Source organism: Schistocerca gregaria, chromosome 2 (genome assembly GCF_023897955.1).
Source record: "Schistocerca gregaria isolate iqSchGreg1 chromosome 2, iqSchGreg1.2, whole genome shotgun sequence".
In the NCBI taxonomy this organism is placed as follows: domain Eukaryota; kingdom Metazoa; phylum Arthropoda; class Insecta; order Orthoptera; family Acrididae; genus Schistocerca; species Schistocerca gregaria.
Genome location: NC_064921.1, coordinates 176,487,042 through 176,775,399, shown reverse-complemented (window position 1 = coordinate 176,775,399; position 288,358 = coordinate 176,487,042). Strand labels below are relative to the sequence as shown.

At 43.1% G+C, this 288,358-nt stretch overlaps 1 protein-coding gene across 2 annotated transcripts; it reads right to left on the bottom strand.

Moving 5' to 3' along the window:
- Positions 1-67,960: 67,960 nt before the first annotated feature.
- Positions 67,961-260,402, bottom strand: LOC126336628 (UDP-glycosyltransferase UGT5-like). 2 transcript variants are annotated; one of them, XM_050000521.1, is made up of 7 exons: positions 260,329-260,402; positions 164,600-164,778; positions 126,270-126,448; positions 106,505-106,964; positions 100,120-100,342; positions 87,945-88,164; positions 67,961-68,487 (listed from the first exon to the last, which is right to left on the bottom strand). In XM_050000521.1, the coding sequence occupies exons 1-7, from the start codon at positions 260,345-260,347 to the stop codon at positions 68,205-68,207; spliced, it is 1,563 nt and encodes a 520-aa protein (XP_049856478.1). In that variant the 5' UTR covers positions 260,348-260,402; the 3' UTR covers positions 67,961-68,204. The 2 variants fall into 2 exon arrangements, with proteins under 2 accessions (XP_049856478.1, XP_049856477.1); XM_050000520.1 differs by lacking the exon at positions 260,329-260,402 and adding an exon at positions 172,493-172,585.
- Between the last annotated feature and the right edge of the window lie 27,956 nt (positions 260,403-288,358).

Sequence of the window (288,358 nt, the reverse complement as noted above, 5' to 3'; positions counted from 1 at the left end):
CTAAAACAAGAATAAAATGTTACATATATAAGGCGATAAAAAAGGGGAACATAAAACAGAGTAAAGGGAGGTAATGGAGGTAAAAATACACTGACAAGGAGACGTTCATGGGGGGGGGGGGGGGACAATTAAAAAAGTCATCACAAAGTTACGAAACACAGTTGGCGATTCTTTAAACACAAAGAAGACACTGAATGCACATGCACAGGTTAAAAGTCTCCCCCTCGGGCCAGTGAACCCGCATATACATATATTTCGGCAAACAAAGAGCTTCTGGGGACGCAATCCACAGATACCAACTCTTCCTCAAGATATTGGCAATGGGGCCGCGAGAGGGATAGTCGATACTACCCTTGAGCTATTGGCGCCAGACAGAACAGTCTCCTAACATAATGGCGCCCAGCTCAGTTGAAACAGTTTCCAGCCACATTATTTAAAGCCCATTCCTTAGTGCTGCCATCTACTTTATTCCAATCATGGAGCATTCCTTTCTTTGTTTCTTGTACATCTTGGTAATTTGTTTTGGTCAGCAACAGTATGAATTCTAACAAATTAAAATTGCTAATGGTAATTAGCAAATACGTATGAAATTTACTACCTTTGTAAAAGACGGTTTCGTATACAAAGTTGCATTGCATATCCATGTATCCATCTTGAACATTAAACAGTAACCCAGAGCTATTTACTGCAACAGCAGCACTTGCTTAATCACACATTCTCCGGCGGTATTCCATAAGGTTACCGCCCTTCGATTGTGCAGTCCCCGCACTAATCGCAACACTACGGTTTCAGGTGCGAGCCAGCCAGCCAGCCAGCCAGCCAGCCAGCCAGCCAGCCAGCCAGCAGCAGTAGCAATAGCAGCGGTCACGACCAACATTGCGGTCCAGCCTGTAGCAGCCAGCCAGCCACCCCTCCGGCAGCCAGCCAGCCAGCCAGCCAGCCAGAGCTCCAGCAGCAGCAGCAGCAACCCCGGCCCTGTCCGCGGCAGCGGCGCCAGCTGCGGCATTCCTGCCAGTCGGCGTCAGCTTCAGCTTCCACGCCAGCAGCGTGGGACTTTGGTCGTTGTCTGTCTTCGTCTGTCCCCAGTTTTCTTCTTCTTCTTCTTCTTCTTCTTCTTCTTCCCCTTCCCATTTTGTCCTGTGTACTTTTCCATATCCTTGCCATCATGTCAGCTCCCACCACCACTACGACCACTACTACCACAGCCGTAGTCTACACGTCCCCCTCTGCCGCCACCACCACCATTACATGGTGTGCCCAGTCACACTCCCCTCTTTCCATCCCTCCTCTTCTCACTCTCCTTTCGCCTTCGCTCTTTGTCGCCCCCTCTCCAGCTTCTTCCTCCCACTCCTCTCCCTTTGATCCTTTCCCCCCACTCCCCCAGCCTGTTACTGCGGCTCCAGCTAGGGTGGTGGCCCATCGGGCCACTCCCCATGCCCAACTCTCCCCATCGCCTTGGCCGTCACCGCCACCGCCGTCGCCTTCACCGTCACCATCTCCGGCGCCGTCTGCTGCGTCCACGCCGGGACCTGCCCGTTCCCGCCACCTCCCTATAGCTCCTATCCCTCATGTCACCACCCACCCTTCTGCCGCCGTTAAACGCCCTAGTGGCACCGCTACCTCCTCTGCTCCAAAAAAGGCCCCACCCCGTCCTCCTTCCCCCTCCCAGGAAGCCAAGGATGTCGCCCCACCTGCCCCTGCTCCCTCCGCTTCCTCCTCCTCCCCCCTTCTTTATACAAATACCTCCTCTCCTGTCCGGATCCTTCCCTTATCAAGGCCCGGAATCTCTCCCTCCTCATCCGTCAACACATCTCTGGTGCCCCCGTCTCTCTCCTCACTCCCAGACGGGATTCCGTTATCTCCTCCTCCAGCCCTACCCGCCATACTGACATCCTCTCCCGCCTCCCCATCACCCGTTTTGGCCCCAATGCTTCCCTCACCCCTGCTCCTACTCCATCCCCCAACCGCCAACCCAAACCCCCGCGTCGCCTGCCGACCCTCACCGCTGTGATCACTTGGCTCAGTCTGACGATCACAGAGGAGGAGCTGTTGGCGGAGCTCAAGGCGCATCCCACACTGGAGGTGCGGGCGATCCACCGCGTTTTCAACTCGCCTTATGCGGGTTTTCTCTGAGGATGCCCCCTCCATTGACCGTCTATTGAAGGAGGGTGCCCTCCTCTTCCACCAGCGCTATAAGGTCGACCCCTCCCGTTCTCCTCCTCAATCCCTGCGCTGCCAGAGGTGTCTGCGCTATAACGCACACCCAACAGCTGAGTGCCGCGAGGTCCCCACCTGCCCGCATTGTAAACAAACCCACTTCCTCCGGCAGTGCCTTAACCTACAATCCCCTCCCTCCTGCAACACCTGCAATCTCCCCCATCCCACCTACTCCCAAAAGTGTAAAGCCCGACCCCCTCCGACCACTCCTGAACTCACTGTACCTGTCCGTCCTCTGGACGCTCCCACCCCTACTGGCAATTCCCTTCATCCCCCCCCCCCCCCCCACTGCTGAGGACATCATCAGGTTCCTCACCATTGTCTTACAAAACGTCCACCCTTTCCAGCGCCCTCACACCCTTCAACAGGTCTCCCTCGCCGCTTGTTCCATTTTCCACTTGAAAATGTATGCCACCTACTCCAACAACCAGGCCCATTTCACCTTCTCCCGTCTTGACACCCTTGTCTAAATCCATGTCATGGCGCGACAGCACCGTATCCTTTTCAACAACATCCGGTCCCTTCCCGCCAACAAGAACCTCTTCCTGCACACCCTTGCCACCCACCGCGTGGATGCCTTCCTCCTCAATGAAACTTTCCTCCAACCCCACCACACCGTCCACACGTCACCCTACTTCCTTCACCACTCCGATAATCCCCTCCCGATTGCGCGTGGCGGAGTTGCCATTGGTCACCACCGCCAGATCGCAGTATGGCTCCAACCTCTCCTTCCTGACCCCACCGAACACCTGATCCTTAGTCTCTTCTTCCCTGGCCTTACCGTCACCTGCGCCTCCATCTATGTCCACCCTAACATTCCTATTCTCTTCGACTTCCTCTCCCACATTGACCGTACCTTCTCCTCCTACATGATCGCCGCCGATCTCAACATCCATAGTCGTTCCGCCGCCCAGTTACGGCAGTGGCATCGGTTCCTCTCCTCCTTTCAAGGGGACCTCATTCCCCTCCCCCACCACACCTGTCCCGAATCCAACTCCACTCCCGATGTTATCCTTTCCTCCCCTAACCTCCTTGGCCGCATATCGGTGGATGTCCTGGAACCTATTGGTAGCGACCATCTCCCTGTCTTCCTCACCCTTTCCAACGGTCGTCGCCCCCACCCCAACCCTCGTACTGACCCTCCCCCACAGTATATCCATGACTATTCCTGTGCCAACTGGAATGCCTACCGGGATACCCTCTCCACCCAGGTCGATAGCCACCCCTTCACCTACCGCCACCCTGACGATGTAGCCCATGCCACCTCCTTTCTCCAGCAGACCTTGTCTGAGGCTGTGGAGGCCCACATCCCTACTGTCGCTATCCACCTCCACCGTCCTACCTTACCCCCACAGGCCATCCTCCTCCTCCGTGAATCCCGTCGTCTCTACCGTGCCTTTCTCCACACACGTGACCCGGACACACTCTGACGCCACCGGCAACTCCAGCGACACGTTCGTAATTTGCTCGCGGCCAAGAAACGCCGGGACTGGCGACAGACATGCACCTGTTTGAATGCCGCCCTACCTATCAACTCGTCCAAGTTCTGGTCAGCCTTCCGTCGCCTTACCGGAACTAAATCCTCCCCCTGCTATCCTCTCCTCCATGATGATCACCCATTCCCTGACACCCTTAGTAAGGCCAATCACTTTGCCTCCTACCTCTCGGATGTCTTTTCCATCCCCGACGATCCCCAGTTCGATTACTCCCTCTTCCCGGATGTCCCCGATCGAACTGACACCTCTGTCCCTCCCCTAGCGCCTGGTTTCCAGTACTTGGACAACATAGCACACACAGAACCCAATGCCCCTATCACTACACGGGATCTCATTGCTACACTCCGCACCAAACGCAACACCGCTCCTGGTCACGATCATGTCACCTACCGTCACCTTCGTGAAGCTCCTGTCTCTTTCCTCTCCACCCTGGCCAGGCTCTACAATGTTACTACTCCGACCTGTGGAAAACCTCACGTATCCTGATGTTCCTTAAACATGGTAAACCGCCATCCGCCGTCTCCTCGTACCATCCCATCAGCCTTACCTCGGTCTTCAGCAAGGTCCTGGAATCTATCCTCACCTGCTGCATCCAGCAGCATCTCCGCCAGCACCGCCTCCTTCCCATCACCCAGTGTGGCTTTCGCCCATCCTTCTCTTCCGATGACCTTCTCCTTCACCTCACTCATCTCCTTTCTGAACAGCTTCATTCCCGTTGCTCTGCAATCTTCCTCTCCCTGGACCTCGAACGTGCTTATGACCGCGTATGGCATTCCGGTCTCCTCTTCAAGCTCCAAACCTTCGCCCTTCCCATTAATAACGTCCGTCTGATCGGCTCCTTTCTCTCCCGCCGTCCTTCCTACGTCACCATCCATAACACAGATTCCTACACTTTTTTCCCTCCCCGGTGTGCCCCAAGGCTCCGTCCTCTCCCTCCTTCTGTACCTCTTGTATACGGCGGACATGCCGCTGCCGTCAACCCCCGTCCACCATCTCTAGTTTGCCGATGACACCGCCTTCCTTGCCCTTGCCCCCACCCTGCAGCACTCCCAACACCTTCTCCAATCCCATCTTGACCGGTTCACCACTTGGTGCAACCAGTGGTTGCTCAAGGTCAATCCCTCCAAAACCCAGGCGATCATTGTAGGCAAAACCACCCCTTCCTTCCGCCTCCTTGATTTCTATCTCACCGTCTATGGCCGTCCTATCGCCCTCACCCCCACCCTCAAGTACCTTGGCGTCACCCTCGACCGTCGACTCTCCTGGACCTCACAGCTCCGGACAATCCAAGCCAAGGCACGCTCCCGTCTCCATGTCCTCAAGCTCCTTTCCGGTCGTACGTGGGGTCTAGACCCCTCCACCATACTCCACACCTATAAATCCCTCATCCGCCCTATCCTTTGTTACGCCCATCCGGCCTGGATCTCTGCCCCCGCTACCTTTTACAAATCCCTCCAAATCCTTGAACACCATGCTCTCCGCCTCGCCTATCGCATCCTTCTCCCCTCCCCCACACGGATCCTGTATGATCTCATTCCATTCCCCCACCTCCTCCTTTTCCTTGAGAGGCTAAGGATCCAGTACACGTCACGCAAACTCAATCCTCCTCACCCGCTTGTCTCGCCCATCCTCTCCCGCCCCCACTCGCTGCCGCGCCTGTATTCCCATGTCCCACCCAGTCTCCATCTCTCTACCCTGCTTACCCTCTCCCAAGGTGGCTTCCGCCAGCTCCCCCTCCCTGATGATGTCCTCCTTCCCTCCATATACCCTACCAACTTTGATCCTCCTTCCCTCTTCCTGTCTCTGTTCCTTTGGGCATCCTCCCTCCCTCCTCACTTTCTCCCCACTCCTCCCCCAGGCTTCCCCTCCCCTGTCCCTCTACTCCTCCTCCCATGTCCTCAGCCATTGGCGTCTTTGTTCTCCCCTCTCCACCCCGCCCCCCACCCCTCTTCCCCTCTTGGCAGGTCCCCGGACTCGCACACGCTACGTGGACTTTCGCGCGCAGGAGATCGTCGCCATCAGTGTCTCGTGTGTGCCGTCGTGTTTAGTGTTCAGTGTTCACCGTCGCACTCCATCGTTCACCTGTGCCATCGCCGTCTTCCATGTTTGTGCATTGTGTCACCAGTTTTCAGTGTGGACTATCGTCAAGTGTGAACGGCTCCGTGTTTGCCTTTCTGTGTCAACTGTTTTCTTGCCCACCGTTCTGTACCGTATGTGTAATCTTTCTGTATTTCCTCATTGTGTATCCTCTGGCTGAAGAGCAGCATAGAACGTTGCTGACAGCCTACCTGTTGTACAGGCTTTAAAATAACAATAAAGAAAAAAAACCTTGCTTAGTAATATTATGTATGTTTTATCTGTTTATGTGTTTCACTTATATGAATTAATTTTGTGTGGGACTGGAGTGTGCTTTTGTTCCGTATCAGCGAACTTGGGACCATAACCTCAGTCCAAATCAGTTCTGTTGTGTTGACGTGGCAATGGTAGAGAGACAATCTCACCACTTCATGCCAGTTTTTTTTTCTTTTATTTCACCCACGATGTTAACTGGGTTTCTTGGCTTGTGTTGGGACACAAGTTCTGATAATTCTGCCATTTTCACGTTACTGTCATACTGTATCTTACGGTTCTCTAGTCAGCAAACAATTTTGTTCCTCTCTGTGGGCGCCTTGTCTTATATAACTGAACAATACAGCGTGTTATCCATGACAATTATAGAGGTTTTCGTTAAGTTTTGAAGCACAGTGTCTTCAAACTCTTCGTGACAGTCGGAGGTCTTGTCAGAAGTGAATAAGAACAAACAGAAATGAAACCTTTTGAAGTGCTTGTTGTGTGCCGTAATTATTCTTTTTTTCTATGTCGATCGGAGCTGCCATAGTACCGCTGATGTTATCGTCCTCTAGCCTTTTTCTTTAAACTGTGACCCGCTTTCACCTAAGATTCATCAAGCCTAACGATATCGTCAAAATTTGCCCCCAATAGATTCTCTAAGAAAATGTCATTGCCAGGCTGCAATATCTTCGCGTGGCGTTAATAACTTGCTGCCGGTAATCGATTCATAGCAGAAATCTAGCTTTTTCACGACTCATGACAAGAAATATTTTCTATACCTTGAAATAGGCTCACTGTTGCATGGGTTGCATGTAGCTGTATAAGCGTCGGTTATTCCTTCCTTGAATATTATGCATATATCTGACAATAGATTGCATCTTCCTGAAAAGAGAGGAGATTTGTGATCTTCTTCTCACAGCGATTTTTGTTCCTAGGTGTCTCTAATTTACATGACTCGCCCGATTACTCTCCCTCGAATTTCTCCTTGCAGATTCTTATCTCTGATCGTTCGCTGATTTGTAGAGCAGCTGAAGATCACTCCATTTCTTTACCCAAAGAAGGCAGAGGGGATGCAGCAGCCGTCTCTCTTTCAAAACACTCTACTGGGCATTAAAATTGCTACACCAAAAAGAAATGCGGATGATAAACGGGTATTCGTTAGACAAATATATTATACTAGAACTGACAAGTGATTACATTTTCACGAAATTTGGGTGCATAGATCCTGAGAAATCAGTATCCAGAACAACCACCTCTCGCCGTAATAACGGCCTTGATACGCCTAGGCATTGAGTCAGAGTTTGGATGACGTGTACAGGTACAGCTGCTCATGCAGCTTCAACACGATATCACAGTTCATCAAGAGTAGTGACTGGCGTATTGTGACGAGCCAGATGCTCGGCCACCATTGACCCTAATAATTTTAATAGAAAGGAGAGAGGTGTCATATTAGATGAAATAAGGATTCGACTTTTCACCTCCAGAATGGCGATCGATTACTTTCAACCGAGAATGTTGGCAGTATCAGAGATAGTCTAGTAGCCAAAGCAATGTGATGATTTTGGTGCCTCTGTTGTTGTTGTTGTGGTCTTCAGTCCTGAGACTGGTTTGATGCAGCTCTCCATACAACTCTATCTTGTGCAAGCTGCTTCATCTCCCAGTACCTACTGCAACCTACATCCTTCTGAATCTGTTTAGTGTATTCATCTCTTGGTCTCCCTCTACGATTTTTATCCTCCACGCTGCCCTCCAATACTAAATTGGTGATCCCTTGATGCCTCAAAACATGTTCTACCAACCGATCCCTTTTTCTAGTCAAGTTGTGCCACAAACTTCTCTTCTCCCTAATCCTATTCAATACTTCGTCATTAGTGATACGAATAACCCATCTAATCTTCAGCATTCTTCTGTAGCACCACATTTCGAAAGCTTCCATTCTCTTCTTGTTCAAACTATTTATCGTCCGTGATTCACTTCCATACATGGCTACACTCCATACAAATACTTTCAGAAACGACTTCCCGACACTTAAATCTATACTCGGTGTTAACACATTTCTCTTCAGAAACGCTTTACTGTCCATTGCCAGTCTACATTTGATATCCTCTCTACTTCGACCATCATCAGTTATTTTGCTCCCCAGTTAGCAAAACTCCTTTACTACTTTAAGTGACTCATTTCCTAATCTAATTCTCCCAGCATCACCCGACTTAATTCGACTAAATTCCATTATCCTCGTTTTGGTTTTGTTGATGTTCATCATATACCATCCTTTCATGACACTGTCCATTCCGGTCAAATGCTCTTCCAAGTCCTTTGCTGTCTGTGACAGAATTACAATGTCATCGGCGAACCTCAAAGTTTTTATTTCTTCTCCATGGATTATGATACCTACTTCGAATTTTTCTTTTGTTTCCTTCACTGCTTGCTCAATATAAAGATGGAATAACATCGGGGATAGGCTACAACTCTGTCGCACTCCCTTCAGAACCATTGCTTCCCTTTCATGTCCCTCGACTCTTGTAACTGCCATCTGGTTTCTGTACAAATTGAAAATAGCCTTTCGCTCCCTGTATTTTACCCCTGCCAACTTCAGAATTTGCAAGAGAGTATTCCAGCCAACATTGTCAAACGCTTTCTCTAGGTCTACAAAGGCTAGAAACGTAGGTTTGCCTTTCCTTAATCTAGCTTCTAAGATACTACCTCACGTGTTCCAATATTTCTACGGAATCCAAACTGATCTTTCCCGAGGTCGGCTTCTACCAAATTTTCCATTCGTCTGTAAAGAATTGGTGTTATTATTATGCAGCTGTGACTTATTAAACTGATTGTTCGGTAATTTTCATATCTGTCAGCACCTCCTTCCCTTGGGATATGAAGTCTGAGAGTATTTCGTCTGTCTCATACATCTTGCTCACCAGATGGTAGAGTTTTGTCAGCACTGGCTCTCCCAAGGCCGTCAGTAGTTCTAATGGAATGTTGTCTACTCCCGGGGCCTTGTTTCGACTCAGGTATTTCAATGCTCTGTCAAACTCTTCACGCAGTATCGTATCTCCCATCTCATCCTCATCCACATCCTCCTCCATTTCCATAATATTGTCCTCAAGTACATCGCCGTTGTATAGACCCTCTATATACTCCTTCCACCTTTCTGCTTTGCCTTCTTTGCTCAGAACTGGGTTTCCACCTGAGCTCTTGATGTTCATAAAAGTGGTTCTCTTTTCGCCAGAGGTCTTTTTAATTTTTCTGTAGGCAGTATCTATCTTACCCCTAGTGAGATAAGCCTCTACATACTTACACTTGTCCTCTAGCCATCCCTGCTTAGCCATTTTGCACGTCCTGTCGATCTCATTTTTGAGACGTTTGTATTCCTTTTTGCCTGCTTCACTTACTGCATTTTTGTATTCAGTTTTTCTTCTGTTACCCAAGGATTTCTACTAGCCCTCGTCTTTTTACTTACTAGATCCACTGCTGTCTTCACTAATTCATCGCTCAAAGCTACTCATTCTCCTTCTACTGTATTTCTGTCCCCCTTCCTGTCAATTGTTCCCTTATGCTCTCCCTGAAAGTATCTACATCCTATGATTTAGTCAGTTTATCGAGGTCCCATCTCCTTAAATTCCCACGTTTTTGGAGTTTCTTCAGTTTTAATCTACAGGTCATAATCAATGGATTGTGGTCAGAGTCCACATCTGCCTCTGGAAATGTCTTACAATTTAAAACCTGGTTTCTAAATCTCTGTCTTACCATTATATAATCTATCTGAAACCTGTCAGTATCTCCAGGCTTCTTCCATGTATACAACCTTCTTTTGTGATTCTTGAACCAAGTGTTAGCTGTGATTAAGTCGTGCTCTGTGCAAAATTCTAGCAGGGGGCTTCTTCATTCATTTCTTAGCCCCAATCCATATTCATCTACTACGTTTAATTCTCTCCCTTTTCCTACTACCACATTCCAGTCACCCATGACTATTAAATTTTCGTCTCCCTTCACTATCTGAGTAATATACATTTCTTCAATTTCTTCGTCATCTGCAGAGCTAGCTGGCATATAAGCTTGTACTACTGTAGTAGGCGTGGGCTACGTGTTTATCTTGGCCACAATAATGCGTTCGCTATGCTGTTGGTAGTAACTTACCCGCACTCCTATTTTCCTATTCATTATTAAAGCTACTCCTGCATTACACCTATTTGATTTTGTATTTATAACCCTGTATTCGCCTGACCGAAACTCTTGTTCCTCCTGCCAGCGAACTTCACTAATTCCTACTGTATCTAACTTTAACCTATTCATTTCCCTTTTTAAATTTTCTAACCTACCTGCCCGATTAAGGGATCTGACATTCTACGCTCCGATCCGTAGAACGCCAGTTTTCTTTCTCCTGATAACGACGTCCTCCTGAGTAGTCCCCGCCCGGTGATCCGAATGGGGGATTATTTCACCTCAGGAATATTTTACCCAAGAGAACGCCATCAACAGTTAACCATACAGTAAAGCTGCATGCCCTCGGGAAAAATTACGGCTGTAGTTTGCCCTTTCTTTCAGCCGTTCGCAGTACCAGCACAGCAAGGCCGTTTTGGTTAGTGTTAGAACGCCAGATCAGTCAATCATCCAGGCTGTTGCCCCTGCAACTACTGAAAAGGCTGCTGCCCCTCTTTAGAAACCACACGTTTGTTTGGCCTCTCAACAGATACCCCTCCGTTGTGGTTGCACCTACGGTACGGCTGTCTGTGCCTCTAATCTGTCTATATTTTCGGCACCCCTCGAGTTGTGATTGCAGTTCGCCACTACACATACGAGGATGTCTGTCGAAATAGTAGACGAAATATCAGGGAAAATTTTATGTTTTCACCACATCCCAACTCGGAAGTTTTAAAATAAGCCAATATGGATCGCTCCAGCATTTTCACACTTTGAAATGCTGCATTTGTGGTACGATACTACACTATGTTGATGGACCGCTCCATTTCGTTGTACATCCTCTAGCGGTTTTCTACGGCACTGTGGAGCAAGAATTTCAGTTTCCTGTAGACATTTGGAGTCAGGTACCTCGCTGAACGCCGTTGCTCACAACGGCACTCAGAACTGTATGTCTTCAGCTGGACAGGACGCAGACGTATACCTGGAAACAAACCGTAAATTAATTATGCAACTTCGTTGTTACGAGGGGTAATTATAGCTCTGTGACTACCACTCGTAAAGGGTGAATCAAATTTCTAATTGACAGCAGAGCCAAGAGGAATAAATATGGATGTTACTGTAAACGTGTGAATTTCCTCACAGCTAAGGGAGCTTTAATATGACAACCACAAAATGGTCGATCACCCGATGCGGCATGTTAAATCATCGATAGCCATGTCCCTTTTAGATTTTAACAAAGCTGAAGGTCGAGTGGGCTACAGCAGCGAACCACGTCATGCAAGTTCGCGTGTTTCATCCTACTTTCACCGTCATTTTAGCGCACCGCATCCGCCGCACGTACGCAACAGTCAAAGTCAATGCTCTCGCACGCGAGCTGTAGAGGCTTTGATAGGTAAGTTGAACGCTGCCGTATGAGCGGTGACTATCTTTGATATTGATTCAGTAGTTCAAACATAGGCCGACGATGTTACCACAGTAACAACACTGGATAAGTCGCTGTCAGGCGACATCACTCAAGCCTTCATAATGGCTTCAAACCTACGAACAAGAAATTTCGTAAGTTTCGTTATACACGCCATATGCAACTAAAGACAAAATTGAATATATCCTGAAGGATGTTAACTGCTACGGTTCACTCAATTTTTCAAATACTCCAATACATTCTTCACCTGATTACATAAACTACTGCCGCAGTCGGGGTCCCGTAGATTGCCGTAGAGTTCGTCAAATCGGGATCATTTGATTGCAGCCCTTGGCACACTGGTGTTGCCATATTAGGAAACAGCGGTCATGAAGCTACACAATGTCCAGTGCCGTTAATGTGACCACCTGTCATCGTGGACCACTGCGACAGTTACAGGAAGACAGCCACTGAGGTTTTGAAAAGTATCGACAGGAATGTACAGCCAGGCCGACTCCAGTGCCGTTGGAAGTTTCTCTATGTTCCTTGTCTGAGAATGAATGTCGCGACTGCCTAATGGTGGCGATACTACAGATTCTCGGTTGGATCTAAATAGATCTTTGTGACACATTGTATGGTCATGCTGGAAGATGTCACAGTGGCGAGGAAAAACAAACTGCATGTTGTGGTCGATTTGGTCCAGAAGAATAGATACATACTTCTAATGATCCATTATACCTTCCAGAATGACGAGGTCGCCCAGGGAAAGCCACGAAGACGTTCCCAGATAACAACGCTCCCTCGTGCAGCATGAATCCTTGCGAAGAGTGTGCTTTCTCTCTGGTGGAGCATAAAACGTGATTCGTATGGAAAGACGAAATTCCAGCCTTCGTCGCCGATGAAGAGTGCCCAAGATGGCTGGTAGCCTCTCCGTTCATCCGGCCGGCTAGTTGCTCAACAGTTGCAAGTCTATTCGCCTGTACAAGTATCTGCAACCGTTGATCAGCCCTGTCATCTGTGGCATTTTGCCGCACGCTGTATACTTTAACCACGGCGACACGCGAAGAGTTTACAAAACTTAGATGTTTTGTCCCGAAAGCCAATAGTAATGCCATTTTGGACGTTTGAAAAATCTCTCCGTTTCCTCGTTACGACGACGACTGCACTGTTATCCGCGGGGCCACGAAACGCTTTCTTACGCTCCACTGCTTGTGCTGCCACCTGTAGTCTGTGGCCATAGACACGGGTTCCCAGGTAGACGCCGTGTTTCTTGACTTCCGCAAGGCGTTTGATACAGCTCCCCACAGTCGTTTAATGAACAAAGTGAGAGCATATATACTATCAGACCAATTGTGTGATTGAATTGAAGAGTTCCCAGATAACAGAACGCAGCATGTCATTCTCAGTGGAGTGAAGTCTTCCGAAGAAAGAGTGATTCCAGGTGTGCCGCAGGGGAGTGTCGTAGGACCATTGGTATTCACAATATATATATAAATGACCTCATGGATAACATCGGAATTTCACTGAGGCTTTTTGCGGATGCTGCTGTAGTTTATCGAGAGGTTGTAACAATGGAGAATTGTACTGAAATGCAGGAGGATCTGCAACGAATTGACGCATGGTGCAGCGAATGGCAATTGAATCTCAATGTAGACAAGTGTAATGTGCTGCGAATACATAGAAAGAAAGATCCTTTATCATTTAGCTATAATATACCAGGTCAGCAACTGGAAGCAGTTAACGCAATAAATTATCTGGGAGTAGACATTAGGTGTAATTTAAAATGGGATGATCATAAGAAGTTGATCGTCGGTAAAGCAGATGCCAGACTTAGATTCATTTGAAGAATCCTAAGTAAATGCAGCTCGAAGACAAAGGAAGTAAGTTACAGTACACTTGTTTGCCCACTGCTTGAATACTCTCATTGGTGTGGCATCCTTATGAGATATAAGTTGATAGAAGAGATAGAGAAGATCCAATGGAGAGCAGCGCGCTTCGTTACAGGATCATTTCGTAATCGCGAAAGCGTTACGGAGGTTATAGATAGACTCCAGTGGAAGACTCTGCAAGAGAGACGCTCAGTAACTCGCTACGGGCTTTTGTTAAAGTTTCGAGAACATACCATCACCGAGGAGTCAAGCGGTATATTACTCCCTCCTACGTATATCTCGCTAAGAGACCATGAGAATAAAATCAGAGAGATTAGAGCCCACATAGAGGCATACCGACAATCTTTCTTTCCACGAACAATACGAGACTGGAATAGAAGGGAGAGTCGTAGAGGTACTCAAGGTACCCTCCGCCACACACCGTCAGGTGGCTTTTGGAGTATAGATCTGGATGTAGATGAGTAATTGTCGCACACTGATATCGAACATTGGCTGTGGTCACATAATGTGAAGGGACGGTGTAGAAGAAACGGGACCACTTGGCCACCGAGTATGTGGAAGTAACGATCCTGGTGCATGTTAATCGCAAACTGACTACTAGTGGACGCAATTAGTGGTGCGAAAACATCGCAGAACCGCCTCCGACCTGACCTACAGCCTCTGCATAAAGTGGTTTAAACGCCTCATTGGACAGTCGCTGCTGTTGACTCTTTGCGTCAGTTGAGAAGAGGCAAAATACTGTCCAGTTGAAGACCTGCAATTCTGTGTGCCGCTATGCAAAACAGCTGAGTCGTGGTAAAAATTTGCTGTTTTGAAGAGTTCGCTGCAGCGCATAGTGTGAAGCAGTCGCCCTCCGTTGCTGGCGGTAGCGTTGCAGTGGCAATCGCAGCTTTGGTGTCTCCCTGTGGTGGGAAAGGGGAAAGGTTGCCTGTTCACGTGTATTTAAGAGGCGCTATAAGCTCGCCAGGGAGTCTCTTTGGTCACTCTGAATCAGTCTGGAGTCCGTCGGGGCAGCCTGGGTCAGCCCCTCGTCTCCAGCTTGCTAGTCTGTGGGTCGGAGTGCTAGTATGTTTGTCGTTCGGATCATCTTTTAAAGCCGGCAAAATGAGAATCTTTCCGCTTCCGCCAGTAAGAGAACTCAGCGAGTGGTCGCCCGGTCGGGGCTTAGTTCCTGCATCTGAGTCTGCGCGTTACGCCATCAGTCTGCTCGAGTTTGCTCAGGCAATGGTCATTGGCGGTTGCATCGATCGGTTGGTCGGTCGCTCACTGAGACACAAGAGGACTGGTCCGTTTGGGCGTCGGCGCATGTGAGGTCGCCACGTGAGTCCAGCGGGCCGCGGCGTATAGCGAGGGGTAGTGACTTCGCGGTCGACAAGAGAGCAATAGGAGTCAACCCACATCAGTCTGGCCCGTGCGAGCTGCGACGCGGTGGTGTAATTGGTTCTCCGAGCACTTCTGGGCCCCTTCAGTTACCATTTTGTGGAGCTTGACTCGGTCCTTTCCTGGTGCAGCGATGTCGTTTTGCCAGTGGGCGTGTTTCCTCTGCATGGTTTGATCCCAGCCAGTATTTCCGCCGTCGTGTGTCTGGAAGTGAGTGGGAGACGCACCAGCAGTGCAGTCGCGACCAAGCAGCAGTCGCGGACGGAGCAACGGGAAGTTGGTCGGTTGATGCGGACCAGGAAAGACCGGAGATCGGCGCGCCTTCCTGCGTCCGTTGAAGCGACTGGCAGCGGACGGTTCGGGAGAGTGTTTTGGGGGGTGCTGCGCCAGGTCTTCTCCAGAAATCGCGGTTTATTAGAAGTTAAGTGATTGGTGATATGTTGTTTGATTTATTCTTGTTAAATTCTACTTGTTTTCTTGGTCAGTCTCTCGTCCCTAGCTTACTCGTCTGTCCTTCATCCACATTTGTTTGGCAGTTAGTGTCTGTCTGTCGTTAGGAGCTGTCTCTGTCATGGTTGTCGGATTTGGCGTGTTAACGGATTTATTGCTTGGAGTGTAACGGCCTAATTCCTGAAATATGTTTTGATCTTGTCTATCATCTTGAGAGGCGGTATCTGTGTACTGTAGAGCATGTTAACTTGTTTGGCCATCTTCTATAATTTTATATAAGATTGCATTTCATTGGCTTTTATTTAAATGCTCATTTTAGTATATAAAGTTGCCACCCTTCCACCACTTCCACTCTCACATAATGTGATTCAGTGTGTTAATGTTCTTGATGAATAAATTCTTAAGAGTATATTCCTTGAAAATAAATCCACAGTCCAGTGGCCTTTAGCGGACTCCAAGTGTCTGCCGCAAGAAGTTCCGTGCCCAACGGTCGCTCCTATATTGACTAAAACAAATCTTCATTCGCTGACAGTAATAATTCCTGTAATTTTCGAAAACAACTTTCACTGACAACGCATGTCACGTATCTCCAGTCCCTGTTGGTTAGCGTGTTTTTTTGTTTTTAAGGAGCTCTTTTCCTAAACCGTATTTTAAGGGCCAATCGAGAAGTTTCCGTTAAATCTTGAATCGGTATGCCAATCAGGTAAAATCGTCCAGAGCTGTATGACAATCATTCCACCAAGGCACCATGTAGATGATACCCGTTCCGTGAAACACCATGTCTTGCTGCGTGAAGAAGGCCGTAAATGTAAATGCCATTAAATGCTTTCTTTAAGGGGCCAAAGGCGTGATAATAGCATGGAGACAGATCACATCTATAGGGCGTGTGTTTGAGTGTCTCCCACTTGAATTGGCGTAACTTCTGCGTTACGACATTTGCGATATGGGGTCGTGCGTTATCGTGAAGCAACAGCACCCCTTATCGCAGTTTTCCCGGACATTTCACCTTCATTGGACGCCGTAATTTAGCCAGCGTAGCGCAGTGGTGTTACCGAATGATGGAGACGCCAGGTCGCTTGAAATGAATAAGATGGGTGACCAGCTCCTTGTATCGAATTGCGATCAGCACGAAATTTGACGGACTATTTCACGACTCTTGTTTTCGACAGACGTGCTGTCCCGTCAAATTCTTCATTCTCCGGTGGATGTTTCCCGATGTCTGTCCTTTGGCAGCCAGGAAAAGGATAATACACTATTGGCCATTAAAATTGCTACACCACGAAGATGAACTGCTAAAGACGCGAAATTTAATCGACAGGAAGAAGATGATGTGATATGCAAATGATAAGCTTTTCAGAGCATTTCTCACACACAAACAGCAGTTGAGCGGCGTTGCCTGGTGAAACGTTGTTGTGATGCCTCGTGTGAGGAGGAGAAATGCGTACCATCACGTTTCCGACTTTGATAAAGGTCGGATTGTAGCCTATCGCGATTGCGGTTTTTCGTATCGCGAAATTGCTGCTCGCGTTGGTCGAGATCCAATGATTGTTAGCAGAATATGGAATCGGTGGGTTCAGGAGGGTAATACGGAACGCCGTGCTGGATCTCTACGGCCTCGTATGACCAGCAGTCGAGATGACAGGCATCTTATCCGCATGGCTGTAGCTGATCGTGCAGCCACGTCTCGATCCTTGAGTCAACAGGTGGGGACGTTTACGAGACAACAACCATCTGCACGAACAGTTCGACGACGTTTGCAGTAGCATGGACTATCAGCTCGGAGACCGTGGCTGCGGTTACCCTTGATGCTGCATCACCGACAGGAGCGCCTGCGGTGAGGTGCTCAACGACGGACCTGGGTGCAGGATTGGCAAAATGTTATTTTTTCGGATGAATCCAGGTTTTGTTTACAGCATCATGATGGTCGCATATGTGTTTGGCGACATCGCCGTGAACGCACACTGGAAGCGCGTATACGTCATCGCCATACTGGCGTATCACCCGGCGTGATAATATGGGGTGCCATTGGTTACACGTCTCGGTCACCTCTTGTTCGCACTGTCGCACATTTTGAACAGTGGACGATACATTTCAGCTGTGTTACGACCCGTGGCTCTACCATTCATTCGATCTCTGTAAAACCCTACATTTCAGCAGGATAATGCACGACCGGATGTTGCTGGTCCTGTACGGGCCTTTCTGGATACAGAAAATGTTCGACTGCTGTCCTGGCCTGCACATTCTCCAGATCTCTCACCAATTGAAAACGTCTGGTCACATTACGTCGGTCACTACTCTTGATGAACTGTAGTATCGTGTTGAAGTTGCATGGGCTGCTGTACCTGTACACGCCATCCAAGCTCTGTTTGACTCAATGCCCAGGTGTATCAAGGCCGTTATTACAGCCAGGGGTGGCTGTTCTGGTTACTGATTCCTCAAGAACTATGCACCCAAACTGCGTGACAATGTAATCACATGTCAGTTCTAGTATAATATATTTTTCCAATGAATACCCGTTTATCATCTGCATTTCTACTTGGTGTAGCAATTTTAATGGCCAGTAGTGTAGTACGTAGGTCCAGTTTGGACGCATTTGTTAATACTGTCGCTATAGTTCACTTTTCCGCATATGCTGCAAACACGTCGGAAAGACACGAATGCCACACTGATCCATTACCAACATGTTAGTGGTTATACTGGATGTTCCGAAACTGCTGATTCAGACTAATAAAGGATGCACAGAACATCAAAAAACTTATTTTGATAAGGAAAATACGGTCTCCGAAGTGGACCTTTAATGTTAGGGAACGTTTTGTCAGTGGTGCGGACGAACACTGTGGCGAAGAAGTCGCTGACTGGGAATGCGTACTGACATTCAAAACTTCTGTGTGTACAGACAGCTGGCTTGGAAACGCACCGATTCAATCGAAAGCATCAGGGTCTTGTGAAAACAAAGATTGAGTGGTTTGTATGGGACTAAGTCGACCTGGCTGAAATGCATCTGTGGAGGGCGATGGAGCAGCTGCAGTGAGAGAGGATCGACAGCGCTTTCCGAGCCGACTGGTGCCACAACATCAAACATGAAAACGTTTACATCGCCTGCTGCGTGAAACAGCCACTACCCGTCCTAGTATGCTTTATACAAGTAGGAACAGAACAGTGCGAATTCCCGAAATGGAACACGAGATTCTGCAGCATGTTGAAGACACTCCATCTACAAGTACCCAACGTACTGAACACACCCTCGGCGTCGGACATAGACTTGTATGAATATGTTACATGAACAACACCTTAATCCTTTCCATCTTCTGCACCTGCCGGCACTAGCACCTGAAGATTTTCCGCAACGCGTGCACTTGGCACTATGGCTTTTACAGAAGACTGCCCTGCACCCCTTACTTCTTACTTCCGGGTGACGTCCGATGTCTTTTTATTTTTTTTTTACTCGTGAACACTGTTTCAGCATCCACAGTTCGCATGTTTGGGCACGCGTGCATCCACCAGGTAGTCGACCTCGTTCGAATCAACAGCGATTTGGTGTTCATGTGTGCGCTAGGAGTTCCATTGGACCATGCATTCTTCCATTCTCTCTCAACGCACGGAGATATAGCATCTTCGTGGAACATGTGAGGCCAGAAATGCTGGAGGATGTACCTCTGAATGCCGGACAAATGCTGTGAGGAATCACCCGAGAGCCACCTTCGAGAATCGATGGATGGGTCGAGTTGGCTTGGCTACCCTGGTCACCTGACCTCAAAAATGGCTCTGAGCACTATGACACTTAACAGCTATGGTCATCAGTCCCCTAGAACTTAGAACTCCTTAAACCTAACCAACCTAAGGACATCACACACATCCATGCCCGAGGCAGGATTCGAACCTGCGACCGTTGCGGTCGCGAGGTTCCAGACTGTAGCGCCTAGAACCGCTCGGCCACCCTGGTCGGCGGGGACACGACAGTCGACGGTCTGACGATGCCCTGCGTGCATTCAGGCCAATGGTCGCACATTCGACAGTTCCTGAGAATGCGACTGCTGTAATTGGTATGCTAAACTACCTTCCCTGTAAACCTGTAAGTCGTAGCGTTTCAGTTTTGCACGTTGGTGTTCCGAATCCTTTGAGTTTATTTAACGATTGTCATTTTTTATTTGTTTTTCACTGTTGTTACCTGAGATTAGATATTCACATTTTGTCAATTGGAGATAGTGAGTGGAGTTGTGGACGCTAGAAAATGGATTGTCAGGTGGATGAATCGGATCATTTCCCACATATTCTTCTGTTTACGTTAAATAGAGGAATTACAGCAGCGCAGGCAACCAGAACAATTTGCGTCATGTACGGGTACAACGACACCGAACGGATCACGGCAAGGAAATGGTTTTCTCGTTTTAAGATCATTTCGAATTCAGGAAGCGAAAGGCTATTTATAATTTGTAGAAAAACCAGATGGCAGTTATAAGAGTCGAGGGACATGAAAGGGAAGCAGTGGTTGGGAAGGGAGTGAGACAGGGTTGTAGGCTCTCCTCGATGTTATTCAATCTGTATATTGAGCAAGCAGTGAAGGAAACAAAAGAAAAATTCGGAGTTGCTATTAAAATCCATGGAGAAGAAATAAAAACTCTGAGGTTGACTGTCGACATTGTAATTCTGTCAGAGACAGCAAAGGACTTGGAAGAGCCGTTGAACGTTATGGACAGTGTCTTGAAACGAGGGTATAAGATGAACATCAACAAAAGCAAAACGAGGATAGTTGAATGTAGTCGAATTAGTCGGGTGATGCTGAGGGAATTACATTAGGAAGTGAGACACTTAAAGTAGTAAAGCAGTTTTGTTATTTGGGGAGCAAAATAACTGATGATGGTCGAAGTAGAGAGGATATAAAATGTAGACTGGCAATGGCAAGGAAAGCGTTTCTGAAGAAGAGAAATTTGTTAACATCGAATATTGAAGTGTCAGGAAGTCGTTTCTGAAAGTATTTGTATGGAGTGTAGCCATGTATGGAAGTGAAACATGGACGATAGATAGTTTGACCAAGAGGAGAATAGAAGCTTTTGAAATGTGGTGTTACAGAAGAATGCTGAAGATTAGATGGGTAGATAATATAAGTAATGATGAAGTATTGAACAGAATTTGGGGGGAAGAGAAGTTTGTGGCACAACTTGACTAGAAGAAGGGATCGGTTGGCTGGACATGTTCTGAGGCATCAAGGAATCACCAATTTAGTATTGAAGGGCAACGTGGAGGGTAAAAATTGTAGAAGGAGACCAAGAGATGAATACACTAAGCAGATTCAGAAAGATGTAGGTTGCAGTAGGTACTGGGAGATGAAGAAGCTTGCACAGGATAGAGTAGCATGGAGAGCTGCATCGAACCAGTCTCAGGGCTGAAGATCACAACAACTAGAAGATCATTTTAACATTAGCGACTCTCCACGTTCAGGAAGACCTTTAGGGTTTGATGAAGATCGTTTAAACGCATTAATTCACAATGATCCAAGCCAGTGTAGTATTCGAGAGCTGGCAAATGTGATGATCTGTGATCATTCCATCACCCTACGATGTTTGCGTGCAACGGTGGAGGTTAAAAAATCTGGTGTATGGGTACAGCACAGTCTAGGCTAAACTCACAAAAATCAGCTGGAGGCCATACGTGCATCTCTCGCTACTCGTCATCCATTGGCTCATACTCAGCACCGACCGTTCCTATCCTGTATCATTACTGGTGACGAGAAAAGGTGTCTTTATGTTAACGTATGGAAAAGAAAGTAATGGTTGACCCCGATCATAGCAGCAACTCCATGTACTAAGACCACCACGCTTCCACAACCGGTAATGTAATACATTTGGGGGAACAGTGACTATGTGGTGCACTACGAATTGCTTCCCCGAGGTGTAATCATCACTGCTGACATATATTGAGAACAATTGAGACGTACTGCAGACGCAGACCAAGAAGAACGACCAGGAAGATTGTGTGAAGTGCCACGTGGGATTAGCCGAGCGGCCTGGGACGCTGCATTCATGGACTGTGAGGCTGGTCCCGGCGGAGGCTCGAGTCCTCCCTCGGGCACGGCTGTGTGTGTTTGTCCTTAGGATAATTTAGGTTAAGTAGTGTGTAAGCTTAGGGAATGATGATCTTAGCAGTTAAGTCCCATAAGATTTCACACACTTTTTTTTTAACTGTGTAAAGTGATGATACTATTCGACGATAACGCCCATCCTCATTCCGCTAGTCTGACACAAAACACTTTACAGGAGTTGAATTGGGAAGTCATATCGCACCCACCTTATTCAACTAATTTTGCGCCTTCAGTTTTTCTTAGTTTCCGCTGTGTATCAAACGACAATCAAGGAACCTCCTTTCCGGATGAAAATGCTCTCCGAGCGTTCCTCGACGAGTCCTTCGCTTCAAAACCACTTGATTTGTACTATCGCGAAATCGTGAAGTTACCCCAGCGATGGCAGGCTGTTGTCAAAGTGAAGGAGAACATATTATTGATGACTGAAGTCAATGTTACGTGTACCTGTCGTGTTTATGGAACTTAGACACTACGAACCATGCACCAACACATCCTGTATACGCGCGACGCAGTCGCGCTACGTTGCGTATACGCTGCATCTACGCCCTCAAATGGAAATGTTTTGATCTTCCCTTGTAGATAACTGCGAGTAGTACACCATTGCTTGTAGACACGTCTGACAGCTCTCCAGAAACAAATGGAGTAGCAACGGCGGGGTAAGAAGGAGTCCTTCTGCTGGGTGCCTGGTCACGCAGGTGTATGGGGCAATCAACAGGCCGATCGGGCTGCCAAGGAGGCCTGCAGAGAGAAGGATGTGGTCCAGTGACCTATTCCCTTGCAGTGTGTCATTTCTGCAATCCACAATAAGTGAACGGAGTTTTGGGAGGAAGAATGGATGGCCGTGACGGCCAATAAACTGCGGTTGAAGTCAACAACTCGGTCATGGCGTTCCTCCTGCCGGTTGCTCAGGCGGGAAGAAGTGACCCTCACGCGTCTTCGGATTGGGCACTGTCCTCTCACACATAGTCTTCTATGGGAGGATCCCCCGTTTTGTGATGCTTGTGGTGTGCACATCTCTGTCCGGCACATTTTAACAGACTGCATGTTACACCGTGATGCAAGGGCAGAAGCACAAGTTACTGGGGATCTGCCCTGTGTTTTAGCTAATGATGAGACGTGTGTGTCTAGAGTTTTAAAGTTTCGTGATGTGTCTGAACTCTGGCCTAAACTTTTAGGCTGGAGGTTTTAGTGTACTGCAAAGTGGCTGGCTTCTCCCTTTTTCCCTTGCGGTCAGCCAGCCACTTCCATCTGATACATTGTTTTAGCTCCCTCTACCACTTTCTTCTTGTGTTGTTCATGTTTTACTGCTGATGGCATGCTTCTTCCCACGTTTCGGTGTGGGTAGGCACATATTTTTCTGACCTTGTTACCTGTTTTATCTTACTGTTCTGAGTATTTCCTTGACACCAGTCTCAATGTGTTACTGAGTGGGCGCTGAAGACCTTGCCGCTGTTCTCCCATACAACCATCTGCATCATTATCATGTTCACGATGTAGACATGGGCGTGTCCAAAGAAGATAGTTCCTTTGTGTTATTAAGTGATGTCTCCAAATCGACTCATCTCACTGAGCTGATTCCGAACAACCCCCTGATACATACAGGCCACTGCACTCCCATGATTTAGTTGTGGAGGGTCATACGACCGCTTAGTACCAATTCTGTACCATCGGAAGCGCTCCAGAGCTTTTAAAGGGATGAACACTATTTTGGCTGGTGACCACGCATGATCTTCAACACGCAGCATTCATCAACTAGGAGAACATTATCTGTACATCAGTCCGTCATTTAAGGAGACGACAACATACCGAGACAGTCATCAACTGTAAAGAGAAGCAGATGAAGAAGAGGAAGAAGAATGAAAAGGAAAAGGAATTTTGCGTATGCCGCATTGTTGATTCAGTTGACTCAGAGTCCAAAACTCATGAAAATGAGCTAGTGCCCAATATATAATACTTTTTCGTCACCCTGTGAAATTTGCGTGGACTAAAATCAAAAATTGTGCTCTATCGTAGATTGTCGATACTGACGGTGCATCGAAGATTTCTGCAGACTCTACGAATGGCGCTTTGAACATCGGCGCTAGTGAAGAACCTCCAGACCTCCGACCAATGTAAACTGCCAGGACGGTGTTATAAATGGCAGGCATACGTGCACCAGTCTTCTAGTCCAGACTTCTCCCACGCCGCTAGTTTGTGCCGAAAGTGACTCCGATTTGTCGATAGCTTCACCGGCAAACGTACAGTCATTCAGACGCACGTCCATGTCGGATCTCTGCTCATAGCTAGCAGCATCTGCCACAACGGCGCAGCAGTTCTTTCGCACGAGTACAATATATTTATTTAAAGTGCACTTGTGTCAACTAATCTTTTGCTTGCCTGTCCAGATTCCTACGGCTACAGATTCCTTTGGCCTCCTTCCACCCATTTATCATTAGCAGCGGGGACGTGACATTTGACTCCTCGGATGATAACGGTTACCAACTCGCGAAATAACAAATTGATATCGAGCTATTTACATGATCACCCAGAAGCAGTCTTGGGAAAGTGATTTACGCTAAACCAAACCTGGGATCCATGTCGTTCTTTTTCGAACATCCATCTTATCACGAGTGGTTCCATAACTTTCGCTGTTCTCTGTCACTTCCTCAATCTACTGATAGCTTAATCCATTTTTATTGGTTCCCTGCGTTTAGAGTTTTCTTCTTACTCTCCCTCCTTTGCTTGAGATCTTTTCTTCAATGACTATTTCTTCGCTCTATGTGCCCCACCCAAGATGTTTTCGCCGCGGGGGGTATCCGTGCGGTCTGTGGCGCCTTGTCACGGTTCTCGTGGCTTCCCCCTTCGGAGATTCGAAGTGTGTGTGTGTTGTCCTAAGCGTAAGTTAATTTAAGTTAGATTAAATACTGTGTAAGCCTAGGGACCGATGACCTCAGCAGTTTGGTCCCATAGTCCTTACCACAAATTTCCAATTTCCAAGATGTTTTCCTCATTTCATCACCTCCTCTGATTTTCGATTGACTCCTTTTCTTAGAAGTAGTTTGTCAGGCAACATACTGTCACTCCACCTTACTTTTAGTTTTTCCTCCACGTGCACATCCCAAAACTGTCGAAGTATTTTTCCGCTTTCTTTTTTCACTGTCAATGATTCACTGACGTACAACATTAGACGAACATCTTTCTCGGCTACATTGGAATTCGTTGTACTGTTATCGAATTTTTAAGCTACTAAAAAGGCTTTTTACCGATAGATGTTGTATATGGAGTATTTCTCCACGTTCCATTTCCTGTCGCCAGATATCGTAAGTGTTTTGATCGACCCAAAGTTTTTATTTCCCACGATATTTTGTCGGAAATTAACATTTGGCTGACATTAATAATTTTGGTCTCTCACGTATTTATTCTCATTCCCAACTCTTTTTCCACTTTTCCCAGTTTTACGGTCCTCTCTATCATAAATTGTAGTTCTTTCTCTGATTCAGCAAAAGCTGCTTGGTCTATATCTGCCTCTACATCTACATACATACTCCGTAAACCTCGGTAGTGCGTAGCGGAGGGTACGTTGTACCAGTATTAATCATTTCCCTTCCTGTTCCTCGAAAACAGAAGGAAGAGCCTAATTTCTCTTATGTTATGCTCGTGGTCCTTACTTGAAATCTGTGTTTGCGGTAGTAGATTTGTTCTGCAGTGAGCTTCAAATGACGTTCTCTAAATTTGCTCAATGGCGTTCCTAGAAAATAACTTCGCCTTCTGTCCAGGGATTCGCGTTAGACTTCCCTAAACATCTCCGTAATACTTGCCGGTTGGATCCTCCCACAGGTAACACATCTAGCAGCATGCTTCTGAATTGCTCTGATGTCTTACTTTAATCCGGTCTGGTGGTAATCCCCAACACTCGAGCGGTACTCAAGAGCTGGTAGCACTAGTGTTTTATATGTGGTCTGATTTATAAATGAACCACCCTCTCCTAAAATTCTCTCAATAAAACGAAGTCGACCATTTACCTTCTCTACTGCGTGAAGAGTTTGACAGAGCACTGAAAGACCTGAGTCGAAACAAGGCCCCCGGAGTAGACAACATTCCATTAGAACTACTGACGGCCTTGGAACAACCAGTCCTGACAAAACTCTATCAGCTGGTGAGCAAGATGTATGAGACAGGCGAAATACCCTCAGACTTCAAGAAGAATATAATAATTCCAATCCCAAAGAAAGCAGGTGCTGACAGATGTGAAAATTACCGAACTATCAGTTTAATAAGCCACGGCTGCAAAATACTAACGCGAATTCTTTACAGACGAATGGAAAAACTGGTAGATGCAGACCTTGGGGAGGATCATTTTGGATTCCGTCGAAATGTTGGAACACGTGAGGCAATACTGACCTTACGACTTATCTTAGAAGAAAGATTAAGAAAAGGTAAACCTACGTTTCTAGCATTTGTAGACTTAGAGAAAGCTTTTGACAATGTTGACTGGAATACTCTTTTTCAAATTCTAAAGGTGGCAGGGGTAAAATACAGGGAGCGAAAGGCTATTTATAATTTGTACAGAAACCAGATGGCAGTCATAAGAGTGGAGGGGCATGAAAGGGAAGCAGTGGTTGGGAAAGGAGTGAGACAGGGTTGTAGCCTCTCCCCGATGTTATTCAATCTGTATATTGAGCAAGCAGTAAAGGAAACAAAAGAAAAATTTGGAGTAGGTATTAAAATTCATGGAGACGAAGTAAAAACTTTGAGGTTCGCCGATGACATTGTAATTCTGTCAGAGACGGCAAAGGACTTGGAAGAGCAGTTGAACGGAATGGACAGTGTCTTGAAAGGAGGATATAAGATGAACATTAACAAAAGCAAAACGAGAATAATGGAATGTAGTCAAATTAAATCGGGTGATGCTGAGGGAATTAGATTAGGAAATGGGACAGTTAAAGTAGTAAAGGAGTTTTGCTATTTAGGAAGTGAAATAACTGATGATGGTCGAAGTAGAGAGGATATAAAATGTAGACTGGCAATGGCAAGGAAAGCGTTTCTGAAGAAGAGAAATTTGTTAACATCGAATATCGATTTATGTATCAGGAAGTCGTTTCTGAAAGTATTTGTTTGGAGTGTAGCCATGTATGGAAGTGAAACATGGACGATAACTAGTTTGGACAAGAAGAGAATAGAAGCTTTCGAAATGTGGTGCTACAGAAGAATACTGAAGATAAGGTGGATAGAGCACGTAACTAATGAGGAGGTATTGAATAGGATTGGGGAGAAGAGAAGTTTGTGGCACAACTTGACTAGAAGAAGGGATCGGTTGGTAGGACATGTTTTGAGGCATCAAGGGATCACAAATTTAGCATTGGAGGGCAGCGTGGAGGGTAAAAATCGTAGAGGGAGACCGAGAGATGAGTACACTAAGCAGATTCAGAAGGATGTAGGTTGCAGTAGGTACTGGGAGATGAAGCAGCTTGCACAGGATAGAGTAGCATGGAGAGCTGCATCAAAACAGTCTCAGGACTGAAGACAACAACAACAACAACACTACAATCCTTACTTGCTCATTCCATTTCATATTGCTTTGATATGTTACGCCTGACCTGACTGTGTCAAGTAGCACATTACTAAAGCTGTATTCGGGTATTAGGGGTTTGTTTTTCCTACTCATCTACAGTGACTTACATTTTTCTACATCCACTCATCACACCAACAAGAAATTACTTATTCAGTATCCTCCTACAGTCACTCAACGACGACACTTTCCGTACACCACAGCATAATCAGCAAATAGGCCCAGATTGCTGCTCGCACTCTCCGTCAGACCATTTATGTATATAGAGAATAATGAAGGTCCTATCACACTTCTCTGGGGCACTTTCTGACGATACCCTTGTCTGTGATGAACACTCACCGTCGAGGTTAACACACTGTGTTCTATTACTTAAGAAGTCTTAGCCACTCATATATCCAGAAACCTGTTCCGTATGCTCGTACCTTCATTAACCATCTGAGGTGGAAAGCAGGGCCCAATGGTTTTCGGAAATGTAGGAATATGGGTCGTCTGCATATTTAATTGTGTTTATCCTTCTCCTCATACGTTGATAGCTCTTAATATTTCTAATGCTTGTTCTGGTAGTTTCTCAGCTTAATTATTAAAAAGCCCATTTTTTTAATGTAGCAGGAAATGTAAGGATAATGATTTCAAGAGAAAAATCAAAGCAATATGTGAAAAATTAGTCACGTAAAACTTAATCAAATGTGTGACTCACCTACTTCTCCTTCGTAAATTAAGAAAATTATGCATTCACTCAAAAATCAAAACTCACCTGAATTTGATGATGTTCCCAGCAGTGTACTATAGACTTTTTTCCCACATAATGAGTGTCGTCGCCTCCGAAACATGTAACTCAGGGTATTTTTCCAGAGAGATTGGAATGTGGCATAGTTAAACGACTCTAAAATGAAGGTAAGAGGAGAGGTGTCAATTACTACCCCGTTATCATTTTCCGACATTTTTGAAAAGTCTCACACTCTGCAGTAGTACCCCATCTGAGCAGTAATAGTATCAATCGTAAATCATACCTAGGATTTCAGAAGAGCTGCTCAACTAACAATGCCGTTTCACGTTCACTCTCGAAAATTGAATAAGATTTATACAACAAAATAGCACCAGCTGGTATTTTCTTTGTAAATCACGATATTCTCCTACACTTACCGCCGTTTCGTCGAGTTGATAAAAAGAAAAGGGGCGTTGTACTGATGGGTCTAACATCACCATACGATACAGTGCACAGGAATGGCGTACCGGTACATCATAAACTGATATAAAAACTCGATGCAACCAGTGACATAAACAGACGAATATTTTAAATGGAAGAAAAATGAGAATAACGCTTCGTGGCAAGACCATCAGATGCATAGTGTTCAAATATGGGCTTCCGTAGGTATCGGTGCTGGCTTCTTTATTATTTAACTGCTACATTGCGGATGTTCCATATGCAACTTCCCGTAAGTTTTTATATGCGGATTATACGACAGTGGTTTATCAAGTCAGTCTTTCAGAGAAGTAGAATAGAAACTGAACGAAGCTCTGAACCTGCAGCAGCGACAGGGTGTTTCCGCAGGAGCGTGCAAAAATTTAACAGGACATAGAAGATGCTACACTGATTAATTTGAGGTAGGTAACCTGGGGTCGGAGAGGCCAGCTTAAGGAGATAATAGGAATAAAATCACATTACTGTGTACTCAGTTAACAGCCATTACCACCAGTGACACAATGAAGGTACCACTTGTACTGTATCTTACAAAATGTCCTGAAACTGACGGCCCTCGACCTCAATGCAAGCATGACATCGGCGAACAACATTCTGATGCACCCTGACAAATATCCCTCGTGTGTTTAAGATCACATTACAGGCAGCTACCATTCTGACAACTAATTCCATCTCCGTATTCACTGGGGCCTCACACACAAATCACTTTAGATATCCCCATCGGAAATAATCAAGGAGATTCAGGTCATGGAATAGCATCTCCCCTTACTCAGCGACCAGGAAATACAGCAAACGGCTGCGAACATCCACACTGAAGTGAGGCGCTGTTCTATCCACATCCTCTCACGAATAGCCAAGGGTACGTTCTCTGACAACTCAGGTACAACTCCTTGCGCGAACCACAAGAAGTAGTCATTCAGAGGTCCAAGTAACTTCCTAGTAACCAGGCTCGTCTTCATTATTTCCTTCAGGAAATAAGAATGTACACGTAAATATACAGAACACTACGTGTGAACTTGTGCGCATGTTAGTTGTAAATTAGCTGGACAGCGGTAATGCTAGACAAAGCGGTAGACAAGTTTAGTTCCATGTCTCCTTAAGCTAGCTTCTCCAACCCCAGGTTGATCAGTGACGCATTCTCTACTTACTGCTACATTTTTGCACATTCGTACGGAAACACCCGGTATATTACAATAAATGTCACCTACAACCCAATCCAGACAAGACAGTCAGTGTAAACAAGCATCTTAACAATAGAGAAATGGAAAGAAATTTGAATATCAGCATGATTAACCAGATCATTTAAAGCGAAACTAATGCTCGATATCTCGGAGTAAAGCCCAGTCGGACCCCAACTCATAGAGTCCATGCGGAAGATACAAAACAAAAACTGAAATCTAGAAATACCATCCATTCCAAACACAATGGAACAACTTAGGGTTGCGATGCAAATACGAGTTTCAGCCTTCGTGTTGGTATATAGCGTGGACGAGGATTGAACACCTGTACGAGCCAGAAGTGCGCACGTATCAAAACTGGTACTTATAACACTACCGTATGCTACTGCTGTTAACCTTAAAATTGGAGGCAGGTCATGAAATAAAACTATCTTGTTAAAACAAAACAAAAAATGGTTCAAATGGCTCTGAGCACTATGGGACTTAACATCTGAGGTCATCAGTCCCCTTGAACTTAGAACTACTTAAACCTAACTAACGTAAGGACGTCACACACATCCATGCCCAAGGCAGGATTCGAACCTGCGACCGTAGCGGTCGCGCGGTTCCAGACTGTAGCGCCTAGAACCGCTCGGCCACTCTGGCCGGCTTGTTAAAACAATTAAGGTATAAAGCAACAGAGCATTGTTCCCCTCTGAAAGGAATTTTGTTATGCTGACCGCCATGTACCTAACGGAGGTGGCTTATCGGAAGTGAAAGTCGGAATTACGTAAATATTTAAACAGTAATAAACAATATTTTACCTATCTACACAGTTCAAAGAATAAAGAAAACGGTCGCCAGTCTAATTAGGCATGAGAATGATTGACTTTCTTGTTCAAGGAAAATAGGTATGAGTAATTTTACCGGACAAACACAACTTATACTTTGCCACCCGCGAGTGCAATGAACTCTGGCATCTGCATACAGTATGTTCAAGTTAAGGTTGGAGCTAACAGATCAGAAGAAACTATTTGCATAAATATAACAGATAACAAAACACACTATTACCTTGAGGACTTAGTCAAACTGAATGTCTCAATAACGTTACTATTAATATTCACTGCAGAACCGTAAATTGGACGTAGGTTCAATATTACTTTTCAAACATATTCCTATTTGACATGAAGTATGGATATGGTTCACAGCAAAATTAGTTACTGTGCATAGATTAAGTCTGTCACTACTAAACACCTTTTTACTTCGAATGAAAATTAAATGGAGTTCACTAACAATTTACTTCTCACTGTCTTTTGAATAAAGAAGTTAATGTTTTCATAGATAGTGGTCTTTCTATTAATCGATATCTAGCATGAGAACAATAGACAAACTGTGGGTCCTATTACACCATTAATATGCACTTTTAATATACAAAAGGAACCCTGTATTGTACAGAACGGGACAGGAATAGTAATAGTAATTTATGCTTTCTATGATTAAGTAACTATGATCATTTGGACTACTTTCAATGGGATGGGGGGGGGGGGCTTAATCTTGACCACTGTAGTAGAGCAAGAAATGCACTTTCAATACATTAGTGAAACAAGCCCTAGCAAGCATGAACATATAACTCTCAACAGTAGCAGCTCTGACCTTTTACTGCAGTGAAACACAAAATTGAGATATTTGTAAGAGCCTTTCAACAAACAATATTAACTTTAGCACATTCTATTGCCATATTAATTGTAATATGTTTTCAATAAAGGACACTCGGTAAGTACTTTAGCGTGGGAGGGACCCTAAGTGGATATGTGACTGAGGACAAATCACGGTAGGTACAAGAGTTCAGTTAAAATTTGCATTATATTTGAGTACACTATAACATCCTATGAGCTGATCCTTCACTGTACATTACTATAGTTCTTCTGTTCCATTACAGTGACTGCGCAATGTGTTGGCGAGTTCATGTTGCTAGGTAGATTTGCAGGTAGAAATGCTGGACTCTGTCATTTCTTGGTGGCGTTGATAGATGCCAATTCCAGAATAATTCCAGCTCTTTATCCATCCATCCGAGGCATTAGCACCTTGGGAAACGACACAAAAGGGCCCTCTCGGCACCAACTAAATTCACAACCTTTTCGAGAGCTGTTGATGATTCAGTAACTCATCCCCGACTACCTCTTGGTTCCACCTTTCTACCCATGCTAACCACAATTTGCGCGCGCTACAAAGTTCCGTTCCCGAGGGGAACCACACCGCCTTTTACATACAAAATAACTAAAAACCCTAATTGAAGGTCAGCACTTTACATAAGAGCAACCAAACATATTAAATAAAACAGAACATTTGCACATATTGACGTTTCTACAAAAAATTATTCACCCAAATTCCAAATATATACAGTAAGTTTTGTCTCTTCCAAATGAGACAAAGAATTTAAATGATAAAGACAATACATTACATATGATTAAACCAGGACATCAAAGTTTCTACAAAGAAGAAAGAACACATTTTTATACAATACCGAATTAATCATAGAATAATTACAGAAAAACACTAAACAAAACAAAAGGCAAAATATATCATTACAGCATTAGAGCTATGGTGTTACATACTCAACTAAGAAAATCAACGAGAATAATATCGGGAACGTTTAGACCTACAGCTATTGATTGGCTATCCGTACTAACTAATACAGCACCAACTGAAGTCAAAAGAAAACAGTTACTATTCCGAAAATATAGTAAAACACTGTCGAACCCAAATCTTTCTATACATCAGGCACTGACACTTAAAATCCGCTTGAAATCAAGGTCACACCTAAGCGAAACAGGCGAAGAGGTGTTTTACTACATTACAGGGAAAGAATGGAACAAATTGTGGAATACTAACAAAGTCAAGAATAGATACCTGGTTGATGATCCTGACATACCAGCTGAGTATTTTAACCTTTTGAGAAGAGTTTGGACTACCCTAAACCATGCCAGGACAGGCGTTAGAACCTGTAGGAAGATACTGACAACATGGGGCCTCCCGAACGGCCCTCAGTGCCGGAGTGGAATTAACCAATCGATGGACCATCTGATCGAATGCTTGGTGCATGGCTTTAGTGGTGAACTTGAGGACAGACTTAAACTCACTGCAATGCCATTGATTCACTTTAAAAAATAAGTCTTATTATGGAAAATATAGCATTGTGTAATTCTAAATTGTCTTATTTTATTCTGTAGTCTCTTTCTTATTATTGCTTTGTAAATGCAGAAAGAATAAATAAATCGAGTGATAACATGGTCAACCAGTGGATAATGTCGTATCTGACCAAAAGAGTGGAGAAAGTTGTAGTTAATTATTTATCCAATGTAAGCAGGGGAGGTTCTTCTCACTGGGGAGAAATCACTTAGGCCTGTGATCTTGAAACCACTGCCGGCCGGGGTGGCCGAGCCGTTCTAGGCGCTACAGTCTGGAACCACGCGAGCGTTACGGTCGCAGGTTTGAATCCTGCTTCGGGCATGGATATGTGTGATGTCCTTAGGTTAGTTAGGTTTAAGTAGTTATAAGTTCTAGGGGACTGATGATCTCAGAAGTTAAGTCCCATAGTGCTCAGAGCCATTTGAACCATTTGAGACCACTATTGTATCTCATATATGCAAACGACTTTCGTCTCTAACATACAACAAGTAGAATTACATCTTTTCGTAAGTGACAGTAGTATGTAACCAATCTAAAGATGCACACAGCAACAGGAAAAAGGGTAAATAATATTATTAAAGGTATAAATTGGAAATTTGTGGCAAGTTCGGTGGGACCAAAATGCTGAAATCACCGGTCTCTAGTCTTACACACTACCTAATCTAGCTTAAACTAACTTACACTAAGAACAGCACACACACCCATGCCCGAGGGAGGACTCGAACCTTCGACGGTGGGAGCCGCGCGAACCATTGCAAGGCGCCACAGACCGCACGGCTACCCCGCACGGCTTAAAAGTATAATTAAGTGGCATTTGCAAGTGGCGTCACTCTTTGTATAAAATAGACGCAACATTTTCAGTTCCGCACATGTAGAGGTACTACGCCAATGATAAATGTAACGCATGGTTAGGACATATTAACTGAGCCAGAAACGTCAGAATGTTTAGATGTCCATTTCGATGAGAATTTAAACTTAAAGGAATAGATTTTTGACCTCCTAAAATAAGGTTCGGACACTTTTGCGCTCCGAATCACAGAAGATCTTGAAGATACAAATCAGTAAATTAACATATTTTGGGTATTTTCATTCAATAATAACGTGGAATAACGTTCTTTGGTAACTCTTTTTTAAGAAAAGAAAATTTTTACCAATGAAAAGTTGCTATAAAAATAACATGTTGCGCTCACCCACAATCACCGTTTAGACTTTCGTTTGAGGAACTAGTCATTTTGGCTGCTGTTTCGCACTATAGTTATTCCCTCTTCAGTGTGCTGTAAATATTCCATTACAGTCAAAAAAACTAAAAAACTTGAAATTGTCAGCACGATGCGATATTTGCATCTGAATGCCTATTATAAACGTAAAACGACTCATTGCACATCATTACGTTTATTCATACAAATGATTCACGGAGCATAAAGTCAACTACTTAACCAAAATTAGTGGAGAATGCTTCAGCCGCAGCTTGCAGCTTATTTGCTGAAACAATTATTATCACTACAGAGGAGAGTTAATCATGCTCAAACAACGACTTAGTACGATAAACGTAGCGTCGGATTGTGCGTGAGAGCGGTTTATTTGAAATTCACGTTGTCTCTGCACGCCATCAGCAAGCGAGAGAGTGATCACTAGGAACTGTCACAGCATAGCACGAAAACGTACATTCATGTTTACATCCCATCAGCAAACGGCTGACGCATGCGCGTTCAAATGGATATTAATACCTGTTTGCTCGTGAAAGTTACCACGTGTGATCTTCACACACGTTACGTAAAGCCTTCCCAGCAGCAGCAAGTAGTAAATTAACTAGAAACACTTAGTGAAGACGTTGCCTTACTTCTACGTTATGGAGTTTCGTGTGACCTTCACACCATTATACAGATTGTGGCAGGCGTGTGGCCTGGCACCTCTTCCAACGATTTACTGCAAAAATCGAAAGAAGAATCTGTGTAAGAAACTGATGACACCTTCCTGTTTCTGGTTCCTGGTGTTTCTGTTTACAATAAAGCAGTATCTATTTGACGGTCAGCTGGGAAAAGGCACCAGTCTCCTCACGTTCGTATTTATTGTTGCTGGCGTCATAGGAACGGTCAGTTTTCTCTTGACTTTGGGACTTTGCACAGCGACGGGCTTGGACAACCTTCGGCGTTTCTCCAAAGAACTGAGTGTTGCGGATATTCATCTGCCAGCAAAGAACAAGCTAAGAGGGAAGATAATGGGAGGCTTGCTCCTGGCTGTCAACTGCGCAGCTGCAATTGGAGTGCTCCTCAATGAAGCTCCAAACTGTGTCGGACTTGCCTCTTTCTTCTTGCACGCCTTTTATGCGTGCTTTGACTCACTGATAACGCTACACTTCGTCGCTATGGTGCTGGAAATCTGGATCAGGTTCATTACGCTCAACTCTACTCTTCTGGAGCTACTCCCTGTGGCCGCCGCAACGCCACCAGCACGGGTGTCTCAGCCGCCTCCAGAGTACGGCAGACTTCGCCAGCTGCTGGTAGCACACATGGCTCTACGGCGCGCTGCCGAGTTCCTCCAGAACCACTCTGGTCTGCCAATGGTTACCGTCGTAGTGTATTCCGTATGCCTCTCCACCATCAGTGCTTACGCAGTGCTCGTGGGTGCGGTACTGTCACCGAAGTTGTTTTCCCAATTTGACATGTGTTCGTCAGTGTTCTTCCCGGTCCTGTTGCTCGCCTACATGTGTATCAAGCTGTGCACGATGACGCTGGCGTGTGCGGCGGTCGGAGATGCAGACGCAGCCACCGGCGCGATCCTGCTGCGGGCGTCAGTGTCGTGTGATCGACACTCCCCCGACCTGAGGGCCTTTCTGCGGTGGACCACTTACAGTCGGCCACTTTGCTTCAGCGCTGCTGGGTTCTTCACCATCGACCGCTCGCTACTGGTCAATGCGCTGACCTTTGCTGTCACATACCTTATCATCATGGGCCAGCTCACCCTCGTTAAATCAACATAAATTTCTTTTTAGCTGGAGAACGTACATTCGTAACTTGACTTTGTAGACGATATCTGTGTGGGAGAACAGGTCTGTGAAACACCAGAAAGAAGATCTCAGTAGCGTGTCTATTCTGAGCAGGACTGAAGACTACAAAGAAAACATCTCGCCTGACAACAATGCCCACAAATAGTCTCCCCGATTTCTTGGAAGGAACAACATTTTATATTCAGAGAACATGATCAGATAAATTGTTCGCATTGTATTTTCACTTGACAGTCACTAAACCGGCACGCATGGACAGTATTCACCACCAATATGTTCCAAAACGCATAAAAACGGCATTTTTCTGGGTTTCATACTTCGGGTTCTATTGGTGATAGAAAGGTACGGTCGAGTCTTTTGGATAGCCCTTAGGCTAGTGACTTTTTGTATACACAACAAAGGATCTTCTTATTGTAAACATTCTACAGTTCAGAATCAAATATTGAATATTACACACTTCATCCATCAGGCAAATGGAGCAAATCTGTTGGTTCTTTTAGTATTATGTGGTCAACTGTACACCTTAAGGCGCTTATGAAGGCACCATTTGGTTCATGGACGCTCCCTTAGAATACAAAAAAAGGGTTTTTCACCATGTTTTCGCCGCCAGCAACGGATACCTGAATAACAAACCGCAGCAAATTGCTCAAATTTTAGCGGTATATTCTCTAAGCATTTACCTAGAAGTACCATCTTCCCGTTTTCAAAAATCTCTATTCTTTATCGAGAAACACTCCAAACACCTGGTTTTTGGGTTCGCAAAACTGGCTGCGGACTACAATACTGCTACACATAGCAAACGGCTGAAATTTTTAAGACATATTCCAAAGTTCCCGATCTCAACCTTGAAAATTTTACCGATATCTTTACCTGTTTCCAAGATATAGACGTTCAAATTTACCTTCATGCACACGTAAAATATGCACTTAAAAACCGGTGTGAGGCGAAATTTAAATACTAAATAACGACAGCAAATTCTTCGCATTTTAACGGTATATTCTCTAGGCATTTATCCAGAAGTGCTATCTTTCCGTTTTCAAAAATATTTATTCATTGTGGAGAGCCGCCCCACAAACAGTGCCAGTGGAACATAGCTGACAGTTGTAATGCGCCTCCCTTAATGTAGCAAGTAGAAAAAGAGTTCTTTTTCTTCACGACGACATTGTAAAACGACCACTAAACAACCAATGTATTTACTTATTTAAGGATGGTGACATCGTACAGTATTTTGAAAGTTTTACTTAACTTCAAGAGGACGTTGAGTGAACAAATGGTCCCAAGCCCAAGGGCAATCCAAAACACTTGACCGTCAGTTCGTCTAAGTATCTGCATCGTATTAATTCCAAACGGTGAAGTCCTGGATCGTTATTACTGCTGGCTTGAATTGATACTTTTTGTTTTCAAAATATGTAATTTTATTGTCATTGTCCGTAAACTAATCCACAATCTCAATTCCATATCCAAGAAAACAGATCGAATATAATTACTTGAGAACACTTTCATTGTCTTTCTCAAAACTGCGATCTTCAAAGAACTTCATATGATGTTAACCCTTTCAACAACAAAACGAATCTAAACGAGTATGACGAAAATGATAATTATACTCCAAGCTTCCAGTTTATTTATGACTCAAAACGTCGTTTATGCAACTTCCTTTATAACATTTTAATTCAACGCTAACTTAGTAAGTGTTTATCGAGAGTTTCAGATCCTTTGAGGAGTAATAGCTGTTGCTTAAGATTTTACAATATCGCAAATATTCGTAATGTTATTAACTTACTGTTATAATGAAACATCTATTGAGGATAGATAATATTGAAATAAAAATACAAATACATGTTTTATATTCATTTGGTGTCAAATATTTGTAAACTAATATTCATAGCGTAGTATTTTATTACTTCAAGATATCAGTATGTAAAAGAGAAATTATATTTGTGTCAAATTGGTTTCTGTAACTTGAAAACACAGTAAACATCCACAATCACGTATGCATTTTGTACCATACACATTTCGGTTTTATTTGCAAAGCATGTTCTGTTGCCATTCTACAAAAAGGGATATATAATTTATTTGTTATTTTAGTCTTTTTGGATTAAAAACAGTACTTCTTTATGAAGTTGGCCTGCAGTTTACTTACTGTGTATCTGCCTGTTTACAGATACTGCAAACCTCTGTTTTTCCCTTCGTTGTTAGCAGAGGATGAGGGCGAACGAAACTTCGTTGTAATCTCACTCTGGACAATTTGTTGCCTTCCCTGAAATCAGTTTTTCCTACGCTACATAGGCGTTACTTCCACTTCACCTCACTTTGTAGAATTTCTCAAGAGGAATAGAACTGCAGTTAGACGTGTTTCGGACTCAGCACTATGTTTACGTTTCCTCATTTGTTTTCCTTGTAGGTTGTGAGGGTTGTGACCGTTGCCGATCTGTGACCAAACTTTTTAATTTTTCATGTATTAGACTGATGTGGAGGTAGAAACTGTGTATGTGTCTGAATATTAGTGTAAATGTAGATGTAAGTCAGTGTTAATTAGTGAGGTTGTTTTGTATGCTCAGCAGTTGCGTGAGTTGAGAGGGGATAGAGCGTAATGGTTTGGGTTTTTGGAGAAATGGGTGATGGTGGGCCAGAGATTATAGGCAGATTAACTGGGAGAAGATGGTAGTGGCTGAGAAGGAAGTGAGCAGTGTGAGGTGGTTGTGAGTAGCTCCCATGAGTAGTGGTGTGGCTATATGCTCATAGTTAATGTTACAGTAAGTGGTCTGCTAGTTTAAAAAGTGTGTGGTTTTCTGGTTGGTCTGATCATTTTTGAGCTCCTTTTTTACTGTTGTGCTTTTCGGAAAGTGGTAGTTTTTGTTCATAGGGTGAGAAGGTGGCAAAATTTGGAAACTTGTGGTAAGTTCTGTGGGACCAAACTGCTGAGGTCATCGGTCCCTAGTCTTACACACTACTGAATCAAACTTAAACTAACTTACTCTATGGACAACACACACAACCATTCCCAAGAGAGAACTAGAACCTCCGATGGGGGGGAGCCGCACGGACCGTGACAAGGCCACCTACACCATACGGCTACCCCGCGCGGCGGTGAGAAGGTGATTCTTGTTATTGTCTACCACTGAGGCTTCCGTATCGGCGTCTCTGGTGGTAATTTTATGGTGGTGCTGGCGTACGTGTTTGTAAAACGTGAATGATTTACCCTATACTTCTCTCTTTCTCTCATCAAGTATCTCTCGCCCTCTACCCCCCCCCCCCCCCCCCCCCCTCACTCACACACGTACGCGCACGCAACCACGCACGCGCATACGAACGCGCGCGCGCACACACACACACACACACACACACACACACACACACACACATACACGCACACACACACACAGGAATACAAAAATTTTAAAAAAAAGTCATTGGCAAGTTGACAATGGTCTCATCCTACACCGAGAAACAGATGCATAAACATAAACACTGTGTTGACTGCGGAACCCGATGTAATTGCAGCTCAGTTTCTGTTGAGAAGAGCTGCTGTAAGTAGACTGTTCAGGCTTTCATGTAAGTAGACTGTTCAGGCTTTCAGTCCTGATTGTGGCGCTCACCTGCACGGCGCCAAACACGCATACGCCACGTAGCACTCTATATGAAAATCAATGACTGTGCAGTGTGAAGGCTGTAGTTGGTTTGCATTGTTGGAGTATATGCTGTTGTACTGTTGGGCAGTTGGCTGTTAACAGCGCGTAGCGTTGCGCAGTTGGAGGTGAGCTGCCAGCAGTGGTGTCTGTGGGGAGATAGATGGCGGAGTTTTGAGAGCGGATGAACGGGACGTGTGTCCATCAGAAAGAGTAAATTTTTAATATTGGATATCATGGACTGATATAGATATTATGACTTTTGAACACTATTAAGGTAAATACATTGCTTGTTCTCTATCAAAATCTTTCATTTGCTAACTATGCCTATCAGTAGTTAGTGCTTCAGTAGTTTGAATCTTTTATTTAGCTGGCAGTAGTGGCGCTCGCTGTATTGCAGTAGTTCGAGTAACGAAGATTTTTGGTGAGGTAAGTGATTTGTGAGAGACATAGGTTAATGTTAGTGAGTGCCATTCTTTTGTAGGGATTATTGAAAGTCAGATTGCGTTGCGCTAAAAATATTGTGAGTCAGTTTAGTGTCGATCACAATAGGTAAAGAGCGAAATGTCTGAGTACGTTCAGTTCTGCTCAGCTGTTTGAAAATCAAATAATGTAAGAGGTTTATCAGCACAGTATTTCATTAAATTTTTTACGAAGACGTTTCACTGCAAAGGGAAAGTAATGTCAGTTCAAAGGGTAAAGAAGTATCTTGAAAACAGGCAAAAAACTGAGAAGAGTTAGAATAGAACGAAGGCAAAGCCAGTGGTTTGCAGAATATATAAAAGAGGCAGAAACAATGTGAGTACAAAAAACGAAATTGTACAAACATATTATGTCTACGTATTTGTAAAAAGACCACAGAAGCTGCTTTAACTCTACTGTAGAGTTAAACAGACGATGAATAGAATATCTTGAAATTGGACGATATATTCTGTTTCGGGAATAACTGGCTTGCTTTTTTTATTTCCGCGATCGTGTCAGCTTCGAATTTCTTCAGTAGGCCCTACGCCAGTGTAATTCGCAATCAGATTTCGTAAAATTAAATACACTCCTGGAAATGGAAAAAAGAACACATTGACACCGGTGTGTCAGACCCACCATACTTGCTCCGGACACTGCGAGAGGGCTGTACAAGCAATGATCACACGCACGGCACAGCGGACACACCAGGAACCGCGGTGTTGGCCGTCGAATGGCGCTAGCTGCGCAGCATTTGTGCACCGCCGCCGTCAGTGTCAGCCAGTTTGCCGTGGCATACGGAGCTCCATCGCAGTCTTTAACACTGGTAGCATGCCGCGACAGCGTGGACGTGAACCGTATGTGCAGTTGACGGACTTTGAGCGAGGGCGTATAGTGGGCATGCGGGAGACCGGTTGGACGTACCGCCGAATTGCTCAACACGTGGGGCGTAAGGTCTCCACAGTACATCGATGTTGTCGCCAGTGGTCGGCGGAAGGTGCACGTGCCCGTCGACCTGGGACCGGACCGCAGCGACGCACGGATGCACGCCAAGACCGTAGGATCCTACGCAGTGCCGTAGGGGACCGCACCACCACTTCCCAGCAAATTAGGGACACTGATGTTCCTGGGGTATCGGCGAGGACCATTCGCAACCGTCTCCATGAAGCTGGGCTACGGTACCGCACACCGTTAGGCCGTCTTCCGCTCACGCCCCAACATCGTGCAGCCCGCCTCCAGTGGTGTCGCGACAGGCGTGAATGGAGGGACGAATGGAGACGTGTCGTCTTCAGCGATGAGAGTCGCTTCTGCCTTGGTGCCAATGATGGTCGTATGCGTGTTTGGCGCCGTGCAGGTGAGCGCCACAACCAGGACTGCATACGACCGGGGCACACAGGGCCAACACCCGGCATCATGGTGTGGGGAGCGATCTCCTATACTGGCCGTACACCTCTGGTCATCGTCGAGGGGACACTGAATAGTGCACGGTACATCCAAACCGTCATCGAACCCATCGTTCTACCATTCCTAGACCGGCAAGGGAACTTGCTGTTCCAACAGGACAGTGCACGTCCGCATGTATCCCGTGCCACCCAACGTGCTCTAGAAGGTGTAAGTCAACTACCCTGGCCAGCAAGATCTCCGGATCTGTCCCCCATTGAGCATGTTTGGGACTGGATGAAGCGTCGTCTCACGCGGTCTGCACGTCCAGCACGAACGCTGGTCCAACTGAGGCGCCAGGTGGAAATGGCATGGCAAGCCGTTCCACAGGACTACTTCCAGCATCTCTACGATCGTCTCCATGGGAGAATAGCAGCCTGCATTGCTGCGAAAGATGGATATACACTGTACTAGTGCCGACATTGTGCATGCTCTGTTGCCTGTGTCTATGTGCCTGTGGTTCTGTCAGTGTGATCATGTGATGTATCTGACCCCAGGAATGTGTCAATAAAGTTTCCCCTTCCTGGGACAATGAATTCACGGTGTTCTTATTTCAATTTCCAGGAGTGTAGCAAGCAGGTCCTGAATAATTAGTAAAACTCTTAACGATCTCATTGAGGCCGCTGTTTAGTGGCTAAGCAGACATCGCCCAAACGGAATATTCGTCTTCAAACGATCGGACTCACTCGCACTTCCACTGTAAAACCTGTCAACAACATATCAAGGATATAAGCTTTACAAAATAAAAGAATATGACACAACGTTTGAAGAAAAATGAGTGATTATTCTCACTTGACGGAGCGACATTGATACGTCTTAGCAGATGGCAGCTAGGAGGAGGAAAGGTGAAGAGAGAACTCGCACGTGAAGTATGTCAGACAAATGGTGGGTATTGCTCAACAAAGATGACATATTTACTGAACTGATTACTTCAGGCTTTATGCATCATGACTGTACGTTTCATATGCATGTGTCTTTGCTTAGCTGACCGGAGTGGCCGAGCGGTTCTAGGCGCTACGGTCGCAGGTTCGAATCCTGCTTCGGGCACGGATGTGTGTGATGTCCTTAGATTAGTTAGGTTTAACTAGTTCTACGTTCTAGGGAATGATGACCTCAGAAGTCAAGTCCCATATTGCTCAGAGCCATTTGAAACATTTTTTTTTGTCTTTGCTTCATCAGAGATGATATATTTATAATCAATTATATTTTCTCTAAACTATAGCTTTATTAAAATGTGAAATAAAGAGAAAATTACCAATATGTTGTTATACAGTCCCCTTTGATTGAGACGAGGAAATGATCATCTTTACTTGACGAACTCAAACTCTACAGTCTTTGACTAATTTCCAAAAGTCCAGAAATAAGATAAGTTTACCTGTGGCAGAAATAAAGCTTTCACTGTTTTATTTTCTTAGACCCACACATTGTTCAAATATATATACACTCCTGGAAATTGAAATAAGAACACCGTGAATTCATTGTCCCAGGAAGGGGAAACTTTATTGACACATTCCTGGGGTCAGATACATCACATGAGCACACTGACAGAACCACAGGCACATAGACACAGGCAACAGAGCATGCACAATGTCGGCACTAGTACAGTGTATATCCACCTTTCGCAGCAATGGAGGCTGCTATTCTCCCATGGAGACGATCGTAGAGATGCTGGATGTAGTCCTGTGGAAAGGCTTGCCATGCCATTTCCACCTGGCGCCTCAGTTGGACCAGCGTTCGTGCTGGACGTGCATACCGCGTGAGACGACGCTTCATCCAGTCCCAAACATGCTCAATGGGGGACAGATCCGGAGATCTTGCTGGCCAGGGTAGTTGACTTACACCTTCTAGAGCACGTTGGGTGGCACGGGATACATTCGGACGTGCATTGTCCTGTTGGAACAGCAAGTTCCCTTGCCGGTCTAGGAATGGTAGAACGATGGGTTCGATGACGGTTTGGATGTACCGTGCACTATTCAGTGTACCCTCGACGATCACCAGAGGTGTACGGCCAGTGTAGGAGATCGCTCCCCACACCATGATGCCGGGTGTTTGCCCTGTGTGCCTCGGTCGTATGCAGTCCTGATTGTGGCGCTCACCTAAACGGCTCCAAACACGCATACGACCGTCATTGGCACCAAGGCAAAAGCGACTCTCATCGCTGAAGACGACACGTCTCCTTTCGTCCCTCCATTCACGCCTGTCGCGACACCACTGGAGGCGGGCTGCACGATGTTGGGGCGTGAGCGGAGGACGGCCTAACGGTGTGCGGGACCGTAGCCCAGCTTCATGCAGACGGTTGCGAATGGTCCTCGCCGATACCCCAGGAGCAACAGTGTCCCTAATTTGCTGGGAAGTGGCGGTGCGGTCCCCTACGGCACTGCGTAGGATCCTACGGTCTTGGCGTGCATCCGTGCGTCGCTGCTGTCCGGTCCCAGGTCGACGGGCACGTGCTCCTTCCGCCGACCACTGGCGACAACATCGATGTACTGTGGAGACCTCACGCCCCACGTGTTGAGCAATTCGGCGGTACGTCCACCCGGCCTCCCGCATGCCCACTATACGCCCTCGCTCAAAGTCCGTCAGCTGCACGTACGGTTCATGTCCACGCTGTCGCGGCATGCTACCAGTGTTAAAGACTGCGATGGAGCTCCGTATGCCACGGCAAACTGGCTGACACTGACGGCGGCGGTGCACAAATGCTGCGCAGGTAGCGCCATTCGACGGCCACCACCGCGGTTCCTGGTGTGTCCGCTGTGCCGTGCGTGTGATCATTGCTTGTACAGCCCTCTCGCAGTGTCCGGAGCAAGTATGGTGGGTCTGACACACCGGTGTCAATGTGTTCTTTTTTCCATTTCCAGGAGTGTAGAAAAAAGATACTACTGTTCTTCATTGTATTGAGTTGTCAATGGTTCAGTAGTTATTAAATTTTCAAGAGTCATATCAGTGACAGAATTATCACAAGTATTGTTCACTACACGTAGCGCTTATGTTTTTTCCAACGCGTAACATCAAAACACAAGTGGCTTTGTTACTGTCTTAGTCTTTTCTTTATAAGGTTGGAATACAAGCTGTTTAGTCATAATAATCAATTTTTTTTTTTTTTAATGGGAGCTTCAACTGGACACGACAAGTGATATGTGCATTCAGACGACTGGGCAGTTGCGTAGGACTGGAAACAAAACGCATGATGTCTCAGGAACCACCAGGAAAGTTGTCTCGGAAGTAATGCACAGGATAATTCGAAGCTGTTGAGGACAGGATTCCAGGAGATTATGACGACATCCACATTCGGTAGAATACATGAAAAAATAGACAGACGCGTCTTAGAATAGTTGCACACATGAGATACCTGCGTGTGCGAGAAAAAAAGTTATTTTAGGGTACAGTTAATTTGTTTTCTCCTTGTCAGATAATGGTCGCATCAGAATTTATTGATAAGGAATTGTCAAGAGTGTAAATTAGAGGCTGCCTGGATTCTTGTACGACTTAGCCAATCTTACTTTAACACAGTTTATTTACGGAATACTGTAGATGGTTCTTAGATCATTCTCATTAGTGAAAGTGCGGCCTAAGGATAACTAAATATGGGCGCAGCATACGGTGTCTCTGCGCATTGTTTCGTCTTTTTAATACACATTTTATTTGTCCTTTGATCGGTAAGGATATAGGCGTCCGAATCAGAGCACCGACAACTATATCTTACGTCATCATACCGGTCAGTCGACTGCGTGGCGCCTTTCATACATGTTTACGCATCGTTCAAGAGTAGTTGAGTGTCATTTAGGTAATAGTTCATCTGATGCTTTTACATTTGTTCCGAAATTTTATCATTTAAAATTTTTTTCTGTGCGGGGAGATCATCTGAGTGACCGCAGTATTAATGACTGACGGGAAAAAAATTGCAACTCCAAGAAGGTATTATATGGTATAAAAGAAATTTCGTACGCGTGTTTCTACACCTGAAAGATGAAGTCTATTCAAATTACGCTTCTGTCACATGACTGGTGCTAGTAGCGCCATTGTGATGGTGCAAGGAAGTTTGCTTTAAATACACGCTGCAACGATCGGGAGCGTTGGTTACCTTTGAGATTGTACGTGGTGAATTGATGTTACTCAAGAATACATTTCGGGCGTCAAGGAAGCCATTATCGACACCCCACTGAGTTTGAACGACATGTTTTAATAGGACTATGAGGATCTGAATGTCCCTTCTGCGATATTGCAGATAAACTTGGCAGTGATGTAGCCACTGTATGTAGCCACTGTGCGTCATTGTTGACAGCGGTGGTCACGAGAATGTACGGTCGCAAGGTGATTGGGGTCCGAACGATCACTTGGCGTTACTGAGAGGGAAGACCATCGTAATCGGCGTATGGCGTGGCGCGTCGTACTGCAAGTGCAGCAACAGTTACAGCAGTAGTTGCCACCACAGTGACACGAAGAACTGTTACAATCGGTTAATTCAAGGTCATCTCCGAGCCAGACATTCTGTAGCGTGCATTCCACTGATCCCAAACCACCGCCGTTTCCGACTTCGGGTGGTGTCAAGCGGGAGTTCATTGGAGGGCAGTTGTGTTTTCTGATGAAGGCTGGTTCTGCCTCGTTGCCATTGATGACTGTGTGTTGGTTATGAGGAGGCCAGTTGAGGACCTGCAACCAACCTGTTGCGTGGTAGACACACTGGACCTATAACTGGAGCTTTGGTCAGGCGTGAAATTTCGTTTAGCAAGAGCACTCTCGTTGTTATCTCACGCACCTTGATTGCAAATTTGTATGTCGGTCTGGTGATTTGGCTTGTTATGCTGCCATTCATGAACAAGGGGTGTTTTCCAACACGATAACGCACGCCCACATACCGCTGTTGTAGCCCAGCATGGTCTACAGAGCGTCGACATGTTGCCTTGGCTTGCTCGATCACTAGATCTGCCTTCAATCAAGCACATATCGGGTGTTATCGGACAACTCCAGGATAGTCTAAAACCAGTAGTAGCTGTCCCTGTATTGACTGGCCAAGTGCAACAGGCACGAAACTCAGTCCCACAAACTAACATCCGGTGCCTGTGCAACTCAGTGGGTGCAAGTCTGCATGCTTGCATTCAACATTCTGCCTGTTACACCTGTTATTAATGTGGTTTATCTCGTGCTTATGTTTACCAGTGATCTTGCAGTTTTAATCACTTATGTATGTTACCTAGACAAACGTATTCGCGAAATTCCATTACTGTGCATTAATTATTTTTTGTTGTTACAATTTTTTTCCGTCACTGTATTTCATACATCAGTTCCACTCAGACGGAAACAAAAGTTAGTACATCCAGCGTCCTCATCAACTGTACTTAGCAAGACAATACATCACTCATTCATTCATTGAAAAGTGAAGACAATGAAACGCCAGTACCTGCACGAAATCATTACAAGCAGCAATGTGTGTAAAAATCAGCCTCATCAAAGGAGGCAAAGAATGAAACTTCCAGCGGCGGAGCTTACCAGAAGAAAAAAAGAGAAATAAAATGTCGTTATATGAAACTTGTACACGGAATTACGTAGTACCACCCATTTACTCATTTGCCTATCAAGATAAATAGGAAACACTGGTATAATCGCACTTCATTTGGTTGTTTACAGTTATTGCTAGTCTCCATAGTAAAGTTTTTATTCCGTAGTGGAGTGTGTGTTGGTTTGAAATTTTCCGGCAGATTAAAACTGCTCTTCGGACCGGGAATCGAACCCAGGTCCTTTGATTTTCTCGGCAAAACGATGTACCGAATGAGCTATCCACGCACGAATCGCACCCTATCCTCGCAGCCTTATTGTCGCCAGTACTTCACCTCTTATCTTCCCAATTTCGCAGATGTTCTACTGCTGCCTTACGGGCCCATCTCTCCTGAAAGGAAGGACATTGCGGAGACATGTCCTAGTTGCAGGAGGAAGTATTGTTTCCTGAAGGAGTTTACGCTCTGCAGCGGCGTTTTCGCTGATCCGACATTACCTTGTCGGACCTAGAATCTCCTAGGCTGTGTCTAAGCATGTGATTGATAAGATCTTCCTTTTGTTTTTTTTTTCTTTTTCTATTGTTTTCTACAAATTTCGATTATCTCAAAGACAGATCCCATTACGTTCGTGTGCCTAGTTGTAGATTTGGGTGTGAATGTCACACTTGCCACCATTAACCACTTTGTCTGACGTGTAAGTGCAACCTTTAAGATTTAATTTTCTCTGATAGCTTCAGTATTGTCACTATAATACTTGCAGCAAAAATTAAGCAATGGCAATAACCTAAGACGACGTGTGTAAAACAAAAATCTGGTGCTTAGTTTTGTGAAACGTAGAGGCGTTATTATGCTTTCGAGAGCGCTTTTTTAGCAGATTTCATTGTGACTCAAACACGAGTGTACGTTTGCGAGCTTAGCTGTGACACTTTCGCTCGTCCGCTGGTGGTGTGAAAAGATTGTGTGAGTTACAAACAAATCTCTGTCTACATACTTTTATCGTTGTCATGGCCTCAATCAGTTTTTGGTTGCGTGAAAGCCGTAGCATTGATAAACTGCGGGTTACTCGTTTCAGAAATGTATACTGTTTGTTTTTAAACGTGTTACTTTGGTCCCTTATAATACGTTAAAATTGCCTTTCAGTAGCTTAAACACTAACTGACTCTCTGTACATTGATTCTGTACCATTATATTTTCGTATTTCAATAAGCATTTATAGTACATACGCCACGGTAAATAGCACGAAAGCATACAGAGGCCGGCGCATATCCAGAGCGGAGGCTAGGAACAACACTCACTAGTAAAGCTGGTTTGTCCGTCACCAGACTGAAAGGCTTCCTGGTCAGAGTATGATGTACAGCAATCACTTGTTAGTCCAGAAAGGTTACAGAGATAACAACGACCGAGCGAGGTGGCGCACTGGACTCGCATTCGGGAGGACGACGGTTCAACCCCGTCTCCAGCCATCCAGATTTAGGTTTTCCGTGATTTCCCTAAATCGTTTCAGACAAATGCCGCGATGGTTCCTTTGAAAGGGCACGGCCAATTTCCTTCCCAATCCTTCCCTAACCCGAGCTTGCGCATCGTCTCTAATGACCTCGTTGTCGGCGGGACGTTAAACACTAACCACCACCACCACCACCACCAACACCACCACCAGATGTCAACGACGGTGCACAAGGTAGAGCCAGGTGGATGTCCGTAGGTGCTAAAATATCTAGAAACGCTGAAATTTCAGATGCGGATGGAGGCTAAGCGCGTTGCGCTGTTCCTTCAGTCGTGACTAGAACAGTGAAAAATTGGGCCTAAATGGTGTATTGGACATTAATTGCTAGTGGCTGGCATCGTCATTTTGTGATGAACAGGTAGCGCAGTAAAGCTTCACGTATGTGCGCAACAGATCTTGCGGATTTGTCGGCTCGTGCAGATGCTAATTTTTGCACAGACCGCGAATTTTTGCATTGCTGGGGTGAACAGCATCTTCTTTTTATAGAACTGTCATGTCGAGTCCCTGAAGCGATAGCGGAGGCACTGCATCCTGGCCATTTTGTGAATTGTTTTAGTAGGATACCAAAAATTATAAAAATTAATAAAGAATGAAAAACGAGAAAAATGAAAAATATCCAGGTCGAGAAGGAATTCCCATTGAGCAGATAAAATGTGCAACAGAAAACACACTGAAAATTATTCAGCTTCATAAGAAAGGACCAAAAACAGATTGCAATGACTGTAGGGGCATTACGATAACTGCTTCAGTAGGAAGACATTGTGGTTGAAATATAAAAGAATGTCTGAAGAATGAAATTATAGTAGGAGAAAAAGAGATTGGATTATAACTTCATTTACTACACTACTGGCCATTAACATTGCTACACCAAGAAGAAACGCAGATGATAAACAGATATTCATTGTACAGATATATTATACTAGAACTGACATGTGATCACATTTTCCCGCAATTTGGGTGCATACATGCTGAGAAATCAGTACCCAGGAGAAACACCTCTGGCCGTAATAACAGCCTTGATACGCCTGGGCATTGAGTCAAACAGAGCTTGGATGGCGTGTACAGGTACAGCTGGCCAAGCAGCTTCAACACGATACCACAGTTCATCAAGAGTAGTTACTGGCGTATTGTGACGAACCAGTTGCTCGCCCACCATTGACCAGACCAGACGTTTTCAATTGGTGAGAGATCTGGAGAAAGTGCTGCCCATGGCAGCAGTCGAGCATTTTCTGTATCCAGAAAGGCTCGTACAGGACATGCAACATGAGGTCGTGCATTACCTTGCTGAAATGTAGGGTTTCGCAGGGATCGAATGAATGGTAGAGACACGGGTCGTAACACATCTGAAATGTAACGTCCACTGTTCAAAGTGCCGTCAGTGCGAACAAGAGGTGAGCGAGACGTGTAACCAATGACACCTCATACCATCACGCCGGGTGATACGCCAGTATGGCGATGACGAATACACCCTTCCAATGTGTGTTCACCGCGACTTCGCCAAAAATACACGCTACCATCATGATGCTGTAAACACAACCTGGATTCATCCGAAAAAATGACGTTTTGCCATTCGTGCACCCAGGTTCGTCGTTGAGTACAGCATCGCAGGCGCTCCTGTCTTCCATGCTCGCAGGAGGTCGCACGTCGTTATGCATCCTCACTGAAGACGGTGGCTTCACTGTACATCGAGATGAATCAGTTATATGAATGCACAGAGACCTTTCCTTTCTTCCTCCTCCACCTTCAATTTACGTAATATGCACCACACCGAGCGAGGTGGCGCAGTGGTTAGCACACTGGACTCGCATTCGGGAGGACGACGGTTCAATCCCGTCTCCAGCCATCCTGATTTAGATTTTCCGTGATTTCCCTAAATCGTTTCAGGCAAATGCCGGGATGGTTCCTTTGAAAGGGCACGGTCGATTTCCTTTCCAATCCTTCCCTAACCCGAGCTTGCGCTCCGTCTCTAATGACCTCGTTGTCGACGGGACGTTAAACACTAACTACCACCACCACCACCACCAATATGCACCACAGCTGAATATTGGGCGTGGTGGCTGATCTTTGGAACACGTCCGAAATAACAGACGCCACACATTCATACAATATAATTTCTTAGCTATCTACTTCTTCCGGTTTTATTTCAACAAGTACCTTATTATTCTTTGTGTTATACAACTACATCATGCCAAATTTCACGGCCGTCCCCTTGTTGAACCTTGCAGCCTCGCTTCACGATTCATAAACGTTCCGGCTGTATCGGTAGCAAAATGTTGAATTACGATCTTTTTGCATGCTATTAGGTTCCATGTCTACCCAAGACAGATTGACGGGTAGTATTGCACCAGCTGCTGCTTGTTACATATCTTTCACATAGATTTCGCAAATTAATATGAGGTTAAGTAAAAATGGTATTCAGGATTCGTATGTTTACAAATTATTTAAATTCAAGGTGAATGCTTACAAAATTGAAAAAGCATCCTCGTAGCCCAGCTGGGTATTATAAGCAGAATGCTAACACTTGTTCAGTTTGCTTCACCGCGTTACTAACACTGCCATGTAAGCCTTTTTGTTTTGAATTTTGAAAGTACGTGCGTCTCTATTTTATGTTAAACTTCACGAGTCCGATAACATTTTGAAATTGTTTTTTTTTAAGAAATGAGAGTTATAAATTTCGCGGAGCGTGAAGGTTTTTAGAGCATAATTGTCACCATTTATGGAAGTTTTCTTTGCTTTCTATCCCAACACTTGTCATCCATTGTGAAGAATCTATACAAACACCTCGGCAAGAGCACAATAAATAATTTGTATGTTGTTGCATTTACAACAGTTTGAGAGGAATTAGACAAGAATTAAAACAGGAAATGAAATCTCCCCAGTAATACAACCAACCAAAGTCCACAGACAAGGAAGCTATATAGAACCTACATGGTTTGAACACAATTTGAACACCGATCTTAAGAAATCAATGAAAATGTTTGAGGGAATTGGCATAGATATAGATGGGGATTATCTATCCAGCGTACTTCGCACTGTGCTCATATAATGTTAGCTGTGGATGACTATGATGTAGAGTACTCGATGAAGGAAATAGTAGGAACCTAAAATAAGGCCGTACAAATCATATATACATATATTTTCTAAGACAAAATATCTCTCTATAGGAAATAAGAAACCTGAAATTTTCATAGATGGCAACACTATTGAGACATGTCAAGAGTACAGATACCCGTAAGTTATAATAAGGCAAAGGACAACACAAGCTAAACAAGCAATCTGTTAGCTGAATTCAATACTTTGGTCGGATAAATTTGAGAAAAAAACAGAAAAGGAGGCATGAATCAATAACAGGAAAAATTGTTTATGTGGAGCGGAATCCTGGTAAATAACAGAATAAAACTGAAGCAGATCTGAAGCCATGCAAATGATGTTTTTGAGAAGAAATTGTAGAGTTTCAGAATGTGAGAATATCCCAAATAAGGAAAGCAGAAATCGAATGAAACCTCCCATGTACATCATCGAAATGGAGAAAAATTACATTTAGAATAGTATGGACATGTGATGAGACCAAGAGGTGAACGACAGGGGGAGGGGGATTTGCGAGGGGGGGGGGGGTGAGGGGGAGGGGCGTTTAAGGTAAGTAATGCCCCGGGTGGCAGTCAAAGCCCTGACGCAATGAGGATCAGGCGTGTCGCAAATTTTTTAGTTTTTGTCACCACATAAAACATGAAAAATGGAGCGTTCGCTTTAGCAACATTTTGCTTTTCACCTGAGTAAAACTTCTTCCGAGACGCTTGGATTGGGTTAGGAGAGTTGCAAAGAGGGCGCTTGTTGACGACCCAGATTTTCGGGTCATAACGAACAGGGACCGTTGAAGACATGGTGCGTAATCTTCAACAGGTGGTGTGGACGAAAATGTGGCTGAAGTGAAAAATCTCGTAGGCTTCGACCATCATTTGAGTGTAAGAATACTCGCCATATACCTCAATATGTGCAAAACAGTGGTTCAAAAAATTAATTCTGAAAATTTGTGCATGTGGAAAATTAGGGCGAAATTTGTGTGGTGAACTAAAACAACAAGCTAACATCTACCGCGAGATGCTGGAACAGTTAGAAAGTGAAATGGCCTTTTATAACATGAGACGAATCATTAGTGTCGCAGTACGACCCCTAAACCAAGGGTCAGAGATTGGAGAGGCGCATTTCGAACTCCCCGCGCCTTAGAAAACGAGAATGCCTAATTTCAAGGTAAAATCAATGTTCGTGGCCTTTTTCACACTCGTGGGGTGGCCCAGAAAGATTTTGTACCTCCGGGACGAACTATCATTTCCATTTTCAAGAAGGAATTCTAGTTCACCTGCACACAGCCGTCCAATGGGAGCGACCGGAGGTTTTTTTTTTTTTTTGGGGGGGGGGGAGTAGAACAGACTGCGAGGTCATCGGTCTCATTGGATTAGGGAAGGACGGGGGAAGAAGTCAGCCGTGCCCTTTCAAAGGAACCATCCCGACATTTGCCTGGAGCGATTTAGGGAAATCACAGAAAACCCAAATCAGGATGGCCGGACGCGTGATTGAACCGTCGTCCTTCCGAATGCGAGTCTAGTGTCTAACCACTGCGCCATCTCGCTCGGTCGACCAGAGCTTGCCGGTCGATGGAAACACCACCACGGCAACACTCTACCCCACATCGTCTTCGCAGTGGCCTCCTACATGACCCGGATAGCAGTTGCAGCCTTACCGCAGCCATCGTACAGCCCTGATATGAGCGCATCAGACTTTTTCTGTTTCCAAAGCCCAAAAAAAGCATAAGATCACCATTTCGACGATGTTCCCGCCAACCAGCAGGCTGTCACACTGTCTCTGAAATAGGTTACGGCAGCTGACTTCCATGGTGTCTTAACTGAGTGGGAATCGTGTCGGCAGAGGTGTATCGACGCCCAAGGAGAATAATTTGAAGAATTTTAACAGTATGTACCGAATGGATCAATAAATTCCTTTTACCATGCCCAGTCGCATTACATTACGGACAAACCCTATGTAATGGCAATATAATAACAAGAGCAAAAGAGAAAGATGCTGTGCAAACAATAACAGTCACGGTAAAGCCTAACCTAAAAATGTTCGCATTTAAAGTGAAAGAAAAACGATGAAACAAATGGAGGAGAAAATGCATCGAAGAAATTTTAAAGAAAATCAAGAGGCTTGAATACGGTGTATCAAGACACCACCTAAAAAGCTATAAACGAGCCATAAATCGTAACCAGGAAGGTACTTCTAGCGGTGGTTTTAAGGCGCCTATATCTACTGTGTGCAGGAGGTGCACGTCAAATTCTGATCGCCGCATACAGCAGCAGCATATTCCAGTATTGTCAACACCATAATTTTATGTACGGTAATCCCAAGGTCTCAAGGAAGACAAGCTGTGGAGTTTAAGAGGGGGCGAAGTTCCCTTTTTCTTTGAATGTATTTTCTCTGACTAGGAGAACGTGTTGGCACCATATCAATCTTATGTACAACAACGTGACGCCAAGATACTTGATGTAGGGATCATTCAGCGGGTTGGTCTCGCACCACTACTTTTTCTAAATCTCTGAGTACCACCTCCTGAATAACTGTGATACTCTTGTGAGAGTCGTCATTTCCTTGCCCACTCAGCAGTCGTTGGATGCCTGAGTCTGTCATCGGAGTACCAAGTCTGTGTTCATGCTGTGCGTGAGTACAGCGATGTCGTCAGCATATAAAACAAGTTGTACTCGATCGATCTGAGGTAGATCCGCTGTGAAGATCAAGTAAACAGCGGGCCGAGTGCACAGCCCTGGGAAACACCTGTGTCCATCAGACAGCATGTGGGGACACCGCAGTCGGTTCGTACGTGAAAACCTTTTCCTTGTAGGCGCGTCTCTGTAGTAGCTTGACTTGTGACATGGGGCCCCTTGCACAAATGTCTTTTATAAGAGGACATCACGCCATACAGAAACAAAAGCTCGTAAAACATTAAGGAAGACGGGAGTGACATATTCTCGACGTTACACTGCTTGATTGGTTTCTACAATTAGGCTTAGGGGCTGCTGAGCTGTGTCGTGGGCACGCTTGAAACTGAATTAGTTGTGTAGTAGGAGCACTTTCATGTCACCGTAACTCTGGTGACGCATTATGTACAGTCTCTCAAACGGTTTTGACAGTGCAGAAAAGATGCTTATTGGTCGATAGCTCATAGCGCATCCTTGCCAGGCTTCGAGGGTTCTGACTGTCGAGAGCTCTCCGAAGAACGTGTCTGAAGGCTACTGTCACGTGGTCGGCCGATGTAGCTGTTGGATGTCGACCTCTGCTGAACTGGCGAGACGTCTTGATATCTCAATCTCATATCCGTCGTTCATCATTATCTGCCAGGCAACGAGCGTCTGTTGTCGTGCTACGGTTTTAAAGTTTAACATTGTACTGCCAAGTATTATTATTATTATTATTATTATTATTATTATTTGAATAAACAAATACTCTTGCTACAGAGTGGAAGGTATCAACTGTTAAAATGAATGTTCTGACGAAATATTGCCAGCTTCGAGTAGAAGATACGGAGTGGAAGCTGTCAACCGTTAAAATGAATGTTCTGACGAAATATTGTGTCAGCTTCGAGTAGAAGATACGGAGTGGAAGCTGTCAACCGTTAAAATGAATGTTCTGACGAAATATTGTGTCAGCTTCGAGTAGAAGATACATGTATTATGCACATTGGTCATATTATTATCATAAAGCTGAAGAAATATATTTTAGGCTCCATCTTCACCACGTCATGAATCACAAAGCAATTATGGCACAAGACTAGGCTGTGAATGGTAGATGGCGGTCTAATACGAACTGTTATCTGCCTGTCTACAGGTGGTCCATTGATCGTGACCGGGCCAAATATCTCACGAAATAAGCATCAAACTAAAAAACTACAAAGAACGAAACTTGTCTAGCTTGAAGGGGGAAACCAGATGGCGCTATGGTTGGCCCGCTAGATGGCGCTCCCATAGGATACCAACTGCGTTTTTTAAAATAGGAACCCCCATTTTTAATTACATATTCGTGTAGTACGTAAAGAAATATGAATGTTTTACTTGGACCACTTTTTTCGCTTTTTGTAGACGGCGCTGTAATAGTCACAAATATATGGCTCACAATTTTAGAGGAATAGTTGGTAACAGGTAGGTTTTTTAAATTAAAATACAGAACGTAGGTACGTTTGAACATTTTATTTCGGTTGTTCCAACGTGATACATGTACCTGAGAACGCATGCTGTTACAGCGTGATTACCTGTAAACACCACATTAATGCAATAAATGCTCAAAATCATGTCCGTCAACATCAATGCATTTGGCAGTACATGTAACGACATTCTTCTCAACAGCGAATAGTTCGCCTTCCGTAATGTTCGCACAAGCATTGACAATGCACTGACGCATGTTGTCAGGCGTTGTCGGTGGTTCATGGTTGCAAATACCCTTCAACTTTCCCTACAGAAAGAAATCCGGGGACGTCAGAGCCTTTGAACGTGCGGGCCATGGTATGGTGCTTCGACCACCAATCCACCTGTCATAAAATATGCAATTGCATACCGCTTCAATCGCACGCAAGCTATGTGCCGGACATCCACCATGTTGGAAGTACATCGCCATTCTGTCATGCAGTGAGACATCTTGTAGTAACATCGGTAGAACGTTATGTAGGAAATCAGCATACATTGCACCATTGAGATTGCCATCGATAAAATGGGGGTCAATTATCGTTCCTCCCATAATGCTGCAACATACATTAACCCGCCAAGGTCACTGATGTTCCGCTTGTCGCAGCCATCGTCGATTTTACTTTGCCCAATAGTACATATTATGCCGATTTACGTTACCGCTGTTGGTGATTGACGCTTCGTCGCTGAATAGAACGCGTGCGAAAACCTGTCATCGTCCCGTAATTTCTCTTGTGCCCAGTGGCAGAACTGTACACGACGTTCAAAGTCGTCGCCTTGCAATTCCTAGTGCATAGAAATATGGTACGGGTACAATCGATGTTGATGTAGCATTCTCAACATCGACGTTTTTGAGATTCCCGATTCTCGAGCAATTTGTCTGCTATTGATGTGCGGATTAGCCACGATAGCAGCTAAAACACCTACTTGGGCATGATCATTTGTTTCAGGTCGTGGTTGACGTTACACATGTGGCTGAGCACTTCCTGTTTCCTTAAATAATGTAACTGCCCGGCGAACGGTCCGACACTTGGATGATGTCGTCCAGTATACCGAGCAGCATACATATGACGCGCCCGTTGAGCATTTTGATCACAATAGCCATACATCAACACGATATCGACCTTTTCCGCAATTGGTAAACGGTCCATTTTAAGACGGGTAGTGTATCACGAAGCAAATACCGTTCGCACTGGCGGAATGTTACGTGATACCACGTACTTACAGTTTGTGACTATTATGGCGCCATCTATCCCAAAGCGAGAATTGTGGTTCAACTAAAACATTCCTATTTCTTTACGTACTACACGAATATGTAATAAAAATGGGGGTTCCTATTTGAAAAACGCTGTGGATATCCATTTGACCTATGACAGCGCCATCTAGCGGGCCAACCAAAGCGCCATCTTTTCCCCCTTCAAGCTAGTTGAGTTTCTTTCTTTGTAGTTTTTTCGTTTGACGGTTATTTCATGAGATATTTGGCCCGGTCTCTATCAAATGACCACCCTGTACAGTTTTGCATTATTTAACGTGTATATCAATTATACAAACTCGTACAGTTGGCACAGTGTAAAATAATGGTTTTTGGGACTTTTACTAACGAATATGTATGTTAGGTTTAGGTAAGGATGCTGGTTGTGAGTCGGCTATGTCCTCTAAGAAAGGTTACCATACTTCAGAGCCGTACACTATGAGTATAGACAATATTAGTAGTTTGATACGTCTTCTGAGTGTTTGGTCTGCTATTCCACGTGACATAGGATATGATTGTATGTAGTATTGTATAGCTTCTGGTAGCATATGGTTCAAATGACTACACTGTTTTGTGTGTGGTTGTGCCAAAGTCTAGATTGCTCGTCTTATTTTGTCACAATGCTCGTCTCAGTTCTACTTAAAAAACGATATCGTTGTCACCCACACATTTGATGAACCTGCACGATTAGATAACTTACGTTAATACTTAACAGGCATTACTACGTTTTTTACTTCCGTTCTTATTTACAGTTGGCAGGCTGATTACACTTTGTTAAGAGTGACATATAGAACTTTAAACTCATCGGGGCTGATATTTTAAACAATGTACACCATTAAATTTTCTCTCTAAGCTTGCGCTTTGGTGTTTAGAATAACACTGTGCATAGAAAGGATACATGCGAGTTTCTTGTCATTGCTGGTGGATCTGCTCCTAATCCCTTACCGTGACCTTGGGGTACCCACGTCGCAGTACGAACAATATAGTGTAGTTGTGCTTGCGGTTAACAGCTGGCTTTCAAGTATAACCAAATTTAGAGGGATGACAAAAAGACCACATACTCTGAAGTACTTCCATCATCGGTGTTTGCAGTATAAGCTGCATGGGTGCCACTACCGTCATTTGCCGTTGTGTCTACTGGGAGGAATTCTCAGGGTGCTTTCAGTTATTTTTTATTTTATACCTATAAACCAGCAAGAAGAGATGGTTAAGAAAGACGAAATAGTATTATATGGTACTGTCAAATATATATCCAGGTTTAGTTTGTCATGAAGGGCGATTCTAGGCGAGACACTAACGTTCGTTTCATGTGGCAGAGTGCCGCAAGGCACCTGGAAGTAATTTTAAGTGAGCTTGGAGAGACAACTGCCTGCTGACACGGGACAGGCCTATGTATTGCATGCGTCACTGTGTTTCTTGTGTAGAGGCATAGTACACATACAGTACATGCACTACTAGCCATTAAAATTGCTACACCAAGAGACATGCAGATGATAAACGGGTATTCATTGGACAAATATATTATACTAAAACTGTGATTACATTTTCACCCAATTTGGGTGCATAGAGCCTGAGAAATAAGTACCCAGAACAACCACCTCTGGCCATAATAACGGCTTCACATGCCTGGGCATTAAGTCAAACAGAGCTTGAATGGCGTGTACAGGTACAGCTGGCCATGCAGCTTCAACACGATACCACAGTTCATCAAGAGTAGTGACTGGCGTATTGTGTCGAGTCAGTTGCTCGGCCACCATTGACCACACGTTTTCAATTGGTGAGAGATCAGGACAATGTGCTGGCCAGGGCAGCAGTCGAACATTTTCTGTATCCAGAAAGGCCCGTACAGGACCTGCAACATGCGGTCGTGCATTATCCTGCTGAAATGTAGGGTTTCGCAAGGGTAGAATGAAGGGTAGAACCACGGATCGTAACACATCTGAAATGTAACGTCCACTGTTGAAAGTGCCGTCAATGCGAAGAAGAGGTGACCAAGACGTGTAACCAATGGCACCGCATACCATCACGCCGGGTGATACGACAGTATCGCGATGACGAATACGCGGTTCCAATGTGCGTTCACCGCGATGTCGCCAAACACGGATGCGATCACATGATGCTGTAAACAGAATCTCGATTCATCCGAAAAAATGACGTTTTGCCGTTCGTGCACCCAGGTTCGTCATTGAGTACACCATCGCAGGCGCTGCTGTCCGTGATGCAACGTCAAGGGTAACAGCAGCCATGGTCTCCGAGCTGATAATCCATGCTGCTGCAAACGTCGTCTGTTAGTGCACATGGTGGTTGTCTTGCAAACGTCCCCAACTGTTGACTCAGGGATCGAGACGTGGCTGCACGATCCGATACAGCCATGCGGATATGATGTCTGTCATCTCGACTGCTAGTGATATTAGGCCGTTGGGATCCAGCACGGCGTTCCGTATAACGCTTCTGAACCCACCGATTCCATGTTCTGCTAACAGTCATTGGATCTCGACCAACGCGAGCAGTAATGTCGTGATACGATAAACCGCAATCGTGATAGGCTACAATCCGACCTTTATCAAAGTCGGAAACTTGATGGTACGCATTTCTCCTCCTTACACGAGGCATCACAACAACGTTTCACCAGGCAACGCCGGTCAACTGCTGCTTGTGTATGAGAAATCGGTTGAAAACTTTCCTCATGTCAGCACGTTGTAGGCGTCGCCACCGGCGCCAACCTTGAGTGAATGCTCTGAAACGCTTATCATTTGCATATCACAGCATCTTTCTCCTGTCGGTTAAATTTCGCGTCTGTAGCACGTCATCGTGTTGTAGCAATTTTAATGTACAGTAGTGTAGATCTTTAGAAAGTTTTTCCTCTTAGCGTGGATTATTTCTGTTCTGATAAAGTAAGTTTGGTTAAGGTTCTATTAAAACATGGAACATACCCAGAATCAGAGCATCTGTACAGCGGCAACATACGTACTACTACTCCCACATATGTCTCACATCGGGAAAATCACTCTTTAGGTTTGTGGCCAATGTTTTAAACCTGAGGTACAACTATATTTTACAAGTGCTTCTTTATGGTGGCGTCTATAATTATGTGTAAACCGATTCGCCACCCAATTTACTGGGTCGGATTTTTGCCATTAGTCGACTGACCCAAGACTCGGAAACATGTTTATTTGTGGTAATGCAGTGGCAACTATCGCTAGCATCAGGTATAACTTCGTAGAGGCTTTTGCCACTGGTACAGACAACTCTCGTCATCAAAAACAGCATTTGTTGGTGGGGGAATTTCTACTCATTCTGCTTGCAGCCATTAGAGCACTTCCCCTGTTAGTTGAGAAAATGCCGAGTTGGATTACAATCACGTGAGATATGTAGTATGTATCGCTTTACTAACCAAGGATGCAATATGCATGTCAATCTACGATTTAAGATTCACTTTAATACATCTATACTCCCTTGGTTTATATCAATTGTCTGAAACACTGAACTTTGTATTATGATAGCGATGTCTCGTAATCTGGGTACATCACAGTTCACAGTTTTCCTTACTTATATCAGTATGCCTTATAATCAGTATGTCACGTCTGGGTTACAGCGCTTGTACGTACTCAGCTTCAACTGTTGATTCAAATGTCACATACATATCAACTTATTCCTTCATTCACCCAAGTAATAAAACTAATGAAACACTGTTTAACATAAAACATAATGTCAATGAAGATAAAAATATTTCGTAAAATAATTGTTTTACTGGGAACTTATTTCGCTGGAACTGAAGAGCTGTATATATCCTGAAACTTCTCCGCTTACTGTTAGCTAACACTTATGAACCTATCAGGAGGTTACGGATTCTAAATTCGGTTGTTCTCTATGTTTTATGTACCTTTAAAAGTATAGCAGATACAAGGCTGAACTTGTTGCTGGCTATCGACATAACAAAATGTTCGGCCACGTTCTATTTAATTTATAGTATGGCAGAGCTGAAATTTAATTCATTATAGTGATCGTAATATATCATTGCTTGGACAGCTGGGGTACAGTGCAGCTTAAGCTGCACATGTTTCACGCCAGACCTATCTTATTTACCTTATGACTCATTGCAGATAAGAAACTCGGCCATCGGCCTTGCCACAGTGATGACACGTGTTCCCATCAGATCACCGTAGTTAAGCGCTGTCAGGCTTGGGCGTGTGGTCTGCCGAGCGCTATTGGCAAGCAGGATTCAATAAGACCTTGTGAGGCAAATTGAGGAGCTACTCGATTGAGAAATAAAGACTCTATCAACAGTCAGTATCGTTAGGGTCTTTCGAGACCTGTTCGGGCGGATTTTAATTTAGTTGCAGGTAAGGACAAGGAAACAGCTAGTGATATTATTGTGTACCAGAAAGAAGTATCACGAAATGCACTCACCCACAAGCATAACCACTCGCCTGGCGCCCTTCAGTTCCGAGCGGCAACATCCGGATGGCGATCACAAACCTGGAACTCTTCTTGCTTCCACACCACGTCCTCCAACGCATTGGTTATGGCTGCCAGCAGGGTGGGCAGCAGTGAATAGGGGACACTGCCAACTATGAACTACTTTGCTTCTCTCTTGTACTGGCAAACATGGGAATTCTTCTGACAACACACATCAAAACATGATGTGCTGTGGAAGCACAATTCCATACCAGCTGTGAGACACTTCAGTGTCTGCAGCTCGCTCAGTAAAGTACTCCGAAGACTTCCTCCGACTTAGAAATCACTGTTTTCGGGGAACATGGATCACTGCAGAATGCCTACAAAATTACATTCAGTCATAGTGACAATAATACACTGACGAGTCAAAACATTGTGACCACCTGCTTAATAGCTTGTTTGTCCGTCTTTGGAACGAATACATCACTCTTTCTGCGTATCACTGATCCGACAATTTGTTGGTAGGTTTGTGGATGTTTGTGGCATTACACGTTTACACACAAATCATATAACTCGCGTAAATAACGTTCCTCTGATTTGCGTACGCAGTGATGACGCCTGATGCGATGCCGTAATAGAAGGGAGAACCGATAGAGGTACTCAAAGTCAGCTGGCTTGCGGAGTATGGATATAGATGTAGATAGCGACCCAGATAGATTCCATAGGATTTACATCAGGCGAGTTTTGCTACCGAGATATCAATATGAATTCAATAATGCTCCTCAAACCACTGTAGCATGGTTATGGGTGCGAGTCGCGGACAGTTATACTGCTGAAAGATGACATCGCCCTCGGGAAAGTTATCAAGCATGAAGGGACGCAGGTGGTTTTGCAACTATCAGAGTGTCTTCAGTTACAACCACCGGGCCCATCCCAGCGCAGTCAGCCCCCGGTAGCTGAGTGGTCAGCGCGACGGACTGTTAATCCAAAGGGCCCGGGTTCGATTCCCAGCTGGGTCGGAGATTTTCTCCGTTCAGGGACTGGGTGTTGTGTTGTCCTAATCATCATCATTTCATCCCCATCGACGCGCAAGTCGCCGAAGTGGCGTTAAATCGAAAGACTTGCACCAGACGAACGGTCTACCCGACGGGAGGCCGTCGTCACACGACATTTCATTTCATATATCCCAGCGCAGGGGAATGTCTCCCAATCCACAAGTCGAGCCACCATTCACCTTGATGACAGCGATTTTGGAGACGACCATAGATCTAGTGTAGCGAAAACGTGGTTCACCCCCAGAGCCGACACGTTTCCATTGATCGACGATTGAGTCCCGATTGTGCCGTACCCACTGCAATCGTAACTGGCGATATCGTTGGGTCAGCATGTGAACACTTAGGGGTGATCTGCCGCAGAGCTCAATTTTTACAAATGTACGATGAACAGCATCCTCCGAAACACTTGTACATGCACCAGACGTCAGACTTGCCAGAGATCACCATATACTCTTCTTTACAGAGCAGACAAGCCTGCAAACCTCTCGTTCTGTGAGGAGTCCTGAACGTCCAACCATTTAGCGCCTAGTGGTAGTTTCACTTTTCTCCTACCCCTTCATGTAGATGCTCACGACAGTAGCAGGTGAACATTTGACCAGCGAAGCTGGTTGTCGAGATACTCGTTCACGGGCTTTGCATAATAATAATCTGTCCTTCGGCAAAGTCACTAACACAATCAATTTCTCTACTTGTTACTTTCATAATGCATCACGTGCCCAAACCTCACCAGGCGGCATCCAACCTCGAGGACATACTGTTTTAGCTTATCAGTGTATATATTGGCAAGAGGCAGAAAAGTTATTAAATATCATTGTATCGGGTTGAGTACATCAAGTGCCACGCATAGAACTGTACCAAAGTACCATTTGTAACGTACGCTTAGTAAATGTTATTTGTTATTCCTTATTACGTTACCACATCTCTATTGTAGTGCGTCGTGTCAGAGCAAGTGTTTACTTTTTTTTATTTTCTTATTTATTTATTGTTCCATGAGACCAAATTAAGGAGAAGTCTCCATGGTCATGTAACGAGTCAACACATGAAATTATAACACGATAGTAGTAACAGATAAAATAAAATACAAGAAACGTATTCAGGCGACAATTCGTAAGTTTAAATAAAGAAAATCAACAATGTAACACTGGAATTTGCTTAATTTTTCAGCTCTTCCAAGAGCTCCTCGACAGAATAGAAGGAGTGAACCATGATGAAACTCTTCAGTTTAGATTTCAAAGCTTTTGGGCTACTGATAAGATTTTTGAGTTCTTGTGGTAGCTTATTGAAAATGGATGCAGCAGAATACTGCACTCCTTTCTGCACAAGAGTCAAGGAAGTGCATTCCACATGCAGATTTGATTTCTGCCTAGTATTAACTGAGTGAAAGCTGCTAACTCATGGGAATAAGCTAATATTGCTAACAACAAACGACATTAAAAAAAATATACTGTGAGGGCAATGTCAGAATTCCCAGACTATTGAATAGGGGTCGACAAGAGTTTCTCGAACTTACACCACAAATAGCTCGAACAGCCCGTTTTTGAGACAAAAATACCCTTTTTGAATCAGAAGCATTACCCAAAAAAATAATACCATATGACATAAGCGTATGAAAATATGCGAAGTAGACTACTTTTCATGTTGAATTGTCACTTATTTCAGATACTGTTCTAACGATAAATAAAGCAGCATTTAGTTTCTGAACAAGATCCTGAACATGGGCTTTCCATAACAGCTTACTATCTATCCGAACGCCTAGCAACTTGAACTGATCCGTTTCGTTTATAATATGCCCACTCTGTCTGATCAAAAATCATTTCTTGTTGAATTAGAATTAGAAACTGTAAAATATGAGTCTTACTGTGATTTAGCATCAAAATATTTTCCACAAGCCACGAACTTATTTCATGAACTACATTATTTGATAATGATTCAATATTACACACAAGATCCTTCTCTACCATCCTGGTGTCATCAGCCATCAGAAATATTTTTGAATTACCTGTAGTACTAGGAGGCATATCATTTGTATAAATAAGATACAGCAGTAGCCCCAGCACCGACTCTTGGGGGTCGCCCCACTTAACAGTGCCCCATTGGGACTGAACATCACTACCACTCTCAATATTACGGAAAATTAGCATCTGATTTCTGTTCTTAAAGTAAGAGGCGAACCAATTGTAAGGTACTCCCCCCACTCCATAATGGTCCAACTTCTGCAGTAATATTTTGTAGTCAACACAGTCAAAAGCCTTCGTTAAATCGAAGAAAACACCTATCGTTCGCAATGTTTTACTTAATCCGTCCAAAACTTCACAGAGAAAAGAGAATATAGCATTTTCAGTTGTTAAACCATTTCTAAAACCGAACTGTACATTTGACAGCAAATTAAGTGAATTTAAATGCTCCAGTAGCCTTGTATATACACTCCTGAAAATTGAAATAAGAACACCATGAATTCATTGTCCCTGGAAGGGGAAACTTTATTGACACATTCCTGGGTTCAGATACGTCACATGATCACACTGACAGAACCACAGGCACATAGACACAGGCTACAGTTCATGCACAATGTCGGCACTAGTACAGTGTATATCCACCTTTCGCAGCAATGCAGGCTGCTATTCTCCCATGGACACGATCGTAGAGATGCTGGATGTAGTCCTGTGGAACGGCTTGCCATGCCATTTCCACCTGGCGCCTCAGTTGGACCAGCGTTCGTGCTGGACGTGCAGACCACGTGAGACGACGCTTCATCCAGTCCCAAACATGCTCAATGGGGAACAGATCCGGAGATCTTGCTGGCCAGGGTAGTTGACTTACACCTTCTAGAGTACGTTGGGTGGCACGGGATACATTCGGACGTGCATTGTCCTTTTGGAACAGCAAGTTCCCTTGCCGGTCTAGGAATGGTAGAACGATGGGTTCGATGACGGTTTGGATGTACCGTGCACTATTCAGTGTCCCCTCGACGATCACCAGAGGTGTACGGCCAGTGTAGGAGATCGCTCCCCACACCATGATGCTGGGTGTTGGCCCTGTGTGCCTCGGTCGTATGCAGTCCTGATTGTGGCGCTCACCTGCACGGCGCCAAACACGCATACGACCATCATTGGCACCAAGGCAGAAGCGACTCTCATAGCTGAAGACGACACATCTCCATTCGTCCCTCCATTCACGCCTGTCGCGACACCACTGGAGGCGGGCTGCACGATGTTGGGGCGTGAGCGGAAGACGGCCTAACGGTGTGCGGGACCGTAGCCCAGCTTCATGGAGACGGTTGCGAATGGTCCTCGCCGATACCCCAGGAGCAACAGTGTCCCTAATTTGCTGGGAAGTGGCGGTGCGGTCCCCTACGGCACTGCGGAGGATCCTACAGTCTTGGCGTGCATCCGTGCGTCGCTGCGGTCCGGTCCCAGGTCGACGGGCACGTGCACCTTCCGCCGACCACTGGCGACAACATCGATGTACTGTGGAGACCTCACGCCCCACGTGTCGAGCAATTCGGCGGTACGTCCACCCGGCCTCCCGCATGCCCACTATACGCCCTCGCTCAAAGTCCGTCAACTGCACATACGGTTCACGTCCACGCTGTCGCGGCATGCTACTAGTGTTAAAGACTGCGATGGAGCTCCGTATGCCACGGCAAACTGGCTGACACTGACGTCGGCGGTGCACAAATGCTGCGCAGCTAGCGCCATTCGACGTCCAACACCGCGGTTCCTGGTGTGTCCGCTGTGCTGTGCGTGTGATCATTGCTTCTACAGCCCTCTCGCAGTGTCCGGAGCAAGTATGGTGGGTCTGACACACCGGTGTCAATGTGTTCTTTTTTCCATTTCCAGGAGTGTACAACGTTCTCGATAACTTTTGCAAACACCGATGGCATAGAAATAGGTCTATAATTGTCAACATTATCCCTGTCTCCCTTTTTATAAAGTGGCTTCCAAACCGAGTACTTTAATCGGTCAGGAAACCGACCACTCCTAAAGGAAAAGTTAGATATGGCTAAGTACTGGGCTAACATACATAGAACAATACTTCAGTATTCTGCTAGAGCCAGCCGGAGTGGCCGTGCGGTTCTAGGCGCTACAGTCTGGAGCCGAGCGACCGCTACGGTCGCAGGTTCGAATCCTGCCTCGGGCATGGATATGTGTGATGTCCTTAGGTTAGTTAGGTTTAATTAGTTCTAAGTTCTAGGCGACTGATGACCTCAGAAGTTAAGTCTCATAGCACTCAGAGCCATTTAAACCATTTATTCTGCTAGATACCCCGTCATATCCATGAGAGTTCTTGGTCTTCAGTGATTTAATTATTAACTCAATCTCCCTCTTGTCAGTATCATGAAGGAGCATTTCAGGTAACAGTCTCGGAAGACTTTTTTATAGGAGCGCTATATGATTCCCTGTTGGGACGAGGTTTCTATTTATTTCACCTGCCATATTCAGAAAGTGATTATTAAATACTGTACATATATGCGACATTCCCACTATGTGCTGATTCTATATCCTCGACCTGTCTCTGCAGGTCAAACACTTCCTTTACTTTTTTAATTTCATCCTAAGACTTAGCTATTCTATCTGCATACCACATACTTTTTGCCTTCCTAATAACTTTTTAAGCACCTTACAATACTGTTTCTAAGGGGCTGATGCATTTAGATATTGACTGTTTCTAACGTTTTTATATCATTCAAATGCCTCTGAGTACTATGGGACTCAACTTCTGTGGTCATTAGTCCCCTAGAACTTAGAACTAGTTAAACCTAACTAACCTAAGGACATCACACACATCCATGCCCGAGGCAGGATTCGAACCTGCGACCGTAGCGGTCTCGCGGTTCCAGACTGCAGCGCCAGAACCGCACGGCCACTTCGGCCTGCTTTTATATAATTGCCACTTTGTTCTACAGGATATTCTTATCCCTATAGTCAGCTACCCAGGCTGCCTGTTTGTGCTAGTACCATGTTTTGAACGTTCTACCGGAAAGCAACTTTCAACGAGCACGAGAAAAGTCTTGAGGAAAGCATTATATTTATCGTCTACTGTATCAGCACTATAAACATCTTGCCACTCTTGTTCTTTGATAAGGTTTACAAAGGTCTCTACAGCAGCTGGATCAGCTTTCCTAAAATGTTGATAGCTATATTTAACATGTGTTGCAGCACAAAAATCTTTTAGAGTTAAAACTTGTGGATCATGATCTGTAAGGACATTCACTTTTTTGCTACTTAATAATCTCAGCGTTCAGCTGCTACCATTAAGGAATCATAGCAAACACCTCGTTTAACTGAGGCTTGCTGCAATTACTTTTGCTTAAACACATGACATGGTGATTCAACAAGGATCCAGCAGTTATTGCGCTATGTAACGTGGGGCAGCCTTTCTATGTATTCTCTGGCTCTTCGACGATAAGGCACTTCGCATTTGTTTTGCTCTTTCAAATAAAAACTTATCGCCTATAAATAAATCACATGTTGTTCTCAGGAATTTCTAACATTCGAAGTCCAACCCCATAAGTTGATAAGGCAGAAGATGGTTCAAATGGCTCTGAGCACTATGGGACATAACTTCCGAGGTCATCAGTCCCCTAGAACTTAGAACTACTTAAACTTAACTAACCCAAGTACATGACACACATCCATGCCCGAGGCAGGATTCGAAATTGCGACCATAGCCGTCGCGCGGTTCCAGACTGTAGCGCCTAGAACCACTCGGCCACTCCGGCCGGCTAAGGCAGAAGAATTTTATTACAAGGTAAGTATAGTACATTTTATGTTCATGGAAAGGAATTTACTTGTGCTTGATGTCTGATGACTAACGTGCGAAATGCATCAGAACTGTGCTGTAACACTACTCTTCCTTTGAAGAAGTCTAGAAAATTCCCCTTGAACTTGTGTATCAACTGTAGTAGTCCAATAGGAATACCCACAACAGTGTACTTGAAAAAGTACAACAATGTACTATAAAAGAAAGATCACAGAACGGTTAAAGGTGATTATCTTAGCGTGATCGCACACATTTAAGCAGGTCGTCAATAAATTGTTTTCATTTGTATACATAAAATTTCCTGCAATCAAACAGCAACTATTTTTCTTATGTTCAAACCATCACAATAACATTTGGTACTTTTCCATTTTACACACGGACACTCCTAGACGCTATGTGAGACAGTAAAAACTCCAGTCGAAAAATTAAATAAGAATGCTGAGAAATGGGCGCAAGCACTGATGAAGTGTACTAGGATTCTATTGTTAAAGAACACAGAGGATCTGTCACTGCTTTTTTTCTTTCTGTCTAAAACCCTTCTTCACCGTCACAATCACTCCCCGCACGATGTAGAACGTGGCACCAGCTACGGCAGTCGCTGCCACCAGTATGAAGGCGATGACGTCGAGCAGCAGAAACTGCCACCAGTGCAGGTCGAGGGCAGCACTGCGCATGTGCGGGGCCCCCTTGTGACGTATCACGTACTCCACCCACCACACGGCGCGCTCCAAGGAGTCCACCTGATGCTCGCGGAATATCTCTGACATCCTCCTCATGTTCTCTCTGTACCTGAAAGAAAATACTAATATTATTTATTAAGACCGTAACATAGATGGAGATTAAATTTAAAATAAAAATACAGTTTCCATTCATTTAAACTAGTGTATGCGATTTGTTAATGAGATAGTAGTCTTAGCAAAATTATGAGAAGAACGTGAACTATATGTTGTCCAATACTTTGGGCAACCACAGAGTGAAGGTGAATACAAACAGGACTAAAAGAATGGCAATAGATAAATCAAACAGACATGAAAAGGCAAAAGCTGAGGTTGGAAATACAACAGAGTTCAAAAAGTAGGTTACACATATTGCCCCTAACTAAGACAATTGTGCAACAAGAGTGGTGCTTCGTTGTAAGAGAATACATGTTCTTGGTATCCCGTAGACATAGTTCTGCTGTGTTACATTTACGAGGAGCATCGCAGTGAGTGACTGAATTGGTGCAACCTCGGAAATGTGTTCCAGAGTTGAAGTACGCTGGACAGTACAATTCTTGTGGGCAAAAATCTAATTTGACCACAGATTCAGCGTGAAATTCTGGTGGTATATAGAACGAACCCCATACCATGCACATCAGTAGTGAAATAATGGTAATTATTTGACCAAGGACGTGAAGACTTGAGTGATGCTCATCAGGAAGCTAGGTCGTCGACATTGATCACAGATGACGTCCAGGCAATCAAGGAATCGACTGGCAGCAGTCGCAGACTTCCAACGCTAAGGGCATTCACACAGCAGTCCTCGAATGGCTCCATGATCACGAAGTGGATTCTGTCATTGAGGAACTGAGTATCTGGTAGAACGTTCCAACTACTGCTTCCAGAGATCTGGTGACGTTCTTTCAAAAAATGGTGTCAAGTATTTGCGTCACTTTAATATAAGGTACCCGATCCACAATAATAATTGCTTTTTGAAGCCCCATCGTGCTACTACAAGTAAATAAGTTTGATACTTGGGAACTTCAATAGCAGACGACAACAGAAATACACTGAATCACCCAAAAAAACTCGTATCGGCGTGCGTATTCAAATACAGGCGTATGTAACCAGGCAGAATACGGCGATGCGGTCGGCAACGGGCTAGCCGGAGTGGCCGAGTGGTTCTAGGCGCTACAGTCTGGAATCGCGCGACCGCTACGGTCGCAGGTTCGAATCCTGCCTCGGGAATGGAAGTGTGTGATGTCCTTAGGTAGGTTAGGTTTAAGTAGTTCTAAGTTCTAGGGGACTGATGACCGCAGAAGTTAAGTCCCATAGTGCTGAGAGCCATTTGAACCATTTGGTCGGCAACGCCTATGTAAGACAACAAGTGTCTGACACAGTTGTTACGTCGGTTACTGCTGTTTATCAAGATTTAAGTGAGTTTGAATATGGTGTTATAGTTGGCGCACGAGCGATGGGACTGAGTATCTCCGAGGTAGCCATGAAGTGGGGATTTTTCCGTATGACCACTTCACGAGTGTCCCGTGAATATCAGGAATCTGGTAAAACGTCAAATCTCCGACATCGTTGCGACCGGAAAAAGATCTTGCAACAACAGGACCAACGACGGCTCAAGAGAATCGCTCAATGTGCCAGGAGTGCAATCCTACCGCAAACTGCTGCAAATTTCAGAGCTGGGCCATCAACTAGTGTCAGCTTTCGAACCATTCACTGAAGCATCGTCGATATGGGCTTTCTTACCCTTGATGAGGGCACGACACAAAGCTTTACGCCTCGCCTCGGCCTGTCAACATCGACATTGGACTGTTGATGACTGCAAACATTTTGCCTGGTCAGCCACGTCTCGTTTCAGATTGTATTGAGCTGATGGACGTGTGTGGGTATGGAGACAACTTCACGAATCCATGGATCCCTATATGTCTGCAGGGGACTGTTCAAGCTGTTGGAGGGTTTGTGACCGTGTAGGTGGTGTGCAGTTGGAGTGATGTGGGACCCCTAATACATCTAGATACGACCCTGATAGATGACACGTACCTAAGCATCCTGTCTGATCACCTGCATCCATTCACGTCCATTGCGCATTCCGACGGATTTGGACAATTCCTGCAGGACAATGCTACATCCCTCACGTACAGAATTGCTACAGAGTGGCTCCAGGAGCACGCTTCTGAATTTAAACACTTCCTCTGGCCACCATACTCCCCAGACATGATCTAAACATTCATGGTGGTGTCTGTTTGTTCTATATCGTGTCTCCCTACCACTTTCGCGCAACGACGCTCTGAGCGTGTTTTTTAGGGAACTAGTTTGAACCTGGGACCTGTTGCTGGTAAGGAGACGCCAGACCACACATGACATGTAGAATTCAGAAGAGTTCAGTGAGACTAGCGATGATATAATCAAATGCTTAATGATCTCAGCGTCAGCTCCACTGCACTCCCTGTAAAAGAATCTTAATTCTAACTAAATATAGTGGAAAGGGTTCAAGGCTTTCCTATTTTTAGTTAGCTGGTAAAATAACGTCGAAAAAGCAGTTAAGTTTACCACTGGAAATTTATTCTAATCACAAAACATCGTTTATAAATTGCACTATTTATAGAAGGAAATGTTTTAATACAGAATGGTAAAAACCAACTGCGTTCAACAAAAATGTGAACGAATATTCCCTAAATGGGTTTCCAAGTTCTACAATCGATCGAAGGATGACCTATGCCATATCACATCTATAATCTAGGTTTAATTTAAGTTTCACAAAAGAGAAAACTATCAAAATGGTCTACAGTGACCCTCAATTATCTTTAATAACTTATCCAACTTGTCGTAAATTACAGTGGCTGATGTGGCTTCTCAATAACTATATAAAAGAAAAATCATCGCGTTTCAGATCTGTTCTTCAAGTGGCAAATGTGAACACCATGAGTTTTAATTAACGATCACCATTAGTTTTACGGAAAAAAGGGGTGTAACAGATGAGACTTCTGCAGTTCTGAGTGAAGCCTTATGCGCTCAAAAATGCGGCATCGCGTGCGTTCATTACCTTGTCGGTGTCTAAGCAGCGTCAGGGCGGCAGCGGCCGGCGCAGCAGCCACCCAGCCCGCCGTCTCGGAACTAACTCCCGGAACTTCTCCTTACTACAATTTACCGAAGTTGGTTTTAAAAAAAACTATCTGGCTGTGTTTTCATCTGACCAATCAGGGTCTCAATGTTAACCTTAAGCTCCGCCTACAAAAATTCTGTCAATCCAATGAGAAACGTTATACTTTTCGTGGTGGGGCAATGTTTTTAAAGTTTGCAACGCAACAGAGACGCTAAAAAGTCTCACGCTAAAACCTGCAGCTAGTGTGGTCCTTTTAGCGTTATCGTAAGATCTATACTGCTCTTCTGGAGGGCTCTATCTTTTAACATGGGCTGGGGAGTGATCCTAATGTAACAGACACGCGAAAAAGTCTCACGCTAAAACTTGCGGGTGGCAGTGGCCATTTTTGTGTTATCGTAAGATCTATACTGCTTTTCTGGAGGGCTCTAGCTTTTAACATGGACTGGGGGTTGTCCTTGACATACCTGAGACGCGAAAAAGCCTCACGCTAAAACGTGCGGGTTGTATAGTCGTACAGGTAGGCTCGCCGCGTGGGTGCCCATCCCCTCCGTTATCTAGCTTAACACGGTTCTGCTCTCGGCTTCTGTCCTCGTTTCTCCCCTCGGAACTGCGTCTGCCTCACGGTGGGAAGGTACGACATGCATTTAGGCATTCTTGTGTTAGTCTGTGGTATTCCACTTGCTCACTCGTTACTTTTATTACTTTGGTTAATTTAATGTCACGATTTATTCCGAGCTATGTGACATACTACTGGATTTGCTTATCATGTCAGGGTTTTCATGTAAGGTGTTGGATTTGCCTGACACCTTACAATGAACATTATTGAGCATATCTGGATGCCACGCAACGTGATGTTCACCACTCCCTCGTACTCTTATGATTTGTGGACAGCCCTACAGGATCGTGGTGTCAGTTTCCTGCAGCACTACTTCAGACATTAGTCGAGTGCATGGCACGTCGTGGTGCGGCAGTTCTGCGTGTCTGCGGGGGTCCTACACTGTACTAGGCAGGTATACCAGTTTCTTTGGCTGTCCAGTGTGTACAGTGTATTAAAGGAAGAACTTCAGTGACTAAAAAAGCCTTCAGAAACAAGAGCAATTTAACCAAGTCAGAATAGAAAGAAAAAAAAGAAATTCATCGAGAAAGTGATTTGGAGTGTTTTAAGCTACTGTTATGAAGGGTGGACTCTGGAGAAATGAGAAGAGAAAAAATTATGAGTATCAGAGACGTGAATCTGAAGAGTAGTCACAAAAACAATCCGGTTCGAAAGAAAATCGAATGAACAAATACTAAAAGAAATTTAATAGAGAACGGCACTGATCTGAATGATACACCAAAAAAAACTACGTCAACTGCGCACCTAATTAGGAAAAATTGATTCATAAAAAACACATTAGAAGGAAAATCCCTAAGAAAAATATCATAGGGCAGACACAGAACATCCATAGTACAGTTGTGAGTAGAATGAACTGCCGCAACTAAAACCACATGACAAAGATGGCGTAGACCAGAGAAGGATGGCTACATGACCGAGACATTGCCTTTAGTGTCTCATGACGATGGATGGTAGCTGATGTTCTGTAAAATTACTAGGAGGCAGAATAGCTGGCCAAAAACTAACTTTCAACAGATGAAAGTCTGCCGACAGACAAGTACAAAGATTGAAAAAAAACTATTGCTTCACTCCTCAAGATAGAAAGATAGTTCGTTGGGGAAAGATGGAAACTAGGGCAGGTTAGACATAAGGTGTACAGGGACCCAGCTGTTGTGACAACGAGCAGAGTCAGTGATCAGTAAGCTCGAAAGTGAGCTGACCCTGCTGTCCAATCTGTCTCTCCTTCCTCTTTAAGGAAGAAACTAAAGTTTCGAAAGCTTGACTAATATTTTCTACTTTTATATGTGGCTATTGGAAGCAACTTGAATTTCACCGACCATTCTGTCTCCTTGAACATTTACTGTTTTCTCTAGTGAATTCTCTTTCGATATTTCCAAACTCAAGTGCAAACTCTGCCAGAGAGGCGCTCTGCATCGCGGTGTAGCTTTGCTCGCCAGGTTTCGAGAGGGTGTGTTTCTGGATGAGGTATCGAATATATTGCTTCCCCCTACTTATACCTCCTGAGGAGATCACGAATGTAAAATTAAAGAGATTAGAGCGCGCACGGAGGCTTTCAGACAGTCGTTCTTCCCGCGAACCATACGAGACTGGAACAGGAAAGAGAGGTAATGACAGTGGCACGTAAAGTGCCCTCCGCCACACACCGTTGGGTGGCTTGCGGAGTATATATGTAGATGTAGATGACAGAGGCAGGATTCGAACCTGCGACCGTAGAAGTAGTGCGGTTCCGGGTTGAAGCACCTAGAACCGCTGGGTCACAAGGGCCGGCTCTCGAGTCTCGGACATTTCATTTACTTGATGTGAGCTACCTTTGCGAGAGGAGTTACTTTCGAGCATGTACTCTTTGACTTAGCTTGGGGATACTGGTGAGCCTCACCTCCTAGTACATTTTTGCTGTTGGGACTCTTTTTCTGGAGGCCAGAATACTATCGTGTCGCGCTGACAGTGCTTGAAGCAGGGAATACGCGGAGTCAGCGGTGGTTTTGGAGTTAGAAGTTGAGATCAGCTCGGTTAACATCTGGCCACAGAATCACGGGAAATGAACTCGTGAAAGATGAGGTGGTAAGTATTTCGAAATTTATATTGCTGGGTATGTTATTTGGTACATATAGCGTAATTAAAAGATGCGAATTGAAGAATATTTGAGCAAAAGTAAATCCACTGGACCAGATGCCAACTTACGCATTCTATGTGAATACCCACTGATAGCGTGGTCAATGCCCACGGAAAAATTTATAGTCGAGGTGATTATATTTATAATCAGTTCTGCACCGAGCCAGAATGAACAAATTGTGGCTTCTAGGACGAATTTTGACTCTCTGCTGCGGATTGTGCGCTGATATAAAACTTGCTGCCGGAACAAGACTGCGTGCCGGATCAGGTCTCTACTTAGCTGCGAAAGGCAAAGTTCTCGCGTTCGCGGGCCGGTGCGGCACGCAGTTTAAATCTCCCTGAAAGCTTCAAACTGTGACCTCTCTGAATTAAACGGATTTTGATTCGGGAGTTTTTCAATATGAATGAAAAGGAAACAGACAGTTTATATTGTCTGATGTTTAATAAACAATATAAATGGATATCGCTTTTTACTGCAGAAGGTATTGCCATAAATATTAATTAATTTTTTGTGGCAGTCAGTTACAAGCATGTCACGGGCAGTAGACTCACGGTTCCATTCTTTTCCGGGTGTGATCCGTTTGTAAGTTGTCTCCTTTCGAAAGATCCGATTGCTTTCAAAATGAATGATCAGTAGTGTTTCGAGAAGGTGAAGAACTCACACTTTATTCAGTTAGTAAATGTGCTCCTTCTCTGACGCAGCGGTATAGAGGCAGAACCCCAAACGCAACTCCCAGTGCATCTGTTGATGGTGTACGGCATTAATCTGAGCAACACAGATCTGCGCAGTACACCCACATAATACTTGTACAACCACCATTCTTCTCTTTCATGTGCCTCAGACTGTCTGCAGCTCGTGGTCGTGCGGTAACGTTCTCGCTTCCAACGCTCGGGTTCCCGGGTTCGATTCCCGGCGGGGTCAGGGATTTTTCTCTGCCTCGTGATGACTAGGTGTTGCGTGATGTCTTTAGGTTAGTTAGGTTTAAGTAGTTCTAAGTTCTAGGGGACTGATGACCATAGATGTTAAGTCCCATAGTGCTCAGAGCCATTTGAACCATTTTTTTTTTTTTTTTTTTTTTTTGCCTCAGACTGCACACCTAAGTCCTCGCACCATAACCCCCAATTGTGACTGGTATAACCTCACGATAGACATGAATAATCTGCGAGGGGGACTTTGTTACGAAAGAAGGTGTACTAAGTCGTCATCAACATGACGATTACTACCGTGCTGGAGAATTTCATCGAGAGTCAACATATTCGTCTGGAGATGACGAACAGGCATTTTATTGAAATGTTGTGAACATCTGACGAGTAGCCTGAGAGCCTCAGCAAACAATACTTACGGTCTCTGTAGGGGGTCCATTCAAAAATGGAATGCACTATAGTCTCTGTGGAGTCTATGTGGTAGCAGAGAGTGTAAAATTCCTATAGGCATAATTTTAAAACAATAGATAGTTAACATTTTCATTAGTGTAGTGATCTAAATTTCTCATAGTTGACTTGCGCAATATTTCTCTTATTTTTCATTTTAATGGTATTATTCGTATAAATCTTAATAATTTGAATAGTAGCAAGATCTACATGAATTTGCACTATCTGTACAGGCAGTCAAGTAATACTGTCAGTTTAGACTCTTTAAAGGTCTGAGATGACGCGTTCCCTTGACCAGGAGGAAGGTGTTGATTGTACGCTGTGAAGAACTGTTTACAGGAAGCCGACACACATTGACCTGTATCTTCAGGCTGATATCTGTCACCATCCGGGTCAGTGTGAAGAGGCACTTCGTACTTTGGTACGTAAGCCAACGTTATCTCAGACTCTGAAAGTATGTCGCCTTAGTTAAAACACTTTGAAATTACCTTCCTTGAGAATGACTTTAGTGAAAGATAGATCAGACAGGCGTTGCTCTAAAGGCAAACAGTGAGTCAGTGAGTGATGCTAATAACGAGGTGGCACCAAAGTCAACGGTATTTTTTCCTCATGCAGTTAGCATTTCCAACTGGTTTGGTCGTATGCTGCGGAAACGTGATGTGAAATGTGTTTTTAGTCCAACAGCTAAGATTAGGGCCATTTTAGGGGTGGTGGAGGATGATCTTGGTTTGCGTGAGGAAGGAAGTAACAGTAAAACACAATGCCTCACGTATTTTTCTGCAACTTCATTTCATCAGTTTAAATCCGGTTTGATAAACATACTTGTATGTATTAATGCTTTTTTCAGTAATTAGTGTTTACATAAAATGTAATATGTGGTGAAAGAATAAGTAAAAAATAATTGTCATGTTGTTGTAGTAAACACACTGGCAATGTCAGGGAAATTTATGTTACACGAAACGTAAAGAATTTCCTTTATAGCGCTCTTCAGTAACCATGAAATTAATAAACATTGTTTCAGGGAAGCTATAACTGTGTTCGCAAAAGGCTCACGCAATTCCATACAATGAGCGAAGATTTTTCTAAAAACAAATAAACACAAATAAAACAAAGAATAAACAACAGTATCTGTTTTCTCTGACGGAATAAACAACAATGTGCTCTGTTCGCTCAATCTGGTGACGGAGATTCCCACGCAGCTCCCTGCCCCCCCCCCCCCCCCCCACCTCCCTGCCGCCCAACAGTAGAGCGAAGCTCCAGGGGCATAGGTGTACTTGAATGCTATGCGTCTGCCAGGTTTAGAACGCCTCAGAGGCATCTGGGCCTCCTTTCCCAACGCTGCCAGATTCGTTCGTTGAGGCTACTGGGCTCTCAACCCACGTCGTCTCTTCTTTCTGCCGTTCCAGCGGAGCAGAGGCCGTCTCTGTTTGTCACTGTTGTCCTGTCTCTCCCTCGGGCAACAGCAAGTGGGCAGCTTTCAACCCGTCTATAGAGACGGTTAGCTGCTTTCCGTGAAAGCTGACAGCCCAGAGTATGGCTGTTGCAGGATCCATCGTACTGCACCTGTCTCCGTGCCGAGAACCCGGTGCCGGATGTAGTTTGGAAACGTGTCCTCGCACTTGCTGCAAAACGCAGGACATGTCTCTTACCGTTGCTTCCGTTGGTGCAGCAAACAATTCTACTGGCAGGCGTAGGGCTTTCCCATAAATGAATTCTGCTGTGGAAGCTCCCAAATCTGAAACACAAGCGGTCCGCAATCCCAACAACAGAACTGGTAAAACTGGAGTTCAGCTCTCGGCACGGCACATCAAGGCAGCCATCCAGATCCTCTGCCAACGCTCGACCATGCCATTACATTCAGGGTGGTACGCTGTCGAGTGGTGGTGCCGGAATCCACACAAGTTTGCCATCTCTAAAAATGACGTCGATTCAAATTGGTCTGTGGTCACATGTAGAGGGCAATTGAAACCAGCAACTCAAGTCCCCAGAAGCACTCGTGTCACTGTTTCCATCGATATGTCAACCAACGGCGTCTCTTATGCCCATCGCATGAACCGGTCGACAGCAGAAAACAAATAACGGTAGCCTCTTAAGGGCGGCTGCAGTCCTACGACGTCTAATTGAACGTGATCAAAGTGCTCCATAACTGGTGGAAATTCTTTTACTAGTGTGTGCACACGTCGTCAGACCTTGCATTTTTGACATGCTATGCACGTTTTTGCCCACCTTCGGCAATATTTCTTAATGCTTGGCCACACAAACTGGTCCGTCAGCTGTTTTACAGTAGTGTTCGCACTGAGGTGCGCCAGCCCGTGGATGCTATCGAAGGGCAACTTCTGCAGCACAAGGTCGACGTTTGTCTTGTGGCATGTCACACCAACTGCTAACTTTCGTCCCCGCCGACATGCTAAAGTTTCAGTCTAGTAGTGATGTCTTGCCGGTACTCTCGTGGTTGCGGTCAGGGGTCTGTGCAACTGCCAAATGTTCAACTGGTTCAACTGGCTCTCAGCGTTATGGGACTTAACATCAGAGGTCATAGAACTTAGAACTACTTAAACCTAACTAACCTAAGGACATCACACACATCCATACCCGAAGCAGGATTAGAACCTGCGACCATAGCGGTCGAACGATCCCAGACTGAAGCGCCTAGAAACGCTCTGCCACTCCGGCCGGCGCCAAATGTTCATAATCGGCTGTCTGCGAGATAGTATTGACCCCTGACCGGATCTCTGCCGCGACGTTTTCCGCTCGCTTAATACGACGCAAATCAGTCGTGAACTGCCCAATGAGCTCCAGTTGTCGGGCTGGTCGTGGGCAGCACTCGCCCTTAGAGTTGCTTAATGCGATTGTAATACACTACTGGCCATTAAAATTGCTACACCAAGAAGACATGCAGATGACAAACGGGTATTCATTGGACAAATATATTATACTAGAACTGACATATGATTACATTTGCACGTAATTTTGGTGCATAGATCCTAGGAAATCAGTACCCAGAACAATCACCTCTGGCCGTAATAACGGCCCTGATAAGCCTCGGCATTGAGTCAACCAGAGCTTGGACAGCGTGTACAGATACAGATCCCCATGCAGCTTCAACACGATACCACAGTTCAACAAGAGTAGTGACTGGTGTATTGTGACGAGCCAGTTGCTCGGCCACCATTGATCAGACGTTTTCAATTCGTGAGAGATCTCGAGAATGTGGTGGCCAGGGCAGAGGTCGAACATTTTCTGTATCCAGAAAGGCCCGTAAAGGACCTGCAACATGCGGCCGTGAATTATCCTGCTGAAATGTAGGGTTTCACAGGGATCGAATGAAGGGTACGGCCACGGGTCGTAACACATCTTGAAATGTAACGTCCACTGTTCAAAGTGCCGTCAAAGCGAACAAGAGGTGGCCGACACGTGTAACGTGACACCCCATACCATCTCGCCGGGTGATACGCCAGAATGGCGATGACGAATGTGCATTCACCTCGATGTCGCCAAACACGGATGCGACCATCATGATGCTGTAAACAGAAACTGGATTCATCCGGAAAAATGATTTTTTACCCTTTGTACACCCAGGTTCGTCGTTGAGCACACCATCGCAGGCGCTCCTGTCTATGATGCAGCGTCAAGAGTAACCGCAGCCATGGTCTCCGAGCTGATAGTCCGTGCTGCTGCAAACGTCGTCGAACTGTTCGTGTAGATGGTTGTTGTCTTGCAGACGTGCCCACCTGCTGACTCAGGGATCGAGACGTGGCTGCATGATCCGTTACAGCCATGCGGATAAGATGCCTTCTATCTCGACTGCTGGTGATACGAGGCCGTCGGGCTCCAGCACGGCGTTCCGTATTACCTTCCTGAACCTACCGATTCCATATTCTGCTAACAGTCATTGGATCTCGACCAACGCGAGCAGCAATGTCGCGATACCTTAAACCGCAAACCTTTATCAGAAACGTGATGGTACGCCTTTGTGCTCCTTACACGAGGCATCACAACAACGTTTCACCAGGCAACGCCGATCAACTGCTGTTTGTGTATGAGAAATTGGTTGGAAACTTTCCCAATGTCAGCAGGTTGTAGGTGTCGCCACCGGCGCAACCTTGTGTGAATGCTCTGAAAACCTAATCATTTTCATATCACAGCATCTTCTTCCTCTCGGTTAAATTTCGCGTCTATATATCGTCATCTTCGTGGTGTAGCAATTTTAATGGCCATTGGTGTAGGTTTGTGATCCGTTTAAATAGTGAAGGCTCCGTCCTCAATGTAGGGACGAAAATACTTAACGGTTTCGTACATTGCCATAAGCTCTCTATCGTACGCGATCTGTTTGACCTGCAATCCTGTGAGTTTGCGTGAAAAGAAAATCAGAGGCTGCCAGGGGTTTCTGAAATTTGACGGAGGGCTGCTGCTATTGCCCGTTGGCTTGCGTATACCACTACGGCCAATGGTGCTTGTAGTATCGGGTGTGCCAAGAGAACCGCTTTCTTCACATCTGCTTTCACTTGGTGGAATACCTTTTGCATGTCTGGGGTCCACTTCAAGCGCTGCGCCACTGTCAGTGGTGCCTGAAACTCGGCTCCACCTAGCAGGAGTGACGGCAGAAATTTACTGACTCTGAAAATCGTCTAAGTCCTCGGAAATTGGCTGCAATTTTATCCGCCAGGAGGTATATTACGTATGCCGACATCATGTGACACAAAAGTGTCACCTGCTGCTGTCGGAAGGGGCGGTTTTCCTCATTGACAGCTATTCCAAATTTCTTATTTTTCTCGAAAACGGACTTCAGGTGTTCTTCATGCAACTCTTTTGTCTCTGAGTACACCAATATATCATCTGCATACTCGAAACAACACTTTAAACCCAGTAGTACCTAGTCCACAAATCTCTGCCACGTCTGCACCACGTTTTGAAGGCCGAAAGGCGTTCTGACGTACTCGAACGTACTCGAACAACCCGAATGGTTTAATGAAATAATATGCAAGCAGACACACATAAGAAATGTAATTTATTGACCAGTTTCGAACACTTACTGCCCTTCTTCAGAAGGTTATGCGTATCGCACTGTTTGCGATACTGGGAGGGCAGTGGTAAAATCTCTGAAGTTGATTATTGGGTAACTGCCTGAAACTGTGCGGGAGTTTAACTTCCGATAGTCATCAAAGTACTGTCCTCCTTTTTTACTAAGTGTAAAAGCGATGCCCATGGTCTATCGTATGTACTTATCACACTTGCTTGTAATAAAATTTCGAATTCTGCCTTCGACACTATAGAGCTATTCGAGGCTAACCTTTTTCCTCTTTGTGATACTGGCTGACTGGTCGTGGTTCTAATGTTTTGCGACACCGTTGGATGAAGTGCCCTTGTGCTGCCATTTTAGCACCGTGCCACCCCTTTCTGCATGCAACCTGTCGTGCGACGTATCTTTCGTAAAAGCGTACCATCTCTTTTAATCTATTCAACACTGATGGTCATCTAGATTCCCACATTACAGAGGAAGTCAGCACCTAATATGACTTCTGACACCTCCGGTAGCGCAAAGTTCAAATGGAACTCTGTATCCTAAATGCACCTCCATGTCGTCGGCGCAGTAAGTCGTTATCGGTGACGCAAATTGCCGCTCTAGAAGTTCCCTTCTGTGAAGGCGCATCACAGGTACACATACAGCAGGCCTTCGACAATAAAGGCCCCTCTGCCGAAACTTTCTGTACACCGTTTGTCTCGATACAACAAGTCCAGCGGATGCTGCGAGGTCAAATGCCAGTTGCCGTTCAGTACTAAGGCGGTACCGTCATGCCCTTACAGCCAAATAACTTTCCTGTCTTTCTGCTATCGTACATGTTGGGCCATGGTCTGGTCTTTGGAATACTGTTTCGGTCTCTATAAATTGGCGCCACATCCGAGAAACAACAGAACGATTCACGTTAAGCCATCGGGCCACATCAGTTTGCGAGTTACCTGCTTCCATTCTTGCTATGGCCCTCCACAGGATAGAATCTGTAGGCATCTTCTATATGCCACCCGCCCCTGCCTGTGACTGTGCACACAGCGATTGTGGAAGTAGAACAACCCTGCAAACACTACCCTGCTAGATAGATGCCCTGACGTCATAGTTGCCATGGTTGTCGGTGGATCGGAATGCCATCTTCCGTGCAGAACACGATCGCAGTTGACAGTTTTTTAGGATTATATCGAGATTTAGACGCAGGACGGGGGAAGTAACAGTTTGTGCTTTAATTTTGGACACGATGGTATTTCATTCACTCATGCCTTGCTCGGACACTATGGTGAGGAGGATAGGATCATGTTGATGGTTACCGACTTAGGACAATAAAGTTCCACTCGCAAAGTTTATGCTTTTATTAAACACACACTAATGTTCCAAAAAAGTTACTATAAAACTGATATGCCTATTCCACAGCTCCAGAATACTGGTTGGGTCTTACTTTGCGATGAGCTGCTTGTGGTGCGATGTAAAGATTATTATGCAATTCGTTATTGTCTCTTCTTCATTAACGAGCAACTTGAATAAATTTGAGCCACACAATACACAATTTTCATTAATTTCAATACCTTCTTGCGACCAGATACTGTGACCATAAACATGCTTGTTAACTTACGAGTATATATATCCACTTGATATTTCTGCGCAACACACACCTCTGTACCACACCATAGATGCTTCGCAACTCCATTCTGCCGTCACTTCGACTGCTCGCACTCGTGCGAACTATGTTATTGGTCCTTTTTTGATCAGGAAATTGCAATCGTCAATAGAAGAGCAAAATAGTACAACGATGAGTCCACGGACGGCAGTTAACGGCAAATGTGCAGAGACGAGAAAGCCGCAGTTCAAAGTGCGGAACTTTGGTTCGCGATGTTGGAACTGGCATTCGAGAAAAATGGAATAACTGATGAACACACGAAACTTGCTGTGACCGTAAACATATTGGAGGCAAAAGCTGCTACTATTACCACGGACGTAATGCTTCAGCCCACTAAGGATCTGCAATATACAATTTTAGAGAAGTTACTGATCATCAGAACGTCTAAACCACTTGATGAACGCATACAACACGTGCTGAAGAACGAACAGATGAGCGACAGGACCTCCTCCGAGTACTGGCGACACCTGCGGGGCTTCGTCGCAGAAGAAGCCTTACCTGACGTGACACTGCAGCACATTTGGCTGGGACAAATGCCCGGTGCATCAAGAAGGCGGTAGTTACCTGCGCAAAAGTCGATGTCCAGGCATTGATAACAATAGCAGACAATGTTTACGCAACAATGGACAATACGCAAACGGCATGTATGGCAGTACTTGTGGAAGGTTGTGCACAACAAGAGATCGGAGCCTTACGGAAGAACCAGTTGTCCCGGGGACTAACAGAAGTGACTTCAGCAGGGAGGTGAGCACGACAAAGGGTACAGTATGGGGAATGATTTGTCAACTTCATCCACCCCTTCACAGAGGTTTATGTTAAAGACGTGACATTCTGTTTTTACTGTATGACTGACTCGCGGTCAAATGTCAGTGCACTGCCATTCAGTGATTATCAGACTACCACCACAACGTCACAGGGAACTTCTAGAGCGGAATCGTCAACATACCACCTGGATGTCGAACAGTGGGCCAATGTTCTTTTCACAGATGAGTCCCGATTTGGTCCGGGGAGTGATCCGCCAAGCATTCACATCTGGAAGGAACGTGGAGGACGATTTCGGGACACAAGCATTGTGGAATGAGACCGATATCGAGGAGAATCCCTAATGGTGCGGGAAGCGATTATGTTGACCACTCGAACACCTCTTCATGAAATTGTACGGGTTAATCGGCGACGTCATGTACCGTGAGGAGTCTTGGAACCTCATTTGCGACTGTTGCGACGTGCTGACGGCCCAGACTTCTACTGATTGGCGAGAATGCTCGACGTCATAGAGCACGGGTGATCGATGTTTTCTTGGAAACGGAAGATATTGAACGCATGACGTGATCTCCTCAGTCGCCCCATATGAATTCCATAGAGCATGTCTAGGATGTACTAGGGAGACGGACTGAATTACTTCGGCATCCAGCAACCACTCTCCAAGACTGCGTGCAACTCTCCAAGAAGAATGGGTGTTACTGCCTCAACGTGAGATTTATGACGTCATCCACAGCAAATCCCGTCGTTGTCAGACCTGTATTGATGACAGAAGTGGCTACACCACATACTGCGCACATTAGCCAGTTGCCAGAATGTGTGTGAAAATCCGTTAAGTTGGAAAAAAACTAAGAACTTTTTGTCTATTGTTATGTATGTTGCAGTTGATTACGTTCTGTATTCTTCAGATTGTTTCTACTTTACTTTCACCTGTCTGCACTGTTTTATGTCAAAATAAACGCAATCTTGCAAAATTTCTATTTGCTTTTTTAATTTAGGACAGCAATGTAGTTAAAAAAACAGTCAGCAATATTTACAGTTCATTTTCAATCAATTAATTAGTGTAGTAAAAAGCTGTAGTAACTATAGTTGTCCATACAGTATTTCACTACTACCGCAGACTATCAGTTCAAACTAAAAAATATGTACAGAAAATTTGTATTTCTATGACAAAAGTATGCTGGCTTTCTTGTAGTCAAAGTAATTTTATGGGTGTATGTTGTTTTCTGTAAATGATGTTATGTGCGTAAGTCTACTTATCATTAGTACTGATAAATAGTTGTTGCTATGAATGGAAGTTTTTACGGCAACATATGAACAGTAATAAGTCAAGAGCAGCAATTAAATTTGGTCACGATCATGCAAACATCCAAACAAAATTACGGTGAGTAGTACATTTCATGTGACTTCTGAAATTTTCCCGGCGTATTTGTTCTTCTAATAATTTCCGGGTATGCAGCCGGATCCCGTCGACATTCTGCCACGATATTTCGGCCCAGAGACGTCCGGCCATCATCAGGTGAGTACACAACTACTGAAGAGCCCAGGTGCAGTCGCGGTATTTATACCGATTCTCGCGCACGTGTTGACATGCGCGGCATAGCCGAGTTGTACGTGCTGCCCTCGGTGGTGAAAGTAAAAGATCATCTAGTCATTGAGTATCGAATGACGCTGTCTATTCCGCTGTGAATGTATAATTTTAATAACAGGATTCCAAGTTTTATCCAATTGAAAGCCGTTGTCACGATTTATAAGATTATCGGCAAGACGTATTTCCACTGATTCTTTGATTACGGAATCCCAAAATCCGGAAACCGGAGCTAAAATTTTTGTTCCATTGTATTCCATTGAATGTCCCAATGAAATACAGTGCTCTGCTACTGCCGATTTTGACGGTTGCCACAGACGGGTGTATCTTTCATGTTCTGTACATCGTTCATGGACAGTTCTTGTCGTCTGGCCAATATATGCAGAGCCACATTCACAGGGAATTTTGTAAACGCCTGCTTTCTTCAGTTTTAAATCGTCTTTAACGGATCCAACCAGGGCCCGGTTCTTTGCTGGTGGACGGAAGATAACCTTGATTTTATTCTTCTTCAGTAATCGGCCTATTTTCGACGACACATTCCCGGCGTATGGAAGAAATGCTGTTGATTTAAAGTCGTCATCAGCGTCCTCAGTGCGCTGCTTCTTGTTATGACAGTTGCGCATGGCCTTTCTTATTTGGCGTGAAGTGTAGCCATTCTCTTTAAAAACCTTCTCCAAGTGTTCTAATTCTGCGTGGAGGTTTTCATCGTCCGATATTACATGCGCTCGATGTATTAAGGTACTGAGAACGCCGGCTGTTTGTGCTGGGTGGTGGCAGCTTGACGCCTGGAGATACAGATCTGTGTGAGTCGGTTTCCTGTACACAGAATGTCCTAATGACCCATCATTTTTACGGCATACTAGCACGTCTAGAAATGATAAAGTGCCATCTTTTTCAATCTCCATCGTGAATTTGATGTTCTCATGTAAAGAGTTTAAACTCAAATTCACGATGGAGATTGAAAAAGATGGCACTTTATCATTTCTAGACGTGCTAGTATGCCGTAAAAATGATGGGTCATTAGGACATTCTGTGTACAGGAAACCGACTCACACAGATCTGTATCTCCAGGCGTCAAGCTGCCACCACCCAGCACAAACAGCCGGCGTTCTCAGTACCTTAATACATCGAGCGCATGTAATATCGGACGATGAAAACCTCCACGCAGAATTAGAACACTTGGAGAAGGTTTTTAAAGAGAATGGCTACACTTCACGCCAAATAAGAAAGGCCATGCGCAACTGTCATAACAAGAAGCAACGCACTGAGGACGCTGATGACGACTTTAAATCAACAGCGTTTCTTCCATACGCGGGGAATGTGTCGTCGAAAATAGGCCGATTACTGAAGAAGAATAAAATCAAGGTTATCTTCCGTCCACCAGCAAAGAACCGGGCCCTGGTTGGATCCGTTAAAGACGATTTAAAACTGAAGAAAGCAGGCGTTTACAAAATTCCCTGTGAATGTGGCTCTGCATATATTGGCCAGACGACAAGAACTGTCCATGAACGATGTACAGAACATGAAAGATACACCCGTCTGCGGCAACCGTCAAAATCGGCAGTAGCAGAGCACTGTATTTCATTGGGACATTCAATGGAATACAATGGAACAAAAATTTTAGCTCCGGTTTCCGGATTTTGGGATTCCGTAATCAAGGAATCAGTGGAAATACGTCTTGCCGATAATCTTATAAATCGTGACAACGGCTTTCAACTGGATAAAACTTGGAATCCTGTTATTAAAATTATACATTCACAGCGGAATAGACAGCGTCATTCGATACTCAATGACTAGATGATCTTTTACTTTCACCACCGAGGGCAGCACGTACAACTCGGCTATGCCGCGCATGTCAACACGTGCGCGAGAATCGGTATAAATACCGCGACTGCACCTGGGCTCTTCAGTAGTTGTGTACTCACCTGATGATGGCCGGACGTCTCTGGGCCGAAATATCGTGGCAGAATGTCGACGGGATCCGGCTGCATACCCGGAAATTATTAGAAGTACATTTCAGTTTCCAGTAAGTGTTACTAGTCATTCCACATTTTTGGTTTTCGCAGCTATAATTGTATTCAAAATCAACGTCTTTAGTCTTCAAATTACATGCGATTTCTACATCTAAGATCGCGCGAGTGCATATTGATTAGTTCCCCACTACCATTCCTGGCTAGTATTTGCGTGATTTCGAAGTCGTTACTATCATTTACCAAATTTAACCTTTGCTCGTTTTGGGGCTGGCGACCGTTTATATTCTGGAACCTAAATTCATTCCATCAATTTTCTTATACAAGATTAGGCTAACTACAGTGAAACTATAAATTATTATCATTTATTTATTTATTTATTTATTTTACATTTGGATCGTTATTATTCACTGTAAACACCCATGGGATAACGATCAGGTTGTGGCTGTCCAGATTCTATTGATAAGCATTTATCTTCGGATTCGACGCCTTGTTTTCATTAATTACGGTACTTAAGGTACACGTGTCGCGGAATACCACTGGTGAGTATAGCAACTTTATAAGATGTCCACATGTTATGCACTGTTCGGACTATCAGTACCCCGAACTAACAGGGTGTCAAGCATAACAGCCACAAACGCTTGCAAAAAGCCGAACAAATCTGCTGCAATAGAACATTCACTTTACACCGGTGACCCTGAGGAATATAACAACATGGAGATCCCAGCATTTAACTTCCAGCTATTGGGACAATGTTAAGGAAACAACCTAAATTAAAATTTTAGCAAGTAATATAGACAGTGATGGAAATATATGCTTTGAATCTGGCTTTACTGCTGGTCAAACAATAGAGGGACACGGAGGTAATGCAATCTCACCCACTGGTTATCGGTAATCACCATTGGTAACTTCTGATGTTGGTCATCTTTCATTGTGTGTGTGTATGTGTGTTTGTGTTTCTCTCTCTCTCTCTCTCTCTCTCTCTCTCTCTCTGTGTGTGTGTGTGTGTGTGTGTGTGTGTGTGTGTGTGTGTGTGTATTTGTGTATGTTCTCTTTCGGCATATGCCTCGCTTACCGAGGTTTTAAATCCCGTTGCACAGCGAGCGATCTCTGGTTGCATTTGTGCCTTGAAAATGACAGAGAATACACCTGTCGAAATGTCGGCAGTTATCGAAGGCAGTTTTCCCGTAAGTTTCTAAAGCAATCCGATAGTTTCCGTGTCTAATGATCTGGTGCCTCTAGCGAAAATAAAACATGAGAAAGAAATCGAGGCAGGAAGGAACAGGTGTGTTACTCTCTTCCAGGAGTTTCACCTCAAAGCGTGAGTGAAAACAGGGAGGAATACCTACTTCGGATCCTCCAGAACTGAACGCGAACTGCGCAGCACTGTTTCTTTGGTGACGTCCTCGAACTCCAGTCTGACTCCCAGCTCCGCCTGCGCAATCTTGGCTGCATTGTGCGCCTGGTCAGCGAAGAACGGGATGACTAGGAACGGCACTGCGTGGTACGTTGCTTCGTTCATGCTCTGAAGACCACCCTGCGTGATGAAGAGGCGGACCTTCGGATGACCTGTAGACAGAAAACATGGCACACCATATAAGAAAGTTCTTCCTTACAGTTTTCTATAAAAATCAACAGTCAAACTTGACAGGGTGCCTTCTTTACACTAAATCCAGAACGCTTCAAATGTGTTATCAGAACATGGCGTAGGCAGAATTACACGGACTTATTCATAAGTACTTTCCCAGGGCACATGATACTAGAAGATGTACAGGGAATTGAGACATAGCAGTGGATAGCTCATCTCTCTAATATTTAGCACACATTACATACGATCAGTATGGGCTGTGAGTGTATAATGTCAAACGTAAATACGATAGTAAAACTCTTGCTGTATACGCCCCATGGCTGATATCGGCGACTTAAGATCTTCCAGCTTAAGCGGCAGAGAAAGGAAGAATACAAGATGTTTCACATAACCCCACAATAAGGAATCATATGGAGTAAATTCAGATGACCAGATGACTGAAAAGAAAAACCAAGATGGGAAGAACATCCATGTCAAAGCTGAGGCAATTCGGCATCAAGGTAATCAAGGGTGTCTGAAAGAATGCGTGCCGGAGCAGCGTCTTGTTATAAAATGAAGTATCTACTGTCTCTCTATAATCTCTATAAATAAAAGAAAATGTCCTGACTGACTCACTGTGTCATCATCGCCCAACCCAGACTGTAGGCATCGTTTAAGAAGGAATTGTTCGAAATTCCACACCTAAAGATGGTGAAACAGAGAATGAAAGGCAATTTGGAATACATTACTCGTAAGGCTATTTTATAGGCAGAAAACTGGTATTTATCTTCCAAGTCAGAAATTTAAAAAAATACATGTTTCAGCCTTATTTGGAAATTCGACCACAGACGGGATGTAATATTGGGTGAGCACTTTCTTAAATCAATCATTATCATTTAACCAGCAAAGCATTTTTAAGCTACATTTATGAAAATTAATATCTGACTTCTCTGTTAGAAATAAAAAAATCCGTGTTTCAGTGTTTTTCGAAATTCAGCTCTTAAAGGGATGAAATTTTTTTTAGAAAATATATCGTTGCATTAAAAAATTTAGAAAGCCAAGTGTATTAAAATTGGAATTTCACTTCTTGGTTAGAAATAAAGAAATGTGAAACTTCCTGGCAGATTAAAACTGTGTGCCGGACCGAGACTCGAACGCGGGACTTTTGCCTTTCGCGGGCAAGTGCTGTACCAGCCTTGCTCGCGAAAGGCAAAGGTCCCGAGTTCGAGTCTCGGTCCGTCACACAGTTTTAATCTGCCAGGAAGTTTTATATCAGCGCACACTCCGCTGCAGAGTGAAAATCTCATTCTGGATAAGGAAGTGTTAGAAGATGAAAGTTTCTATGGAAATATCACCACAAGAACTCAGAAGACAGCTTTATGGAAAGCCTCCCACTCCACCTACCAGAATAGTTTTGTGGACAGATGTACATTCGGAAGAGATCATTCGTCTATGGCCTTAAATAACATAAAGTGTTTAGTGTCGTAATTTATGAACAATATTAAAATTCCGTTAAAGACATCCAAAACAAAACAGAATCTGTGTGGGCCTTACAGTGTAAGCGATCGAAGCAGCGGGTGACGAGCTAGTTATGGTACAAGACTCTACTGCAGTATGTCTAGTCAGTTTCACTTTCGAAGGGGACGTAGCATGAAAGGTGTTGTGTTTAGGAACGCTATGAATGTGTTCAACAAACTTGTGTGTGTGTTCTGTGCCACAAACAGGCGCATTAGGTCGATTCACCTTTCCAGACAAATGAAAACCAGCTTCTGTGAAAAACCATCTCCCTCCAGTAGCTGCTGCAACCCATTGCAACAGTCAAAATGGGGCTCCTTGTCGCGAGTAGTCGGCGCATGTAAAAAATGAAGCTGGAGGAGTTTCACACACAGCCGTTTGTGTAGAACGTGCCAGTTACTGAGGTGTCTGCAGTTCTCTGCTCAGACATTTCGTTAGTTTCTTCAGGTTCATGACGAATGGTTCCTACACACGCTCCAGCGTCTCTGCTGACTCTCCCGGCCAGCCCGTTGCCTTCGCATCACGTATGTCGGTCTGACCCACAGAATGATATGTACCACCCCGAACTGTTTCGCCTATTACAGCTCTCGCCTGATATTTGGTGTGAAATCGTCGCTGAACTATCAGAATTAATTCACATTTAGCCATTTCAGGGACACAAAACGCGTTCATCTTTCCATTATCTGCTATGCTCTGACACGCCAGCTGCTAGTAGAGCGCATTACAACCGCATGACCGGGGCGTACTATGAGTCGAAACTTGGAAAGATGCTCTATGCTCTGTAACGTGTCACTTACCTGTATGGTATGCAGTTTTCTGAAACCGCAGTTTTACAGAACATTACTATCCGTATCTAAAATCGCTGACGTCGCTCGTGTTATAGCCCTATTCCATGTCCAGTTTGAAATTGAGGATATTTTCCTTAAATATATTTGATCAGCAACACCAGCAGGTAATGTTGTAACAGTTGCTGATGATCCAGGAGAGCCGTAAACACCTATGTAGTGTATCATGGAGTTGAGCCGTGTAGCGACTGTTGACGTGGAATCATCCCTGGAGGGGGACATTAAGCTGGCGGCCTCTTTGGCACTGTGCAAGAGTAGTACGGAAACCCATACACAGGGTGTATAAGAAACAGGGTAGGTACGAGTAGGACTGGCGATTTGAGTGTTCCATTTGTACATAATGATGATAATTTCGTGTCGCTCAGCTGCCTGCCTGGACGCCCCTTCGCCGATTTGCATGTCCCCAACCCACCCCAGTCATCCAACTCCGGAAAATGGAGGTGGTATCTGAACCACCTATTGTTGTTGCTGGGGACTCCCAACACCTTCCATATTTCCGTGCACACGTTTTACCGCTAGACCACGAGGCCTTTTTTTTTTCATCAGTCTACTGACTGGTTTGATGCGGCCCGCCACGAATTCCTTTCCTGTGCTAACTAACCTCTTCATCTCAGAGTAGCACTTGCAACCTACGTCCTCAATTATTTGCTTGTCGTAGTCCAAGTTCTGTCTTCCTCTACAGTTTTTGCCCTCTACAGCTCCCTCTAGTACCACACCAGGCCCTACATGTATATAAATAGTTCATGGACTGGTTTTGATCACTGAGTTTCCGAGTCTCAAAATATGTGGCGTACTTGGCCGTATCTTTTAACTGAGCTGAGTTAGAAGCTTAAATTTATTACACCAACAAGGGACCGCAGACCTCAGTATTCGGTGGAAATTTCAACTGTACAACTTGTGTGTGGGGTGCTTGTGTGTTGGCAGTTCAGTGTAGCGCTTTGCATTGGATCTCTGACTGCGCTATGGGACTTAACATCTGAAGTCATCAGTGCCCTAGACTTAGAACTACTTAAACCTAACTAAACTAAGGACATCACACACTCCATGCTCGAGGCAGGATTCGAACCTACGACCGTAGCAGCAGCGCAGTTCTGGGCTGAAGTGCCTAGAACCGCTGGGTCACAGCGGCCGGCTCTTTCTAAGAGACTCTGTGGCTAGTCGGACTCGTTGTTAGAAGCTAATCGCCAGTACTGTTGGGCAGTTGGAAGTTAGTCGCCAGCAGCGATAGAAATACTGTTGGAAGTGAACAGTCAGCAGTGATGGATGTTAGATGTGAGAAGTTAGCATTAATGGAATGTAGAGGTTGAAGTGTTAGCGTAGGCTAAAGATCTGTACATGTTCGACTTGGAGATTGAATATTATTCATGATTATATACCTTTGTACTAGATGTCAATGACGATTTATATTCGTATTTGAAATGGGTGTCAGATTATTAAGGTTAAAAAATACATTATTTGGTTTGCAACAAAATTTTTCCTTTGCTAACCACACACCTATTAGTAGTTAGTGGCTTTAGTAGTTAGAATCTTTTATTTAGATGGCAGTATTGACGCTCGCTGTACTGCAGTAGTTCGCTTAATGAAGATTTTTGTGAGGTAAGAGCTTAATGAAATGTATAGGTTATTGTTAAGATTTCTTCTTAGTCAAGGCCATTCTGTTGAATTAATTATCTGAAATGAGGTTGTAATTTTTTGAGCAGCCAGGTTGCGTTGCGCTGGAATATTGTGGGTCAGTGTTGATATGATAAGAATAAGTAAAGTGAAAGTAGGCTCAGTACGTTGAGTTTTACTCATCTATTTCAGACGTAGAAGTTTCATCTCCTCAGTCACACTGCAATTTAAGTGCAGACACACTCATTTAAATAAAGAAGTTTCAACCTCTAAACATTCCTGGCAAAAGGCTGTCCTAACAGACGGACAGACAAATGGACAACAAACAGCAAAAATTCAAAAGTGATATAATTACAAATTAACTATTTTTTGGATTTTTCTTTTATGTCGAAACCTTGGTGCTCGTCAAATTTCATGTGGCTAAGTCAACAGGAATACCGAACAACACATAAATTACGATATATTTTCATAGCAATGATTTAGAATCTTAAACTTTTTACAGCCCCGAGGGATCGTTCCTTAGTACCTCGAATTAATTCAGTGTCATATCTGCTCACTTTCCTGACAGCAAGCGGTCTTAACAGTGGGTCTGAGAGACAGACGGACAGAAAGGTGGACGAAGAAGCAATCCTGGAAGGGTTGCGTTTTTATCGACGCCTGAAAATGAAGCCCATATTCTTTCGGGATATAAAGCTGAGTAAAACTACAAACCCTGATGCTACTGTGTTGATAATCGTCAGTATTCAGTGTGTGTCAGTTCTGCGAAGATGAGACCCAAAAAGTTTCCGACAATTTCCGTGCATAATACTGGGCAGTGTAGCGTACGTTCACCGAGAAGGACGTGTTCAAGTGTCCTGCACAGCCGACACAGGAACACTACGACGAGATCCACCAGCATTGCTGGAAACCATAGAAGGTAAACTGAAACTGCAATACTCCCTTTACTGTGTTAAACCTTCAAACTACTGATAATTATCAACGATTAAGGATGTAATTACTTCCTTTTGTAAAGAAAAACTTCCACATTTGTTTTGTAAAACACGCGGAGAGTGAACACACTGGCCAGTCACATTAATGTGACCACCTGTCAAAAGCCGGAATAACCACCTTTTGCAGCTTGGACCGCTGCGAGACTTATAGGAAAACAGTCACAGCGGTTTTGGAAAGTATCGACAGGGGTGTGGATCCATGGGGACGCCGTGGCCGAAGCCAACTGCTCTTGCTAGCTTTCCGAATTGAGAAACAGCCCGATCGAAGTGGTCCCACGAATTCTCTATTGGGCTTAAAAGCGGGAAGTCTGGTGGCCAGGTGAGTAGGGTAAACGCATCCTGACGCTCTTCGAACTACACACCTACACTCACCTACACTGCGTGCTGCGCGACACGTTTCGCTGTCCTGCTGGTACACTAGTGGCCATTAAAATTGCTACACCACGAAGATGATGTGCTACAGACGCTAAATTTAGCAGACAGGAAGAGCATGCTGTGAAATGCAAATGATTAGCTTTTCAGAGCATTCACATAAGGTTGGCGCCGATGGCGACACCTGCAACGTGCTGACATGAGGAAAGTTTCCAACGGATTTCTCATACACAAACAGCAGTTGACCGGCATTGTCTGGTGAAACGTTGTTGTGATGCCTCGTGTAAGGAGGAGAAATGCGTATCATCAAGTTTCCGACATTGATGAAAGTCGGATTCTAGCCTATCGATATTGCGGTTTATCGTATCGTGACATTGCTGCTCGCGTTGGTCGAGATCCAATGACTGTTAGCAGTATATGGAATCGGTGGGTTCAGGAAGGTAATACGGAACGCCGTGCTGGATCCCAAAGGCCTCGTATCACTAGCATTCGAGATGACAGGCATATTATCCGCATGGCTGTAACGGATCGTGCAGCCACGTCTCGATCCCTGAGTCAACAGGCGGGGACGTCTGCAAGACAACAACCATCTACACGAACAGTTCGATGACGTTTGCAGCAGCACGGACTATCAGCTCGGAGACCATGGCTGCGGTTACCCTTGACGCTGCATCACAGACAGGAGTGCCAGCGATAGTGTGCTCAACGACGAACCTGGGAGCACGGATGGCAACAAGTCATTTTTTTCGGATGAATCCAGGTTCTGTTTACAGCATCATGTTGATCGCATCTGTGTCTGGCGACATCGCGGTGAACGCACATTGGAAGCGTGTATTCGTCATCGCCATACTGGCGCATCACCTGGCATGATGATATGGGGTGCCATTCGTTACACGTCTCGGTCACCTCTTGTTAGCATTGACGGCACTTTGAACAGTGGACGTTACATTTCAGTTATGTTACGACCCGTGGCTCTACTATTCATTCGATCCCTGCGAAACCCTTCATTTTAGTAGAATAAAGCACGACCGCATGTTGCAGGTCCTGTACGGGCCTTTCGGGATACAGAAAATGTTCGAATGCTGCCCTGGCCAGCACATTCTCCAGATCTCTCACCAAATGAAAACGTCTGGTCAATGGTGACCGAACAACTGGCACGTCGCAATACGCCAGTCATTACTCTTGATGAACTGTGGTATCGTGTTGAAGGTGCCCGGGCAGCTGTACCTATACACACCATCCAATCCCTGTTTGACTCAGTGCTCAGGCGTATCAAGGCCGTTATTACGGCCAGAGGTGGTTGTTCTTGGTACCGATTTCTCAGGATCTATGCACTCAAATTGCGTGAAAATGCAATCACATGTCAGTTCTAGTATAATATATTTGTCCAATGAATACACGTTTATCATCTGCATTTCTTCTTGGTATAGCCATTTTAATGGCCAGTAGTGTAGCTGCTGTCGTGCCGCGGAGAAACAAAGTGCATATATGCGTGGACATGGTCGGCAAGGATATAAACATTCTTGTGTTGATCCATTGTGTTTTCGATAATGACGCTATCGCACTGAGAAGGCCACGAATACATTCCTCAAACCATAACGGCCCCTTCACCTGCTAGAGTGTCTCCTGTCAGATTTTTAAGCCGTACAACTGAACGGCCATCGGTCCAATGAAGCATGAAACGTGATTCATCTCAAATGGCCACCTGGCGCCCCTCATCAGAAGTCTACTCACGGTACTGGCGTGCAAATTCCAGTCTTCGTCGCCGATGAACGGCAGTCAGCGTGGGTGCATGAACCACGCACCTGCTGGAGAGTACATGCGGAGCAAAGTTCGCTGAACGGTCGTTGAGGAAACACTGCTGTTAGGCCCATGGTTCGTCTGAGCTATAAATTGCTCACCAGTAGCACATCCATTCTGCATCCGTCATTCACGCCTGTCATCTATGGCCCATAGTGCACCACAGCTGCCTCGGCGCCTGATTTTGATAACACCATTCTCGGCGCCTGATTTGGATAACGCCGTTCTCGGCACCTGAATTGGATAACGCCATTCTCGGCGCCTGATTTGGATAACGCCATTTTGCTGTGCATGGTGTATTTTATCCATGGCAGCATGCAAACAGTCCGTAACCTTATCGTTTCGGATATGCTTCCACCCTTGGCCCGTAAGTCAAAGATAATGACCTTCCCGACGTCAGATAACGCTTTGTGGGCACATTACGACAACGACTGCAATATTTTCTACACTTCCTCGACACGCCTTATACAGGATGTAAATTTTAAGTGACAATCCAGAATAACTCGAAAAAAAAGTTTCACACGAAAAAATGTGTAGAATCCAAATTTGATTATTTTCGAGGCGGACATCTGCTAGTGCTAAAATTAGCCAGCCACCCCAGCCCCTTGGGGATGAGGCGAGAGGTAATTTTAAAATTTCAAATGGGAACACCCATTTTTATTGCAGAATCAGATTCTACATAAAAAATTACGTACATTTTGTCTTGAACATTTGTTCTGATTCTTTGCAGTTAGCGCTGTAATTCAAGAAAATCCATGTTCTCAAGTTTGCTTGTAAAATGGTTACGGATAAATAAAAAATACTTATTTACTTCGTAAATTTTGATTCGCTAAAACTAAAACTCTCCCTCTCTCACAATGGGGTGGGGTTTGAGAGAGAGGAATTAGAGTTTTACAAATGTTGACCCAAATATTAATTTTTTCCGCAGAGTCAGATAAGTTTTGTTTGTTTAGTGGTCATGAGGCAACACAACTTTTAATTATCAAACGAATCATCTGACTAGCTAACTAACTTACCAGACATCCTACTTGCTAACGAGTGAACTAACTCGAATAATATACTTCACACGAAAAATTGTGTAGTATCCAAAGTTGATTATCTTCGAGGGGGACATCTGCAGGTGCTAAAATTAGCCCGCCACCCCAGCCCCTTCGGGATGGGGCTGGATGCAACTTCAAAATTTCAAATGGGAACACCCATTTTTATTGTAGAATCGGATTCTACATAAAAAACTACGTCCCTTTGTCTTAAACATTTGTTTTGATTTTTTGTAGTTTGCGCTGTAATTCAAGAAAATTCATGTTCTCAGTTTTGCGTGGAAAATGGCTACGGATAAATAAAAAATACTTATTTACTTCGTAAATTTTGATTCGCTAAGACTAAAACTCTCCCTCTCTCCCCATAGGGTGGTGTTTGAGAGAGAGGAATTAAGAGTTTTACAAATGTTGACGCAAATATTAATTAATATTAATTTTTCCGCAGATTCGGATAAGTTTTGTTGTTTCGTAGTCATGAGGCGACACAGCTTTTAATTATCAAACAAATCATCTGACTAGCTAACTAACTAACCAAACGTCCTATTTACTAACGAGTGAACTCATTAACTAAAAAAACTATCTGACTCACAGAGCTAATTTTTTATTAGATTCGGAGTAATCAGTCTTGTTTGGGTTAACATTTGTAAAACCCTCTCTCTCAAACCACATCCTGTGGGGAGAGAGAAAGAGAGTTTTAGCTTCAGCGAAAAAAGTTTACGAAGTAAATAAGTATTTTTTATTTATCCGTAACCATTTTCCATGCAAAAATGAGGACATGGATTCTGTGAGCAGTTATTGCATGTTCTAATAACCCTACCACAACAAGGGTCAAAAATTAATTATGATTGTAGTGTTGCTCACGCTACTAAATATTGCATTTTCGGGCAACAACAACGTTATATTATGTGGCAGGTGTCTTACAGTTAATAAAGTCATTTCATGAAATAATGGATAAACCAGGCAGTCATCTTTTCGTGTTTCCCACGCTGGTCTCGTTGTGAACTCATGGCTCAGTCGTCGAAAATCTAGGTATTGATGACTCTAAGCTCGGATGCAAAGAGACCTAGGTGTCATTCTGCGATATTCAAAAGTTTTATAGATGTGTTTCATAAACCATTCTTGAAGATTAAACTTTTGCAAGTTAGCACAACGCTGATGTAAAAAACTAATCAGCACTCCAAATTTAAGTTTCACTTCTTTTTTTATTACTTTTGTTGCAATATGACGTAACTCACAAAACATCACTTCACAATTTAAAACATACTTGAAAATATCTTCCTCACTGTTAAAGTTCACATTTTATAAACTGACTACAATTTGCGTCTTTTCAACATGAAGACCAAAACTTGATTCTCTAACAACCGCTTACGCGCCCATAAATCAGAGTTACAAGTACGACAAAGATCATAGTGACAAAAGAAAGAATACACATAAGAATAATATCATTGCATCATAAACATATCGATGTATTAAAGTACCTCTACATTAATGAAATCAAATCTGAATGTTGTCTCAGAAATATGTTAACTACTTTACAGAAACACACTAGAATATTGCTCGTATCGAGAGGTTGAGGTGAGGTTCCGAAATGGTTACGTAATTCAAATAGCATTACAATGTCGACCTGGAACACAGGCGTTAGTCACATTAATGTGTAATAGCCAGCACAGTAGCTCAGCGTGTTGGGTGGGAGAGATAGCTGCCCTCTGTAACAAAAAAACTGAGTGAATGGATGAATGACGAACTTGAACAAGTGTCATGGAACATCCTTTCAGAACAACTACAACGACCAAAAACGAACAAAATGAGATTAAAAAAGTGGTCAGCGCGACAAAATGTTAATTCTAAGGGCCCGAGTTCGATATACGGAAGGCGTATACGGAAGGCGAGGTGGAGTGCATGACGCTCAAGGATCTGGAGGGACATAGAATTTTGGGGGGGGGGGGGTAGATATCCAGGCGGGACTGCCATAACAAAGGATGGGACGGATTAAGGATTTGTAGGTGTGGAGGATGGTAGAGGGGTGCAACCCCCATGTCCGGCCAGAGAGGCGTCTGAAGAGTCGGAGGCTGTTGTGGGCTTTGGATTGTATGGAGCAGTGATGAGGGACCCAGGTGAGGTGAGGGTCAATGGTGAGACCGAGGTAGGTGAGGGTGAGGGGGAGGGTGGGGGTGGGGGTGGGGGTGGGGGTGAGGCGGACAGAACGGGCGCAGACGGTAAGGGAGAAATCCAGGAGCCGGAAGGAGCGTGTGGTATTACCTATGATGATTGCCTGGTTCTTGGAGGGATTGATTTTCAGGAGCCACTGGTTACACCATGCGGCAAAAAGGTCAAGGTGATTCTGTAGAAGGCGTTGGGACCGTTGGAGGGTAGGAGCGAGGGCGAGGAATGCAGTGTCATCAGCTTATTGCAAGAGGTGTACTGGAGAGGGGGGGGGGGGGGGAGGTTGGGGATAACCAAATAATGTCTCGCGTATTTATACCTATCCTAGAGTTATGTTGAGAACAGAATGCAGTTCCCATACTTCCGCACAGTAGTCGCTCTAATCTTGTAACTGATTACTTCCTACCTACTCATGGAATGTATAGCCAAACTTTATAATTTTATTTATTGAATGCGTATATGTTGTATAAAAGTTTGCTGTGGGAGACATGTCACGATGTATGTAAAGCCCTCTATTGGTTAAGTTCTTACGATCGGTGCTCGCCTACATAAGCTCCTAACGGCTGACCCAAAAGAGGGCGCTGTTCATTGATCTGACTCTTTTTCAGCTGTCATGAAGACATTTTATCTTTCATTAGTAATTTATAGGTTGCCACAGGCAAAGTGTTAGGCTATATGAATTGTTGACCATAAATTTGCCATAAAAAAATAAGGGTCGGACCTATACTCTTCATATATTTTCTCTTAATAATTGTACGTGGGTAACTGCATTCATCTTTTAATGTATCACAATTGGTTTCTATGATAGTCATCAATTTTAATAAGTCTGCTACATGCATTTTATCTAATGTGCTTTTATCAGATTATGTTTTTGCGTAAATGATGACTACATATAAGCAAGCCCACAGTAGCGACACCTAGGGAGGGTGTAGGTAAGCAGGTTTATGGATGCTACTGCACCTCAGTAGCTAGTTGGCAGCAATCACTATGGGAACGATGTGGCCTATTCTACACCATATTTTAAATCTATGTGACGATGCTATGCTGATTATATTTATATGTTTTGACGATGCCATTATGGCCGTATCACTTTAGAACGTGGTGTAAAAAAAGGTAAGATATACCATAATTTATCTGTACATTTCCCTGGTGTATGACAGTATATTATGATACACATTGCTGTTTTATGTTAAAAGACACACTGCTCATTAGATGTATATATTTTAGATCTGAGGATCGTCATCGTCTAAAGAATTAATTTGTGACCAGAGACTGGAATAAAAAAGCACTTTGGAAGAATCTTTAATTCACTAAACCTATGGCAGCTTCTTCATTTGTTATGTAGGTAGATCGTAGTAGCTACCTGGTTTCTAGAGTCACAACACCGTTGTTACAGTCTACGGAAACTAGTTCATAGATGTTGGCCACAGATGGGATTGTGGATACAGTTAAGGCCTATAGATGGTGTACTGAATCACCGGAACTGGTAGATATATAATAAATAACATCGGAAGGACGGCTGCAGTTTTCCATTTAATTTTTACATGAGTGAATGGTCAAAGTCCCTCAAACCTTCAGTCAGAAGACTGGACACACAAAAACAAAAACTAATAAACACAACTCACTTAGGACACCCTGCTGTGGCAGCCACTTGTTGATCATAACGTTATCTGGTTGTCCAGGCAACGAGTCGTTCTCCCATTTCCAAAGGACTCGCTGTGGCAGCACTCGAAACGCATCCAGGAAGGCCTGTATCTTCTCCCAAGGCAACGAATTACTCTTGACGTTGGAGCCTAGACTGAAGTAGATCACTCCGTGTTCCGCTTCGTCCATGAACTCCTGGATGTCCTGCAATAGTGGAAATAACACAACAGCTGAATAATTATAATCTCGTTGCCTTTCGTCCGAATGTCACTCTTGATCGAGTGGTGTAACAAGTGGGACCGTCAAGTAAATCAACAGAGAAACAAAGCCACAATCCTTGGACACATCACTTTACAATTGCTTCCTTGCAGATTTCCTCTCCATATACAACCAACCTATTCCTCTAACTAACAAAGAAAGTGAAGAAAATATTTTAGATTAACTTTCGACAGAAAAGTAACATGCAAAGCAAACCTTCTCAACATCGAACACGAAGCCCTATATCGGCTTAAACTACCAACAGACAACACCTGGAATCTGCATCATTGTATCATTATCCGTTGCGAAATATCCATCATCTTCCCAATCCAAACTTATAACAATGTTTTCTACAACTTCGTCTCTCCTAAGTTCTGGGAATCCCTTGAAATCGTGGAAAGACGTACACATCGCTTCACGTTCCGGAACTGCCTACGTTAATAAGTTCTATTGCCGCACGAACTCTCCACTTCAGAGACCTTCTTTTCTTGGAGCACATTCGGATCCATCACTTTAACTGAAAAAAGGTCAAAGCAATCAATATGCAACCCACCAATCCCCTATTCAGGTACCTAGTTGCGCCATAACGCTATCTTACCTGCCACGCACCTCCATGCCTTATTCATTCTCTCCTACCGAACGTTCGACCAGTATGCACTATCCAGAGATGAAATCCGCTCCAAGATATACCCTCCTTGCCTTCACCACCAACGCTCCTGTTCACCCAATTCTTCGGTTTTGTCCCTCTTCCATCCTCGCTCTCAAATTGTGTTAGTGGTTTCGTATGGCTCCACCGAGCCCCACTGTAATAGGGTCTACTCATTATTCCAACTCCATCATGGGCATGTCCTTTCTGATGCGCCAGCAGCACAATCATTACATCATAACAGCGTCAACATCGTCATCCATGATAACATAGAGATGACAGAAGTCATGGGATATCTCCTAACGTCGTGTCCGACCTCTTATTCGCGGCATAGTGCAGCAAATCGACGTGACGTTGACTGAACAAGTCATTGGAGGTCCCCTGCAGAAATATTGAACCACGCTGCCACTATAGCCGTCCACAAATGCGGATGTGTTGCTGGTGCAGGATTTTCTGCATGAATCGACCTTACGATTATGTTCACTGAATGGTCAGTGAGATTTAACTCGGGCGATCTCATGTGTTCTGACAATGCATGTAGTGGTATATTACGATCGATGTATCACAAGAGAGACTAACATACTGTTTTCTGCGGAGAAGAAAAAGAGCTGTGACCAACCCATTGCTGGACACACTTGGTAGCAGGGTACGTTTTTTTGCTGTAACACACTTCTTACTAAGTGTAAGACTTAGCCAAAACAACAAATAAGGTAATTCTCAACTTGGCACCAACAGCTTCAGTCAACATGCTCTAAAACCCTATTGTGAACCGACATTTGTAGCCAACATAAGAGAAATTAGAACTACATATAGACGCATTCCTGTCTCTAGATCTGGTTTTGTGACCGGCACATAGTACCATAAGGAATGATATACACTGAAGAGCCAAGGAAACTGGTGAAACTGCCTAATATCGTGTATGGCCCCCGCGACCACGCAGAAGTGCCAGAACACGACGTATCATGGAGTCGACTAATGTCTGAAGCAGTGGATGGAGGGAATTGTCATCGTGAATCCAGCAGGACTGTCCATAAATGTAAGAGTACCAGGGGGTGGAGATCAATTCTGAAGAGTACGTTGCAGACATCACAGATATGCTCAATAATGTTCATGTCTGGGGAGTTTGGTGGCCAGCGGAAGTGTTTAAACTCAGAAGAGTGTTTCTGGAGCCACTCTGTAGCAATTGTGGACGTGCGGTATGTCGCGTTGCTTTGCTGGAATTGCCCAAGTCCGTCGGAATGCACAATGGTATGCACAATGGACATGCATGAATGCAAGTAATCAGACAGGATGTTTACGTATGTGTCACATGTCAGAGTCGTATCTACACGTATCTGGGGTCCCATATTACCCCAGATGCACACGCTCCACACCATTACAGAGCCTCCACCCGCTTGAACATTCCCCCGCCGACATGCAGGGTCCATGGATTCCTGAGGTTGTCTCCACAGCCGAACACGTCCATCCGCTCGATGCAATTTGAAGGGAGACTCGTCCCGTCAGGCAAAATGTTCCCGGTCATGAACAGTCCAAAGTCAGTGTTGAAAGGCCCAGGTGAGGCAAAAAGCTTTGTGTCGTGCAGTCATCGAGCGTACACCAGTGGCGTTCGGCTTCGAAAGTCCATTGTTTGCGATTGTGTTTAAACAAGTACAGTTGGCATCTTGCGTGTCTTTTTCTAAGCCAAAAACTACTAGCCGTTTGAACTGGTATTATAACGATGTAAATGTCCTTCTTAACTCTCATGTTTAACATTTTTAAGTCAATGCATGTGTACGAAATTATTTCAGAAGTATCTCTCTTTAATTGCGCTGAAGCGCTGAAGTAAATGTTATTTTAATAATTCAACTTGTCACTTGAAGGTCCTCATTGCCTATCAGTTTCACAAATATTGTGTAATAAAACTTCTTTGTGGAAATTGTGCTTATTCATGGTCCTGCACCTCACTAATTAAAACTACAGGGCTAGTATCTATCACTGCATTTACTTACGTGTTACATACATAATATGCATGATTTCTAACAATATGACGTGCAACAAATATCTTTAAATTCCATGTATATATGAATTGTCTCTGAGTAAGGTTGTTTTCTTGCCGTTTAAAGATTATTTGCTTGTGCAGTACCTTCAATTTAATATATATGAAAATGTTAGTCATTGTTACTAAACGTATTGCAAGTGAAACAATATGTAACATAAAACCAAACTAACCAGAGGGATTTCCAGAAGACATGATTTCAGGTTAGATTGAAAAACTGCTTTGCTGTCTTTCAGACATTCTATGTTATTGGGAAAGAAATAAAAAGATTTTTGCGACTAGATATTGGACTCTTTTTCTGAGTCAGTCATAGCATTAGGAATGAGTAATGAAGATAATTTCTTCTAGCATGCAAAGTATTACTCTTTACAAGTTTCAGTGGATTATTGATAAATTATTTATTCATTGTTGTTGCTGTTGTTGTTGGTGGTGGTGGTGGTGATGTGGTATTGAGTCCGAATACAGGTTTGTTGCAGCTCTCCACTCTATCCTGTGCAAGACTCTTCATCTCCGATTATCTGCTGCATCCTACACCCATTTGAACCTGCTTTCAGTATTAATGTCTTGGTCTCACTCTACAATTTTTCTACTACGCTTCCTTCCATTACCAAAACGACGATTCATTGCTAGCACAAGATGTTTCTTATTAACCAATCTCTTCTTTTGATCAAGCTATGCTATAATATTCTTTTTCCTTCAGTTCGTTTCAATATCTATTTGTTAGTTATATTCTAACTACTACCTAATCTTCAGTATTCTTCTCCGTGCCATAGTTAAAAAGTTTCTATTCTCATCTTGTCTGAACTACACTGCCAGAAAAAAGTAGTACATGTTGAAATAAGACGTCGATTTTGATTCGATGACAGTGTATGCCATCTGGTTGATAGTAGATGTACCGATAATGGTTTCAACGTCGTGCGCCAACACATAGAATAGCGGGATAGCTACCAGAGCGCCATCTGTGTCTACACTTTTATGGTGAATACTAGCAATCAGAAGGCTCAGTGTAGTGCAAATGTGTGAAGGAAAAAGGCAAGCATGTCATAGTGATGCACTCGATTCCTACAGCCAACTCCGGTTTCGTTCATGTACTGAAAATCTTCAGATCTGTGAAAACAGATAGAAGGTATGCTAAGTTTAATCTTGCATAACTAATCTGAAAGTCATAAATCGCTTCCTGCAGAAGGGCAACAAGTCGGAAATATGTAAATTTCTGCTCTCTGACGGTTACGGTTCTGAGAGGAAAAATGTCCACCACATTATAGAAACCTGTTTACACGATAATACGGGTCACTCTACGCTGTTAATTTTTTGTTTATATCAAATAGGGAGCTTGTCCTGGACATGATGCTGGTGGCGCGCTATAATTAGGAACAAGGTGAAGAAAGAGGAAGGGTACTTAACAGTTGATGACGCTACTGAACTTGCAAAATATTCCCTAAAAAGCGATAACGAGTTTCCCACTGCTCAAATTAAGGTGAATTCTTTTATTGACTACTGTTCATGGTGACCTACATTCTACAAACGAACCTGCTTGCGTGATGATTCGTATGCTAAAGTCGTTCCTAGACGTCTTGAAAGGGGCCTCACTATTCCGAAACACCACGAGATGACTTTTCTGCTCAAAATCGTCGTAATGTTACGTGCAACATGAATATCGCTGGTTTGATGATGGACACTTTGGTACGGAAGACGTCTGTACAACTTTTAGAACTCTATTGTTAAAAATGGTTCAAATGGCTCTGAGCACTATGGGACTCAACATCTTAGGTGATAAGTCCCCTAGAACTCAGAACTACTTAAACCTAACTAACGTAAGGACATCACACACACCAATGCCCGAGGCAGGATTCGAACCTGCGACCGTAGCAGCCTCGCGGTTCCGGACTGCAGCGCCAGAACCGCACGGCCACCGCGGCCGGCGAACTCTATTGACAGAAAATATACGTCTCAGTATTGGCAATAAATAACAATAAAGTAGATGAGACCGATAAATCTTTGGTCCGTATCCCTCAAGACAAGCTGCAGCATTGGAACTCATTCACATCATGGCCGAGAACAACTGTATTCGTGGTGTAAGAGTGAAGATAACTGACTAGTGAAACAATGCAAAACGTCAATTTCATTACAAAATGTGTAGCAGAAAACTTTTATTACAATAAACGAGGTTTATACGTACAGTTCTGTTTTAAAATAAGTAACTTAACTCTAAAATTAATTTGTGAATCCTGTGTATGGCAGAAAGGAAACATGTCGAAGACCAACTAAGCCGTTTCCCTCCTACCCCTTACGTCATACATGACATATACCTACATCAAGAAATGAGAATTATATTTAAGAAAATAAATTGCATTAAAATAATTTGGGCCGGCCGGAGTGGCTGTGCCGTTCTAGGCGCTGCAGTCTGGAGCCAAGCGACTGCTACGGTCGCAGGTTCGAATCCTGCCTCGGGCATAGATGTGTGTGAGGTCCTGAGGTTAGTTAGGTTTAATTAGTTCTAAGTTGTAAGCGACTGATGACCTCAGGAGTTAAGTCGCATAGTGCTCAGAGCCATTTTGAAACGAATTTAATTCAGCTCTTTGTCTCTAATTTAGGAGTAGTAAATATGGACACGTTTTCTTTCTGTCGTAAGCGGTTCGTATATGATTAATAGTGTGGACGATACCGATTGAAGGGGCCGAGGAACGCGTCAGTTTCATGTGCTGTGCGCAGCCTCTGAATTCACGGATGTGGGCGAGCTTGTTTGGACATGACAACGACACTAGCCTAGCCATAGAGTTGAACCGCACGGTGTTGGTGTTCTCGAGCCACGGAAAATAGTCACGGAAAATAGCGCTCTGTGGAGGAACACTTGCAAAATATGCACACTAACGTGCAAGACAGAAATAATCATGTTCCAACTGCGAACTACGCGATTTTATTCCATTCTAGTTTTCTACACTGGCTATAATTTTATTTTGCATGTGCAACTGCTTTGTCGTAACACAATGACTTTATCATCTTGATAGATCACATATAGACTTATTAGAGACTTACTGCCAGTGCACACAGCACATGAAACGCAAGTGTTGCTTTGCAACTACAGTGTGTTCGGTATGCAATATTATATTTATCAGACTTCACCTCTGTGGGAAAATGGTATAGTCAAGGAAACTAATATGAAATAAAAGAAGAGGTATGGAAGAAACTTGTTTCTATAATTAATTTATAAATTAATCATTCATATAAAGCTGTGAGTAGGCAGTTTACGATACTTATCACAATAAAATAAACTAAAAGTCTGAGGCGACAAAGGAAATGAAAAATACTGATATGAGTGCAACACTATGACATATGTTATCTTGTACACAGAACCCGTATCTGTGCTACAGTTTCCTGTTCTAGTGGTGTTGTTGAGTCACTACATAGAGAACAATGTAACACTTACCTTAGGCAGTGGCGGGGCCTGCGCCTCAATGTGAATTCCAGTTATCTCTACGACGCTGGGTAGATGCGGACGGGGGTATTCCGTAGCGAAATGGTTGTTGAGGATGAAGAGGCTGAAGTTCCGGTTTGTTTCGTACACTGACGGTCCATCTGGTCCAAAATATTCCCTCCGGATGGCCTCCTGGTTCGGCAGTATATCGAAGTACCACGCGTAATAGAACACGAGGTAGAAGTATGTGTTGTAAAGGCGCTGCCAGAAGTCCATATGATCCGAGTAGCCGACCCAGACGTCTGGCACGTATGCTGGGTTCATAGGGTTTCCCAGGGATAGGTAATTGGGTGCGAAAGCAGACAGCGTAATCATTCCGACCAACGGAGGAGATCCCACTATGTGGACCAGGCCGTAGAAAGCCTGGAACGGCATGAGCTCCATGATGACCAGGTCAAACGTGTGGTTCCCCCTGAAACACATGGCTTAAGTTCATCGACCTGCTAACTGGAAAACTCCGTTTTTGTTACATTTGAATACGAGACAATACAGATAAATATCGCTAACAGCAAACAATTCAATGGTTCGAATGGTCATTTCGGTATACGAAGATTTCGAAGAATATGAATATGACGTCAAAACAATCAGCAGTACAAATGCCCGTCGATTGGGAGCCTCTAGTAGTATCCCTCTGCTGGAGCAATTGTGAGTGCATCGGAGTGAACGTAGTTGTTGGTCTCTCTACACCGTGCACTTCTGTGGATGAGAACTTCGAAATGAATGAGTTGAAGGAGCAAAGGATCTGTGCTAAGTTTTATTTGACGTCCCGTAAAACTGCAGGTAAAATCTACCGTAGACTAAGCGAGGGTTTTGGTGAAGAAAGCTAGAGCCAAGAAACAACATTTGAATGATTTAAGTAATTTAGAGATGGCTGGAGTTGTGGGTAGTATGAGAAACATTCCGATCGATCTTCGTAATGCACAGTGTTCGATGGAGTGCTTTAAGTGATCCACGAGACAATCCACTCTCTTTGTGAAATTGCTGGAATTTCATATCGGACATGTCATCACATTCTAACACATGGATTAGACACGTGGCGACGTTCGTCGGTTTTTGAACGCCGATCAAAGAGGCCATTGCCATCAGGGATGCTCTTAGTTACAAACGATAATTCGAAATGATCCAGATTTTCTGCCCTTGGTCATAACTGCCGTTGAGTCATGAGTCTGTGGTTATGTCTCTGAAACAATAAAGTAATCATCACAGTGGAAGAATATCTTAAATATTTTTTTAAAAATTATTTATTGTGCAGAAGTGGTACAAAGCTCTATCACTTTTCAACAGAATCTCCCCCACGCTCAATGCAAGTCCTCCAGCGCTTACAAAGTGCATAAATTCCTTTAGAAAAAAATTCTTTTGGTAGTCCTCGCAACCACTCATGCATTGCGTGGTGTACCTCTTCATCAGAGCGGAACTTCTTTCCTCCCATTGCGTCTCTGAGAGGACCAAACATACGGAAATCGCTTGGGGCAAGGTCTAGTGAGTATGGTGGATGAGGAAGACACTCGTTTCCGGTTGGTGGAAGTGAACCCAGGTTTCGTCCCCAGTAACGATTGTTGCAAGGAAGCCATCGCCTTCTCGTTCACAGCCCCGAATAAGTTCTTCAGAAGCATCAATACGTCGTTCTCCCGTTTCAGGAGTCAGCTGCTATGGCACCCATCTTGCAGACACTTAGTGAAACTGGAGTACAATGTGGTATGCTGACCCATGACTAATCTGTAAACAAGTTGCAGTATCATTCAGTGTCACTCGGCGGTTTTCCTTCACTATGGCTTCAACTGCTGCAATGTTCTGTGGAGTCACAACTCGTTGTGCCTGACCTACACGAGGAGCATCTTCCACTGAAGTCTCACCATTTGCGAACTTCCTACTCTATTCGTAGTCGTGCTGCTGTGACAAACATGCAACACCGCACTGAACCTTCATTCGCCGATGAATTTCAATAGGTTTCACACCTTCACTACGCAAAAATCGAATAACAGAATGCTGTTCTTCCCCGGTGCTAGTCGCAAGTGGGGCGGCCATCTTTATACTGCTACTGCGACGGTATGTGTGCATCTGCACTGTGTTGCCACCTGCAGGCCATATGCACGTTGTTTGTAGGTCACTTACCAACGTACAGGATAACGGCCCGAAATTTCGATTTGTTGTTGCAAATTTATGGTTTTCATTTGACTCACCCTCGTATTATGTGATGAAATTCATATACCTTTTTAGATGTTGTTCTAATAGTATCTATGCCATAGCATATTCTGGGGTCCAAGGAGCCTCCCTTGATTCCGCTTACTTGTCTTGTCAAAAGCCGAGGACCTTGAGGATAACTGTATGTTGGCTGCTGCCGTGGACATCCGCTTTCAGTGTAGCAGTTGTCACGTGACTTCAGCAAATGCACACCCTTTGAATAATTCCTAAATGAAGGCAAGAAGGCCGCTGCCGCAATGCTTATATTTCTTTGGCACTCATGGGATTGTGCATTAGGAATTTATTCCCTGTAGTCAGAATGTCACAGGTAAGTTGTTTTGCGAAGCAAAACGGCCTGAGACATAGGAGAATGAAGACTGATTGCTGTATCATGAACTGCACACTCGAAAATACCAGTATTTGTAACAAGCTTGCCTTGTCCTTTCTTGAATGTTTTTAGTTTTTCGTATGCACTACAGGGTCATGTTAACTGAGGAGCTACTTGATTGAGAAGTAGCGGCTCTGGTTTCGGAAATTGACATACGGCTGGGAGAGCGGTGTGCTGACCACATGCACTCCATATATGCAGCCAGTGATGACGCCTATGAGGTGAGGATGACACGGCGGTCGGTCAGTACCGTTGGGCCTTCATGGCCTGTTCGGGAGGGGTTACACGGTCACGTTGCTGCAGACTTATTCGATATCTGTTCATAGCTGTATTTTTACTATGTTACGGATTATCTTCTACGTACGTAAATACGTTTAGTATTAGCTCCTTGTATAACGATTGTTCTTCACTGCTTCACTGGAGATGCGATTTGTGGCACCCTGTCCGACATGGATGATGAACTACAGGCTTCGACACCTGTTTCATTATAACTTTCATTTGTCACCATTTTACTTCCCATGTACATGGTCGAACGTATGCATTCACTGATTCATCTTGCAGAAACGCTAATATTCCATTTGCCACTTCTTTCGACTCTGCAAAATTCCTTGAGTTCCTTTCTGACGAAATTTCAACTTTGGCTTCTGCTGTTGAGAATACAATGCAATGATTGCTTTGTTTATCATTGCTATTGCTCTGCTTTGTGTCAACACCCGTAGCACTACCGCACTGTTGTTACACGTCAAATAAGCAGTTCAGGCACCCTCAGCCCCATACTGTGCCCACCATTGGATATCTCTCGAGTCTCACCCCCTGTTGCCACTAGCAGCCAGTATTGTGGTAGCATGGTAGGCAATATGTGGGGTGTCGAACGCCGTAGACCGTAAATATCATTGGCAATTTGCGACCTCACGCACAAGGGGTTCCCTATCAGAGATGAAAAGATTGGCATAAAGAGAGAAATTCGTGGACGGTTCCATCAAACCAGTTAGAAAACTGACGGCTCTAAATAAAAGTGTGTGTGTGTGGGGGGGGGGGGGGGGGGGGGAGTTCTTCGATAAAATATCTCAAAATTTTTCCCAATTCCATACTATACACGCCGTAAATCTGAGGGAAGCCGTTGGATAATACACTACTGGCCATTTGCTACATCAAGAAGAAATGCAGATGATACACGGGTATTCATTGGACAAATAAATTATACTAGAACTGACATGTGATAACATTTTCACGCAATTTGGGTGCATAAAGCCTGAGAAATCAGTACCGAGAACAACCACCTCTGGCCGTAATAACGGCCTTGATGCACCTGGGCATTCAGTCAACAGAGCTTGGATGGTGTGTACAGGTACAGCTGCCTATGCAGCTTCAACACGATACCACAGTTAATCAAGAGTAGTGACTGGCATATTGTAACGAGCCAGTTGCTCGGCCACCATTGACCAGACGTTTTCAATTGGTGAGAGATCTGCAGAATGTGCTGGCCAGGGCAGCAGTCGAACATTTTCTGTAGACAGAAAGGCCCGTACAGGACTTGCAACATGCGGTCGTGTATTATCCTGCTGAAATGTAGGGCTTCGCAGGGATCGAATGAAGCGTAGAGCCAAGGGTCGTAACACATCTGAAATGTAATGTCCACTGTTCAAAGTGTCGTCATTGCGAACAAGAGGTGACCGAGACGTGCAACCAATGACACACCATACCATCACGCTGGGTGATACGTCAGTGCGTTCACCCCTATGTCGCCAAACACGGATGCGACCATCATGACGCTGTAAACAGAATCTTGATTCATCCGAAAAAATGACGTTTTGCCATTCGTGAAACCAAGTTTGTCCTTGAGTACACCATCGCAGGCGCTCCTGTCCGTGCTCCACCGTCAAGGGTAACCGCAGCCATGGTCTCTGAGCTGATAGTCCATGCTGCTGCAAACGTTGTCGAACTGTTCGTGCAGATGGTTGTCTTGCAAACGCCCCCATCTGTTGACTCAGGGATCGTGACGTGACTGCACGATCCGTTACAGCCATGCGGATAAGATGCCTGTCATCTCGACTGCTAGTGATACGAGGCCGTTAGGATCCAGCGCGGCGTTCCGTATTACCCTCCTGAACCCACCGTTCTGTATTCTGCTATCAGTCATTGGATCTCGATCAACGCGAGCAGGAATGTCGCGATACGATAAACCGCAATCGCGATAGGCTACAATCCGACCTTTATGAAAGTCGGAAACGTGATGGTACGCATTTCTCCTCCTTACACGAGGCATCACAACAACTTTTCAGCAGGCAACGCCGGTCAACTGCTGTTTGTGTATGAGAAATCGGTTGTACGCGTCGCCGCCGACGCCAACCTTGTGTGAATGCTCTGAAAAGCCAAACATTTGCATATCACAGCATTCTCTTCCTTTAGGTTAAATTTAGCGTCTGTACCACGTCATTTTCGTGGTGTAGCAATTTTAATGGCCGGTAGTATAGTATTTCATACTATTTAGTATTCCTTCCTTCTCAGAATATGTTGCAATTTTTGATGAATGTGGACAGTTTCTGATGTGCAGACCTACATATATGCAAACCACGGTGAAGCGCATGGCTGAGGGTAGTTACCGTGAACCACGTATTCAGTTTCTTACCGTTCCACTCTAACTAGGAGTGCGGGAAGAATGTTTGCTTAAACGCGTGCTTGCGTGTTGTAATTAGCCTAATCTTGTCTCCGCGGCCGCTGCGGAAGCGATACTTGAGAAGCACGTATCGTTAGCATTGATTCCGCACTTCGTACTGGTTCTTGAAACATCTTCAGGCGGCCTTCGCTGGATAGATGACGTCTGTTTCGAAGCGACTGACAGTTCCGGTTCTTCGGCTCATCGGTTTCGCTTTCCCATGAGTCAGACTATCGTGTGCTGCACTTCGTTGTATAAATATCCCCACTTCACCTGTTAGTCTTGTTGGGAGCCGGCCGGGGTGGCCGTGCGGTTCTAGGCGCTACTGTCTGGAAACGCGCGACCGTTACGGTCGCTTGTTCCAATCCTGCCTCGGGCACGGATGTGTGTGATGTCCTTAGGTTAGTTAGGTTTAAGTAAGTCCCAAAGTGCTCAGAGCCATTTGAACCATTTACCATTTTGTTGGGAATGGTTCCCACGCTTGAGCAATATTTCTGGCGCGTCGCACGATTGTTCTGTGAAAAACTTTTGTAGAATGATAGCATTTTCTCAACACTCTGTCAGTGAACCTAAGTCTGTCACGTTCATTACCTTCGACTGAGCCTATGGAAACATTCCTTTACATATCCCTACAATCTGTTATAGCTGTGTGTATGCATAGCTTGACTGAATTCAGATGTTGGTCATTGATGATGTTGTAGTCACGGTATAGTACGTTTTCACATGCAGAATTTTTCATCTTTGAACATTTAAAACAAGGCGCCAGTTTAGATTGATGCCCCATGTACTCATAATTTTGTTAATAAGTGTTGGTGTGCTACTGAGTCAAACGCTTTTGAGATATCAAGAAATACTGCATCTCCCTAACGGGCCTGATTCAGAGCTTTCATTGTGTAAAGAGAGAGAGAAAAATGCGAGCTGGGTTTCGCTTGAAGAAGTACAGTTACACACAATTAGACCTCTGTTTTAGCGATACCGAAACACGCACACAAAACACAACGCATATACATCTCGACGGTTAAGGCTGAAATTGTAATACGCTAGCTTTTCCCTTTTGTTGACACACTGGGTTATTTACGTCCAGATTAGGAAACTACGACTATTACGATACTAAACCACATTTTGTAATACGTTGTAATAGCAGCATAGAGAATGATTGTTGCAAACATATTGTCATTATATCTTAGAAACTACTCAATAATTATTGTTGACGTTCTCGGTAAATTGACATCTTTACCAGCACTTCTGCATTCGTAAAATCGAAGGAACTTAAAAATGATTTGTCAGTTAGCAGTGAACTGACAACGTAATAATTCTTCTACAAAGAACAAATTACGGCACCTGTCGTTGCAAGAATCCGAGCTCAACCCTAGCAGACACAGCTCAAATGATGCATGAAGATGCCAGTAAATGTCAAATCTTAATCTCACTAAGAGTCATCTTAAGCAATTTGAAACACACAAGAATGACCTTTTATAGCAAAAGAAGACATTAATGGTCATACAGAGAAAGGGGTACAGTGTGTAAAATTCTATGGTGTCCAACTGCATAACAAGTCGAAATGGAGTCAACACGTGGTCAAAATAATTATAAAGGTCAGCTCACCGTGTTATGCCGTAGAAGCATTACCCACTGCGTTGAATTAAACACAAAAGTTGTGCCTTACGATGTACATTTTCAGTTCCTATTCTCTTAGGGAATTGTATACTCGAGCACTGTTGTTGTTGTTTAGGTCTTCAGTCCTGAGACTGGTTTGATGCAGCTCTCCATGCTACTCTATCCTGTGCAAGCTTCTTCATCTCCCAGTGCCTACTGCAAACTACATCCTTCTGAATCTGCTTAGTATAGTCATCTCTTGGTCTCCCTTTACGATTACAAACCACGCTGCCTTCCAATACTAAATTCCCTTGATGCCTCAGAACATGTCCTACCAACCGATCCCTTCTTCTAGCCAAGTTGTGCCAAATTTTCCTTCTCGCCAACTCTATTCAGTACCTCCCTATCAGTCATGTGATCTACCCATCTAATCTTCAGCATTCTTCTGTAGCACCACATAACGAAAGCTTCTATTCTCTTCTTGTCCAAACTATTTATCGTCCATGATTCACTTCCATACATGCCTACACTCCATACAAATACTTTCAGAAATGACTTCCTGACACTTAAATCTATACTCGATGTTAACAAATTTCTCTTCTTCAGAAACGCTTTCCTTGCCATTGCCAGTCTACATTTTATATCCTCTCTACTTCGACCATCATCAGTTATTTTTTCTCCAAATAGCAAAACTCCTTTACTACTTTAAGTGTCTCATTTCCTAATCTAATTCTCTCAGCATCACCCGACTTAATTTGACTACATTCCATTATCCTAGTTTTGCTTTTGTTGACGTTCATCTTATATCCTCCTTTCAATACACTATCCATTCCGTTCAACTGCTCTTCCAAGTCCTTTGCTGTCTCTGACAGAATTACGATGTCATCGGCGAACCTCAAAGTTTTTATCTCTTCTCCATGGATTTTAATACCTACTCCGAATTTTTCTTTTGTTTCCTTTACTGCTTGCTCAGTATACAGATTGAATAACATCGGCGAGAGACTACAACCCTGTCTCACTCCCTTCCCAACCACTGCTTCCCTTTCATGTCCCTCGACTCTTATAACTGCCATCTGGTTTCTGTACAAATTGTAAATAGCCTTTCGCTCCCTGTATTTTACCCCTGCCACCTTCAGAATTTGAAAGAGAGTATTCCAGTCAACATTGTCAAAAGCTTTCTCTAAGGCTACAAATACTAGAAACGTAGGTTTTCCCTTCCTTAATATAGCTTCTAAGATAAGTTGTAGGGTCAGTACTGCCTCACGTGTTCCAACATTTCTACGGATCTTCCCCGAGGTCGGCTTCTACCAGTTTTTCCATACGTCTGTAAAGAATTCGCGTTAGTATTTTGCAGCTGTGACTTATTAAACAGATAGTTCGGTAATTTTCACATCTGTCAACACCTGCTTTCTTTGGGATTGGAATTATATTCTTCTTGAAGTCTGAGGGTATTTCGCCTGTTTCATACATCTTGCTAACCAGATGGTAGAGGTTTGTCAGGACTGGCTCTCCCAAGGCCGTCAGTAGTTCCAGTGGAACGTTGTCTACTCCCAGGGCCTTGTTTCGACTCAGGTCTTTCAGTGCAATGTCAAACTCGTCACGCAGTACCGAATCTCCCATTTCATCTTAATCTACATCCTCTTCCATTTCCATAACATTGTCCTCCAGTATATCGCCCTTGTATAGACCCTCTATATACTCCTTCCACCTTTCTGCTTTCCCTTCTTTGCTTAGAACTGGGTTTTCATCTGAGCTCTTGATGTTCATACAAGTGGTTCTCTTTTCTCCAAAGGTCTCTTTAATTTTTCTGTAGGCAGTATCTATCTTATCCCTAGTGAGATAAGCCTCTATACCCTAACATTTGTCCTCTAGCCATCCCTGCTTAGCCATTTTGCACTTCCTGTCGATGTCATTTTTGAGACGTCTGTATTCCTTTTTGCCTGCTTCATTTACTCCATTTTTATATTTTCTCCTTTCATCAATTAAATTCAATATTTCTTCTGTTACCCAAGGATTTCTACTAGCCCTCGTCTTGTTACCTACTTGATCCTCTTATGCCTTCACAACCTCATCCCTCAAAGCTACTTATTCTTCTTCTACTGTATTTCTTTCCCCAATTCCTGTCAATTGTTCTCTTATGCTCTCCCTGAAACTCTGTACAACCTCTGGTTCTTTCAGTTTATCCAGGTCCCATCTCCTTAAATTCCCATCTTTTTTCAGTTTCTTTAAGTTTTAATCTACAAGTCATAACCAATAGATTGTGGTCAGAGTTCACATCTGCCCCTGGAAATGCCTTACAAATTAAAAACCTGGTTCCTAAATCTCTGTCTTACCATTATATAATCTATCTGAAACCTGTCGGTACCTCCAGGCTTCTTCCATGTATATAGCCTTCTTTCATGATTCTTGAACCAAGTGTTAGCTATGATTAAGTTATACTCTGTGCAAAATTATAGCACGCTGCTTCCTCTTTCATTTCTTAGCCCCAATCCATATTCACCTACTACACTTTCCTTCTCTCCCTTTTCCTACTACCGAATTCCAGTCACCCATGACTATTAAATTTTCGTCCCCCTTCACTATCTGAATAATTTCTTTTATTTGATCATACATTTCTTCAATTTCTTCGTCATCTGCAGAGCTAGTTGGCATATAAATTTGTACTACGGTAGTAGGTGTGGGCTTCGTGTATATCTTGGCCACAATAATGCGTTCACTATGCTGTTTGTAGTAGCTTACCCGCAGTCCTATTTTCCTATTCATTATTAAACCTACTCCTGCATTACCACTATTTGATTTTGTATTTATAACCCTGTATTCACATGACCAAAAGTCTTGTTCCTCCTGCCACCGAACTTCACTAATTCCCACTGTATCTAACTTTAAGCTATCCATTTCCCTTTTTAAATTTTCTAACCTACCTGCCCGATTAAGGGATCTGACATTCCACGCTCCGATCCGTAGAAGGCCAGTTTTCTTTCTCCTGATAACGACATCCTTTTGAGTAGTCCCTGCCCGGAGATCCGAATGGGGGACTATTTTACCTCCGGAATATTTTTCCCAAGAGGATGTCATCATCATTTAATCATGTATCTAAAGTAAATAAAACTTTGTTCAGTACTAGCGAACAGTTACAATATTGCGTTAAGCAGATAATCGTACATCTTGCTGATGACTTTTTAAGGATCTTGGAATCCTACACTCACTCTCAAATACATTTACTTTTTAATGGGTTTTGTTGTCGATAATAAAAACTATTTTCAATCGAACTGTGATATTCACAGTCACAGTTGATTTATTACTGATCAGACAGAATATTATGATAACCTAACTGATAGCCGAGGTGACCACCTTCGGCACGGATAACAGAGGCGACGGTTCGTGGCATGGAAGATGATTCTGTGGAAGGTCGCTAGAGGGAGTTGGCACCACATCTGCACACACAAGTCACCTAATTCGAGTTAATTCCGGGGAGAAGTGTGGTGAGATCTGACGCTACGTTTAATCACATCCCAGATTGACTGGGTTTAGATTTGGTAAGTTGGGGGGCCAGAACATCAATTGGAGCTAGCCACTGTGTTCCTCGAACAATTCCATCACACTCCTGGGCTTGTGATATGGCGCATAGTTTTGTTGAATGGTGCTACTGCCGCCGGGAATCATGATATTACTGAATGGGTATAAGTGGTCTGCAACCAGTGTACGGTACTCCTTGGTCACCACGGGGCCGTGCAGTGGCTCCACTGGATTCATGGATGCTCACGTGAATGTTTCCCAGAGCATAATGTAGCTTCTCCCAGCTTGCCTCCTTCCCACACTACATGTGCCAAGGAGCTCTTACCCTGAAAGGCAGGTTCACGTCACGCCCTCCCATCGGCATGATGAAGAAGGAGTTGGGACTCATTAGACCGTACAACGCTCTGCCATTGCGCCTATAGCCAGTGCCGATGGTCACGTGCTCATTTCAGTCGTACTTGCCGATGTCGTGGTGTGAACTTCGGAACATGCATGGAGGCCCACCGTTAGGAGTGTTCGGTGCTCTGTGTATTCAGGCACTCTTGCACTTTGCACAGCATTGAAGTCTGATATTAGTTCCGTCGCTGTTCACCGCCTGTCGTGTCTTACCAGTCTGACCATCTGAAGACCCCAGCATCCATCACGAGAGGTGGCTACCCAGCCCCACGAAGCCTGGACATAGTTTCTCCTTTGTATCGCCACCTGCTGAAAACACTCACCCCACCACTCTTCGAACACCCGACAAGTCGTGCAGTTTTCGAAATGCTCTTGCCGAGCCTTCGCATCCGTCACAATCCGCCCTCGGTCAAACGCAGATGGATCACTCGCCTTCCCCGTTCTTCAAGCGCACAGCACGCTCACTGATACTACATGTACCGTGTGTGTGTCTGAATAGCAGTCATTTCTGCTATCGTCTGGACGGGTTTATATCGATAGAATGTAGGATGTCATAATGTTATGATTGATCAGTACATGTGATGATGTAAACACAGATTATGTCAATTACTAAGTTGTAACGCCTTTGTTTTATGACCGCTCAATTTCACTGGTCACGAACGATGAAAAGCTGTTTTTTATTACGTCATATATGGTTGTTGTACCTGTCGGTACGGTCGGCCAGAGTGGCTGAGCGGTTCTAGGCGCTTCAGTCTGGAACCGCGCGACCGTTGCGGTCGCAGGTTCGAATCCTGCCTCGGGCATGGATGTGTGTTAGGTTTAAGTAGTTCTAAGTTCTAGGGGACTGATGACCTCAGATGTTAAATCCCATAGTGCTCAGAGCTATTTGAACCATTTTGAAGATAGATTTTAATGATGTGTGAAGCCGTAATAGCTGCATCACTAATCAAGAATGTTTTATGATCTGAAGATGGATATATTGCTAGCCGAAACATCAATCCAAATAAAGAAAATTTCTTGTGATATCTTGCCTTCATAGGTGTTCGGTCTCTCATATAAATAAATTTACAACATTTCGCGTATCTCCTGGTTGACAATGTCAACAAGCAAAATCTTGATATAGACTTCGCTTCATCGTCTAGGGTTCTGAATGGAGTTATATACTATCATGGTAACTGTATAAGATCGCCTCAACATAAAGCAAGAATATCGGAGTCCCTATCAGTTCAAAAGAAAATTAAAACATATTTCACTATCCAGTCTTTCTACAGATTATCTCAGTATCTAGATTCAAGGGCAGAAATTTGCGCTTGTGGTCAGTAGCAGTGTTTCTTATAAAACTGTATGAAACATAATAACGTAGGAAGAGTGTTCTTGTACCTCACAACACTTTTCAGACATTCGCCTGTAGCCATCGCTGTAACAGAAGTTTAATATAACTTTTTATTTCATTTTCTAATGACAGTATTCAATTTATGTTTGCAGCAGCCGTTTTTCGAAATAAAAAAAATTACTCCAGAAACTCTAGAAACTTCAGAAGACAAAATGAAAACAATGGAGTAACAGGAAGGAGGAGATTTAGGAACAGCTGAATGCTTAGGAAGTAACTGTGAGACAGTGTGAAATAAAATTTAATGTCAACAAATGTGATATCTTGGTCACAGTTAGAAACAAAGATAGGCCAACTAGGGGAATAAGGATTGGAGGTGGACAATTGAACTAGGTGGAAAGTATCGGGTACTTGAAAGTGTGATAGAGGAAAGTAGAAGAAATGGGAAAGAGATCAGTGAACGTGGCAGACGGGCAGAAGCATTCCTACGAAGTGGTAGGAGCATGTTACTTTTCATATGTTTGGAACAAAGATCTCCCACAAAAAAGGAAAGAACTAATATAAAGAAGTTACTGCATCCCAATGTTGACAGATGCATTTGGAAAAAGGTAATGAAAAAATGAGATATAAGCAGATTACATACATGTGAAATGTAATTCCTCAGACGTAGGATAGGAGTAAAAAGGAGAAATAGGATGAGGAATGAAAGAGTAAGAGACATAGTGAAAGAGGAATTCTTGCAGAGCAAGATGGAACCATCAAGAATGATATGGTATGGGCACTTAAAGTCAATGAAAATCAAGAAGATGCCCAAGAAGATACATGAAATGGAGATGCGAAGAAAACGACCATGAGGAATACCAAGGAATAGATGGCTGAAAGGTGTGGAGGAGTGTGTTCACAAAAGAGGTAACGACTGCACCAGAGTGAAGCAGAAAGATAGTGGGAAAACAGGATTAGATGACGAGACTTACGCTCCAAATAGATCCGTACCAGGGTTGGAAGCTGTTCGATAATGATGATGATAATGACTCCAGAAAAGTAAGGTTGTTTTAAATGTGAAAAAATGTTTCAAGGTTCAACATAGTCGTGTACATAGGAAAACGTACAATGAGGTGTCAAAAGTCACAGGGGAGCTATACTCACATATAAAAATGACGGTAGATCGCTTACACAGGGTGTAAAAGGGCAGTTCATTGACGGAGCTCTCATTTGTTCTCAGTTGATACATGTGAAAACGTTTAGGGAATTAACAGACTTTGAACGCGGAATGGTAGTTTGAGCTACACGCATGGGACATTCCATTTTGTAAATCGTTAGGCAATTCAATATTCTGAGATCAACTGTGTCAAGAGTGTGCCGAGAACGCCAGATCTGAAGCATTACCTGTCACTACGGACATTTCGGTGGCCGACAGTGTTCACTTAATGACCGAGAGCAGTGGTGTTTGGTTAGAGTTGCAACACTGCTTGAAATCAGTGTGGGATTTACGATGAACGTATCCCTGAAGACAGTGCGGTGAAATTTAGCTTTAATGGGGTATGGTAGCAGACGACCAACGCGAGTGCCTTTTCTGAAAATACTACATCGCCTGCAGCGCCTCTCCGTCTCTCATGAATGCACCGGTTGAACCCTAGACGACTGCAAATCTCTGGCCTGGTCAGATGAGTTCCGATTTCAGTGGGTAAGAGCCGATGGTAAGGTTTGATTGTGACGTAGACCCCACAAAACAGTGGACCCAAGTTGTCAACAAGGCACTGTGCTAGCTGCTGATGGCTCCAAAATGGCTTTGTTTATGTGACATGGACTTGGTCCTCTGGTCCAATTGAACCGATCACTGACTGGAAATAGTCGACATAAAAGTTTTCTGGGTTTGGTACCGCGTCATGATGTACAAACTACTGCTGCTGGAGAAAAACCAACGTTTCGGCCACGATTGCACCGGCCTTCTTCTGGGTCTAATGGAGTTATCTTCGGTAACTTGGAGACCATTCGCAGCCATTCATAGATTTCTTGTTCCGAAACATGTCGCCAAGGCAACAATTGGTCGCGATTTGTATGAAGAACATTCCGGTCAATTCTTCCAACATGAATCACATCGAACGTTTATGAGACGTGTTGAGGTCAGTTCGTGCACAAAATTGTGCAACGGCTACACTTGCGCAATTATGGACGCCTATAGATGCGGCATGGCTTGATATTTCTGTAGGGGACTTGCAACGACTTAAGTCCATGAGACGTCCAGTTGCTGCATTAAACGGAGCAAAATGAGATTCGTCTTGATATTATCAGGTATCCCATAACTTTCGTCACCTCAGTGAATTCCATTCAAATTTATAAGTTCTGGACCGGTCGTGGTGGCCGAGGGGTTCTAGGCGCTTCAGTCTGTAACCGCGCGAACGCTACGGTCTGCCTCTGGCATGGATGTGTGTGATGGCCTAGGTTAGTTAGGTTTAAGTAGTTCTTAGTTCTAGGGGACTGATTACCTCAGATGTTAAGTCCCATAGTGCTCAGAGTCATTTGATTTGAACCGTAGCAGCCCTGGCAGTCAGTGAACTCCTCACGACGATGGCGGAGATGGCCATCGAAAGCTCCAGCATTTTATTCGAATTGACGCGGCTGGAAAACCGAGACATTTTATTCAGTACAGCCCATAAACTGTTCTCCAAGATTCCGCAGGAAAGTTTCTAATCACATCTAAAAGAGGTAAAAGATCAGAAAAAAGTGGGATTTATGAAGAACCGATGCGTCACTGGTCATATATTTGTGTTAAAAGAAACAGTATCAAAATATTTGGAATACAGCTAAACAGTGGATCCATTATAAGTTCTGGAATCGAGATAATCTTGTCAATAGTGTATTCAACAGTCTGTGTGTTACGTTATTAATCTATTCACACCAACATTGAATAAGTAAAATCAAATTAAGAAAAATTATCATCAAAAACCATTTACAAAACATTTTGAAAGCGAAGGTATCGGTAAGTAACACAAATTTGGCCCGCGCTGTTGGCTGTGCGGTCTAACGCACGGCTTTCCGGGCGGGAAAGAGCGCCGGTCCCCGGCACGAATCCGCCGGCGGATTAGTATCGATGTCCGATTAGCCGTTCAGTCTGTGGATGGCTATAAGGCGGTTTTCCATCTGCCTCGGCAAATGCGGGCTGGTTCCCCTTATTCCGCCTCAGCTACACTATGTCGGCGATTGCTGCGCAAACAAGTTCCCCACGTACGCGTACACGACCATTACACTACCAGGCAAACATAGGGGTTACACTCGTCTGGTGTGAAATGTTCCTTGAGGGGTCCACCGGGGCCGAACTGCACAATAACCGTGGGTTCGGTGTGGGGCGGCGGAGGGGTGAAGTGGACTGAGGTAGTCGTCGTGGGGTTACGGACCACTGCAACTGCGGCGGGGACGGAGCCTCTCCGTCGTTTCTAGGTTGACATAACATAACACAACACAAATTTCCATTTTAAAGTCAGGGAAAATTCTTAAGACGTTAAAGAAACACTTCATTTGAAATTATCTCGTATTCCGTGGTATAAGTCTTCTTCCGTTTCAAGGTACGAGATGTTGCACGACCGACAAACTTTCGCTTAACCGTCCACACGTTATGTAACATTAAAAAGATACAGCATATTACTCATGGTAAAAGTCTGTAACTAAAGAATTAACAATAGCCTCCAAATAGATTTAATATATTATACAGCAATTACGTATGTAGACCTCACAATATTTATAAACGCTGCGTAAAACACTATATGTGAGCAATATATCGTGGCAGATGGCAGGGACCGCAAACAAACGAGAACTTAAGGCTAACCCAAGGGAGAGGAGTGGTGCGGGTGAATAAGCCCCGTCTCCCTCACGAAGGTCTACCATACTGCGTCCGTGTTGTGTGATTCCACGAAAGCAGCCTGACCGTCATTAGGGATCAGTGATTCCTTTTGTTGTGGTGAGAGTCTCATAGAAATTCGTTTAAGAACCAGGCTTAGTACCATCACTCACTTTAAAATAAGAAAATAAAACAAGCAATCCATAACGCAAAGTAAATTGGAGAACTCACGGAATTTGGTAGTGGCTACAGCGCAATTGTTTGCTGTGGTTGGCAGTGGTAGTTCAGGTCCGACCTCTACCGGTATCTCATGCAACCATACTTCGAACCACTCCCCACCTAAAACCGCCACGATATGGCGTTTGCATAATACCTCGTGTATCACAACAGAAAAAAACGGTAAAAAAACCAGAAACTGGTTATGGTGGTCTCTAGTGCGCTATACAACGTGTGATTCTGTAAACGGTTTCTAGACCGAAACTTCGACTGGGAAATATTACATGTTCCTAGTTGCACTATCGTTCTGGTAGAACACTCTGCCCGACTACAAATAGGACGCAGTGTTTAAAGATTTAAAAATATTTTCCTTGAATAATTTGATTGTAATCAAGTAAATATTTAAAAGAAACTAGTTTTTAATTTCAATTGAATGAACCAATAAACAAGACTACTTCAGCTGCATGATAAACCCTTGTCTCTGATCCAACTAATTTCGCGGCGTCGGAGCCACGGCTTCAGGGATGAAAATTTATTTCATAATCTATCCCAAGTGATAAGCAGTAGATAACTCAGTTGCGATAAAACTGTTAAACCGTCAAGAGATCGGTAGCCCAATTTAAAACAGAATAGAATACAGGAAACATCGTCACAATACAAGAAAACTAAGGCTTGATATCTGTGTGACAACATGAGGTCCGCAGTGACCAATTAGTTCGTTTAAGCCTTAGTTTTCCGGTATCGAGATGATTTTGCCTGCATTCGCTCTGTTTTAAATTGGACTCACGACCTCTTGACGGTTAAAAAGTTTTATCACAAAAGTACAAAGAATGTTGGGTCATCTACAACTCACCGTTTGGAATAAATTATGAAATAAATCTGTATCCCTGAAGATGTGGCTCTAACGCTGCGAAAATAGTTGGATCAGAAATAAAGATTTAGCATATAGCTGAAGCAGTCTTATTCGTCATGACGCAGTTACAAAATTTTCTGCAGTGCACGAGTTGGTTTAAAAGCCACTGTGTTCAGTGATGTCGACGCTAAACATATAAATATACGAGGGTTGGAACTTTAATAGTGGCAACTATTTATTTACAAATAGATTTGTGTTTCAAAGTTTTACTGACCTTCAAAGTAGTCACCAGGATTGTGTACAACCCGTTGCGAGCAATGTGGAAGTCGTAGTGTACTCTTAGCAGTGCCAGTTGTGTTGACAGCTCGAGCGGCGCGGTCTATTACCCGACTAATTTGTAGCAGTTCTGAAGCGAATGCCGTGAAGTGTTTCCTTCATTATAGAAATCGAGTTGAAGTCGCGGGGACTTACCTCAGGGGAGTGCAGTAGGTGGTATAGCACTTAGCAGCCCCATCAGTCAAACAAACCAGTAACAGCTTGCACTGTTACATGCTTGAGCATTGTCCAGCAAAATGATGGTCAGGTCCTGCAGAAAGTGGCATCACTTCTGTCTCTAAGCTGGTCATAGGTTGTGTTCCAAAAGTGAACAGCATGGAGACAGAAGTGATGACACTTTCTGCAGGACCTGACCATCATTTTGCATGACTATGCTCAAGCACGTACAGTGCAAGCTGTTACTGATTTGTTTGACTGATGGGGCAGCTAAGTGCTATTCCACCCACTATATTCCCCTGAATTAAGCCCTCGTGAGTTCAACTCGAATTCTAAACTGAAGGAAACACTTCATGGCGTTCGATTCAGAACTGCTACAAATTCGTCCGGCAATAGACCGCGCCGCTCGAACTGTCAACACAAGTGGCACTGCTAAGAGTACCCTACGACTTCCACATCGCTGGCAACGGGTTATACACAACGCTGGTGACTACTTTGAAGGTCAGTAAAACTTTGAAACACGTCTCCATTTTGTACGAGCTGTAAATAAATAGTTGCTACTATTAAAGTTCCAACCATCGTATGTCATGTAAATTGACTTGTGCCACATCATTTCGATAAAACAATGTTTCATTTGCTCTATGGTACTTGTAACTAACTAACTGACTAAACGTCTACTAACAGCAAATACAGTAGCTCTAAGCGGTAGTAAAACTAGAGGGCTAGCTTTCTTTACCCAGAATATTAGCTTCCTCATTAACTTACTCGATTAAATTTCGATAGCAAAAATGGCAAAGCATTAGGCAATATAGTTATAGTCTATTGTTAATACAGTACACAGATGAGATTTCTATGATACCTTTTCTAATTTTAATGTGTACCTTGACTCGTTATACAACTCTGAAGGCTCTGCTTCTTGCTGGGATCTGCGGAACATGGTGCGTGAATGAAAGAACGAATAAATGAAATCCTTAGAATTTCATTCATATCCTCCATAGGGTCGCAGGCAATGACAAATTTCTAACCTGGGAGAAACATATTTAGGGACGTGATTCCACATATGCAAAAATGACAGAAAAATAAACATTTCCAAAAACATTTTACACATTTACGATGTAGGTAAAATAGCGAATTTTTCACAGTGACAATTGCTATTCAAAAATTTGTATGAAAGGACGTACCTATCAAAGGCAGAGGATGACAGTTGTTCCTCATCTCGCACCCCAACCCTACAACTAGAAAAGAGAAACTTCTCAAACTGAACTCTCATCTTCCTTACCAAACAGAGCTATCTGAGCCGTGTCGGCTTCTTTTCTTTCACAAATTCCCCGCCTGTTCCGCATGAATTCGCAGCCGCGGTATACGGGGTGGTCTACTGATAGTGACCGGGGCAAATACCTCACGAAATAAGCATCAAACGAAAAAAAAAACTATAAAGAACGAAAGTCGTATACCTTGAAAGGGGAAACCAGATGGCGCTATGGTTGCCCCACTAGATTGCGCTGCCATGAATAAATCGGATATAAACTGCGTTTTTTTTAAATAGGAACGCACAGGTTTATAACATATTCGAGTAGTACGTAAAGAAATATTAATGTTTTAGTGGGACCAGAAATTGTTTATCTTGGTATATAGAGTGTTTATAATGATAATAAAATTCGTCAAATGGTGAATGACGAGTACTTAAAACCGTGGCCCAGTCCTTTCACGTGTTTGGTTAAGCCGCATTCTGGAAGGTGAGATTTCAGATCACTTCAATATCATTTTGAAGAAAAATAATATGGCATGGACATTGACTGGTAGCATATCCGTGTCCAGCTCAGATGCTCGGAAGGTTCTTACTGGTAGGCTGTATGACTGTATTTGAAAAAAATAAATTTCATACGTTATTTTGGTGGCAGATGGGTTTTGCAGAAATACACTGGTCATTATTGTTTGATTCCCTTCCTTGCTATTTATCGAGGCAAAAACAGGTCACTGTCGTTTCTTAAGTGTTAAAAGATAATTTAAGTGAAACAATTAAAAATAGCAGCTTCAGTAAAAAGATATATTTCGCTGTAATTTATAAATTATCATCCTGTAATTCTCAACAACCAGCCTTTTGCCGTACTAAAGAATGTAGGTGCAAACTGACTTTTTCCGAGGAGCCTCCAGTACGAAAAGCGTAGAAAAGCGAAATGCAGCCCAAGCTACGTGTGAAGTTACGGCGCTAATGTAAGTAAGCGTCTCTGTTACCGTAAATTATGGCAAATACTCACTTGATGAAGTCTTGTACAGCGGGTTCGCTAAGCTGCCAACGAACAAAAGCTTTTGCAGGCTCTCGAATGATTGGGAGGGACTCCACAGGCGTCTGCTTAGCCGCCTGTACCAGGTCCACTTCCTTGAGTATCTTGTAGCCTACAGATAGGTCGATCTCCGTCAGGTTTTCGTGCAACATCTGTGAATGAAACAGAAGAAAATGCAAAAAAAAAGGAAGGTAAAATTAGATTTAGGAGAAAAAAAACTAGAAATGTTAAATGGTTACTACTAAAAGGACAATTCAAAAAAAATATTGGGCTGATGAATAAGTTCCTAGCGTTTTACTAAGTTTAATAAACACAACAGATACCTATAACAGACTTGAGTCATTAATAATGTATTCACCTTCACTGTTTACAACGGTCTGCCAACGCTGGGATAACTTTCCTATCCTCCAACTGTAGAAGGCATGTGGTTTTCAGGCGAAGAACTCGTTGAGCCATGTTCGGAACGCATTATAAGTTCCTTGAAGGTTATTCGATAGAGAACAGAAAAGGTGGAAATCTGAGAGCGTAAGACCAAGCGAATAAACTGGGTGCGGAATGACTTCCCACCCCAACAACTGTATAGTGTTTTCTGTCGGACTAGCAGAATGCGGGCGGGAGTTATCGTGGAGTACCACCATTTCACGCAGTCTTCCTGGTCGTTGTTATTGTGTTGGGCCCTGTAAGACGTATTAGTTGTCGGCAATAGATGTCAATAGTGATGGTTACACCTCCGAGAACCAATTCGTAGTGCATCACAACATCTCTGTTCTACCAGATACATAACATTATATTGTGGCGGCGGACGCCTTCGTACGGGAAGATGCTGCTTTGTTTGGACACAACCATTCCTTTCTTTTCGTTTTGTTATCATAAATCACCATTTGTCGTGACCAGTAACGATACAGGATAGGAATGGTTGGTGTTGTTCACGAACCAATTGGTGACGAGCAAGCAGAGATGTATATATGATCACCCTCTAATTTTTATGATTTTGGCGGTATCGCTAAACCCGATTTTTGATCCTTCCCCGTTGCAAGAAAACGTCGCACGATGGTGATATGGTGATGTTTCATGACATTTGCCGGTTCTCGAGAACAGCGACGTAGTCAATTGTGCCTTAAAGCGTTTAAACTATGTTTGTCAAACCCGGAAGATCCTCCTGAACGTGGAGAGTCATTAATTTGAAAACGATCTTCCTTAAAACGAGAAAACCATTTTATTGCTTTGCTCTGTCGAATGGCATTATCACCATACACGGCGCAAATCTTTTCGGCTGCTTCCGCTGCTGTCACCCCTGTACTGAAGTCAAACGGAAGAATATGTCGGAAATTGTCCGATTTCTTCACTTGGCACTCCATTTTCTAGCGTACACTGCTCCAGTCACTATCTTAAAATTATATAATAAAAAATGTAAACTCAAATAGGAACAGTAAAATACAAATAAAAAATGACGTGTGCACACTTTTTGGTCCGCAGACTATTATCTACTTTTATGTTCGTTCAAATTTCACCATTCCAGAATCACACATGGAATTGGAGAGATTGGTGATATTCTACGCCAGGTGACGGTGTTATGTCGTAATCAGTTCAAATAGCTCTAAGCACCATGGGACTTAACATCTGAGGTCATCAGCCCCCTAGACGTAGAACTACATAAACCTAACCAACCTAATTACATCACACACATCCATGCCCAAGGCAGGATTCGAACCTGCGACCGTAGCAGCCGCGTGGTTCCGGACTGAAGCGACTAGAACCTCTCGACCACAGCGGATGGCTGTAATCAGTCGCAGCAGGATAAAGTTTTATAGCTTCTAATACCGCCAAAAAGATCTTTCACACAACATATCGAAATTGTTGAGTACAATTTAAAGTTGATTTTAATTAAGTTGACCTATGTGTGTTGGTCACCTTGTGGACTGGAATGGACGGCGGCTCGAGGTCGAAGCGAGTATGATGGCAGAGGCTTCAGTGAAACAGTAGTAAGAAGGCAAGTTCTTTATTATGACTTGTAAAAGGTACGAAGGGACGTGACGGTGCAGCGGCCATACCCCTCTCGGCCGGTCACTATGTACGGGGTTGAGAATGAGAAATCTTGTCCCATCAGCGCAGTAGGATGGTAGAAATATTCTTGTGTGGGGTTGCATGTCTGGAGTTGGGAATTTAGTATTTATTGAAGGTATTATGTATAAAGGGAAGTATCCTACAATCTTCAGGGAGGATCTGAAGCAATCTGCGGGTCTAAGAACAAACTGGGGGTTTCGGCAAGACGATGACCCCAAGCATACGGCCATTGTCGTAAAAGAAAGGCTACTTTACAAGGTACCAAAATAGTGGCATTGGCCTCCGCAATCACCAGACATTAACCCAGATGAAATTCTTTGGGGAGAACTAACGCATAGGATAAAAAAATATAACATGAAAAGCAAAGATGATGTAAAAGCAGCCTTTGTGAAAGAGTGGAATAACTTTACACCTCTTCGACGGCCCACCTGAAGTTGACTGGCATGTGTCCAGTTGAAATATCGTGCGACCAGCTGCAATACCGAAATCTCTTCGAACATTTAATTCGCCGGGAAAACTTTAAGTTTCACAAAATCATGATGCGTAGGTCGTGGTAATTATGCACTACAATGAACTGTATTTTGGTTTTCAGTAGAGTATCGAAAGAGACTCGACTTTGAAACAGTATAATCTCGTCAGCACCACTCCTAATATTACACCGAATTTTTACAGAACTGTAAGACAATGCAGATCTTGTTGAACATCAACCTCAGTGAACTACCTGGATGTGTTTCACATGCCAGAACTTGACTACTGTTCAGTGCAACGACAAAAAATTGCTCTGAGAACTATGGGACTTAACTTCTAAGGTCATCAGTCCCCTAAAGTTAGAACTACTTAAACGCCGTGAGAAGCCACTGCTCCCGCACCAGAGGGATGAGATGTGGAGTTGCACTGCCCATCGGTTGACACACGGCTCCCTTGGTCAATAGTCTGCTACTGCTGCTATGGACCAAGAAGAAGCCTTCTCAGTGGTATTGCCCCAGGAGAGGGATCAGTTCCAGGAGATGACACTGACGTAGTGAAGGAACGAACTGATATCGACTGCTGGGTGGTACAAGTCCCTTCGTCACCCAGAGTGGCCCTCCCTCCCTACCAGGCACTACCGCACTGCTATTACTTTAAATTAAATTGGTGAGTTGATGCACAAGTCAGTAGCTCTGTTGTTGTGATGTGGTAACGCTCCGAACCATGTACAACACAATTCCATGGCCTGAAGGTACAGTAATTACCTGGCTCGGTATGACAAGGCAACACCTTTCTGCCGTGTTGCCAGGAATGCAGTGCGCACCCTGGCCAATCTCAGCATGAAGAAGCAACTTCGTTGCAGCAAGCAACATGTCAACATACCATGCCCTCCAACTGACTCTGAGTTTCGCAGTGCTTTACCACTAGACTTCCACAGAATCTCTAAGAGACTGTCGTAGCAGCTACATAGTAGAGAAAAGCAATTTATGGTACAACTTAAAGGAAGGCGTAATATGACAGGGCCCATCCTGGAAATCAGGAACCATGAGCCATACTGCGTTTCGATTCCTCCCGTCACGCTCTGGAAATGGTTTGCTTCGGCTAAAGGAAGCGGTCGTTAGGTATAGTCTGTGACTACGCGGGGAGCCATTTAGAACTGGAGATGCTTGGAGTCAGGAGAGGGGAACAACAGTGGCTAAACGACAGCAGAGAGTAAATGTTGGGTCGGCCTGTGTTGTTGTCGCGTAGGCCCATTCTGTGGATTCCGAGATTTGTTTGCCATGTGTGTAATCTAAGCAGGTGAGTCGTGTTTCGATGGCAGTTAGCAAAGGCAATGAAGACGGACCAACGGGAAAACATATGGTCGTCAGGAAGACATTTCTCGTTAGCATCCGTGGGATTCTCTCAGCAGAAAATGCAATGGGGGGGGGGGGGGGGGCAGATTAGTTTGCTGTTTGTGGTCGCGTGGGCCTGATCTGTGAATCACGAGGCACTGTGTCTTGTGGGTTGCCCAAGTACGTGGAGTGTGCTTCTCTGGCGGTTAGTGAAGCCAGCGTAAGCGGATCAAAGTGAAACCACCCAGCCAACAGGAAGACATTGGTCGTTAGCCTCCAAGCGATTCTCGTGTTAGACATTACGTTAGGGAGCAAATCAGTTTTCTGTGGTTTAGATCTGCAGGTTGTGAGGCTCGCTGCCGTGCGTGTAGCCCGAGCACGTGGGGTGTGCTTCGGTGACGGTTAGTAAAGGCAACGTAAACGGAACTAGGCGAAACTGTCCGACCAGCAGGCAGATATTGACCTTTAGTCTCTCCGAGGAATTCTTCCGTCAGACATTCCACTGGGGTACAGATCCATTACACGCATGCAGGAGGACACCGGAGGCTGCAGGCTTTTTCATTCCCGCCTTGACGTTTCTTCACTATGCCGGGTGAGTACCTTTGAGAACTTTCTTCGCTGTTAGTTATTCGTCCTCAGAGTGTAAAAGCCGGTGTGCGTGTGTAATTTTTGACTGTTTTCAGGTGTGTATCCTTAATGCTTTAGGTCTTGAAGAAATTTTTCAAGTAGATTATTCCTTTGCTAAAGAGCTTCGTAAACATGCTTCCATCCTGACGGTGCGTTACAATTGTGTCCACGAGTTCTATTTAATCACGCTGGAGCCCCAACTTATTGTCACTAGCTGTTTATCATCTCTGCCGCCTTTAGACTCTTCTGTAAGAAATATTTATTGGACTCTTTTAAAGTTCTGAATGAGCCATTACACTGTGTTCGTTGCCTTGTCGGTTAACCAGCTTTTATGCCAGCATTAAAGATTGCAAGTTCCATTAGGAATTAATAATCATCTACTTTCTCTAGTATGCTTCTAGGAGTGTTTGACTTAGCAAAGAGTACTGGGCTATCCCTTTGAAAAAAATTAATAAACATCTGTATGATGTTATTTGGCATTCACCCGTGTTTTACACCTGCGTTTTACTGAGAACGTCTTGTTTTCTTAAGTTTTGAAAAGGTTACTGTCTCTTGCTGGTGTTTTAAGATAATTCTTACAGCATGTTGTCTTGTTGTGTGAGAGGGCGTGATACTAACCTTGTAGTGATTTACGAATTAGCTCCCTTGCGTAAAATTTCTTTGCCGGCTTAATTTGCTCAGTGAAATAACTGCCGCTTTCCTACACTTTCAGGGGTGGTTACACCAGTAGGCTTCTTGTGTGGCTCTGTAATACATTTGCATGCACACGAGATTAACTGTTTATTCTGATCCGAACGTTGCCAAGGTTCTGGCATTGTTCGCTCTTTAAATATGATACGCTGAATTGTATATGATATTCCTAGCTGGGCAGTGTATCCACCTTCTTCAGTGTGGAGGCACAAATACGTCCGATCTGCTGTGGGAACCACAGAGTAGTGGCGTAGGGTCAATGGACACGTACTATGGACAGGTGGCGCTGGATGGGAATGTGGCCGTGAGGCGTGCTGCGATAGTCCACGCAGTTACGATGACTCTGTGTTCCGGATGGCGTTATGGTTAACGCACCTGCTTAGTAAGCACGAGATCCCGACTTCGAATCCGGATCCGGTACACTCGTCGCCACTGAACCGCGTAATGTCCCGCTGCAGCTAACAGCAATGATACCCTTTAATTTACATATAGTGTTCACAGTGGTCTCTACAACTAGAAGAAGCTCCAAGAACTCTTTACAAAATTGAAGTCTCTTTCAGTAAGGTTCTGAACAACTTGGATCTCGTGCGCATGGTAGTGAAGATATTTGTTCACGATACGGCGAACCCTGGTATCCGCCACTCCAAGAGCAATAGCTTCCTGCCGTGCTGACCACTGAGGACTGTGCAACGTCGCATCCCGTACACTGTTCGCATTTTCCGGTGTACGTACCGAACGAGGACATCCTGCAGGTTTACTATCCTTCACGGTTCCATATTGACGCCATTTCTATACCCGTAGTATCAGAGTATTGCGGCTAGCGGCATCACGTCGCCCAAACCTGCGTCGAAACTTGTGCTCCGTGCAGTTGTGATAGGACTCTGTTTTTGTAAGTTCCCCTACCCCCGCAACGTGGTATCAACAGACCTACGCTCCACCTCAGCTAAACTTCAGAGAACACTGCCTGCAATGGAGCGCTGTATTACGGAACCGCGTGGTGGCTGTCTTGCGATTGAACGTTTAAAACCAATCAGGTTTTTCTGGCGCACCCTGTGGTTTATTGGGTAGTTAGTTTTGGAGACGTGTGTCTCAATTTGAGAGGGAGATGGAGAAATACTTTGTGTTACGCACGGGCGTTGCGGTTGATAATGGAGACAGTACTAAATATGATTTGTGGACATAGGCCTAAATTTGAGGAAGAAATTTCTGATAATATACGTTTGGCGCAGGAGAGAGAATCCAAGCATTTGAGATGTGGTGGACTCATAGGCTAAGGAATGAGCTGCGTTTGCTCAAAATCAGAGAGGAAATAAAATATATGGAAAATACTGACAAGGAAAAGGAACAGGATAGTAGGACATCTATTAAGAAACCAGGGAATGACTTCCATGGTGCTAGAGGGAGCTGTAGAGTGTAAAAACTTTAGAAGAAGACAGAGACTGGAATACATCCAGCAAATAATTGAGGACGTATGTTGCAAGTGGTCTTCTGAGATGAAGACGTTGGCAGAGGAGAGGAATTCGTGGCTGGCCACATCAAATCAGTCAGAAGACTGTTGGCTGAAAAAAAAAAAAAAAAAAAAATGCGCGGATACAGCTAAGATGCTGGTTGTATCAGAGCTTATAACTCACGGACTTCGCCCCATGAGGGAACAAAGAGGAAAAGACTAAGAAATTTACTTAGTTTTAACACAAATTCCTCTCTGAGAAACGTTGAATTAGGAAAACTACAGGAAGTGTGCCTCTGATTGACACTTAGCCTGATGAATGAAGCTTGGTGTACAGTACAGTAGAGTTCATAGTGCATACCTCCTTATGTCCAATACAATACATTTCACTTCCTGTCAGGCGAAACTCTTTCTCCCACCCCCGCATCCCCTCCCCCCTTTCTGCCAAGGGGCGTGCAAGGAGCTTCACCAATTGCCACCTGAAGCCACCCACGGCTGGGAAATGAACTGTGAACTCTGGCTCAGCAAGCTAGCCGTGTCAAAAATATAACTTATCATCCGTGTCAACATAGTATCTCATGCATGGCCAAATAATTGCCAATCCTTTGTTACCTCACTCTGAACAGGTAAACCTCGCACTATCCTTCTTATGTCTGTCATGCATGCCCTCCCCCCCCCCCCCCCCCCCCAAGAGGACACCCGCGTTAACACCTGCGCCGCCCTTGCCAGTCAGCCCGCACGCTATTCGTTTGTTTCTTTCGTCAGTCGACTCGACTGAATCGAGTTATCGAGTAGTCGTACTTTCCTGCGTAGTACGCGCGTCCGCGTCATCGTATTTTATAAGTTTCTATCTGTCACATACATAGCTAACATACATACGAGAAAAGTCGCCGCCGTTCTAGTGATCTCGATACGTTTTTCTGTCTGGCATTTGTTCTAGAAAAGTCGCGAATATTCTCTTGTTCTCTTGTACAGATAACCTTCGATATGTAGCGTTACAAGTACGGACTAGTCGCCGAATAGGAAGATAGTTTACATTCAGAGGCAGAAATATTAAGACTGGAGGATGAATAAGTAAAATTTGGAAATTTGTGGTAAGGTCTTGTGGGACCAAACTGCTGAGGTCATCGGTACCTAAGCCTACATACTATTTAATCTAACTTAAACTAACTTACGCTATGGACAACACACACACACACACACACAAGGCCGAGGGACTCGAACCTCCGACGGAGGGAGTGACACGGACTGTGACAAGACGCCTTGGACCGCGCGGCTACCCCGCGTGGCAATGAATAAGTAAAAATTCCTAGTTGTAGCGAGTGCAAATGTGAAAAGTAGTCGAGAGTGATTGTGAAATACTGATAATAGCAATTCATAGTAATTTCTCAGCAAAAATACAGTTACGAGCCTCTTAATAATATTTTAACTAATTACAATAATTTCCCACACCTAACTCGTATTACTATTGATGTGTATATCTCCGGTAATAGTGACTTTCGAGATTTCTAAAAAACGCATTGTTACTATATAGGTCCCCTATTGAATGTACTAGAAAGGAACGGAATTGACAATAAATTTTCCACACACATAATTTGCCGGATGACATCATCATTGGAAACTCGCCCTTATATTATTCGTCGTAAGGTACATATTATCTTGTCCATAAAAGTTTGGAAGCGAACTTTCTGGCAGCGCTTGTTCTCGAAACAGAGTCGTTGCCAGGTAGTCAGTTTGAAAGCTGCAAATGTCACGATAACTTGGCATGTCTTGCAAATGTGTATATTCATTTTAAATAAAACTTTCTTAAACTTTGCATGTGACTTGATTATTTTTATTACGGTAAAAGTAAAGGTAGCTCAAGATATCTCTTGCGCCCCCTCCTTGAGTTTTTTCTGTATCCGCCACTGATTACGCGACACACGTAACAACAGAAAATTTTCTGCTGGGACGTTTCAACAGTTTCGAAGTTTGTTTACGTAAGAGTGTATACTCTCATTCTGTTAACACGTTCACTGTCAAGAGTCCGTTGGCGGATTACAACTGCCGATATTTTTGAAATATCGGGAATCCGGAATATTGATATTTAAAAAATGTCATTGTCAGTGTACCATATATCGAGACGTATTACCGATATTTTGATATATCGATGAAGAAGATACTGACGTTCCGGGCTATAAAAATATCACCTGCACATTGTAAATATACTGCGCTGCTAAAGCTCTATTTTTATAAGTATTTATTTATTATTAGATATTTCGTACATGAACAAGCTAGGTGCTTACTTATCTAGCTGCCTACCTATCCCCCTTAGAGAAAGAAGTGAAAGGAAAACGGTGCACGTTCACGCGTGGTGATAGTGATAGTGACGGTAACTTCATGCAAGATGCACAATAAAAGGTGTCCAACGCGTCCGTCTTTCGGTTTCATCAAATATCGGATTTGTCCTGAACACTTTGTGTCCACTTCCCTGTTTTTTTCCTTTCTGCATACGCCATCGACCTAGCAGTTTTAGTCTCAAAATTAAACGAGGCAGTTTCTGTTGGTAGCGCCGAGCACCGATTACATCAGGATTTTCAATCACACGTCTCCGCCCACTGCAACCATCAGACTTGCCATTTAGATATTTGCTCGTCAGTTTTTTGCAATTGTTTTGAAAGAAAACTGATGTCAAGAAATAGTACAGTAGGTGCGAAAATTTTTTTAACTCAAATGGCTGGCACACACTGCCAACCCCCCCCCCCCCCCCCCCGCCCGCCCTTGCCCCCACACTCGCCCTCCCAGTGCAATCGGACGTCTTCTTTGAGTCATATTTGTGCTCGTATTTGCTTTGCATGTTCAAAGAGAAAGCCTGGACTGATGAAAGCTCAAAAAGTTGTTAGAGTCCTTCACATAGTGAAAGTAAAATTATGTTCCATTACAATTTCAAATATTTAACGTAAATTGCGAAAAGATATAAAATCAAAAATCTGCATTCGATACTGTCTTTTTGCTGTTGATATATCGCCGAAAAAATATCTCCGATATTTCCACATTTACAGCAAAATATCGATATATCGATATTTTATAATCAGCCCTATGGCAGACACAGTAGTGCCTCACGCCTGCCGTCAGGTGTTTGCCGGCGCCCACACGCTCCACTAAGTGTAGTACAGCGTATCTTTAACTGGCATGTGGTACACTATTAGCCCGACATGCTAATTTTTGATGAAACATGCATTGTGGATGAATGTTGCCAGTAGTAGTATAACAAGGGGGAGGGGGGCCGTGGCATCATCCAAGATGGCAGCCGTAACGTCACGTGACGTTAGCTGGTGACGCGCGTACCGTTATCCAAGATGGTGGCTGTGACATCAGCTGATGCCGCGAGTCCATTATCCAAGGTGACGGCCGGTCTAGCCCCACTGACGTCATCCAAAATGGTGACCATGATGTCTACTGACGATGCGAGTACCATTATATAAGATGGCGGCTTTTGGTGGGAATGTGTCACAAACCCCTGCCACCCACCCCTGGTGCGAAGTTCGAATTTTTGTGCGAAATTGAATTATGTGCTTCTACGAGTCCCCTTTCCGACTTTTTGCATGATCATGCATTATCCACTAGGAAAATTATCAGGAATTTCAAATTTTGGAGGGAATTTTGCTCTAAGAGCTTACTCCTCCAGCCGAAGGGAGTTATTATGGTGTTGCCTCCACCAAAGGCTGCTCATGATGTCATTCAATTGGAATATAATTTGTTTAAATTTGTGTAAATTAGGTAAAATTGCCGGCGGGAGTGGCCATGCGGTTCTAGGCGCTACAGTCTGGAACCGCGAAGCCGCTACGGTCGCAGGTTCGAATCCTGCCTCGGGCATGGATGTGTGTGATGTCGTTAGGTTAGTTACCTTTAAGTAGTTCTAAGTTCTAGGGGACTGATGACCTCAGAAGTTGAGTCCCACAGTACTCAGAGCCATTTGAACCATTTTCGTTAGGTAAAGTTGTTTTAAATTTGTATAAATTTGTTTAAATTTGTTTCAATTTATTATCTATCTGCAGCACTATTGGCTTAGTTTGGTGTTACCACCACAAGAGGCTGATATATCACTGCTTGTTGAGTTGTCGGTGTGGAAGGACCATGAGCTAATACTGATGCCTGACATGGGGAGTTTTAATAGCTGTATTACATGCACTCATTCAGCTGAGGAGTACATTCACAGCTCACTGCATGAAGAGTGGAAGCAAGCAAAATTGCTTGAAGATGTGAAGAAGAAGAATACAGTCCTGCAAATAAATGCCTTGCATCGAAGATGCATTACACAATGCATGGAAACATCTGTCTCTGCTGGAATTGTCTTTCATTTCTAAAACCTACACATTAGCTCCCACCACTGCGAGCATAGCAGCAACGTCACTCATGTGAAATTACAAGTCTTTCCGCTACTAACTCTATAAACAGCACATCTGTCAGCAAATGTATACACAGAGATTGGAGTGCCCCACAAACACCTATCGCTAACTTGGCAGCACCTTAGTTATGAAGCTTAAGTCTCGATTTTTCACCCTAGATGTGACAGGGGGATGGAGTACATAGCATAAATCTTGGCTCGTTTAGAGGAATCTGTCATGTTTCATCCGGCTGGTCCCATCGGTAGTTCGAGTCTTCCCTCGGGATGGGTGTGTGTGTTTGTCCTTAGGATAATTTAGGTTAAGTTGTGTGTAAGCTTAGGGACTGATGACCTTAGCAGTGAAGGCCCATAAGATTTCACACACACCTGCAGATTTTTGATTTTGTCATGTTTCATCCCACATGAGATGGTAGTCCACTGATGACCGACAGGTTTGCCATTAACGATCGCATGCAGACAGTGCTTTAAATTATATACAGAACACATGAATGCCAGAAGTATAATTCACTAGAGGCTGTAATCATTGAAGGACTTCTTTGCAGGATCCAACGCAGGTATGTGCTTGAATGGAAATATTTGATTCCAAATCCCAGACAGCATTTCTACCGAAAGCGTAGTACTAGAGATCTGAAACGCTAGTGTACATTTCTTACGACCTCAATCAGCAAATCATCTACTACTGTTTGTGATCCTTCTCAATGTATCATCGCCTGTAGCCCAGTCGATTTATCACCCAACCTCTGACATGACATTGAGACAGAATGCTTTACAAATACTGGAGAAATATCCAGTGGCAGAGGCGTGAGAGAGTTGCAAATACTGGTTTCATACCATGCTACTTAGCCGAATCATTTTCAAAATTCGGTAATTTTATTATGGACTTGCACTGTCGGTGACGCCTAACGGCACAGCTGGTCTGATACTATACACTCCGGAGATCAACATCTATATTCAGTGCCACGGTATTTGTCTGGAAAACAACCACTTCATTCAGAGGTAACGTCATATCTCGATTTATAAAGCGGGTACAGCTTTCAACAATCGTACTTGTATGCACCTATGGAAATAAGACCGCTTGTGATGGTAATATGGTTATGTTTTTTACCATCTCGCTGTTTGTAAGACGATTACGCCTCACTTTCTAGGACACGGTGGTACCACTCACAAGAAAACTTGCGAAACATGTCCACCCATCGTCGATTTTCAGTCAGTATTATTACGTAACACCGGCAATCAGTTATTGACGAAGTATGATACTTAGTAATAGGGGATGTGTGATAGGTTCACCTTGAGCATCAGGCTTATAAAGTATGTGTTTGTATTCCGACATGTGCAAAGGAAATGACTATGTCCAGTCGTAAGGAAGGTATGGATTTGATGTGGAGTACTATGTTATCAAAGGGAGGAGTATGTCAACTCATAAGAATGGTACAGATACACAACTGGCCATTAAAATTGGTACACCACGAAGACGACGTGCTGCAAACGCGAAATTTAACCGACAGGAAGAAGATGCTGTGATATGCAAATGAGTAACTTTTCAGAGCATTCACACAAGGTTGGTGCCGGTGGCAACACCTACAACGTGCTGACATGAGGAAAATTTCCAACCGATTTCTCAAACAGAAACAGCAGTTGACCGGCGTTGCCTGGTGAAACGTGGTTGGGATGCCTCGTGTAAGGAGGAGAAATGGGTACCATCACGGTTCCGACTTTGATAAAGGTCGGATTGTAGCCTATCGCGATTGCGGTTTATCGTATCACGACAATGCTGCTCGTATTGCTCGAGATCCAATGACTGTTAGCGCAATATGGAAGCGGTGGGATCGGGAGGGTAATACAGATCGCCGTGTTGTATCCCAACAGCCGCGTATCACTAGCATGGCTGTAACGGATCGTGCAGCCACGTCTCGATCCCTGAGTCAACAGATGGGGACGTTAGCAAGACAACAACCATCTGCACGAACAGTTCGACGACGTTTGCAGCAGCATGTACTATCAGCTTGGAGGCCATGGCTGCGGTGACCCTTGACGCTGCATCACAGACAGGAGTGCCTGCGATGGTGTACTTGAAGCAAAGCAAGCGCTGTATCATGTATAAGATACAGAGGCGAGCGAGTGCACGGGACTTACCCTAGTTCACTGCTAGTAGCGTCACGTCATCGTAACGCGCCTGCATATAGTATTGCACCACATTTAACATAAAAGTAAAAATTAAGATTTGTGTGTAAAACTTTGTTAAAGTATAGTTCTATGTAATAATGTTTCAGGTAACAAATCTTAATGTTATAAAATTAGTAGTTTACGTAAAATTCACGTTTTGAAAGAAAAATAGGAGGCGCTAAATAATGACGCTAGGAAGCCAAAATTTGGTGAGAAGGTGCAGTAAGAAGTCATTAATGAGTGGTGCTGGTTTCCAAAACCATAAAACTAAAATTGACTCCAGAATCCGCGTTTTTCGGAAAAATCAGAGGCGCGAAATAATAGAGCTACAATATTGAAAATTGGTAGGATGCTTCAGTTCACCCTAATAATAATAATGGAAATACCACAATCAGTTACCTCTTCTAGTTTTTTAGTAATTTAGTAAAAACTACTTTTGTGAGTAAAATGTACATAAGCATTATAGATTAAGTACTTTAAATTTTAATGATAAAACAAATTCTTTAAGACCAATGATCAGATAGGACAATTAACAAAGCTACACCAAGTTTTAGTCTTGTAGCATAATTAACAGCTGATACAAGTCTTGATAAAGCTATGGTTCAGAGGTAACAATCTACCGTTAGTTCCATTGTAAAAATTCTAGAGAGTAAAGTTTTAATTTTAGCGGGCTGAGATTTTCTACGTGCTTCTGTACTGCTCAGATGTATGTATACAAAAATTGAGAAGTTTGTAAAGCTATTATTAAATGTGATATTTAAGATTATGTGCCTGAGATAGCGATCATTTGGAGGCTGCAGGCATCTGCATAGGAATGGAAAGAACAGATGCTCTCTTGGCGGTACGCGCCGGAGCTATATAAAAAGAGCGGCAGAGGCAGTAGTAAGCTCACTCCGCATTAGACCAACGCCTAGTCCACGCGAGCTTAACGTCCGATCGCGCCTCGCCTCGGGTGACGTCATAGCGGGCTGTGACATGCGCGTACTTAGCAATGTAAACGGACATTGAAAATCGCGAGGACTGTACACCGTCCTGGATCGTTTAGACTTCGGTAACAAACTGTTATTGTGCCGTCCGTGTGAAGTATAATTCCGCGTGGCAAGTGGTGACTAACTCCACTTTTAAGGCGAGCATTAATTTTTTTTTAACATTATTGCGAACTATTAATAGAGCACCGTTAGTTAGAGTAATGAACTATTCGGGAGGAACTTGCTGTAGAAGTCGCCTCTGAACTATTAAACGATTGGCTGAATTAACAATATTTAATGTCTTTAGCATTTTCAGAAGTTTCGAGTAATTTGTGTGAGCCTTTAAGATAATAAAATCTTGTTTGGAACTTAAAATTTTATTGAAGCAGCCCTAATCCCGTGAAGAACTATGGATATTTTTCGTTTAGCTGGGCTGTACAGGAATGTGGCCGTGCAGACTGGGAACTAAGGTCAGTAAGTTTCCCTTCGCTTTCTGACTGGCCACCAAATTAGTTGCCAGGCTCGCGTGATTTAAGGTGGCAATGTTCAACTTTCATTCAACATTAAACAACGACTTCTTCGCCGTCCTACATATGTTGCATCGGCAATTGTCTGTTACGTGAAATGAACATTCAAACAACTCATTCGACAACTTCTTCGCCGCCCCACATATGATGCATCGGCCGGGAAAACTGAATTAAAAGCAAATAAAAGTGCTCGATGTGTGAAAGCGATTGGTATAAATTAACGAACTCGGTAGGCAATAACAGGACACTGAATTGAACTAGTGTGGGAACAGTGTTACCAGTAAAGGCGGGTGTAGTGTATAACAATAAGTGTCTACCGCTGTACGTTGGTTAGTGACGATGGTGAGGAAGGCGACGATGCTGGATCGCGGCTGCCGACGGCGCTGAGACTAAAGGAAGACGGTGCGTCATCGCGGAGCTGCGCTGATCTGCGAGACAGCTGCCGGCTGCGCCGAGCGGTCAACGGTGCCTTGCTGCCCCCCCCCCCCCCCTGGAGCTATTGCAGTAGGCGATTCCTGTGGCGGTACTCGACGCTACAGCTGCTGCTGCTGCCTTCAATACGTCGCGACGCGTCGCATCACGATTGCTGGTACACCGCGACGACATCATTCGTCGAAATCAAGCATTTAAGTTAAGTCAAAGACTTTTAAAATATTTATTAACTGCTGCTAACAAACTAAAAGATATGGAAAGTAGTGTACATTTCAGAAGGGAACCGGTCTCTGACCAAGAATCCTCAGGATCAGGAATTGAGTTTAATGAGGATGGTTCCATTAATCCCTCAAATATTGAACTAGAACGTAATTTGTCACCAGTAAATTATGACTTTAATTTAAATGAGAGTGCAGGGATGCAATCAATAAGTGAAATAGAAGTCAAAAGGGAGCCAGTAGAGTTGCTAACTTTGTCAGGTAGTGAAACTGAGCTCAATATATTTCCAGCTCAGTCAAGTCAAGAGATACAAAGTATCAAGGTAGAAGCTCCGGATTGGATGCAAATACTGTTTGCCAAACTCGAATCAAACCAAAATAAAATTGAGGCTAAAATTGAAAATAGTAATAAAAAGTTGGAGAATAAAATTGAGGTTAGTAATAAAGAACTAAAAGAAGAACTGCAATCAAAATGGAATAGTTTGAATTATAAGATAGATGCTATTCATCATGACATTCAAGTAAAAGTAGGGCAACAGTTAACTAAAATGCATAGTACTTTCAAATGTGAAATAGATCAAATTCAAAAAAATTATCAAGAGGCAGATGAACTTTTGGAAGTGAGGTTGTCCGAAAGATTGAGCAACGAGTCCAAACTTTGCTCTGACAAAGTTAAAGAGGTACAAATTAAAGTAGATACTTGTCAGAAAAACATTGAGAAAGTAAAAGAAACCTGTACCGAAATTCGTGGTGCAGTGGAACAAAGATGTTCTGCCAGGATAGAAGCAGTAGAGTCACAAGTAGAGGAATTAAATACTAACATTGCTAACCTAGAAAATAGAGTAACCTCTGTTAATTCTAGTCATTCTACTGTACAGCATGTGACTTCAGTTGACGCCGCTTTTATAGGGTGTCGACAGTTTTTGCGCTTTGATCCTGATAAGTACATTCACCCTCTTGAATTTTGGAATGACTTTGAGGATGTTCTCCCCAACACTTGGTCAGAAAGAGAAAAAATTTCATTTATAAGAAGTCATTTGTCAGGTGATGCTTTGCGATGGTCAGCGGATGTAATGATCAAATGTAAAACTTTATCTGAATTTAAGTCTGCATTTCTCAACGAATACTGGTCACATAACAAACAAAATGATGTGTTAAGGGAATTCTGGAGTGGTAAGAAGTTTTTCCCAGGGCATGAATCAGTAAAGGATTTCGCTAGGAAGTGGGTTTCAAGACTGTCACATTTGACAGAAAAGATGAAGCCAGATATGATCATTATGGGTTTAGAAGGTAAGCTGCCGTGGTACTGGCAGAAGAGGATCATTTCCGCCCCTAGAGATAATATAGACAAATTTATTGAATATCTGGAAAGAGTAGAAAGAGTAGCTGCTGCTGAGGAGCAGGTGCAGCAGAATAACAAATCTTCTAACAATCACGTACAAAATAATGGAAACGTGAACGTTAGAAATATGGAAGTTAGGCACACCAAAACAAACTATCGAAACCAAAGCCGTGGCAGAGGAAGAGGGGGTAGATACTCACCACGCTTTCGTAACAACTACTATGACGAAAGTGGAGAAGTAAATACTATGCCATTAAGACAAGAAGGGAGTCATGATGCTACTATATCTAGTGGTGTCACAGATGAACACAACAGGCCGCGTGTGGGAAACTAAATCCCGTCTATGAGGAAACTGGCGCTCACCAGGCGGTAACAGTAACACAGCCAGTAACGGAAACACAGACAATCAGCCAACATACACAGACAGACAACATGGATGACGAAATAAATACAGATAATACCAGTGATGTGTTAAGCCACTCTCACAAAATAGTGGATAGTATTTTGGATACACTAGAAAAATGGGTCAAGGAAGAACAGGAACTCAAGGTAGATAATGGGGAAGAAATAGATAATGGGTTTGAGTCTGATGGGAATAATGATGAAGTAAAAGCTTACATCTTCGATGAAAATGGCAATCTAAAAGCTGAAGTAGAAGTAGCAGAAGTAGAATCAGTACTGCAAAACTTTAGAGAGGAGGAAATGATGAATGAAGGGGGTAGAAATAGTAACGAGGTGAAAGAATCTAGTAGCTGTGTAAACGTGCCACAAATGGTTGAAGGTGACGACATTCTTATGAACAGCAATATTGCGCAGGGACGCAGTTGCTCAGAGGTAGAGGATAGTTTGGCTGATGTGCAGCAAACAAAAGTAGAAAAAGTCGTCAGATGCTTCGATTTAAAGTTAGTGGACCGATTAGAGAAAGCAGCTAAGATTATAGAGCATGATGAGCCCCAGGATGTAAATGTAAATGTAATTGCAACTGATCAGAATTACTTTAGCTGGAAGAACATAGAACGAGATTTATTAGACGAGGTGTGTGAGCAACCTGTTCAATGTAAAATAACTCACCCTGTTATCAAAGTAAACATATCAGGAGTCACTGTGCGTTGTCTGCTTGACAGTGGCAGTGAAGCAAGTGCTTTATCACAAACATTTTTTGACACCATACCCAATAAAGAGAAGTTAACAGTTATGAAAGTAAGTGGCTTAAAGATTATAGGTGCTACTGGAAAAGTCTCTAGACCAGTTCAACACGAAGCTTTGATACCCATTGGTATAAATGACGTAGTAATAGATCATCCTTGTTTGATTGTGCTAGGCTTAAGTGTTGATATGTTGATTGGTACTGATTTCTTATCAAAGTACCAGGGAAAGATCAATTTTGATCAGAACAACTTAATTTTAACTTTACCTGACTCTAAAGTGATAAGAGAGGCTTTTATAGGAAGTCATATAGGCGGTAGTAATGAAACTTGGGAACTGCCTATTAGAGTAGTAAAGAATAAAGGATACTTGCAGGAAAATTTGGTTTTCAGTGAGAATGAGGAAAGTGCTAAGGTTGAAGAGAGACACATCCTAAAGGAATTTAAAATTAACAGTAATTAATTACTGTAGGGAGTCTGCCACTCTTTGGCGGATACACGGTTTGGCGTACCGTGCAGTCCCAGCTGGGTGAAACTTTATTTCCTTTTCAAGTTTCATTCCCTTCTTCTGGTCTATCATAACAGGTAAGAATCATATATGTCTTCATGTTGTATATATGCTATTAGGTTTTAAGTATTCTTAGTAAGGATCTACCTAGTGAATGGCAAAACAAAAGTCTGAGTACCAATAAGAGGCAAACATGGCTAAAATAAATAAATTAAAATATTTCATGTAATTGTAAAGGGTTAGAAACTACAACTAAGAGAGACACTTTGCAGTATACGAAGTACGGTATGAATATGAATAATCCATGAGATTATGCAGAAGGTAGTATGTTGCTAGAAATAAGGTTGTCTGAAGGAAAACAGCGTAAGAAGGTAATGCTCATAGAGGCAAGCAATGGCGTTTTAGAATTAAATAAATGGAGATGTGTGGAAGTGGTGTGAGGATCGCACCAAATATATAGAAACAGGACGTCAATAGGCTGACAAAAGGAAAAGGGAGAAATGAAGTATTTTGAATCTGGAAGAAAAGGGAGAAAATGAATAAGGTGAAGAAATGAAGTAAGTAAATTGAAGTAAATGATGTAGGATTAAAGAATAATTCCCTCACGTCTCGTGAAATGGTGAAAAACGCTAAATCTTGCTTGAGGCAAATAAATAGTTAAACAGACAACAGAAACACACAAATATTGGAAAATGCAGAAATTTGGAATCGGTATACTGAAAATAACTAATTTCTTTAGTAATTCATACAATAAAGCAAAGTGCTGGTCAGCAAATGACTTCTTTGATGAACTAATCCATACGATAATTAAGCCAGAGTACATTAAAACTAAAAGGTTACTCAATTTTCTAAGTTGAAGCAAGATCTTAATATATTAATTTGCTAAAAGAATTTTCACTATTTAGGAACCTAAAAGATTATTTATGAAAGAAGAAAGTAGGAGCTATTGTATCAGATACGACTTAGTGCTAAATGTCTTTCTGACAACTTCACAATTAGTAAAATAGTGCCAGAATATAAACTATAAAATGTACTTTGTCCTACCTTAGATATAAGTTGAAAACAGAAACTTAGACTGTATTGTCTGTTTCTCAGGGACATGCAGGCTGCATGAATGACTGACAACAAGCGGTAGGGAGATTGGAAGTAGAGACGCAAACCACAGTGAATACAATTTCCTCCCACAATTTTGTCAATCAGTGAAATTAAATGAGTGTTACAATAGGACACCCACCACAGTGCCGAGTATTATAGTAAAAGAAAAATGTGAGTGCGTTGCAGTGATAAAAGTCGTGTGTATTTTCTTTTTCAGGAAGAGACTGATTTAAAAAAAAAAAAAACTATTTTGTAACCATTGAAAAATTTATATTTCCATGTAAATGTATGTAAATAATTTGTGAATGTCTTCTGTACTAGGTTTTCTATGTGTATATGAGTATGGTTATTTTGTGTATGTAGTAATAAGGAATTTCCTAAGAAGAAGCAACTTAAGTTGAAAGAGGTATACTAAAGTAATCCATCGCTTGTTTGTTCTTTTAGAAATTTAATTTTGTTCAAAAATAGATTTTCACGAAAATTAAAAAGGGGGTGATGAAGCAAAGCAAGCGCTGTATCATGTATAAGATACAGAGGCGAGCGAGTGCACGGGACTTACCCTAGTTCACTGCTAGTAGCGTCACGTCATCGTAACGCGCCTGCATATAGTATTGCACCACATTTAACATAAAAGTAAAAATTAAGATTTGTGTGTAAAACTTTGTTAAAGTATAGTTCTATGTAATAATGTTTCAGGTAACAAATCTTAATGTTATAAAATTAGTAGTTTACGTAAAATTCACGTTTTGAAAGAAAAATAGGAGGCGCTAAATAATGACGCTAGGAAGCCAAAATTTGGTGAGAAGGTGCAGTAAGAAGTCATTAATGAGTGGTGCTGGTTTCCAAAACCATAAAACTAAAATTGACTCCAGAATCCGCGTTTTTCGGAAAAATCAGAGGCGCGAAATAATAGAGCTACAATATTGAAAATTGGTAGGATGCTTCAGTTCACCCTAATAATAATAATGGAAATACCACAATCAGTTACCTCTTCTAGTTTTTTAGTAATTTAGTAAAAACTACTTTTGTGAGTAAAATGTACATAAGCATTATAGATTAAGTACTTTAAATTTTAATGATAAAACAAATTCTTTAAGACCAATGATCAGATAGGACAATTAACAAAGCTACACCAAGTTTTAGTCTTGTAGCATAATTAACAGCTGATACAAGTCTTGATAAAGCTATGGTTCAGAGGTAACAATCTACCGTTAGTTCCATTGTAAAAATTCTAGAGAGTAAAGTTTTAATTTTAGCGGGCTGAGATTTTCTACGTGCTTCTGTACTGCTCAGATGTATGTATACAAAAATTGAGAAGTTTGTAAAGCTATTATTAAATGTGATATTTAAGATTATGTGCCTGAGATAGCGATCATTTGGAGGCTGCAGGCATCTGCATGGGAATGGAAAGAACAGATGCTCTCTTGGCGGTACGCGCCGGAGCTATATAAAAAGAGCGGCAGAGGCAGTAGTAAGCTCACTCCGCATTAGACCAACGCCTAGTCCACGCGAGCTTAACGTCCGATCGCGCCTCGCCTCGGGTGACGTCATAGCGGGCTGTGACATGCGCGTACTTAGCAATGTAAACGGACATTGAAAATCGCGAGGACTGTACACCGTCCTGGATCGTTTAGACTTCGGTAACAAACTGTTATTGTGCCGTCCGTGTGAAGTATAATTCCGCGTGGCAAGTGGTGACTAACTCCACTTTTAAGGCGAGCATTAATTTTTTTTTAACATTATTGCGAACTATTAATAGAGCACCGTTAGTTAGAGTAATGAACTATTCGGGAGGAACTTGCTGTAGAAGTCGCCTCTGAACTATTAAACGATTGGCTGAATTAACAATATTTAATGTCTTTAGCATTTTCAGAAGTTTCGAGTAATTTGTGTGAGCCTTTAAGATAATAAAATCTTGTTTGGAACTTAAAATTTTATTGAAGCAGCCCTAATCCCGTGAAGAACTATGGATATTTTTCGTTTAGCTGGGCTGTACAGGAATGTGGCCGTGCAGAATGGGAACTAAGGTCAGTAAGTTTCCCTTCGCTTTCTGACTGGCCACCAAATTAGTTGCCAGGCTCGCGTGATTTAAGGTGGCAATGTTCAACTTTCATTCAACATTAAACAACGACTTCTTCGCCGTCCTACATATGTTGCATCGGCAATTGTCTGTTACGTGAAATGAACATTCAAACAACTCATTCGACAACTTCTTCGCCGCCCCACATACTCAACAACGAACCTGGGTGCACGAATGGTAAAACGTCATGTTTTCGGATGAATCCAGATTCTGTTTACAGCATCATGATGGTCGCACCTGTGATTGGCGACATCGCAGTGAACGCACGTTGGAACTGTTTATTCGTCATCGCCATACTGGCGTATCACCCGGCGTGATGCTATGAGGTGCCATTGGTTATACGTCTCTGTCATCACTTGTTCGCATTGACGGCACTTTGAACAGTGGCCGTTACATTTCAGATGTGTTACGGCCCGTGGCTCTACCGTTAATTCGATCCGTGCGAAACCCTACATTTCAGCAGGATAATGCACGACCGCATGTTGCAGGTTATAACATCCCAGCTTTCTCAACCAAATTATAACGTCCCAGGACTTTCTGCACCAAATTATAACATTTCAGCTCCTCAACACCAAATTAAAACGTTGCATTAGGAGGTGTCTGCTTCGTGCAAAAGGTCTTGAGTTCATATTGACGACAACAAGTAATTCTTCATTACAGACGTTTATTTACAAACAGAACTGACAGACTTCACAGACTCAACAACTGACTCTCCGAGCTAACCGCACTGCATTTCCGAACCGAACTGGCAACTCCTAGGTGTATTAATATCTTTCCAAACAATGAGAGTCTTTGACAATGTTTTGTTTACAATACGATAGCAATTCACGACTTAAACTAAATTAGACATTACAGAATTTTAGTACAGATTAAAGTAAGTAAAAGGATCAGTACATATAAATTCTTACAAGCATAACTTCCAAATAGATTTTATAACATTTTTCTACCAGCTTCTGGATAACCTTCACCAGATTTGTACCGATGTTTCCAGAAATATCTTGACATTTGATTCTGGATATTTCTTAAGTGATCTAGAACAACTATTTATATGTAAAATGATTTAAATCGTGTTTCAAAACGTAAATAAATCTTTTTAGCAATACTTCTTGATACAAATCGTCTTTCGAAATTAGGTTATGAAACAGTTTTCACAAGTTTTCGTATTTTTGCGATCATAATAAAGAATTTCTCCATAGAAAGTTCCAGAAGTGTGCATTAAATGTTTATTTACAGACTTTCTCTTTAGATGGTGAGTTTTTAAAAGTATCTTGTCCATATTATACGAAATAATTTGGCTCAAAACTGATAATTTATACAATTAATCAGAGCTACAGCAAACAGTGAGTCTTTCTTTTACAAAATGAAATATAATTACAAAATTGAATGAAAATAGGTTACTAACACTAATATATATTTACATTAATTCTATTTCTGTTCTTTCTGTGCAAAATGTCCTAATATTGACACAGTACAATATTTAAACATCACCATAGTTTCCCTTTACATTTTGCATATCTGTATCGACATCCCCTAAAAGTCTACAGTATCGAATGTCCTGTAATGTTACACAACCCCCCCCCCCCCATCAGCACTTCCACGTGAAACACGGAAGGGTTGATGTCCTTACATTACAAAACAGAAAAGTTTTACACATATCTTTGGTGTCTTCTTTCTTGAAGACCGGTGATCTTCTTTCTTGAAGGTCGGTGATCTTCTTCCTTAAAGGTCGGTATACCTCAATGCCACACACTGTATTTCAGTCTCATCTTCACAGTCCGTATGGTTTCCATATACACTGCAGGCTATCACAGGCTGCAATAGCACAGTCCGCTATGAATATACAGCATACAGTGGTCAAACCCAGTTAAACATTAGCAAAAGCATTTAATAGTTGGTGGACCGGTTTTTAAGGACACAGAAATTTGAATTCTCTAAAGTCTAATTACTCAAGAAAATTTACTCTAAATAATTTCTTAAAGCTAAGAGAGGATAGACTGACAGATGGAGAAAATTGATTATACAGGATCACAGAATAAGTGTAAGATGCAATGCCAGAATACGAAAATGAAATATGACAATTGCATAGCTAGGGGACCAAGTGCTCGCCAAACACTTAGCACACAAAGAATGTATGCTCCCCTGAGGAATCAGATAGATACAACATAACAAAGTATACAAAAATATCCTGGTAAGATTACATATAAAAGTCTATAAACATCTATTATCTAAAATACTTTTTTACATTTTTTTATACAATTTCAGTTCGGTCACGTTTCGTAGGCCAAACAGTCTGCCAGAATTTGGGTAGACTAGACGGTAAGCATTCGGATGAGGATTGTCCTGAATCTTGATAGGTCCAATGTATATGTCAAAAAACTTTTTTAATTCACCACTGATGGCGTTAGACTTCTCTTGTGTTTTAACAAGGACCAAGTCTTCAATTTTAAATTGAGTGGGCTTCAATCTTTTGTCATGTCTACATTTCCTCTTATCACCTTGATCTATTGCAAACCTCCCTCAAAGTATTAACATGTTCTTCCCAAGTTTCTCCAGTGATCAAAATGTCATCTACATACACAGTTAATTTTGATAAAAGAACTTTTCCCAAAACAAAGTCAAGTGCTCTAATGAATTCGGCTACTGAGACATTCAGCCCAAATGGTACTACACAATACTGGTAACATCTTCCCCCATACAAAAAGGCAGTATACTTTCTGGAATCATTTTCTAATTCTACTTGGTGAAATCCTGATGTGAGATCTAAACTGGTCATGTATTTCATTCTTTCAAATTTATGAAGTAATTCGTCTATATTCTCGGGATGATCGGTCTCTCTTTCCAGATACTTATTTAGGTGTCTTGAATCTAGTACAAGCCTGACACTGCCATCACGTTTTGCAACCACTACCAAAGGATTATTGTATTGGCTCTTACTTCTCTCAATGATGCCCCACTCTTCCATCTTTTGAAGTTCCTTTTCTACATCTTGTCTCTTTGCAATGGGTACACTATAAGGTTTTATAAAGAATGGCTCATGTGGTTTTAATCTGAGTTTACATTGATAATTCTTTACTCTGCCAGGTCTATCATCAAAAACATCACAGTAATTCCACAATAATCTTTCTAACTCTACCTTCTGTTCTTGGTTCAAATTATCTGATTCCCGTAATTTTTCTTGAACTATATCCCCATATTCTCCATCATCATAATCCTCAGTAATTTCCTCTACACAATAACCACTGTCTTTAGAAAATGTAACGTCCCTAATTTCAATTCCCTTATCAGCACAGTTTTGAACTGACATGTCAGTACTGGAACATACTCTCGTCTTAGGATCAATAAAGGTAAACAAACTCTTTTCCCAATCAAATGCTGCATTAGATTTTAATATCCAGTCCATACCCAACAGTACATTCTCATTTAGGTCACTTATTACAAGACATCCTTGAGTAAACTGTACATCATTTATACTGAAGGACAACAACACCTGTCTATTAACAATTTTGCTCAGTTTGCCAGTAATGCCTCTAATTTTTATTCCAACAACTGGTAATTCAACAAAGTCAGGATCATGCTTAATTATATCTCTTAATTTGCTTGAAATGGCACTAATTGGACTCCCTGTGTCAATCAAACAATACCCTTCCCAACCTGCAGCTTTAATTTTTATGTATGGACTACCAATAGTGGTGTTTTCCTTTCTTCCTGTTCTTCATACAAAAGATCTTCTGCTATCTCATCATACCTCTTTTCCATATTTAGGTTTTCTTTATTAGGCAATACTTTCTTCAAACTTCTAGGTCTACTGGAATTTACTGGAATGTCTGGATTACTATTTACCTCACACACATCCTGACTAGTACCCCATTTGATAATTTCATTAGGCTTAAAAGCAGAAACTGGTTCACAAATTTCCCTTAATTTGATCTTAACATCATTGTCATCACTGTAATCTTTAAATTTGTCCCAAACAGATTTCAAAATAATCTCAGATGCATCAGCACAATCAACCCCCCTGTCTCCTGATGTATTAATAAGCTGAACTGGCACAATCTGATTCTCATGTGGAATGTAGTTAGAGTTCCTGGCACAACTATTCTCAACACTATTGCTTATAACATCCTCCTTAACAGCAACATATACTATTCCATCCAATTCACCATCAAAATCTTCTAGTACATAATCACCATTAGCCTTAACATCAACATTATCATCATCATTGCCTGAACTTACACTACAAACACTACTAGTATCACCAACATTACTCACAACACCATCTTCACCAACCACATCCACATGAATATCAGACTTTCCAGAAACTTCAGTACGAACATCATTATGACAACTTACATCTAAAACATCACCACACATAAGTTTGTACAATCCAAAATTATCAAAGTTATCCTTACCTTTCATTTCAGCATTAGGTGCTTCTTCTTGATTATATAAATTTGCAATTATATCATCTTCTAAGCCTACTTCATCAAAGGTAGCCTGGTTCCTATTACAGTTGTTTCTAGTATTTTCTCTGATGACATTCCAAAATTTCCTGTCAAATTTAATTTTTTCATTACCTCTATCTACAGATCGATCATAAGCATACTGTCTATACTGGTTAGGTCTCTGATTATAGTGCTGTCTGTTCTGGGTGAAATTAGCCTGATTTTGAAAATTCCTTGCCCCAAACTGACAGACTCCCAGTGGAGCATTTAGTCGTTTAAAGGCCTATGTCTGTCGTTTCCCTGCCTCGGGTTACCTTCTCTCATGTCATTACCCCAGGACCTGTTTCGATTTTCCCATTCTCTGTTTGAATTAAAGTGCTGATCATTCCTACCAAAATTTCTTCTGTCATTGCTATTATAATTATCCCTGTTGTTGTTAAAGTTTCTTCGTTCACTATTATTGTTATTATTTCCACGGTTCGGTTCCCACCCTCTGTGTGATGAACCTACAAAGTCGTTAAATCTGTTGTTTTGTTCAAAGGCTCTATCAAGTTTGTCCACATATTTCAAGAATTGTTCTATGGACTCACCTGGACCATATACTAAACCCCATTGTACTCTTTTCGGAAGTCTCCGTTTTAGTGCATCAATTTGAGTTAGCTCATCAAATGGCTTATCCAGATGCACTAATTTTTGCAACTGTTTCTCACAATAGGCTTTCATTGACCCATCAGATTCTCTGTAACTAGGACCATTCAAGAATTCACTTTTGATTCGAGCTTGCTCAGTTTCAGACCAAAATTTGGTTAGAAAACATTTTTCGAAATCTTCAAAGAACATTTCCGCGGAACAATTCTGATTGGCCCACGAAAGCGCCTCACCATCAAGTAATTTCTTTACAAATTTTATCTTAACACTATCTGTCATTATGGACGTGAACTGCTCCTTGCAGAGTTGCATGAAGTCTTTTGGGTGTATATTCTTCTCACCGGGATAAGTTTTAATGGGAAAATTTCCCCATACCCCATTACAACTATTACTAAAACCTTTTTGCAACATAGTTTCTTGTATTTCTGCAAATTTTTTGTCTACAGTTTTTTCGACATTACCTACTCTACTACAAATTTCTGTGACCTTTTTGTCAGAATCAGATTTGAAAGACTCAATTTCGCTTTCAAAAAATCGTTTTGTCTGGTCAAATTCATTTCTCAATTGAGAATTTTCCTCATTTACAAAATCAACAAATTTTTTAAGTTTTGACTGGTTATTTGAAATTTCGTTACTTAAATCAGTTTCAAGGACAGAAATTTTGCTCTCAACCGTGTCCACACGACAACTAAGTTCTTTTTGGTTTGACTCAAAAGTTATTCGCCATTCTTCGAGAACCTGATTAGTGTGAGCAATCTGTTCTGTATTTGAATTTATTTCTGATTTTAAATCACACACAGCCTTCGAAATCGACCTGTCCATCTGTTGTTGTGTCTGTTCAATTTGTTGACGTAATTCGGCACGAGAATCGTCCATCTTCGAGTTTAACTCTGAAAACATTTGTTTTAACTTTTCCAACATTCCTACACTGTCAGAAGCACTTTCCCTAATAGGTGTACTCGCTACACCGCTGTCAATACTGAAATCTGCGTCTTTTTCCATTATTTTAGGAAGCAGGTACTTATCTTAGTGTCTGTCGGCGGTCGTTGGTGTTCGTGTTTTGCGAAATTTCTTCAATTCCAGGATGGTTTCGCTCGGTTGATTCACTCCTCTTCTTGTGACCCCAGAATCGACGTATTTACTTCTGAAGAATGACTGGTCCGTCGTATATCCTCTTCTTGTGATCCCAAAACAGACTTATTTTCTTCTTGTGATCCCAGAAGCGACGTATTTTATTTTGAAGAATCACTGGGTGGTCGTCAGATCCTCTTCTTCCTCCACCAAATTATAACATCCCAGCTTCCTCAACCAAATTATAACGTCCCAGGACTTTCTGCACCAAATTATAACATTTCAGCTCCTCAACACCAAATTAAAACGTTGCATTAGGAGGTGTCTGCTTCGTGCAAGAGGTCTTGAGTTCATATTGACGACAACAAGTAATTCTTCATTACAGACGTTTATTTACAAACAGAACTGACAGACTTCACAGACTCAACAACTGACTTTCCGAGCTAACCGCACTGCATTTCCGAACCGAACTGGCAACTCCTAGGTGTATTAATATCTTTCCAAACAATGAGAGTCTTTGACAATGTTTTGTTTACAATACGATAGCAATTCACGACTTAAACTAAATTAGACATTACAGAATTTTAGTACAGATTAAAGTAAGTAAAAGGATCAGTACATATAAATTCTTACAAGCATAACTTCCAAATAGATTTTATAACATTTTTCTACCAGCTTCTGGATAACCTTCACCAGATTTGTACCGATGTTTCCAGAAATATCTTGACATTTGATTCTGGATATTTCTTAAGTGATCTAGAACAACTATTTATATGTAAAATGATTTAAATCGTGTTTCAAAACGTAAATAAATCTTTTTAGCAATACTTCTTGATACAAATAGTCTTTCGAAATTAGGTTATGAAACAGTTTTCACAAGTTTTCGTATTTTTGCGATCATAATAAAGAATTTCTCCATAGAAAGTTCCAGAAGTGTGCATTAAATGTTTATTTACAGACTTTCTCTTTAGATGGTGAGTTTTTAAAAGTATCTTGTCCATATTATACGAAATAATTTGGCTCAAAACTGATAATTTATACAATTAATCAGAGCTACAGCAAACAGTGAGTCTTTCTTTTACAAAATGAAATATAATTACAAAATTGAATGAAAATAGGTTACTAACACTAATATATATTTACATTAATTCTATTTTTGTTCTTTCTGTGCAAAATGTCCTAATATTGACACAGTACAATATTTAAACATCACCAAAGTTTCCCTTTACATTTTGCATATCTGTATCGACATCCCCTAAAAGTCTACAGTATCGAATACTTCAATATGTCCCATTATGTCCTGTAATGTTACAAGGTCCTGTACGGGCCTTTCTGGATACAGAAAAAGGTTGGGCTGTTGCCCTGGTCAGCACATTCTCCAGATCTCGCAACAATTGAAAACGTCGGGTCATTGGTGGCCGAGCAACTGGTTCGTCACTATACGCCAGTCACCACTCTTGATGAACTGTGGTATAGTGTTGAAGCTGCATGGGCAGCTGTACCTGTACACGTCATCCAAGCTCTGTTTGACTCGAAGCCCAGGCGTATCACGGCCGCTATTACGGCCAGAGGTGGTTGTTCTGGGTACTGATTTCTCAGGATCTATGCACCCAAATTGCTTGTAAATGTAATCACATGTCAATTCTAGTATAATATATTTGTCCAATGAATACCCGTTTATCATCTGCATTTCTTCTTGGTGTAGCAATTTTAATGGCCAATTGTGTACTTCTATTTCCAGAGCCGCAGCCGTCAGCAGGGTGTATTTCCGATACTTTGCTAATTGTCGAATGTCTTTCAACTTAAAGCGCAATCCTAACATTTACTTCTAAGTATAATTATCAAGTATATAAACGTGAACGATTTATTTGGATGATTCTGTCTATGCATGGTTGGTGCGGCAGTGGCCTGTGGCCGAATAGCAAACTTATACATAGTAGTGCTGGACAGCTTTCGTTATCAAATGGAAATTTGAGAAGGTGCAATATGGGCGTGTGTTTGTGCTGGGTCATTATTCCCTCCCATGTAAATTGTTCAGTTGACTGCTGCTTCACATTTCACATCTTTATTTAGTTGAGAGATCATCGATTGTGGTGTATGCATCTAGCAGATGGAGGGCACATTTGCTGGCTCTCTAGACATGAGAAAGATCTTATTTGTCTTTGTAAATTATATGGGTGATTTGGAATCTGTTACATCACCAACATCAGTATTCGCGAGTGTAAATATCAGTTTCCTCTATTTTCTTTTTTCGAGTTTCCACGTAAAGATCTTTGCAGGAGGTGTAAGTTTCTCTCTGCTGATCATTTGTGATCAGTGGCGGTACACTTCGCTGGAAATGAGATGCGACAGTAGTTGAACGTAAAAAATTATACCGATTTTACTCATAAAACTAAAATACGAGCAGCACTTAGCGGCTCGCCATCTTTCTTACAACTATTCATGACGTCGCCTTTCCGGCTTAGATCTTTTTTATTACGTGACTTGTAAGTACTGCATCTTTTTCCAGTCAGTACAAAATTTAATTTTATTAATGTATTATGTACCTAAAATGTTTCAGAACAGTTAGTCTAATTCTGAAGAGGACGCTTATAGTAGCGTCGAAACCTGGTCAATTTTGACTTAATATTTGTGACCGAGGGGTTATTTGTTCTAATATAATTCTGACACGGTCACTGAACCTTAGCAGCTCTGTCAAATTTTTAAATGAAAATGGACTATGTCTTTTTTCATGGAAAAATGATATTTATTACCAAAGCGAATATTTTTTTAATAGTTGCTTTTTTATAGGAGTCGAGTTGATGTTAAGTAACTGAGCGCAGAACGGTGGGCGAGTTCTCTACGAGAGCGCATTTGTGCCTCAGCCCCTTTTGGAGAGTCCTACCTGATGTTAAACAAAAGTATTTCCATCACAGAACGAGTTGCATTGGGAATCTGTCTAGTCTATGACAGCAGCGCCTCCCTGCCATTAGGGGGGACTGATCTTTGTGATAAATTACGTAAATAGGATGGATATTTGAGTCAGATTCCCGACCAAAATAAATAAAGTACGCTAACCTAACATTCCTCTCCACCATCTGGACAATTCCCATGTGTTAGGGGTGCACTTAGACTTTCCATCCAGCCGAATCAGGGTTCAAGTCACTGATAGGCTGCGTTTTCTGTGTGCACTGAGTGTTTGTGTGCTGCTTTATTTTCTGGCGTGTAAGTGTTATGAGTGTGTTTACATGCATTATGTCAGCGATCTACGCTTAGTTTGCACGTCTGTATGCTGTGTAGTGGATTATTTCGGTAATTTCCGAGTTGTTTGCGTCTGTGCACATAAGTGTACTTGCATTATTTACGAGTCGTTTCCAGTTCTGTAAACTGTATATTGTGGCACCAAGCATGTCAGGGTGAGTGTTTTGTATCAGCATGATAAATAACCTAGGCAAAATTCGTCGCTAAATCAATTGTTCCAAAAATGAATAAAGTACACTCGTTCGTTCCTCTCTCTAGCAGCCCAGAACAGGCTGATTCCTTTTCCGTCCAATTTTCCCCCTCCAGACCACTGGCAGGGTGAGTATTTTGTATCAGCGTTATAAATAAACTAGGTGAATTGCGTCCCTAAATAAATTGTTTAAAAAATAAACAAGTGAACTCGCGAACTATTTCAGTTCTTTGGTCTGGTGGATCGGAGGCAGTTGTCTCTTATGTGGTGGGAGCTTATATGTAGGTTTTAGAAATGACAGACAATTCCAGCAGAGACAGATGTCTCCGTACATTGTGTAATGTATCTTAAATGCAAAGCATCTATTTGCAGGAGGGTATTCTTCCTCTACATATGCTCAAGCATTAATACTCGCTTCCATTCTTCATGCCGTGAGCTGTGAATGCACTCCTCGGTTGAAAGAGTGCATGTAATACAGCTATCAAAACTCCTACTGTCTGGCATCAGCATTTACTCATGCTCCTTTACACCAACAGCCTAGCAATCACCGACGTCTCAGCCTTTCGTGGTAGTAACACCAAACTAAGCAAATAATACAGTAGGTAGATAATAATTGAAACAAAGTTAAACAAATTATATTCGAATTGAATGACATCATGAGCAGACTCTAGTGGTGGCAAAATCATACTAACTCCCCTCAGCTGCAGGAATAAGCTCTTTGAGCATAATTCCCTCCAGAATTCAAAACTGCCACCCATTTTCCAAGAGGATGACGCACGATCATGCAAAGAGTCCGAAAGGGGGACCAGTAGAAGCACAAAATTCAATTTCCCGCAAAAATTCAAACTTCCTACCATGGGCGCATGGCCGGGGGTCGTGCACTTTCCTGCCAAAAACCGCCATCTTGGATAACGGCACTCGTGTCATCAGCTGAGGTCACGTGACATCACAGCCACCATCTTGGATGACGTCAGTGGGGCTGCACCCCCTTGTTATACTATTGCCTGTAAATGCGATGTTGGGTTGGAGATGATTTTACCTTGGTTGCAGTTATGGCTTCTTACATTCATACTTTCTGAAGATTTTTTCTGGCAGCACGCATTAATTTGTACTTATAAGTTGTCGTCAATGTACAGGAAATGGGATACTATGACTCACTGGAAGTCCTCTAGTAGCCAACAAAGATTATATTATCTCACGATCCAATATCAGGAAATACCGAGTTATTGTTGTTAAAGTACATCTACTCACGGAGGTGGGCTGTGTAATTATCGTGTGGCACCGAAAATTGGTAAATATAGTAATGAGTTAATGTGGAAACGATTTACGAGAGATAAAAAAAATAGTTCCAATTTGGCCACCAGGTGCAAATCTACCACCATTCATTGAATGGCGTTATGATATCCATGCCGTCGTTTCACAAGCTGTAACGTTAGTGAACAGCATGACTATCGACGAAAGAAACTGTGCGTCCTTAGTGAAACTGTTTTATACGAACAGAAGCACTTATAATGCTGCATTGAGAGAGTATCGACGACTGAGAGGTCTGGGGAGAAGACTGATGTCATTAAATGGTTTAAAGAACATCATGGTACATGGTAGTGGAAGGCATCCTAACCGGTTGGAAGTTATTGACGAGTTTGCTGTTATTGTAACTGACCATGCAGCACGTGCTCCGGGTAGTTATAGTGATCACGCGTTGTCAGGAGAATTGTCCATCATATGGCCAAGAGTGCGGAAATTTTTGCTGTCTGTTTTGTACTGCTACCTGTACATTATCCAGATGGCGCAGCAACTGAAACCTAATGATCTGCAGCAACGGTCTGAATATGCTCTACCGCTTTTGGCATGGACAGAAGGTGACGGCATGTGACTGGGCAATGTTGTATGGAGTGACGAGATGAGCTGTATATGACAGGGTGCACTGAATACACAAAACTACCGAATTTTGGGTACTGTTAAACCACATGTTGCGCACTAAGGGCCATTCTACTCAGCGTAGACATACGGTAAGTACAATGGCTCCTGAGGTGGTGTAGATTCACAAGTACCTTTATTTTTGGACCATTCTTCTTTGAAAAGAATGCGCCCAGAGGGCCTGTCACTTGTACCGTCACCTATGCACATGATCGAGACATCATTCTGTAGCATGTGATTCCTACTTGGGAAGAGCGCAGCTGTGTGGAAACCACTGTTTTCATGGAAGGTGAGGCAACACCTCACATCACTAGCTCAGTGAAATCTGCTTAAATTCATCCTTTCGCGAAAGTGTTGTTTCGCGTGCAATATCACCTGATCTGAATCCATGCTAGGAGATATTTGAAAGAACGCTTTTATCAGGGACACCTTCAGTCTATACCTGACCTAAGACCAGTGTGCAGGAGCATGTTGCTCAGGTTCCATTGGAATTTCTTCCATCAATTATTGATCACGTTGTGTTATGGACAGAGCGTCACTTAGATGTCTCCAGTGTTCAAACTGAGCAGATTGTGTAAGGGGCAGTTTATAATGAAATCAACGTTATGTCTTCTCACTTGTTTTATCTTTCCGCCAACATCCTGTTTTCAGTTTATTATATATGGATGCATTTTTACACGCGTTTCCTGCAGTCACATTGCCAGATTTGCACATGGTGGCCAAAATTGGAACTAATTGTTTTCCTCCTTAAATTGTTTCCTCAGTGATTAACAGCCCACACTGGACCTCCGTGAGTAGCTTCACTTTAATTATAACTATACGCCACGAAAGAGCACTGCCACACAGTCACACACAAGAGAAAATTAGTAGTAATACAAAAGTGCGAAAGAGACGCTGGTAATGTAACTTGAATTTTTCTGAAACTCATGGACGGTATTTTGAAATGCGTGAGGAGGCATATCACACTCAGTGACACTTCTGCAACATTTTTATTCACAGAACACTGGTGGCTGTGTACATGCATCCTCAATTATCTCATCTACTGAATAAATTGTGTATTGTATAAATAATTTTTCATTCATTAAAACCAGTTTTAGTTTGTAATTCTCATCGTGAGACAGATAACTGGCAGCAGTCAGCATCCTCGTGGCGCATTGACTTCACATGTTCCACAGGGATGTGACATGTCTGTACTCATCCTACATTTTTTCAGAATTTTGGTTTCTAAGGAACATCTGTAAAAAAGGATGAAGTTAAATAACTTTATTTTATATGCTTTTCTATTTTTTGTTGTTAATGTGAACTGTAATGGCCTGGCATTTGTGGCTGAGGCTCCGCAATGTCCATCGCTAGCCTCGTGACACTCAACATGTTAAATGACTGCGGTATAACAATAATTTAGATACAGCAAAGCTCTGGGTAACTGAACAACTCCGAGAACAACAAAGGAAATCTGTACAACACGAAAATAATTCGAGGCGAGAGTGTGCTGGGCTATGGTTAGCAGGAGAGGTGAGTGCCTGACCTTGAGTTGTTTCCCCACCCAATGGCTCACCACTCTAAGCAGAGCTGCACTGTCAACAACAGTGCATTCTAAAGGCTATTTCTTCATGTTATGTGTGTATTTTTGTGGTATGACGACTAAGTGAAAACGTGTTGTAATTACTTGCACTGGTAAATCAGCTGCTATCAATGAAGTTGCAAAAGGAAGTTTATTGAAAACTGTTGCGGCCAATTAGGGAGTTGGTTCTTCAACTATTTCAGAGGGGTGTGAAGTCGGAATTTAAATTTCTAGAGCTAGCTGTGAATAATCTTCGTAGAAAAATGTTGGAAACATCAGACTTCGAAAAAAATAGACAAATCTTTTTATCTTTGTTCCACCCAACAAGAGAAAAAGGCATGCCTGTGACTGGCTCGGTACTATATGGAAAAGCTAAAATGTTAGTTGAGTTGGTAGGGGAGGAAAAAATTCTTCTTCAAGTTCTGGGTCGTTAGTCAGATTTTAAAACAACTACAGCATTCTTCGGTTGAATGAATAGGGAGAATAGTTATCTGGAAACCCAGAATTGGTTGTTGTTTTCAAAACAGAGTTTGAAGATGACGCCCAAACCTCCACTAAGGAGCAAAATTACAACACCGATGAAATGGGTGTTAAGTTCAAGATGTTGCCAATAAAATCATTAGCATCTTCAGAAGATACGGCTGTCCCAGGACAAAAAATGGAAAAAAGAACCAATAACTCTTCAGTTTGACATCATACGCTTCTGGAACACAAAGACTACCCCCGCTCCCCCTCTTCCACACCCCAAACAAACGTGAAGCCTTGATGTATTTGCACAAAAGGCGCTACCAGTGTTTTATACAGCAACAGCAATTTGACAGGCACAGACATTGACATTCAATAGTTCATCACTAGACGCCTGAAAAAGAAACATTCGTTTAAGGGAAGGATCAAAGTAAAACAAGAACGACCTCAAACTGTCAGTTGAAAACGTCGTAAAAGAAAAAAGGGTAACATAATTATGTATTTTAGTTGACAGTGTTATTTACTATGGTACTGACAATGTAAAATGTGTCACGAAGAAATCATAAATGAGTCCAATGTTAATCTGTTTGGCAATACTACCTAAACACGTAATTTTCTCCTCTACCTACTACGTCTTTCGTAAGTATTGAAATCTTGGGAAGTACGTGTAACTACTATTTTCTCTCATTTTCTGTTATCTTAATTGAGTGGTTGGAATAACTAGCGATTATTGTAACCCTCTCAAGCACAGTTTTCATTGATACTTCTGTTTCCTGTTTATCTTCCCCAAATAACCGTAATGACTATGCACATAATGCACCTTAATTTAAGAAAGAAATTTTTGAGAACTGACGTTTGGAGCACAGCAGTGTATGGAGGCGATTATCGACTGTGGGAAAACCAGAACAAAGAGATCCGTAACGTTTGAGATGTGGTGTTGTGGGAGGCTGTTGAAAGTTAGGTGGAGTGGTAAGATTATAACCAGTAATGATAGGAACACGTGAAAAAGTCTGATTAGAAGGGAGAGGAATATAGACTGTGCTAAGATGTCTAGGAGTAGCTCTGACAGTACTTGAGATTTTGAAGATGGTAAAAATTGTAGGGGAAGGCAGAGATTGGGTTATAACCAAAATATAAATGTCAGCGTTGGGCACGCATGCATGCACGTGTGTGTATGTATGTGTGTGTGTGTGTGTGTGTGTGTGTGTGTGTGTGTGTGTGTGCATGCGTGCTACTCAGAAATGAGGAGATCTTCACAGGAGAGGAATTTATGGCAGGTCACGTCAAACCAATCAGACGACTGATGAGACAATACACAGATATATCCACAACTGCCCCTGCACTTATTGAGTGCAAAGACTTCGGCGCCATGCTGTATGTTAAACATATAAGAATGGGAACACCTGAAACTGAGACTAATATGCTTTTAATTTTAACAACTGAAAATACTGTGTGTGCCACAACCTCTTGGTAGCAATGTGAAAGGAAATACTTTTAAATTACAACTATAGTGTCTGATCTAGAATCGCCATTGCTATCTTACTCTGTAACACAAACATAATTAGCTGCATGTGACTAGCTGTAAAGGAATGTATACAACGGGTCACAGTAATACTCTAAATTAGTTACTCGTGAACTAGCACACACAATGGTGGGTGCGTAAGAAAACTGTGCCCAGTTAAAAAAACGCATGTGTTATATTTACATGAAATTCTGATGATGTAAAATGGGTCTAATACTCTCACAAGAGGTTTGTTTAGATCCTACAACTGTTTCTTTTCTTGGCAACGGATAATTCGACTCTGATCGATCTGCACTGAAAAGATTATGTACTGAACGACAAGCCGTAATAAATCACTCCAAGGTATTTTTTCTTATCATAATAATTACCCTGCTTTAAGAAATGGCTTCTTTTTGTCCTTTTTGAAAAATACTGAACACTGTGCACGCAGTGGTACAAGGTGTAGCAGTATAAAAGTGTAACCTTTTACCAAACACGTTTATCACTTAATCATTGAGAATAAACTTCTGTGAAATATTTCATAAATCAGTAAAAGGGTGTTTTCAAATTAGACTTAAACCTTTTAGTAATCCAGAAACACTCGAACTAACATGAACTATTAGTCTTTCCCAACATTATCTTTGTCCGCATTCTCATACACCATACTGAATACCTCTAACACTTTTTCAAGTAACATAAACATTACTCTTTTAAATTCCTAATAAAATATCTTTAATTTAATCTTGGTGGAGGAAGCGAATTAGAATACTGAATACATGACTAAGAATTCAGCCTGGATACGAAGACGTGCGGCACATCCGCCATCCACACCTGTCGCTGCCATGACACAACACTCTCTCCCTCTGTGGCAGACAGCTGTTTCCGACTCCTTCGCCTTGTATTTAGTCAATAATACCAGAACTTCCGGAAACCGAAGGAATCATATCATTCTTATGTTCGGCATAAAAAGATGCTCAAAGTGGTAAATATTCCAAATACTCTGTTATAGATACCAATCAAACCGACATTTTTCGTAATGTATACATCTTTCATAAACATTTTGCCATACACCAGGTGGTTATAATTTCAGTGCAGCAACTCACATTGGTTCAGGCTGAGCTGTAATTACCACACAGCTTCGAAACTTTGTGTATATTGTAATGCGTTAATGCGAAACTGATTTACACTGGAAAAAAATTAGTTCCAGTTTTGGCCACCAGGTGCTAATTTGGCACTGTGAACACAAGAAAGACGTATATAACTATTTACAAATACCGTGGTTTAGGAATAGGACGTTGACAGGGAAGGTAAAACAAGTGAGAAAGTTATAATGTTGATTTTATTATCAACCTCCGCGAGCACTGGAGACGTTGACGAAATGCTGTACAGCGCCAGATTTACGCCTGGTGGCCAAAATTGAAACTACTGTTTTGTTTTTTCCAACAGAAATCGGTTCTGCATTAAAGCATTAGCATATCTACCAAGTTCGCTGTCATACGATAATTACAGTCCACAGTGGACCTCAATGAGTATCTGCACTTTAATTACAGCCACCCTGTACGAACACATTTCAAAGCGTTCAGGCTGGCAGGAAAAAGTCAACTGAGGCGGCTGCCCCTCCGGAACAACAGAATATCGCCAAGCACTCTCGACGAGAATTCGTTCCTGTACCGGTGGCACAATTTTCGTTAGCTCTACCAGTTAACAATACAATAAGACCAAGTATTAATATTTCTATTCGATTCGACTAGTTATCAGTTTTTCTAAACTTACATTCATAAGATTTGCTGTGAATAGAGTTACTTGGTGTCCCCTTTCCAGCAGAGCTTTTGTCAAGATATGGAACGGCTTTTGGTGGCTGATGGAAGGCGCTGGAACAACCACCAATATCTTGGAGGCAACGCATCCATTTATCAGCGACGTCAACGCAACAAATAGGAAAAGTTTGTTCTCTGAAACAATTAAATAAAAGATTAGAGCGTGAACAAAATTGCAGCAAAACAGACACATCTACAACAGATTCGTCTCCTTTAGAAATTTACACTACTGGCGATTAAAATTGCTACACCAAGAAGAAATGCAGATGATAAACGGGTATTCATTAGACAAATATATTATACTAGAACTGATATGTGGATACATTTTCACGCAATTTGGGTGCATAGATCCTGAGAAATCAGTACCCAGAACAACCACTTCTGGCCGTAATAACGGCCTTGATACGCCTGGGCATTAAGTCAAACAGAGCTTGGATGGAACACACAGTTCATCAAGAGTAGCGAGTGGCGTATTGTGACGAGCCAGTTGCTCGGCCAACATTGACCAGACGTTTGCAGTTGGTGAGAGACCTGAAGAATGTGCTGGCCAGGGCAGCAGTCGAACATTTTCTGTATCCAGAAAGGCCCGTCCAGGACCTGCAACATGCAGTAGTGCATTATCCTGCTGAAATGTAGGGTTTCACAGGGATCGAATGAAGAGTAGAGCCACGGGTCGTAACACGTCTGAAATGTAACGTCCATTGTTCAAAGTGCCGTCAGTGCGAACAAGAGGTAACCGAGACGTGTAACCAACGGCACCCATACCATCACGCCGGGTGATACGCCGGTATGGCGATAACGAATACACACTTCCAATTTGCGTTTACTCGATGACGCCAAGCACGGATGCGACCATCATGATGCTGTAAACAGAACCTAGATTCATCCGAAAAAATTACGTTTTGCCATTCGTGCACCCAGGTTCGTCATTGAGTACACCATCGCAGGCGCTCCTGTCTGTGATGCAGCGTCAAGGGCAACCGCAGCCATGGTCGCCGAGCTGATAGTCCATGCTGCTGCAAACGTCTTCGAACTGTTCGTGCAGATGGTTGTTGTCTTGCAAACGTCCCCATCTGTCGACTCAGGAATCGAGACGTGGCTACACGATCTGTTACAGCCATGCAGATAAGATGCCTGTCATCTCGACTGCTAGTGATATGAGGCCCTTGGGATCCAGCACGGCGTTCCGTATAACCCTCCTGAATCCACCTACTCCATATTCTGCTAACAGTCATTGGATCTCGGCCAACGTGAGCAGCGATGTCGCGATACGATAAACAGCAATCGCAATAGGCTACAGTCCGACCTTTATCAAAGTCGGACACGTGATGGTGAGCATTTCTCCTCCTTACACGATGCATCACAACAACGTCTTAGCACGTAACGTCGGTTAACTAATGTTTGTGTATGAGAAATCGGTTGGAAACTTTCCTCATGTGAGCACGTTGTAGGTGTCGCCACCGGCGCCAACCTTGTGTGAATGCTCTGAAAAGCTAATCATTGGCATATCACTGCACCTTTTCCCTGTTGGTTAATTTGGCGTTTGTAGTACGTCATCTTCGTGGTGTAGCATTTTAATGAGCAGCAGTGTATTATGTAGTTAATGAGTTTTGTATGAATGCATAAATTAGTTTGTAAGTGATGGTACACACGCAAGTGACGAGGGACCACAAATCGATACCATAGGGTCCTCAATGTTGGCAATGGAATTGCTTGTAGTGGTCGCCTGGGATCTGATGGATCCTATGGTGTACGCTCACTGAGCCACACTTCCAGTGGCTCTATACCATGAGTGCCCTCTGCTGCCACGATATGGCGTAGCCAGCAGCTGCGCCGCAACCCACTTGCGCTTGGAACCTCATTGCTACACTCGCACTTAGTACAGCAAGCCTCATCCTAGTTAACACTGCGATAGCTGGACTCTTGTTGCTGCACTATTTGTAATGAGTCTTTGTACGCCTGAAAAAGTACAAGTTAATCTTCTGTTTACTTTGTTCACTTGTTCGCTAACGATTTCAACTCATGCTCAACTTTCCTACGATGACAGTTGCCACACCACTCTGTAGCTCACTTCACCTTACCATTGTGTACAACAAGCGAGACACTGAAGTGAAAAGATGCACAACTACAGCCGCATTTCTCAGCATTCCAACACATTAAAGTTATTGGTCTTATGTTTAACTATGCAACTCATAAAATAGGTTATATATAAACAATTCACGCCAAATCAGCACATATCAGAGATTTCAGTCCACTTATGTTGTCATGGGTACGGGTATATAATGCCAGAAATGGGTGTTATGATAGTGCCTGAAGAATTTCACAGAACTCTGAAAGACCTACTCCGAACTACGTCAGAACTGCTGATATCCCTGGGAGAATCAGCCTGACTAAACTATTCCATCTGGTTTGGAAGGTTTTTGAGATGGACGAAATATCCTAAGATTTCAAAAAGAATGTAATAACTTCAATTCCAAGGAAAGCTGGCACTGACAGGTCTGATATTTTACAGAACTATCAATTTAATAAGTAAAGGTCGCAAAATCCTGGCGTATTATTTAAACAAGGATGCAAAAACGAGCAGAATCCGATATCAGGGAAGATCATTTTGGGAGAAATGTTGGAACAGGTGAGGCTTTATTGTCTTTACGTCTTTGAAGATAGGTTAAGACTGACATGTGCCACATTTGGTGAGCTGGAGAGCCTGATTCACATACTCACTTAAGATCGCGAGCTGCCATGTCACGTGACACGACAACAGTTCTCCTAGCGCATGAAGTCAAAGCTATAGCGTCGATAACATTAGCACTTAAGGGGTAACACACTGTTATGAATGGCACGCCTTTCCCGACATGCCATGACAGCAAATTATACCCCAAAACACGCGTTTTTTTGGAAATACATTCATTTTATGTTCAAGTGGCATTTATTCCACGGGCCAGATTGAAGCCAGTTGCAAACTGGACACGACCCACGAACCACCGGTCGCTCAATCGTCGGTTAAGGAAAGGCAAATCTGTGTTCATATCGGTCGTCGATATGGTGAGTTATGTATTAAGGGTGTTGTAAGTCGCTAAGTGCCCTCGTTCTTTAATACTGCGTGAATTTAGTCTGGATAACTGCGCACCTGAGTTATGCTGCCTCAAGATGTAGAGCTTCTGAACGCAACAATTGAGTTATCGAGTTATATCTTAGCTCTGGGATTTTGTTTCTCTAAGGCCATTATGTGTGTTTGATAATTTGGACATAATACCATAGCTAATAATGAGCAGGTTATGACAACTTCTTAATTTTTTTAATTCGTATGGAGGTTCCAAATCAACAAAATTATTCTCAGCAGCAGTGGATGAAGTGTTCAAGCACCTAAGCAACTGATCGAACACACCTGAAACACCTTCATTTTCGTGCTGAGTTTGTTATTTTCCTCTTGTGCACGAAACAAAACCAAGGAACGAAAGAAATTAATGTAGCGATATTGAAAGTAGCCCTAAAACTGAAACCAAAATAAATCGTAGTCAACACATTGAAAGAAAATAATAATAATTTGCGTGCGGGATTTCCGCGCAGTTGTTTACATTTTACATATCGGCTGAACTCTCTGCAGATTCCCACTAGTGGTTTGACAACACAACATGATCACAATCACAGTTAATGCAGCGGAAAACGTACGCTCGCCAGACAGCAAAATTCGATAGCTCGCACAAAAAGCCGACGAGATACAGGGAACCGCATTCTAATTAATCTCACTGATCAGTATCTTAAAGTGGATATAGTGAACGCCCTGACTAAACGGATAAATGTCGCACCCCAACCAAAATGCAGCTTGTATCAGCTCGTGGAACATGTCGTGGCGCGTCTCGCTCCGGGAAGCAACATAAGAGGTTCGCCGCGAAACCTGTTTAGTACATCCCAAGGTGCTAACGCTAAAATCATCTCCAAGGGCAAGCGAGTAGAACTGAGAAATCCTGAGGATGACAAGGAAAGCGCTGTTCTGCCAGCCGACAAGGGAAGCTTTCAGTCCCAACGTCTCGTGTGGACTACGATGAAATGATTTTCGATCTTTTGTATGACACTGCATACAGACAGATAAATCTCGGTCCAACTGATAAAATCGAAAAGAAGATAGTTTTTATCAGTGGTCAGTCTTGCCACATAGTGTCATTAAGAGTCTTCAGAAACGAGTGACAGTGACGCCACTTCGTGGTGTACGCAAACAATACAACAGTTACTAATATTTGGGCACCTTTATGCCATCGGGAAAAATACCTGAAGTGCTTGCTGAGCAAATATCTGTGGACGTGCGAGCACCGCATCCGTCACTACGGTGCCTTTGATCACCGCCGAAGTTAACTGTGGATCAGGATCATGGTATTATGGTCAGTTTCGAAGTAGTCTCCCTCTTCACGAGAGCTCAGTTTCCTGATACCTTGGAACTAATAGCGGAGAAGCTGGAACATTGTATAGTCCGTTATCTCTTATCGTGCCAAACCTACACAATGTACTGTTTGAAGCACAGGCACTAGAATCTGCCAAGTAAAACCAATGTACACTGCCGAGGATAAAAAGTGGAAAGACGACATCGATTTTGATCTGATGTCAACATGTCACATGGGGGCAGTATGAGGGTGAGTAAAATGAAAACCTTAAATTTGTAACAACAAATCGAAATTTCGCCCTGTTATCCTGTAAGTTGGTAAGCGTGCTACAAACGGTGAACAGAATGGCCTGTAGGTGGCAGCATAGTTCAGATTAACACATACCGTCGCAGTATCCGTATAAAGATGGCCGCCCCACTTGCGACTTCCACCAGGGAAGAACAGCGGTCTGTTATTCGGTTTTTGCGTAGTGACGGTGTGAAACCTATTGAAATTCATCGACGAATGAAGATTCAGTGCGGTGATGCATGTCTGTCACAGCAGCAAGTCTACGAATGGAGTAGGAAGTTTGCAAATGGTGTGACTTCAGTGGAAGATGATCCTCGTCCAGGTCAGGCACAACGAGTTCTGACTCCACAGAACATTGCAGCAGTTGAAGCCACAGTGAAGGAAAACCGCCGAGTGACAATGAATGACATTGCAGTATGTTTAGAGATTAGTCATGGGTCAGCACACCACATTGTGCATGATGTGCTCCAGTTTCACAAAGTGTCTGCAAGACGAGTGCCATGGCAGGTGACTCCTGAAATGAAAGAACGACGTGTTGATGCTAGTGAAGAACTTCTTCGGCACTTTGAACGAGAAGGTGATGGCTGCCTTGTAAGAATCGTTACTGGGGACGAAACCTGGGTTCACTTCCACCAACCGGAAACGAAGAGAGCGAGCAAGGAATGGCGCCATTCCTCATCACCCAACCAAAGAAGTTTCGAACAGAACCATCAGCAGGGAAGGTTGTGCTGACTTTCTTTTGGGACGAAAAAGGCGTCATTTTGGAGCATTACATGCCTAGAGGGACCACTGTTACACATATCTCCTAAAAAATCATCTTCGGCCTACAATCAAATCAAAGCGACGTGGATTCCTGTCAGCAGGTGTCCTTTCGCAACATGACAATGCCCCACACTGCCCGTACAATAGTTGTAACAATCACAGACATGCATTCTGAGTGTCTTCCTCATCCACCATACTCACCAGAACTTGCCCCCAAGTGATTTCCATATGTTTGGACCACTCAAAGACGCATTGGGAGGAAAGAAGTTCCGTTGTGATGAAGAGGTACGCCACACAGAGCATGAGTGGTTGTGCAGCCTACCAAAATAATTTTTTTCTAAAGGAATTTATGCACTTTGTAAGAGCTGAAGGACTTGCATTTCGGCGTGGGGGAGATTATGTTGAAAAGTGATACAGCTTTGTACCACTTCTGCACAATAAATAATATTTAAAAACATATTTAAGGTTTTCATTTGACTCACCCTCGTATATGTACTGATAATGGTTTCAACGTTGTCAACCAGCTGACTGAGTAGTGGCATAGCTACAAGAGCGCCATCTGTATCTACCCTTTATTAGGGAATGATCAGAGCCAGAAGGCTCAGTGTGGTGGAAACATGTGACGCAAGCAGGCAACCATGGCAGGGAGACGAACTCGGGCTTCCTACTGCCAACCAGGCAAATTTAAAAAGGGTCAAATTATGGCGTTGCCACACAATTTGGACGTGCTCTATCAGTCGTGCAACGATGCTGGATTTTTGACAGAGAACGTAGATCTAGGAAGTACAATGATGTTATACATATGAAATTACTGAAAGCTATTACAAATCCATACAACTCGAGAGTCTTGCCGAAGAGTTACAATACCTACAAACAGTGTTCCAAAGGAGTGGATACGCGGGTCGTCATATTTAAAAGGCGCTGAAGTCAAAATCAAGAACGTCTCAGAAAGAGGGTCAGACTGAGACCGAGGAAGAGCATTCAAAAATCGCTTCTCAAATGGTTCAAATGGCTCTGGGAACTATGGGACTTAACATCTGTGGTCATCAGTCCCCTAGAAGGTAGAACTACTGAAACCTAACTAATCTAAGGACATCACACACATCCATGGCCGAAGCAGGATTCGAACCTGTGACCGCAGCAGTCACGCGGTTCCGGACCGAGTGCTTAGAACCGCTCGGTCACCGCTGCCTGTTAAAATCGTTTCTCGACCTTATGTTTTCTCAATATCCGGAATGATCGGTGGACTCCTACGGATTATATTTTGCTCTCTTCAACATAGACAAAAAGTATTCTTTGCGATGTTAATGACGAGATACGACCACGAAAGCTGGGTGCGTATCGAATTCCATGCGAACGTGGCAGGTTTTATGTGGGGCTGACCACTAGCACAGTCGAGGAGAGATGCAAGGAACAACCCGACTAAAACGAACAAAGAAGACAGCTGCCACCGAGAACTGCCTCAAATATAATCATGAAATGAAATATGATGAAGGTGGTATCATGGTGCAAACGTTAAGTTTCTGGAACAGCGTAGAGGAAGGAGTATATTGAAATAAAGATTTCAGAAAACCTAATGAACCGACAGGTTGGTATCAATATAAAAAACACTTGAGGTCTGACACTGAGATTACTAAATTGCTGTCGACCATCACGTCCACCGGAGCTGAGTGAGAACTTCGCAGAATATCAGTGCGAGCTTTGAAAAACAAAATGGCATGATAGGGCATAGAGAACATCGGAACCGAACTGGGCTTTAAATAGCGGCGCGATCCCAACTATATTTCAGAGACAGGTTAGAGTCCAAACAGCGAGTACATGCAGCTGTAAAACTCGCAACACCTGAAGAATGCAGGTGGGTCGGTCGTCGAAGCAGTGATCATGAAATGAAAACAGCAACTCGGCAGAACACCCAAAAGTACACTATTAACAAACCGCACTGAGAAAAATTAAGAGATCACGAGAATGCAGCACAGCTTAATTGTGAACTCGCAGAAGTAGCTTACGAGTTACTGTGCTTCGTATAGGTAAACACAACGAGTGGAGCGAGAATGAAAGAAATAAACATGAAGTTTACAGAGTGGATTTACCAGTTAATATTTAAGGCTGTGAGGCGAGGATGTTTATTTGCAAAAAGAATACGAGTACTGTGTGGTGTTCAGCGATCAACAATTCAGTAACAACAATGTAGATCCGTGTACAACAACGGTGAAACGTAGAAGTGAAACGTAATCACACTGATTGTTCGCAATTTTAGGCGTTAAGTACAGTGGTGGAATAGAGAGATAGGTGACACATAGCCTGTAGCTCTAGTTTATTGCACGCAATGTTTATCTGAGCCGGTGGCATGTGCTGCACAAAACAACGAGCTTTTGTATGCGTAATAAATATTAGTGCAGGAGTGAAGAGACTGTTTTCCTTACCGAAGACGGTGAGCGCCATGCTGGAGCAGATCTCGCACACGAGGCTAAAAGATGTGCCTCTCGTTAGCTGCGTACTCGCTACTGACATATCCTTCACTCAACGGCTCCGCGATAGCAGATATGGAGTGGTATACGCGTGACAGTGACTCTGCACATCTTGCCTTCGCGAAGCCAAGTCTGGCGACTCGAGATGTTCGGCACCACTATCTGAGAAATCCAACTGTGACTAAACCGGAACTAGCATTAGTAATTGCGATTGCGACACTTCACACTATAAGGCTACTTGCAGAGTTCTTGCGAAGAGTTCCAGTGCGTAAATCGGCGTCAAATTGAAACAGGGAGACATCCAGTTAGACACAAGTCATACATACCGCTAAAAATATCAAAATAACACAGAAATTTTCACTCTGCAACGGAATATGCTCTGGTCTGAAGGAGGAGGAGGAGGAGGAGCAGATTAGTGTTTAACGTCCCGTCGACAACGAGGTCATTAGAGACGGAGCGCAAGCTCGGATTAGGGAAGGACGGCGAAGGAAATCGGCCGTGCCCTTTCAAAGGAACCATCCCGGCATTTTCCTGAAAGGATTTAGGGAAAGCACGGAAAACCTAAATCAGGATGGCCGGAGACGGGATTGAACCGTCGTCCTCCCGAATGCGAGTCCAGTGTGCTAACCACTGCGCCACCTCGCTCGGTGCTGGTCTGAAATTCCCAGACAGATTAAAACTGGGTGGCGGACGGGTAATAAAGCCTAGAACCTCAGTAGATTCCTACCTCACAAACTTCACAGCAGTTCTTTCGCACACGTAGTCGGACTAGCACTCCAAGAAGAAGTGCTGCATCCACAAGTATGCAGAACAACTTCTGTGAAGCTTCAAAAGCTTTTGAGCTCCAATGCGTTCTTTGAAACTATGAGCGGCAGAGGATTAAAATACTGGGAGAGCTATTCTGTTTACAGCTTGTACAGAAAGCAGAATACAGCTGTAAGAGGAAAGAACATGAGAAGGAGTTATTGGTTCAGAAGCAAGTGAGACTGGAGTGAAACCTATCCTCTGTATAAAGCAGTTTGTGCAGCGGAATTGAAGGAATACTCTGTCGAAAGTCCGTAATTGCCACAGTTGCGACACTTAAGTTTGAAATTTGGGTGAATGTTACCTTCCTCTGTAATGGTACAAAAGTGTGGCTCCCAGGGACGCCACACTCGGACTCGATGACGCCCCGGACATCAATCGTCACGTGGGAAACAAAAGAACCACAGCTCCGTTCATGAGACGTGTAATGTGGGTTGCTGATGTCACATTGGCAGCAAATTTTACCACTATTCTTCCCAGCGGGACGGTGGACGTGACACACGATGGAAAGGTCGTTACACCTCCTCTTACTCTCATTTCATCTCTTCTTTTGACGACTCTGAAATTGGGTTAGAATCGGGACGTCGAGCGTAGAAGTAACGCAGTTTGCTCATGAGTGGACAGACGCACCGCAGTGCAGAATCACCACAAAAAGAGCGCAGGTGGTGGGGAAAGGGCGACAATGAAACCATCAGTTTCCCTGATATTTTAATCCCCACACATTTATCTGCCGAAAGCGACAATTCGCAATGTGTCGAGCAACAGGCAGACGTTCTTGGCAACCTCTGACACTGCTGACACCCTCGGACTTCAACCCTTCTCTAAGAACATTCCAAAGGAAAGTGATCAAACACGTTTGGGATAAACTGCGGCTGCAGGTTTTGCTCTCGCGTACGCGTTGGAAGCACTAGGAACCGTTCAAAATTATTCAACGAAATTTAAACATAATCCGAAGGAGCGAACGGTGCTTATGCTTTTCCGGTGTTCATTTTGTGTTCTCCTGTAGAGTGATCACGGGAAGATGCGACATAGTGTGAATAAAATGGTGAATGATACCACGCCCCCCCCCCCCCTCCCGAAGTTCAGCAAAACCAACGGCACCATCCACCCCCACGTTCTGAGATATTTTAGTGTGTATCTCTACAGAGTGGCAACTCCTTCGACAATCTCAGATTGCGGATGGCCGGCTATGAGGTGCAAGAGCAGCAAAGTAGCCTGTCTACAGGCGCCTGATACCCTCATCATGAGTTCTGTCTGTACAGATAAATTTTTGAGGTGCTCAACCAAGGCGGGTTGCTCGCACCGAGAATTTTGCTGAACTGGGGGTGTTGGGAGGCCCTTTGCCCTTTGGCAGACTTCCGCTCCGCACACGCCCCTCCCCCCCCCCCCCCCCCCCCCCCCCCGTCCACAATGATCACGTACATGGGGGACGCGAAACAAGAAGGATGGAAAAGCACCCTCTGCTACTATACATCACGTTCAGATTTCGTCAAATGGTTTCGTATGGTCCCTAGTGCTTCCAGCCTGTACATCAAAGAAAAAATTGCAGTCACAGTGCTCTCCAGTTGGGTCAGATCACCTTTACTGGGTAAATGGGTTCTACAGAAACGGTATGCGGGGCTTTTTCAACTAACTGGACTATCGAATGCTAATGCAAATAAGCGCTCTGACATTCTCTTTTATAGTAAATTATTTAGAGTCGCCATCCAACGAAGTTGGGATTAAATACTTTACAATTAATTATAGAAATTTTTAATTTGGTTTTTAGTAACTGTTAAGATATCAGTACTCTAAGCAAATGAACACTGAAATTAATTTACTCAAAAGCGTGATCACGCTGAATGAAAGCAGTTAATTAAATCAAAACATAATTCTTTAGAATCTAATTAAAATTCAGATTTTGGGCCTGCAAAATACTGTGTTTTGGTAACGACAGGTTGGATGTACTAAGATCGATTTCGGAAGGGGTGGCTGCTATGATGGACACTTACGAAGTATAAACACAATTTATTTAACCAGAAACACAAGTTAAACACAATACGGTAAACAGATTGTAATAGCTCTTGCCGATGCCTTAGTTAAGTGTAGCACTGTTTCAAATGGTTGAATGGTGACTGACCAAGTGAAGGGGAAGGTATGTGAAAATTCTGGGAAGACGATAGGATAAATGCACGTACTTACTCAAGATCCATACTAAAGAACAAACGCGAGACCGCTACGGTCGCAGGTTCGAATCCTGCCTCGGGCATGGATGTGTGTGACGTCCTTAGGTTAGGTTTAAGTAGTTCTAAGTTCTAGGGGCTGATGACGTATGATGTTAAATCCCATAGTGCTCAGAGCCATTTGAAACGTTTTTTTTTGTTTTCCCTCTCTTAAGTGACACACTCAAGGCACCAGTCAAGCCGTGAACATGGATGCTATGGCGTGGGTGGGAGACAGGCTAGAGGTTTCAAAAATGGCTCTGAGCACTATCGGACTTAACTTCTGAGGTCATCAGTCCCCTAAAACTTAGAACTACTTCAACCTAACTAGCCTAAGGACATCACACACATCCATGCCCGAGGCAGAAATCGAACCTGCGACCGTAGCGGTCGCGCGGTTCCAGACTGTGCTCAGAGTCATTTGATCCATTTTGAACTGAAGAACAAAGCTCAAGACACATTACGCCTTCACCAAGGAGTCAGGGAAACAGATTCATGCCTTTTCGTAAGTAATTTCGACAAATGCAACTGCTTAAAATATTCTCACGTAAATAAAACCGATACAAGGTGGGGAAGCGTCGGGGCATCACGTGGAAACTAGATTTTAAAAAAAGGTAGCACATTTACCAGGTGGCTGAATATTTTCACAAAAAGGTTAAATTACATGCGTGACGCACAGGGAAAGATTAAATGAACTGCAAGAAATTCATCCCCCAATGGAGACATAGAGCTGAGGGCTCAACTGGCGCTACCAATCATCTAGTTTAGACTAACAAAGCAAGCACGCTATCCATTTGAAATTTAACACGGTAAAATACACTAAAACCCGTTAATTACCTAGAAAAGTCAAAACAACCTACATTAATTCTAGGGAACACGATTGATTACCGCTGAAAAACACTGAAGACAAGTTCGCGTCATGTGGTGCAAAGCATAGAGGTAAATATATCAAATCACAGGTGAAACCGAAAGAATTCAAACTGCAATAACAAACGAAAACATTCACACGAGAATGCATCCATGCATGACTACACACTTACGAAAGTCTACTGTAACATAATCTCACCATCACTACATGGGAAGCCTTTGCGCACTAGAAGTTCTGGTAGCACGAATAAAGTACCAGAGGACACTTACTAACATTGGGTAATTGCACCATGGTCTATCCTGCGTAAACTGTATATCATAAAATGAACCTTTCGCTGCAATAAAAAGTGAACTGTACTACTTCAGCTAGCCTGAACAGTTACACATCTCACTGTAAGCTCAGTCTTAAGCTTCCAACCACACTCTCCGATTGCCCACGGTCAAGTGCTTAACCGCTCCAGAACAACTAATCACCGCAGGTTACCAAAACAGAGCTAAGGGCTTGCTTCCGGTATCAACCTACCCACTGTCGATAAAGACGACTTAGAAGGCACAAATCTCTTTGGTTTGACTAAACACCTAAAGCTGCCCAGACTGACCACAGCGGACAGTAAGTTCCATACTACTAGCTACCAATGGAAACACGAAAAATACATTCGCATGCACCTTCACACAGACGGTAATGAGAAGGATGGAAATCTAGTAGCATGAAATAGTATATTAAATGCAAATCTAATATAGGGCTTGCATGTGAACAAGTAGGTAATTTAAGTATTTTTATAGTGATGCAGTACACAGTAACCTTTCAAGGGGACGCAGCTTCACAATATCCTTAGATAAGGGCTGAAACGTCCGAAGCAATCAACATTGTCTCGGTACTGCAAACTCTCGTTTTAGATAGTGAAATGTATGGAAATAAACGCCCCAGGGCAAGACACTTTTCATTGAGGTTCTTCATACCACCGTCTGAGGCATTTTCGTTCCGATTCAGAGTGGTAGCGTGTCTCGAAAGTTTCCTTCGGCTAATCATAAAAAAACTGCGTCATTTAAATGCTGGACGTCCTAGTTATGGCCTCCATCAGAGAGATGTCAAAAGAAGGGATGAAATGAGGGTAAAGGGGGCTAGGACGTGACACATCATTAACTTGCCTTACAAATCAGATAGACTTCTGTGAGGCGTTTTCTCTGCAAGTGTCGACAGCTTGCTGTTTGAAGCCTCACCCTGCCCGAGGGCGACGTCGTAGGGGGCCACACTTTCGTTCCATTTCGGAGGGAGGATGTACGCACCTATGAACCAATTGGAAATAAGATCCTTTAATTCTGTTGCTCAGTGTAGTAAAGGAAAGCAAAGAAAAATTAGGAAATGAGATTAAAGTCCAGAAGGACACATAAAAACTTTCATGTTTGCCGATGACACTGAAATTTTATCAAAGATGTGAAAGGACATGCAAGAGCAGTTGACGGACTGGATATTGTCTTGAAAACCTGTTGTAAAATGAATGTATGTATGTGTTATTTCAGACACCTTTCTCCAGCGTCATAATATCGTTTCAGCCATAAAAAATGAAGGTTACAGCAAAATGCTCTGCAGAAGCTAAAATGTCACCGAGATGAATCATTATGCATTGCGAAACTCAGCTACGAACGTACTGCAGCTTGTGAGGATGCCGAGGTACGCAGTTCGTCCGAGAGGTTCCGAGACTGATGTTATTCATGACGTACAAGCGACGTCAGCGCAGTAATTACCATGGCAGCTTGAACCAACGACTGTAAACAATAGTTGAGAATTTGATCTGCCAGTTGTGAGCAAGCAGTGCTATGTGGCGGACGTGTGGCTGTAGCGTTGTCAACGTTGTTGTTTCAAATGGTTCAAATGGCTCTGAGCAGTATGAGGTCATCAGTCCCCTAAAACACAGAACTACGTAAACCTAACTAACCTAACATTCTCCAGTTTGTTTATGAAACAGCTGAATAACAGAAGTGTAAAATTTTGCAAGAAATTCGAAAGTCTGAGAAAAATATGGGTGAGATTCGGGGAGAGACGGGTAATATGCAATATGTACAAGAACCAAGAGGGAACATTAAGACTGGGGGATTGAGTACGAATTTCTCTGACTGAAAAGAGTGTAGGACAATGTTGTAGTCTTCCGCTCCTACTCTTCAATCTATACATCCACGAAGCAATGATGGAAATAAAAGCAACAACAATGGAAATAAAAGTAAGTTTCAAGAGTGTTATCAAATTTCAGGGTGAAAGTCATCAGTGATAAGATTACCTGATAACATTACTATTCTGAGTGGAAGTGAAGAATTACAGGCTGTGTTAAATGGAGTGAACAGTCTGGTGAGTACAAAACATGATTTGTCACCCTTGGAGAATCAAATGAGACCTCAGAACGATAGCAGGTTTACACTACTGGCCATTAAAATTGCTACACCACGAAGATGAAGTGCTACAGACGCAAAATTTAACTGACAGGAAAATGTTGTGATATGCATATGATTAGCATTTCAGAGCATTCACACAAGGTTGGCGCCGATGGCGATACCTACAACGTGCTGACATGAGGAAAGTTTCCCACCGATTTCTCATCCACAAACAGCATTTGACCGGCGTTGCCTGGAGAAACGTTGTTGTGATGCCTCGTGTAAGAAGGAGAAAATACGTACTATCACGTTTCCGACTTTGATAAAGGTCGGATTGTAGCCTATACCGATTGCGGTTTATCGTATCGCGACATTGCTGCTCGCGTTGGTCAAGATCCAATGACTGTTAGCAGAATATGGAATCGGTGGGTTCAGGAGGGTAATACGGAACGCCGTGCTGGATCCCAACGGCATCGTATCACTAGCAGTCAAGATGACAGGCATCTTATCCGGTTGGCTGCAACGGATCGTACAGCCACGTCTCGATCCCTGAGTCAACAGTTGGGGGACGTTTGCAAGACAACAACCATCTGCACGAACACTTCGACGACGTTTGCAGCAGCATGACTATCAGCTCGGAGACCACGGTTGCGGTTACCCTTGACCTGCATCACACACAGGAGCGCCTGCGATGGCGTACTTAACGACGAAACTGGGTGCACGAATGGCAAAACGTCATTTTTTTCTGATGAATCCAGGTTCTGTTTACAGCGTCATGATGCTCGCATCCGTGTTTGGCGACATCGCGGTGAACGCCCATTGGAAGCGTGTATTCGTCATCGCCATACTGGCGTATCACCTGGCGTGATGGTATGGGGTGCCATTGGTTACACGTCTTGGTCACCTCTTCTTCGCATTGACGGCACTTTCAACAATGGACGTTACATTTCAGGCGTGTTACGACCCGTGGCTCTACCCTTCATTCGATCCCTGCGTAACCCTACATTTAAACACAATAATGCACGACCGCATGTTGCAGGTCCTGTACGGGCCTTTCTGGATACAGAAAATATTCGACTGCTGCCCTGGCCAGCAAATTCTCCAACTCTCTCACCAATTGAAAACGTCTGGTCAATGGTGACCGAGCAACTGGCTCGTCACAATACGGCAGTCACTACTCTTGATGAAATGTGGTATCGTGTTGAAGCTGCATGGGCAGCTGTACCTGTACACGCCATCCAAGCTCTGCCCAGGCGTATCAAGGCCGTTATTAAGGCCAGAGGTGGTTGTTCTGGGTACTAATTTCTCTGGATCTGTGCACCCAAATTGTGTGAAAATGTAATCACAATGTCAGTTCTAGTATATTTGTCGAGTGAATACCCGTTTATCATCTGCATGTCTTCTTGGTGTAGCAATTTTATTGGCCAGTAGTGTAATTAACTTCTTTGTTCTGGCACTCGGCTGTAGTGCATCAGGAACAGCTTGGTGGAGGGGCCCAGTTGCCTCTCATGCGAAACAACAGACGTCCGGCGCTGCTGACAGCGCAAAGAGCGGGCCGAGAGCGCGTCATTCGAGTGCCGCTGCCAGCGACGTCTCCGTCTCCGAGCGTGGTGACAGGAATAAAAGTGGGGATGCGAGTGGGTAGAGTGTGATGAGAGAAAAAACTGAAGACACTTGGCATAAGGGTAGAATCTACAGTTTTCAGGGTCTCTGGGTCCCACATGGGTCTCTGTAGAAACAAGAAAATGCTGTGAAAGTCACTTGCAGTGTTTTGTTTGGACAAAGATGGAGTTTTTTTAGTTATAGTCATAGGTGTCACAGTTACCAGAGACACTGTTTTCATTTATGGTCGAGAGTCTTTTTAAGGTTTCCCGTGGCTTTAAGGTTTGAGAATCATTTTATCATCCTATATACGTGTGGACACCTGTAATGATTTGATGTCTTAGAGTGCGAATTCTAATGTGGTGGCGTGACTTCTTGACTGTCGCAGGCTTTATAAAATTATGCTACAGCATAAATACACTCATAGACAACCATTTTTTCTAAGCCGGAGATATATTTATTCTTGTTAATTGTGGGGAAAATAACAGTATGATATAGCTCCGTGTTATATTAATGCTATAGTGATTCGGTCACATATGGTATTTACACAAGCATATGTTTGTAGATAAACAACTCTGATCTTAGACCAGAATTACCTATGATTCTGTTCCCTGTCTAACAGAGGATTGTGATAACCGAAAATGCCGTATAACAAGACAATAAAAAAAGAAAAAGAAACACACACAACAGTTACACTCATGGCAGAGAGCAGGAACAAGTATAAAAATCATTGCAGTTGTATTAGTGAGAAGCAATGTTTTTTCTGAATTCATTAGAAATGGTGGAAGAGCTGAGGTGTATTTAGTGTTAATGGGCGACTACTGGAGCCCGGATTTCTATGTAACGTAAACACACAAAATATGTAAATATTAACATAATGCAAATCTGTTAAGTATGTTCGAAAATATGCATCATTATTTAACGTAACATAATGATTTCAACTGATATCAACTTCTGAATTACACCATAGGGTACAACATTATCTTAATCTAAAGTGACAAAAACAAAAAAACGTGCGTTTAGAAGGTTCATTTAATATTATTTATTGTTTTCTTCTGGAAGTTTGCGCTAATTAAATAAAATTACTTTCAGCCACTACGTCTACTACAATATCCTTCATCAATGAAATTACTACAGTAACTTCCTTTAACAACCAGAGACTTATTCAAACCTCTGCTGTCATAAAATGTCCCCGATGAGAAAAAATCGTTTTGTCAGAAGAAAAGATCTTTCCACATCATAGTACAACGCAAATTTTAAGAAATGAAATATTCTGGAGAGATGTCCTCTTGAGAGCATTCTTTTCCCCAGCTGAGGATACTGCAGACTGTAGTAACAGTTCAATAACCAGGATCTGTTTCGGTATCAGTCAAACTGAACTCTGCCCATTATCATCTCTAATGTTAGTCAACTTGCATTTCACTTCCTCAACAGTTATTAACGAGTTTTTGCAAAGGCAATATGATGTTCTAATTCTTTAATGCTGCTGAGAAGGAAACTGAAATTGGTATGGATCTTGATTGCAGCAATTTCAATACTATGTTTAATGAAAGAATTTGGTGCCGTGGCACTGAAACTGGAGAATCCGACGGAAATAAATCAGTCGTAGATCTCACAGCTTGAAAATGTTCATTATAAATCCGATAGCTTCAGTCCTTACACAAAATTCGTTAGGGTAGGTTCATTTGGCAATTCTAGGTTTGGCAGAGTCCTCAATAGAACAGTATACGTTACAGGGCTCTGAGAAACACTTTATTCATTTATGAAATTATTTGGCCGGCTGAAGCGGCCGAGCGGTTCTAGGCGCTACAGTCTGGAACCGCGCAACTGCTACGGTCGCAGGTTCGAATCCTGCCTCGGGCGTGGATGTGTGTGATGTCTTTAGATTAGTTAGGTTTAAGTAGTTTTAAGTTCTAGAAGACTGATGACCACAGCAGTTAAGTCTCATAGCGCTCAGAGCCATTTGAACCATTTTTTTTATTATTTTATTTACTATTGGGTAGCTGCCGTCACTTTTATGGTGATATGTTGCAGTGTATGGGCCAGAAAGATGAAGTGGATTAGACGCGGATAGAACACACATCGAGCAACAGCTGCCTTTCAGCTGCTGTATCCGAATACATAATATCAACTTTTTTTCCTTGAATTCCCTCAAGCCACAGCACATTGAAGACTGTCACTCACAAAACAAGCTACTGTTGATGATTTCTGCGTACCAACACTTCGCAGGAAATCAATAATGGCTTAAAGAGTTCTTCTCCATCGAGTTTGCCAGCAGTGAGATTGCAAATGAATCACCCAATAACGTCAGTCGTTTCGTCGACATTTATCCGTATGTCGTGATTAAGTTTACAGCGCAGCACATTTTTAAGAGGTTCCTGGTGACAAAAATCAAAATATTATGTCCTTAAAACCCATCAATCAGGAATCTGTTTCCCATGGAACCTTTGTAAAAACTCTCAATAGTTAGATAGCTGAAGTCTGTGCTATGGAATGACAGCAGCAAACGCAGTTGAGAATGTAGCGTTTTAAAATTCGTTTGTGGGCTTTTGAGACCTCTGCATCTGTGTAGGAAACATTTGGTTGTTAAACGATTGTATTGCTTCGATCTTTGTATGGGCACTATTACGTGCATGTTACTGAAGATGAGTAATCATGGAGCACCCGTCTGCTTATTGTATGTTAGACATAGAACGAGTTTTCCATCAGGAGTTAACGTGTCGTCTCTCTTAACCCAAGATCTTCATTTAGATGGTATTTTTGTTGCGATAGCATGATCATGAACACAAGCAGTCATGAAGTCTCAAGAAGTACTAACTAAAAAAAAGTGTCCAAATTCAGTCTCCAAATCCCTTTCCTTTTTTCCATTATTATTTGGGAAATAAAGGAAAGCGATCTGGAGACTGAAATTGGATCTTTTTTTTATAAGAAACGATCGTGGTAACTCCATGAAGATGAGTATGTCTAGTTGTGATAGAGAACTGTTTGGAAAACTGTTACTGAAGCAGGTAATCCCTAATTCTGAATCAGTAAAATTCGGAAAACACAAATCTTTTCCTTGCCACACTGTTATTGTTGATAGCACAAGAAACCCTTTGCTACACACAATAATGGCAGCTACAATGTTACACAGTATTGTTATTCTATTTGCCTTGCTTTTGAGAACTGAAATTTTGAGACTTGGAAAATTAAGCAGAAGCATTTCCTTCATAATGGTACTCACAATGCAGCTAATTTCTTTTTATTAGAACGGAAAGTGAGTTTCAGAGATAATACCTGTCATCGGCTGTCAAGGCAGTTTGGATTCAGACGCTTTTCTAAGAATGTGGCCTGCTGAGGGTGATGGTGATGAGCACTCGTTACATGGCAACATATGACCAAATTTTCACGTAATGTATTTTCTAACTTAATATGCAGATCGCAATGGTCAGTAAATTCAAAACTTTCACACTGCATGAAAACTGCAAACTTTATTCGCTGTTGGCAATGATTGTACTGATAATTTCTTCTTCAACTCGTTTTCCTCCCGACATGGTGAGGGAGACCTGTTATTTCGGCAGCCTTGGGCTTTTTAGTTGGCTTTTGGCAGTGGAGTTGACTTACGCGGACAGAAGTGTCGTAAGGTTCTGTGGCTAAAGCGATCTCCAGACAGGTACAGAACAGAGAATGGAAGCCTGCCATATCTGTACAGCAGGAACATCAATAAAGCTGGGCTGATTAAAAAAAGATAATCGTCTTTAGTTAGATAAGGTCTGTAGGCCAGATGAAAACAGAGTGTTTCAGAGTGCGTGGCCAGCCATTGAGCGCTGCAGCGCTGTGCGGGAATGTTTGCTCAAGTCCTAATTTGGGTTTACAGTAATTATCTCGCTATAAGGGGATGCTTAACTTGCATACAAATATACAATGGTTTTCCCTTTTCCTGAAAATCTGTCATGTAGTGAGACAGATTTTCTGCTGAGGGAAGTTAATCTGTTGCTAACTGGTTGCCTATGGCAAAATCTGTGAGACCTCGAACAGCTTTAGAGTGGTAAGCATGCACTGTCAATGGAGTCACCGAGACGAAGCTCACCCAGAGCTAGTTATTTTCATCAGAGATTCACTGTGCAGATTTAATATTCACAACCAACTAGTTGCGCCCATCATGCACTTTGATGAAAGTAGTGGTCTCTGTTTTTTGGGAATCTTACTTCAGATCATTATTTTTCGCAGTCGTTGCCCACATTTATGACACAGTTTCATATTGTGCTTTTATGAATCCACCCAACTGTACAAGGGTGCTGTTCGTATTTGTAATCTCTTGTCCACTCATTAAATGTTTATATACTTGATTTGCATTCATTTTGTTTTGTTTTATGTCTTACGATAATAAAACTAATAGTTATAGTGTTCACTAGCTTCTTTTTGCAGTTTCATGGTTCCTTTCATTAATACATCCTTATTTGGTTTGGTATTCATATTTTTACATTAATTGTCTACCCCTAGTAATTTTCGAATTTTCGTTTACTAATACGTTGCCATTGTGTGAAACTATTTCTCTTGAATTTACTTAATCTTATGAGAAGCTTTCTTCCAGTAGATCACTAAGGATTACAGTTGTAGCATATTAGGGGTAAGCTAAACGGCTGAACTCACATCTCAGACCAGGATTTGTCGACCCTCAGACAGGATTGTTTAAGCTGTAACATTCTGATTTACGTGGTTTATTTTTATATCAACAAATAGGACTTGGCCAGCCATTAGCCAGAACTTTTATGATCACTGCTGGTTACTTGATTTTTGTAGTCATTTTAATATGTCATTATTTATGTTTGTTGCCTACTACTTGATTCAGTTGCTTATTGATCACATTTTATCTGGCAAAATATACACGAATACTACAGTAACAAAAGATCTTCAAGAATTTAAGTGAGGTACAAATTCCTTATGCAGTGCTAATGTGCACATCTCTTACAGCAAATGAGTAGATACATTGTCCGGAGTTTTCATGCTGCACTTTTGGTGGATATACTGGCGGAAGTAAAGGTGTGAAGAGATGTGATGAGTCGGGTCCGTGAAACGGAAAGGTCCTGAGTTGGGGTCTCGGTCCGTCACAATGTTCTAATCTCCCAGGAAACTTCATATTAGTACACATTTCATTGCAGAGTGAAATATTCTGACAATTTAAAAGTGTTTGTGCTTTCTTTAGTATGATGTCATTGTGTTTTGTGATGTGCCTAAGTTCTGTAGATGTTAGACGTGAGGAAGTGGCACGGACCGTTACTGACCGTGCACAAACTCCTTCATCATCGCCAACTTTTGGTCTCCAGTCATTTTTAATTGAGAATGTATTGTAAAACAAGCATCAGTGTGAAGAAAAACGACCACCTTCATAAGAAGACGCATGAGTTTTTCAGAAATACAGAAAAATACTTTGCTGCATTACAGTAACCAGTAAACAGCAAGATGCAAGGAACGATAGATGAATCAAAAGGCAAAATTTAACGAACGTAGTGAACACTTCAAGAAATTAGACGAGCAATTAACACTTCACTTACAAGGGTGTGACGAAAAGATGGTAGTAACGGACAAAAAATGGGGAAAGTTATCAAGAAATCCTATGACAAGGTGAAACAGATAATTGAGAAATATGTCAGTATTTCCAAAAATATGTAAGGCGTTTTATTTCGGGAAATAAATGACATGAACCATGAATTGCGCAAGGATGTTGATGATATTAAAGAGTGGGAAGATGAAGTAAAAGATTACCTTAATATAGGTGAAGAAACAAGCAGAGCAGTTGTCATTATTTAGGACGATACGAGTAAGCCTGAATGATCAAGAGGAAAGGAGTGTGTTATTTTAACGTGAGCAACTACAAACACATGTCAACCGTCATAACTAAGAAATGCTGGTAGATTTACTTGAGTAAAGAGACTGCCATAGTGGTTCAGGGAACAGTACGAGAATCGAAGTGACTTTAATGAGTGAAGAAGTCAGGTGGAAGGAAGAGGAGAAATTCATAAGTTAATTGATAGACTGTATTGCATGCGTAGTGATCCCTTACTACTATCTATGAATGTACTACCAAAACAGCAGTAACTGCAGGAACAGGATATTAAAGATCGAAGAGAGCGAAATTACAGAACATTTTGTTTCTTTACAGAAGTATGCATTATTCCTGGACAGATCGAAAAGTTTGCATCCAAATATTTGGATGGAACAGATTCAAAATTGACTTTCGAGGTCATGGTCTGCCAAATACACAATTAGTCCCATCTTCACGCGTCTTTGGGAAAGCTAGCCGTTACAAAGTTAGTCATTCTGGCAAAAATTTAGGACTTAAAAAGAATTTAAACAGGTATTTTTCGCGAGCTTTGGGAGTAAGAGAAGCAAGAGCGCTTGAAGCTTCGAATTTTGATGATGGAGTCCCATGCAGGATCACAATTTCGTACTCCAATTCAATATTTCAAACAAAAGGAGAAAAAACTCAGTTCTGAGCAGAAAGATTTAATAACGGTTTGCCAAACAAAGGGTTGAGAAAGATAATATGTTGCCCATTTGAGGAAAGAATGATGTAAGTGCGTTTTTACATTTGGTAGAAGAGCTAGAAGATATTGCGTGTCCTGTAATTGATGTGAGGTTGGGGAATACAACATTACCATGTACGTATTCTGTACTGAGGCGGCTAAGTCTCGTATTTGATAATCACGTGTACAGAAAGTGGAGTATGGTAAGATGCAGAGAATGTTTAGGATGCAAGGGGTCAGTGTGTGTGGTACAGTACACACAAAGTACATTGCAGGAAAGGAGCAGGTCAGAGCTGAAAAAATTGTTCAAATGGCTATAAGCACTATGGGACTTAATATCTGAGGTCATCAGTCCCCTAGACTTAGAACTACTTAGACCTAACTAACCCAATGACACCACAACATCCATGCCCGAGCAGGATTCGAACCTGCGACCTAAGTGCCTAGAACCGCTCGGCCACAGCCGCCGGCGTCAGACATGACTTCATGTGTCAATCACGCATGCTTAGTGTCAGTTTTCTCATTGTATCGAACCTGATAGTCACGGCAACAATCAGCTGCGATTTTCTCAAACTCTGTAAGGTGTTGATCTTAGATAAAAGAGAAATTAAGTTAAGTTACAAGGACAACAGGATGACTTGAGCAAAGAGGTCTTAAAGATTTTGTTTTTTCTGTGTGCTTTGTACTTGACAATTCTTAAATTTCTTGCATGTTTTGTGTGTTTACGAGGCACAGTCGTACATTTTAGTAACTCTGTAGTGTAGAGCTCTGACATCTGCAACGCAGTAGTTGTTTGTTTTGGTTTGGAAAACTAGTGATGGTTTCAAACAGTTTCGTTTACGTTCTGCAGCACCAAAGGCAAGTATGTCTTTCATGTGTGAACTATTTTACGAGCTTCTAACTAGAAGTGACTTACTTTGTTTTACCTCTGTACCTTTTGTGGAAGGGAAAAAACTGAAACAGAATGTCGAGCATAACATGGAATCTGAGCTGAAACAGGTCACTGCCAAAGCCCGCCACTATTTGTCATTGAACTATGTGACCAGCGGGCGCAACCACCTCTCTATCGTTATACCTCCACGTGAAGATGCCCAGGCAAGTGTCCAAGAAATTTCTAAAGCCTGACGTACTGGTGATTCAATCAGCCGTCCTGTTCAAAAATGTTCAAATGTGTGTGAAATCTTATGGGTCATCAGTCCCTAAGATTACACACTACTTAACCTAAATTATCCTAAGGACAAACACACACATCCATACTCAAGGGAGGACTCGAACCTCCGCCGGGACCAGCGGCACAGTCAATGACTGCAGCGCCTGAGACCGCTCGGCTAATCCCGCACGGCCAGCCGTCCTGGTCATTGCCTTTGTTCAAGACCGTTTCGTGTGACTTAAAAATAGAACTACCACCATTTTGTCAGCAAGGAGTAGGAGCATTTAATACAGGCCGAATCACTCCATCAACATCAATCAGCTAGGGCTGTGTTATGCGACGTCCATCTCTGACTGTCAATGCTGATGATGTGGCCAAATCTACCTTTAACACGCCATGAATCCCTCCCCATTGTCTGAGCATCAGAACGGTCAGGCAACTCAGAAATTTGCTGCTATTTCAGGGGAAGAACATCAGGGCACAGCTCCGCCACCTGCACAAAGGTGTTAATGGAGGATTTCTTCACTCTGAAGCACTGCAGTTTAATGCAGCCAGATGTTGTTGCAGCTACCATCAATGGGCTGCCCATCCTTCAACTAGGAAATGCGAAATCCTCTCACAATACAGTGGCAGTGGAGCACGTGGTCAGCTGCCAGAGGCTGGTATGCTGGGGGATGGCATAATGGAGTATCCACCAGGCCTGCCATTGCCACATGCCGTTTAGAAATCCCTTGATTTTGCACAAACGGCAATTAAGTGGTTATTTCTCAACTAGCCCTTCTTTTGCTGTACACTGCGTCCTTCTTCAGCAGGGAACTATCGTCAACAACTGTCTGTTATAGGAATCCCATAGTAACTGACAGTGCAGAAGCTGGCCACCCACTCTGTCACTGTAATTGGTGTCAGAACTTCTGCTGAAGATGAAGATGGGCGACAATCAGAAGACAGCAGTCGGATCCGTGGTTCTTTAGCAGGGAATCCTATGCAGCAATATGGGTTAGTGCCTAGTGCAAAGTTTTTGTGGGAATGGATGGATGTTTCCGTAACAATTCGTTTTAATCTTAATTTTGGGTATAAAGTGCACTTGTATTGATAATAATTAGCCAATACGTCACAAAAAATGTTGGCTCAGAGTGCAGTTCCGCGTCTGACATCTCAAGTGATCCAATTGTTAACGAAATTTGGACAGTAGGGAACAGTCATTTGGTAGTGCGCCTATCCTTGACACTAATACCGCGTCGTTGCTCGATGCACTTTCTGGGAAATCAGGGAAGAATGTCTTTGTGTGCCTTGACAGTTTGGGTACAGCCAGTAGTTCAGGGAACTGGAGTGAAGAGTAATTAATGAGTGTAACCATGCTGAAATAAGTGGGGGACGTTAGGATGAATGTAATGTGTCATGAGAGATTAAGCCAAGCACAGCAGTTTAACGAATTACAAGACGAGTTGGTAGAAATATCTAGGAGAAAAAATTTCATTGAGACATTACTGTGAGTACCTAATAGGATGCTTAGAAAACCCCAGGAATGAATTCGGAGTTTTGTGAGAAGTATTCGAAAAATTAATATCAGTGCATTTGAGCTCACTGAGGATGATAACGCCAACAAACATTTTACAGCAAAATCAATAGAGAGTACTTGATATGTTTTTATGTGATTACCCTCAGACATGCCATGTAAGGTTGATACGAAATGTCTGGAGACGTGGAATGTGGCAGTGGAAGCCGAAGCAGCACTTCCTGAGACAGAAATGATTACCAAGCCATGGAAGAAAAGGATGCCATTTAATACGGACATTACGTGTTTCAAATGTGGTTGTAAATGTCATATGAAGAGAAACTGCAGAGAACAGCCGCATCAGGCCTGCAGGCATTTTGGACATCCCAAACAGAACTGTAATAACAGAAATTCGCAGATCCATGGAAGACGGTCACAGGGTGGATCCGATGCCCGAATGGAGCAGGGGGCGTCGCTTTTACTGTACAATGCTCACACTAAGCATTAGCACACGTCACTCTTTCCAGGATCTGTAGCAAAATCTTTTCTGGTCGGTTATGTCAATGGCAAGTTGCGTACGTTTTTATTACATACTGGATCTCAAGTATCTATGGCTATTAAAAGCATATTTGTTAAGGTAGAACTAAATCCGTCAAACTGGTCATTAAGCGACTTAGATGGAAGTATTGTAGGTTCACTCGGTTCAGCCATAATAAGTTTCCAACTGAGGAGTTGAGTAACTTTCGAAATGATGTACTTCTCCCCATAGTCAGGAGTGACTACGAAGCTATATTCAGTTAAAAACTTTATGGTTGTGTATCACGCCAAAGTTGACTCGGAACAGGGTATAGAACAACAGGATGGAGCACCGTTTCATCTTTTTTATGCCTGAAAACCATTATTGTCACAAGTAAAACCCAAGAAATGGGATGGGATGCCTAAACTGCGAACAAAATCCCTTAAGATGAACAAGCTGTATATCATACCGAAAGATATTGGAAAGTTAATCTCAGTTGTTGTAGGAGCTGATCTGCCTCTGAATTCTTGTCTGTTGTTGAGGCATTGTCTGAAAGTGAAGAGTTAGATAAAGTACAATGGTTTTCATTGTATAGCCTATCCCACGTTTTGGAAACGGATGAAAGCAGAGTTGTGCTTCGCAGTATTGATAACTTTAGCCCTGAAGAGGTACAGCTATCATGTGGTTATGCAGAAGTACTAGGTGACTATGAATTAGACAGGTATTTCACAACAGATTATGCAACGTGGCACAGTCTGTCAGTATGGCCACATTGAGGAAGAATGTGGAATATCAAGAGGAACAGGACAAGGACGACATGGAGAGAATGACAGAAGACGATATAGGGCTTTGCAGCCCCACAACGTTCAATGCCTGAAATGAAAGAATTTCTAAATAATCAACTTACAGATGGTGTCGCAGAAACACGTTATGGCCCCTGGTCTTTACCCGCTGTGATTATCCCAAAAAGTCATCAGATTGTGGCAAAGAATATCGATTCTGTTGTGACAATGTCAGATGGCTACCTCAAGCCAAATATAACATAAACCCGAGATAATATGGGGCCGTGTTGTTGTTTCACATCTGTAGACCTACAAAATGTGTACCATCAATCAGAAGTAAGGCCTAAAGATTATAATAAAACAGCATTCTCAATCTGTCTGGTCATTATCAACACTATCACATGCCTTTTGGATTGAAAAATGTGCCAGGTAATTTCTGACCGCTGTTAGCTGATCTATTACGAGGATTAAAATGGAAACAATGCCTCATTTATTCAGACACTGCATTCTCCAAGAGTGTCCAGTACCACACAAGGTGACCATTTTGACTATTTATGAGGAGCACAGTTAACTCTCCGCCTGGAAACATTCATTTCGTTTTGTAGGTGGTGTGCTACCTGGGCCATATTAGCCACTGACACGGTGTATGCAGTGATCAGTGGCTCGTTGATGCCAACAAAAATTTTACAACATCCACTGTAGTAAAGGAATTGCAGTTGCATTTTGGTTTGGAAATTTTTTATCGAAAATTCGTTCCAAAATTTGCTGAACTTTCAAGGCTCCTCATGCAGTTAATGAAAAAAGTAGTACAATACGAGTGGCCCTCGATCTGTGAAACAACATTCGTCCAGTTTTCGTTTTCCCGGATTGCCAAATCTAATTATACTGCTATGTGCCTCCAGAAATTTTTCCTTAGGCCGCATTTTATATTGCGAGGTAAATGGGCAATAGCACCAACCAGCATATGCATCCAGTCAGCTTAATAAAGCAGAAAAGAATTATTCTACTGCAGAATAAGGAATATCAGAACTAATATAGGGAGTATCCTATTTCCAATGTTATTTATATGGACAACACTTCAAAGTTATATCCAATGCAGCACTCACGTGGTTGTTAGGACTTAAAGATCAACTAGTACGTTAACCAGATGGGCTTTACACTTACGTGAAATCAGTTGGAAGTAGGTAATCACATGCAAGCGCAGATGGTCTAAGTCACAAAATACGCTTCATGGAATGTTCTGATGTACATGGAGAAATAGAAGAAGTTACAAAGCAATGACCTAGATTTCCAGAGGTTCGCCAGTCACAGCTTAGCACAGAAGACAGAGGGCTGGACAGTAAGATGAGATGTGCGTTACACATGGTAGTACCAGCAAAATTACGAAATGTGATGTTGGAGCCCAAGATTCAACTATAGCTAAACAGCCTGGTAGCAGAGCATCGAAATACTACAGAGGTGTGCAAAATCACTGATGACACTCACATAAATCGTTGATCGTTACATCAATAATTGGGTCCCATGCGCACAAAGAGCGTAAATCATTCACCAGCAGATTACTATGTGAAGGATACCATATGGAGATGAACTTCTTCAAATGATTGACATGGATGTAATTGGACCATGTACTCAGACATCAGCGGGAAACTTTAATCGATCATTTTATAATTTCGTTTTCTTGATAGCCATATCTAACTAGAAAGGTGGGAACTGTGGAACATGTGATGGTTAAACAATGGACACTACAGATCAGAACACCGCAAACAACAACAACGTACGAAGGAACGAATTTTATGCCCGATTTAATAAAGCAGTTATGCCAGTTATTGCACACTAAGAAACAGTGCATTACATCCACATGCAAATGATGGCGCAGAGAGAGAGCCCATTGCAAAAATACATAATTGATTGACCAATTCAAACAGTACAACAAGTATTTATATACAGGTATTAAAACTATTAAATTATGAAACTGAATGAAAAGTGAAATGAAGTTGTCTGAGTAAATGGACTTAAACAAGGAAGAAACTATTATGCATCTAGTTAGGAAACTAGGTGTAGATCACGTACACCTGACAAAGAACGGGCCTATTCATATAATTAATATAAATAATATTTGTAATCTCATACCCGAAGATGGAAGCAGTTATGCAAGTTATTGCGCAGTAAGGAACTTAGGACAGTGCATTACATTCACAGGCAAATGATTGAGAAGAGAGAGCCCATCGCACAATTGCAAAAATACATAGTTGATTTATCAATTCAAACAGTATGACAAGTGCTTACACACAGGTATTAAAACTATTAAAATATGACACTGAACGAAAAGTCCAGTAGTCCACAGTAGCTGTATTTACTGAAGTCTATCAGAGTCTCACACAGCGGGTTTCGGAACTTTTAAGTTTTGTCTTCTGATGTAATTTTTTAGAAGTTAATACGTTGATGTTAGTGAAATGAATTTGTCTGAGATACTGAGTGAACAGACTTAAACAAGGAAGAAATTATAATTCGTCTCGTTAGGACATCAGATGTAGATCACATACACATGACAAAGAACGGGCCTGTTCTTATACAATAAATTGTATTTGTAATTTCATACCCGAAGATGGTTGCTTACACCGCTATGTCGTACGGAATAGGGAGCTATTACAGAATGCCATAGTGAAACGGTAGGTCAGACAACACAAAGTACTCAGCCTTATTCTATTGGGAAAACTATCATCAGTGATGAATGTTGAGCCTATAAGAGCGAAGGAATTTATCCTTGATTAAAAAATATTGAAACCATAACTAAAATGAAAAGGGATAGGTACAACCGCCGTGTAACGTGGAACGACTGCCAAAAGCAGGTCTGGCCTGTGGTAAAATCACTAACTGTGGCCGAATGTTACTACATTAGCCATCACCACAACGACTGGAACACGTTGCTTTCGTATGCTATAGCAGCATACAATTCAAAATTCCATAAAAGCACAACGGCTACCACCTTACAAGGTAGCTGTTGGTCAGAAGTTTCCTTCCCCTTTTGCGTTTTCTAAGAAACTCCCAGGAAAGGATATATTTCGAATTAATATTTATCTGGATAGTCCAAAACTTTTTGGCGCCAGGACAACAGGGCGTAATAATGACAGCTCATCAGTGGATCTTAAGGTTGGAGTTTTATACTTGTTCAATGGAGAATGAAAAGATGAATGAACACGAAGGCTTTGGAATGGCAAGAAAGAACCGGCCATAGGATAGCACTGCTGCCAAAATACCATTTAAGAGACTGGAGAATGATGGCCACACCACATGTAGGAAAGGCAAAAAACTGTGACACATTATCAAGAACCATTTCAAGTGGTCGAAATGATCGTATGCTATAGCAGCATACAATACAAAATTCCATAAAAGTACAACGGCTACCATCTTACAAGGTAGCTGTTGGTCAGAAGTTTCCTTCCCCTTTTGCGTTTTTTAAGAAACTCCCAGTAAAGGATATACACTCCTGGAAATTGAAATAAGAACACCGTGAATTCATTGTCCCAGGAAGGGGAAACTTTATTGACACATTCCTGGGGTCAGATACATCACATGATCACACTGACAGAACCACAGGCACATAGACACAGGCAACAGAGCATGCACTATGTCGGCACTAGTACAGTGTATATCCACCTTTCGCAGCAATGCAGGCTGCTATTCTCCCATGGAGACGATCGTAGAGATGCTGGATGTAGTCCTATGGAACGGCTTGCCATGCCATTTCCACCTGGCGCCTCAGTTGGACCAGCGTTCGTGCTGGACGTGCAGACCGCGTGAGACGACGCTTCATCCAGTCCCAAACATGCTCAATGGGGGACAGATCCGGAGATCTTGCTGGCCAGGGTAGTTGACTTACACCTTCTAGAGCACGTTGGGTGGCACGGGATACATGCGGACGTGCATTGTCCTGTTGGAACAGCAAGTTCCCTTGCCGGTCTAGGAATGGTAGAACGATGGGTTCGATGACGGTTTGGATGTACCGTGCACTATTCAGTGTCCCCTCGACGATCACCAGAGGTGTACGGCGAGTGCGGGAGATCGCTCCCCACGCCATGATGCCAGGTGTTTGCCCTGTGTGCCTCGGTCGTATGCAGTCCTGATTGTGGCGCTCACCTGCACGGCGCCAAACACGCATACGACCATCATTGGCACCAAGGCAGAAGCGACTCTCATCGCTGAAGACGACACGTCTCCATTCGTCCCTCCATTCACGCCTGTCGCGACACCACTGGAGGCGGGCTGCACGATGTTGGGGCGTGAGCGGAAGACGGCCTAACGGTGTGCGGGACCGTAGCCCAGCTTCATGGAGACGGTTGCGAATGGTCCTCGCCGATAACCCAGGAACAACAGTGTTCCTAATTTGCTGGGAAGTGGCGGTGCGGTCCCCTATGGCACTGCGTGGGATCCTACGGTCTTGGCGTGCATCCGTGCGTCGCTGCGGTCCGGTCGCAGGTCGACGGGCACGTGCACCTTCCGCCGACCACTGGCGACAACATCGATGTACTGTGGAGACCTCACGCCCCACGTGTTGAGCAATTCGGCGGTACGTCCACCCGGCCTCCCGCATGCCCACTATACGCCCTCGCTCAAAGTCCGTCAACTGCACATACGGTTCACGTCCACGCTGTCGCGGCATGCTACCAGTGTTAAAGACTGCGATGGAGCTCCGTATGCCACGGCAAACTGGCTGACACTGACGGCAGCGGTGCACAAATGCTGCGCAGCTAGCGCCATTCGACGGCCAACACCGCGGTTCCTGGTGTGTCCGCTGTGCCGTGCGTGTGATCATTGCTTGTACAGCCCTCTCGCAGTGTCCGGAGCAAGTATGGTGTCAATGTGTTCTTTTTTCCATTTCCAGGAGTGTATTTCGAATTAATATTTATCTGGATAGTCCAAAACTTTTTGGCGCCAGGACAACAGGGCGTAATAATGACAGCTCATCAGTGGATCTTAAGATTGGAGTTTTATACTTGTTCAATGGAGAATGAAAAGATGAATGAACACGAAGGCTTTGGAATGGCAAGAAAGAACCGGCCATAGGAAAGTACTGCTGCTAAAGTACCATTTAAGAGAATGGAGAATGATGACCACATCACCTGTAAGGAAAGACAAAAACCTGTGACACATTATCAAGAACCATTTGAAGTGATCGAAATGATTTTGCCGATCATCGTCAAAATGCCACTTCCAACTCGTGCCACTTAAGTCATATTTATGCTTTTAAGGGAACCACCCATTGCCTCCAGAGTTGTCAGCATCTTCAGAAGAGCGAGGGGTGAAGGGGGGCGGCGGTACCTCAGAAAAAAGGAAAGTCTGGGCATGAATAGCAAGGCAATTATACACTTATCCTGACACATCGCTAACACGTAGGCAACAAGCAAGAATAAGAAACTGAAATTGTGATTTCCTATTGCTTTAGGGTACTAAATGGTTCCACCCTGGGACGAGATGGAGCAGTTATAGTGCCAGGCATCCAGTACTGGACGAAAGGGAGAAGGAACACGCGAGAAGCTCCCTCATAACGTCGGCTTTCCTGTGTGACAGAAGCGTTCAGGGAACGTCGTCAAACAGGTGCTATCTTCTTTACTTGGCAACAGGACGTACTAATGACAGCTCATCAGTGGTTCCTAAGGTTGGATTGTAATGCAATGGAGAACGAAATTATAACTCATGATGAATAATCAGACTAGATTCATATATGCACTGGAATAGTATCAGTTTCTGCAGTCAGATTTTGCACGGCTACAAAAACATTTATGCCATACTACATAGTTAGCCTGTGAGCTCAACAAAAAAAAAAAGAGATTGGTAACACATGAGAGGCTGAATCTTGGAAACAGTTTGCTGAACAGGTGATGCATAGGAACTAGAAAAGGTCAATAAGGCGTTAGAACATGTACAGACAGAGGTAGGATTCACCGAGGGAGCTGTGGACTTACCCTCTTGCCAGCTCGCCATTCTGGAAGAGGAGATAGTAAACAATACCAGGCAGCTGTGCTCCTTGGCCAGAATGCTAATGTCTGACATTCAGGCAGCGGCAGATAAACTAATCACGGTTTCGGCATACTTAGGGACCGTTTGCATAATGTGGAATTCGGTTAAAGATTGCATATATATTCTGCCCCTCGCTGATAGTATTACCAACGAACGTATCCCCTGACGGAAAAAAATCGCTTCACTAAGAAGGAGTTGTGCGAGATAAAAGAAAGTTAGTAGGTCTGTTTCTACATCTGAAAGAAGGCGTCTATTCAGATCTCGTACTAGTCGCCTAAGAGTGGCGGTGGTAGCGTCAGTGAGGCTGCAGATCAGGTTTTATTTAAACACACGCTGTAACTGTGGTGAGCCTTTGTTACCTTTGAGATAGGACTTGCTAAGTTGAATGTCAATTAAGAATCCCGTTAAGGCGACAAAGGCGTCATCATCGACGTCATTGAGTCTGAACGAAATGGTGTAATACCGCTACGAGAAGTGGAAGTCCCTTGTGCTATATTGGAGAAACACTTGGCAGCAATGCAGAAACTGTACAAGATTGCTGGCAGCGGCGCACACGCGAATATAGAGTCGCAAGAAGATCGGTCTCCGGACGGCGGCATGGTACTACCGACAGGAAAGACCACAGTGCTTTGCATATGGCTTTGGCACGTAGTGCTGCATCTGGAGCACCAGTCTGTGGTGCGGTTGGCACAACAATGGCACAGTGAACAGTTCTAACTCGCTTACTCCAAGGACAACTCCGAGCCAAGCGCCCAATAGCGAGCATTTCATTGACGCCAAACCATCTTCATTTGCGACTTGAGTGGTGTCAAGCGAGAGCTAACTGGTAGAAAGGATGTAGGTCTGTTGCGTTTTCTGATCAAAGACGTTTTTGTCTCGGTGCACGTGATATCTGTTTGTCGGTTAGAAGGAGACGAGTTGAGGACCTGCGAACAACCTGTCCGCTTGCTAAACACTCTGGACCTACACTTGGAGTTATGGTCTGGGGTGCGATTTCGTATGACAACAGCTCTCTTGTGGTTATCACACGCAGTCTGAGGGCAAATTTGTACGTCAGTCTGGTCATTCGACCTGTTGGGCTGCCATCCATGAAAAGCATTCCAAGGGGTGCTTTCCAACTGTATAATTTTCGCCAAGGCAACGCTGTTTTGTTGTTACCCGTAAGTAGAAGAAGAAATAAAATCCCTTGATAATTACATTTGTCATTTCTGCAGATTAATAATAGTCTGTTACAGGTTACTGTTAATTATGCATCTGAGACTGAAGTTGCCATGTACTAAAGAACCACCCTACGTGATCAGCAGTGTAGGGTGACACAGTTCTCATTGAATAAGGGAACCTATATCTGACATAAGCTTCGTACTTGACCTGTGTTTTGCAAAAGGAACTGCACCTCTAAAAGCTCGTATGACCATTATATATTCTAAAGTTGGAATTTCATCTGTTGATTGGAAGAGGTTTTAAACGTTGCCTCGATCTGGTTTTTAATTTCTGCGTTTTAAGTTACGGTTGTAATTATGTATAATTATAACTAATTAGTTTTCTTAGTAAGCTGTTATTAAAGATTACTGACTAGTTTTCTGCTTGTTAGTGCGCAGTTTTTTGGTGTAAGTAACAGAATGACATTTTGGGAAAGCCATGTTAGTGAGATGTTACTATTTCCAGGTTGGTGCCATTGTGACTAGTGATTATAATGTTGCACTCAGATTCTCACATAACCTTATCTCTTTCGGAAAATTGAGTGCCAGTCTGTGATGCACTATTACGTACAGAATGGCAGAGATATGTGTCACTGGTGGCTGTACTCCGGCATCCTGTCAGTAAAATTAATGTCCTCCCTAAAGTATTCCTGGTGAAGATATCTGCGTGGGATATTGTATTTAAGCACATTGATTATTTCTTGTTTAACCAGGCGCTCTGGCGTAGTAATGATTTATTGTGCATCTTTTTAAGCAACTAAAATTTAGTTTCCCCTACAACCAATCAGCTAGAAATTTGATATAAGTTCGTTCTTCTTTAGAAGGACTAAGTCGATGAAATTGTGGAAATCGACGAATAGGAGACTGAGCGGCGACTACAGTGTAGCGCTGTTTGACAACTGTCTGATATCGACTAGGCCGCGTCAGAGCTCTGTGTACCCTCCACCGCTGTGGGTCGCCGGAGTGGCCGAGCGGTTCTAGGCGCTACATCTGGAAACGCGCGACCGCTACGGTCGCAGGTTCGAAACCTGCCTCGGGCATGGATGTGTGTGATGTTCTTAGGTTAGTTAGGTTTAAACGTACTAAGTTCTAGGGGAGTGATGACCTCAGAAGTTAAGTCCCATAGTGCTCAGAGCCCTTTTTCCACCGCTGTGGCCTACCGCGCGCCTGTTGCTCTGCAAGAGCTGTCGTTCCGCAAAGCTGTCACAGCTGGCAGACAAGACCCGTCTTCTCTATTCATATTGTCGGGTCGCTTGGCCTGTCTACTCTTCCTCCTCAAACTAAACGGCTGTTTCGCCAGTACGCGGGCCTCTCGAAATTCGATCTTCATCCTTCACTGTTCCTGGTGTTCTGCCACCGCTGATTTGTTGCATTGTTTGAGGCGGAAACATCTCACGTGTTCAGTTAACCTTGTGCTTATTGGACGCCCAGTCTCACCTACATACACCAGTCCACATTCGGACCCCACCCGATTCATAAACTCCGGCGCCATGAAACTTCTCAGTTGTATCTTTCGTCGAGCCCAGAATGCCTTTTATTTTATTGTTGCTAAGAAAAATCGGCTTAATGCCTGCCCGACGGAGAGTTTTGCCCAGACGTTCAGTAGCCCCTTGTACATATGGTAGCACGACGGTGTTCTGTGCTTCGTTCTGCATTTCCCTGTTGCCCTCGTCCTTCGGTGCCATGGTTTTGTGTATCATCCTCGTGTCGTAGCCATTAGCTTCAGAAATGGACCTGAGGTTGAGTAGCTCAGCTTGCAGGTTGTATTCATCACTGATCCTGTAGGCTCTCTTAGTTAAAGTTTTGCAGGGCCGAATTCTTTTGCGTAGGATGGTGGTGCGAAGATGCATGCAGGTACCTGTCCGTGTGTCCAAGCTTCCCCTCTGGCTTACGGAAAACTTCCACGTCGAGAAAAGGCAATACCCCGTTCTTTTCTATCTCCGTGCTAAAATGAATTGTGCTGTGCTACTGGATGAGATGTTCGTGGAAGTTCTGAAGCTCTTCTTCTCGGCGAAACCAGATAACAATTTCGGAAGGCCCGCGTACTGGCGAAACAGTCGTTTAGTTTGAGGAGGAAGATTAGAGAGGCCATAGAAATAGCCAAGTGAACCGACAACATGAATAGAGAAGACGGGTAGCGACTTCCAGCGTCTTGTCTGCCAGCTGTGACAGCTTTGCGGAATGACAGCTCTCGCAGAGCAACAGGCGCGCGGTAGGCCACAGCGGTGGAAAAAGGGCTTTGAGTACTATGGGACTTAACTTCTGAGGTCATCACTCCCCTAGAACTCAGAACGTTTAAACCTAACTTACCTAAGGACATCACACACATCCATGCCCGAGGCAGGATTCGAACCTGCGACCGTAGCGGTCACGCGGTTCCGGACTGAGCGCCTAGAACTTGTCCTTAGGATAATTTAGGTTAAGTGGTGTGTAAGGTTAGGGACTTATGAACTTAGCAGTTAAGTCCCATAAGATTCCACACACATTGCACAGCTGAGCAAAGCTGAACGTACTCAGACATTTCTCTCTTTACGTATTCTGATCAACACTAAACTGACACACAGTACTTTTAGCGTAACGCAACCTGACTTCCAATAATCCCCACAAAAAATGGCCCTGACTAATAATAATCTATACCTTTCATGAATCACTTATCTCACAAAAATGTTCGTTACTCGAACTACTGCAATACAGCGAGTGCCAATACTGCCAGCTAAATAATAGATTCAAACTACTGAAGCACTAACTACTGATAGGCATAGTTAGCAACGGAAAGATTTTGGTAGAGAACAAACAATCTATTTACCTTAATAATGTTCAAAAGTCATAATATATGTATCAGTTCATGACATCCGGTCTTACAAATTTCCTTTTTCTGATGGACACACGTCCAGATCGTCCGCTCTCAAAATTCTGCCATCTCTCTCCCCACATCCACCACTGCTGTCGTCTCACCTCCAACTGCGCAACGCTACGCACTGTTCACAACCAACTGCCCAACACTACAATAGCAAATATTCCAACAATGCAAATCGGCCACAGATTGCACACAGCACGGTCAGTGATTTTCATACAGAGCTTTATGTGGCTTTATGTGGCTTTACCTGCGTTCCTTTCACTGTAAGGTAAAAACTGAGAAAGAATTTGGAGCAGAACATGGAGCCTGAGCTGAATCAGGCCACAGCCATAGGCAGGCAGTATTTGTCATTGAACTACAACGGCCGGCGTGTGACTTAAAAACAGAGCTACTATCATGATGTCAGCAAGCAGTAGCGATATTTAATCTAGGCCGAACCACTGCATTAGTATCAAACAGCTGGGGCAGTATTATGTGACGTCCGTCTGGGACTGTCAGCGTCATGCTGATGATGCGGCCAAATCGACCTCTGGCAGGCCATGAGTCCCTCCCCATTGTCTTAAGCACCAGAACGCTCAGGTAACTCAGCATTTTGCCACTATCTCAAAAAAACAACATCAGGGCACAGCACCGCCACCTGCGCCACGGTGTTAATGGAGGATTTCTTCACTCTGAAGCACTGCAGTTTAATGCAGCAAGATGTTGTTGCAGCTACCATCAATGTGCTGCCCATGCTTCAACTAGGAAATGCGAAATCCTCTCGCAATACAGTGGCAGTGGGGTACAGGGTCAGGAGCCGGACGCTGATATGCTGGGGGGTGGTGTAATGGAGTACCCACCACACCTGCTATCGGCAGTTGCAGTTTAGAAATCCCTTGATTTTACACAAACATCAATAAAGGGAATTATTTAAATCTCAAGTGACCCTTCTTCTGCTGTACACTGCATACTTTTTCAGCAGGGAACTATTCTCGACAACTATCTGTCCTAGGAATCCCCTTGTATCTGACACTGCAGCAGCTGGCTATTACTCTGCCACTGTAACTGGTGTCAGAACTACTGCTGCAGATGAAGATGGACGCAAATCAGAAGACAGCAGTCTGATCCATGGTTCTGCAGCAGGGAATCCTATGTAGCAATATAAGTTAGTATCTAGTGTAAAGTTTTTAAGGAAAATATGGTTGTTTTCCTACAGTTGTTTTCCTAGCAATGCAATTTCATCATATTTTTGGGTATGAAGTGCCCTTACATTGGTAATAATTAGTCAATATGGCTCAATTAATATTTTTCTCAGATTGGAGTTGCGCATCTGAATAGCTGAAGTGGTTCAGCCTAGGACATTAGGGAACCGTCATTTGATAGTGTACCGTCCTTGACACTAATACCGTTTGATTCGTCACCGCACTTTCTGGGAAATTAGGGAAGAACATCTTCGTGCTCTTTGACAGTTTGAGTACAGCCAGTAGTTCAGGGCATTGGAGTGAAGAGTAATTAATGAGTGTAGCCAAGTGAAAACAAGTGGAGGACGTTAGGATGAATGTAATGTATCATGAGAGATCAAGCCAAGTACAGTATCTTAACGAATTACAAGACGAGTTAGTTCAAAGATATAAGAGAAAGAATACATTGAGACATTACTGTGAGTAACCAATACGATATTTCAAAACTGTGGGGAATGAATAGAGATTTTGTGAGAAATATTCGCAAAATTAATATGAATGGCTTTGAGCTCACTCAAGATGATAACACGAACAAACCTTTGTGCAGCCAGACCAATAGAGAGTACTTGATATGATTTTATGTGATTACCCTCAGTTATGCCATCTAAGGCTAGTACGGAATTTCCGGAGGTGTGGAATGTGACAGAATGGATCACCAAGTCATGGAAGAAAAAGATGCCATTTAATACGGACATTAAGTGTTTCAAATGTGGTTGTAAATGTCATATGAAGAGAAATAGCAGAGAACAGCAGTGTCGGGCTTGCAAGAATTTTGGGCATCCCAAACGATACTGTAATAACAGAAATTTGCAGATCGGTGGACGATAGTCACAGCGTGGATCCTATACCCAAATGGAGCAGGGGGCGTTGCTTTTACTGTACAATCCTCACACTAAGGATTAGCACACGTCACTCCATGGTGGATGGGTGGCAAACCGGTTATGGCGTTGTGTCAATGGCAAGTTGTGTACATTTTTATTGGGTTATATATGGCAAATAAGTGCACATTTTTAGGGTCGAATTAAAGCCACCGAAATGGTCATTAAGCTGCATAGATGGGAGTCGTGTAGATTCACTCGGTTCGAACGTAATAAGTTTCCAACTGGGAAGGATGTAACTTTCGGGTTAATTTAGTTCTTCTCAATCTCAGCGGTATCTACGAGGCTATATTCAGTTTAAATTTTCTGGTTGTGCAGCACTCTAAGTTGACTTGAAACAGCGTTAAGTAGCACTTGATGGAGTGACGTTTCATCGTTTTCTTATGCCTATAAAACCATTATTGTCACAAGGAACACCCAAGAAATCGAATGGCCTACATAAATTGCGACATAATCCCTTAGGATCAACTCACCGTATATCATCCCGAAAGGTAATCGAAAGTTAATCTCCGTTGTTTTAGGAGCTGATCTGCCACTGAATTCTTGTTTGATATTGAGGCATTGTCTGGAAGTGAAGAGTTAGATGGTTGGTTCAAATGGCTCTCAGTACTATGAGACTCAACTGCAGTGGTCATCAGTCCTCTAGAACTTAGAACTACTTAAACCTAATTAACCTAAGGACATCACACACATCCATACCCGAGGCAGGATTCGAACCTGCGACCGTAGCGGTCATTGGGTTCCAGACAGTAGCGCCTAGAATCGCTCGGCCACCCCTGCCGGCTGAAGAGTTAGATAAAGTACAATATTTTTCATTGTGTAGTTTATCATACTTGTGGGAAACTGATGGAAGCTGAGTTGTGCTTGACAGTATTGATAACTTTAGCCCGGAAGAGGTACAGCTATCATGTGGTAAAGCAGAAGTTCTAGGTGAGTATGGACTGGACAGGGATTTCACATCATATTTTTCAACGTGGCACAGTTTGGTAGTATGATCACATTGAGGAAGAAAGTGGAATATCGAGAGGAACAGGACAAGGAGGACATTGGGAGAATGTCAGAAGACAATATAGAGCTATTTGGCCCTAGTGGCTAATTGCCTGCCACGGCACTAATCCACGACATCATACTCCCACAGTAAATGAAGCACTTTTCCATGAGTAACGCTTTGCAGTCCCACAACGTTCAATGCCTCGAAATAATTTCTAAATAATTAACTTACACATGGGATAGCAGAAACAGATGATGGCCCCTGGTCCATACCCGTTGTGATTACCCAAAGAAATCCTCCGATTGTGTCAAAGAAGATAGATTCTGTCGTGACAATGTGAGATGCCTACAATATGCCAAATATACCTGAAACCCTAGAGAATATGGGCATACGTTGTTATTTCACGACTGTAAGTCTACAAAGTGAGTACCATCAATCAGAAGTAACGCCTGAAGATCGTAATAAAACATCATTCTGAACCCGTCTGGTCATTATCAACACCTTCCCATATCTTTTGGACTGAAAAATGTGCCAGGTACTTTCTGAACACTCTTAGCTGATCTATTACGAGGGTTAAAACCGAACGCATGCATTATCTATTCAGATAATGCATTCTACAAGAGTGTCCATTACCGCAAAGAGCATGTCCGTGAAGTTTTTAACTTTTTTGAAGTTCACAGGTAACTCTCGGCTTGCAAAAATCTCATTTCGTTTTGTAAGTGGTGTGCTAGCTGGTACATATTATCCACTGACACGGCGTATGCAGCGATCTGGGACTCGTTGATTCCTACAAAAATTTTACAATATCCACTGTACTAAAGAAATTTCAGTTGCATTTTGGTTTAGCAATTTTTAGCGAAAATTTGTTTCAAAATTGTCTGAAACTGCAAGACTCATCATCCAGTTATTGAAAAAGGAGTACAATATCAGTTGACCTCGATCTGTGAAACAACATTCGTCCAGTCCTCATTTCTCAGATTACCAAATCATTTTATACTGCCATGTGCCTCCAGAAATTTTGCCTTAGGCCTCATTTAAAATCACGAGATAGATGTACAATAATATTCCTCAGCTTGTGCATCCAGTCAGCTTAGTAAACCAGAAAAGAATTATTCTACTACACAGTACGGAATGTAGGAACTAATATAGGAAGTACTTTATTTCCAATGTTATTTATATGTAGAACTCTTCAAAGTTATAGCCTATGATAATGCAGCAATCACGTGGTTATTAGGATTTAAAGATCCAACTACTAGGTTAACTAGAATGATGGGCATTACATCAAAGTGAATTCAGTTGGAGGTAATAAACTGTCGAGCTGGGTCACATGCAAGCGCAGATGCTCTCGAAAAATACGCTTCATGGAATGTTACGGTGTTTATGGGGAAATGAAAAGACGTACAAAGCAATGACCTAGATTTCCAGTGGTTTGCCAATCAGTCGCGTTTCAGTACAGAAGACAGAGGACTGAACAGTAAGACGAAATGTGCGTTACACATGGTATTACCAGGTAAGTTACGAAGTGAGATGTTGACACAGGCCCAAGATTCAACTGGAGTTAGACAATCTAGTCGCAGAGGAGCGGAATACCAAGGTATGCAAAATCACTGGTTGATGACACGCAAATGTACCGTCGATCGTGGAGTCAATAATTCTAAGCGCACAAGGAATAGAAACCGTCAACCTGTAGATTATAATGAAGTTTTCACTCTACAGCTGAGTGTGGGCTGATATGAAACTTCCTGGCAGGTTAAAACTGTGTGACGGACCGAGACTCGAACTCGGGACCTTTGCCTTTCGCGGGCAAGTGCTCCACCGTCTTTTTTTTTTAATTCGTTAATTACACATAAAGTTAATTGGCGAATAACGACAACATTATTTCAACATAAATTAGAAAAAAAACATTCGTAGATAAGTCTGATAGAGAGGACGGAAAAAATAATAATAATAAATAAAGATGGTTTCGAACACGGGAATGAAAGTTATGAATGAACGACGGTAGCCATTTTTTTTAGTTTTTACCACTTTCTTTTTACCTTTCTTAACGATTAACCACTTCTTTTTTTAAATTTATTACCAACGTCAGGCTTACCACCTTTGCTGACATACATTTTGTTGTACTACCGCATAAATAGTGTCTACAATGTCCATATGTTGACAAATAGTGGCTAATTAGAAAATTAATTAATTAAGGAAATGAATAAAACTGAAAATGCCCAAATGAAAGACAGGAAGGCATTGCGGGTAGTACAAATACAAAAGAAACATGCTCCTGTAGCAATGAAATGAAATTCGTGTAGGGGGCGACACCTGCTTACGACTCGACGTTCGATATTGCAAGAGAGCCATCTATCGACTCGTTCTCCAGACGTTAACTAAGGGTCCGTAAGTGTGATGGATGTCTATCTCGGCTTCTTCGTCTATCTCATCTCTCAACCGTCACACCCCATCTGGCCGGCGGGTCGGTAAATGTAAGGCGCAAGTAATTAGCGAAGTCTTGCCTATATTTCTTATGCTGTTCCAGCTTCGTGTGTCCATCCAGGAGAAAATGCCAAAAATCCATTTTGTCCCTTTCCGATTCGTTTACACGTAGCCCACTACCATTCTCCGTAACCATGTCACTGCATTGTTTTTTTGGACCGGAAAATAAGATTCTTGGAGGAAAAAAAAGTGTGTCTGATGAAATTGTGTGAGGGGGGGGGGGGGCGTAAGAGGAACGCTAATATCTGTTGTGTCAAGTGACGTCCCACTACATGCTAAACGATGTTCATCAGTGTCCATTGTTGCGCAGCCTAAACATAGTGGAGTGTCTGCCAAATGAATCGCCACATACCATGTTGAGCGTACCGACGTTGGGAGGTAAACGTTCCGTATAACGCGCCATATCTGTCGCCAGTTCTTGTCTGGGTACTTCTTTTCCAGGGTATTCCTGGGGCACCGGCGCAGTAAGAGTTGGTATACATCTCGCGTCGTCGGTAGTCGTGTTGTTGGGAAGTAATCTCTGAATAGTTAAGCTCAAAAAAAAAAAAAAGAAAGAGAGAATACGTTCATTAGACCAAGTCCACCTTCTCCAGGTGGTAGCGTAAGCGTTGTGTATTGGATCTTAAACAGGTGTCCCACACTCACGTAGGTTCCGAAAGTTGCTTGTATCCGTGATGCCACTGTGCGCGTTAAAGGCACGACATGCGCTACGTGTGTGAGTCTCGGCGCTAGATATACGTTAACATAGGTCACCCTCTGAATCATATCCAACGTTCTAAATTTCTGTAACAGCACCATTGTCCACATCAGCTTCATTATGGGTCGGTAGTTATCCGCGTATGTCCGCTGCACATCCGTGTGGAACGTAATACCTAGGCATTTTATGGTCTTTACTAACATGAGCAGGCCTTCCTCCCCCGGTTGTAATCCTCGACCGACATTTATGCAGCGTAATTTTTGGAGATTAAGCACGCTTCCTGCCGCCATTCCGTATCACTGTGTCCATACCAACGCCGTACATACTTCTTCGCCTGTCCGTGCCACCAGCATCACATCGTCAGCATAAGCGCGGCAATGAAAGGTCAGTTGTGGCAACGGCACTCCCTCCAACCGTCTTCGGAAACCATATAGAAAGGGTACCAAAGCCATTGCATACAAAAGTGTCGAAAGGGGGCAACCTTGACGAACTGACCTTGAAATAACAATGTAGTCAGTGCCCCGCCCATTCACCGAGACCTTTGATCGTACGCCGTGTCACAGTCGCATGATCACTAGAATGAAGGCCTGTGGGATTCCCAATCTGCCCATCACCGCATGCAAAGAGGTATGATCCACTCTGTCGAACGCATGATGGAAGTCAATAGCGACGAGTGCCCCAGGCACTCGGCATGCCGCTGCTAATGCGATGATATCTCGATAGTCGACGAGCGCCGTATGTACGTTACTCTTACCGCCGAGGCAAGTTTGATCTATGAGGAGTCTATCAGAAAGTGAAGACCGCAGGCGAGCCCCAAGGATGCGCGCGAAAATCTTACAGTCGCAGTTCAAGAGAGTGAGTGGTCTATAATCTCCTGGCCTTCTGCCACCGCGTGGTTTGGGTATTGAGATGATGATACCCTCCGTGAATTCGGCAGGTATCTCAATCTTCGGTAACAGGAGTTCGTTGTACATCTGAATCCAGGCCCGTCCCATGAGGTATGCAAAGGCGCGGTAAAATTCAGTTGGGAAGCCGTCCTGTCGTGAGGATTTGTTCGGAGCCCCCCTGGCAATTGCATCTGTCAGCTCGTCCTCTGTTATCGCTGTGATGAAAGTCTCCGCATCCAGTTCTGATCCTCTATCTGGCATTTCCGAGATGACATCATGTAGTGTCTCGTGGTTCACATGTACAGGTCCATATAACTGCCGGAAATAGTCGATAAACACATGCGCAATACCACGCTGGTGCACAGCTTGCTGGCCAGTTTCAGAGATTCGTTCCCTGATCAATGTCCTGCGTCGTTGTTGGCGTTCACGTACTACGTGGTGCATGGAGGGGGTTTCGGTAGCAACGGTGTCCGCTAATCTCGCCCGGACCATTGTACCTTCCATTCTTAGTCTCGTCAGCTGTAATAACTTGGCTTTTATCCTGCGCATGGCCCTGTGCTTTTCCGGCGATGGTTGTTGGATCATCAGCTCCCTCAGGGCTGTAAAATAAAAATCAGCCGTATAGGGAGACCAAGAGATGAATACACTAAGCAGATTCAGAAGGATGTAGGTTGCAGTAGGTACTGGGAGATGAAGAAGCTTGCACAGGATAGATTAGCATGGAGAGCTGCATCAAACCAGTCTCAGGACTGAACACCGCAACAACAACACTGCTGTGAGTAGGCAATAGAATACTTCAGAAACATGGGGAATGAATAAAGAATTCAGTGAGCTGTATTTGCGAAATTAATATCAGTACATATGAACTCACTGAGAATGAAAACACCATCGAGCCATTTTACAGGAAGCCGAACAGAGAGTATCTGATATGTTTTTGCTGGGATTACTCTCAGATATATCGTGTAGAATTCGTACTGAATTTCCAGAGATGCGGAATGCAGAAATAGCAACTGAAGGAGCACTTCCAGAAACAGAAGGGATCACCAAGTCATGGAAGAAAAAAATATGCTATTTAATACGGACATTCTTCAAATGTTGTGGTTAATGTCATACGAAGAGAAGTTGCAGAGAACAGCAGTATCGGGCTTGCAAGCATTTTGGACATCCCAAACGGGACCGTAATAACAGAAATACGCTGACCCATGGAGGATGGTCACAGGGTGGATCCTACACCCAAACTGAACAGAGGGCGTTGCTTTTACTGTAAAATGCTGACACTAAGGGTCACATATGTTACTCTGTGCAGGATCTGTGGCAAACGTTTTTCAATGGCAAGTTGTGTATATTTTAATAGATACTAGATCTCAGGTATATATGGCAAACAAGAGCATATTCGTTAAGGTAGAATTAAATCCGCCAAACTGGTCATTATGGGTCATAGGTGATGTTCTGTAGATTTACTGGCTTCAACTGTAAAAAGTTTCCAACTGAGGAGGTGAGTAACTCTCGGGTTAATGTAGCTCTTCCCATAGTCAGGAGTGACTACGAAGCTATATTCAGTTTAAATTTTCTGGTTGGGCATCACGCCAAAGTTGACTTGGAATAGCATATAGTATAACTGCATGGAAGACAGTTTTATCTTGGTTTTATGCCTGGAAAACCGTTACTTCTGAAACAACGCCAAAGAAGTCGAATGGGCTGCAAACAAGATCCCTTAAGTTTAACTCGTGGTATATCATATCGGTAAGTATTGGAAAGTTAATCTCAGGTGTTGTAGGAGGTGATCTGCCAGTAAATTCTTTATGGGTTGTTGAGCTTTTGTCTGAAAATGACGAGTTAGCTAAAGTACAATGTTTTTTATTGAGTAGTTTATTCTCCAAATGGGAAACTGTTGGAGGCAGAGTTGTGTTTGACAGTACTGATAGCTTTAGCCCTGAAGAGGTACAGCTGTCACGTGGTAATTTAGAAGTACTTGGTGGGGATGAACTGGACAGCGATTTCACATCAGATTACGCAACACGGAACTGTGCAAATTTGACCACACTGAGGAAGAAACTAGCATGTTAAGAAGAATAGGATAAGGAGGACATGAAGAGAATGTTAGAATGGATAGGGTTATTTGATCCTACCAGACCATTGTCTCCCAATGCCCTAACCCATCATATTCCCACAGGGAATGAAGCACATTTCTGTAACAAACGCTGTAGGCTCCCATATCATTTATAGCGTACCATGGAAGAACTTATAAACAAGCTATTTAAAGATGGGTTTACAGAAACAAGTAATAGCCCCAGGTCTATACCCGTTCTGATTATCCTGAAGAAGTCATCAGAGAGCGACAAACAATATAGGTTCTATAGTGACAATGTCAGGTTCTTACTCTGTGCCAAACATAACTGAAACCCTAGATAATATGGGACAGCGTCATTATTTCACAAGTGTAGACCTACAAATCAATCAGAGGTTTTAACTGAAGATCGTCCAAAACCATCATTCCCACCCCCAAGGGTCGTTATCAACCACTGTTAGGTGACTTATGCGTGGATTCAAACGGAAGCAACGCATGATTTTTTCAGATACTGTATTGTCTACGGCTACACAGTACCACATAGAACATCTGTGTGAAGGTTTTGGCCGCTTATGTGCAGAACATTTAACTCTCAGCCTGGAAAAATCTCATTTCGTTTTGTTAGTGGGGTGTTACCTGGGCTGTATTATCAACTGACACGGTGTATTCACCGATCTGCAACTCTCTGATGTCAACAAAAATTTTGCAACGTCCAATGTAGTAATAGAAGTTCAGTCGCATTTTGGTTTAGCCAATTTTTATGGAAAATTCATATCAAAATCTCCTGAAATTGCATTTCCATCCAGTTATTAAAAAGAAGTAAAGTTTAAATGGTCCTCAGATTCTGAAACAGCATTCATAAAACTAAAAGTTTTATCGGCCTCCAGTCCATTTGTCACTTTCACAGGTTACCAGAATCAATGTATACTGCCATGTGCCTCCATAAATTTTGCCTTAAGCCGCATTTTAAGTCAGGAGATAGACGGACAAGAACATCCCACAGCGTATACATCTACACACTTTAGTAAAGGAGAAAAGAGTTAGTCCGCTGCTGAGAAAGAAACGTAAGTACTAATATATGGCTTATTCCGATGTTACTTACATGTATGACGCTTCAAAGTAATAACCGATGATTATGCACCACTCATGTAGTTATTAGAACTTAAAGATCCAACTAGTAGGAGATGGCCATTACATCTGACAGATCAGTTCTAAGTAATACACTGCCCAAGTAGATCACATGCAAGGGCAGATGACTAAGTCGCAAAATACGCTTCATGTAATATTCTGGTGTATATGGAGAAAGAGAAGGAAGTACAAACCAATGACCTAGATTGTAAGTGGTTCGCCAGTCAGTCGCAGCTCAGCACTGAAGACAGAGATGTGATTTGCATATATGAGTTGTTGTTGTTGTAGTCTTCAGTCCTGAGAATTGCTTGATGCAGCTCTCCATGCTACTCTATCCTGTGCAAGCTTCTTGATCTCCCAGTACTTACTGCAACCTACATCTTTCTGAATCTGCTCAGCGTATTCATCTCTTGGTCTCCCTCTATGATTTTTACCCTCCACGCTGCCCTCCAATGCTAAATTTGTGATCCCATGATGCCTCAGAACATGTCCTACCAACCGGTCGCTTCTTCTTGTCAAGTTGTGCCACAAACTCTTCTTATCTCTAATTCTATTCAGTGTCTCCTCATTAGTTACGTGATCTATCCATCTGATCTTCAGCATTCTTCTGTAGCACCACATTTCGAAAGCTTCTACTCTCTTCTTGTCGAAACTATTTATCGTCCATTTTTCACTTCCATACATGGCTACACTCCATACAAATACTTTCAGAAACAACTTCCTAACTCTTAAATCTATACATGATGTTAACAAATTTCTCTTCTTCATAAACGCTTTCCTTGCCATCACCAGTCTAAATTTTATATCCTCTCTACTTCGACCATCATCAGTTATTTTGCTCACCAAATAGTAGAACTCCTTTACTACTTTAAGTGTCTCATTTCCTAATCTAATTTCCTCAGCATCACCAGACTTAATTCGACTACATTCCATTATCCTCGTTTGGCTTTTGTTGATGTTCATCTTATATCCTCCTTTCAAGACACTGTCCATCCCGCTCAACTGCTCTTCCAAGTCCTTTGCTATCTATGACAGTTTTTATTTCTTCTCCACTGATTTAAATACCTACTCCGAAGTTTTCTTTTGTTTCTTTTACTGCTTGCTCAATACACAGATTGAATAAAATCGGGGAGAGGCTACAACCCTGTCTCACTCCCTCCCAACCGCTGCTTCTCTTTCATGCCCCTCGACTCTTTTAACTGTCATCTGGGTTCTGTATAAATTGTAAATAACATTTATCTCCCTGTATTTTACCCCTGCCACCTTTAGAATTTGAAAGATAGTGTTCCAGTCAACATATCTGAAAGCTTTCTATAAGTCTACAAATGGTGCCTTTCTTAATCTATTTTCTAAGATAAGTCGTAGGGTCAGTATTGCCTCACGTGTTCCAACATTCCTACGGAATCCAAACTGATCTTCCCCGAGGTCGGCTTCTACCAGTTGAATTCGCGTTAGTATTTTGCAGCTGTAGCTTATTAAACTGATAGTTCAGTAATTTTCACATCTGCCAACACCTGCTTTCTTTGGGATTAGAATTATTAGATTCTTCATGAAGTCTGAGGGTATTTCGCCTGTCTCATACATCTTGCTCACCAGATGGTAGAGTTTTGTAAGGACTGGCTCTTCCAAGGCCCCCAGTAATTCCAATGGAATGTTGTCTACTCCCGGGGCTTTGTTTCGACTCAGATCTATCAGTCATCTGTCAAACTCTTCATGCAGTATCGTATCTCCCATTTCATCTTCATCTACATCCTCTTCCATTTCCATAATATTGTCCTCAAGTACATCGCCCTTGTATAGACCTTGTATATACTCCTTCAACCTTTCTGCTTTTCCTTCTTTGCTTAGAACTGGGTTTCCATCTGAGCTCTTGATATTCATACATGTGGCTCTCTTTTTTCCAAAGGTCTCTTTAATTTTCCTGTAGGAAAAATTACAGCTGTAGTTTCTCCTTGCTTTCAGCCGTTTGCACATGGCAGTATCTGCAGAATTACGAAATGAGGTGTTGAGACAGGCCAGAGATTCAATTGTAGCCCAACAGTCTGGTCGCAGGGCAGCAGAATGCTGAGATGTGCAAAATTATCGGCAGACGACACGCAGTCAATAATTAGGTCCCATGCGCACAAAGAGCAGAAATCATTATCATGCGAAGGTTACCATAGGGAGAAGGACGTTTTCAAACTCCTGACGTGTGTATACTTGGACCATGTCCTTAGACGCCAGCAGAGACACTATAATCGGTAATTTTTTAAGTTTCGTTTTCATGATAGCCAAACCTAACCAGACAGGCAGGAACAGTGGCGCAAGCGATGTTTAAACGGTGGACACTAAAGTTCAAAACGCCGGAAACAACAATAAAATACTTAGGAATGAATCTTATGCCTGATTTGGTGCAGCAGTTATGCCAGTTATTGCACATTAAGGAACTTAGGACAATGCATTAAAACTATAGGTAAATCATTGAGCAGAGTGAGTGTCCCTCTAACGATTGCAAAAATACATAACTGACTGACCAACTCATTTAGTATAACTGGTGTTTACATAGAAGCATTTAAACTATTAAAATGAAACGGCCAATAGCCCAGAGTAGCTGTATTTATTCAAGTCGATCAGAGTCACAAACGAACAGTTTCGGAACTTCGAAGTTGCATCTTCTGATGTATTTCTGTACAAATTATTTTTGTAAATTAATACTTTGATAATGGTGAATTTATCTAATATATTGAGTGAACAAACTTAAAAAAGGAAAAAAAAAATACTATGTATCTAGTCAGTAAACAAGATGTAGATCACATACATCCGACGAAGAACGGGCCTATTCGTAAAAGTTAAATATTTGTAATTCCGTAGCATAAGGTGGTTGCTTACACTGCTTTTTATACGGTATAGGGAGCCAGAATGGCACAGAATAACAGTTGGTCTGACTAAGGAAAGTTTTCAGCCTTTTTAAATTGATAGAACCATAATCGATGATGAATGTCGAGTCTATAAAAGCGAAGGAATGAAATTAAGGGTCAGAAACTGATCCTTGACTAAACAACTGTGAAGCGGTAACTAAAATGAAAGAGTTAGGTACAGTCTTTATGTAACTTGGAACAACTGCCAGAAACGGGTCCGACCTGTCTTAAAACAACCAACTGTCAAAACTTTATCGAGTAAGGTATGTTCATGTGCCAGCATGTTAAGTTACTACATTAGCTATCATCACAGTCACATGGACACCCTTCTTTCGTATGCTATAGCAACATACAATTTAAAATTCCATAAAAGCACAATGAATAGTCCTTACAAGGTTGTTTTCACCAAAAGATTCCTTCCTTCTTCGAGATTTTTAAGAAAGTTCCAGGGAAGGATATAGAGTGAATAAAAAAATTCTCTGGAATGTTGGGAACTATATGGTTCCAGGTGAAAAAAAGGTGAATGAACGTGCTTTCGAATGCCAAGTAAGAACCTGCCGTAGGAAAATGCTGTTACCAGGGTATCATGTAGGAGAATGGATTTCTTTGACCAAACCCAGCGTAACTAAAAACAAAGTGTTTGTGACACACTACCTGAGTCCATTCCAAGTGATCGAAATAACCTTGCCAATCAACGCCAAAATGCCACTTCAAACTCTTGTTACAATAGTTCATTTAAGTCACATTTATCCTTTTACGGGAACCATAGGTGCATTGCCTCCAAGTGCTGGCAGCGTCTTAGGAAGGTCGAGGGGTAGTTGGGGCGTTAATAATTCAGAAAAGGGGAAGTGTGGACAAGCACAGCAAGGAAATTATACATTTATCCTGACACATAGCTACACACTTAGCAACAAGCAAGAATAATAAACTGATATCATGATTTCCTATTCCTTTAGGGTACTAAATGGTTCTAACTTGGGACGAGATGGAACAATTCTAATGGTAGGCATCTACTTCTGAAAGAAAGGGAGAAGGATCACGAGAAGCCTCGTCATAACGTCTGCTATCCTGCTGTAGAGTGACAGAAGGTTTCAAGGTACGTCCTGTAACGGGTGGTGTCTTCTTTACCTGGGAACAGGACGTAATAATGACAGCTCATCAGTGGATCCTTAAGTTGGATTGCAATACTTGGGCACTGGAGAATGAAATTACAATTCATGATGAATAATCAGACTGGATTCATAGATATACTGGGATAGTATCAGTCGTTACGGTCAGCTTTTGCACTGCTACAGAGACAGCTACGGCAGACCACATAGTTAGCGTGTCGGCCCTACAAAAGAAGAGGTTGATAACCTCTTGGAAACAGTTTTCGGGACAGGCGATGGACAGGAACTCGAAAAGATGAATTAAGTGTTAGAACAAGTACAGAAAGAGGTGGATGTCACGCAGAAAGCTGTGGACCTACCCTCGGCCCAGCTCACCAGTCTGGAAGAGGAGATAGTAAACAGTACCAGATAGCAGTGCTCCTTGGCCACAATGCTAATTTTTTAGATTAAGGCAAAGGCAGATAAATTAATCAAGACTTCGGTACACATAGGAACCGTTTGCATAACGTGGAAACCGGTTGAAGATTGCGTACTTATTCTGCCACCTCACTGATAGTTTTGCCAACTCGCATATGCACTGACGGAAAATGTCGCTTTACCAAGAAGGAGCTATGTGGCATAAAAGAAAGTTGGTTGGCTTGTTTCTACATCTGAAAGAAGTCTTTTCAAATTGCGCGCTAGTTGCATAAGAGTGGCCCTGATAGCGACAGTGAGGATGCAGATCAGGTTTAATGAAAATAAATGCTATAACGGCCGTGGGCCTTAGGTATCTTTGAGATAGTACGTAGTGAGTTGCGGTCAGTCAAAAATGCCTTTAAGGCGACAAAGGCTCCGTTATCAACACGTCTTTAATCTTAACGAGGTAGTGTGATACGGTTACGAGAAAGTGGACATTCCTTCTGCGATATTCCAGAAACACTTGGCACGAGTGTAGCTACAGTACAAGATTGGTGGCAGTGGCAGCGGTGCACACGCGAATGTTCAGTCACAAGAAGATCTGGCTCCTGATGGCCACGTGGTATTACCGACAGCGAAGACCATCGTGATCTGCGTGTGGCTCTGGCACGTCGTACTGCATCTGAAGCGTTAATATGAGCTGCAGTTGGCACAACAGTGACACAAAGAACTGTTTACAAATCACTTACTTCAAGGACAGCCCCGAGCTAGGCGCCCAATAACGTGCATTCCACTGACCCCAAACCACCGCCGACTTCAGTGTCAAGCGAGAGCTAATTGGGAGGCAGGGTGCAGGTCTGTAGTGTTTTCTGATGAAATCTGGCCCTGTCTCAGTGCCAGTGATCGCTGTATGTTGGTTGGAAGGAGGCCAGCTAAGAACCTGCGAACAACCTACTTGTACGCTGGACACACTGGAGTTATACCTGGAGTTATAGTCTCGGGTGCGATTTTGTATGACAGCGGGAGCTCCCTCCCTCGTGGTTATCTCATGCACCCAGGCTACAAATTTGTACGCCTGGTGATTCGATCGGTTGTGCTGCGGTTCATGAACAGTGTTCCAAGGGGTGCTTTCAACGGTGCAACTTTCATCCACATACCGTTTTTGTAACCCAAAATGTTATACATAGTGTCGGAATGTTGCCTTGGCCTATTCTATCACCGCATCTGCCTCCACGCAAGCACATATGGTGAAACCTTCCTGTCGAAAAAAAAATTTAAATAATGATTGAACTTAATGAGTTTAGACGATAGCCTTCCCGTCTAGAATAAAATAATTTGACTTACTTTTCGTCTAATGAAAGAAACGAAGAGAATTGAACTTTTGGTGCCTTGCAGCTTTCCTGTCTGGACTTGCTTTTGACAACGTGTCTGATCTGATAGTCTTTAGCGTACACAGTGTTGTACGCCTTTCGCCTTCATTGGTAGCAGTACTAATGTGACTAATCAAAAGGAGATTATTTCCACGTTTGTTGGAGGCTGAGTCAGGTGAAAATTAGCTCTATTTGAAAGCTTGTGCTGTATCTCTGCCTTGCTACGCGGCTGGCTTCGTTGCTGATGTGTATTCAAACTCACATTGTTACTATACTGCATTCATTATAGCCCTGTGTGTAATCTGAAACAAAATATCCCCCTTCACTGAGCAAGCGTTTCTTACGATTGTTATTCACAAGCCGTAACTGTTCAAAGTTACCTTTGTTTGGCTGATTTGCGTTTTGTCTTGTAAAATTTTTATTGACGAACGCATAATTAGACTGGTGTACTTCTAGTAGTTGTAATACTTCCCTAAATGCGGAAATGCTATCTTTCTGTTGGCCTGTTAGTAGTGAAACCTTCGATAATCTTGGAAATATTGAAATGGACAACTGTATTAGTGTGAATTGGTTGTACGGTACATTTAAATACTGGTTTTTCTCTAACATGTATTCAAAGAACTGTGTTATGGTGTGAAAGTTGAAATTCTCAAAGTCTGGCAGACTGATTAACTAATCCTTAATACTGCTTTGGATTGTGTCTGACCAATATGCTAACAAAAATGCTTCTTGAAATGCTTCTAGTGAATACCATTGCCTTGCAATTGGTCTCATTCTCCTTGCTGATTCACCTTCAAGGAAACTACTGGCCATGACGGTAGGAACGCAGCGTTAAATTGTTGTGTCCAGTCTAAGGGACGTATTTGTGTTCTGTCATTCTTGAACGTTTTGAATTTCCTAACTGAGATAAAAATGTTTGTGGTCGAAACCATCATTTCTGTATGTGTAACTGTTATCACAATGGTCTGAGCATGGGTTTGTGTGTCTTGGTTCGTCATCAAGATCCCCTACTCTCAGCAGGCTAACTACATTGTATGGTTTGTGCACCTGTGACATGTCATGATAATGTGCGTTTTGTTGGTACGGATAGTTTGGAACAGTTTCATGTGTTAAAAATTACTTGCTGTGTTGTTGTTGTTGTCTTCAGTCCTAAGACTGGTTCGATGCAGCTCTCCATGCTACTCTATCCTGTGCAAGCTTCTTCATCTCCCAGTACTTACTGCAACCTACATCCTTCTGAATCTGCTTAGTGTATTCATCTCTTGGTCTCCCTCTACGATTTTTACCCTCCACGTTGCCCTCCAATGCTAAATTTGTGATCCCTTGATGCCTCAGAACATGTCCTACCAACCGGTCCCCTCTTTTTGTAAAGTTGTGCCACAAACTACTCTTGTCCCCAATTCCATTCAATACCTCCTCATTAGTTATGTGATCTACACATCTAATCTTCAGCATTCTTCTGTAGCACCACATTTCGAAAGCTTCTATTCTCATCTTGTCCAATCTACACTCCTGGAAATTGAAATAAGAACACCGTGAATTCATTGTCCCAGGAAGGGGAAACTTTATTGACATATTCCTGGGGTCAGATACATCATATGATCACACTGATCGAACCACAGGCACATAGACACAGGCAACAGAGCATGCACAATGTCGGAACTAGTACAGTGTATATCCACCTTTCGCAGCAATGCAGGCTGCTATTCTCCCATGTAGACGATCGTAGAGATGCTGGATGTAGTCCTGTGGAACGGCTTGCCATGCCATTTCCACCTGGCGCCTCAGTTGGACCAGCGTTCGTGCTGGACGTGCAGACCGCGTGAGACGACGCTTCATCCAGTCCCAAACATGCTCAATGGCGGACAGATCCGGAGATCTTGCTGGCCAGGGTAGTTGACTTACACCTTCTAGAGCACGTTGGGTGGCACGGGATACATGCGGACGTGCATTGTCCTGTTGGAACAGCAAGATCCCTTGCCGGTCTAGGAATGGTAGAACGATGGGTTCGATGACGGTTTGGATGTGCCGTGCACTATTCAGTGTCCCCTCGACGATCACCAAAGGTGTACGACCAGTGTAGGAGATCGCTCCCCACACCATGACGCCGGGTGTTGGCCCTGTGTGCCTTGGTCGTATGCAGTCCTGATTGTGGCGCTCACCTGCACGGCGCCAAACACGCATACGACCATCATTGGCACCAAGGCAGAAGCGACTCTCTTCGCTGAAGACGACACGTCTCCATTCGTCCCTCCATTCACGCCTGTCGCGACACCACTGGAGGCGGGCTGCACGATGATGGCGCGTGAGCGGAAGACGGCCTAACGGTGTGCGGGACCATAGCCCAGCTTCATGGAGGCGGTTACGAATGGTCCTCGCCGATACCCCAGGAGCAACAGTGTCCCTAATTTGCTGGGAAGTGGCGGTGCGGTCCCCTACGGTACTGCGTAGGATCCTACGGTCTTGGCGTGCATCCGTGCGACAACATCGATGTACTGTGGAGACCTCACGGCCCACGTGTTGAGCAATTCGGCGGTACGTGCACCCGGCCTCCCGCATGCCCACTATACGCCCTCGCTCAAAGTCCGTCAACTGCACATACGGTTCACGTCCACGCTGTCGCGGCATGCTACCAGTGTTAAAGACTGCGATGGAGCTCCGTATGCCACGGCAAACTGGCTGACACTGACGGCGGCGGTGCACAAATGCTGCGCAGCTAGCGCCATTCGACGGCCAACACCGCGGTTCCTGGTGTGTCCGCTGTGCCGTGCGTGTGATCATTGCTTGTACAGCCCTCTCGCAGTGTCCGGAGCAAGTATGGTGGGTCTGACACACCGGTGTCAATGTGTGCTTTTTTCCATTTCCAGGAGTGTATTTATCGTCCATGTTCCACTTCCATACATGGCTACACTCCATACAAATACAAGTACATCGCCCTTGTATAGACCCTCTATATACTTCTTCCACCTTCTTGCTCTCCCTTCTTTGCTTACAACTGGGTTTCCATCAGTGCTCTTGATATTCATACCAGTGGATCACTTGTCTCCAAAGGTCTCTTTAATTTTCCTGTAGGCAGTATCTATCTTATCCCTAGTGAGACTAGCCTCTACATCCTTACATTTGTCCTCTAGCCATCCGTGCTTAGCCATTTTGCACTTCCTGTCGATCTTACTTTTGAGATGTTTGTATTCCTTTTTGCCTGCATCATCTCCTTTCATCAATTAAATTCTACATTTCTTCAGTTACCCAAGGATTTCTACTAGCCCTCGTCTTTTTACCTCCTTGATCCTCTGCTGCCTTCACTACTTCATCCGTCAGAGCTACCCATTCCTCTTCTACTGTATTTCTTTCCCCCATCCGTGTCAATTGTTGCGTTATGCTCTCCCTGAAACTCTGTACAACCTCTGGTTTAGTCAGTTTATCCAGGTCCCATCTCCTTAAATTCCCTCGTTTTTGCAGGTTCTTAAGTTTTAATCTGCAGTTCGTAACCAACAGATTGTGGTCAGAGTCCACATCTGCCCCTGGAAATGTCTTACAATTTAAAATCTGGTTCCTAAATCTCTGTCTTACCATTATATAATCTATCTGATACCTTCTAGTAGCTCCAGGATTCTTCCATGTGTACAACCTTTTATGATTCTTGAACCAAGTGTTAGCTATGATTAAGTTATGCTCTGTGCAAAATTTTACCAGACGGCTTCCTCTTTCATTTCTCTCCCCCAATCCATGTTCCCCCACTATGTTTCCACCTCTCCCTTTTCCTACTCTCGAATTCAAGTCACCCATGACTATTAAATTTTTGTCTCCCTTTGCTACCTGAATAATTTCTTTTATCTCATCATCCATTTCATCAATATCTTCGTCATCTGCAGAGCTATTTGGCATATAAACTTGTACTACTGTAGTAGGCATGGGCTTTGTGTCTATCTTGGCCACAATAACACGTTCACTATGCTGTTGGTAGTAGCTTCCACGCACTTATATTTTTTTAGAAATTATTAAACCTATTCGTTCATTACCCCTATTTGATTTTCTATTTATAACCCTGTATTCACCTGACCAAAAGTCTTGTTCCTCCTGCCACCGAACTTCACTAATTCCCACTATATCCAACTTTAACCTATTCATATCCCTTTTTAAATTTTCTAACCTACCTGCCCTTTTAAGGGATCTGACATTCCACGCTCAGATCCGTAGAACGCCAGTTTTCTTTCTCCTGATAACATCCTCTTGGGTAGTCCCCGCCCGCAGATCCGAATGGGGGACTATTTTACCTCCGGAATATTTTATCCAAGAGGATTCCATCATCATTTAATCATATAGCAAAGCTGCATGCCCTCGGGAAATATTACGGCTGTAGTTTCCCCTTGCTTCCAGCAGTTCGCAGTACCAGCACAGCAAGGCCGTTTTGGTTAGTGTTACAAGGCCAGATCAGTCAATCATCCAGACTGTTGCTCCTGCAACTACTGAAAAGGCTGCTGCTCCTCTTCAGGAACCACACGTTTGTCTGGCCTCTCAACAGATTCCCCTCCGTTGTGGCTGCACCTACGGTACGGCTATCCTTATCGCTGAGGCACGCAGGCTTCCCCACCAACGGCAAGGTCCACGGTTCATTACTTGACGTAATGAATAAATTTTTTTTCTGTAACAAGTTGTTACGTGATTTTAAATCTGAAATTGTCTGTTGCACATTCTGACTTTGCACGCACTGACTTTCGGAAATGTGTTGAAGTGGAACTGGTGTAGTATCATTTTATGTAGTGTCACCTGATCCGGTATCATTGTTAGAGTCTAACATATCCATTCTCGTAGTGAGCTCATCAATTATCTCTGTGAGTTCTTTTTGTAACTTACGATTTCTTTTAATCACGTTCTTTAAGTCTGCTTTAAAAGTTTCTGGATCTTGTACAATTTCTATCTGCTCTATTCTGTCAGTAAGTGTTTGAATGCCATCTGAAAGTTTTTCCATGACATTCTGTATTTCAGTGTCTGTGTTTGTTTTGGCCTCTTTTGTGTTTGTTTGTATGTCAGTTTCTTGTATCTGATTAGTGTTCTCTTCAACTGTTTCAGTTTCTTCCAAAATTGATGCAGTCTTGTTATCTACTTACGTTTTACCTTGGGCAAGCAGTTTTCTTTTGTCTTCCTGTCTCTGTTTAGTGTTTGTGTGTAATAATACTTTCCTTTCTTTGGCTTGTGATCGCACCATTTTGCGGTGACATATCAAGTAATTTTCTATGTGATTATCAAAACGTTCGTCAGTCTGAGCGTTTTGTTTGATAAAGTATTTTACCATTGTCTCACGTAGACTAAGTGCGAGTTCATCCTGTCTTTTGGATAGTTCCTCAAACTTGTCATGTAATTCTTCTTTTGACTGTGAGCATTTTTTTTAGCGACTGCTTTAATTTCTGCTTTAATTTTTTTTTTTTTGGGTGGTCTTTAGACTCTTGTGACATTTTGTCTAGTTTTTGATTAGTGTCTTGTGACTGTTTTTCTTGTTTGTCCATTTGTAGTTTAAGTTGTAGCAAAATTGCCATCATTGGATCCGTTTTGGATTGATCTGTGTTTGTTTCTACGTTGGTTGTTTAATGTTGTGCATCTGTGTTCATTTGAACACTTTCAGATGAATGTAATTGTGTATTTGTTGATGAAATACCGTCTGCTGCTACATTGGTATCCGATTCATTCATCGCGTCTTCCGTGATTTCGGAATTTTCGTCATAGCAACTACCGTGTCTGCTACACGGATTCAGTAGCTGTGTACCATCTGTTGTATTTGTACATGTTGCATCGTGCAGTGTTGTTACATTGTTTTACTGCATTGTCGCGTCTTCGTTATTGTGTCTGTCATGTCTGCTACGCGGATTCAGTAGCTGTGTACTTTCTGTAGCATCTGAAACTATATCGTTCTGCATTGTTGTCGCATTGTCTGATGGCATGGCTAAATTCATAAGTTCGTCACTGGATTGGAAATTATTTACACTCCAGGACATCTAATTCCCTGACATTTTATTACTGAGGTCATTAAGTGTAGGATTATTAACAACTGCTGAAAAAAATTTTGGCCTGTATTTTGTACGCTCCTGTAGCGCAAGGTGCGAGTAATGGTTCTGCGCGGCATGGTCGGTAATTAAAACTGTGCATCACAATAAATCACTTTACAAAGCGGAGTCAGCAAAAAGACAAACAGAATTGCCGGTGCGCAGTAAATAAATATACATACATTAGTAAATGTGTTGTTCCACTTAATATTAGCTTGACAAGAAAATATTTCACAGTCAGTATATTCACACTTTCACAGGAGATTCGGTAAGTATTCGTACCGTTCGGATATCGCCATGTGAAACCTTCCCGTAGAATAAATAAAAGAAATAATTTAACTTACTTCGTTTAATGAAAGAAAGAAAGAGAATTGAACTTTTGGTGCCTTGCAGCTTTCCTGTCTGGACTTGCTTTTCACAACGTGTCTGATCTGATAGTCTTTAGCCTACAAATTGTTGTACGCCTTGTGCCTTTATTGGTAGCAGTATTAATGTGACTAATCAAATGGAGATTATTTCGAGGTGAACACAAAAGCTTACGTCGATGCCCTTAGTACTGGTTGTCTAGGCAGTGAACCTGAAAACACATATATATTTTCCTTGCCTTTCATTTTACTGGGTCGCCTCTGGATAACGTCATCCGACTGCATGTCTGAATATACTCACTCTGATCTATTGTTGATAATTATTTGGGTTGTCATTCATTTACTGGGATTGCAAATATGTGAGTTAAAACTGTACTTATTATTCATTTGCTTTTTTGATTGAAGTTACTGGTGAAAAATTCAATGTCATTATTAAATAAAAATTGAGAAAACTCAACAGAAGTTTTCTTCAAGTAATATATAGCTGGTGGTGAACAGGCACACCGCTCTGTCTCTACACACAACTTCACTGCACAAAGGTTGACTCAAGAGTGTTCTATCGACAATGCTGCACGCCTCTCACTGCGCTCCCAATGTATCAATGCGCGATCTCTCCCGCCAACAAAGAACTCGGTGCGGATACTTCACTGTCACCATCAATATTCAACGAACTTAAATATATTTTACAGAACTTTTCTAAACATTTCCCTTGCACACTATAATTTGATTTTCTATTGACATATTTCAATGGGATAACGTCGGAGGACAACTCCAGCGTCATCCACAACAGCACTAACTGTCCTAGACCGACCAAGTGCAACGGTATGGGGGTCCGTCGCACATCTGATAACTATACAACACAATGCATGCATGGTGAATGTTTATTCAACGTTCTGGAAGTACACCGGTTTTAATGTATCAGCATCTTACTTTTGCAATGGCTTATCTTGCGCTTACATTAACTTATGATCTTGCATCACTTACATACTTTACCACACAAATTCCCGAAATTTCGTTACTCTACATTAATTAATTTTTAATGTTGCGATACACTGAAGGGCCGGCCGCTGTGACAGAGCGATTCTAGGCGCTTCAGTTCGGAACCGCACGACCGTTGCGGTCGCTGGTTCGAATCCTGCCTCGGGCATGGATGTGTGTGATGTTTTTACGTTAGGTAGGTTTAAGTAGTTCTAAGTTCTAGGAGACTGATGACCTCAGATGTACTCAGAGCCATTTAAACCATTTGAATTCACTCAAGATTTACTGTTGCAACAGTGCGTATGGAGTTCACGAAATCATTACGTTTACAGATCAGCAGCACAGGCAGTTGCGAGGCACCAAATTACGACCCATACCAAAACACTCGTATTAATACGGGAATACTTTTTGCCACGCCTGCTCGACCTGTTCGCGTAGATCTGTAAGATACAGTAAATGTATTCGCAATAACGAATACGTACAATCGTCAGCTGTATAATGCACTGACGACACAAAAAATTCGTGCCGGATTGTGATTCAAACCCGGCTTTCCCGCTTATCGGCGGGCGGTATATCAGTAGGCTATCCGAGCACAGCTCATGCCAGGCGTCGTCAACCACGTGATGGGCTGAAGACGTTAACAGCACTCCATATATCTCAGAGGCTAGCAATAAAATTCATCTAGATATACATCATCATCATCATTATCATTTAAGACTGAGTATGCCTATCAGCGTTCAGTCTGGAGCATAGCCCCTCTTATATAATTCCTCCATCATCCCCTATTCAGTGCCAACATTAGTGCCTCTTCTGATGTTAAACCTATTATTTCAAAAGCATTGTTAACCGAATCCAGGTACCTTCTCCTTGGTCTGCCCCGACTCCTCCTACCCTCTACTGCTGAACCCATGAGTCTCTTGGGTAACCTTGCTTCACCCATGCGTGTAACATGACCCCACCATCTAAGCCTGTTCGCCCTGACTGCTACATCTATAGAGTTAATTCCCAGTTTTTCTTTGATTTTCTCATTGTGGACACCCTACTGCCATTGTTCCCATCTACTAGTACCTGCAATCGTCCTAGCTACTTTCATATTCGTAACCTCAACCTTGTTGCTAAGGTAACCTGAATCCACCCAGCTTTCGCTCCCATACAACAAAGTTGGTCGAAAGATTAAACGGTGCACCGATAACTTAGTCTTGGTACTGACTTCCTTCTTGCAGAAGAGAGTAGATCGTAGCGGAGCGCTCAAAGCATTAGCTTTGCTAAACCTCGCATCCAGTTCTTTCACTATGTTGCCATCCTGTGAGAATATGCATCCTAAGTACTTGAAACCGTCCACCTGTTCTAACTTTGTTCGTCCTATTTGGCACTCAATCCGTTTATATTTCTTTCCCACTGACATCACTTTCGTTTTGGAGATGCTAATCTTCATACCACAGTCCTTACATTTCTGATCTAGCTCTGAAATATTACTTTGCAAACTTTCAATCGAATCTGCCATCACAACTAAGTCATCCGCATATGCAAGACTGCTTATTTTGTGTTCACATATCTTAATCTCACCCACCCACTCTATTGTTTTCAACATATGATCCATAAATAATATGAAAAACAGTGGAGACAGGTTGCAGCCTTGCCTTACCCCTGAAACTACTCTGAACCATGAACTCAATTTACCGTCAACTCTAACGGCTGCCTGACTATCCATGTAAAGACCTTTAATTGCTTGCAAAACTTTGCCTCCTATTCCATAATCTCGTAGAACAGACAATAACTTCCTCCTAGGAACTCGGTCATATGCCTTTTCTAAATCTGTAAAGCATAGATACAATTCCCTGTTCCACTCATAACACTTCTCCATTATTTGCCGTAAGCTAAAGATCTGGTCCTGACAACCTTTAAGAGGCCTAAACCCACACTGATTTTCATCCAATTGGTCCTCAACTAATACTCGCATTTTACCCACAACACTGATTAAAGAGATTCCTCTGTAGTTGTTACAATCTTTTCTGTTTCCATGTTTAAAGATTGGTGTGATTGCCGCTTTTGTCCGGTCTGATGGAACCTGTCCCGACTCCCAGGTCATTTCAATTATCCTGTGTAGCCATTTAAGACCTAACATTCCACTGTATTTGATGAGTTCTGACTTAATTTCATCCACGCCAGCTGCTTTATTGCACTGTAATCTATTGACCATTTTCTCCACTTCCTCAAATGCGATCCTATTTCCATCATCATTCCTATCCCATTCTACCTCGAAATCTGAAACATTACTGATCGCATTTTCACCTACGTTGAGCAACTCTTCAAAATATTCCCTCCATCTGCCCAAGGCATCCACAGGATTCACCAACAGTTTTCCTGACCTGTCCAAAATACTTGTCATTTCCTTCTTACCTCCTTTTCGAAGACTGCTAATTACACTGCAGAACGGTTTTCCAGCAGCTTGACCCATAGTCGCCAACCTGTTTCCAAAGTCTTCCCACGATTTCTTCTTGGATGCCGCAATTATCTGTTTAGTTTTGTTTCTTTCTTCAACATAACTTTCTCTGTCTACCTGAGTTCTAGTATGTAGCCACTTTTGATACGCCTTCTTTTTCCTTTTACAGGCTGCCTTGACTGTGTCATTCCACCAAGCTGTTTGCTTCATCCTGCTTTTACACACTACTGTTCCAAGACATTCTTTAGCCACTTCTAGTACTGTGTCCCTGTACCTCGTCCATTACTTTTCCAATTACTGTAATTGACTACATTCAACTAACTGGTACCTTTCTGAGATCGCTGTTATGTACTTGTGCCTGATTTCCTTATCCTGAAGTTTCTCCACTCTTATCCTCCTACATATGGACCTGACCTCCTGCACTTTCGGCCTCACAATCCCAATTTCACTGCAGATTAAATAATGATCAGTGTCATCAAAGAATCCCCTGAACACACGTGTGTCCCTCACAGCCTTCCTGAATTCCTGATCTGTTACTGTATAGTCGATGACAGATCTGGTTCCCCTGCCTTCCCAAATATACCGGTGAATGTTCTTATGTTTAAAAAAGGAGTTTGTGATTACTAAGCCCATACTGGCACAGAAATCCATGAGTTGTTTCCCGTTCCTGTTGGCCTCCATATCCTCTCCAAATTTACCCATAACCTTTTCATACCCTTCTGTTCGATTTCCAATCTTGGTGTTAAAATCACCCATGAGCAGAACACTGCCCTTGTCCTTTACTCTAACAACTACATCACTGAGTGCTTCATAAAAACTATCCATTTTATCTTGATCTGTCCCTTCACAATGCGAATATACTGACACAATCCTAATTTTCTTGCTAGACACTGTCAAATCTATCCACATCAATCGTTCGTTTACATACCTTATTGAAATAACCCCGGGTTCCATTTCTTTCCTGATGTAAAGCCCTACACCCCATTGTGCTATTCCTGCTTTGACTCCTGACAGGTAGAGCTTGTATTCTCCCACTTCCTCTTCTTTCTCACCCATTAGTCCGCATCTCGTGGTCGTGCGGTAGCGTTCTCGCTTCCCACGCCCGGGTTCCCGGGTTCGATTCCCGGCGGGGTCAGGGATTTTCTCTGTCTCGTGATGACTGGGAGTTGTGTGATGTCCTTCGGTTAGTTACGTTTAAGTAGTTCTAAGTTCTAGGGGACTGATGACCACAGCAGTTGAGTCCCATAGTGCTCAGAGCCATTTTTTTTCTAGGGGACTGCTGACCATAGATGTTAAGTCCCATAGTGCTCAGAGCCATTTCTCACCCCTTACCCGAATGTCACTTACAGCTAAAACGTCCAGCCCCATCTTACTTGCAGCCTCTGCCAGCTCTACCTTCTTCCCAGAGTAGCCCCCATTGATATTAATAGCTCCCCATCTCATTACCATTTGTTTGCCAAGTCGTATCTTAGGAGTCCCTGTTTTGTCAGTTAGAGGTGGGACTCCGTCACCTCCAAAGGTCCGAGGCATTTTGCTCTGATTGTTGCCAGCATCGTATTTAAAGTACCAGGGAAGTAGGTTGCTAGCCTTACTTGCCCCAAGTCCCATTGGGTTTTACCCGTAACGGCTGAGGGACTAACCGGTGGATTTGGTAGTCTTTGCCGGATGAGCACAAAGGTGACCACGACTCAGAATATGTCCGAGATGCCCAGCCTTATTCCAAAGTAACTGGTATCCCGACTGTCGGGACCACTTACTTGGCCACTCATACGTTGCCCGTGGTTTATGAACTAGGACATGACCACAGGAACCCACACCATGAACCACTCATCTAGATGTAATGGTGGAAAAAGCTGTGGAAACAGAACCTGGTGCATACGGTGCGGACGATTTAGACGACGTTTTAAAACGGTCTGTAAAAGGGATTGTTTTACGAACAAACAAGAGTACAGTTTAATCTGAAATAAAGACACCGAATGCAGCGATCGATTTTAACCACAAAGATTCAATAGGCTGGCTACTGCGTTTCACAAAAGGACAGGTTTTGAAGAAGAACCCCAATAAATTTTAGAGACTGACCAGTCAGTGGATTTGCAGTTTGGCGTAAAAGTCATTGGACACTGATTAAAACAAAAGACTGAATTTATGTTTCATTACAAATAAAAATAATACTTACAATTATTTTTTTATGTTCAAACTGTTTTCTTTCATTATTAGTACTCCTATGAAGCCTTTTTGGAACACTCTTACATGCTCTGTGGAATAGTGTGGTATCACTGTCTAAGCCATGAAATGCGTCCTGTATGTAGTCTTTCAATTCGGCTGCGGTCTGAGGCTTTTGAGAAAAAACAGAGTCATTGACGACACTCCACCGGAAAAACTACATCGGCATGACATCTGGTGAACATGGACGCATATCAATACCTGCCCTTCGACCAATCACTTCTATTTGGAACGTTTCGTTTAAATAATCGTGGACGACAGTGACATAATGTGGTAGAGACCATTCGTATCGAAAGTAAATTTGTAGAAAGTTTTCAGCACACGTCGTAAGTCATTGCACCACGCAATTGTGAAGCATATCCAAACAGTTATCTCCTGTCAGTGCTCCTTCAAAAAAATATGGTCTAAGTACGCCAAATGGTGATATTGGCCCCCTCCCCCCCCCCCCCCCCCCCCCAACATTCACACCGGGGTGATTTAGTGGTTGTTCTAACAAAAGATTTTGATTATCAGTATACCAGTAAGTGCAAATATGTCTGTCAACTTGTCCTCTTAACTTAAAATTGGTCTCGTCAGATCACACAGTTCACAAAACGGCAGACGTCGGTGTAGATCATCTTATCCATGTCGTAAACGTGGAGTGTGCTCCTTAAGTTCCTGTATGTGTAACATTCTTTGGACTGACCTTCATGGTAAATGCGGCTGAGTAGCTAATCGCCTGGTTGATTTTTGCGGACTTCGAGTCACAGCTAAATGCATCCCCAATTAATTTTCTTCAGCTGTGACTGTCGCCGAGCGCCAGATCTTGGTGCCACCGTAACAAATCCAAGTTCTTCAAATCTATGCCATATATCGTACACTGTTTATCTATTCTAGACGGTCTTTTTGTGCTGAAGTGTCTTCCCTAGTCATTGACAACTGCACTAGCACCACTTTCACAAAATGGTTTTAACGAAATTCCTTTCTTCTTTCGTTAACACAAAAAAATGGTTCAAATGGCTCTGAGAACTATGGGACTTAACTACTGAGGTCATCACTCCCCAAGAACTTAGAACTACTTAAACCTAACTAACCTAAGGACATCACACACATCCATGCCCGGGGCAGGATTCGAACCTGCGGCAGTAGCGGTCACGCGGTTTCAGATTGTAGTGCCTAGAACCGCTCGGCCACCCCGGCCGGCTCTTTCGTTAACATCGTGACACTTCGGAAAACTACAGGTGTAAACATGTCTCACAGATCAATTGTGTTTGTTTTGTTTGTCATTGTATTGTATTCCAACTTGAAAAGGCGTAATTACCACCATCTGGTAACAACAATTTAAGGGGGTGAAACTGTCTACAGTACTACGTTTTGCTGTTACTTTTCTTTTCTTTTAACCAACAGTCCAGTGACGTTTCCGCCACCCTGTACTCCGTTTCAGTACAATCCATGTAGAATGCAGCATTCAACGAACTCCTGTCTCAACAGTACATTAGTTTACTGACTATTCCCATCAGTTGGAACAGGGTATAGCATCGATGACACACGTACCAAAGCTATTTACTTTCTAGTAATTCTTGAGACATTGGACTATATAGAGCTGCGCAATATGTAGCAGTATAACGAACTCACTGACTTTCGAGGCGAGATAGTCGTCGTATGACTCCATGTGCAGTGGAACCAGCAGTGACCACAAACGCGCAGAAACTCGTAAGCGGCAGCGGCTACCTTCATCCAGCCCGGGACATGTCGTAGGCCGTACTGGCGGGTCTCAAAACAGCTTCCTAGGGGGGGGGGGGGGGGACGATAGGGAGATTGGACAAGAATTTGATCTATACTCATTTTTATTCGTGACCCCTAGTTGACGGTAAGAACATTGGTAAACTGATCTTCTAACTTAAGTAATGGAAGGGTTTATGATTCGTCCGGGTGTGCCAGAACAAGAGTAACAACGCTGAACACTGCAAATGCCATGGATATAATCACGATGACGCCAAAAATATCTTTTGTCACACTGGAATCATAAACGAAACTGGTTATCCATGTAATATAAAACACGTTTTGTGGTGTACAACCCATTCACAAGGATACAACGTATTAGCCAGGACAAAAAATAAATACTCAAACTGGTGCGGACTTCCGGTAAAATAGTCAGCCCATTAACTGCACGGCATTGCTTGAGCCTTCCTGTTTCATGAGATATGATAACAATAGCTTCGAGACTGCCCGTACATACCATATAGGCATAATATGAAGTCTTAAAATGTATGTCTCTGATTGTCTCTTGATTTTGCAAGATTTAGAAAATGCTGGATGGTTCATAGACGAGCCAGCGGGTAAAACAGCGGAAGGGTAGAAAAGCTTTACTGCATGTATACTTCTAAGTCTACTTCCAGGTCACTTTGAGAACAACCGTCAAATTGTCCTCAATGCTAAACAAGAATTTATTCTGGTACAGAGTGTAACGGATAGCAAACCATACATTCAAGGAGTTCAAGAGTAGAATGCGATCACCATCAATAAAATAAAATGGAAAATGCCACACAACTCTGTATCAGATGAGCATCATTTGAAGCTTTTAAAAGTTCTGAATGCTGATGTATTTCTAGCATTTTCTTAGTGTTCATGGGAAGTTTTCGAGAACCCAGCACTACTCACTGCAAGCATACAAATTTGAGATGCTCTGGTTCACCGTACTTGCCTTATAGACCAATAGAAAAGGGAATATAGAAAATCTGACAATGCCAGGGTCTACCTGTTATGAGAGAATTAAATTTAGACCTATAGAAGTACCAACTGATTTCGAATATTCGGAAAATTTCCCAAAACACACTGCAGCGTATGCTCTTGTTATAGATGACTGTGTGATTGACCATTGCCCGCTCACTGGTGTTGTGCAATAAGTACTGTAAATGAACAGGAGATGAGCAATGCCCAGAGCCACACAACGGCATCTCAAGGTGTGAGCATCATTGCAGACGCTGAGGGCTCAACGATGACAGATGTAGACAGTTCATTTTTAAGGAAGTTGCATTCATAGCACACACACACACACACACACACACACACATACATACACGGTGGTCCATTAATGGTAACCGGGCAAAATATCGCACGAAATAAGCGTCAAACGAAAATACTACAAACAACGAAACTTGTCTAGCTTGAAGAGGGAAACCAGATGGCGCAATGGTTGGCCCGCTATATGGCGCTGCCATAGGTCAAACGGATATCAACTGCGTTTTTTAAATAGGAACCCCAGTTTTTTATTACATATTCGTGTAGAACGTAAAGAAATATGAATTAGTTGGACCACTTTTTCCACTTTGTGATAGAAGGCGCTCTAATAGTCACAAACATATGGCTCACAATTTTAGACGAACAGTTGGTAACAGGTAGGTTTTTTAAATTAAAATACAGAACGTAGGTACGTTTGAACATTTTATTTCGGTTGTTCCAATGTGATACATGTACCTTTGTGAACTTATCATTTCTGAGAACGTGCGCGGTTACAGTGAAATTACCTGTAAATACCACATTAATGCAGTAAATGCTCAAAATGATGTCCGCCAACCTCAATGCATTTGGGAATACGTGTAACGACATTCTTCTCAACAGCGAGTAGTGCGCCTTCCGTAATGTTCGCACATGCACTGACAATGCGCTGACGCATGCTGTCAGGCGTTGTCGATGTATCACGATGGCAAATATCCGTTAACTTTCCCCACAGAAAGAAATCCGGGGACGTCAGATCCGGTGAACTAATCCACTTGTCATGAAATATGATATTCAATACCGCTTCAACCGCACGCGAGCTATGTGCCGGACATCCATCATATTGGAAGTACATCGTCATTCTGTCACGCGGTGAAACATCTTGTAGTAACATCGGCAGAACATTAGGTAGGAAATCAGCATACATTGCACCATTTAGATTGCCATCGATAACACGGGGTCAAATTATCCTTCCTCCCATAATGCCGCACCATACATAAACCCGCCAAGGTCGCTGATGTTACACTTGTCGCAGCCATCGTGGATTTTCCGTTGCCCAATAGTACGGTTCGTTTCTAAATAGAATGCGTGCAAAAAATCTGTCATTGTGCCGTAATTTATCTTGTGCCCAGTGGCAGAATTGTACAAAACGTTCAAAGTCGTCGCCATGCAATTCCTGGTGCATAGAAATATGATACTGGTGCAATCAATGTTGATGTAGCATTCTCAACACCAACGTTTTTCAGATTCCCGATGCTCGCGCAATTTGTCTGCTACTGATGTGCGGATCAGTCGCGACAGCAGCTAAAACACCAACTTGGGCATCATCATTTGTTGCAGGTCGTGTTGACGTTTCACATGTGGCTGAACACTTCCTGTTTCCTTAAATAACGTAACTACACAGCGAAAGGTCCGTACACTTGGATGATGTCGTCCAGGATACCGAGCAGCATACATAGCACATGTCCGTGTGGCATTTTGATCACAATAGCAATACATCAACACGATATCGACCTTTTCCGTAATTGGTAAACGGTCCATTTTAATACGGGAAATGTATCACGAAGCAAATACCGTCCGTACTGGCGGAATGTTACGTGATACAACGTACTTATTTGTTTGTGACTATTACAGCGCCATCTATCACAAAAAAAGAGATCCAACTAAAACATTCATATTTGTTTACGTACTACACGAATATGTAATAAAAAATTGAGGTTCCTATTTTAAAAAAAGGCAGTTCATATCCGTTTGACCTATGGCAGCGCCATCTAGCGGGCCATCCATAGCGCCGTCTGGTTTCCCCCTTCAAGCTAGAAGGGATTCGTTTTTTGTAGTTTTTTCGTTTGATGCTTATTTCGAGAGATATTTTGCCCGGTCACTATCAATGGACTAAAATTGCTACACCACGAATATATGCTACAGACGCGAAATTTAATCGACATGAAGAAGATGCTGTGACATGCAATTGATTAGCTTTACATAGAATTCACACTAGGTTGGCGCCGGTGGCGACACCTACGACATGAGGAAAGTTTCCAACCGATTTCTCATACACAAACAGCAGTTGACCGGCGATGTCTGGTGAAAAGTTGTTGTAATGCCTCGTGTAAGGAGGAGAAATGCGTACCACCACGTTTTTGACTTTGCTAAAGGTCGGATTGCAGCCTATCGTGATTGCGGTTTATCGTAACGATACATTGCTGCTCGCGTTGGTCGAGACCCAACGGCTGTTAGCAGAATATGGAATCGGTGGGTTCAGGAAGGTAATACGGAAAGCCGTGCTGGATCCCAACGGCCTCGTATCATTAGCAGTCGAGATGATAGGCATCTTATCCGCATGGCTGTAATGGATCGTGCAGCCACGTCTCGATCCCTAAGTCAACAGATGGGGACGTTTACAACAACCATCTGCACGAACAGTTCGACGACGGTTTCAGCAGCATGGACTATCAGCTCGGAGACCATGGCTGCGTTTACATTTGACGCTGCATCACAGACAGATGCCCCTGCGATGGTGTACTCAACGACGAACTTCGGTGCACGAATCACAAAACGTCATTTTTTCGGATGAATCCAGGTTCTGTTTACAGTATCATGATGGTCTGATCCGTGTTTGGCGACATCGCGGTGAACGCACATTGGAAGCGTGTATTCGTCATCGCCATGCTGGCGTATCACCCGGGTGATGGTATGGGGTGCCATTGGTTACACGTCTCGGTCATCTCTTGCTCTTACTGACGGCCCTTTGAACAGTGGACGTTACGTTTCAGATGTGTGACGACCCGTAGCTCCACCCTTCATTCGATCCCTGCGAAACCGTACATTTCACTAGGATAATGCACTACTGCATGTTGCAGGTCCTGTACGGGCCTTTCTGGATACAGAAAATGTTCGACTGCTGCCCTGGCCAGCACATTCTCCAGGTCTCTCACCAATTGAAAACGTCTGGTCAATGGTGGCCGAGCGTCAGGCCCGTGACTGTTCGCCAGTCACTACTCTTGATGAACTGTCGTATCGTGTTGAAGCTGCAAGGGCAGCTGTACCTGTACATGCCATCGAATCTCTGTATAACTCAATGCCCAGGCGTATCAAGGCCGTTATTACGACCAGAGGTGGTTGTTCTGGGTACTGATTCCTCAGTGTCTATGCACCCAAACTGCATGAAATTTAATCACATGTTAGTTCTAGTATAATATACACTCCTGGAAATGGAAAAAAGAACACATTGACACCGGTGTGTCAGACCCACCATACTTGCTCCGGACACTGCGAGAGGGCTGTACAAGCAATGATCACACGCACGGCACAGCGGACACACCAGGAACCGCGGTGTTGGCCGTCGAATGGCGCTAGCCGCGCAGCATTTGTGCACCGCCGCCGTCAGTGTCAGCCAGTTTGCCGTGGCATACGGAGCTCCATCGCAGTCTTTAACACTGGTAGCATGCCGCGACAGCGTGGACGTGAACCGTATGTACAGTTGACGGACTTTGAGCGAGGGCGTATAGTGGGCATGCGAGAGGCCGGGTGGACGTACCACCAAATTGCTCAACACGTGGGGCGTGAGGTGTCCACAGTACATCGATGTTGTCGCCAGTGGTCGGCGGAAGGTGCACGTGCCCGTCGACCTGGGACCAGACCGCAGCGACGCACGGATGCACGCCAAGACCGTAGGATCCTACGCAGTTCCGTAGGGGACCGCACCGCCACTTCCCAGCAAATTAGGGACACTGTGGCTCCTGGGGTATCGGCGAGGACCATTCGTAACCGTCTCCATGAAGCTGGGCTACGGTCCCGCACACCGTTAGGCCGTCTTCCGCTCACGCCCCAACATCGTGCAGCCCGCTTCCAGTGGTGTCGCGACAGGCGTGAATGGAGGGACGAACGGAGACGTGTCGTCTTCAGCGATGAGAGTCGCTTCTGCCTTGGTGCCAATGATGGTCGTATGCGTGTTTGGCGCCATGCAGGTGAGCGCTACAATCAGGACTGCGTACGACCGAGGCACACAGGGCCAACACCCGGCATCATGGTGTGGGGAGTGATCTTCTACACTGGGCCGTACACCTCTGGTGATCGTCAAGGGGACAGTGAATAGTGCACGGTATATCCAAACCGTCATAGAACCCATCGTTCTACCATTCATAGACCGGCAAGGGAACTTGCTGTTCCAACAGGACAATGCACGTCCGCATGTATCCCGTGCCACCCAACGTGCTCTAGAAGGTGTAAGTCAACTACCCTGGCCAGCAAGATCTCCGGATATGTCCCCCATTGAGCATGTTTGGGACTGGATGAAGCGTCGTCTCACGCGGTCTGCACGTCCAGCACGAACGCTGGTCCAACTGAGGCGCCAGGTGGAAATGGCATGGCAAGCCGTTCCACAGGACTACATCCAGCATCTCTACGATCGTGTCCATGGGAGAGTAGCAGCCTGCATTACTGCGAAAGGTGGATATACACTGTACTAGTGCCGACATTGTGCATGCTCTGTTGCCTGTGTCTATGTGCCTGTGGTTCTGTCAGTGTGATCATGTGATGTATCTGACCCCAGGAATGTGTCAATAAAGTTTCCCCTTCCTGGAACAATGAATTCACGGTGTTCTTATTTCAATTTCCAGGAGTGTGTTTCCTATGGGGGTAGTGCAGCGTACGGTTCTTGGGCTCGAAAAAGGTGTCTATGTACATGAATAATTGTTTCTGACCAACACAATACGCACAAGAGACAAAGCATGTTAATTATCTGTTTCAGGGCATATCAGCATATGACAGCTAGTTTATGAACAACACCAGTTCATGCTTCACAGTTGGTAGTATTACGTAAATGCTATCATATCTCTGATTGTAATAAAGAACAATGAATGTAATGAACATCATAAATGATCTTCCTTCAAACCTATGTTAAATACTGATAGACCTTTATAACTGCATTATCCATAATACAAATATTGAAATGCATGTCCGTCTTGTTGCACGCAGAGTGCCTCTCCGTTATAGCACGGACAGCTCTTGACGTTTCTGCAGATACTGAAGCACAAACATGACGTATTTCGTCTTTTAACACACCTAGAGTTTCCGGTTCCGTTTCGTAAACTCTGGCTTTGATACAACCCCATAAGCAAAAACATCCGAGGGCGTTAATCAGGATATTTCGCTAGTTATCGAATGCAACCACCACGACCTATCCACCGACGGTGTATACATTGTTGAAATATTCCCTAATCTAAAATAATGGGTCGGCGCACGATGCTGAAAACAGTGCCTCACAGCTAACTGTTAGATGTGAGATGTCTTTAAGAGATGTCCTAGATTCAACTCATTCTGTAGGAATTGCAAATACAGTCGGCCATTTTGTCTGGGAGCCAAATAAACTGGTCCATTGATATGGCCTCCTTGAATACTGCACATACGTTAACCCCAGAGTGCACTTCGATATGATGTTACCATAACCAGAGACGATTTTCACGAGACTAGTAATGTAGATTGTGTCTACTGACAGTGGCGTCATTCGCCAAATAGCATTCATCTGTCCATAGAATCCGCCTTATTCAATCCAGATTTACGGCTATTTTATTTAAAAGACATCTGCTGAAGAACACTCGATTTTGGAAATCGTTTCCATATAAGTGTTGGTGTAGGTGCAACTTAGAGGGATGCCATTTTCGTACCTCCAGAGTCCTTTTTACCGAAGACTACTTTCATAATATTAATAATAATGAAGGTAATAGTATTATTATTAATATAAGTACTAATAATAATGCAACTTACGTGCAATAGCACGGTAACACTTTTATTTATACCACATTGTACGTACACGATATTTTCGTTTAAGGTGTGCTTACCGTTTGTGGGATGTGCTCCAAAATACTCAATAAAGTTCCGAGCAAGATTTGTTGTGTCGTAGATCGGTCTTTCCAAGACACGTTGTCGGTTCTTAATCGCATCTCTGTACGTCTACAAACATGAGCAAAAGGTAGAAAGTCGCGTTGGAAAACGTTGTGAATACATCCTTCCGGCATCAGCTGCATTGTGTTGCGTCTTCCCATAGATTAGTGTCTTATCGGTGTAATCTTCGCTGGAGTACATTGAAGTTGTTACCTATTTACCTGTAAGACCTGGTTCGAACTAGAAACTAGGAGGCACGCTAGCTTATCGGAGAGGAATCAGGAGGAAAACGCACGGAGATGGCGCGACACCTAAGTGCTGGTTCGCTTGTACGTGCACTTACCCGTTGTCCAGCAATGATGAGGCAGTCCCTCTTGCACCAACGTATGTGTGAAACATAAAGCTATAGAGGACGACTTGCGTGGACTATCTAGTATATATTGGTTACCATTTGTAGTATAGGGGAGGCCCTAGTTAATCAACAAACAGCTTACCCACGGGCTTCTCCACTAGACTGAAATATAAAAAGCTCTGGGAGGCCCTAGATTTTAGTGTGGCCATACTACAATCCTCACTCTGGCCGACCAACTTCCTTACGTTGGAATTCAATTCATCCAAGTTAGATGCTCTTTTATTTTCATGATGGTTTTGTTAGTTCCCAAACGAACCCCCTCCCCCCCCCCCCCCCCCAGACAAGGACTAATGAAAATATTTAAAACGGCTGGAATTAGTTTCTTAGGAAGACAAATGTTCATTTTGCCATCATAGCGGGTATAAAGATATAGAAAAACGTTCTTAATAGAGTACGTCAAAACCTGTTGGCCATCCTTTAATTGGCATTTAATGTTGCTTAACTGAGTATCTTAACTCCGCTTTTGCTTCAAGTCACTGAATAAAAGTGGTTACATCGAACGTTCCAGGATCACTTGTGGTTTCAGTTGTTTCTGGCTTGCACTTAAACATACGACTGAGGGCAGCGTTATTTCGTTGTCGGTTCCTCAGATTTGCCTTACTTGAGAAAAAAAGGCAATAAATCCTAACGGCACAGTAGGCAGTCGTATCCGTGCTTAGAGGGGTGGTCAACACCCATGTCGATTCCCGGCGGCGTCAGGGATTTTCTCTGCCTAGTGATAACTGGGTGTTGTGTGATGTTCGTAGGTTAGTTAGGTTTAAGTAGTTCTAAGTTCTAGGGGACTGATGACCATAGATGTTAAGTCCCATAGTGCTCAGAGCCATTTGAACACTCACGTCAAAGTTTGGTTCAAATGGTTCAAATGGCTCTGAGCACTATAGGACTTAACTTCTGAGGTCATCAGTCCCCTAGAACTTAGAACTACTTAAACCTAACTAACCTAAGGACATCACGCACACCCATGCGCGAAGCAGGATTCGAACCTGCGACCGTAGCGGTCGCGCGGTTCCAATGGTTGGTTATCCGTTTCTAGCTAGAATTGTTCGTAGCAGAGCTACAACTTACATTTCTCAAGTCTGAATAAGACAGCTAAGACCTCCAACTCGTACAATGGATATTTCATTTCGGTGGATTGGTAAGGCCTTGTAAGCGTAGGTCACCGGGTCTTCTTCACCATCACACTCCTGGCGTTACAAAGTGGCCATCCAGGAGTTAGATGCATTAATTTGGAGAACAGACTTGTGTTCAAATTCAGTAATGGCTAGGATGGTAGCGCTACTTAAGACCATTTTCAAAGTATCAAATCCGGAATGCTGGATTTAGTCCACAAAAATTTTTCTCCATTGTGAGATAATTTATTTAAAGGCGCAGCCAGTTGGACAAAACCGGAGATGAATTTCCTAGAACTATTCATCATACCCACAAATCTAGCCACATCTTTCTTATCTTAAGATAGAGGGAACTGATAGGTAGCTTTCGAGGTATCCTTATCGATCTCTATTCCAACAGTCTAGACGATGTTTGCGAAAAAGGAAATCTCCCAAGTGATCAAATTAACCTTCGGAAGTTTCACAGTTAAGGCAGCGTCCCATAAATAGCACAAAAGCTGCCCAATAAGATCCACATGTTAAGAAAAGATTTTACTGTATATGACAACATCGTCTGAATAATTATAAACACAATGAAACTTAAGTTCATCTAACACTGAACAACAAACGCGTCAGCTCAGCTGCCCGGGTTGTCTAACCAAAATGGATATGGTTATATCAGTCTGTAAAAATTGCGGTAAGAGGTTCTGGCTCTTAGGCCATTGTCACAGGACGATAGGTTTGATTAAGATCGAGAACAGTAAAATACTGAGCTACAACAAACCAAGTGCAACAGTTATAGAGGATGGGCAAGTGTACCAATTTCAAAACCATCTTTGAATCAGGGCCCTGTAAAACAACACCGGCGGATAAGCAGCACTGTTGGATTTTGGTACTAGAAATGTAGGTGAGGCATGTGGCAAAAGTAGTGGTCTAATCACCTCATCAGCCAAAAGTTGATCTGTGATCGGATTTAGTTTCTTTGTTTTTTTTTGGGGGGGGGGGGGGAGGGGGGGAGAACGATAGGGAGATTGGACAGGAATTTGATCTATACTCAGTTTTATTCGTGACCCCTAGTTTGACGGTAAGGACATTGGTAAACTGATCTTCTAACTTAAGTAATGGAAGGGTTTATGATTCGTCCGGATGGGCCACAACAAGGGTAACAACGCTGAACACTGCAAATCCCATGGATATAATCACGATGACGCAAAAAACATCTTTTGTCAGACTGGAATCGGAAACGAAATTGGTTATCCATGTAATATCAAACACGTTTTCTTTATGAAGTCGCAATCTTGCAACGTAGTGGTGTACAACCCATTCACAACGATTAAACGTATTGGCCAGAACAAACAATAAATACTCAAACTGGCGCGGACTTCCGCTAACATAGTCAGCTCATTAACTGCACGGCATTTGCTTGAGAATGATTGTGATAAATGAAATGTAAAAACGTAGGTGTATTTGCAATACCATTATAATGAAGCTGACGCACGTTTTTGAATGAATCAAACAAGGTTCATGGTCAAGGTAGTGCAAACAACGGGTAAATCACACCTTCACCTTATATGCTGATAGTAACTGTTCTCGAAAGAACAGATACCATCGATGACCGTGCAGCTTCTCTAGAATAAATGATAATTAATTGAAACCCTCATCTGCTGTTGTTGTTGATATACCTCGACGGGGGCAGGTGAAAATGTGTGAGCTGACCGGGACTCGAACCCGGGACCTCCTGCTTACATGGCAGACGCTCTGCCCATCTGAGCCACCGAGGACACAGATGAATTGCGCGACTGCAGGGTCTTATCCCTTGCACGCCTCCCGACCTTACTGTAGCCAGTCTGCTGACTACAGCAATTCCTGCCGTGTTCTCCCACCGCTATAGTGTCAGCTCCTTTTTTTCCCTTATCTCACGGAACGGGAGAGTCTTTCACTAGGTGATACGGCTCATTACATCAGAAGCAAGTACTGCTACGAGATGCAAACCGTTTTCCCCTGCTGTCAGCTCGGGGTGTTTCTACCCTAAAGGACACTTACTTGCATTCACGACTGCCACACTTTTCCTCATTATACCGGATATTTCCTGTACTCCCGGCCACTTTATCAAACGCGGCAAAGATACCTGGATTCTTAGTGGAAAAGTACACGAGACAGGTCTTCCATATCCATAATTTCTAGAGTATTATCTTCAACGCTCCACGTTCGGTAACACTAAGGCAAAGAGATAACATGGCCGTCCTAGCATCCTTAACATATCGAACGAGTGGGTCGTCATGAACTTGTTCAAGGCTAAAATGTTGATTGGCAAATCCAATTTTAACTCTACGAAAAATTTCCGTTAAGCCATTTCTTTCGTAAGTCAACCAACTACTGGCCGTTAGCAAGAGCTTCAGCTATGATTTTGTTCAATTTGTCGTACTTCAACCGGTGTATAATTTGAAACGTGACTGAAGGATCAGTTGAAGAACCTTAGTCTGATTTCGCAACTGAACAGTTATCCAGAAAATATCTGTGATCTCTTCACATTTTTCTCTTGACAACAAGTCGATATTTTGTATCACTGGCAAAAGCAGATTAGATAATTTGTTTGTTTCCAATCCCCCCCCACGATCTCTAGCTATGGTTGAATATCCATCACCACAGGTTGTTGGGCCAGGCGAACAACCATCCACCTTATCGTGCCTCGCCGTGTCTTGCCTGTTCAGTAAAGTGATGTTTATCTGCCGATGAATGACGTTATAGCGAATTTCTATAATGAGGGCACTTGCTTTGGGTTCTTATTCACTACCCATAAAACCGGAACACACTTACGCAAGTGATTTAAATGTTCCTGATCCTAAGGCTGCAAACGGAATGGGGATGTGACCTACAGCATTCAGTATTCGCCTGCACTCCAGAAAGTAAAGTACAGCACAGAGAGCGGGTGGCACCTAATGCAACAATGTTGTCCACCCTGACACAGGATTGACGGTCCAATGTGCTGATCAGCGTTGACTTAACTCGGTTATGCTGCTTCCTGTGGGTTGACCCCATACCACCAGCTCATGATGAATTTGATTTCGGGTCGAGTAAAATATTCCCACTACAGCTCGCTCCACGGCCGATACAACTTTTTAGTCACCTGAAACAAGCAAAACGAGCAGTACACTCTACCACTACAAAATAATCTATTCCCTACCAAATGATTTACTTATTTGTAAGAACACTACACACTATCAGAATCACCCATCAGTAACACTGAAACAATAGAGAGACTGCATATATGAATGGTAAGGTGCTGGACACATAAACATTTCAAACGATACTTTTATTATCATTCTTTTATTTTCATTTTTAACAATGTGATTTCTCATATGTATTAAACATATAAGAACCTGAACCCAGAAGCAATCAAGACCATCAACAACGATTAAGAAATAACTGTCTTTTGAATGACACCGTAATACAAGAAACGTAAAGGGTGAGTCATCTAACATTACCGCTGGATATATTTCGTAAACCACATCAAATACTGACGAATCGATACCACAGACCGAACGTGAGGAGAGGGGCTAGTGTAATTGGTTAATACAAACCATACAAAATGCACGGAAGTATGTTTTTTAACACAAACCTACGTTTTTTTTTAATGTAACCCCGTTACTTTTGTTAGCACATCTGAACATATAAACAAATACGTAATCAGTGCCGTTTGTTGCATTGTATAATGTTAATTACATCCGGAGATATTGTAACCTAAAGTTGACGCTTGAGTAACACTCCTCCGCTGTTCGATCGTGTGTATCGGAGAGCACCGAATGACATAGGGATCCAAAGAGAACGGTGGTGGACCTTAGGTACAGAAGAGACTGGAACAGCACATTACGTCCACATGGTAACACCTTTTTATTGGTCTTTTTCACTGACGCACATGTACATTACCATGAGGGGTGAGGTACATGTACACACGTGGTTTCCGTTTTCAATTACGGAGTGGAATAGAGTGCGTCCCGACATTTCAGTCCAACAGATGTTCAATGTGGTGGCCATCATTTGCTGCACACAATTGCAATCTCTGGCGTAATGAATGTCATACACGCCGCAGTACATCTGGTGTAGTGTCGCCGCAGGCTGCCACAAAACGTTGTTTCATATCGTCTGGGGTTGTAGGCACATCACGGTACACATTCTCCTTTAACGTACCCCACAGAAAGACGTCCAGAGGTGTAAGATCAGGAGAACGAGCTGGCCAATTTATGCGTCCTCCACGTCCTATGAAACGCCCGTCGAACATCCTGTCAAGGGTCAGCCTAGTGTTAATTGCGGAATGTGCAGGTGCAGCATCATGCTGATACCACATACGTCGACGCGTTTCCAGTGGGACATTTTCGAGCAACTTTAGCAGATCATTCTGTAGAAACGCGATGTATGTTGCAGCTGTTTGGGCCCCTGCAATGAAGGGCCCCTGCAATGAAGTGAGGATCATTGAGGTGGTCGCCAACGATTCCGCACCATACATTTACAGTCCACGGTCGCTGTCGCTCTACCTGTCTGAGCCAGCGAGGATTGTCCACGGACCAGTAATGCATGTTCCGTAGATTCACTGCCCCGTGGTTTGTGAAACCCGCTTCATCGGTAAACAGGTAGAACTGCAACGCATTCTCTGTTAATGCCCATTGACGGAATTGCACTCGATGATTAAAGTCATCACCATGTAATTGCTGATGTAGCGACACATGAAACGGGTGAAAGCGGTGACGATGCAGTATGCGCATGACACTACTTTGACTCAGTCCACCGGCTCTCGCAATGTCCCGTGTACTCTTGTGTGGGTTCATGGCAACAGCACCTAACACACCAACTGCACCTGCTTCTCCTGTGACGGGCCTGTTGCGTGCTACGATCATACCTGTTGCATACAGTTGGCTGTAGATGTTTTGCAATGTGCGGCACGTTGAATGCTCTCTGTTCGGCTACCGTTCTGCATACACCCTGCAGGATTCAGCTGCATTTCGTCGACACTCGCCATAGATGAGTATCATCTCCGGCTTTTCAGAATTCGTATACACCATGGTCACAGTTCCTACAACACTACACTATCACAGACGTCTGGTAACACGGTGTACTACAGTTGGCCTGCGTGCGGAGACGAATGCAGAATAACAATAGCAGCAAGCGCTACATGCGGACACTGCGACAGCTAGACCAAACCACAACAGTGCACTACAGCCACACTCATAAACACGGTCGTCATCGTAAACATGTCCCTGCAGATGCTGCTCGCCGACCGTGGCCCCTGTTTGTTACAACACGCAACTGAACGTCGGAGGTTTCAAACGTCAACTTTAGGTTACAATATCTCCATATGTAATTAACATTTTACAATGCAACAAACGGCACTGATTACGTATTTGTTTATGTGTTCAGATGTGCTAACAAAACTAACGTGGTTCCATTTAAAAAGGACGTAGGTTTGTGTTAAAAAACATACTTCCGTGCATTTTTGTATGGTTTGTATTAAACAATTACACTAGCCCCTCTCCTCACGTTCGGTCTGTGGAATCGGTTCGTCAGTATTTGATGTGTTTTACGAAATATATCCAGTGGTAACGTTACGTGACTCACACTGTATAATAGAATATACATACAACAGACAATCAACAAAGGGTCCAAAATCACAGACATTTCCATACAGTTTCGAAAGACAACTACAATGAACTTTTAATACAGGCGTCGTAATAACCACAAATGAAATTTTGAGGAAAAATGACAAAAATATTTAAGCCAGGCAGTTTTGTAGGGTTACTCTTTTACGGTTACCGCTTTTAGCTCAGGCCACGTTTAAAACAGCTGATTGGTTCAGCTCAAAGGCTGAGACATACACAGGATTGATTGGTTCATCTAGGAGACTGAAACACATACAGGATACACATTAAAATTACATTTAAAATTATATAATAGATATAAATTATAAATTACATGCTGGTGTTGACGCTCACAACGAGAGAAACTGTGCCCATTTATCCCACAAAAGCTAGCAACAATTGTTACATAGAAATATTTTAAAATAACTTAAGCACTGGATCATTCAAAATGAAATCTGAATTCTAAAGAATCAATGCACGAGTGCTTTAAAAGTAAAAGATAATACAACGTTAGATTGCCTGAGCGCTAAAAATTAGGGACAGGTACAGATTATAAAGAAACAATCTCTCGTCATCATTAATGGAATCAGAGCCGGCAAAAATACGACCCCTCTCTTTTTCAACTGTCTTAAAAATATCTCGATTACCAAGGGTGTTGTTCTGCTTTTAAAACCAAGGCCAAACAACAGCCACTAGCTAGGCGTGATCTCAATACAAGCCTCATTGAGCAGGGATCAACAGAGGAATCGTCCACAAATCACATTCAACACTTAATCACATTCAAACTAGGTGCTCACCATTTCTTTCTACATCAGACCCCGGAGGCTCAAGGAAAGCTGACAGGACCATCAACGAAGACACCAGAAATGGGAACTTGACGACTCAGGAGACGCAATCCGAGCTCGCGAATGCAGAGAGACTTTCCACCTGTCACAGAAATCCTTAAGAGTAAACGCACAACTCCCTTCCTTTCAGAGGATAAAGATATGATAGCAATCACGTACGAGGATTACACAGAAAGCAATGTACCGCATATTTGTTCAGCCGAAAACAATGCTACTAATGCGAAACGTTACATACGTATTATTTGAAGTCTCCGAGTGAGCACGCCAAGTTGCCGTCACTCCCTATAGGTAGCGTGGCTGCAGGACAGTTTCAAAATGGAGTCTGAAGGTGATGTACGTCACAAGCAAGATGCCGTCATTGAATTATTCACTGCATAGAAAGAAACTGTGGAGAATATTCAGGAACACTTGCGCAAAGTCTACGGAGCATCTGATGTCGGCAGAAGTACAGTTAGTTGGTGGGTGCGGAGGGTGAGGTCATCAGAAGATGATTTGACGGAGATCCACTATTTTCAGCGGTCGGGGATACTATCCACGGCTGTCACACCTGACATGTTGCAGCGAGCTGATGTCAAATTCAGATGGTTCAAATGCCTCTAATCACTATGTGACACCATCTGAGGTCATCAGTCCCTAGACTTTTTTTTTGTCATCAGTCTACTGACTGGTTTGATGCGACCCGCCACGAATTCCTTTCCTGTGCTAACCTCTTCATCTCATAGTAGCACTTGCAACCTACGTCCTCAATTATTTGCTTGACGTATTCCAATCTCTGTCTTCCTCTACAGTTTTTGCCCTCTACAGCTCCCTCTAGTACCATGGAAGTCATTCCCTCATGTCTTAGCAGATGTCCTATCATCCTGTCCCTTCTCCCTATCAGTGTTTTCCACATATTCTATTCCTTTCCTCTCCGATTCTGCGTAGAATCTCCTCATTCCTTACCTTATCAGTCCACCTAATTTTCAACATTCGTCTATAGCACCACATCTCAAATGCTTCGATTCTCTTCTGTTCCGGTTTTCCCACAGTCCATGTTTCACTACCATACAATGCTGTACTCCAGACGTACATCCTCAGAAATTTCTTCCTCAAATTACGCCCGGTATTTGATATTAGTAGACTTCTCTTGGCCAGAAATGCCTTTTTTGCCATAGCAAGTCTGCTTTTGATGTCCTCCTTGCTCCGTCCGTCATTGGTTGTTTTACTGCCTAGGTAGCAGAATTCCTTAATTTCATTGACTTCGTAACCATCAATCCTGATGTTAAGTTTCTCGCTGTTCTCATTTCTACTACTTCTCATTGCCTTCGTCTTTCTCCGATTTACTCTCAAACCATACTGTATACTCATTAGACTGTTCATTCCGCTCAGCAGATCATTTATTTCTTCTTCACTTTCACTCAGGATACCAATGTCATCAGCGAATCGTATCATTGATATCCTTTCACCTTGTATTTTAATTCCACTCGTGAACCTTTCTTTTATTTCCATCATTGCTTCCTCGATGTACAGATTGAAGAGTAGGGGCGAAAGGCTACAGCCTTGTCTTACTCCCTTCTTAATACGGGCACTTCGTTCTTGATCGTCCACTCTTATTATTCCCTCTTGGTTGTTGTACATATTGTATATGACCCGTCTCTCCCTAAAGCTTACCCCTACTTTTTTCAGAACCTTGAACGGCTTGCACCATTTTATATTGTCGAACGATTTTTCCAGGTCGACAAATCCTATGAACGTGTCTTGATTTTTCTTTAGCCCTGCTTCCATTATTAGCCGTAACATCAGAATTGCCTCTCTCGTGCCTTTACTTTTCCTAAAGCCAAACTGATCGTCACCTAGCGCATTCTCAATCTTCTTTCCCATTCTTCTGTATATTATTCTTGTAAGCAGCTTCGATGCATGAGCTGTTAAGCTGATTGTGCGATAATTCTCGCACTTGTCAGCTCTTGTCGTCTTCGGAATTGTGTGGATGATGCTTTTCCGAAAGTCAGACGGTATGTCGCCAGACTCATATATTCTACACACCAACTTGAATAGTCGTTTTGTTGCCACTTCCACTAATGATTTTAGAAATTCTGATGGAATATTATCTATCCCTTTTGCCTTATTTGACCGTAAGTCCTCCAAAGCTCTTTTAAATTCTGATTCTAATACTGGATCCCCTATCTCTTCTAAATCGACTCCTGTTTCTTCTTCTATCACATCAGACAAATCTTCACCCTCATAGAAGCTTTCAGTGTATTCTTTCCACCTATCTGTTCTCTCCTCTGCATTTAACAGTGGAATTCCCGTTGCACTCTTAATGTTACCACCGTTGCTTTTAATGTCACCAAAGGTTGTTGTGACTTTCCTGTATGCTGAGTCTGTCCTTCCGACAATCATATCTTTTTCGATGTCTTCACATTTTTCCTGCAGCCATTTCATCTTGGCTTCCCTGCACTTCCTATTTATTTCATTCCTCAGCGACTTGTATTTCTGTATTCCTGATTTTCCCGGAACATGTTTGTACTTCCTCCTTTCATCAATCAACTGAAATATTTCTTCTGTTACCCATGGTTTCTTCTCAGCTACCTTTTTTGTACCCATGTTTTCCTTCCCACCTTCTGTGATGGCCCTTTTTAGAGACGTCCATTCCTCTTCAACTGTGTTGCCTACTGCGCTATTCCTTATTGCTGTATGTATAGCGTTAGAGAACTTCAAACGTATCTCGTCATTCCTTAGAACTTCCGTATCCCACTTCTTAGCGTATTGATTCTTCCTGACTAATGTCTTGAACTTCAGCCTACTCTTCATCACTACTATATTGTGATCTGAGTCTATACCTGCTCCTGGGTACGCCTTACAATCCAGTATCTGATTTCGGAATCTCTGTCTGACCATGATGTAATCTAATTGAAATCTTCCCGTATCTCCCGGCCTTTTCCAAGTATACCTCCTCCTCTTGTGATTCTTGAACAGGGTATTCGCTATTACTAGCTGAGACTTGTTACAGAACTCAATTAGTCTTTCTCCTCTTTCATTCCTTGTCCCAAGCCCATATTCTCCTGTAACCTTTTCTTCTACTCCTTCAACTACAACTGCATTCCAGTCGCCCATGACTATTAGATTTTCGTCTCCCTTTACATACTGCATTACCCTTTCAATATCCTCATACACTTTCTCTGTCTGTTCATCTTCAGCTTGCGACGTCGGCATGTATACCTGAACTATCGTTGTCGGTGTTGGTCTGCTGTCGATTCTGATTAGAACAACCCGGTCACTGAACTGTTCACAGTAACAGACCCTCTGCCCTACCTTCCTATTCATAACGAATCCTACACCTGTTATACCATTTTCTGCTGCTGTTGATATTACCCGATACTCATCTGACCAGAAATCCTTGTCTTCCTTCCACTTCGCTTCACTGACCCCTACTATATCTAGATTGAGCCTTTGCATTTCCCTTTTCAGATTTTCTAGTTTCCCTACCACGTTCAAGCTTCTGACATTCCACGCCCCGACTCGTAGAACGTTATCCTTTCGTTGATTATTCAATCTTCTTCTCATGGTAACCTCCCCCCTGGCAGTCCCCTCCCGGAGATCCGAATGGGGGACTATTCCGGAATCTTTTGCCAGTGGAGAGATCATCATGACACTTCTTCAACTACAGGCCACATGTCCTGTGGATACACGTTACGTGTCTTTAATGCAGTGGTTTCCATTGCCTTCTACATCCTCATGTCGTTGATCATTGCTGATTCTTCCGCCTTTTGGGGCAATTTCTCAGCCATAGGACAAGAGAGTGCCCTGAACCTCTATCCGCTCCTCCGCCCTCTTTGACTAGGCTGTTGGCAGAACGAGGCTGACTTTTTATGCCGGAAGTCTTCGGCCGCCAATGCTGATTATTTATCAAAATTTAGGCAGTGGCGTGGATCGAACCCGGGACCGAAGACGTTTTTGATTATGAATCAAAGACCCCCCTAGACCACGGGGTATCCCCTCTTCGTTCTTGGTCGTCCACTCTTATTACTCCCGCTTGGCTGTTGTACATATTGTACATCACCAGTCTCTCTCTATAGCTTACCCCTACTTTTCTCAGAATTTCGAACATCTTGCACCATTTTGGATTGTCGAACGCTTTTCCAAGTCGACAAATCCTATGAACGTGCTTTGATTTTTCTTTAGTCTTGCTTCCATTATTCACCATGACGTCAGAATTCCCTCTCTCGTGCCTTTACCTTTCCTAAAGCCAAACTGATCGTCATCTAACACATCCTCAATTTTCTTTTCCATTCTTCTGTATATTATTTCGGTCAGTAACTTGGATGCATGAGCTGTTAAGCTGATTGTGCGATAATTCTCGCAGTTGTCAACTCGTGCCATCTTCGGAATTGTGTGAATGATGTTTTTCCGAAAGTCAGATGGTATGTCGCCAGACTCATACGTACATTCCACACAACAACGTGAATAGTCATTTTGTTGCCACTTCCCGCAACGATTTTAGAAATTCTGATGGAATGTTATCTATTCCTTCTGCCTTATTTGATCTTAAGTCCTCCAAAGCTCTTTTGAATTCTAATACCGGATTCCCTATCTCTTCTAAATAGACTCCTGTTTCTTCTTCTATCACATCAGAGAGGCTTTCAATGTATTGTTTCCACTTATCTGCTCTCTCCTCTGCATTTAACAGTGGAATTCCCGCTGCCCTTTTAATGTTATCACCCTTTCTTTTAATACCACCGAAGGTTGTCGTACTTCTTCTGTTACCCATGGTTTCTTCGCATTTCTTTGTACCTATGCTTTCCTTCCCAACTTCTGTGATGGCCGTTTTCAGGGTTGTCCATTCCCCTTCAGCTGTACTGGCTACTGAGCTGTTCCTTATTGCTGTATCTATAGCCTTAGAGAACTTCGAGCGTATCTCGTCATTCCTTAGTAGTTCCGTATCCCACTTCTTTGTGTATTGATTCTTCCTGACTAATGTCTTAAACTTCAGCCTACTCTTCATCACTATAATGTTGTGATCTGAGTCTATGTCTGCTACTGGCGCCTTTCAATCCAGTATCTGATTTCGGAATCTCTGTCTGATCATAATGCAATGTACCTGAAATCTCTTCGTATCACCCAGCCTTTTCCAAGAATACCTCCTCCTCTTGTGATTCCTGAACAGAGTATTCTCTATCACTAGCTGAAGTTTGTTACAGAACTCAGTTAATCTTTCCTCTCTCTCATTCCTTCTCCCGAGCCCACCTTCTCCTGTAACGTTTTCTTCTACCCCTTGCCCTACAACTGCATTCTAGTCTCCCATGACTATAAGATTTTCATCTCCCTTTACATACTACATTACCCTTTCTGTATCCTCGTACACTTTCTCTTTCTCTTCATCTTCAGCTTGCGACGCCGGCATGTATACCTGCACTATTGTTGTCACTGTCGTTTGCTGTCGATTCTGATACGAATAAACCTGTCACTGAACTGCTCACAGTAACACACTCTCTGCGCTACCTTCCTATTCATAACGAATCCTTCTCTCGTTAAACCATTTTCTGCTGCTGTTGATATTACCCGATACTCATCTGACCAGAAATCATTGTCTTCCTTCCACTTCACTTCACTGACCCCTACTATATCTAGATTGAGCCTTTGCATTTCCCTTTTCAGATTTTCTAGTTTTCCTACCACTTCAACTTTCTGACATTCCACGCCCCGACTCGTAGAACTTTTTCCTTCCGTTGATTATTAAATATTTTTCTCATCTTAACCTCCCGTTTGGCAGCCCCCTCCCGGAGATCCAAATGGGAGATTATTCCGGAATCTTTTGCCAGTGGAGAGATCATCATGACACTTCTTCAATTGCAGGCCAAATGTTTTGTGGACAGACATTACGTGTCTTTAACGCAATGGTTTCCATTGCCTTCTGCATCCTCATCCGTTGATATTTGTTGATTCTTCCGCATTTAGGGGCAGTTTCCCACCCCTAGGACAAGAGAATGCCCTGAACCTCTATGAAATCACCGAGTCGTTGATTGCCGAGACACTCGGACTCGCTTGTTAAAACAGCGGGGATTGATATAGTCGTGTTTGTGGCATAAATTTGGAAATTTGTGGTAAGTTCGTTTGGGGCCAAACTGCTGAGATCATAGGTCCCTGGGTTTACACACTACTTAATCCAACTTAAAATGACTTACTGTAAAGACAACATTCACACCCATGCCCGAGACAGGATTCGAACCTCCGACGAGGGCTCTGTGGTATAAGCTCATGTTTACTCGATTCCCAGCCGGATTGGAGCCATGTCGCTGCCAAAGGTTGCAGTTTTGGGTACTAAATTTCGCAGTCTGTACGCCGTCGCAGTGGTTAGTACACTGGACTCGCATTCGGGAGGACGACGGTTCAATCCCGCGTCCGACCATCCTGATTTAGGTTTTTCGTGATTTCCGTAAATCGCTTCTGGCAGATGCCGGGATGGTTCCTTTGAAAGGGCTCGTCTGACTTCCTTCCCCATCCTTTTCTAATCCGATGAGACCGATGACTTCACAGTTTGGTCTCCTCCCTCATATCATTCCAACCCTGTACGCCTTCAAACCGCAAAAATTCTAATTATGTAATTTCCCTTCACATCGTATACGCACAGAAGTACAATTTCTCTACCTGCTATTATTCCTGTTGCTGTGGTCTTCTAGTGTATCCAGATGCACAACAACAGATAACGCCACGCGTTCGGCTTCAGTCCTTAGGTAGCTCTCTATCTTTCGTGTCAACAGGTGCCCGTTATAGTAATACTTTCTACCTCGTTTAGGATTAAAACTGCACGTTAATTTAGTGAGTATATTTTCATACTTCAGTAACGCGGTTCCACGAATTTATTCATGAGATAAAATTTTTGCTGATGAACAGTTTAATTTTATATTTCAATTAGACGCAGTTTACAAGATTCAGAAACGTAGCCACAGGACAGTAAGAACTGGTTTGATTGCAAGATGATTCACAAATTATCGATTACTTTTGCAGTAATCCTCAAAAAATGGTTCAAGTGGCTCTGAGCACTATGCTACTTAACTTCTGAGGTCATCAGTCGCCTAGAACTTAGAACTAATTAAACTTAACTAACCTAAGGACATCACACACATCCATGCCCGAGGCAGGATTCGAACCTGCGACCGTAGCGGTCGCTCGGTTCCAGTAATCCTCCTTTCATCATGTAATTATTCTCACATATTAAAATCTTGGAAAATAGGGACGCTGACCCGAAACTGTGTTTACGCTTCTGAATCGTAAGTACAAATAATCCCTTCCAGCAACCGTGAAGCCCACAGGACATTAACATTACTTCTTTGTTTTTAGAGATAACATTCCGGAGACTTGCTGTAAAGCAGTTGATGAAACATAGAATTGTGATGAAGTTAGTAAGTCGGGATGTTGGAGTTCTATTGAGGGACTTCTGCGAACTTTCCCTGATGCGACCATCATGATGCTGTAAACAGAACCTAGATTCATCCGAAAAAATGACGTTTTGCCATTCGTGCACCCAGGTTCGTCATTGAGTACACCATCGCAGGCGCTCCTGTCTGTGATGCAGCGTCAAGGGCAACCGCAGCCATGGTCGCCGAGCTGATAGTCCATGCTGCTGCAAACGTCTTCGAACTGTTCGTGCAGATGGTTGTTGTCTTGCAAACGTCCCCATCTGTTGACTCAGGAATCGAGACGTGGCTACACGATCTGTTAAAGTCATGCAGATAAGATGCCTGTCATCTCGACTGCTAGTGATACGAGGCCCTTGGGATCCAGCACGGCGTTCCGTATTACCCTCCTGAATCCACCTAGTCCATATTCTGCTAACAGTCATTGGATCTCGGCCAACGTGAGCAGCGATGACGCGATACGATAAACAGCAATCGCAATAGGCTACAGTCCGACCTTTATCAAAGTCGGAGACGTGATGGTGAGCAATTCTCCTTCTTACACGATGCATCACATCAACGTCTTAGCACGTAACGTCGGTTAACTAATGTTTGTGCATGAGAAATCGGTTGGAAACTTTCCTCATGTGAGCACGTTGTAGGTGTCGCCACCGGCCCCAACCTTGTGTGAATGCTCTGAAAAGCTAATCATTGGCATATCACTGCACCTTTTCCCTGTTGGTTAAATTTGGCGTTTGTAGTACGTCATCTTCGTGGTGTAGCATTTTAATGAGCAGCAGTGTATTATGTAGTTAATGAGTTTTGTATGAATGCATAAATTAGTTTGTAAGTGATGGTACACACGCAAGTGACGAGGGACCACAAATCGATACCATAGGGTCCTCAATGTTGGCAATGGAATTGCTTGTAGTGGTCGCCTGGGATCTGATGGATCCTATGGTGTACGCTCACTGAGCCACACTTCCAGTGGCTCTATACCATGAGTGCCCTCTGCTGCTACGATATGGCGTAGCCAGCAGCTGCGCCGCAACCCACTTGCGCTTGGAACCTCATTGCTACACTCGCACTTAGTACAGCAAGCCTCATCCTAGTTGACACTGCGATAGCTGGACTCTTGTTGCTGCACTATTTGTAATGAGTCTTTGTACGCCTGAAAAAGTACAAGTTAATCTTCTGTTTACTTTGTTCACTTGTTCGCTAACGATTTCAACTCATGCTCGTTGCCACAACACTCTGTAGCTCACTTCACCCAACCATTGTGTACAACAAGCGAGACACTGAAGTGAAAAGATGCACAACTACAGCCGTATTTCTCAGCATTCCAACACATTAAAGTTATTGGTCTTATGTTTAACTATGCAACTCATAAAATAGGTTATATATAAACAATTCACGCCAAATCAGCACATATCAGAGATTTCAGTCCACTTATGTTGTCATGGGTACGGGTATATAATGCCAGAAATGGGTGTTATGATAGTGCCTGAAGAATTTCACAGAACTCTGAAAGACTTACTCCGAACTACGTCAGAACTGCTGATATCCCTGGGAGAATCAGCCTGACTAAACTATTCCATCTGGTTTGGAAGGTTTATGAGATGGACGAAATATCCTAAGATTTCAAAAAGAATGTAATAACTTCAATTCCAAGGAAAGCTGGCACTGACAGGTCTGATATTTTACAGAACTATCAATTTAATAAGTAATGGTCGCAAAATCCTGGCGTATTATTTAAACAAGGATGGAAAAACGGGCAGAATCCGATATCAGGGAAGATCATTTTGGGAGAAATGTTGGAACAGGTGAGGCTTTATTGTCTTTACGTCTTTGAAGATAGGTTAAGACTGACATGTGCCACATTTGGTGAGCTGGAGAGCCTGATTCACATACTCACTTAAGCTCGCGAGCTGCCATGTCACGTGACACGACAACAGTTCTCCTAGCGCATGAAGTCAAAGCTATAGCGTCGATAACATTAGCACTTAAGGGGTAACACACTGTTATGAATGGCACGCCTTCCCCGACATGCCACGACAGCAAATTATACCCCAAAACACGCGTTTTTTTGGAAATACATTCATTTTATGTTCAAGCGGCATTTATTCCACGGGCCAGATTGAAGCCAGTTGCAAACTGGACACGACCCACGAACCACCGGTCGCTCAATCGTCGGTTAAGGAAAGGCAAATCTGTGTTCATATCGGTCGTCGATATGGTGAGTTATGTATTAAGGGTGTTGTAAGTCGCTAAGTGCCCTCGTTCTTCAATACTGCGTGAATTTAGTCTGGATAACTGCGCACCTGAGTTATGCTGCCTCAAGATGTAGAGCTTCTGAACGCAACAATTGAGTTATCGAGTTATATCTTAGCTCTGGGATTTTGTTTCTCTAAGGCCATTATGTGTGTTTGATAATTTGGACATAATACCATAGCTAATACTGAGCAGGTTATGACAACTTCTTAATTTTTTAAATTCATATGGAGGTTCCAAATCAACAAAATTATTCTCAGCAGCAGTGGATGAAGTGTTCAAGCACCTAAGCAACTGATCGAACACACCTGAAACACCTTCATTTTCGTGCTGAGTTTGTTATTTTCCTCTTGTGCACGAAACAAAACCAAGGAACGAAAGAAATTAATGTAGCGATATTGGAAGTAGCCCTAAAACTGAGACCAAATAAATCGTTGGCAACACATTGAAAGAAAATAATAATAATTTGCGCGCGGGATTTCCGCGCAGTTGTTTACATTTTACATATCGGCTGAACTCTCTGCAGATTCCCACTAGCGGTTTGACAACACAACATGATCACAATCACAGTTAATGCAGCGGAAAACGTACGCTCGCTAGAAAGCAAAATTCGATAGCTCGCACAAAAAGCCAAGACGAGATACAGGGAACCGCATTCTAATTAATCTCACTGATCAGTATCTTAAAGTGGATATAGTGAACGCCCCGACTAAACGGATAAATGTCGCACCCCAACCAAAATGCAGCTTGTATCAGCTCGTGGAACATGTCGTGGCGCGTCTCGCTCCGGGAAGCAACATAAGAGGTTCGCCGCGAAACCTGTTTAGTACATCCCAAGGTGCTAATGCTAAAATCATCTCCAAGGGCAAACGAGTAGAACTGAGAAATCCTGAGGATGACAAGGAAAGCGCTGTTCTGCCAGCCGACAAGGGAAGCTTTCAGTCCCAACGTCTTGTGTGGACTACGATGAAATGATTTTCGATTTTTTGTATGACACTACATACAGACAGATAAATCTCGATCCAACTGATAAAATCGAAAAGAAGATAGTTTTTATCAGTGGTCAGTCTTGCCACATAGTGTCATTAAGAGTCTTCAGAAACGAGTGACAGTGACACCACTTCGTGGTGTACGCAAACAATACAACAGTTACTAATATTTGGGCACCTTTATGCCATCGGGAAAAATACCTGAAGTGCTTGCTCAGCAAATATCTGTGGACGTGCGAGCACCGCATCCGTCACTACGGTGCCTTTGAACACCGCCGAAGTTAACTGTGGATCAGGATCATGGTATTATGGTCAGTTTCGAAGTAGTCTCCCTCTTCACGAGAGCTCAGTTTCCTGATACCTTGGAACTAATAGTGGAGAAGCTGGAACATTGTATAGTCCGTTATCTCTTATCGTGCCAAACCTACACAATGTACTGTTTGAAGCACAGGCACTAGAATCTGCCAAGTAAAACCAATGTACACTGCCGGGGATAAAAAGTGGAAAGACGACATCGATTTCGATCTGATGTCAACATGTCACATGGGGGCACTATGAGGGTGAGTAAAATGAAAACCTTAAATTTGTAATAACAAATCGAAATTTCGCGCTGTTATCCTGTAAGTTGGTAAGCGTGCTACAAACGGTGAACAGAATGGCAGCATAGTTCAGATTAACACATACCGTCGCAGTATCAGTATAAAGATGGCCGCCCCACTTGCGACTTGCACCAGGGAAGAACAGCGTTCTGTTATTCGGTTTTTGCGTAGTGACGGTGTGAAACCTATTGAAATTCATCGACGAATGAAGATTCAGTGCGGTGATGCATGTCTGTCACAGCAGCAAGTCTACGAATGGAGTAGGAAGTTTGCAAATGGTGTAACTTCAGTGGAAGATGATCCTCGTCCAGGTCAGGCACAACGACTTCTGACTCCACAGAACGTTGCAGCAGTTGAAGCCACAGTGAAGAAAAACCGCCGAGTGACAATGAATGACATTGCAGCATGTTTAGAGATTAGTCATGGGTCAGCACACCACATTGTGCATGATGTGCTCCAGTTTCACAAAGTGTCTGCAAGACGAGTGCCATGGCAGGTGACTCCTGAAATTAGAGAACGACGTGTTGATGCTAGTGAAGAACTTCTTCGGCACTTTGAACGCGAAGGTGATGGCTGCCTTGTAAGAATCGTTACTGGGGACGAAACCTGGGTTCACTTCCACCAATCGGAAACGAAGAGAGCGAGCAAGGAATGGCGCCATTCCTCATCACCCAACCAAAGAAGTTTCGAACAGAACCATCAGCAGGGAAGGTTGTACTGACTTTCTTTTGGGACGAAAAAGGCGTCATTTTGGAGCATTACATGCCTAGAGGGACCACTGTTACACAGATCTCCTAAAAAATCATCTTCGGCCTACAATCAAATCAAAGCGACGTGGATTCCTGTCAACAGGTGTCCTTTCACAACATGACAATGCCCCACACTGCCCGTACAATAGTTGTAACAATCACAGACATCCATTCTGAGTGTCTTCCTCATCCACCATACTCACCAGAACTTGCCCCAAGTGATTTCCATATGTTTGGACCACTCAAAGACGCATTGGGAGGAAAGAAGTTCCGTTGTGATGAAGAGGTACGCCACACAGAGCATGAGTGGTTGTGCAGACTACCAAAAGAATTTTTTTCTAAAGGAATTTATGCACTTTGTAAGAGCTGAAGGACTTGCATTTCGGCGTGGGGGAGATTATGTTGAAAAGTGATACAGCTTTGTACCACTTCTGCACAATAAATAATATTTAAAAACATATTTAAGGTTTTCATTTGACCCACCCTCGTATATGTACTGATAATGGTTTCAACGTTGTCAGCCAGCTGACTGAGTAGTGGCATAGCTACAAGAGCGCCATCTGTATCTACCCTTCCTTAGGGAATGATCACAGCCAGAAGGCTCAGTGTGGTGGAAACATGTGACGCAAGCAGGCAACCATGCCACGAGACGAACTCGGGCTTCCTGCTGCCAACCAGGCAAATTTAAAAAGGGTCAAATTATGGCGTTGCCACACAAGTTGGACGTGCTCTATCAGTCGTGCAACGATGCTGCATTTTTGACAGAGAACTTAGATCTAGGAAGTACAATGATGTTATACATATGAAATTACTGAAAGCTATTACAAATACATACAACTCGAGAGTCTTGCCGAAGAGTTACAATACCTACAAACAGTGTTCCAAAGGAGTGGATACACGGGTCATCATATTTAAAAGGCGCTGAAGTCAAAATCAAGAACGTCTCCGAAAGAGGTTAAGACTGAGACCGAGGAAGAGCAATCAAAAATCGCTTCTCAAATTGTTCAAATGGCTCTGGGAACTATGGGACTTAACATCTGTGGTCATCAGTCCCCTAGAAGGTAGAACTACTTAAACCTAACTAATCTAAGGACATCACACACATCCATGCCCGAAGCAGGATTCGAACCTGTGACCGTAGCAGTCGCGCGGTTCCGGACCGAGTGCCTAGAACCGCTCGGTCACCGCGGCCTGTTAAAATCGTTTCTCGACCTTATGTTTTCTCAATATCCGGAATGATCGGTAGGCTCCTACGGATATATATTTCGCTCTCTTCAACTTAGACAAAAAGTATTCTTTGCTATGTTAATGACGAGATACGACCACGAAAGCTGGGTGCGTATCGAATTCCATGCGAACGTGGCAGGTTATATGTGGGGCTGACTACTAGCAGAGTCGAGGAGAGATGCAAGGAACATCAGAGACGCACCCGACTAAAAGGAACAAAGAAGACAGCTGCCGCCGAGAACAGCCTCAAATATAATCATGAAATGAAATATGTTGAAGGTGGTATCATGGTGCAAACGTTAAGTTTCTGGAACAGCGTAAAGAAGGAGTATATTGAAATAAAGATTTCAGAAAACCTAATGAACCGACAGGTTGGTATCAATATAAAAAAACACTTGAGGTCTGACACTGAGATTACTAAATTGCTGTGGACCATCACGTCCACCGGAGCTGAGTAAGAATTGGAACTTCGCAGAATATCAGTGCGAGCTTTGAAAAACAAAATGGCATGATAGGGCATAGAGAACATCGGGAATCGAACTGGGCTTTAAATAGCGGCGCGATCCCAACTATATTTCAGAGACAGGTTAGAGTCCAAACAGCGAGTACATGCAGCAGTAAAACTCGCAACACCTGAAGAATGCAGGTGGGTCGGGCGTCGAAGCAGTGAGCATGAAATGAAAACAGCAACTCGGCAGAACACCCAAAAGTACACTATTAACAAACCGCACTGAGAAAAATTAAGAGATCACGAGAATGCAGTACAGTTTTAATTGTGAACTCGCAGAAGTAGCTTCTGAGTTACTGTGCTTCGTTCAGGTAAACACAACGAGTGGAGCGAGAATGAAAGAAATAAACATGAAGTTTACAGAGTGGATTTACCAGTTAATATTTAAGGCTGTGAGGCAAGGATGTTTATTTGCAAAAAGAATACGAGTACTGTGTGTTGTTCAGCGATCAAAAATTCAGTAACAACAATATAGATCCGTGTACAACAACGGTGAAGCGTAGAAGTGAAACGTAATCACACTGATTGTTCGCAATTTTAGGCGTTAAGTACAGTGGTGGAATAGAGAGATAGGTGACACATAGCCTGTAGCTCTAGTTTATTGCACGCAATGTTTATCTGAGCCGGTGGCATGTGCTGCACAAAGCAACGAGCTTTTGTATGCGTAATAAATATTAGTGCAGGAGTGAAGAGACTGTTTTCCTTACCGAAGACGGTGAGCGCCATGCTGGAGCAGATCTCGCACACGAGGCTAAAAGATGTGCCTCTCGTTAGCTGCGTGCACGCTACTGACATATCCTTCACTCAACGGCTCCGCGATAGCAGATATGGAGTGGTATACGCGTGACAGTGACTCTGCACATCTTGCCTTCGCGAAGCCAAGTCTGCCGACTCGAGATGTTCGGCACCACTATCTGAGAAATCCAACTGTGACTAAACCTGAACTAGCATTAGTAATTGCGATTGCGACACTTCACACTATAAGGCTACTTGCAGAGTTCGTGCGAAGAGTTCCAGTGCGTAAATCGGCGTCAAATTGAAACAGGGAGACATCCAGTTAGACACAAGTCAGACATACCGCTAAAAACATCAAAATAACACAGAAATTTTCACTCTGCAACGGAATATGCTCTGGTCTGAAGGAGGAGGAGGAGGAGCAGATTAGTGTTTAACGTCCCGTCGACAACGAGGTCATTAGAGACGGAGCGCAAGCTCCGATTAGGGAAGGACGGGGAAGGAAATCGGCCGTGCCCTTTCAAAGGAACCATCCCGGCATTTTCCTGAAAGGATTTAGGGAAAGCACGGAAAACCTAAATCAGGATGGCCGGAGACGGGATTGAACCGTCGTCCTCCCGAATGCGAGTCCAGTGTGCTAACCACTGCGCCACCTCGCTCGGTGCTGGTCTGAAATTCCCAGACAGATTAAAACTGGGTGGCGGACGGGGAATAAAGCCTAGAACCTCAGTGCATTCCTACCTCACAAACTTCACAGCAGTTCTTTCGCACACGTAGTCGGACTAGCACTCCAAGAAGAAGTGCTGCATCCACAAGTATGCAGAACAACTTCTGTGAAGCTTCAAAAGCTTTTGAGCTCCAATGCGTTCTTTGAAACTATGAGCGGTAGAGGATTAAAATACTGGGAGAGCTATTCTGTTTACAGCTTGTACAGAAAGCAGAATACAGCTGTAAGAGGAAAGAACATGAGAAGGAGTTATTGGTTCAGAAGCAAGTGAGACTGGAGTGAAACCTATCCTCTGTATAAAGCAGTTTGTGCAGCGGAATTGAAGGAATACTCTGTCGAAAGTCCGTAATTGCCACAGTTGCGACACTTAAGTTTGAAATTTGGGTGAATGTTACCTTCCTCTGTAATGGTACAAAAGTGTGGCTCCCAGGGACGCCACACTCGGACTCGATGACGCCCCGGACATCAATCGTCACGTGGGAAACAAAAGAACCACAGCTCCGTTCATGAGATGTGTAATGTGGGTTGCTGATGTCACATTGGCAGCAAATTTTACCACTATTCTTCCCAGCGGGACGGTGGACGTGACACACGATGGAAAGGTCGTTACACCTCCTCTTACTCTCATTTCATCTCTTCTTTTGACGACTCTGAAATTGGGTCAGAATCGGGACGTCGAGCGTAGAAGTAACGCAGTTTGCTCATGAGTGGACAGACGCACCGCAGTGCAGAATCACCACAAAAAGAGCGCAGGTGGTGGGAAAAGGGCGACAATGAAACCATCAGTTTCCCTGATATTTTAATCCCCACACATTTATCTGCCGAAAGCGACAATTCGCAATGTGTCGAGCAACAGGCAGACGTTCTTGGCAACCTCTGACACTGCTGACACCCTCGGACTTCAACCCTTCTCTAAGAACATTCCAAAGGAAAGTGATCAAACACGTTTGGGATAAAGTGCGGCTGCAGGTTTTGCTCTCGCGTACGCGTTGGAAGCACTAGGAACCGTTCAAAATTATTCAACGAAATTTAAACATAATCCGAAGGAGCGAACGGTGCTTATGCTTTTCCGGTGTTCATTTTGTGTTCTCCTGTAGAGTGATCACGGGAAGATGCGACATAGTGTGAATAAAATGGTGAATGATACCACGCCCCCCACCCCTCCCGAAGTTCAGCAAAACCAACGGCACCATCCACCCCCACGTTCTGAGATATTTTAGTGTGTATCTCTACAGAGTGGCAACTCCTTCGACAACCTCAGATTGCGGATGGCCGGCTATGAGGTGCAAGAGCAGCAAAGTAGCCTGTCTACAGGCGCCTGATACCCTCATCATGAGTTCTGTCTGTACAGATAAATTTTTGAGGTGCTCAACCAAGGCGGGTGGCTCGCACCGAGAATTTTGCTGAACTGGGGGTGTTGGGAGGCCCTTTGCCCTTTGGCAGACTTCCGCTCCGCACACGCCCCTCCCCCCCCTCCCCCCCGTCCACAATGATCACGTACATGGGGGACGCGAAACAAGAAGGATGGAAAAGCACCCTCTGCTACTATGCATCACGTTCAGATTTCGTCAAATGGTTTCGTATGGTCCCTAGTGCTTCCAGCCTGTACATCAAAGAAAAAATTGCAGTCACAGTGCTCTCCAGTTGGGTCAGATCACCTTTACTGGGTAAATGGGTTCTACAGAAACGGTATGCGGGGCTTTTTCAACTAACTGGACTATCGAATGCTAATGCAAATAAGCGCTCTGACATTCTCTTTTATAGTAAATTATTTAGAGTTGCCATCCAACGAAGTTGGGATTAAATACTTTACAATTAATTATAGAAATTTTTAATTTGGTTTTTAGTAACTGTTAAGATGTCAGTACTCTAAGCAAATGAACACTGAAATTAATTTACTCAAAAGCGTGATCACGCTGAATGAAAGCAGTTAATTAAATCAAAACATAATTCTTTAGAATCTAATTAAAATTCAGATTTTGGGCCTGCAAAATACTGTGTTTTGGTAACGACAGGTTGGATGTACTAAGATCGATTTCGGAAGGGGTGGCTGCTATGATGGACACTTACGAAGTATAAACACAATTTATTTAACCAGAAACACAAGTTAAACACAATACGGTAAACAGATTGTAATAGCTCTTGCCGATGCCTTAGTTAAGTGTAGCACTGTTTCAAATGGTTGAATGGTGACTGACCAAGTGAAGGGGAAGGTATGTGAAAATTCTGGGAAGACGATAGGATAAATGCACGTACTTACTCAAGATCCATACTAAAGAACAAACGCGAGACCGCTACGGTCGCAGGTTCGAATCCTGCCTCGGGCATGGATGTGTGTGACGTCCTTAGGTTAGGTTTAAGTAGTTCTAAGTTCTAGGGGACTGATGACGTATGATGTTAAATCCCATAGTGCTCAGAGCCATTTGAAACGTTTTTTTGTTTTCCCTCTCTTAAGCGACACACTCAAGGCACCAGTCAAGCCGTGAACATGGATGCTATGGCGTGGGTGGGAGACAGGCTAGAGGTTTCAAAAATGGCTCTGAGCACTATCGGACTTAACTTCTGAGGTCATCAGTCCCCTAAAACTTAGAACTACTTCAACCTAACTAGCCTAAGGACATCACACACATCCATGCCCGAGGCAGAAATCGAACCTGCGACCGTAGCGGTCGCGCGGTTCCAGACTGTGCTCAGAGTCATTTGATCCATTTTGAACTGAAGAACAAAGCTCAAGACACATTACGCCTTCACCAAGGAGTCAGGGAAACAGATTCATGCCTTTTCGTAAGTAATTTCGACAAATGCAACTTCTTAAAATATTCTCACGTAAATAAAACCGATACAAGGTGGGGAAGGGTCGGGACATCACGTGGAAACTAGATTTTTAAAAAAGGTAGCACATTTACCAGGTGGCTGAATATTTTCACAAAAAGGTTAAATTACATGCGTGACGCACAGGGAAAGATTAAATGAACTGCAAGAAATTCATCCCCCAATGGAGACATAGAGCTGAGGGCTCAACTGGCGCTACCAATCATCTAGTTTAGACTAACAAAGCAAGCACGCTATCCATTTGAAATTTCACACGGTAAAATACACTAAAACCCGTTAATTACCTAGAAAAGTCAAAACAACCTACATTAATTCTAGGGAACACGATTGATTACCGCTGAAAAACACTGAAGACAAGTTCGCGTCATGTGGTGCAAAGCATAGAGGTAAATATATCAAATCACAGGTGAAACCGAAAGACATCAAACTGCAATAACAAACGAAAACATTCACACGAGAATGCATCCATGCATGACTACACACTTACGAAAGTCTACTGTAACATAATCTCAGCATCACTACATGGGAAGCCTTTGCGCACTAGAAGTTCTGGTAGCACGAATAAAGTACCAGAGGACACTTACTAACATTGGGTAATTGCACCATGGTCTATCCTGCGTAAACTGTATATCATAAAATGAACCTTTCGCTGCAATAAAAAGTGAACTGTACTACTTCAGCTAGCCTGAACAGTTACACATCTCACTGTAAGCTCAGTCTTAAGCTTCCAACCACACTCTCCGATTGCCCACGGTCAAGTGCTTAACCGCTCCAGAACAACTAATCACCGCAGGTTACCAAAACAGAGCTAAGGGCTTGCTTCCGGTATCAACCTACCCACTGTCGATAAAGACGACTTAGAAGGCACAAATCTCTTTGGTTTGACTAAACACCTAAAGCTGCCCAGACTGACCACAGCGGACAGTAAGTTCCATACTACTAGCTACCAATGGAAACACGAAAAATACATTCGCATGCACCTTCACACAGACGGTAATGAGAAGGATGGAAATCTAGTAGCATGAAATAGTATATTAAATGCAAATCTAATATAGGGCTTGCATGTGAACAAGTAGGTAATTTAAGTATTTTTATAGTGATGCAGTACACAGTAACCTTTCAAGGGGACGCAGCTTCACAATATCCTTAGATAAGGGCTGAAACGTCCGAAGCAATCAACATTGTCTCGGTACTGCAAACTCTCGTTTTAGATAGTGAAATGTATGGAAATAAACGCCCCAGGGCAAGACACGGTTTCATTGAGGTTCTTCATACCACCGTCTGAGGCATTTTCGTTCCGATTCGGAGTGGTAGCGTGTCTCGAAAGTTTCCTTCGGCTAATCATAAAAAAAACTGCGTCATTTAAATGCTGGACGTCCTAGTTATGGCCTCCATCACAGAGATGTCAAAAGAAGGGATGAAATGAGGGTAAAGGGGGCTAGGACGTGACACATCATTAACTTGCCTTACACATCAGATAGACTTCTGTGAGGCGTTTTCTCTGCAAGTGTCGACAGCTTGCTGTTTGAAGCCTCACCCTGCCCGAGGGCGACGTCGTAGGGGGCCACACTTTCGTTCCATTTCGGAGGGAGGATGTACGCACCTATGAACCAATTGGAAATAAGATCCTTTAATTCTGTTGCTCAGTGTAGTAAAGGAAAGCAAAGAAAAATTAGGAAATGAGATTAAAGTCCAGAAGGACACATAAAAACTTTCATGTTTGCCGATGACACTGAAATTTTATCAAAGATGGGAAAGGACATGCAAGAGCAGTTGACGGACTGGATATTGTCTTGAAAACCTGTTGTAAAATGAATGTATGTATGTGTTATTTCAGACACCTTTCTCCAGCGTCATAATATCGTTTCAGCCATAAAAAATGAAGGTTACAGCAAAATGCTCTGCAGAAGCTAAAATGTCACCGAGATGAATCATTATGCATTGCGAAACTCAGCTACGAACGTACTGCAGCTTGTGAGGATGCCGAGGTACGCAGTTCGTCCGAGAGGTTCCGAGACTGATGTTATTCATGACGTACAAGCGACGTCAGCGCAGTAATTACCATGGCAGCTTGAACCAACGACTGTAAACAATAGTTGAGAATTTGATCTGCCAGTTGTGAGCAAGCAGTGCTATGTGGCGGACGTGTGGCTGTAGCGTTGTCAACGTTGTTGTTTCAAATGGTTCAAATGGCTCTGAGCAGTATGAGGTCATCAGTCCCCTAAAACACAGAACTACGTAAACCTAACTAACCTAACATTCTCCAGTTTGTTTATGAAACAGCTGAATAACAGAAGTGTAAAATTTTGCAAGAAATTCGAAAGTCTGAGAAAAATATGGGTGAGATTCGGGGAGAGACGGGTAATATGCAATATGTACAAGAACCAAGAGGGAACATTAAGACTGGGGGATTGAGTACGAATTTCTCTGACTGAAAAGAGTGTAGGACAATGTTGTAGTCTTCCGCTCCTACTCTTCAATCTATACATCCACGAAGCAATGATGGAAATAAAAGTAACAACAATGGAAATAAAAGTAAGTTTCAAGAGTGTTATCAAATTTCAGGGTGAAAGTCATCAGTGATAAGATTACCTGATAACATTACTATTCTGAGTGGAAGTGAAGAATTACAGGCTGTGTTAAATGGAGTGAACAGTCTGGTGAGTACAAAACATGATTTGTCACCCTTGGAGAATCAAATGAGACCTCAGAACGATATCAGGTTTACACTACTGGCCATTAAAATTGCTACACCACGAAGATGAAGTGCTACAGACGCAAAATTTAACTGACAGGAAAATGTTGTGATATGCATATGATTAGCATTTCAGAGCATTCACACAAGGTTGGCACCGATGGCGACACCTACAACGTGCTGACATGAGGAAAGTTTCCCACCGATTTCTCATCCACAAACAGCATTTGACCGGCGTTGCCTGGAGAAACGTTGTTGTGATGCCTCGTGTAAGAAGGAGAAAATACGTACTATCACGTTTCCGACTTTGATAAAGGTCGGATTGTAGCCTATACCGATTGCGGTTTATCGTATCGCGACATTGCTGCTCGCGTTGGTCAAGATCCAATGACTGTTAGCAGAATATGGAATCGGTGGGTTCAGGAGGGTAATACGGAACGCCGTGCTGGATCCCAACGGCATCGTATCACTAGCAGTCAAGATGACAGGCATCTTATCCGTTTGGCTGCAACGGATCGTACAGCCACGTCTCGATCCCTGAGTCAACAGTTGGGGGACGTTTGCAAGACAACAACCATCTGCACGAACACTTCGACGACGTTTGCAGCAGCATGACTATCAGCTCGGAGACCACGGTTGCGGTTACCCTTGACCTGCATCACACACAGGAGCGCCTGCGATGGCGTACTTAACGACGAAACTGGGTGCACGAATGGCAAAACGTCATTTTTTTCTGATGAATCCAGGTTCTGTTTACAGCGTCATGATGCTCGCATCCGTGTTTGGCGACATCGCGGTGAACGCCCATTGGAAGCGTGTATTCGTCATCGCCATACTGGCGTATCACCCGGCGTGATGGTATGGGGTGCCATTGGTTACACGTCTTGGTCACCTTTTCTTCGCATTGACGGCACTTTCAACAATGGACGTTACATTTCAGGCGTGTTACGACCCGTGGCTCTACCCTTCATTCGATCCCTGCGTAACCCTACATTTAAACACAATAATGCACGACCGCATGTTGCAGGTCCTGTACGGGCCTTTCTGGATACAGAAAATATTCGACTGCTGCCCTGGCCAGCAAATTCTCCAACTCTCTCACCAATTGAAAACGTCTGGTCAATGGTGACCGAGCAACTGGCTCGTCACAATACGGCAGTCACTACTCTTGATGAAATGTGGTATCGTGTTGAAGTTGCATGGGCAGCTGTACCTGTACACGCCATCCAAGCTCTGCCCAGGCGTATCAAGGCCGTTATTAAGGCCAGAGGTGGTTGTTCTGGGTACTAATTTCTCTGGATCTGTGCACCCAAATTGTGTGAAAATGTAATCACAATGTCAGTTCTAGTATATTTGTCGAGTGAATACCCGTTTATCATCTGCATGTCTTCTTGGTGTAGCAATTTTATTGGCCAGTAGTGTAATTAACTTCTTTGTTCTGGCACTCGGCTGTAGTGCATCAGGAACAGCTTGGTGGAGGGGCCCAGTTGCCTCTCATGCGAAACAACAGACGTCCGGCGCTGCTGACAGCGCAAAGAGCGGGCCGAGAGCGCGTCATTCGAGTGCCGCTGCCAGCGACGTCTCCGTCTCCGAGCGTGGTGACAGGAATAAAAGTGGGGATGCGAGTGGGTAGAGTGTGATGAGAGAAAAAACTGAAGACACTTGGCATAAGGGTAGAATCTACAGTTTTCAGGGTCTCTGGGTCCCACATGGGTCTCTGTAGAAACAAGAAAATGCTGTGAAAGTCACTTGCAGTGTTTTGTTTGGACAAAGATGGAGTTTTTTTAGTTATAGTCATAGGTGTCACAGTTACCAGAGACACTGTTTTCATTTATGGTCGAGAGTCTTTTTAAGGTTTCCCGTGGCTTTAAGGTTTGAGAATCATTTTATCATCCTATATACGTGTGGACACCTGTAATGATTTGATGTCTTAGAGTGCGAATTCTAATGTGGTGGCGTGACTTCTTGACTGTCGCAGGCTTTATAAAATTATGCTACAGCATAAATACACTCATAGACAACCATTTTTTCTAAGCCGGAGACATATTTATTCTTGTTAATTGTGGGGAAAATAACAGTATGATATAGCTCCGTGTTATATTAATGCTATAGTGATTCGGTCACATATGGTATTTACACAAGCATATGTTTGTAGATAAACAACTCTGATCTTAGACCAGAATTACCTATGATTCTGTTCCCTGTCTAACAGAGGATTGTGATAACCGGAAATGCCGTATAACAAGACAATAAAAAAAGAAAAAGAAACACACACAACAGTTACACTCATGGCAGAGAGCAGGAACAAGTATAAAAATCATTGCAGTTGTATTAGTGAGAAGCAATGTTTTTTCTGAATTCATTAGAAATGGTGGAAGAGCTGAGGTGTATTTAGTGTTAATGGGCGACTACTGGAGCCCGGATTTCTATGTAACGTAAACACACAAAATATGTAAATATTAACATAATGCAAATCTGTTAAGTATGTTCGAAAATATGCATCATTATTTAACGTAACATAATGATTTCAACTGATATCAACTTCTGAATTACACCATAGGGTACAACATTATCTTAATCTAAAGTGACAAAAACAAAAAAAACGTGCGTTTAGAAGGTTCATTTAATATTATTTATTGTTTTCTTCTGGAAGTTTGCGCTAATTATATAAAATTACTTACAGCAACTACGTCTACTACAATATCCTTCATCAATGAAATTACTACAGTAACTTCCTTTAACAACCAGAGACTTATTCAAACCTCTGCTGTCATAAAATGTCCCCGATGAGAAAAAATCGTTTTGTCAGAAGAAAAGATCTTTCCACATCATAGTACAACGCAAATTTTAAGAAATGAAATATTCTGGAGAGATGTCCTCTTGAGAGCATTCTTTTCCCCAGCTGAGGATACTGCAGACTGTAGTAACAGTTCAATAACCAGGATCTGTTTCGGTATCAGTCAAACTGAACTCTGCCCATTATCATCTCTAATGTTAGTCAACTTGCATTTCACTTCCTCAACAGTTATTAACGAGTTTTTGCAAAGGCAATATGATGTTCTAATTCTTTAATGCTGCTGAGAAGGAAACTGAAATTGGTATGGATCTTGATTGCAGCAATTTCAATACTATGTTTAATGAAAGAATTTGGTGCCGTGGCACTGAAACTGGAGAATCCGACGGAAATAAATCAGTCGTAGATCTCACAGCTTGAAAATGTTCATTATAAATCCGATAGCTTCAGTCCTTACACAAAATTCGTTAGGGTAGGTTCATTTGGCAATTCTAGGTTTGGCAGAGTCCTCAGTAGAACAGTATATGTTACAGGGCTCTGAGAAACACTTTATTCATTTATGAAATTATTTGGCCGGCTGAAGTGGCCGAGCGGTTCTAGGCGCTACAGTCTGGAACCGCGCAACTGCTACGGTCGCAGGTTCGAATCCTGCCTCGGGCGTGGATATGTGTGATGTCTTTAGATTAGTTAGGTTTAAGTAGTTTTAAGTTCTAGAAGACTGATGACCACAGCAGTTAAGTCTCATAGCGCTCAGAGCCATTTGAACCATTTTTTTATTATTTTATTTACTATTGGGTAGCTGCCGTCACTTTTATGGTGATATGTTGCAGTGTATGGGCCAGAAAGATGAAGTGGATTAGACGCGGATAGAACACACATCGAGCAACAGCTGCCTTTCAGCTGCTGTATCCGAATACATAATATCAACTTTTTTTTCTTGAATTCCCTCAAGCCACAGCACATTGAAGACTCTCACAAAAGAAGCTACTGTTGATGATTTCTGCGTACCAACACTTCGCAGGAAATCAATAATGGCTTAAAGAGTTCTTCTCCATCGAGTTTGCCAGCAGTGAGATTGCAAATGAATCACCCAATAACGTCAGTCGTTTCGTCGACATTTATCCGTATGTCGTGATTAAGTTTACAGCGCAGCACATTTTTAAGAGGTTCCTGGTGACAAAAATCAAAATATTATGTCCTTAAAACCCATCAATCAGTAATCTGTTTCCCATGGAACCTTTGTAAAAACTCTCAATAGTTAGATAGCTGAAGTCTGTGCTATGGAATGACAGCAGCAAACGCAGTTGAGAATGTAGCGTTTTAAAATTCGTTTGTGGGCTTTGGAGACCTCTGCATCTGTGTAGGAAACATTTGGTTGTTAAACGATTGTATTGCTTCGATCTTTGTATGGGCACTATTACGTGCATGTTACTGAAGATGAGTAATCATAGAGCACCCGTCTGCTTATTGTATGTTAGACATAGAACGAGTTTTCCATCAGGAGTTAACGTGTCGTCTCTCTTAACCCAAGATCTTCATTTAGATGGTATTTTTGTTGCGATAGCATGATCATGAACACAAGCAGTCGTGAAGTCTCAAGAAGTACCACCTAAAAAAAAGTGTCGAATTTCAGTCTCCAGATCCCTTTCCTTTTTTCCGTTATTATTTGGGAAATAAAGGAAAGCGATATGGAGACTGAAATTGGATCTTTTTTTTTATAAGAAACGATCGTGGTAACTCCATGAAGATGAGTATGTGTAGTTGTGATAGAGAACTGTTTGGAAAACTGTTACTGAAGCAGGTAATCCCTAATTCTGAATCAGTAAAATTCGGAAAACACAAATCTTTTCCTTGCCACACTGTTATTGTTGATAGCACAAGAAACCCTTTGCTACACACAATAATGGCAGCTACAATGTTACACAGTATTGTTATTCTATTTGCCTTGCTTTTGAGAACTGAAATTTTGAGACTTGGAAAATTAAGCAGAAGCATTTCCTTCATAATGGTACTCACAATGCAGCTAATTTCTTTTTATTAGAACGGAAAGTAAGTTTCAGAGATAATACCTGTCATCGGCTGTCAAGGCGGTTTGGATTCAGACGCTTTTCTAAGAATGTGGCCTGCTGAGGGTGATGGTGATGAGCACTCGTTACATGGCAACATATGACCAAATTTTCACGTAATGTATTTTCTAACTTAATATGCAGATCGCAATGGTCAGTAAATTCAAAACTTTCACACTGCATGAAAACTGCAAACTTTATTCGCTGTTGGCAATGATTGTACTGATAATTTCTTCTTCAACTCGTTTTCCTCCCGACATGGTGAGGGAGACCTGTTATTTCGGCAGCCTTGGGCTTTTTAGTTGGCTTTTGGCAGTGGAGTTGACTTACGCGGACAGAAGTGTCGTAAGGTAGTGTGGCTAAAGCGATCTCCAGACAGGTACAGAACAGAGAATGGAAGCCTGCCATATCTGTACAGCAGGAGCATCAATAAAGCTGGGCTGATTAAAAAAAGGTAATCGTCTTTAGTTAGATAAGGTCTGTAGGCCAGATGAAAACAGAGTGTTTCAGAGTGCGTGGCCAGCCATTGAGCGCTGCCACGCTGTGCGGGAATGTTTGCTCAAGTCCTAATTTGGGTTTACAGTAATTATCTCGCTATAAGGGGATGCTTAACTTGCATACAAATATACAATGGTTTTCCCTTTTCCTGGAAATCTGTCATGTAGTGAGACAGATTTTCTGCTGAGGGAAGTTAATCTGTTGCTGACTGGTTGCCCATGGCAAAATCTGTGAGACCTCGAACAGCTTTAGAGTGGTAAGCATGCACTGTCAATGGAGTCACCGAGACGAAGCTCACCCAGAGCTAGTTATTTTCATCAGAGATTCACTGAGCAGATTTAATATTCACAACCAACTAGTTGCGCCCATCATGCACTTTGGTGAAAGTAGTGGTCTCTGTTTTTTGGGAATCTTACTTCAGATCATTATTTTTCGCAGTCGTTGCCCACATTTATGACACAGTTTCATATTGTGCTTTTATGAATCCATCCAACTGTACAAGGGTGCTGTTCGTATTTGTAATCTCTTGTCCACTCATTAAATGTTTATATACTTGATTTGCATTCATTTTGTTTTGTTTTATGTCTCACGATAATAAAACTAATAGTTATAGTGTTCACTAGCTTCTTTTTGCAGTTTCATGGTTCCTTTCATTAATACATCTTTATTTGGTTTGGTATTCATATTTTTACATTAATTGTCTACCCCTAGTAATTTTCGAATTTTCGTTTACTAATGCGTTGCCATTGTGTGAAACTATTTCTCTTGAATTTACTTAATCTTATGAGAAGCTTTCATCCAGTAGATCACTAAGGATTACAGTTGTATCATATTAGGGTTAAGCTAAACGGCTGAACCCACATCTCAGACCAGGATTTGTCGACCCTCAGATAGGATTTTTTAAGCTGTAACATTCTGATTTACGTGGTTTATTTTTATATCAACAAATAGGACTTGGCCAGCCATTAGCCAGAACTTTTATGATCACTGCTAGTTACTTGATTTTTGTAGTCATTTTAATATGTCATTATTTATGTTTGTTGCCTACTACTTGATTCAGTTGCTTATTGATCACATTTTATCTAGCAAAATATATACGAATACTACAGTAACAAAAGATCTTCAAGAATTTAAGTGAGGTACAAATTCCTTATGCAGTGCTAATGTGCACATCTCTTACAGCAAATGAGTAGATACATTGTCCGGAGTTTTCATGCTGCACTTTTGGTGGATATACTGGCGGAAGTAAAGGTGTGAAGAGATGTGATGAGTCGGGTCCGTGAAACGGAAAGGTCCTGAGTTGGGGTCTCGGTCCGTCACAATGTTCTAATCTGCCAGGAAACTTCATATTAGTACACATTTCATTGCAGAGTGAAATATTCATTCTGACAATTTAAAAGTGTTTGTGCTTTCTTTAGTATGATGTCATTGTGTTTTGTGATGTGCCTAAGTTCTGTAGCTGTTAGACGTGAGGAAGTGGCACGGACTGTTACTGACCGTGCACAAACTCCTTCATCATCGCCAACTTTTGGTCTCCAGTCATTTTTAATTGAGAATGTATTGTAAAACAAGCATCAGTGTGAAGAAAAACGACCACCTTCATAAGAAGACGCATGAGTTTTTCAGAAATACAGAAAAATACTTTGCTGCATTACAGTAACCAGTAAACAGCAAGATGCAAGGAACGATAGATGAATCAAAAGGCAAAATTTAACGAACGTAGTGAACACTTCAAGAAATTAGACGAGCAATTAACACTTCACTTACAAGGGTGTGACGAAAAGATGGTAGTAACGGACAAAAAATGGGGAAGTTATCAAGAAATCCTATGACAAGGTGAAACAGATAATTGAGAAATATGTCAGTATTTCCAAAAATATGTGAGGCGTTTTATTTCGGGAAATAAATGACATGAACCATGAATTGCGCAAGGATGTTGATGATATTAAAGAGTGGGAAGATGAAGTAAAATATTACCTTAATATAGGTGAAGAAACAAGCACAGCAGTTGTCATTATTTAGGACGATACGAGTAAGCCTGAATGATCAGGAGGAAAGGAGTGTGTTGTTTTAACGTAAGCAACTACAAACACATGTCAACCGTCATAACTAAGAAATGCTGGTAGATTTACTTGAGTAAAGAGACTGCCATAGTGGTTCAGGGAACAGTACGAGAATCGAAGTGACTTTAATGAGTGAAGAAGTCAGGTGGAAGGAAGAGGAGAAATTCATAAGTTAATTGATAGACTGTATTGCATGCGTAGTGATCCCTTACTACTATCTATGAATGTACTACCAAAACAGCAGTAACTGCAGGAACAGGATATTAAAGATCGAAGAGAGCGAAATTACAGAACATTTTGTTTCTTTACAGAAGTATGCATTATTCCTGGACAGATCAAAAAGTTTGCATCCAAATATTTGGATGGAACAGATTCAAAATTGACTTTCGAGGTCATGGTCTGCCAAATACACAATTAGTCCCATCTTCACGCGTCTTTGGGAAAGCTAGCCGTTACAAAGTTAGTCATTCTGGCAAATATTTAGGACTTAAAAAGAATTTAAACAGGTATTTTTCGCGAGCTTTGGGAGCAAGAGCGCTTGAAGCTTCGAATTTTGATGATGGAGTCCCATGCAGGATCACAATTTCGTACTCCAATTCAATATTTCAAACAAAAGGAGAAAAAACTCAGTTCTGAGCAGAAAGAGTTAATAACGGTTTGCCAAACAAAGGGTTGAGAAAGATAATATGTTGCCCATTTGAGGAAAGAATGATGTAAGTGCGTTTTTACATTTGCTAGAAGAGCTAGAAGATATTGCGTGTCCTGTAATTGATGTGAGGTTGGGGAATACAACATTACCATGTACGTATTCTGTACTGAGGCGGCTAAGTCTCGTATTTGATAATCACGTGTACAGAAAGTGGAGTATGGTAAGATGCAGAGAATGTTTAGGATGCAAGGGGTCAGTGTGTGTGGTACAGTACACACAAAGTACACTGCAGGAAAGGAGCAGGTCAGAGCTGAAAAAATTGTTCAAATGGCTATAAGCACTATGGGACTTAATATCTGAGGTCATCAGTCCCCTAGACTTAGAACTACTTAGACCTAACTAACCCAATGACACCACAACATCCATGCCCGAGCAGGATTCGAACCTGCGACCTAAGTGCCTAGAACCGCTCGGCCACAGCCGCCGGCGTCAGACATGACTTCATGTGTCAATCACGCATGCTTAGTGTCAGTTTTCTCATTGTATCGAACCTGATAGTCACGGCAACAATCAGCTGCGATTTTCTCAAACTCTGTAAGGTGTTGATCTTAGATAAAAGAGAAATTAAGTTAAGTTACAAGGACAACAGGATGACTTGAGCAAAGAGGTCTTAAAGATTTTGTTTTTTTCTGTGTGCTTTGTACTTGAAAATTCTTAAATTTCTTGCATGTTTTGTGTGTTTACTAGGCACAGTCGTACATTTTGGTAACTCTGTAGTGTAGAGCTCTGACATCTGCAACGCAGTAGTTGTTTGTTTTTGTTTGGAAAACTAGTGATGGTTTCAAACAGCTTCGTTTACGTTCTGCAGCACCAAAGGCAAGTATGTCTTTCATGTATGAACTATTTTACGAGCTTCTTACTAGAAGTGACTTACTTTGTTTTACCTCTGTACCTTTTGTGGAAGGGAAAAAACTGAAACAGAATGTCGAGCATAACATGGAATCTGAGCTGAAACAGGTCACTGCCAAAGCCCGCCACTATTTGTCATTGAACTACGTGACCAGCGGGCGCAACCACCTCTCTATCGTTATACCTCCACGTGAAGATGCCCAGGCAAGTGTCCAAGAAATTTCTAAAGCCTGACGTACTGGTGATTCAATCAGCCGTCCTGCTCAAAAATGTTCAAATGTGTGTGAAATCTTATGGGTCATCAGTCCCTAAGATTACACACTACTTAACCTAAATTATCCTAAGGACAAACACACACATCCATACTCAAGGGAGGACTCGAACCTCCGCCGGGACCAGCGGCACACTCAATGACTGCACCGCCTGAGACCGCTCGGCTAATCCCGCACGGCCAGCCGTCCTGGTCATTGCCTTTGTTCAAGACCGTTTCGTGTCACTTAAAAATAGAACTACCACCATTTTGTCAGCAAGGAGTAGGAGCATTTAATACAGGCCGAATCACTCCATCAACATCAATCAGCTAGGGCTGTGTTATGCGACGTCCATCTCTGACTGTCAATGCTGATGATGTGGCCAAATCTACCTTTAACACGCCATGAATCCCTCCCCATTGTCTGAGCATCAGAACGGTCAGGCAACTCAGAAATTTGCTGCTATTTCAGGGGAAGAACATCAGGGCACAGCTCCGCCACCTGCACAAAGGTGTTAATGGAGGATTTCTTCACTCTGAAGCACTGCAGTTTAATGCAGCCAGATGTTGTTGCAGCTACCATCAATGGGCTGCCCATCCTTCAACTAGGAAATGCGAAATCCTCTCACAATACAGTGGCAGTGGAGCACGTGGTCAGCAGCCAGAGGCTGGTATGCTGGGGGATGGCATAATGGAGTATCCACCAGGCCTGCCATTGCCACATGCCGTTTAGAAATCCCTTGATTTTGCACAAACAGCAATTAAGTGGTTTTTTAAATCTCAACTAGCCCTTCTTTTGCTGTACACTGCGTCCTTCTTCAGCAGAGAACTATCGTCAACAACTGTCTGTTATAGGAATCCCATAGTAACTGACAGTGCAGAAGCTGGCCACCCACTCTGTCACTGTAATTGGTGTCAGAACTTCTGCTGAAGATGAGGATGGGCGACAATCAGAAGACAGCAGTCGGATCCGTGGTTCTTTAGCAGGGAATCCTATGCAGCAATATGGGTTAGTGCCTAGTGCAAAGTTTTTGTGGGAATGGATGGATGTTTCCGTAACAATTCGTTTTCATCTTAATTTTGGGTATAAAGTGCACTTGTATTGATAATAATTAGCCAATATGTCACAAAAAATGTTGGCTCAGAGTGCAGTTCCGCGTCTGACATCTCAAGTGATCCAATAGTTAACGAAATTTGGACAGTAGGGAACAGTCATTTGGTAGTGCGCCTATCCTTGACACTAATACCGCGTCGTTGCTCGATGCACTTTCTGGGAAATCAGGGAAGAATGTCTTTGTGTGCCTTGGCAGTTTGGGTACAGCCAGTAGTTCAGGGAACTGGAGTGAAGAGTAATTAATGAGTGTAACCATGCTGAAATAAGTGGGGGACGTTAGGATGAATGTAATGTGTCATGAGAGATTAAGCCAAGCACAGCAGTTTAACGAATTACAAGACGAGTTGGTAGAAATATCTAGGAGAAAAAATTTCATTGAGACATTACTGTGAGTACCTAATAGGATGTTTAGAAAACCCCAGGAATGAATTCGGAGTTTTGTGAGAAGTATTCGAAAAATTAATATCAGTGCATTTGAGCTCACTGAGGATGATAACGCCAACAAACATTTTACAGCAAAATCAATAGAGAGTACTTGATATGTTTTTATGTGATTACCCTCAGACGTGCCATGTAAGGTTGATACGAAATGTCTGGAGACGTGGAATGTGGCAGTGGAAGCCGAAGCAGCACTTCCTGAGACAGAACTGATTACCAAGCCATGGAAGAAAAGGATGCCATTTAATACGGACATTACGTGTTTCAAATGTGGTTGTAAATGTCATATGAAGAGAAACTGCAGAGAATAGCCGCGTCAGGCCTGCAGGCATTTTGGACATCCCAAACAGAACTGTAATAACAGAAATTCGCAGATCCATGGAAGACGGTCACAGGGTGGATCCGATGCCCGAATGGAGCAGGAGGCGTCGCTTTTACTGTACAGTGCTCACACTAAGCATTAGCACACGTCACTCTTTCCAGGATCTGTAGCAAAATCTTTTCTGGTCGGTTATGTCAATGGCAAGTTGCGTACGTTTTTATTACATACTGGATCTCAAGTATCTATGGCAAATAAAAGCATATTTGTTAAGGTAGAACTAAATCTGCCAAACTGGTCATTAAGCGACATAGATGGAAGTATTGTAGGTTCACTCGGTTCAGTCATAATAAGTTTCCAACTGAGGAGTTGAGTAACTTTCGAATTGATGTACTTCTCCCCATAGTCAGGAGTGACTACGAAGCTATATTCAGTTAAAAACTTTATGGTTGTGTATCACGCCAAAGTTGACTCGGAACAGGGTATAGAACAACAGGATGGAGCACCGTTTCATCTTTTTCATGCCTGAAAACCATTATTGTCACAAGTAAAACCCAAGAAATGGAATGGGCTGCCTAAACTGCGAACAAAATCCCTTAAGATGAACAAGCTGTATATCATACCGAAAGATATTGGAAAGTTAATCTCAGTTGTTGTAGGAGCTGATCTGCCTCTGAATTCTTGTCTGTTGTTGAGGCATTGTCTGAAAGTGAAGAGTTAGATAAAGTACAATGGTTTTCATTGTATAGCCTATCCCACGTTTTGGAAACGGATGAAAGCAGAGTTGTGCTTCGCAGTATTGATAACTTTAGCCCTGAAGAGGTACAGCTATCATGTGGTTATGCAGAAGTACTAGGTGACTATGAATTAGACAGGCATTTCACAACATATTATGCAACGTGGCACAGTCTGTCAGTATGGCCACATTGAGGAAGAACGTGGAATATCAAGAGGAACAGGACAAGAAGGACATGGAGAGAATGACAGAAGACGATATAGGGCTTTGCAGCCCCACAACGTTCAATGCCTGAAATGGAAGAATTTCTAAATAATCAACTTACAGATGGTGTCGCAGAAACACGTAATGGCCCCTGGTCTTTACCCGCTGTGATTATCCCAAAAAGTCATCAGATTGTGGCAAAGAATATCGATTCTGTTGTGACAATGTCAGATGGCCACCCCAAGCCAAATATAACATAAACCCGAGATAATATGGGTCCGTGTTGTTGTTTCACATCTGTAGACCTACAAAATGAGTACCATCAATCAGAAGTAAGGCCTAAAGATTATAATAAAACAGCATTCTCAATCTGTCTGGTCATTATCAACACTATCACATGCCTTTTGGATTGAAAAATGTGCCAGGTAATTTCTGACCGCTGTTAGCTGATCTATTACGAGGATTAAAATGGAAACAATGCCTCATTTATTCAGACACTGCATTCTCCAAGAGTGTCCAGTACCACACAAGGTGACCATTTTGACTATTTATGAGGAGCACAGTTAACTCTCAGCCTGGAAACATTCATTTCGTTTTGTAGGTGGTGTGTTACCTGGGCCATATTAGCCACTGACACGGTGTACGCAGTGATCAGTGGCTCGTTGATGCCAACAAAAATTTTACAACATCCACTGTAGTAAAGGAATTGCAGTTGCATTTTGGTTTGGAAATTTTTTTATCGAAAATTCGTTCCAAAATTTGCTGAACTTTCAAGGCTCCTCATGCAGTTAATGAAAAAAGTAGTACAATACGAGTGGCCCTCGATCTGTGAAACAACATTCGTCCAGTTTTCGTTTTCCCGGATTGCCAAATCTAATTATACTGCTATGTGCCTCCAGAAATTTTTCCTTAGGCCGCATTTTATATTGCGAGGTAAATGGGCAATAGCACCAACCAGCATATGCATCCAGTCAGCTTAATAAAGCAGAAAAGAATTATTCTACTGCAGAATAAGGAATATCAGAACTAATATAGGGAGTATCTTATTTCCAATGTTATTTATATGGACAACACTTCAAAGTTATATCCAATGCAGCACTCACGTGGTTGTTAGGACTTAAAGATCAACTAGTACGTTAACCAGATGGGCTTTACACTTACGTGAAATCAGTTGGAAGTAGGTAATCACATGCAGATGGTCTAAGTCACAAAATACGCTTCATGGAATGTTCTGATGTACATGGAGAAATAGAAGAAGTTACAAAGCAATGACCTAGATTTCCAGAGGTTCGCCAGTCACAGCTTAGCACAGAAGACAGAGGGCTGGACAGGAAGATGAGATGTGCGTTACACATGGTAGTACCAGCAAAATTACGAAATGTGATGTTGAGGCCCAAGATTCAACTATAGCTAAACAGTCTGGTAGCAGAGCATCGAAATACTACAGAGGTGTGGAAAATCACTGATGACACTCACATAAATCGTTGATCGTTACGTCAATAATTGGGTCCCATGCGCACAAAGAGAGTAAATCATTCACCAGCAGATTACTATGTGAAGGATACCATATGAAGATGAACTTCTTCAAATGATTGACATGGATGTAATTGGACCATGTACTCAGACATCAGCGGGAAACTTTAATCGATCATTTTATAATTTCGTTTTCTTGATAGCCATATCTAACTAGAAAGGTGGGAACTGTGGAACATGTGATGGTTAAACAATGGACACTACAGATCAGAACACCGCAAACAACAACAACGTACGAAGGAACGAATTTTATGCCCGATTTAATAAAGCAGTTATGCCAGTTATTGCACACTAAGAAACAGTGCATTACATCCACATGCAAATGATGGCGCAGAGAGAGAGCCCATTGCAAAAATACATAATTGATTGACCAATTCAAACAGTACAACAAGTATTTATATACAGGTATTAAAACTATTAAATTATGAAACTGAATGAAAAGTGAAATGAAGTTGTCTGAGATACTGAGTAAATGGACTTAAACAAGGAAGAAACTATTATGCATCTAGTTAAGAAACTAGGTGTAGATCACGTACACCTGACAAAGAACGGGCCTATTCATATAATTAATATAAATAATATTTGTAATCTCATACCCGAAGATGGAAGCAGTTATGCAAGTTATTGCGCAGTAAGGAACTTAGGACAGTGCATTACATTCACAGGCAAATGATTGAGAAGAGAGAGCCCATCGCACAATTGCAAAAATACATAGTTGATTTATCAATTCAAACAGTATGACAGGTGCTTACATACAGGTATTAAAACTATTAAAATATGACACTGAACGAAAAGTCCAGTAGTCCACAGTAGCTGTATTTACTGAAGTCTATCAGAGTCTCACACAGCGGGTTTCGGAACTTTTAAGTTTTGTCTTCTGATGTAATTTTTTAGAAGTTAATACGTTGATGTTAGTGAAATGAATTTGTCTGAGATACTGAGTGAACAGACTTAAACAAGGAAGAAATTATAATTCGTCTCGTTAGGGCATCAGATGTAGATCACATACACATGACAAAGAACGGGCCTGTTCTTATACAATAAATTGTATTTGTAATTTCATACCCGAAGATGTTTGCTTACACCGCTATGTCGTAAGGAATAGGGAGCTATTACAGAACGCCATAGTGAAACGGTAGGTCCGACAAGGCAAAGTACTCAGCCTTATTCTATTGGGAAAACTATCATCAGTGATGAATGTCGAGCCTATAAGAGCGAAGGAATTTATCCTTGATTAAAAAATATTGAAGCCATAACTAAAATGAAAAGGGATAGGTACAACCACCGTGTAACGTGGAACAACTGCCAAAAGCAGGTCTGGCCTGTGGTAAAATCACTAACTTTGGCCGAATGTTAAGTTACTACATTAGCCATCACCACAACGACTGGAACACGTTGCTTTCGTATGCTATAGCAGCATACAATTCAAAATGCCATAAAAGCACAACGGCTACCGCCTTACAAGGTAGCTGTTGGTCAGAAGTTTCCTTCCCCTTTTGCGTTTTCTAAGAAACTCCCAGGAAAAGATATATTGCGAATTAATATTTATCTGGAAAGTCCAATACATTTTGGCGCCAGGACAACAGGCCGTAAGAATGACAGCTCATCAGTGGATCTTAAGGTTGGAGTTTTATACTTGTTCAATGGAGAATGAAAAGATGAATGAACACGAAGGCTTTGGAATGGCAAGAAAGAACCGGCCATAGGAAAGTACTGCTGCCAAAGTACCATTTAAGAGAATGGAGAATGATGACCACACAACATGTAAGGAAAGACAAAAACTGTGACACATTACCAAAAACCATTTCAAGTGATCGAAATGATTTTGCCGGTCACCGTCAAAATGCCACTTCCAACTCGTGCCACTTAAGTCATATTTATGCTTTTAAGGGAACCACCCATTGCCTCCAGAGTTGTCAGCATCTTGAGAAGAGCGAGGGGTGAGTGGGGCGGCGGTGCCTCAGAAAAAAGGAAAGTCTGGGCATGAATAGCAAGGCAATTATACACTTATCCTGACACATCGCTACACACTTAGGCAACAAGCAAGAATAACAAACTGAAATTGTGATTTCCTATTGCTTTAGGGTACTAAATGGTTCCACCCTGGGACGAGATAGAGCAGTTATAGTGCCAGGCATCCAGTACTGGACGAAAGGGGGAAGGAAAACGCGAGAAGCTCCCTCATAACGTCGGCTATCCTGTGTGACAGAAGCGTTCAGGGTACGTCGTCAAACAGGTGCTATCTTCTTTACTTGGCAACAGGACGTAATAATGACAGCTCATCAGTGGATCCTAAGGTTGGATTGTAATGCAATGGAGAACGAAATTATAACTCATGATGAATAATCGGACTAGATTCATATATGCACTGGAATAGTATCAGTTGCTGCAGTCAGATTTTGCGCGGCTACAAAAACATTCATGCCATACTACGTAGTTAGCCTGTGAGCTCAACAAAAAAAAAAGAGATTGGTAACACATGAGAGGCTGAATCTTGGAAACAGTTTGCTGAACAGGTGATGCATAGGAACTAGAAAAGGTCAATAAGGCGTTAGAACATGTACAGACAGAGGTAGGATTCACCGAGAGAGCTGTGGACTTACCCTCTTGCCAGCTCACCATTCTGGAACAGGAGATAGTAAATAATACCAGGCAGCTGTGCTCCTTGGCCAGAATGCTAATGTCTGACATTCAGGCAGCGGCAGATAAAGTAATCACGGTTTCGGCATACTTAGGGACCGTTTGCATAATTTGGAATCCGGTTAAAGATTGCATATATATTCTGCCCCTCGCTGATAGTATTACCAACGCACGTATCCCCTGACGGAAAAAAATCGCTTCACTAAGAAGGAGTTGTGCGAGATAAAAGAAAGTTAGTAGGTCAGTTTCTACATCTGAAAGAAGGCGTCTATTCAGATCTCGTACCAGTCGCCTAAGAGTGGCGGTGGTAGCGTCAGTGAGGCTGCAGATCAGGTTTTATTTAAACACACGCTGTAACTGTGGTGAGCCTTTGTTACCTTTGAGATAGGACGTGCTAAGTTGAATGTCAATTAAGAATCCCGTTAAGGCGACAACGGCGCCATCATCGACGTCATTGAGTCTGAACGAAATGGTGTAATACCGCTACGAGAAGTGGAAGTTCCTTGTGCTACATTGTAGAAACACTTGGCAGCAATGTAGAAACTGTACAAGATTGCTGGCAGCGGTGCACACGCGAATATAGAGTCGCAAGAAGATCGGTCTCCGGACGGCGGCATGGTACTACCGACAGGAAAGACCACAGTGGTTTGCATATGGCTTTGGCACGTAGTACTGCATCTGGAGCACCAGTCTGTGGTGCGGTTGGCACAACAATGGCACAGTGAACAGTTCTAACTCGGTTACTCCAAGGACAACTCCGAGCCAAGCGCCCAATAGCGAGCATTTCATTGACGCCAAACCATCTTCATTTGCGACTTGAGTGGTGTCAAGCGAGAGCTAACTGGTGGGCAGGGTGTAGGTCTGTTGCGTTTTCTGATCAAAGACGTTTTTGTCTCGGTGCCCGTGATATCTGTTTGTTTCTTAGAAGGAGACGAGTTGAGGACCTGCGAACAACCTGTCCGCTTGCTAAACGCTCTGGACCTACACTTGGAGTTATGGTCTGGGGTGCAATTTCGTATGACAACAGCTCTCTTGTGGTTATCACACGCACTCTGAGGGCAAATTTGTACGTCAGTCTGGTCATTCGACCTGTTGGGCTGCCATCCATGAAAAGCATTCCAAGGGGTGCTTTCCAACTGTATAATTTTCGCCACCGCAACGCTGTTTCGTTGTTATCGTAAGTAGAAGAAGAAATAAAATCCCTTGATAATCACATTTGTCATTTCTGCATATTAATAATAGTCTTTTCCAGGTTACTGTTAATTATGCATCTGAGACTGAAGTTGCCATATTCTAAAGATCCACCCTACGTGATCAGCAGTGTAGGGTGACACAGTTCTCATTGAATAAGGGAACCTATATCTGACATAAGCTTCGTACTTGACCTGTGTTTTGCAAAAGGAACTGCACCTCTAAAAGCTCGTATGACCATTATATATTCTAAAGTTGGAATTTCATCTGTTGATTGGAAAAGGTTTTAAACGTTGCCTCGATCTGGTTTTTAATTTCTGCGTTTTAAGTTACGGTTGTAATTATGTATAATTATAACTAATTAGTTTTCTTAGTAAGCTGTTATTAAAGATTACTGACTAGTTTTCTGCTTGTTAGCGCGCAGTTTTTTGGTGTAAGTAACAGAATGACATTTTGGGAAAGCCATGTTAGTGAGATGTTACTATTTCCAGGTTGGTGCCATTGTGACTAGTGATTATAATGTTGCACTCAGATTCTCACATAACCTTATCTCTTTCGGAAAATTGAGTGCCCCTCTGTGATGCACTATTACGTACAGAATGGCAGAGATATGTGTCACTGGGGGCTGTACTCCGGCATCCTGTCAGTAAATTTAATGTCCTCCCTAAAGTATTCCTGGTGAAGATATCTGCGTGGGATATTGTATTTAAGCACATTGATTATTTCTTGTTTAACCAGGCGCTCTGGCGTAGTAATGATTTATTGTGCATCTTTTTAAGCAACTAAAATTTAGTTTCCCCTACTACAAATTAGCTAGAAATTTGGTCTAAGTTCGTTCTTCCTTAGAAGGACTGAGTCGATGAAATTGTGGAAATCGGCGAATAGGAGACTGAGCGGCGACTACAGTGTAGCGCTGTTTGACAACTGTCTGATATCGACTAGGCCGCGTCAGAGCTCTGTATACCCTCCACCGCTGTGGGCCGCCGGAGTAGCCGAGTGGTTCTAGGCGCTACATCTGGAAACGCGCGACCGCTACGGTCGCAGGTTCGAATCCTGCCTCGGGCATGGATGTGTGTGATGTTCTTAGATTAGTTAGGTTTAAACGTACTAAGTTCTAGGGGAGTGATGACCTCAGAAGTCCCATAGTGCTCAGAGCCCTTTTTCCACCGCTGTGGCCTACCGCGCGCCTGTTGCTCTGCGAGAGCTGTCCTTCCGCAAAGCTGTCACAGCTGGCAGACAAGACCCGTCTTCTCTATTCATATTGTCGGGTCGCTTGGCCACTTCTGTGGCCTGTCTGCTCTTCCTACTCAAACTAAAAGGCTGTTTCGCCAGTACGCGGGCCTCTCGAAATTCGATCTTCATCCTGCACTGTTCCTGATGGTCTGCCACCGCTGATTTTTTGCATTGTTTGGGGCGGATATATCTCTCGTGTTCAGTTAACCTTGTGCTTATTGGACGCCCAGTCTCACCTACATACACCATTCCACATTCGCACCCGATTTCATAAACTACGGCGCCATGAAACTTCTCAATTGTATCTTTCGTCGAGCCCAGAATGCCTTTTATTTTATTGTTGCTAAGAAAAATCGGCTTAATGCCTGCCCGACGGAGAGTTTTGCCCAGACGTTCAGTAGCCCCTTGTACATATGGTAGCACGACGGTGTTCTGTGCTTCGTTCTGCATTTCCCTGTTGCCCTCGTCCTTCGGTGCCATGGTTTTGTGTATCATCCTCGTGTCGTAGCCATTAGCTTCAGAAATGGACCTGAGGTTGAGTAGCTCAGCTTGCAGGTTGTATTCATCACTGATCCTGTAGGCTCTCTTAGTTAAAGTTTTGCAGGGCCGAATTCTTTTGCGTAGGATGGTGGTGCGTAGATGCATGCAGGTACCTGTCCGTGTGTCCAAGCTTCCCCTCTGGCTTACGGAAAACTTCCACGTCGAGACAAGGCAATACCCCGTTCTTTTCTATCTCCGTGCTAAAATGAATTTTGCTGTGCTACTGGATGAGATGTTCGTGAAAGTTATGAAGCTCTTCTTCTCGGCGAAACCAGATAACAATTTCGGAAGGCCCGCGTACTGGCGAAACAGTCGTTTAGTTTGAGGAGGAAGATTAGAGAGGCCATAGAAATAGCCAAGTGAACCGACAACATGAATAGAGAAGACGGGTAGCGACTTCCAGCGTCTTGTCTGCCAGCTGTGACAGCTTTGCGGAACGACAGCTCTCGCAGAGTAACAGGCGCGCGGTAGGCCACAGCGGTGGAAAAAGGGCTCTGAGCACTATGGGACTTAACTTCTGAGGTCATCACTCCCCTAGAACTTAGAACGTTTAAACCTAACTAACCTAAGGACATCACACACATCCAAGCCCGAGGCAGGATTCGAACCTGCGACCGTAGCGGCCGCGCGTTTCCAGATGTAGCGCCTAGAACCGCTCGGCCACTGCGGCCGGCCCACAGCGGTGGAGGGTACACAGAGCGCTGACGCGGACTAGTCGATACTTGGCAGTTAGTAAACAACGCTACACGGTAGTCGCCGCTCAGTCTTCTATTTGCCGATTTCCATCAATGGCAAGCAGTAAAGCAAACGCCCATTTCCGCCCATGGCAACACGTAATTCAAAGATCAATAAAATGAACTCGTAATACCCTGCTCCTCACCCTCACAACCAACGACAGCACTCCTCCATAGTATATGAGTGACCAAACTAGAGCTCATTCAGCAGTTAGCAACACACCCTGAGGGAGGCATCTTGCAATATCGCCGAAACGTCGGTATTTTACAGATGACAATGCGGCCTCAAACCCAGAAGAATTTTATTGACCAACTAGAGCAGTTGTTCAAAAAGTGGTTCAAATGGCTCTGAGCACTATGGGACGTAACATCTTAGGTCATCAGTCCCCTAGAACGTAGAACTACTTAAACCTAACTAACCTAAGGACATCACACACATCCATGCCCGAGGCAGGATTCGAACCTGCGACAGTAGCGGTCACGCGGTTCCGGACTGAGCGCCTAGAACTTGTCCTTAGGATAATTTAGGTTAAGTGGTGTGTAAGGTTAGGGACTTATGAACTTAGCAGTTAAGTCCCATAAGATTTCACACACATTGCACAGCTGAGCAAAGCTGAACGTACTCAGACATTTCTCTCTTTACGTATTCTGATCAACACTAAACTGACACACAATACTTTTAGCGTAACGCAACCTGACTTCCAATAATCCCCACAAAAGAATGGCCCTGACTAATAATAATCTATACCTTTCATGAATCACTTATCTCACAAAAATGTTCATTACTCGAACTACTGCAATACAGCGAGTGCCAATACTGCCAGCTAAATAATAGATTCTAACTACTGAAAGCACTAACTACTGATAGGCATAGTTAGCAACGGAAAGATTGAGCTGGAGAAGAAACAATCTATTTACCTTAATAATGTTCAAAAGTCATAATATATGTATCAGTTCATGACATCCGGTCTTATAAATTTCCTTTTTCTGATGGACACACGTCCAGATCGTCGGCTCTCAAAATTCTGCCATCTCTCTCCCCACATCCACCACTGCTGTCGTCTCACCTCCAACTGCGCAACGCTACGCGCTGTTCACAACCAACTGCCCAACACCACAATAGCAAATATTCCAACAATGCAAATCAGCCACAGATTGCACGCAGCACGGTCAGTGATTTTCACACAGAGCGCTACGTACCGTTACCAACATAAAATCCTGAACAGCCCACTTAGAACAGCTTAGCTTCCTTCCTGCAGCACCAAAGGAAAGCATGTCGTTCATCTATGAATTATTTTAGGAGCTTCTAACTAGGAATAACTTATGTGGCTTTACCTGCGTTCCTTTTACTGTAAGGTAAAAACTGACAAAGAATTTGGAGCAGAATATGGAGCCTGAGCTGAATAAGGCCACAGCCATAGGCAGGCAGTATTTGTCATTAAACTACAACGGCCGGCGTGTGACTTAAAAACAGAGCTACTATCATGATGTCAGCAAGCAGTAGCGATATTTAATCTAGGCCGAACCACTGCATTAGTATCAAACAGCTGGGGCAGTATTATGTGACTTCCGTCTGGGACTGTCAGCGTCATGCTGATGACGTGGCCAAATCGACCTCTGGCACGCCATGAGTCCCTCCCCATTTTCTAAGCACCACAACGCTCCGGTAACTGAGCATTTTGCCACTATCTCAACAAAAAAACAACCACAGGGCACAGCACCGCCACCTGCACCACGGTGTTAATGGAGGATTTCTTCACTCTGAAGCACTGCAGTTTAATGGAGCCAGATGTTGTTGCAGCTACCGTCAATGTGCTGCCCATGCTTCAACTAGGAA

Excerpts from the sequence above, each read along its gene's own strand:
- LOC126336628 (XM_050000520.1), bottom strand. The coding sequence starts at position 172,580 with ATGTCAGTAGCGAGTACGCAGCTAACGAGAGGCACATCTTTTAGCCTC. Across the intron at positions 164,779-172,492 it reads CATGGCGCTCACCGTCTTCG|AGAACAAACTTTTCCTATTT; the intron begins GTAAGGAAAACA and ends TAATTGTTTCAG. Across the intron at positions 126,449-164,599 it reads TCACAGCAAATCTTATGAAT|ATGTTGCACGAAAACCTGAC; the intron begins GTAAGTTTAGAA and ends TTTCATTCACAG.